The sequence below is a fragment of the Oryctolagus cuniculus genome, chromosome 5 (assembly GCF_051225735.1).
Source record: "Oryctolagus cuniculus isolate XC-2025 breed Fujian yellow rabbit chromosome 5, ASM5122573v1, whole genome shotgun sequence".
Taxonomy (NCBI): Eukaryota; Metazoa; Chordata; class Mammalia; order Lagomorpha; family Leporidae; genus Oryctolagus; species Oryctolagus cuniculus.
The window spans coordinates 54,685,963-54,926,742 of NC_142871.1; the positions used below are offsets into that span (position 1 = coordinate 54,685,963).

Sequence of the window (240,780 nt, forward strand, 5' to 3'; positions counted from 1 at the left end):
CTGTCAACAGAGATGCTCCTTGGAATCAATCTTGTGTGAACTTGAACATAGTTAAGTTTCTTTTTCTAGGAGCATCTAAACCAATTAAGGTGAGTTACATCCGAACTCTCACTACTCTGCTAAAAGTACTTGAGATTTTGCAAGTTTTAAACTAGTTTTTTGGAAACCAAACCTTATGGTATTTGTGTTCAGGTATTTAGGAGGAGATAAAAGTTGCCCTGGTGGTATTCTGTAATTATAATCCTATCCCCTAGCTGCGTATTCGCATCACTTAGGGATACCTAAAACACACTAATGTCCAAGCTTACCCTCAGAAGTTCTGACTGAATTCCTTTTGAAATCATGTCCAGGCATCTCATATGATTTTCAAGGTACTAGCTTGTTCGAATTTGTAGCCAGAGTTAGAACCAAGGCTACGTAGTATGGTCTCCAAACTGCTGCATGTTAGAATCATTTTGAGAGCTTTTGGAACTACTGATGCCCAGGCTGTGGCCTGTACCAATCAAATCATAATGTCAGGGGTTGTTTGAAGCCCTGTGATTCCAGTTTACAGAAAGTTTGGAAACCACTGTTCCAAAACAAGCGCCAATGTTACTAAACGGGCACTTGAACTAAAGGAAGCAATAAATGTGGATAAAATATTTATTTGCCACATTTGCTCTGGTTTAATAATTATACAGAAAATTGTGAAGATTGGTTTTCATTTAGCAAGTTCATAAACATGTTTATAATTACTTTTGTTGGATAAACAATTTGGGAAAAACAATACTTGATTTCAATGTTATTGGTTGAACCAGTGGAACTAATTTCATATTATAGTCAATGTTTCACTCTGCAGGGTCAGTGTTGTGGCACAGCAGGTTAAGCTGCCACCTGCAATACCAGCATCCCATAAGGGCACTGGTTTGTGTCCTGGTTGGTCCACTTTCTATCTAGCTCCCTACTAATGTAGTTTCCCTCTCTCTACCTTTCAATTAAATAAATCTTAAAAGAAAAAAAAAAGATTATACAGAGGTTAATATTTTAAAAAAGTTTCACTCTGTGTTTCTGCTGCCCGAGTATTATACATAATGAATTCCAGCAAAACACTTAACAACCAGGCCTCTCAGACTTTTCTTCTTCTGCTGATATTTTTTAAAAAGATTTATTTATTTATTTATTTGAGAGGCAGCCGCAGAGATAAATAGAGAGAGACAGAGAGAGATCTTCCATCCGCTGGTTCACTTCCCAGATGACCACAATGGCCAAGGCTGGGCCAATTGGAAGCCAGGAGTCAGGAGCTTCTTCAGGGTCTGCACGTGTGTGCAGGGGCCTAAGTACTTGAACCATCTCCCACTGCTTTCCCAGACATATTAGTAGGGCCCTGATGAGATTAACTGTGTCAACCAAAGAGAAACTTGCTGGTTTGCATTTTTTTTTTTTTTAGTTTTTTTAGTTGTTGTTTTGCTTAATTTTTTTTTAAGATTTATTTGTTTTGGCCGGCGCTGCGGCTCAACAGGCTAATCCTCCACCTAGCGGCGCCGGCACACCAGATTCTAGTCCCGGTCGGGGTGCCAGATTCTGTCCTGGTTGCCCCTCTTCCAGGCCAGCTCTCTGCTGTGGCCAGGGAGTGCAGTGGAGGATGGCCCAAGTCCTTGGGCCCTGCACCCCATGGGAGACCAGGAGAAGCACCTGGCTCCTGGCTTCAGATCAGCGCAGTGCGCTGGCCACGGCGGCCATTGGAGGGTGAACCAACGGCAAAAGGAAGACCTTTCTCTCTGTCTCTCTCTCTCACTGTCCACTCTGCCTGTCCAAAAAAAAAATTTATTTGTTTTACTTGAAAGTCAGAGTTACACGGAGAAAGAGAAGGAGAGGCAGAGGGAGAGAGAGAGAGAGAGAGAGATTTTCCATCTACTGGTTCACTCCCCAATTGGCCGCAACAGCCGGACCTGCACTGATCTGAAGCCAGGAGCCAAGAGCTTCTTCCAGGTCTCTCACATGGGTGCAGGGGCCCAAAGGCTTGGACCATCTTCCACTGCTTTCCCAGGACATAGCAGAGAGCTGGATCAGAAGTGGAGCAGCCAGGACTTGAACTGTCACCCATATGGGATGCTAGCGCTACAGGCAGCAGCTTTACCCACTACACCACAGGGCTGGCCTAATCATGCTCTATTGAAAAGGACCTTTGTTTACAGATTCTTCAAAAACTAGCCTTCAGCGCCGGCACACCGGGTTCTAGTCCCGGTTGGGGCGCCGGATTCTGTCCCAGTTGCCCCTCTTCCAGGCCAGCTCTCTGCTGTGGCCAGGGAGTACAGTGGAGGATGGCCCAGGTGCTTGGGCCCTGCACCCCATGGGAGACCAGGAAAAGCACCTGGCTCCTGGCTCCTGCCATCGGATCAGCGCGGTGCGCCGGCCGCAGCGTGCCGGCCGCGGCGGCCATTGGAGGGTGAACCAACGGCAAAGGAAGACCTTTCTCTCTGTCTCTCTCTCTCACTGTCCACTCTGCCTGTCAAAAAAAAAAAAAAAAAAAAAAAAAAAAAAAAAACTAGCCTTCAAATATTTCCCTCATGCATCAATAAGGAAATATTATCAGGGAAGTTATAATTTAAATATTACAATACATTTCAAATTGTGTGTTTCTTTGTATATGCAGATAAAGGTCAAGATTCCTTCTCTTTAAGGAATTTTATGAGTTGGTAGGGAATCACTCAAAAACAGGATTGTCATTGAAGTGGGCTTTTAGTCGATGCACCTGAGACTGACTATGGCCTAGCAATTTAACCTAAGACAAGTCAACATATAACATTTTATGAGCAAATAAGCTACAGCAAATTTAGAACCACAGATACACACTGAGATTAGAGAGCTTGAAAAGGAAGTATTACTAAATCCCGATTTGTAACAATATTGCAAAACTCCCATCTGTTTAGATTTAACCACATCCTCTGTACTCTACACCACATTGAAGTGAAAGATCTGCATTACAGTTTCTATTCTAAGTGTAGAATAGTACTAACTTATATGTCCATGATCTGTCCACCACCATTCTCTGAAATTTAAGCCTAGTCAAGATGCTTCTGAACTTCACTAGAATTGTTTGCTATATATGGGAAACAACAATATATAATTATACTAGCTGAGCTAAATTTGTTAAGTAGGGAGGAGGGTATATTTAAATTATATTATTATGGTTGGTAATAATTATTAAAATCCATGACAGTATTGTTCCCTTTCTAATGCCCCTAGAACATAATTGTTTTTAAGATTCATTCATTTATTTTAAAGTTAGAATTACAGAGAGAGAGCAAAAGACAGAGAGGTCTTATAGCCACTGGTACACTCCCCAAATGGCTGCAATGACCAGGGCCAGACCAGGCCAAAGCCGGGGGCAAGCGCTTCCTGCTTCCCATATGGGTAGCTGGAGCCCAGGCACTTGAGCCATCTTCTGCTGCTTTTCCCAGGCCATTAGCAGGGAGTTGGATCTGAAGTGAAGCAGCTGGGACACACACCAGTGTCCATATGGGATGCCAGTGCTACAGGCGGCAGCTTTACCTGTTATGCCACAGCACAGCCTAACCATAGTTTAAAAAGAAAAAAAATATGAGAGTTGTGGGAGAAGAACACTGTGAAAGGAAGGCATCATCATTTATTCTTGAATGGTAAGTGTTCTCTCTTTAGTCTACTGTGAAATCATAAAAATTGTTACATAGTCTAACAATCTATTCCTGACAGTTCCCTTAAAGCACATCTTCTTCAAACTTTTTTAAAATTAAAAATTAATGGATTGATAAAGGCTAGGTGATTGAAAGATAGCTAGATGTTAAAACTATAGAAATATCTACAACAGTTTAATAAATCAATGCTTATATTTTTTATTTTATTCTATCATTTGAAAAGAAAGACCAATTTTAATGGAATAACTAGATTTCAAGACCCACTGACAGATTTCAATGAAGTCTAAAAACTGTGCATAATGGTTATTGTGTATGTGAAGAGAGAGAGTGTTCTTGTTTACTTTCCACACTTAAGGATGCAGATTTCTAGGAAATATGAAACTAAATAGTATCTTTGGAACTCTTCTTCTTCTTTTTTTTTTTTATTTGATAGATAGAGTTAGACAGTGAGAGAGAGAGACAGAGAGAAAGGTCTTCCTTCCGTTGGTTCACCCCCAAGTGGCTGCTATGGCCGGAGCTACGCCAATCCAAAGCCAGGAGCCAGGTGCTTCCTCCTGGTCTCCCATGCGGGTGCAGGAGCCCAAGCACTTGGGCCATCCTCCACTGCCTTCCCTGGCCACAGCAGAGAGCTGGACTGGAAGAGGAGCAACCAGGACTAGAACCTCGTGCCCATATGGGATGCCGGCGCCACAGGGGGAGGATTAACCAAGCGAGCCATGGCACCGGCCCAGGGAACTCTTCTTAATTTAGATATATCTGATAGGTAAAAACATATGAAGATGCTTTGATGATTTAGCCAAACTAGAGATGAAAGTAGAGACAATTTTGCTTAAAATCACCTCTTTGTGTTTTGAGGCATACACATACTGGCAGAAGCAATAGCAAATAGATGTGCTTTAAACCAATACAGTACCTTTAAGATTTTCCCAAGAGTCCCATAGGTCTTCTAACAGAAAGATCATATGCTTACGAGTTACACCAAGAAAATTTGAAATTGTTAGAGCTGTAATTCAGTGGGGATTCCCCCCAGCCTAGAAGTCATCAGCTCATCAAGGAATCATCAGTTACTGCCACCAGGAAGGACTGCAAGTTCCAAAAGCTGCACTTCCAAAACCATGCGTGCCGTCTTCCAACACCACCTCATTGCAGATTTTCAATAATGGAAGAATAGCCTTTCCTTTCAACAAAGCTCCATTTATATATCATTTACTGGTAGTACACATGCCAGCACAGGCTGTGGTTGACCATTGTATGTACATGGTGTTGATAACGGTGATCTCCTGCCTTCTTGTTTTTATTTTTGCTTTATTTCTTTTCAAAGAGTGACTATTGCTGCCTTGGATCCCTGTGGTCAGAAGCAATCAACTGCAGTAAAGATGTCTATAAATGATATGCAAAAGGACAATGATCAGAACTTCTTGTTGCAATGAATACGGGGCTTTGAAGTCTGGAAAGAGGATTTGCCAGCCTTCTGCCACCAGCAAGGATTCAACTGTACAGTAAATGACTGAAACTGGAAAGTATGTTTGTGAATTTGTCCTAAGAAGTCGTGAAACCAGATTCTTTTCACATATTCTTATTTGCCTGGTGGCATTTTAATTTATCAGTGACTTGGATTAATTACTCTCTCTAAATTCTACCCTTGACAGCTCAGCTTAAACCTGAGGAATCCAAAAGAAAAACTATCAAACACAGCAAAGACATTGCTCAGGCATTTATCTGTATCTTCACTGACATACACCTACACAAATGGATTTACTAGATTTTTGGACATGTATATACACAGGTCTCAACAGGCTTGGAACCATCGAGGAACGTAGGTCCTTAAAATGCATCATCAAAGCAGCAAATATTCCTATGGACAGGGGTGGGGAAAAGTATTCTCCAAGTATTTTGGATATTACCAGTAATGCTATTTCCTTAAAATTATCAAAAATTGTTAAAATATGAAAAAGAAAAACTTTTTTTTGGCTTTAGAAAAGTCTTATATAAGCAAGGCTCTGCTGATGCCATGTAAAAATAACTTGTTTTCATGGCTAAAGAGCAGGAGCCAGGGAGTGGCTCACCACCCATCAGCACTTGATCCTTATGAAGAGTAAGCTGGTACTGGCACAGGGAGAAGGAATATTGTTCTCTGGATGCCAGAGGAAGCCAGGATGCTAGTAAACATAGGAAGAAACACACTAAGAGTGAATTTCATAAGTTCACACTGCTCAATTAGGTAGATTTGGAGAAGCGAGGAATCATACTTTGGAAAGATACCAAGGCCTCACTAAAACCACAGCTCTATATGGAATCAAACTGTTAATTCATGTGAGATGGTGAAAAAGGGCGGCATCCACTTAAGGGCCCAAAAAAGGCTCTTCAGTGATGGATCTGGAAGCACTGGGTCTGCAGGCAGAATCTGGTGAGCAGAGACTGCAGCTGGGGCTTTGGAGGATGAGCCTCTCTATGTCCTAGAATTGTAGGAACCCCAAAACATTTGGTATTGCTATGTAGCCAAACACAGACAGCATGGGTGGGGGAAGGTAGCACTGGATAGGAATCCAGATCTGTGCAAAATCAGGGACATCCTGGCTCTAAGACCAACTGGGGTGACCTGAATAAGTCACTTCTGCTTATTCAGTTGGGGTGCGTGTTTTCTCATTTATGAAATAAAATAGTTGCATCATCTACAAGATTCCTTTCACTTTAGAGCTTTATTGCTCAAAATGCCTGAGCAGTGGAACAGATGCCTTCTGGATCGAGATGTCCACTGGCAAGCCACATATGTAAATTTTTGATGTCATATTAAAACATGCTAAAAAGAAAAGGGTGAAACTAGACTTTTATAATCTAATATTTTAATTTAACTCAATATATCCAAAAGATTTCTTTAAAATTTTCCTTTTTTATTTGAAAGGCAAAGAGAGACAATTAGAGAGAGATTTCCCAACTGCTGGTTTGCTTCCCAAATGCAATAGACAGGGCCAGGCCACACCCATACCAGGAGCTGGGTACTCAGTCTGGGTCTCCAGGTGGGTGGCAGGGACCCAGCTACTTGACCTAGCACTTGCTGCCTTCCAGGGTGTACCTTAGCAGAAAATTGGAATTGAGAGTGTAGCTAGGACTTCAGACTCGAAGCCAGGCATCACAATTTGAGATGTGTGTGTCCTGTGTGGTGCTTTAAGCAATTTCTTAACCACTATACCAAACACCTGTCCCCAAAATATTACCATTTCAACATGAATCTTTAAAATTTTAACCAGATACACATACTTCAAATGCTCAATAGCCATATGTGGCAAGTGGCTGCTGTCTACTGTGTTTGAATATCCCTGGACAGTTGTGTGAAGCTCACAGGATGGAAGCAAGAGCTATATTTCTCTTTGGTCCTCCAAGCCATGGCTCTATAACCTATTTACCAAAACTCCCAGAGGAACTTGAAAAAATATTTTGGATCCCACCTGTGGGGAGCAACTCGGACTAGACTGTTACTGGAATTAAGACTTATTCTATGCATCTGCTCTCCCACAATATGGCGCTGAGAAGGGAGTAACAACTTCTACGCAGCTGCCTCTCGCCAACTTGAGTGATGACCTGCAGGAGCTGATCCTGCTGATTGGAGGAGAGCAGCGTACTCGGCGTGTGGGTAGCAGAGTTGGGATTGGTGGAAGAGGACTATAAAGGAGGAGAGAGACAACATGCACCAGGAACATCTGAAGGAACACCTGAGCAGCCCCCGAGAGAGCCGGCCGGCGGTGTGCCGCTCCCCCGCGGAAGTGGGGAAAGTGGCAGGGGGAACCGCCCTTCCACGGAGGTGGAAGGGTCGGTAGCCAACCCGGGAAGAACCAGCAGCAAACCCGGGGAGGGCCGAGCAGACAAAAGAACAGCGCGGGGTTTAGTGTCGTTCCTCCACGAAGAGGGGGAGCGACATAATGGTGCCGTGACTCGGATATGAAGCCTAGGCAGGGTTTAGTGTCGTTCCTCCACGAAGAGGGGGAGCGACACCCACCCAATAAATTGGGCATGGATCACATCTTAGGAAATCTCTCTGGATAAATCTTATATGCGGCCTGTCCACAGAAATCAGCAAATGTCTTTACTGAACTAAGTGAAGCTTCATGCTAGTCAGAAGTAGGATAAGGGAAGAATGAGGTTGGTATCCTCTTTAAGGATTTGCAACATGATTATTAGGAGAACTAGCCTCTGTGAACATGGACTGCAAGGTTCCAACATTAATGTTATCACACAGAGTGCTTTCAGCTAAAGAACAAAGCTAAGCAAAGAACAAAGAATTGATGTTGTAAAGCAAAGGTCAGATTCCATTTTGTCAAGGTGTGTCCACTTGGTGGTGACTCATTGGAACTGCAGCTACAGATACAGAGCCAGCTAAATGTCTGCGTGCAGAAGTGGACATTTAATTAAGATGTCTGCATCCCATAACGGAGTTCCTGGGTTCAATACTGGCTCTGTCTCCTGACTCCAGCTTCCTGCTAATGTAGACCCTAAGATAAAACAGTGATAGTTGGAGGCATTGGTTTTCTCACACCCACTTAGGAGAAAGGGGTTGCATTCCTGGCCCTCAGCTTCAGGCCCCTGGCTGTTGTGGGCATTTCAGAAGTGAACTGTCAAATAGTAACTGTCTGACTCTGTCTCTGCCTTTCAAATAAAATTTTCTTTAAAATTTTAAATTGAGTATTTATGTGTAGATTACCCTTCATCTTCTTAGGACTGATTCTTACCTTTGCATGTCTTCAACTGAGTGGTAAAGGAATGTTGAAAGAATTTATCAAAATGAAGAGTCTTAACAATTTTATTTTACTGACATGAAAGAAATGAGTATATGTATTAGAAGTCTCCCTTCTAGACTTCCAAAATTATTTCAGCATAAATGAAGGAGGGACTTTGGGACAGAAGTGAATTCTGTCTGGCAGCTACAGGACAATAGATCATACCATGAGGCAGGAGATAAAGAATTTTACGGACAAAGGTGGCCCATAGCTAATCTGAATGCACCTGGACTTTTTCAAGAAATATTAACATTCCAGGTGTCAGATAAGAGACATTCCAGGCATCAGATTAAAGCAGCAAGTTATCTTAAGGACTTTGTTTACCCTATCATAGGGTTTGAGATGACCTCCAGGATCACCTGGAGGGCAAGATAGCCTTAGGGCCAAGAGGGCTGTGGTCACTTAAGCTGAATTCCTACTGAGGCTAACAGGGAATTTTGAGAAAACATATAAATTGACCATAGATTGAATGAGCCCTAGGCAACATCATTCTAAAGGTAAAGGGAATGTGCCTTGATTGTAGCTGAGAGGGGAGTCTACTGCCTAACTGGAGCAGACAGCTTAAAAAATCACAGCTCAGTAACCTGAAGCTCTATACCCTGGTCAGGCCTTGAGTGCTCAAATTATAAATGTGGAATTTGATGAGTGGAGCTATGATTCGGTACATTCCTTTGAGACAGCATTTGGAGGACAAATATGCAACATCCTTAAAAAGTATGTAAAACTGCATCTAGCAATTCCCCTCTTTGGAATGTGTGTGACTATATGTGAAAACAAATGTATCCAGAGATATTCAACTTGGTATTGTTTAAATTAGTATAATATTGGAAATAATCCAAATGTCCAATAACAAAAGAGTGGCAAAATGAACTTTGGTTATACTCATTTTTGTGTTTGTAAATATACATATGGATATAAATGTATTATGCATATATGAATCAATGCAATAAATTGCCATTAATGATGTCAAATTTGGAATATTTTCATGGAAAGTATGTTACATTAAAAAACCCAATGACATGAGACCAGCTTTGTGGCATAGTAGGTAAAGCCACCATCTGCGATGCCAGCATCCCATATGGGTGCTGGTTCATGTCCCAGCTGCTCCACTTCTGGTCCAGCTCCCTGCTAATGTCCTGGAAAAAGCCGTGGAAGATGGCCTAAGTGTTTGGGTTCCTCCCGCCCACGTGGGAGACTCAGATGAAGCCCCCTGGCTCCTGGCTTCAGTTTAGCACAGTGCTTGCCGTTGCGACCATCTGGGGAGTGAGCCAGCAGATAGATCTCTCTGTGTATCTCTCCTCTCTCTCTGTAACTCTCCCTTTCAAATAAATCAATAAACCTTTTTTAAAAGGCCAGTGACATAGTATTACCTAAAATACATCATTTTATTGAAAAAACAGTTCCACAAAAAATTTGACTAAAATTGTGGAAAAATAAACACAAAATTACATTTTATATGGAGGCTGGTGTTGTGGCATAGCAGGTAAAGCTGCCACCTGTGATGGCAGCATCCATTATGGGTGCCAGTTAGAGATCTGGCTGCTCTACTTCCAATCCAGCACCCTGCTGATGCACTTGGGAAAGCAGAAGAAGATGGATCAAGTGCTTGGGGCCCTGCAACCATGAGGGTGACCTGGAGGAAGCTCCAGGCTACTGGTTTCAGCCTGCCCCAGCTTGGGCCATTGTGGCCATTGGGGAGCAAAACAGCAGATGGAAGATCTCTCTATCTCTCTTCCTCTCTTTGTAACTCTGCCTTTCAAATAAATAGAAAAAAAAAATTTTAAAAACTTTTATATGGGTGCTGGGAGAATACAAGTAATTTTGATTTCATTTATATAATTATGAAAACTATATTCCCTGTTTCTCCCCAGTGACATCTAGTTCCAAATTGGACCCATTTGGAAACTGACTCTTCTCACCAAAAGCCAGAAAAGTACTATCCTTCTGTGAGAAGAGGGAATTTCTCGAGCTGCTTTCCCATTCCTACAGAGTTCTTTAAAAAAAAAAAAAAGATTTTATTTATTTATTTGAGAGGTAGAGTTACAGACAATGAGAGGGAGAGATGGAGAAAGGTCTTCTGTCCGCTGGTTCACTCCCCAAATGGCAGCAACAGCTGGAGCTGTGCTGATCCGAAGCCAGAAGCCAGGTGCTTCTTCTCGGTCTCCCGTGCGGGTACAGGGGCCCAAGGACTTGGGCCATCTTCTACTGCTTTCCCAGGTCACAGCAGAGCTGGATTGGAAGACGAGCAGCCAGGACTAAAACCTACACCCATAAGGGATGCCAGCACCTCAGGCAGAGGATTAACCTACTGTGCCAGGGCGCTGGCCCCTCTTAGAGGTCTAATCGCAGTTATTGTATGGCAATTTCATGAGCTTCTTGATTGCTTTATTGCACAAACTTTCCACCTATTCTCCTTAAACAACGCCCCCCCCCTCCTTTTGAGATAGCTTGAGGCTTTGGCTCTATTCTTTGCAAACAAAAAAGGCTGACTCAAGAAGAAAAAGCCACCTCTAACTCACCTCTAGAGCAGTTGTAAGATCTATACAGAGTTATGTCTACACTCCCAGCAGCATATAAGCACTCAACAGTCTTTTTAATACATTTGCTTATTGTTTTCCAGGTTCCTTAAAGACAAAAAGGTAAAACATTTTGATCATCAAATTTATATAGTCCAAGGCAATATTCACCTTTTTTAATTTTTATTTTTAAAAAGATTTTAGCAGGGGTAGGCATTTGGCACAGCAGTTAAGATGCCATTGCTTTAAACACCTATGTCCCATATCAGAGTACCAGGGTTTCAATTCAGCCTCCTCTGCTTCCGATCTAGCTTCCTGCCAATTCACACTCTGGAAGGCAGCAGATGATGGCTCAAGAACTTGAGTGCCACCCACATGGGAGACACAGATGGAGTCCTGGACTCCTGGTTTCAATCTGGTCCACTCCTGGTTGTTGCAGGCACCTGGGGAGTGAATCATTATATGGAAGAAAGCTCCATATCTCTGTCTTTCTCTTTATCTCTCTCATGCTTGTTCTGTCTCTCTGCCTTTCAAATAAAATTAAATTTAAAAAATTTTGACACATACAAATTGTACATATCTACAGGATACTATATGATGTTTCAATACATGTGATGTTCCATCAGGATAAATATATCTATCATTTCAACCAATAGATTTCTTTATGGCAAAAATATTTAAAATCTAAACCATTTTTTAAAAAGAGAAATATGAAGTAGATTAACATTAACTATAGCTACCATACCATGCAACAGAATCCTACAATTTCTTATCCCTATTTATCTATAACAGTAATTGTTCTCAGTGCTGTGGTGCAGCCGGTTAATGCCTGGCCTGAAGCACCAGCAACCCATACGGGTGCCGGTTCAGCCCTGGCTGTTCCACTTCCCATCCAGCTCTCTGCTATGGCCTGGGAAAGCAGTAGAAGATGGCCCAAGTCCTTGGGCCGTTGCACCTGAATGCAATGAGAGACCGGGAAGAAGCTCCTGGCTCCTAGGAGGCTTCAGATTGGCGCAGCTCTGACTGTTGTGGCCAATTGAGGAGTGAACCATCAGATGGAAGACCTCTCTCTCCTCTCTCTCTCTCTCTCTCTCTCTGCCTCTCCTCTCTCTGTGTAATTCTGACTTTCAAATCAATAAATAAATCTTTAAAAAAAAAAAACCACAGTAATTGTTAATCAACCTTCCCCCATTCCTCGCTTCCCACTTGTCTCCTCATCCTCTGGTAACCATCATTACACTTTTAGCTTCTTTGAGACCACCTCTTATTATGACTCCGCATATGACTGAAAGCATATGGTTTTGTTCCTCTGCTTGGCTTAGTTCACTTAACATAACCTTCAGTTCCATCCAGATTGTTGCAAATGATAATATCTCATCTTTTTAAAATTCATTCATTAGTGGATGTTGTTTCCAATTCTTGCTATTGTGAACAGTGCTACAATAAACATGGTGGTGTAGATGTGTCTTCAACAGACTGATTTCATATCCCTTAGATATATACCCAATAGTGGGATTTCTAGATCATATGGCAGTTCTATTTTTAGCTTTCTAGAGGAATTTCTATGCTGTTTTCCCCCAATGGCTGTACCTAATGTGCATACCCATCAACAGTTGTGTGAGGTTCCCCTTTACTCCGTATCCTCACAAGTACTTATCATCTTTTGTCTTTTTTTTAATAGTCATTCTAACCGGTGAGATGATGTCTCTTTGTGGTTTTGATTTGCATTTCCCCAGTGACTAGTGGTATTGAGCATTCTTTTTATGTATCTGTTTGCCATTTGTATGTCTTCATTTGAGAACTGTCTGTTTAAATCTACTATCCATTTTTAAGTTAGATTATTTGGTTTTTAACCATTGAGTGGTTTGAGTTCCTTACATATTTTAGATATTAACCTTTTGTCAGATGTATAACTTGGAAAAGTTTTCGCCCATTCTGTAGATTGTTTCTTCATTCTGTTGGTTGTTTCCTTTACTGTGCAGAAACTTTAGTTTGATGAGATACCACTTGTCTATTTTTGCTTTTGTTTTCTGTGCTTTTGAGATCTGATCCAAAAAATGTTGCCCCATTACAATGTCTTGAAGCATCTCCCACATGGTTTCTTATAGTAGTTTCAACATTTGGGGGTCTTACATTTAGGTCTTTAATTTGTTTTGTGTTGATTTCTGGGCATGATGAGAGAAAGATCAAGTTTTATTCTTCTGCATGTAGCTACATTTTCTTAACAAATCCTTAATCTATGTTTCATTCCTTAAGGACAAGGGTGAGGAATGTTTGTTCCTGGGTAGTTGTGATCTAAAGACCTTTTTGTTTGTTTGTTTTAGAGAAAGGCTATATTTCAGGAAATGTTACAAATAAATATTGTACAGACATAGGTGTATATTTGGAAGCTATCTGATGTCTAGTTTCTTAAAAGTGATTCTACCTCACTCCTTAAAACCAGATAGTCATTATAATTCAGTATCTGAGGCCTGCTTATATCCTAAAATCTTCCTTAAGAATTTCAGTATATGTTACATGAGTATGTTTGGATTGATTCTAAGATTATTTAAAATAATAGTTACCAGTGACTTTACATAAACCATTAATGATCTCAAAATCAAACATTTTTATAGACAAGCCCTGATCAAAAGAGAACAATTATGAAATAAGCCATGTATCTTCATACCTTCATTTCACAATGGCAAGTGTCTAGTGGTTGGAGCTAGTTAGGTCTATGTTTAAGCAACAGTTATATACAATTTATTTCTCCATAACTCAGGGAAACTTCACTGCATCCCCACATTTTAATTTTCTGGGGTTGGGAGAATGGCTCCGTGACGCAGTAGGTTAATCCTCCACCTGCGGCGCTGGCATCCATGTGGGCACTGGCTCTAATTCCGGCTGTTCCTCTTCCAATCCAGCTCTCTGCTATGGCCTGGGAAAGCAGTAGAAGGCCCAAGTGCTTGAGCCCCTGCACCTGCATGGGAGACTGGGAAGAAGAACCTGGCTCCTGGCTTCGGATTGGCAACAGCAGCTCTGGCTGTTGCGGCCATCTGGGGAGTGAACCAACCAAAGGAAGACCTTTCTCTGCCTCTCCCTCTCACTACCTGTAACTCTACCTCTCAAATAAATAAATAAATAAAATCTTAAAAAAAATTTTCTGGGGATACTCACCTTTTGAGGTTATGAGGATGAGATTAAGAATGTCAAGTACTGGACACAAGTTCAGGCAGAGTTAATGCTCAGTTGTAGTATTAGTGGTATTTAAACAAAGTGTGTTTAAAGACTTTATTGAGAAACATTTGCAGCATTTTCTGAAAATTAAGAAAACACTCATGAAAAAAGATATTTATTTCAAGTAACTATCCATGACATAAACAGATGTATTTGGAATACTACAAAGGAAAATAATCTTAAATTTTCCACCCAATATTACCTAACACTCACACATGCACAATTCCACTACTACCATCACCCTTAGCAGTTTTTTCATTTCTCCAGAGGAAAAGTAGAACACAAAGTTCCTTCTGAACCACAAGTTAGAGGTCATGATCAGTTCATTTGGAAAAATATCCATTAGTGTTTATACACACACAGACCCACACAAATATATACACTGCCGTGTGCATATACAGACACACACATTTACTCATATGTATATTTGAACTGTAAATTAATAAAGACCTAGGTTTTAGTACTTAACTAAAATAAATGAGTGAGGTGATGGGGAAGTCCAACCACTTATGACGATCACAAGACTCATTCTTTTTCTTACCCTAATAGTTATTTGACAAACACATTCCACACTTGCACAAATCATTCTGAAAAAGAGAGAGAAGGGAAGAGACAAGGAAAGGAGTGAGGGAAGGGGTCAGGGAGGGAAGGAAGGAAGGAGGGGAGGGAGAGAGGGAGGAGGGAGGAAGGAGACGAGAAAGGAAATAACATCCCATGTGAGGGGCATGTGTGTGGATTGGGGTGGCAAGCTGAGACAGTTTAGAGAAGCTTTTTTTTTTTTTTTTTTGGCCCACTCAGAGCTTGCTCAGACTTGCCCTAAGACTGTGTTACAAAATGGATAATGATTTCTCTGCCAGGCATATTATTGAAATGAGTGAGTCCCAGACCTGACGAATGTCTTCTTCTTGGCTCTCTTTCTTTTTTAGTGCAAACATCTAAGGTTGTGTTGGTTTTGAGTGTGTTCAGTGTGTTTCTCAAAACATCCCAAATTCCTGATTTTTATTTCTCAATTCCTTAATATTCACTAGCCATTTTACTGACCCCTGCCCCACCCAGAGCTAACTCTGGGTTTTACATCCTATGCCCTTCTGAACTGCCATTCCAAGCACAGCTACCTCCTTGCAGAGGATTAGAATTAGTAACTCACACAAATTCAGCATCATGTTGGCAGATTCTTCTGGGACAGCCCTGTGTTTGGAGAACCTTCATGACTAAGACAAAATATGCAGGAGCGGACATTGTAGCGTAGTGAGTAAAGCCGCTCCCTGTATGGGCACTGATTCAAGTTCTGGCTGCTCCACTTCTGAACCAGCTCCCTGTCTATGCACCTGGGAAAGCGGCAGAAGATGGTTCAAGTCCTTGGGCCCCCGTATCCATGTGGGAGACCTGGGTTAATTTCCTGGCTCCTAGCTTCAGACTGGCCCAGCCCTGGCCGTTGTGTCTCTCCCCTTACCTCTCTATAAAACTTTGTATTTCAAATAAATGAATCTTTAAAAAAGACAAAACAAAACAAAACAAAACAAAACAAAAAACAAGGGAGGAAGAAAAGAAAAAACATAAAAACAAACAAAGGACAAAATATGGGTTCTTCCAATTTAAATAACAGAGATTCTCCAAAGAATAATTATATTTATTTGGGAAGCAAGGCGTTGCAAATGAGAAAATGTGTGCCACAGTAATCTATGGGTTTATTCAATTATACACTGAATTATAAATTCAATTCAAAGATAAATTATAAATTATTGATGTATTCAAGGAGATTGAAGCAATGAGAAGTTTATAAAGGAAAAAAAAGGGAGAAATTTACATAAGCTACTTGGATACAAATGTCATCTATCTTAGAGAACTGAGGCAGGAGTTGGTGTCAACTCATTCATTGGTGGTATTCTTTCCAGAGCAACTGGTCTAAATTGTTGCAGTCTTAGCATTGTTAGAGGTAAACTTTGTTTCAGAAATTTGTGCATACCAGAGAGGCCAGTAGAATGAGAAAGAATCTCTCATGGGACTTAAGAAAGTCCTTGAAGCAGTATTTATCTCCGACTGACAGGCATAAAGCCTCACTTCCTGTCTCAAATTGTATCTAGACTTGACAAGAAGTACTTCATCTTGGTGTCATCCTCAGATGTGGTAACAGGATATGCTAAGGAGATAATAGTTGATTACTTGCAAGAAACGTTCAGCAGTGCACCACTCTGTTTTGATAGTGATTCCAAGAATGCAGAAACATCTAAAGTCAAAAAACACTATAGCCAGATAGTTTGAGCTTTTCATTTTCCATATTTACAGACAGAGTTGAAATTAGGAGATTTTAAGTAACTTTTTCAAGGAGACCGACAGATACTGGAATGAGATTTGTTTACAGGTCAGTGGAAACCCAGTGAAATAATTAAGGTTACACAGATTAACAAGATTTAATGATAGCACTTAAAGTTCTCACATACCAAAGAGTATGACGCTGGGAGAGAACTGCACTTAGCAGAAAGGTATATCATCAAATGTAATAGGCAAATGTCCAGGTTCTGCCAGTTAGGATGAACGTTCTTCAATAATTTTTTCACCATTCATAGCTCACCAGGGGGCTTTCTAATTACTGACTCAGGTTCCCAACTTTCCAAGATTAGAAATGGCATACTCTGGTGACAGAAGCTTATGCTAATCAGCAAAGATTGGTCACTTGAATTAAACTGATACAATGGAGTTTTCAAAATTATACAGTCAAGGTCTCTGGATTCATGAAACATAATCCAAGATGGTCAATAGTCCTTATTCTCTTCTCCTGTTTACAGAATATTATTAAAAATTTTAGTGGGCATGTGGCCATTGTTTGATGAGGTAAAAATAATGAAGTTAGTAATAAACTACAAATACCACTAATAAGCCATTGAATGTAGTTGTAATAGATTTAGCCAATAAAATTATAATCAGCTGTAAAATGGCTCCTAAAATGTTAATGTTAATGTTACCAATGTATCAGGACATTTCTTAAACAACCAAAAAATGAATGTTTTGAGATGTGAAGATGTAGTATTGGGTTCCTTCTCTGTCTCTCTTTTTTTAATCTTCTACCATACTCAAAATAGACCCTTTGTTTCCTTTCACAGGTACCAGCAAGGGTTACTCTCTGTCACTGCCAAGAGATCTGGGCATGGGATAGCCAAGTGGAGTCAGATGACTGTTCTGCCAAAACAGGAGTTCTGAGCCTGGGGATTCATGAGACTGGGTCTCAGCAGGAGGAAAACATTCACATCTCTGTTATAGAAAAGTTATTAATGGTGTTGACTATTTGGAAGAAAAGAACAAATTCTTGCTCAATCACAAGTGTTCAGTTAAACACTAGGTAAAAACAAACTATAGCATCAGTAATATTAGTCTATTTGGGTAGTTTTTAACAAATTAACAGACATTGTTTCCTGAGACTGAAAGTTCAATGTAAATAATACAATGCAGAAAAGAGTCTGGAATGTTTCATGAAACAGAGAGACTGTCAAAACTTTTTTCTTTTTAAAGGAATATTTGCCAGGAAAATTTTTATAACAATTAAATAGTCTTTGTTCTTCATGTCTATGGCTGTGGAAAACACCCCAAAACTTTGCTTTTTCTTACGTGGAGACAGATTATAGAGTAATGTACAGGTTCAGTGAAAATACATGTGTGGAGCCTAACTTAGCTTTCAGTATGTCATCATATTAATGAGGACATGACTGAGATTAAGACAGTCAAGTATTTTGCACTTCAAGGCGGTCTTAAATAGCATGACTGGATTCTTTGCTTTTTCAAAGAGTAGACAATTATATTAGTAAGGTTTTTTTTTTTATTGATGGGCTAATCGTGGTCCTGTTTAATACTTTTCCCTGAAACAAAAAGGGGGGGGGGGGTGTACAATTTCATGATCCTGCAAATTCTAAATTGATAGATTGATTTACCCACAATTTGCTAGAATAAGATTTTGTGATCTAAAAAGGAGAGATATGAGCTCTTTAGTCTGAATACTGAATTCTGATGTAGCCACTCATTTTTAAAAAGAGTTTATTGCCATAGAAGTTAAGGAATAGAATATTTTCACTTTGTGAACAAGTAAGTAAATCCTAGAATAATACAAATCCATACTACATTGATTTTTATACAATGCCTCACCCTATCCTCTTGTACAGTTTTACTAAAATATAAGGAATGGCCTGATTTCTTTTGAATTTTCTTACTATCCCATTCTTTTATGATATAAATCAGTTTGAAATAGAGAAAAAGTATAAAACTTGAAAGTGAAACTTAGATTTGTGCTAATTTGTTTCTTAAAATTACAGGATTAGAGATTTCTACATACTATAAAAGGGAAAAATAGGTTTGGACACTTTTTAAAAATATTATGCATATGGGAGGTCGGTGCTGTGGCGCAGCAGCTTAAAGCACTGGCATCCCATATGGGGTCCAGCTCTCTGCTATGGCCTGGGAAAGCAATAGAAGATGGCCCAAGTCCTTGGGCTCCTGCACCAGTGTGGGAGACCGGGAAGAAGCTCCTGGATCCTGGCTTCAGATTGGCGCAGCTCTGGCCATTGCGGCCATCTGGGGAGTGAACCATCGGATGGAAGACTCTCTCTCTCTCTCTCTCTCTCTCTCTCTCTCTCTCTGCCTCTCCTTTCTCTGTGTAGCTCCAACTTTCAAATAAATAAATAAATCTTTAAAAAATATTATGCATAAAAACATGAAACAAAATTAATGTGCAATATATCAGTTTAAGATAATAGATAGGTCTCTGGCTACGTGAAGAGATGGACAAATTCTTTCTCTAAAAACAACTATAAATCCGGATAAAATAACAAAAACACTCTTAAAATCAACCAAATCTGAGAATTATAAAGGCTTCAAAAACTGCTAAAATTTTGGTAAGAATAATGAGAATCTGTGACCTTCTGTCCTGAAGCTACTCACACACTGCATCCTCTTCCCCCATTCCCTCCCCAGGAAGGAGTGTTTTCCGAGGCTGGTTGCAAGGCCTGGCAGCTCTCTGTCATGGTCAATGGGATTCACTTAATTTGGAGTGGTGGAAGACAACTCCCAAAGTCATTTTTGATGGAAGGTATGATCTCTGAGGTGGATGCACAGGCAAGGCCAACAACTCTACTAGTCTGTGGTAGTAGTCATGGTTGGGGAATATTTCTGGCTAAGTATATGTGTGGATCCTGGAGAACGGCAAAGCTCATCATTCACTCCTGGCCAACCCTGGAACTGTGTACATGTACAGGAGAGATACAAAAATGCCCAGTGGAAAGCAAAAGCTGGAATTAGAGCAGACTTGAAAAAAGCCTGAACTTTGAGTGAACTCCCCTACTCACACAGAGATTCATTGGCAGAAGACAGAAGTCTTACTGGCTCAACGTGTTTGTCCAATTACTAAGTCAAGTACACATCGGGAAATAAGAAGCTAGGCTGTTGATTTTGTGTGTGTGTGTATGTGCAGATTTAATACAGATATACAGATATATACACATTATACCTTGGTATTTATGTTCATGCTTATATATGCTTATATTCTCATTATATATTATTTGTTAGCTAAGCAGAAACATCAGCATGTGAAAATGGCAGAGGATAAAAAAATTCACAATTTTTCTCTAGGAAGTTACTGAACAAACAAAAAATGGCAACAATAATAACCCTTGAAATATAAGAAATAAAATTAGAATCCAGCTCAGTGCATTATCTAATATGTCTAACTTTTAATGAGTTTTGCAAAGAAATAGGAAAAAACATTCAATAGAAACAATCTCTGGTTGCCCCCAAATTTTGGATTTTGCAGACAAAAGCTACAAAGCAACAATTTTTAAAAGAAGCTCTTTAAAGAACTAAAATAAACCATATTTAAAGAATTAGGGGCAGATGTTTGACCTACTGGTAAAGGCCTTGATTGAGATGCCTGTGTTGCATATCTGAGTGCCTGGTTTGAGTCCTGGCTCCATTCCTGGTTTTGTCTTCCTGTTGTTGCACACTCTGGGAGTCAGAAGGTACTTGCTGAAGTATGACAACAATGAGTCAAAAAGCCAAAAAGCAATCTTATATGACAAAAACAAAGCCAGAGGCATCTCAAATACCAGATTTCAAGACATACTGCAGGGCAGTTATAATCCAAACATCCTGGTACTGGCAAAATAGATAGATAGGTAGGTAGGTAGGTAGATAGATAGATAGATAGATAGATAATGTAGACCAATGAAGAAGAATAGAATCCCCAGAAATAAATCCAGTCATCTGCAACCAACTAATCTTTGACAAATAAGCTAAAATCAACCCCTGGAGCAAGGACAGTTTCTTCAACAAATGGTGCTGGGTGAACTGTACCTCTGTATGCAGAAGAAAGAAGACCCCTGCCTTACACCTTACACAAAAATACCATATGGGCACCGTTTGGTGTCCCGGCTGCCCCACTTCCAATCCAGCTCCCTGCGGATATGGCTGGGAAAGCAGTGGAAGATGGCCCAAGTGCTTAGGCCTCTGCACCTGGAGACCTGGAGGAAGCTTCTGGCTCTGCCCCAGCCATCTGGGGAGTGAACTGGCTAATGGAAGATCTCTCTCTGTGTCTCCCTCTCTATAACTCTTTCAATAAATAAATAAATAAAATTACTGAAAACTTACCAAATTTGATGAAAACCATTAATCTGCATGCACGTTCAAGAAATTCAAAGAACCTGAAGTAGATAACCTTTTTGCCTGAAACTCTCCTCCTTGGCTTTCTTTGTGTACTCTTGATAAATCCCCTCACACTCCTTTATTGTTCATCACTTACATACTTTCTTTCTTCAATCTTTTTTTCTTCAGTGAGTACATTTTAAAATCCTATGCAGAGGCTGGCATTGTGGCATAGGGGTTTGGGTAGCCACCCGAAGGGCCAGCAACTCTCATGAATGCTGGTGTGAGAACCAGTTGCTCCACTTATGACCCACCTCCCTACTAATGGACCCCTGCCATGGATGGAGCTCTTGGCTTCTGGCTTTAGCCTGGCCCAGCCCTGGCCAATGTGATGTGGCCATTTGGGGGAGTGAACCAGCAGATGGAGGATCTCTTTCTCTCTGTAACTCTGCCTTTCAAATAAATAAAATACATTTTCTTAAAAATAAAATATATTTTCTTTCAAAAATCCTCTGCACCTCATTTTTTTATATACCCCATCATCTCACATAGAAATCCCATTCATTTTTATAGACCATCAGTAAAGAGACTTTCAAAACTTATAACATGGCTTCTGTGTTTCCATTGCCTGGCTAAATACCTCATCATGGATATTTCATTAGCATTCTAAACACAGAATGGAGAGTCTTCTTCTATTTCATATTTTTATAATAGTATTAAAATTAGAAGTTTACAAGAAGCAACCAAAAACCTGCTACCTTTGGCATTTTCTTCTTTCTCACCAATATTCAGTTGCCAAGTCCAACTAATTATATTGATGATAGTTTCCTTCCTATTCACTCCCATTACTACTTCAGGATTTTATTTCTTGCTCGCCCAACCTACCCTACAGCAGTAGTAGGCTTTCTTGATCATGTTCTCTCCTGCCTGTAATCTATCCAAAACATGACTCAGATTAATATTCCTAAAACATAACTTTGATCATTTCACAGTTAAAACAACAAAGATTCAATGATTTCCCATGGTTTGTAAAATGAAATCTGAATTTCCTACCAGAATATTCAAACTTTACCACTTCCCTTAATCAATCCCAAATTTTAATTGTGAAACAAGTTGGAGACTTTATTCAAGTGAAATAAACCATGAGCTTACAAGAAAGAGAGAAAGAGAGAAAGAGAGAAAGAGAGAAAGAGAGAAAAGAAAAGAAAGAAAGAAAGGAAGAAAGAAAGAAAGAAAAAGAAAGAAAGAAAGAAAGAAATGGAAAAGGGGAGGAAGGAAAGAAGAGAGAAAGGGAGGGAAGAAGTAGGGGAGGGAGGAAGAAGATTATTATTAGTGGGAGGGTACATGTTCCAGAAAAATTGTAAGTGTTCTAAGGTTTAACATTATGTAAGTTTTTGGAAGAGTTAAATGGCCACATCGACCATGGGAGATGAAAAGCTCAGAACACGTGGTGGCCATGGAATATGGTGAACACATGGACAGGATTAGGGTAGAGAAGTTCCCACCCTGGGCTTTTTCAGCCAGGGACAGACAAGAAGACAAATTGATTTATCTGTTGAACAGGAGCCTTTTACTAGTAAATTGATACATATGAACAGAACTTCTAGTGTAGAGCACATGAGACAAATAAAATGAATAGTACAGAAAATAGTTCTGTAAAACTCAGTTTTGGTACTTAGAACCACAGAGGAAATTGTAGTTAGTTCCACATGGACCTGGGCAAGTCTTTGGAGTTTCAAAGATCCTTGACAAAGGGAAGCTGAAGAATCTTGGTTAACTGGCATGAAGCTGCTTTGTTTATAAACATGTTACTGCCGGTACAGTGCTTTGTCAGAGGGAAAAAGCTTTCTACCACTTCACAGCTTTGTAAATGGAGAAAGCACATGGATTTTTGAAATTAGGTAACAAAAACTCCGCAGATGTTGGTAGGGTATGGGTCAAATTGTTTAGCTAAGTCTGTTACTCTCTCTGTACTTACGCCAAACGTAACCTTTGGCTCAGACTATGAATCATAATGAATTTAGGATTCATAGAATCTAAATTTCAAACATTTCAATATGAAAGGATGCATGTTAATTAAAGTTGCACTGTGGCGAGTAAGAAAGGTTAATCAGAACACCAGAGATGAAAGAATAGCAATGTTCCTGTGCATTTGGTACAGTGGTTGAGAAGCTGTTTGGGATGCCCACAGCCCATACTGGAGTGCCTGGTTTCAAGGCCTGACTCTGCTTCCAATTCCAACTTCCTACTAATGCTCATTCAGGGAGGCACCAGGTGGTGGCTCATGTTGTTGGGTTCCTATCACCCATGTGGGTGACCCTGATTGAGTTCCTGCCTCCTGCCATTAACCTAGCTGAGCCCCTGCTATCTGGGGAGTAAAACAGCAGATGGGAGATCTCTATTTCTGTCTCGCTCGTTCCCTCTCTGCATTCAAATAAAAATAAACAAGTAATTTAAAAAATACTTTGAAATTTTATCCTCTGTGGTTGTCATCCTTTCTCTTATCTGACAGAATTAAGGTTATTGTAAATTTGTGCTACAGTTGTTGAAGGTATAATCCTCATAATTATACCAAATTTCATAATGATCACCTCAAAAGTTGCCAAAGGTACTATTAATTATAGTAGTATAAATAAATGTTAAATAAACTAGAACAGATTGAATTTAAATATTTTCAAGTCATTTCTGAAAACCAAATCACATGAGATATTTTTGCTTTACTATTAGTCATGAGTATAAGACTATTTTCTCTTGTGATGTATATGAAATCTGTCTTCACAATGTAAATTTTCTAAATCTTCAGGTTTTATAGATCTCAAGACTCTGTAATGTTTAATAATACTAATGCTTTTCAGTTTATCCAGACTAACTTTGCAACTAGAGCACTTCTAATTTTATGAATGGTACTATAGTAAAATGTAACTGAAGCAAATCCTCATCAAGCAACTTTATATGTGCTTTCCTCATGAGTATGAGATGCTGTCCCATGGTGGTGAGGAGCTAAGGTTCTAGAATCAGATTACTCATGTGCCAGTTCTACCACTCACCAGCTGTGTGTTGGCTTTCCCACGTAGTAGATGTATGGATTTAGCAAAGATCTTTGACTTTTTCTGTGCCCCATTTTTATTTGTAAACTATATAGTGGTGTGTACCATGAAGAGTAATTGAGACAAACATAGGTCAGTGCCTGTGCCTGCAATATATGAATTCATATTAATATGTGTTAATTTCATTTTCCTCTTATTGACACTTTATCCTGGAAAAAACGTTAATAACCTAGGGGGAGAGGGGAGACAGGACATTTGGTCTGGCAGTTAGGACACTGGCTGGGAAGACTGCATCCTGTTTTGGGAGTCGTCTCTGGGTACAGTCCCTGATTCTAGCACCTGAGTCCAGTTACCTGCTAATATAGATCCTGAAAGGCAGCAATAGAGCTCAAGTGATTGGGTTCCCCTCACTCAGGAGACCTGTACTAAATTCTTGGCTCTCAGCTTCAGCCCCAGTCATGGGCTGTTTCAGGCATTTGAGGAAGCACACAGTGGATATGACCTCTCTATGTCTCTCAAATAAATAATAATTTTTTTTAACTTTTATTTAATGAATATAAATTTCCAAAGTATGGCTTATGGATTACAATGGCTTCCCCCCCATAACGTCCCTCCCACCCGCAACCCTCCCCTTTCCCATTCCCTCTCCCCTTCCATTCACATGAGGATTCATTTTCAATTCTCTTTATATACAGAAGATCAGTTTAGCATACATTAAGTAAAGATTTCAACAGTTTGCTCCCACACAGAAACATAAAGTGAAAAATATAGATGATTTTTTAAATGATGATGAAATCAGATCAGACCTATTGTCATGTTTAATCCCAGTGAGAGTCAAGTTGGGAATTGCTAATTTCTTCTTCTTCTTTTTTTTTTTAACAGAAGATCAGTTTAGTATACATTAAGTAAAGATTTCGACAGTTTGCACCCCCATAGAAACACTTAAAAGGTATTCCTTTGCCGTTGGTTCACCCTCCAATGGCCACTGCTGCCAGCGCGCTGATCTGATGGCACGAGCCAGGTGCTTCTCCTGGTCTCCCATGGGGTGCAGGGCCCAAGCACCTGGGCCATCCTCCACTGCACTCCCTGGCCACAGCAGAGAGCTGGCCTGGAAGAGGGGCAGCCGGGACAGAATCCGAAGCCCCGACCGGGACTAGAACCCGGTGTGCCGGCGCCGCAGGCGGAGGATTAGCCTAGTCAGCCGCGGCGCCGGCTATCAAATAAATAATAATTTTTTAAAAATGAAATGAGAGATTCTAAATGCAGAAGATTGTTTTTGAAAAAAAAAAAAGTGTGCACCAATTTTCTCTCACTAAACAGGGAATGAGAATCCTTGTCCCTCTACATACTCATCCAGATTTATCAATAAACATAGCTGCAATGGCCAGGACTGGGCCAGGCCAAAGCCAGAAACCAGGAGCTTCTTCCAGGTCTTCCAGAAGGGTGGCATGAGCTCAAGCACTTATGTCATCTTCCACTGCTTTTCCCAGGCCATTAGCAGGGAGCTGGATTGGAAGTGGAGCAGGCAGGACACAAACTAGTGCCCATATGGGATGCTGGTGTCACAGGTGGCGGTTTAACCTGCTGCACCACAACACTGGCCCCAGTTGTAGTTTTAATTTGCATTTCTCTTGTTACTAAATAAATTATTTTTCTTAAATTTTTTGGCCATTGAGGTACACTTTTTAAACAAAATACCTGTTCAAATCTCTTGTCCATTTTTATTGAGTTGATTTACTATGGATTTGTAGATGTAATTTATATATATATTTACATGTATTTTGGTAATTAGAAGTGTTTTGATAAATGAAAATTCCTAATTTTAACACACTACCAATACTTTTATTTATTCTTATCACTTTTTGTGTCCTGTTGAATAAATTTATTTCAATAGTGCATCTCTTTCTGATTTTTGATTTGTTCCACTGATAGTTTTTCTACTTTTACCCCAATGCTACACTATATTAATTATTATGAACATATAGTAAATGCAAATATCCAATAAAGCAAGTTCTTCTACCATTTTCTTCTATCCGAGTTACTTGCCTATAGCTAGTCCTCTGAAAATTCATATTTTTTATTTCAAATAAAGAGACAGATAGAGATCTTTCATCTGCTAGTTCATCCCCAAATACCCATTACAATAGGGGTTAGATTAGGTCCAAGCCAGTAGCTGGGAGTCCATTTGGTTTTTCATGTGGGTGGGCTGAGACTTTTGAACCCAGGCACTGCTACATGGGATGGGGGATGTCCCAAGAAAAGTCTCAACATCAAGCCAAATGTCTGCCTCCATGTTTATGTTTTCCAATCTTTTCAAGTTACTCTTTCTTTGTTACACATACACACACACACACACACACACACACACTTACATAAAAACAACCATAAACCAACTGAGATTTTTTAAATAGAAAGCTTTTATTTAATAAACATAAATTTCATAAGTACAACTTTTGGATTTTAGCGGTTCTTCCCTCCATACCCGCCCTCCCACCCCTAAACATCATGCCTCCTACCTCCTCTCCCATCCCATTCTTCATTAAGATTCATTTTTAATTATCTTTATATTCAGAAGATCAGCTCTATACTAAGTAAAGATTTCAAGTTTGCACCCCCCCACACACAATGATAAAGTACCGTTTGAAGATTAGTTGTATTGTTAATTCTTATAGTACAAAACATTAAGAACAGAGGTCCTACATGGGGAGCAAGTGCACAGTGACTCCTGTTGTTGATTTAAAAACTGACACTCTTATTTATGACATCAGTGATCACCCAAGTCTCCTGCCATGAGCTGCCAAGGCCATGGAAACCTCCTGAGTCCACAAACTCTGACATTTCTTAGACAAGCCCATAATCAAAGTGGAGGTTCTCTCCTCCCTTCAGATAAAAGTACCTCCTTCTTTGATGGTCCTTTCTTTACACCAGGATCTCATTCACAGAGATCTTTCCTGTAGGTCATTTTTTGCCACAGTGCCTTGGCTTTCCATGCCTGAAATGCTCTCATGGGTTTTTTAGCCAGATCTGAATGCTTTAAGGGCTGATTCTGAAGCCAGAGTGCTGTTAAGGGCATTTGTCATTCTATGAGTCTGCTGTGTGTCCTGCTTCCCAAGAACCAACTGGGATTTTTATTTGAATTTTATTGAATCTAATGCTCAGTTTCAGGAAAATTAAAATGTCAAGTCTCCCAATGTATGAATGTGGTATAGGTGTTATTCATTAATTTGTATTTTTTAATGTCTCTCAGCAATGTTATTTTTTTCACAACTTTTAAATATATATTCCTGAGTTTTATGTATTTTTATCTATTGTAATTTTTTTATTTTTATTGTCACTTATAAAAATGCAATTAAAAATTCACTGATAATTAGAATTAACAGAGTTTAACAAGGTTTCTGAATATTTCCCTCTCTAAAATGACAGTTTTATTCGTACTTTTTTTTTATTTGACAGGTAGAGTTATAGACAGTGAGAGACAGAGAGAAAGGTCTTCCTTCCATTGGTTCACTCCCCTAATGGCCTCTATGGCCGGCGCTATGCTGATCTGAAGCTAGGAGCCAGGTACTTCCTCCTGGTCTCCAATGCGGGTGCAGAGACCCAAGCACTTGGGCCATCCTCCACTGCCCTCCTGAGCCACGGCAGAGAGCTAGACTGGAAGAGGAGCAACAGGGACTAGTACCCAGTGCCCCAATCAGGACTAGAACCCAGGGTCCCAGTGCCGCAGGTGGAGGATTAGCCCAGAGAGCCACGGCGCCGGCTTATTTGTACTTTTAAAATTCCATTTCTTTCTTTACTACACTGATTAGGACCTCCAGTGCAAGGATGCCTAGTAGTGATAACTATTATGTTTATTTAATTCCTGATTTCAGAAAGAAAGCTTTCAATATTTCTTTTTTTTTTTTTTTTTTACTTTTTTTTTTTTTTTTTTTAATTTTTTCTTGACAGGCAGAGTGGACAGTGAGAGAGAGAGACAGAGAGAAAGGTCTTCCTTTGCCGTTGGTTCACCCTCCAATGGCCGCCGCGGCCGGCGCGCTGCGGCCGGCGCACCACGCTGATCCGATGGCAGGAGCCAGGAGCCAGGTGCTTTTCCTGGTCTCCCATGGGGTGCAGGGCCCAAGCACCTGGGCCATCCTCCACTGCACTCCCTGGCCACAGCAGAGGGCTGGCTTGGAAGAGGGGCAACCGGGACAGAATCCGGTGCCCCGACCGGGACTAGAACCCGGTGTGCCGGCGCCGCTAGGCGGAGGATTAGCCTAGTGAGCCGCGGCGCCGGCCTGCTTTCAATATTTCTATGATGTCTGCTATTGGTGTTTTATAGATATCTTTTATTAAATTTTAAAAGTTTCCTTCTATTTTTAGTTTGCCAAAAGAGATATATTAATTATAAACAGCTCAGATGCTGACTTTAAGCAACTGTTTTTTGGCATCTTTTAAGATGATCGTATAATTCTTCTTTTATTATGTTAATGTAATTAATTCTATTGACCAGTCTAAAATTAACATTACATAATTATAACAAACAACTTATTTGTGTACATTATCACTTGTACAAATTTTTGGTTCTGTAATATATATATTTTTAAAATATTTTATTTATTTATTTGAGAGGTAGAGTCACAGGCAGTGAGAGGAAGAGACAGAGAGAAAAGTCTTCCTTCCATTGGTCCAATCCCCAAAGGGCTGCAAAGGCCGGAGCTGCGCCGATCCAAAGCCAAGAGCCAGGAGCTTCTTCCTGGTCTCCCACGAGGGTGCAGGAGCCCAAGGACTTGGGCTATCTTCCACTGCTTTCCCAGGCCATAGCAGAGAGCTGGACTGGAAGAGGAGCAGCTGGGACTAGAACCTGCACCCATATGGGATGCCAGCACTGCAGGTGGAGGATTAACCAACTGTGCTACAGTGCCGTCCATGGTTCTGTAATATTAAGAATATTAACCAATGTGTTCAAGATTGAGGTTACCCTGCAATTTTTTAAAAAGATTTATTTATTCAAAAGGCAGAATTACAGAGAAGCAGAGGGAGAGAGGGAGAGGGGCGGGGGGGGGAGAGAACCTTCCATCTGCTGGTTTACTTCCCAGATAGCAGCAATGGCCAGAGCTGAGATGATCTGAAGCCAGGAGCCAGGAGCTTCTTCCAGGTCTCCCAGGCGGGTGCAGGGGCCCAAGGACTTGGGCCATCTTCTGCTTTCCCAGGACATAGCAGAGAGTTGGATCAAAAGTGTAGCAGCTGGTACTCAAACCAGTGCCTATATGGGATGCTGGCACTGAAAGTGGCAGCTTTACCCACTAAGCCACAGTGCTGGCCCTACCCTGCAATTTTTCTTAGAATTTCCTGTTCGTGTTTTGATATTAAAGTTACACTGGCTTCATAAATTAAATTATGGAACATTCTGTTTTTTTTCGTTTCCCAAAAGAACATAAGGTTGGAGTATTTGCTAGAGTGGAATTTAACTAGAAATTCAATTTTGTTTTTAGTTATTGTTATATATTCATAATTTCTATTTCTTCATTTTCACATTTCAGCAGGTGGGCTGGCACTGTGGCCCAGATGGTTAAACCACTGCCTGCAGGACCAGCGTCTCATATGAGCACTGGTTCAAGTCTTCGCTGCTTCACTTCCTGGCCAGCTCCCTGATAATGTGCCTGGGACAGCAGTAGAAGACGGCACAAGTGCTTTGGTCCCTTTTTATCAGGACCAGAATTATCAGGTCCCATGTGACCCACATGGGAGTCCTGGAAGAAGCTCCTAGCTCCTGGCTTCATCCTGGCCTACCCCTAGCTAATGAGGCCATTTAGGGGATGAACCAATGGATGGAAGACCTCTTCCTGTCTCTTCCTCTCTCTATATAATTCTGCCTTTAAAATAAATCATTTTTTAAAAAAAAGACACTTCAAAAGTTAGTATTTTAAATTTTTTCTCATGTTTTTAAAAAAGATCTATATATTTTGAAAGTTAGGCTTACAGAGTGAGAAACAGACTGAGAGAGAGAGAGAGAGAGAGAGAGAGAGGGAGAAAGAGAGAGCTTCCATCTGCTAGTTTGCTTCTCAGCACTTCCATCTGCTAGTCACAACTGGTCAGCACTGGGCTAAGCCAAAGTTAGAAGCCAGGAGCTTTATTAGGGTCTCCCACATGGGTGGTAGGGACCCAAGCAATTTGGCCATCTTCTACTGCTTTTCCCAGGAGGGGGCTGGATCAGAAGTGGAGCAGCTGGGATGTAAACTAGGCCTATATGGGACACTGGTGTTGCAGGTGATGATTTACCCACCATGCCACAATGCTGGTCCCAACAAATTTTTCTCATCTTACTAAACTTATAATAATAAAATAGTTAAGACATAAAGCATATTTATTAGCAATATAATTATTACCAAAATCTGTGGTTAATGAGAGATCTTTCCATTCCTTAGCTATTAAGAGTTTGCCTTGGCTGGTGCCGCGGCTCAATAGGCTAATCCTCCGCCTGTGGCGCCCGCACACTGGGTTCTAGTCCCGGTCGGGGCACCGGATTCTGTCCCAGTTGCTCCTCTTCCAGTCCAGCTCTCTGCTGGAGCCCAGGAGTGCAGTGGAGGATGGCCCAGGTCCTTGGACCCTGCGCCTGCATGGGAGACCAGGAGAAGCACCTGGCTCCTGGCTTCGGATCAGTGCGGTACACCGACCTCAGTGCGCCGGCCACAGCGGCCATTAGGGGGTGAACCAGCGAAAAGGAAGACCTTTCTCTCTGTCTCTCTCTCTCACTGTCCACTCTGTCTGTCAAAAAAAAAAAAAGTTTGCCTTATGAAAATAAACTACTGTTTAGTGTAATTTTCAAAAACAGATATTGTACCAAAGAAATTGAGTTAAAATGAATAGTTTTTGAGTTAAAATGAGTAGATGGACGTACTGTGAAATCTAGTGTATTTTGTACCCAAAAAGTTATTTTTTAACACCATTCTTCCATATGACACAAGTACTGTTGGTTATAATTTTTAAAGAAAAATAAATAATAATTTTATTACTGTGTCCAGAAAAGATAATGAGCTTTTCATTTATATAATTTTACATATGCAATCATGTTAGCAGCAAATAAGTAAAATACATATTTTAGTTGAAAATTCAAATAAAGTTTAAGGTTTAGTACTTTTAAAATATGTTAATGTATTTAAATCACTTTATGGTTTCTGGCTTTGAACATTGTTTGCAAATTTGTCAATGGCTTAATCAAACTGATTTGTGAACACTGGATAGCTAGATTTAATGATCTCTGTTCACTCTTAGATGATTTAAGAACATTTTTTTCTTTAATTTCAGAAGTTTCTCTCAATTGAAGAAGCATATATACAAACAGTTATGAAAACTTGAATTTGGAATAAATTTATCAGAGATACAAAAAAAATCATATTGCGATAAGTTCTAGTATTTACAATACTACCCAAGTCTTTGTTTCTTTGAGATCAGTTCTATTTTTACAGCTGAAAATTTTCCACTAAAATACTTTACCAGAAAACTCATATAAATTCCTATCATATTTGGTAAAATTCTCCAAATCTTGTAATGTTTGTGTCGATTTTTTGATCTCACTTCAGGTTCAGTTTATTTTCTCCAATCCTTGTGGTACTATATAATCCTGTGCTTAAACATAAAGTCAAACAGTTATAGCTTCTGAGAGTGAGAATTACTTCCATGTAGAATACATTTTTTATTATAAATATTTATTTATTTCAAAGTAAGAGTTACAGAGAGAGAGGGAGAGACAGAGATCTTCCATCTGCTGGTTCACTCCCCAATGGCTGCACTAGCCAGCACTGGGCCAGAAGAAAGCCAGGATCTAGGAACTTCATCTTGATTTCCCACGTGGATGGCAGGGGCCCAAGTAATTGGACCATCTTCTTCTGTTATCCCCAGACCATTAGCAAGGAGCTGGATCAACCCATTATGGGATGCTGGCAGTGCAGGTGGCTGCTTTACCCACTACACCACAACGCCAGCCCCTGTAGAATACATTTTCTACTAAAGAATCAAGGATAATAAAAACAAAGTATTATTCAGCTTATGTAAATATATGTAGCTAAGTTTCAGAATATTCAACAGTTGTTTAGAACTTGAACAAACGGAAGGTTCTCCTCCCCCCATTCCCCTTAAAATACATGTAGCACCATTGATGTTGCTTGGAATTGTCAGGGCCTACTGATAATAAAAAGTAGACTGGTTTTAAGATTTTATTTTATTCCTTTTCAATTTTTATGCACAGAATGCTTCCTTATTACCTGTACTCTCATCATCCCATCCATGGCATACCACTGACAGGATGAAAAAAATAATGAAGTAAGCTGAAAAGGAAGATTCATTTCCTTTGAAACAGCATGCCAGATAGTCTTCTGGAACCAAGAAATTCCATGTAATTATAATAATAATGAAGCAGCTCATTGATTTATTTCTGGAAATATAAAATATAGAAATCATAGTCCCATTTGCTTCGACGCTAGACCTGCTTTGCTTCTTTATAATGTGCCTCATTTTTAGCTACTTTCTATCACGAATAGTAGAGTACTGGAACTTGCCCTGATGTTGGTGTACTGGATAAATAAGCATATACCAAGATTTAAATTTTTGATTAGACTTATACACTCAGCAGTGACATTTGAGGTATTTCCTGGCTGTCTCTTGAAACTTTTCTCACTCTATCACAAACTCAGGAGAGTAATTTTGTTTAATAAATGTCCATTCTCCTTGATCTGGCAAGGAAATATCTGAGAAATTTAATTAAAGTCTAAGTGACTCATGTGAAACTCAACAGACTGCAGCAAATGTAAAGCTTCTGGTTTACAGTTTAAAAGGTAAAAATAAGACATAGTTATTTGGAAATTCCAACATCCTACAAACTTATTGTACAAAATGTAGTGAGTAAGTCACTGGAAAAACAACTTTAGACCAAAATGACTGCACTTTGTATATTTTCTATGCTTCATTTGACAAATTTGGTTGAGAAACTACATCCTTCTTAATAATCACAAAATAAATGGAAGAAATGCCCATTTGGTGCTTCCTGTTTGGTTCTGTTGATGGACTTAAGTTCCCTCCTGAGTAGCAATTGAGGATGTTTGTATTCTTGACCTCTCTGTAGGAAAGCAGGAAAGAATCTGAACTCTGATGACTTGCTGTGCTTTGATGTACTGTTCTGGCCTCTGTGACAAAAGTTCCATGTCCAGAGTAACAAACCTGAACTAATACTGCAACCAGTGAAAATGCCAACACACTAATGTGTAGCAGTTGTGTCTCCAAGTTTACTTGAGTAAGAACATAATTTCTCTAGTAACACACTCTGAGGGCTTCAATTGCCCTCAAAATCAGGCAGCTAAGCTATGTAACAAGGCATTTTCTTAAAAAAAGAAAAAGTAAAATGGCAATGAGTTAGGAAGCATGCACCAATAATGCTCAGGCCCATGGATAACACACAGAGATATTTACTAGGACTATTTTGAAGTCAAGAATCATGAGAATACTTTCAAGTACTCCGAACAACCTGGTTCTTCCAGAATATCATTTGCCTAGGATCATAGCATGAAAATCTATCCTCTTCCAAATCTACCTTGTCTGGAACCCCAGTATCTAGGAGGTGGAAAGACAGTTCAGTCTTAAAGTTACATGTGTCAGGTCACACTTGGAAGCTTGGAAGTTCATTCTAACCCATTTCTTAACCCTCCTCTGCTTTCTTGACTTATAAACCTTGTTATGAAAAACAAGGATAAATCTATGAAACATTATTTAATTTTCTGCCAGGAAATTGCCCTGTAAAATCTATGACTAACTTTTTTTGTGTGTGCCTCAAGGGCCAACAGCTTACTTTTTGTGATGTACTATGTAACTAACAGAAAAACAGAGTCTGTTCTAGAGTAGGATGGCGCTATTGCCAAATGGAAATTCCTATCCCTAGCTTTCCTATTTCTTCCTTCTTCACTCTATGTTCTGTAAACACCTTTAGACCTCACTATTTTCCATTTAGAGGAAACACAAATGCATTTTTCCTAGTATGAAAAGGCCTCATACTTGTATTGGAAGATCAGATCACACAAATGACCTACCACCATCATCAGTCTAAAGGTTAAAAGTTAATAAATGTAAAACATGGTGAAAAACTAGCTGCCTGACCAATCATTCTGAAGAGTTTACTTAGGATTCTATTTTAATTTGGGCCTTTGTCTATAGATGTCCTTCTGGAATCAAGTAAGGAAAATACATGTTAATTTCTCTCCTCCCTAGAAATTTTTCATATTGCTCTTACACATTATTTCCCCCATTTAGATTTTGATACATTTTTACTTTTATTTCCATTAAATTTTCACCCAAATTCATGTTCTATAGCTCAGTAGTTAAGTTTCAGGCAGTGCCTAATATCCTTATATTTGACAAATGATGAGAGAACCTAAGTGTTTTCTTAGCCAAGGAAAAGAGACACGGAGTGTGCAGGTAGTGAGTCAGGGTCTGGCAGCCTCACATGTACTCAGAAAACACCCATGGGGTGACAGCACTGGATGAAACCACAAGTAATGTTGGCATCACTTAAATCTTATCAACAAGATACTCTAAAGAGGTGAACTGGCACAAAGATCACGGTAATTGCCAAAAAGATTTCATCACTCTTGGCACAAGCAGCCCCCAAATTTCAAACATATTTTTTTTTCTTCCTTGCAGAGAAACATCTGAAGGGAACCCTTACCTCAGATTTTCCTTTCTTCTCTAGAGGCTCTGACTCCTCAGGATTCCAGTCTTCCTCCCCTCTGAGTTCCCAGAAGGATGAGGGCTGCCTCCCTGTTACTATAGTAATGGGGCCAGGAAAATATCTGAATGTTTGCCATAAGTCAGACAGCACATTAAAAGTGGGTTATATATTTCAGAAGGCAGAATTGTGAAAAATTGAGTATTTGTTCTTGCCTAAAGGCAGAAGATAATTCCACATCATGCATCAGAGTGTGACAAACACAAATTGTATACTGTAGTTGTGCAGGGAGCGCACCTCTTGCTCTGAGTATAATACAGGATATTGTTTTATATAAAATTATAAGAAGCTACAAAATTTGGGGATAAGGGAATATAGGCAATAGAAACAATTATTTTACATAATTCCTCCAATCAAAAGGGGAGCGTCTACATGTTTACAATGAAGCCAACCCTCAAGACACAGAGCTAATGGGACCTTAGAGATCACTTCTTGTGACAGTACTTACCCCAGGGATCGGAAAGCCAGGCCTTGAGCTTGGAAAGTTCAGGCAACCAGCAGCCTTACTCTTCTGAATTTCCCTTTTGTAAAAAATCCATGTCTTTCCAGTGATTTGTGGCTAGAAAGCCATAGGATCAGAAAGACTCCTTTGATGCCACCAAACCTGATCTTTGGCTAGCCAACTGGTTCCAGTCTTTCAAGTGACCAGACACCCATAGGAGGGTTGTTTCCTACCCTGGGTGGGCCAGTTAAATTCTGCTGCTCCCAAAAGCACACAGCACCAGAATGAGTGGTGTATGTGTCTACTCGATATCCAATTATCATGTAAAGGGGGTAGGAGCACGTACTGATATCTCATGATATAAATACACAATGAGATAAATTGAGAGAAAATCTAAAGCTGAGTAGGAGTGTGCACATAATTGCCTAAGCCTTCACTACTCGCAATTTAAGCCAGGCATGCAAAGGTTGCATGCACCTCAGAAGAGTGAGACTGTGCCCCAGTAGGGAAGGAAGAAGGGCAATGGATACTGATGCAATGGAAAGAAGTAATTGAAGTGTCAGCCTGTTGTTTCTGTGATCTAACTTAGGCTGGATGAGCTACCACTGAGAGGGGATAATGGGCCTCCAGGGCCCCATGGGTTGGTCCAACATTGATGTTCAACAAAACCAGGTTAGCTTCTGTTTGTTATATAGCCTTGCATACAATACTCAGAATTTCATGTAGATTCCAAAGCCACATAACCTTCAACCAGCTCGTTCTTTAAGACAGTTATATTTTCCCTGACCTTTGTGCTGATGAAGATATGAAACTCACAGTCAATTTTAACAGTCATCAGGAGGTGTAGTTGGGATTTGATCTGGGATTATTTGACTCAAAACTTATATTCTTGTTACTAACAAGCTGAATCCTAGCAGGTCACCTTCCTCAGTTATTAAAGTAAACTGGGAGGGGCCGGCACTGTGGATGTAGTAGGTTAAACCTCCATGTGTGGTGCTGGTATCCCATATGGGTGCTGGTTTGAGTCCTGGATACTCCACTTCCCATCCAGCTCCTTGCTAATGGTCTAGGAAAACAGTGGAAGATGGCCCAAGTGCTTGGGCCCCTGCACCCATGTGAGAGACCAGGAAGAAACTACTAGCTCCTGGCTTTGGACTAGCCCACCTCTGGCCATAGCAGCCATTTGGGGAGTGAACCAGCGATAGAAGACCTCTCTCTCTATCTTTCCCTCTGTCTGCAACTTTGCCTTTCAAATAAATAAATAAATCTTTTTTAAAAAAAAAATAAAGAAAACTGGGGAATATAGGTAAAATATCTTTGCTTCTCTGGATCATGCTTGCTGTTGCTTATACCTTGGAGTCAGGCCAAAAACTAAGGAAAATCTGCCCACCTGCCAATGGCAAGGTGATGAAACAAGATATAAATAAATTTGCATCAAAATAATGATGGAATTAGCAGTAAGGGGTAACAACAATCTTTTTTTTAAAAGATTTATTTATTTATTTGAAAGCCAGAGTTACACAGAGAGAGGAGAGGCAGAGAGAGAGAGAGGTCTTCCATCCGATGGTTCACTCCACAGTTGGCCACAATGGCCAGAGATGTGCCGATCTGAAGCCAGGAGCCGGAACCCACCTCTTGGATACAGATTCCTGCACCTTACTATAATTCCTGCTGAGGCCACATATAAGAAGAAAACATTGCTAAACAAAACTTTTATTTGGCATCTACTAGGGCATAGATAAGATAAAGGGTTCAAGGAAATCACCTTGCCTGTAATTCCAGCTAACTCTTTAAGCATCTTTATATAATAATGGTCATTTGGAAGGGCTATCTACTGCTTCCCATTTATATCAAGAATAGGTAAGCAATGCCTATGGAAATTTATAAATTAAGGAAACAAAATTATTTTTACCCAATTTAATAAAATAATAATTATGAAAACTTCCTTCAAATAAAATAATATGCTGTAAACGAAACAAATCTGATAACTTCCCTAAATGGATGTGGGCCCCAGCATTATTTTAAAGTTTTTTAGAGTCACATGGAACTTAGAAAACTTACAGGAGAGCAAAAGTCAGGAAAGTAGTAATTGAAGACATTTTCATAAGAAAACATATTACTGGAATAATTTATCTGAGCCAAAGTCCTATGAGATGTTCAAACAATTCTTCTAACACTTTATCAGAATGACTGATATTTGTTTGGGTTATAAGATAACTAAGAAGGTTAAAACTCATATTCTGTGACTGAGCTCAAACTTGTTCCCATGACTCTCAACTCTAAAAAATGAAAGAAAAAAAAGAAAAATTGAATTAAAAAATAAATTTGGGTAAGGAAAAGAGGAACAATTAACTTAGAGGTTTTGCAGACTATGCTAGAAACTACTTGAAAAAAAATTTACTCTACTTACAGTCCTGCACTGTGATAAAACAGCAAAATTCGCTTTTGTCTTTATTGTGAAAGTAAATGGACCAGAAAAGAAAAAGACAAAACAGTACATCTTGGTTTAGTGTAAGAGATTATACTGAAAAGAAAGAAAAGTGGAGAGAAAGAAATCTTCAAGGCAGTGATTCAGAGCCTTGAAAACAAAGATAAGTAAAGTTAAACTTGATGTAAACAGCAGAGAAAATAGCAATGTGCCTAGGAATGTTTATATATAATTCATTTCTCTATGAATTTTGTCTCTAATTCAGGATACAAATTAGTAAGACTATTGGGATAGTGAATCCTAAATCTTTTGATAAGATAGTAAACATAATAAATGACTATAATATATGCATATTCATAAACTTAGAGCTAAGAGTCAAAAATTGTTCTTTAAAGAAAATGGTGACTGGGACTAGTATTGTGGCAGTTGGTTATAGTGCCGCCCGCAATGCAAGCATCCTGTTCCACTTCAGATCCATCCTGCTCCCTCCTAATGTGCCTGGGAAAGCGGCAGAAGATGACCCAAGTGTTTGGATCCATCCATGTGGCGACTCAGATGGAGTTCTTGGCTCCTGGCTTCAGCCTGGCCCAGCCCTGGCATTTGTAACCATTTGGGTAGTGAACCAGTGAATGGGAGCCCTCTCTCTCTCTCTCTCTCTCTCTCTCTCTCTTTCTGTAACTCTGCCTTTCAAATAAGTAAATAAATATTTTAAAAGGCAAAAAAAGTGGTGATTAAAATCATTTGATTGAATTTGCAGAAGAATTAATGCTATGATGAAAAGCAAAAGAAAGCCAATTGAAGATTCAGCTTTTAGACTGGAAAATGAAAAAAAGACCTATGTCTGATTCTGCTGGTGATAAATTTAGTTTGTGGCTTGAGTTACTCCAACTCTGATTGCAAGTAATTTATAAAGGACTTATGTCCAAAGCATTTAAAGATGTTTCATTTATGAGTGTTATGTAACCAATCATTATGACTGATCAACAGAAGCATATATTTCTAATCAAATTTACCAAATGCTCCATAAACCCAGTTATAAAGGAATATGATGGTTTACTTCTGTTTGCCTTAATTTTAAAATTATATTTTAAAAGTATAGTGTGTATTAGATTCCTAGGGCCACTGTAATAAAGTACCACCAATTAGGTGGCTTAAATAACAGGAAGTTACCATCTCACATTCTGGATTCTAAAAAGTCAGATGGGCCTTTGCTTCTTTCAGTATCTGGCAGACACACTCTAACATCGATCTTCTTCACACAGCATGTTCCTGCTCTATCTCTGCCTTCTTAGAAGGATGGCAGTCATATGGGAGTAGAAGTCAATTAACTAATCTTAACTAATTACATCTGCAATAACCTGTCCTCCAGTTCAGACCACATCCTGAGGTACTGGAAGTTAGAACTGGAATCTTTCTCTTTTTTAATATAATTTAATCCTAACAGTATGTAGCTGCTGTTTGACTTACATTATCTGTCTACAGGAAAAAAAAAGGTTAGTATATTTTTTAAAAAAGATTTATTTATTTATTTGAAAGGCAGAATTATAGAGAGAGACAGGGATAGATAGAGATATCTTCCATCCGCTGGTTCACTCCCCAGAAGGCTGCAATAACCAGGGCCGGGCCAGGCCGAAGCCAGGAGTCAGGAGATTCTTCTGGGTCTCCCATGGTGTAGGGGCCCAAGCACTTGGGCCATCTTCTGCTGCCTTCCCCAGGCCATTAGCAGGGAGCTGGACAGGAAGAGGAGCAGCCTCGACACAAACTAGCACACATGAGGTGCATATGCACCTCTTCTGATCCAGCTCCTGTTAATGGCCTGGGAAATCCTACCTCTTTTTAGTTTTCATTCCTAATTTATATATTACTCCAATAGTTGTTGTGGGCTTTGGGAATGAAACAGTGAATAAGACTGTCAAGGTACCTACCATAAAGATGTCTACATTCTCACAGGAGAGACAGATAGCTTAAAAATACATAAAAAAAGGGTAAAGATGTTATTTTGGATCAAAGTAAACACAGTGAAGAAAAATAAAGCAACACAAAAGATTAGCAAACAAAGGGGGTACAGAAGATACTGTAAATAGTGTGTTGGGGGAATGTTCTCTGGGAGATGTTATCTGAGAGAGACCTTAAAGGCTTGGAAGAGAGCATTCCAGATAGAAGCAGCAGCATGAATAAAGGCCCAGAGGCAGGAAGGCAGATGGCTAGAACACACCATTCTGTAACATGGCTTTTTTTCACTTTATTTTGCAAAGGTGGAGAAATTACGAACTGTGGGCCCTATGAGGCCCAAAAAATCACTTGGTCTAGCCCTGCCAAGGCAGTCACAGGCAGGATTCAAAATTCGGTAAATCTATAGCAGGCTAATTTTGAAGCTGATAACTATGTGTAGATAGTGGATAATGTAAGAAATATCCAAATGGCCCTTGGAAGAAAAGGTTCCCCACCCTAGATAGTACACTGTGACCTTCATTGTTTTTTTGAGGTGAATTTTATTCTATTATCTGCATGTTCCATGATATATTTAGTTGTTCCCTATAGACATATAGGCTGTTGCTATAAACAAAAAGTTGCAAGCAATCAAGAGTCAGCACAGCCTAATGGAATCAAACAGAATCAAAATTGGAAACACAATTCATATTCTTTATTTTCTTATCTCATCCTTTATTTCTACTATAATTTACTTACCCTTAGGGGCACCAGTAATATATCAGTGAATGAGAAGGTTCAAGTCTCTATCCTCAGGACACTTATATTCTAATGGGATAGACAATATGAAAATAAACAAATTCATGCAAAAGATAAAGTTTCGGTTTGTGACAAAAGCTGTAAAAAGATAGAGCAGGTTATGGGAGTAGTTTGAAGGGCAGGGCTGTGGGTGTTATTTTAGATATGTTGGTTAAGGACAGCCTTTGATGAGTTGCTATTCAAGCAGATACAGATGACATGAGGAGCAAATCATATGAAAGTATAGGGAAGAGCATTTCAGGCAGAAGGAGCAGCATGTGTGAAGACCTGAGTCAGAAAAGAATTGGCACATTCAAGGAACAGTAAGAGGGTGAATGTTCAGGGCATGCCCAACCAGATGGAAGGAAACTAGCCTCAGCTGGTTTCACAAGAAATCTGGATTTACTATTATGGATGTGCCTTATTGTGGGGAGAAACTCAGACTAGACTAAGTTACTGGAATTAAGACTTATTCTATGCATCTGCTCTCCCACAATATGGCGCTGGGAGAGGAGGAAATAGCTTCTACACAGCTGCCTCCAGTTCAACCAATAAACAGCAGGACCTGCTCCTGATAGGAGGAGAGCAGCGTACTCGGCGTGTGGGTAGCAGAGTTGGGACTGGTGGAAAAGGACTATAAAGGAGGAGAGAGACAACATGCACCAGGAACATCTAAGAGGAACACCTGTGCAGCCCCCAAGAGAGCCAGCCGGTGGTGTGCCACTCCCCTGCGGAAGTGGGGAAAGTGGCAGGGGGCCCGCCCCTCCACAGAGGTGGAGGGACGGTAGCCAACCCGGGAAGAACCAGCAGCAAACCCGGGGAGGGCCGAGCAGACAAAAGAACAGCGCAGGGTCCTGTGTCGTTCCTCCACGAAGAGGGGGAGCGACATAATGGTGCCGTGACTCGGATATGAAGCCTAGGCAGGGTTTAGTGTCGTTCCTCCACGAAGAGGGGGAGCGACACCTTATGTTATCTTCTTAGAATTATATCTATGAAATGCATGAAATCTGTTGTGTTTATATTAATAAAAATTTAAAACCCTTAAAAAAAGAAAAGCAGAACTACATGTTCTGATTTTGTATTCTGAAAAGCTTATCCTGACTATATACAAACAGGAAATCACAAAAGTGATGCGTGGAAGGAAGGACATGAGTCTTGCCATAGTTTAGGCAATATGTCATAGTAGCATGCACTAGCGTGGACATGATAAATATAGTGAAACATGTGCACATTTGTGGATACATTTTGAAGAGAGTCAAAAAGAGTTGCTGGTATACTGAATGGAAAAGAAAAAGGAAAATGAAGGTTGGCTCCTAGGTTTTTGTCCCATACACCTAGATGACTATGGAGCATGAACTGAGAGGATAAAAACAGGTTAAGGGCACAGTTGGTATAAGTGGAACTATCAAGAAGTATAGAGTAAGATCTGGAAATCATCCAGGATGGAGATTAGAGGTAATGGTTGGGTAAGTGGACCTCATCAGGAATGGGAAAAATGGATTCCTCAGCCTACAGATGACTTATGGGTAGATGAAACAACCTAGAGAAAGAACATACGCAGAAAAGAGGAGGGTGAAGGCCAAGTATAGAACATTTCCACATTTAGAATCTTAGAAGAAAAGAAGGACTAAAGGTTGGCGCCGTAGCTTAATAGGCTAATCCTCCACCTCGCGGCGCCGGCACACCAGGTTCTAATCCCGGTCGGGGCACTGGATTCTGTCCCGGTTGCCCCTCTTCCAGGCAAGCTCTCTGCTGTGGCCAGGGAGTGCAGTGGAGGATGGCCCAAGTGCTTAAGCCCTGCACCCCATGGGAGACCAGGATAAGTACCTGGCTCCTGCCATCGGATCAGTGCAGTGCGCCGGCCGCGGCGCGGCGGCCATTGGAGGGTGAACCAACGGCAAAAGGAAGATCTTTCTCTCTGTCTCTCTCTCTCACTGTCCACTCTGCCTGTCAAAAAAAAAAAAAAAAAAAGACTAAAAATAAATGAGATGAGAAATAGCTGGCTATAAAATAGGGGGAACAACAGGAGAATGTATGGTCCTGAAGCTAACCTACATGTTTGAGGACCCAATCTCTGAGCCTTGCTTCTTATCTATAAAGTAGTATTTATCTGTAAGAATTTGTAGGAACAAATAAGTTTACATACACACACAGACACACACACACACACACACCATGGCCATAATTCATACTCAGTAAATTCTGATAGTTGGAAAATGTTTACAACGTTTCTTATATGTATGACAAGTATGAATTGGATATTTTTGTCCCCTCAAAAATTTATGTTGGAACTTAATCCCAATGCAACAATATTAGGAGACTTGGTATTTGGGAGGTGATTAAGTCACAAAAGCTCTGCCCTCATGAATGGTATTAGGTGATCTTATAAAAGGGATCACATAAATAAGACCAAGTGTCTGGTAATAACAATAGATAGAATTAAAAAAGAGAGAATGATCCAACATGGGAAGCAGGCCACACAGCAGACTCATAGAATGACAAATGCCCTAAACAGCACTCTGACCTCAGAATCAGCCCTTAAGGCAATTGAATCTGGCTGAAAAGCCCAAGAAAGCATTTCAGGCATGGAAAGCCAAGGCACAGTGGCAAAAAATGATCTCTGTGATATCCCAGTGGAAAGAAGGGGCCATCAAAGAAGGAGGTACTTTTCTCCGAAGGGAGGAGAGAATTTCCACTTTGCTTATGGCCTTGTCTAAATACTAATGGAGTTTGTGGACTCAAAAGGCTTTCATAGCCTTGGCAGCTCATGACAAGAGCCTCAGGTGATTACTGGCATCATAAATAAGAATGCCAATTGTTTTTTTTTTAAACTTTTTTTTAATGAATATAAATTTCCAAAGTACAGCTTATGGATTACAATGGCTTCCCCTCCATAACTTCCCTCCCATCCGCAACCCTTCCCTTTCCGGATCCCTCCCCCCTTCCATTCACATAAAGATTCATTTTCAATTATCTTTATATACAGAAGATCAGTTTAGCATATATTAAGTAAAGATTTCAACAGTTTGCACCCACATAGAAACACAAAGTGAAAAATACTGTTTGAGTACTAGTTATAGTATTAAATCACAATGTACAGCACATTAAGGACAGAGATCCTACATGAGGAGTAAGTGCACAGTGACTCCTGTTGTTGACTTAACAAATTGACACTCTTGTTTATGGCCTCAGTAATCACCCTAGGCTCTTGTCATGAGCTGCCAAGGCTATGGAAACCCCCTGAGTTCACCGACTCTGATCATATTTAGACAAGGTCGTAGTCAAAGTGGAAGTTCTCTTCTCCCTTCAGAGAAAGGTACCTCCTTCTTTGATGACCTGTTCTTTTCACTGGGATCTCACTTGCAGAGATCTTTCATTTAGTTTTTTTTTTTTTTTTTTTTTTTTTTTTGGCCAGAGTGTTTTGGCTTTCCATGCCTGTAATACTCTCATGGGCTTTTCAGCCAGATCCACGTGCTTTAAGGGCTGATTCTGAGGCCAGAATGCTGTTTAGGACATCTGCCAAAGAATGTCAATTGTTAAATCAACAACGGGAGTAACTGTGCACTTGTGAGACCTCTGTCCTCAATGAGTTGTACTGAGAATTAATTGTAAAACTTGTTTTCAAACAGTAAAAAAAAAAGGGTTTGATGGAGTTCATTCCACTTTTGCCTTTCTATCTTCTACCATGTGGGGACACAGCATTATTCCCCTTTGGAGAAAGCAGTGTTTAAGGTGCCATCTCAGAAACACAGACCACACCCTCAGTTACACCCAACTTTCTGTGACCTTGATTTGGGACATTCCAACCTCCAGCACTGTGAGAAATAAATGTTTGCTCTTTATAAATTGTTGTTTTTGGATATTTTGCTATAGTAGCACAAATGGACTAACACAATGACTATTGAGCTATTTTCATATTAAAGCTAAGAAAAGATAAATGCATTCTTCCATAAAAATTATGTGACGTTATATAAAATAGTGATAATAGGTTCACATTGGACAAAAGAAAAATGATGTCATTTGACCTTCCTCATTTTAGAGTGGTGTGTGTGTACTCCAAATGACATATAATGATATATATGTACATATATGTGTACTCTAAATGATATATGACTAAGTATTAAAAAAGTATTTTCCAGATTATCTTTGATGAAAGATTCCTAAAAAAAGACAGCTGTGTGTGTAGAGGTTAGGGAAGAGAGAACAATGTAAGAACTTGTTGAATGCCTGCTATGTGTCATATAATACTGTAGATTCTAATTTTACTTAATAAAACATTATAAGATCACTTTACTAATGAGAGTTCTAAGCAAAATTGAAAATTTTAGTAAAAGCAATAATCAACTTGAGATTTTAATGACCTATAATTTCGTTCTCTTGATTTAAAAAGTATTAATCTTAAGAGTTACTGCTTATTGAGTATGATGTTCAAGGCATGGTAATTCATAATTTATACACTTTTTACATTTTCAAAAAGATGCTACATAAAGATAAATACTATTATCACATATCTTTATAGAAGAGGTACTCGAGACTCAATGAGTTTATGTAAACTGGTTTTAAAATATAGTTAGTCACAAAATAAGAATGTGGACTCTGCTCTTTCTGATTAAAAACCTGTAATTCCATCCACTGTACCAGGCCATCATCATAATATTTTGAAATTGTCTTCATGATCAACTTTGCTAATAGTTCCATTTCTATATGTAAGTATGTATTTTCTGTATAAACAATTCATTTCAAAATATATAAGAACAAGGAAGGTCACATCAAGTTCTTTGTTACTTTACATATTTTCAAGATGTACAAAGCCCTTACATGATTTAAGCAAAGCTTAAAACAAAACAAAACAAAACAAAACAAAACAAAACAAAAATCTCCCAGAATTTCTGAGTCTAATGCTCACTAGGGAACAATTTGCCTCCATCTCTTAAAAGTTACAGTATAGGAACAGGCAATGTCAGCCAAATAAATAATAAGTGAAAGCAGCCAAGTTGTCTAAGAGCCAACAAAGGAAATGAATCCACTCTATAACATAGTAACACGGAACTATATGACATCAGGACATTCAAAATTTGGCTGGCTGGTCCTCCAAAGAACACAAAGTATCAATGGTAGATTTTGCAGTTTCCATAGACTCTCCCTGATTGTTCAAGGTCTTCTATAGAATAAAATAAAAACAAATAAAACAAGCCAGAGTAATCTCTGAGTTGATGTAAGTTGCTCCAAAAGGACAGAAATGAGGAACATATTCATTTTTCAACTTTTCTAATACTTCATCCTCAATACACTTGAACTTGACTAACCAGCTCATATTTATACAACCTTTCTCCAATTGTGAACTGGGAATATATATTTCCCTTTGGACTGGTTTTATGCACACTTCCTCCATTGTGTAGCTGTTTGATTTGGTTTCCAGTAAAAGACTTAAAATGTCTGTGAGTGAGAAGGGGATATATGGGAAAAATATTTTTAATAAAAAATGAAATAAAGTAAAGGCAAAAAATGGAGACCAGGATTCTTACTGTTGTTTAACTTTGTACTACCTGTATAAAAGAGTTATTCATAATTCATTAATAATAGTACTTCATTTTTTTAAAAAAACTTTCTCTATTAGTGTAAGCATGAATTACTATCTAGTTTATGACCATATAAATATATCTAGGAAAATACGTTTATTTTAAAAATAAAAGTTTTCACTTAAATTCACTCAATATTCTTTTTAAGATTTATTTATTTACTTGAGTGGCAGAATTACAGCAAGGTAGATGCAGAGAGAGACAGAGAGAAAGAAAGAGAGAGAGAGAGAGAGAGAGAGAGAGAGAGGTCTTCCATCTGCTGGTTCACTCCCCAGATGGCTGGAGCTGAGCGGATCTGAAGCCACAAGCCAGGAGCTTCCTCTGGGTTTCCTATGCAGGTGCAGGGGTGAAAGACTTGGGCCATCTTCTACTGCTTTCCTAGGCCATAGCAGAGAGCTGGATCAGAAGTAGAGCATCCGAGACTCAAACCGGTGCCCATATGGGATGTGCTGGCCCCCATTCAACATTCTTTTTAAGAGATTCTCTTAACATCACTGAAATCCATCACTGAATGTATAGAACAAGCCAATGGGACTATTGTAATGCCTCTGCTTGAACAGAGACTAGCTCTGTCTGTTAAATGCTAAAGTCAATTTGTTATGAATTCAAGCAAAGTAATAATCAGTCCATATTCAAACAGTATGGTAAATGAATAACTGAAGTTGTCAAGTTCAGATTCTTCCTCCTTGATTCAGTAAGCCTGTACTCATTTTCTCCATGGGTCAGGCAATATGTTTGAGACAGAAAGATAAAGCACACAGCCATCAGCTCAAGATTCACATTCCAGCAGGAAAGCGATTCATCAACAACTCAATATAAACAGAGTCTTATTCATATTTTACCTAAGTACAAAGTGCCACAATACAGAGAGGAGGGATGTTAATCTGCTAATATTGTCATTACCATAAACCATAGACTGGGTGATTTAAAAACCAGAACAGGGGGTGGGCATTTGCCTAGTGTTAAGATGCCAGTTAACGGACATCATAAAAAAAGTGTTAATTGTTAAAGAAACAACAGTAGTCACTGTGCACTTGCTCCCCAGGTAGGACCTCTGTCCCTGTTGAATTGCAATATGAGAATCGACTGCAAATTCTCTCCCCAAACTGTACTCTATATGTTGTGTGTGGGTGTGGGGGCAAATTGTTGAAATCTATGATTAGCATAGAGTTGGTCCTCTATATATAAAATCATACTAAAAATGTTCCATAATGAAGGAGATGGGAGAGGGAATGGGAGGCAGATGGGAGTGGGGTGGGGGGCATGGGGGAAAGAACCACTGTATTCCTAAAGTTTTATCTATGTAAAAATGCATTCATTAAATAAAAAAAAGATGCCAGTTAACACACCTATGTTCCGTATGGGAATACCTGGATTTGAGTCCCAGCTCTGTTCCCGTGTCTAACATCTTACTAATGAGGATCCTGGAAGGCCGAAGGTGATGGCTCTAGTATTTGGGTCCCTGCAACCCATGTGGCATCGAGTTCCTGTCTCCCAGCATTGATCTAGCTCAGCCCTGTCTGTTGCTGGCCTTTGGAGAGTAAATCAGTGGATGGGGTCTCTGTCTGTATATCTCTTTTTATTTCTCAAAAACAAACGAACAGTAAGCAGAAGTGCATTTTTCCTCACAGTTCTGGAGGTGAAAAGTCCAAGATCAAAGTGCCAACTAATTCAGTTCCTTAAGAGGTCTCTTTCTCTGCCTTATAAATGGCCACTTTCTTGCTGTGTCTTAAAGGGCAGAGAAAGAGCTAGATTAGGGAACTAATCCCATTACGAGTGTCCTGACCTTGACTTCATCTAATCCTAATTCCTCCCAAAGGCCCCCATTTCCAAATTTCATTGCATTAAGGGTTAGGATTTCAACAATTGCATTTTCAGGGAATACAATATTAAGTCATAACAAGAGAAAAGGGTTGATTGCCTAGGATTGTAGAGGGGGTATCAAGAAGAAGTGGTATGGCTGGCTCCGAGGCTCACTAGGCTAATCCTCTGCCTGCGGCACCGGCACACTGGGTTCTAGTCCCGGTCGGGGCGCCGGATTCTGTCCCGGTTGTTCCTCTTCCAGGCCAGCTCTCTGCTGGGGCCCAGGAAGGCAGTGGAGGATGGACCAAGTGCTTGGGCCCTGCACCTGCATGGGAGACCAGAAGAAACACCTGGCTCCTGGCTTCGGATCAGCGAGGTGTGCCAGCTGTAGCAGCCATTGAGGGGTGAACCAATGGTAAAAAGAAGACCTTTCTCTCTGCCTCTCTCTCTCCCACTGTCCACTCTGCCTGTCAAAAAAAAAAAAAAAAAAGTGGTACTTCAGTTGGTCTCAAAGGAAGCATAGGAAGTCATCAGTGGAGAAGAAAGGAAGGCTTTTCATGTAGAGAGAACAGAGGGAACAAAAACACAAGAGGAGAAACAGAGTGAATCATTTCAGCAAGGGTAGAAGGAACAACTACAGAAACAGAAAGAGTAAGACAGAAATACTTGATAGGATAAGACTATAGAAAGTCCCACCGCATGATACTGAGGAGCTTAAAATTTATCTATACGGGCTATGGATAGCTGATTAAATTTGTGTGCACATACATGGGTGTGCATGAGTGTATGCTATAACAAAGTTTGTTTTTTTGGAAAACAGTAATATAAGTTAAATATTTAAAATTCAATTTTAGAAAGTTTTTGTGTTGAAATAAATTCAAATTTATACAAAGGTTGAAAGAACAGTAGAAAGAACTCCTGTGTGCTTTTTACCCTGATTTACCATTACTCTGTGCTCTATTTGCTTCATTATTCTGTGTACATGTATATTTATATGGACACAATAGGCATGTACACGTGTGTATGCACACATATGTACATACATGCCTACATGTACATACACAGATAATTTTTATGAACTAGTTGAGAGTAAGTTCATACATTAATCCATTCATTAGTTAACAATTTAATGTATATTTTTAAAAAATAAAACAATACAGTTATCAAACTCATGAAATTTATTACTAATACCTTTAGCCAAATTTTGTCAATTGTCCTAATAATGATCTGTATGTTGTGACAATGTTTTTTCTTATATGGGATCCAATCCAGGATCATATATTACATTTCATTTTCTTGTCTTCTTTAATCTGGAGCAGTTCCTTAAGACATTCTTTATTTTTCATGATATTGACATTTAAAAATAGAATTTAAAAGTGAATGATGGGGCCAGCACTGTGGTGCAGTGGGCTAAGCCTTTGCCTGTGGTGCCAGTATCCCATATGGGTGCCAGTTTGAAACTGGCTGCTCCACTTTTTTTTTTTTTTTTTTTTTTTGACAGGCAGAATGGACAGTGAGAGAGAGAGACAGAGAGAAAGGTCTTCCTTTTTGCCGTTGGTTCACCCTCCAATGTACGGCCGGCGCATTGCACTGATCGGAAGCCAGGAGCCAGGTGCTTCTCCTGGTCTCCCATGCGGGTGCAGGGCCCAAGCACTTGGGCCATCCTCCACTGCCTTCCCGGGCCATAGCAGAGAGCTGGCCTGGAAGAGGGGCAACCGGGACAGAATCCAGCGTCCCGACCGGGACTAGAACCCGGTGTGCCGGTGCCGCAGGCAGAGGATTAGCCTAGTGAGCCGCAGCGCCGGCTGCTCCACTTTCAATTCAGCTCTCTGCTATGGCCTGGGAAAGCAGTGGAAAATGGCCCAAGTGCTTGGGCCCCTACACCTGCATAGGAGACCCAGAAGTTCCTGGTTACTGTCTTTGGCAGGGCCATCCTCTGCTACTTTCTCAGGCACATTAGCAGGAAGATGGATCAGAAGTGGAGCACCTGGAACTTGAACTGGCACCCATATGGGATGTGGGCTCTGCAGTTGGCAGCTTAACCCACTACATCACAACACCAGCCCCAAGTCAATGACTTTTGTTTTTTTAAAAAAATATATAATTACTGAAAAATAACTAAGGTAATTGAGAAAGATGTATGGATATAAGAGAGTATAAAACAAGAACAGAAAGGAGACTTTAGAGACTAAACTAGTTGCGGTGATAAAGATCTGCTGGGATGGGAGAGAAGGGTACCTTTGTGGGAGACTCAATAGGATTTAGTGCAGATTATATGTGAAAAAAAATTAAAGTTTGATTCTAATGTGAGCCATATTGTAGATGGTGATAAGAGTTGTAAAGATGAGCAGTGGATTTTGCTTTTGTTTGATTTTAGACTGAAGGAAGATTTTAAATGCTGGGTGAGTCTGTGTACTACACAGCTGGGAATAAGACAAGGAATTCAGGTGGAAGGTCTAGGATAGAGAAGGCTCACCCAAAGATGGAGAGACATGAACATTCCACCTTTTTCTTACCCACTTCCCAACTGAGCTTGGAACACAGCAAGTACTTAATAAAGGCTGTAGACTGATAGCCATCTTATAAGCAGCCTCAGGAAAAGGCATAGGGTGGCCAAGTTCCCTTCCAGGAATGGGAGGACTCTGGGGCTGTCCCTGCAGAACTGAAGAACCCATGAAGTCTGCAAATCAGAGCAGCTGCTTCCCTGCTGCTGGGAATCTGTCAAAAGGGAATTAACAGGGCAAAAGAAGCATACAATGCTTCACACCAGGGCCACAATCCCCCACCCAAAATTTACCAAAAAAACCTTTGAAAGCAGAAAGCATTTTTGTATCTCATTTGGCAGTAAAATCTGACCTAAAATAATGTGAGGTTATTGATAGACCATGCACTGAACACTCATGCTTTACTGCATGGCTATTAACATGCTTGATAGCAAGTGCTGCCTCAGAACCTACTGAGAATGTTACTTAACAGTAAATGCACCCTATCTCCTTTCTAAAATCCAAACAACTCTGAATTTCAAACTCATGTGATTGTAAAGATTTCAGATAAAGAAATATGGGAATGTATGAGGGTATTTAAAAATTTTATGGAAAATGGAATCAAGTTTATTTTATGTAAAAAATTTTGAAATACTTGCATAGGTTTTTAATAATGCACACTTCCCATGAACTTTGGAAAGTATGCAACCTAAACTGGTAACTTTTCCTGCTACAACACAGCACCAGCCCCCTAGACTGGTAACTTTAAATGAATATTTTGCCAATGAAAATCTGAGTTGGGGCTAGTGCGGTGGTATAGTAGGTAAAGCCATAATCTGCAGAGCTGGCACCCCTTATGGGCACTGGTTCAAGACCCAGTTGCTTCACTTCTGATCCAGCTTTCTGCTATGGCCTGGGAAAGCAGTAGAATATGGCCCATGTGCTTGGGCCTCTGCACCCTCATGGGAGAGCTCCTGGCTCCTGGCTTTAGATAGGCCCAGCTCCACCCATTGTGGCCATTTGGGGAGTGAATCAGTGGATGGAAGATCTCTCTCTCTGCCTCTGCCTCTCTGTAACTCTGCCTTTCAAAAAATAAATATATTTTTAAAAAAGGTAAAAAATGTGAGTCAAACTCAAAGAAATGTCCCCAAGTTTTGTCACCTCATTTCTAGAACTACTGAGAGGTTCTTTGTTTCATCTGTTCTGATCCACTGTTGTGTACTTCAACATCTTTGGCTCTTTGATTCTGTTCCTCAGCAACCCTTATAGAACTAGCTCAATTTTCTGATCCACAGTCCTCATTCTTCAGCAGGATATGGTTTCTGCTCTTTTATCTTTGGCCCTTTTGAACTGTAACTGCCTGTAAGAAAAGGGCTCACTAATCTTCCCCACTGTGCCCGCATAAGACTCCCCTACCTCACCATACCCCATGGGATCGGTCCTTGTCTTCCATAGTGGAAAAAGGAATCAGACTAGCCAGCCATTGAATCATCCAGTTGGTCATTTCTTTTTTCATTATTTAGTCATTCATTCAACAAATATCTACTGATCATCAACATGCCAGATACCAGGCTAGGTACATAAAATACAGTAATTAATGGACATATTTGGTGTCATTTTATTTTTTTATTATGTTTACAATCTGGAAGGGAAACAGGTATTAAACAAATAATTAAATACAGTTGTGATAAGTGCTATCAATGGTGATGCAGAGTGTGTAAGAGGGCAGAAGAGGCCTAACTTGGTGTAAAGGCTTAAGGAAGGCTTCCTTTGAGTAGAGAAGAAAAGGAAGAGTAGGGGTTACAGGAAAACAGGCAGAAGTAGAGGAAGGGGTAGCAGTTATGGCAAAGCAAAAAGGACCCAAAGCAGAAAGGAGATTGGTCTACATATGGAAGTGAAAGCTGTAACCATGGCTAGAGGAGAAAAAGAGAGATGGCAAGGGGAGAGATAAAAGAACTTGGGTCTTTATCTTTTTTTTTTTTTAAGATTTATTTTATTTATTTGAAAGACAGAGTTACAGAGAGAGATAGAGACAGAGAGAGAGGTCTTCCATCCACTGGTTCACTCCCCAGATGGCCACAATGGAAGGAGCTGCGCCGATCTGAAGCCAGGAGCCAGGAGCTTCCTCCAGGTCTCCCACGCTGGTGCAAGGGCCCAAGGACTTGGGCCATCTTCTACTGCTATCCCAGGCCATAGCAGAGAGCTGGATCAGAAGAGGAGCAGCTGGAACTAGAACTAGCGCCCATATGGGATGCCAGTGCTTCAGGCCAGGGTTATCTTAAGAGCACAAATCAGCCATAGAGGAGGTTTTTGTTTGTTTGTTTGTTTGTTTTGACAGGCAGAGTAGACAGTGAGAGAGAGAGACACAAAGAAAGGTCTTTCCTTTTTCAGTTAGTTCACCCCCCAATGGCCACCATGGCCAGCGCACTGTGGCCGACGCACCGCAGCACCGATCCAAAGCCAAGAGCCAGGTGCCTCTCCTGGTCTCCCATGCGGGTGCAGGGCCTAAACACTTGGGCTATCTTCCACTGCACTCCCAGGCCACAGCAGAGAGCTGGACTGGAAGAGGGGCAACTGGGACAGAATCCGACGCCCTAACCGGGATTAGAACCCGGTGTGTGGGCACCGCAGGGGGAGGATTAGCCTAGTGAGCCGTGGCGATGGCCATAGAGGAGCTTTTTAAGAAAGAATATGACATAATCACACACAAATTATCAGATTATCAGAGTGAATATGTGACAACAGAGATAAAGAATGGACTAAAGATAAAGTAGCTCTTCCCTCTTAGGGAACATATACCTCACTCAGAAGACAGCACAGAAGGCACAGAAGGAGCAGTACCCAAAGGGAGCAGAACAAGACTCTCCAGACAGGTCTTCAGAACTGCCTTTACCTCTGTAGTGGAAACCTGTTAGAGATGAGTGTTTTTGTTCTCTCTCTCTCCCACTCTCTGTCCCCCCCCCCCACCTCCCTAACCCCTACCCTCCACATTCACCCACTTTAAAACCTCTCTTCCTGACTAGTTCAGGAGTCCAATCAGCATTTTACAGCCAAATAATCTCTCTCAGAATCTTTTCCAAATTTTGTATCTGAATAAAGTCCACAGTCAATTCGACTACTTTTAAATTTATTGCTTATAAATGGTGATCATATAAACTCTTAGTAAAAGATGGTCATGAAGTTCAAGTTGAGAATTATAATCATATGTTATCATATATAAATACATGACTTCACACAAATTTAGCAGAATTTATTCTGGCTTACTTCCATACTCCAAGACTTTTATGCTGCCTGCTGGCATCAGGAACACTGCTGGAATTCATTCTTGAACAGAACTTCTCCTGAACTGAAACTCTACACTAAAAAGCAGTGAAGAAAATTTTTACCATTCATTTATTTTGGACTTATATTCAAAGAGTAGGAGGATGGAGGTGGGGAGGAGGTAAGGACAATAGTTCTTTGACACTAGCACTAACAAGTTAGTAGAAGGCTAAAAATTTCTCCATTAGACTTGAAGACCTGAGGCAGAATAGTCAGGGAAATTAGTATGCAAAGTAGATCTTTACCAAGAGAGGAAAGACAAGATAAACGTGTGTTGTGATGCTTATCAAGCCACTGCCAAATATTATACATGATCTTCCTAAATCCTAAAAATTCCCAGCTCTTCACTGCTGTGGAATTTTATAAACATGTATGATAAAATTATGTATTCAGAAGTTAAAAGTAACTTGCACAGTTTAAGTAGGGATTTTCTTCTTTCATTTCTGCACTTTTGTGAAAATAATATTGTAATAGGAAAGGAATAAGTAATGAATTTTTAAGGACCATTTTGTATTCCAAAAATACTAACAGCCACTTAACATGTAGGACTTGAAACTTATTATCAAACATGGTCTATTACTTCCTATTGTTCCTGTAATTGTGACTTGGATCCCAAAGTACTATAGCAACCTCTGAAAGCACAGGTTTAGTAGGTTAGGGCTAACTAATACTAGAAAAAAGTCTCTTTCCAGAAGGTGAGAAAATCTGTCCTTCTCTTTACTCTCTCTTACTACAGTTGCCTAAGAAAAATTTAAACTTTTTGCTGCACTGGATGTATGAATAACTCCAAAAATTGTTTGATTAAAATCCCAAAACTATATTTCCATCAAATGTTATACATTATCCTTATAGTCAAACATAGCCAACACACCAGCAGTCTCAGAAAACTCAATGTGTTACGTAACATTCTTTTATTGATTCTACTTTCTCAGCTTAAAGTCACAGCATACTTTGGAATTATCCATTCTAACATTAATAATTGTTAAAGATGTGAACCATAAGATTCTCTTAGACCTCTTAGGTAACAAAAAAAATTGTGAATAGTTCTATTTAGGTTTGGGGATTCTATCTGGTACAAGATAAGTACAGAAGAACTTCTCTCATCCACCTCTATCTCTTTGTGTACATCTTTACCTCTGCCCTACCTCCACTGCTCCCTTTGCTTTACCTCTGACTATTCTAATCTATATAGACCTATAAATATTTGAATTTGGATTATGTCCTTTCAGATAATATGATCTTTTGATTCATTTAAGAAAAAAGAAGCAACCCACCCACATTCTAAAGTAACTTAAACACACAATGCTGTGGCTGCTATGTTGGACAAAAGATTTCTTAACAATGGAGAAAAGCCCCAAATAAAAAACACAACAAACCCAGAAAATTAAAACCAGTGTAGGGTTTTGTTTGCCTGTTCTGCCTAAAAATTCTTGATGATCCAACCAGTTATATATCAATATTACATCCGGATCTTGAGCTAATATGGTGGTACTTCAAAATGCTATGGAAATTGAATTCAAAGGTATTTTGAAATCCATGCATTGTTTTTCATAACAAATTTTTTTCCATGAACTTTCTGAAGACCCTGCACATATGTTTGTATGTGTCTAACTATATCCAAGACTCCATGTTTACTTCCATTCACATCTTTGCCCTGCCCACAAATATGGCACACACTTCGTTTGCCTTTTTTTTTTCCTCAGTGTTTCATCATTAAAGTCAGGAATTCAAAAAAGAAGAAGTTCTGAAGGGTATACCTTATAAAACTGACGTACTTTTCTTATATACTTAAAAATTTTGTCCCAATTTAGTCAAATACATTTTAGTTGTAGTCTTAAGACTTATGAGTTCAGGCCGGCGCCACGGCTCAATAGGCTAATCCTCCACCTAGCGGCGCCGACACACCGGGTTCTAATCCCGGTCGGGGCGCCGGATCCTTTCCCGGTTGCCCCTCTTCCAGGCCAGCTCTCTGCTGTGGCCTAGGAAGGCAGTGGAGGATGGCCCAAGTGCTTGGGCCCTGCACCCCATGGGAGACCAGAAGAAGCACCTGGCTCCTACCTTCGGATCAGCGCGGTGCGCCAGCTGCAGCATGCCAGCCGTGGTGGCCATTGGAGGGTGAACCAACGGCAAAAGGAAGACCTTTCTCTCTGTCTCTCTCTCTATCTACTCTGCCTGTCAAAAGGAAAAAAAAAGACTTATGAGTTCAAATACTATGAAACTCAAAGTCAAGGAATATATATATTTTTCTTCCATCCTTCCTTTCTTCCTCTCTCCCGCCTTTCCAATTTCAAGTGGCCTTTCAGGATGAGAATTTACCCACATTTCTAGATTATCATGCCTTTGGGGGGACTTTCTTTCCTCATAGCTTTCTAACTCCACAATTTTATATAACTTTTAATTTATTCAAAGTAATCTTAAAACCAACAGAGGGAGAAATTGCTAACTGTTTCTGAATATTTAGTTCCCCTTTCTTCTCATGAATTTTAGGTAATCATGAACTCACATTAACTACAGCCTGATTTCTATCTCCCTTGTATTGGTATGAGAGTGGAAATGACTGTGCAATTTCCAGATCATATTAGAAAACTGCTTGCCTTCACATCAGCTTTTCCCATACCAATTATTAATAATACTAAACATATATTGCCTACTTTATGCAAATTGGTACCACCCTGTGAACATAGAATTTAGTAGATTGTCCTGTTCAACTTGCTTCTATACTGAGGGAGGTAAGTAAAATCCAAATCCTTGTTACAATAGTTTAGCAAGAATAATTAAGGGCCTGACTGATCACAACTAAATTATGGAAAGTTTGGCTGTTGTGGTAACTGATACATTATGAGGAAAAGCAATGCTAGAAAAATGTCACTTCTTCCTCCAAATTTAGTTTCCTCTGGTTTAACAAAAAGTGAATTTGCTGAAAATGGTCAAGATTTATTTATCCTAAGAAGATTCATAAGCAGAATATTGAGGGTAGATGGAAGAATGAACTTGACATGGAAAAGCAGTTTGTCACCTTGAAGTATGTGTGACAGATGGAATAATCTTAAAACATTTACCTTTAGGGACCAGTGTTGTAGCATAACAGATTAAGTTCTGCCTGCAATGCCGGTATCCTATATGGGCACTGATTTGAATTCTAGTTGCTCCACTTCTGATCCCACTCCCTGCTAATGCACCTAGGAAAGCAGTGGGAGATGGCTCAAGTTCTTGGGGCCCTATACACAAGTGGGAGACCTGGATGAAGCTCCTGGCTCCCGGTTTCAGCCTGGCCCAGCCCCGGCTGTTGTGGCCATTTGATGAGTAAACCAGCAGATGGAAGATTTCTCTCTCACCCTCTCTCTGTAACTCTGGCTTTCAAGTAAATATCTTTTTTAAAAAAATTACCTTTAAAATTCTCAATGTAGTCAATTCATTAGTCAGAATTCACTGAAACTAGTATCTCAACTATATTCCTCCAAAAGCTGACTTTGGGTTAGGGATTGGAGTACAAGTAGTTTAGGATGTGGTTCCAGGAGGTACTATTGTGAGGCTGAAGGAGAAAGGGTATAATAATGGACAGGTGCAATACAGGGTACAATGATGGGCCGATTATGGCTGAAGATAGATGGGAATCAATCCCATTAGACCTTTTGAGAGATGGTGAGAATATATCGAAATGGTTCTCTACCTGAAAGGTGAGGAAGCTGGAATGTTTATCCTTTAACTCCCATCCAACTTTGGCTAAGGACTGCAGGCACCAACTCCCTCCTATGGTGCTGACCTGGCAATAGGAAGCCTTCAGCAAGTGTTCCAAGAGTGAGGGTCAGAGATATGGACAGAGTTTGAACATTTCTGCTATAATGTGTCTATCCAAATTATATTCTGAGTCTTATTACTTTTCAATTTCTACAGCCTCAACACTATCCAAGTCACTATCCATTCTCCCCTAGGACACTGCAGCTGCTCACTCACCATTGCCCTGCCTCTATTCTCCCTCCCCACTCAATTCCCACAAAACAGCTCAAGTGATTTTTCCAAAGCATGAATCTGATGTCACTCTAACCTTACCAAAAACTAAAATTCTTGTAAATCCAGCTTCCTCATAACTTTGTAAGCCTTACATGATCTGGCCACTCCTATCTCTGATCTCATCTCCTAAATAAAACTGCTTACTCTTCAATCATGCACTCTTTTTTGCCGATTAGTCTTGCTCAGGGTCTTTGCTCTTTTTGTTCCTTCTGGTTATGATGCCCTTCCCAAGGTAACTTTGTGTCTGATGTATCCTCACCATTTAGGTCTAACTCAAACAGCACCACCTCTTCACACACATGCAAGGACCTCATCTACTACGTTAGTCCAAGTCATGCTTCTTTCTTCAGAGAATATATTGGTCCCTCAAAGTATCTTTCTATGTATTTTCACATTTATTATCTATCTCTCCATGCAAAAATGTAAATTCCCAATAATGAATTGACCACATTGAGAATTTTTAAAGGTAATTTTAAAAAAGGATTTATTTTATTTATTTGAAAGTCAGAGTTAAAGGGAGCAAGGGAGACACAGAGAAATCTTCCATCTGCTGGTACCTTGAAGGGTGCCAAGCACATACTAAAGATTTCAGAAATATTTACTCAAAAACTATTAACAATATTAATGATAGTCAAGGAAAACTTTTTACCTTTCATATTATAAGCATGATTCCAAAATACCTTATCATTGATTTACAATAATCTTGAAAGATAATTTGCTAAGCAAAGGCAAAACTGATGAGGTCACAGAAAATTTTTCATTGGTAGAATCCCAGTTAGTGAAGTTCCAATTCCAAAGAAGCTGCTATGACAATGTTCTATTTTTAGAAAAAAAATGGCAACTTGCAATTGTCTTTTTCCTGGAAGTAACATATTAAACATTACTTATACATTAATATTGTAGTCTTCCAGTGTTCAAACATCGAAAAATAACTGAAACACTATCAGAAACATTATCAGTTTCTAAAAGGTAAATTATTGTTTTCTGTCTATCTAGAGAGCTCTAGTTTGTTTAAATATTTAAATTTAGGCTGTTTGACGTTCCATATCATAGTTCCTGCCTTCTTATTCTACATGTTGGCTAATTTAGTTGTTGGATCATATCCTATCTTATATAAACACCTTGAAATAAAAAGCAGGAGGGAGTAGCACATTTTTAAAAGGAAAAAATGCATATTGTCAGGATTCAACAGGATGCTGATGGCAAATCACAGTAGTCTATATTGAGCCTCAAAATTCTTTCAAATGTGAACCAAGCCACATTCCAGGCTTCTTTCCTGTTACTCTCTCCACTTTTGCCTACACTCCCTGAGCCTGTTGTCCAACTCTCCTCTCTGACCTCGGACTTTTCTTCTGCCTCGGACTTTTCTTCTGCCATGAAATCCCAGTTCTATGTGTCCTGTACTTTATGAAGCTCTCTCTAACCCCGCAGGCACTCACAGGTCTTCTTTCTGTGCTTAGTGTTCAGCATATACTTGGTAAAATATACCTGATATTCCCTTTTTCATGGTGCAGTGTAATGATTTCCTTCCAAATCATCTTTCACTCCATGATCTTTGGAAGGTTGGAAGAGTGTCTTTTATCTTGGAACCCTTAACACTTACTGTAGGAAGCGCTCAGTAAGGAACTTGTGAATATTCCATTGGTTTCAACACACCTCCTGCTTCTGAGAGGGTATATGTAATTCTGTTCTCCATTGGTAATAAAGATGGGATGGCAGGAGAATGGGGAAGGCAACAGTAATTACAGGCTGCTTAAGTTTTTCCTTCTGGCCTCTGGATGGAGCCAGAAAATAGGCAGTGAAGACTCTGGACCAGGTACTGGCTTGCAGAGCTTTTCTGACATCTACTCTCCATTCCAAGGGTTCTCGGTCCCTTTAAGTTCTTCAAGATCTCTGTTTAAGGCCTGATAGTTTTATTAATGCTCCTAGATCCCAAAGTTTATGAAGGCTGTTGATATTATTTGAATCACCTAAACCAGTGTACATACAAACTCTTCTACTTGAAAAGTAATCTGAGGGCTGGTGCTGTGGTGTAGCGGGTGAAGCCTCTGCCTGCAGTGCCAGCGTCCCATATGGGTGCTGGTTTGAGTCCTGGCTGCCCTACTTCCGATCCAGTTCTCTGCTATGGCCTGAGAAAGCAATAGAAGATGGCCCAAATCCGTGGGCCCCTGCACTCATGTGGGAGACCTGTAAGAAGCTCCTGGCTCCTAGCTTTGGATCAGCACAGCTCCAGCCATTGTGGCCATTTGAGGAGTGAACCAGCAGATGGAAGACCTCTCTCTCTCTGCCTCTAACTCTGTCTTCAAATAAAACAATAAATCTTAAAGAGAAAGAGAAAGAGAAAAAGAGAGAAAGAGAGAGGATACTGCTTGATGAGTCCTGTAAGTTGGGAAAAACATAAAAGTAATGTTACCTCAAATAAAATTGTAATTAACTATTTTTAACTTGGAACTACCTGTGATGTCAATAATTCCAGCACAGTATTTCAAGTATTCCACATAAAATAACTCATTATAAAAGATATTTTATTAACCTTTGGGAAATCACTAACTTGATATCTAAAAATATATATTAGATTAAAAAAATTACCAAACAGATAACCAGGGTGATCAACAATACAGAGGTCCACACCAATAAAGTAAGTTGCTTACTGAATTTCAGCTGTTTAAATCCCTCTTCAAATGAATAATGACCTCTTCTTCTAGATTAAAAAAAAAATCTTTACTCACCTTGAATTCAATATCATTTTTTTTTTTTGACAGGCAGAGTGGACAGTGAGAGAGAGAGAGAGAAAGGTCTTCCTTTTCCGTTGGTTCACCCCCCAAGTGGCCGCTACAGCTAGTGTGCTGCGGCCGGCGCACCACACTGATCCGAAGCCAGGAGCCAGGTGCTTCTCCTGGTCTCCCATGCGGGTGCAGGGCCCAAGCACCTGGGCCATCCTCCACTGCACTCCTGGGCCACAGCAGAGAGCTGGACTGGAAGAGGAGCAACCGGGACAGAATCTGGAGCCCTGACCGGGACTAGAACCCGGGGTGCCGGCGCCACAGGTGGAGGATTAGCCTAGTGAGCCACGGCGCTGGCCTAATATATTTTAAGCAAGTATTTTTGTTTCAGCCTTTCAATACCAGTTCAAAAGTTAGTAAACATGTTAATGTTGTAGTCTTATTCTGAACTCTATATTGAATACATAAGTATTTCAATTCTGTATGAGAGTTTTTTTCCTTATATTGACTTATTTAAAAAAGAGTTACACACACACACACACACACACACACAGAGAGAGAGAGAGAGAGAGAGAGAGAGAGAGAGAGAGAGAGAGAGAGATCTTGCATTCACTGGTTCATTTCCCAAATAGCTGAAACAACGGGGGCTGGGACAGACCAAAGTTGGGAGCCTGGAACCTCATCTGGGTATCCCATGTGGGTGGCAGCGTCCTAAGCACTTGGACTACCTTCTGCTGTCTTCCTAGGTGCATTAGCAAGGAACTGGGTCAAAATTGGAGCAGCTGGGACTCAAACTGGAGCCCTTATGGGATACAGGCAGCACAGGTGGTGACTCGACCCACTGTACCACAATGCCAGCTCTGAGAGGGTCTTCCTTAATGTCTGAAATATATTTAAATTATTTATTTATTTGAAAGGCAGAGAGACAGAGACAGAGACAGATTTTCCTTCCACTGGTTCATTCCCCAATTGTTTGCCAGGAGCCTGGAATTCAATTCAGCTCTCTTATGTGAGCAGCAGCAGACTCAAGGACTTGAGTCATCATCTGCTGCCTCCCTGGGCGCACATTAACCAGGAGCTGAGACTCAAACTGAGGCCCTTTAGTATGTCATATGGGCATCCCAAGCAGCACCTTAACCACTGTGCCAAGTGTCTGCAGTGCCCCTCCCCAATCCCCTTTTAAAAAAGAGATTGGTTGTATTGTTTTAGATTTATTTATTTGAATAATTTATCTTAAAAGCAGATACAGACAGAAATATTCCATCTGTTGGTCCACTGTTTAAGTGCTCACAACAGCCAGGGCAGGATGAGGCTGAAGTCAAGGGCCAGGAATTCCATCTGGATTTCCCACATGAGTAGTAGAGACCTAAGCACCTAAATCATCATCTGCTGCTTTCCCTGGGTGGCTCAAATAGTTATATAACTTTAGGCTCATTCGATCTCTCTGAGATTCCTTAGTCTTTATACATTCTTTATTTTTTATTAGTTTTTAACAGATTCAGTGTGATTTGTAGATACAATTCTAAGAACATGATGATATTACCTTCCTCCCTCCCTCCCCTTCCACCGTCCTTCCTTGTCCCCCCGTTTTTGTTTTTACAACATATTTTAAATTTATATTACAGTAAAAAGGCTTAATACCTCATTGAATAAAAAGTTTAACAAATAAAAAGCAAAAAAGACTCTAGTTTGGTGGGAATATAGACAATTACTATAAACAACTGAATGGAAAAATGACCATTTCACCCATGTACAGTAAATTTTAAAGTAATCAGATCATAAAAACTATAGTAGTTTAACATTCTTAATCATTGTTAAACAAAGGTATAAAACAAAGTTTTACAAAACTATATTTGCAGCAATACTGATATACACAGACATCTCTTTTTCTTTCTTTTTTTTTTTTTAATTTTAGCTCCCATATATAACGGAGGACATGCGATATTTGTCTTTCTGGGTCTGGCTTATTTCATTCGACATGGCATCATTGAATTGTGTACATTTTGTTGCAAATGGTAGAATTTCATTCTTTTTATATCTGAATAATATCCCATTGTGTGTATATATACCACATGTGATGATGGACACCTTGATTGATTTCAATTTTTGGCTATTGTGTACAGAGCTGCTATAAACAAGGTGGTGGAGGTATCTCTGATACATTGTGCTCAACTCTTTTGTGGAATAGTGGGATTGCTGGATCCTATGGCAAGTCTACTTTTAGTTTTTAAAGAAATCTCCATGTTGTTTCCCACAGTGGCTGAACTAATTAACATTTTCACAAATGCTTAATCTTTATAAGGTGCACAGTATCTATGTCTTGGAGTATAGCATAATTAAATAGTACACATTTAATACTATACCAATTATGTGGTACATTTTAATATTAACCTTTCCATTAACGATTGGAATGAATGTATGATGGTCTCTTTCCAAATCAATCCTTCACATTTTTAAAAAAAGATTTATTTATTTGAAAGGCAGAGTTACAAAGAAAGAAAGAGACAAAGAGAAATCATCCATCTGCGAGTTCACTCCTTAATTGGCTGCAACACTCAGGACTGGGCCAGGCGGAAGCAAGGATCCAGGAGTTTCTTCCAGGTCTCCCACATGGTTGGAGGGTTGAAGGACTTAGGCCATACTCCACCGCTTTCCCAGATGCACTAGCAGAGGGCTGGATCAGAAGTGGAGCAGCTAGGACTTGAACATGTGCCCATATAGGATGCTGGTACTACAGGCAGCAGCTTAATATGCTGCACAACAGCACCAGCCCCAATCTTTCACATTTTTAAAACAGATGAACAGAGAATTACTTCCTTATAAATCAAAGAAAGCTGGAAGACAAGTCAAAAAAATCACAAAGCAGAGTTCTCAACTAATGGATTAAGTGTTATGATGACCAAAGTATTCAGTTAGATATAATATGAACTTCTCATTTTGAGTCAACTTTTACGTGAAAAGCAGTAAATAGCCTTGGTGGATTTTCCTTTTAAGCAAGAGGGCTACGGGCTGGTGCTGTGTGTAGCAGGTTAAGCCTTGCTTGTGGTGCTGGCATCCCATATGGGCACTGGTTTGAGTCCCAGATGCTCCACTTCTGTTTTAGCTCCCTGCTAACGTGCCTGGGAAAGCAGCAGAAGATGGCCCAAGTCCTTAGGCCCCTGCATTAATGTTGGAAACCCATAAGAAGCTCCAGGCTCCTGGCCTTGGATAGGCCCAGCTCCAGCTGTTGCGGCCATTTGGAGTGAAGCAGCAGATGGAAGATTGTCTCTCTCTATATATAACTCTGCCTCTCAAATAAATAAATCTGAAAAAAAAAAAGGATGTCTTTTTTTTTTTTCAGATTTATTTATTTACTTGAAAGTCAGAATTCCAGAGAGAGAGAGAGAGAGAGAGAGAGAGAGAGAGCCTCCATCTGCTGGTTCACTCCCCAGATGGCTGCAATAGCAGGGGCGTGGTCAGACTGAAGCCAGGAGCCAGGAGTTTCCTCCAGTTCTCCCACATGGGTGCAGGGGCCCAAGTACTTGGGACATCTTCCACTGCTTTCCCATGTGCATTAAGAGGGAGTTGGATCATAAGTGGAGCAGCCAGGACTTGAACATGCACCCATTTGGGATGCCCGCATCGCAGGCAGTGCCTTTACCTGCTAGGTCACAATCTGGGCTCTGAAGGTTGCATTTTATCATTAAAGTATGGTTTGTTCTGAAAAGGTTCTCTGATCATGGGGCTTGACTCATATTAAAAAAAATTTTTTTTCCTGACATTTTTGGATGATTATACATGAGCTTTGGAGTTTTAATGAATAGTAACTAGCACAAACTCATGGGAACAATGTTTAAAGGGTTTTATCTATTAATCTAAACCTCATACTACCTAGAAAATATACAGAAATATTCTCTGTTATACGAAATTACTTTATTCCCTAATTTCTCCTGCATAGCTTAGTATCCATTAATCATCCTTTTCCTGTTTGAAATTTTTTAAAAAAATAAGATTTATTTATTTATTTGAAAGTCAGAGCTACAAGGGGGGGGGGAGGGAGGGAGGGAGAGAGGTCTTCCATCTGCTGATTCACTCCCCAGTTGGTCATATTGGCAAGAGCTGTGCCAATCTGAAGCCAGGAGCCAAGAGCTTCTTCCGGGTCTCCCACGTGGGTGCAGGGGCCAAAGGACTTGGGCCATCTTCCACTGCTCTCCTAGGCCATAGCAGAGAGCTGGATCGGAAGTGGAGCAGCTGGGACTCAAACCAGTGCCCTTATGGGATGCTGGAACTGCAGGCGGTAGCTTTACCTGCTACACCACAGCGCCAGCCCCTGAAATTTCTTAAACTTAGGATTGTGAGATGGTTTCAAATACAAAGGCTGTTTTTATCAAATGTTCTCTCAATTTCTGGTATTGTGCCAAACTCATCTTTATGATTCAAAATGACTTTTAAAAATCAGTGTAGAAGCCAGTGTTGTGGTACAATAGGTTAAGCCACCTGAAATCTGCATCTCATATGAGCACCTGTTCTACTTCCAATCCAGCTCCCTGCTAATGTGCCTAGGAAAGCTGTGGAGGATTCCCCAAGATCTTGGGACCCCTGCACCTACTTGGGAAACCTGGATGAAGCTCCTAGCTCCACACTTTGGCCTGGCCCAGCCTTGGTCATCACAACCATTTGGGGAGTGAACCAGTGGATGGAAGAACTCTCTCTATCTCTCTCTCTGTCTCTCCTCTCTCAGTCTCGTGTAATGTGACTTTTAAAATACATCTTTTAAAAAATTAATGTAGTAACTTCTTATTGTTTCACATAATTATTTCATTTAAATATGAGCCACCTTATTATTTTATGTTACTAAAAGTACAGTAGGGGTTGGTCCAACCAAGCACCCATTTTATTGATTAAATAATGAAGCTACATAAAATTTTCAACCAATACTTCCTGAATTTGATCCACTTAGCTTCATTCCTCTCTCTGAAAGGTAATGGCTCACACATTTTTGTAATTTATTTTAAATTTAAATTATGTAGTGAAGTGACATGATATTTAGATTATCTTTTTGCTGTTATATGAACCAGTGGATAAGTACTCTTAACCTAAAGCAGGAATTTCAAAAAGTATTTTTCTTTTCCTTAAGACCTTTGTTAAGTATATGCCTGCTATCTCTGTGGAATGGCATTTTAGTTCCAGAAAATTCACTTTTTCCTGCTGCTAGGAGATACTATGCATCCAGAACAATATTGTGTGACAGAACTTTCTATGATAAAATACTGCATGTTCTCTAATACAGAGGTCACTAGTCAGATGTTGCAACTGATTACTTCAAATATAGTTCTAGTGATTGATGAACTGAATTTTTCATTTTATTTAATTTTGATTAATTTAAACACAAATAGCCACATGTGGCTGGTGGCTACACTACTGGACAGTGTAAGTCAATAATGCATGTTGAAATAGCTAGACCTATGGACAAGGATGATTACTATATTTTTTGGCCTTACCTGTTTCTCAAGCTATTTAACTCTGACCCATAGTGGGATACAAGTCAAGTCTCATTTCCTTCAGTAAACTTTCACTGACCAGTGAAAGTTTCTTCTCTGAACTCCTATACATTTCACTGTTTACAGGAAATCAGAACTTTAGTGCCCAATTATACCTTATCAATAGTTTGATTTTAAAGTAAGTTTTATCATAAGATCAAACAATGTTACCTTCTTCTATTCAATGAAAGATGATAGTGCTAAACACTTTACACATCTCTAATTTTATCTTAACAGGCCTGTAAAATATGTATTTTTTTAGATTTATTTATTTATTTTGAAAGTCAGAGAAAGAGGGAGAGACAGAGATCCTCCATCCGCTGGTTCACTCCCCAGATGGCCACAAAAAGCCAGGAACCAGGAGCAATTTCCAGGTCTCCCATGTAGGTGGCAGGGAACCAAGCACTTGGGCCATCTTCTGGTCCTTTTCTCAGACCACTTGCAGGGAGCTGGACAGGAAGTGGAGCAGCTGGGAAACGAACCAGCACACATATGGGATGCTGGTGTTGCAGGCAGCAGCTTTATGGGCTATGCCACATTCCAGCCCCAAAATATGTATTATAACTTCCATTTACCTATGAGGAAACTGTGGCTCAGAGAGATGAAGTGATCTACCCAGGGCAAACAGTTAGTGAGTGGCAAAGCCAGAACCACTTGGTAGGGACCTTATCAGAGAAAGCAAGCTCCTAGGAGATACTCTGGCTAATTTGATTACTGAAGGTCATCATAACAGATTTAAGCCTGTCTGAGAAAACTTCTTTGTGACAATTATAGCTTAGTGGGAATAAAAGTATATGAATACATTTAAATTATAAGAAATTTTATTTATAGTGAAGGATCATTCCATAGCTCTTCCATTAGAGGGTAGACACATAGCTTTTGTAAAGACCGGTTGCTCCCTCTAGTGACAATAAATGGGAACACAAAAATATCTCACAAGTATTGAAAAAGAAATGCTTAGGGAGCTGTACCTTCTTTAAGAGTCTCTCAGAATTTTTTAGCTGTGTATTTTGGCAATGATAAGGAAAGAAAGTTGTTACTTTCAATAGGTAGAGTCGGGGATATTAGATGTTATGTTATTCAAGGGAAATCTTCCTCAACATAGTTGGTCCACTCTGACGGAAAATCTACTTCTATTTATCTGAAACTAGAATTTAACATAATTTTGTACATAAAGACGAAGCTTGCTTGTACTGTTTTAATGCACAGTGAATTTTACAGAAAAGTAAACATTGCATATCAACTAAGACATCCTCAAATAGAAAATAGTATTAAATATCACAGAAAAACGTAGAAAAACACTGAAAATTAAACTATAATTCAATGCAATCATCATTTTCACTTTAAATTTATTTAAAAGGCTCTTTTAGACTTATTTGGACAGAAATAAAATATACTTGAAATATATAAAGGAAAAAAGGGCAAACTTAAGATATTCCTAAAACTTCTTCATATTCAGAAAATTTTCTGAAGTTTTTGACTCAGAGTTGTCAATATCCATATTTTCCAAGCAAACATTATATTGCCTGCTATTAAGTGTCTTGGTGATGCTGTATTTTGAAAGATTTATTTATTTATTCAAAAGTCAGAGTTACATAGAGAGAGGAAAGGCAGAGAAAGAAAGAGAGAGAGAGACAGAGAAAGAGAGAGAGATCTTCCATCCGATGGTTCACTCCCCAATTGGGTGCAATGGCCGGAGCTGTTCCGAGCCAAAGCCAGGAACCAGGAGCTTCTTCCAGGTCTCCCACGCGGGTACAGGGGCCCAAGGACTTGGGCCATCTTCCACTGCTTTCCCGGGCCACAGCAGAGAGCTGGATTGGAAGTGGAGCGCCAGGTCTCGAAGTGGTGCCCATATGGGATGCTGGTGCTTTAGGCCAGGGCGTTAACCTGCTGCGCCACAGCACTGGCCCCAGAGATGCTGTATTTTCTAAAACAGTGCTCAACTCCTATGTCCAAGGTTTTTTCCAAGCCACAGACACTGGTTATGGCATTTTGATGTGCGTAGTTTTTTGAGCCTTCCAAAGATATTGATGGAAAGATTACACACAACTCATGGTCATATCACCCCCCCCTTTTTTTTTTGTCAGGCAGAGTGGACAGTGAGAGAGAGAGAGAGAGAGAGAGAGAGAGAGAAAGGTCTTCCTTTTGCCGTTGGTTCACCCTCCAATGGTCACCGTGGCCGGCGCACTGCGCTGATCCGATGGCAGGAGCCAGGTGCTTCTCCTGGTCTCCCATGGGGTGCAGGTCCCAAGCACTTGGGCCATCCTCCACTGTACTCCCTGGCCACAGCAGAGAGCTGGCCTGGAAGAGGGGCAACTGGGACAGAATCCGGTACCCCGACCAGGACTAGAACCCGGTGTGCCGGCGCCGCAAGGTGGAGGATTAGCCTAGTGAGCCACGGCGCCAGCCTCATATCCCTTTTAAAACTGTCTTCAGTTTGTCTGGCAGTGCAATCAGTAATAGCAACAACTAGGTTTATAAATGTTCAGGCAGTGACAAAGGGAATGATGTAATGACTGACAGACATCTAGCTGACAGTGCTGGAAAGACACATCTTGATATCAGAAACATAAAGATCTATTTCTTACAATGCAAAAATTCAGTATCCTGACAATTGGGGTGGGGGTGGCTTTCATTTTCTTTGTCCAGAACTTAAGTAATATTTTGTCACCATTTCAGAAAGTCTTATCACCAAGGTATCAGAACCACAAGTAAAATAAACTCGTATAAGTTTCCATCCATGGTGATTATATAACAAGTTTAACTTTCTATAGCTACTTGGCCATTTCTTTCAGAGTAGACATGTTCATATGTGACTATAAATTACTTTTATTCCTATTGTATAAGCTTATAATATGTTGATGCTTTTCTAGTTATGTGTGTAGGTGGGTTATATTGCCTGTACATTTCTTCAGGAAAGTAAACACTGTTTTAGATATGTTATAGGGACTGGTACTGTGGTGTAGTAGGTAAAGTTGCCACCTGCAGTGTCAGCATCCCATATGGGCAAAGGTTCAAGTCCCAGCTGCTCCACTTCCCATCTAGCTCTCTGCTGTGGCCTGGGAAAGCAGTAGAAGATGGCCCAAGTCCTTGGGCCCCTGAACCTGCATGGGAGACCCGGAGGAAGCTCCTGGCTCTTGGCTATGGATCAGCACAGCTCTGACTGTTGCAGCCACTTGGGGAGTGAACAAATGGATGGAAGACCTCTCCTTGCCTCTCCTTCTCTCTCTGTGTAACTCTGACTTTCAAATAAATAAATAAATCTTTTTTTAATATGTTATTAAAAAATGGCATTCGGTCTCCTGAGGTTGAGAAAATATTGAATACTGGATAGTAAGTAAATGCTTTTTCTCTAAATAGCAAACATTTGGGTACTTTCCTAAAAATTACTAATTTCCCTGTAGACTGGGAGGAGAAAAGGGAAGGAGAAAATTGTCCATCAATTAATGCTAAGAAAGTATGGTTCTTATTTTAAGAACGTGAGTTCACATTCTGTTCACAGGGCAGAAGCTCGAGTCAAATTCCCTGGGTTCAAATCAATGATCCATCACTTTCCATATCATTTTGAGTAGGTGACCAGGCTCTCCTTGCCTCTGTTCCCTAATGAGTAAAATGAAGGTCATAATAGCATTACATCACAGGACTCTTAGGAAAACTAGAAGGTATGATACATGGAATGGTGTTAATACCAGTGGCTACTACACCAGAAGAAGTAACGAAGTAACTAAGTGAAAGCTATCATTAACTGTAATTAGAAATTAATGCAAAACAAAAATGTCTGAATTTCTGCTATACTTCCTGCCAATGAGAAATCATTCCTGAAGAATGTGATTCCTTGATAGGTAGAGAATACTTCATGCTTTCCTAAGGATAAAACCGTATTACAAAATATTCAACCATCTTTTGGGTAGTAGGGTTTATTGTCACACAAATGCTCTGTCAAGTATCAATATATCTTATATTTTGAAGTACAGAAATGTCACACAAAAAGCATAGCCAAATACATTCCTCTTTCAAATAATATAATGCCATTATAGACAGGCGGTTAGTTTTTCTAAGATAATTTAGGGTTTTATTGTAGTCAAACAGAATACTTTCTTAGGAATGTACCAAAATCCAAGTTTTATGTTATACTGAGTAAATGTGAAAGTAGCAGCAACTGTGCTAAAATCCCATGGGAAGATACTGGAATGCTAGGATGAGGAGACTGCAATATAAGAGACAACCAGAGTCACTAAGAGGAAGAATATAAGTGCTAAATTGCCAGCATGGCTACATAGCTCATAAAACAGTTATAGAAATTCAGAAGAGTAAGATTAACAAGTTCATTGAGTAGTTAAGGAAAGCTATATCCAGGAGATGGAAGAAGAAATTTAGCAGTCATTATAAGCATGACCTTGGTTAACTTAGTTAACTGCTAGTGTCAACTGGTTGACATTTAATTCATTGTACATTCTAACATAAGATCGATTTGTGGTTGGTCTTAGAGAACGGGCAATATCTGCCTAGAAAGAGAAAGTCTCAGCAAAATAACCTGTGTGATAGAAAAGAGACACATATCCTTTTAAGGATTTTTTGGTATAAAAAGATTGAGAAAAAATTTTATAAGAAACAGTCCTAGTATAGTAAATGGAATTTTCTATAGGAAATAGTAACCATATTTTTTTTTCTCCTGTGTGGCAAAACAGAACCACATTAGAAAAGATTCAACTAGGGGCTGACGCTATAGCATAGCAGGTAAAGTGGCGACTCCAGCATCCCATCTGGGTGCTATTTTGAGTCCCAGCTGCTCCATTTCTGATATAGCTCCCTGCTAATGACCTGGGCAAAGCAGTGGAAGTACATGAGCCCCTGCCTCCCATGGGGGACACCTAGAAGAAGCTCTTGGCTCATGGCTTCGGCCTGGCTCAGCTCTGGCCATTGCGACCATCTGGAGATTGAAACAGCAGATGGAAGATCTTCCTTTGTCTCCCCCTTTCTCTCTCAAATAAATAAATGAATAAATTTTTTTTTGACAGGCGGAGAGGACAGTGAGAGAGAGAGACAGAGAGAAAGGTCTTCCTTTTTCCGTTGGTTCACCCCCCTAAGTGGCTGCTACGGCTGGTGTGTTGCGGCCGGCGCACTGCGCTGATCCGAAAAAGAAAAGGTTCAACTAACTTTTGTGTAATGAGGCATATGTTGATGCAACCAAAACTCACCCAGGTTGGATTAATTTTATACTGCTTCTGTAACTCCCTCTGCATTGAGATTTGGTACAAGTTGAATTCCTAAAACACTTCTTTCCAAGCAAAGACTCTGTCTTTAAAAACATAGCATGTACTACATGCTTTATCTTCTAAAATTCTTGTCCTTCAATGGACCTTGTCCTGACTACTTAATAAAAAGTAATCATAACTTAAGCTTTCCAAAAGAAGAGTTACAATCATTTGGATCTCCAATAGTATATTCATCTAATTTAAATCAGAAGAAATTAACTTTTCTCACTTTCCATTTACAAATATTCCATATCACAGCTTTTCAAATATGCCTAAAAGAAGAAATGGAAGAGTTCCTCCTAAGCCTCTTGACACTAGTAGGGGAAATTACATTTAGCAGAGTCCTGACTACATTTAAGTGCAACATCTACAATTGAGATCATTCCTAATATTACAGAAGCACGAATTACATTTGTTTTTGTTTGTTTGTTTGTTTGACAGGCAGAGTGGACAGTGAGAGAGAGAGAGAGACAGAGAGAAAGGTCTTCCTTTTCTGTTGGTTCACCCCTCAATGGCTGCTGCGGCCGGCGCACCGCGCTGATCCAAAGCCAGGAGCCAGGTGCTTCCTCTTGGTCTCCCATGTGGGTGCAGGGCCCAAGCACTTGGGCCATACTCCATTGCACTCCAGGGCCACAGCAGAGAGCTGGACTGGAAGAGGAACAACCGGGACAGAATCCAGCACCCTGACCAGGACTAGAACCTGGGGTGCTGGCGCCGCAGGTGGAGGATTAGCCTATTGAGCCGCAGCGCTGGCCACCAATTACATTTGTAAATATCATAATAACAACTATGACAAAGACATTTCTTATAGAACTGGCCAAAATCTGGTACTTTTTTCTGCTCAAAAGTAGAAAGGCAGGGGCTGGCACTGTTGGCATAGTGGGTTAAGTTGCCACCTGCCATACCGGCATCCCATATGGGTGTCGGTTCGAGTACCAACTGCTCCACTTCCCATCCTGCTCTGTTATGGCCTGGGAAAACAGTACAAGACGGCCCAAATCCTTGGGCCCCTGTGCCCATATGGGAGATCTGGAAGTAGCTCCTGGCTCCTGTTTTTGGATCGGTGCAGCTCTGGCTTTTGTGGCCATCTGGGGAGTGAACCAGTGGATGGAAGACTCTCTCTCTCTGCCTTTCCTTCTCTCTTTGTGTAACTCTGAATTTCAAATATCTTTGAAAGAATAAAAACAGAAAGGCAAAGTGTAATAAAAGTCTCCATTTTAGCTAACTTAAATTATTCAAGTTCCAAGGTAGAAGATGGTTTTACGGCAATTAAAAAAAAAAAAAGAGGACTTGTAGAAAATTCAATTATTCATTCTTATCTATTCAAAAAGCAATTCCAGCCATGCAGCACAGAATCCATGTACATCTATTACAGAGAGAAATGAAGTAAGGACTAAGATCATTACTTTGGCTTATCTAGAAAGGAAAGAACTGGAAATACAGTACTGGTAGTTTGAGGCTTTGCTATGTAAACTCACCTAAATCTGTTGGTCTTCCCAGTTTATCATACAGTGTGATCACACAAATGTAAACTATTTATAAAATAAAAGTTTTCTTTGTGGTTTTTCTATGCTTTTAGAGGCTCTGACACACATGCAGAAATTAATTCTCCAAACCAGGACTGTGCCCAGTACAGTGGCCCTCCAGTATCCAGAGGTGGATAAGGACGAAAGCAGGGTGACAATCCAAAAGTCCCTTACTTCTCTTTTACAAGTACCAATTTGCAATCAGGAGAAACTGTATTCATTTTCTCCTTAATTTAACACAATCTATGGAATATTGTGCAAGACAGTGTGTTAGTTATTAGGTAAACAGAGGTAAATAAACCACAATCTTGTCCTCCTGCAGTTCAGTCTTCTCAAATATCTTTTGTGGTATGTTTGGGCTTCAACTTTGTCTGTGTATTGCCTAAGTACATTTTTGGTTTCAATATCCAAAGGATTTCAAGCAGTGATAAAGCATACTTAGTAGGCAAGACGTTAGGGGAAGCAATGGAGAAAGCTGAAGAGGCTGCTGTTAGAAACAACTTGAGGCATGAGTACATGCAACGAAATCTAACGCAAGGTGGATTTATTTCAGATTACTTCTGAAACAAACAACCATACACTTCATAGCTTAAAGTGACAATTTATTATCCGACTTCTTAAAATCAAGGTGTTGGGAGGACTGCACTCGTTTGGAGGCTCAAGGGTAGAATCTGTTTTCTTACCGTCCTACCTCCTAGAGGCTACCTCATTCCTAGGATCCTTGCTCCTTCCTCTATCTTCAAAACCAGCAGCATAATATTTTTCTCACTTTCCTCTGCTTTGGTCATCACATTTTCTCTGACACGCTGCCTCCTTTTTTATCTGGGCCATTGTAATTCCACAGGGCCCACCTGGACAATCTAGGATAATCTTCACTTGTGTAGATCATTAATTTAACCATACTTGGAAAGCTCCTTTTGCCACCTAGTAAGTTCTGAGGATCAGCACATGATCCTCTTTGGGGACCATCAGCCTATCATACAAGGCAAATCAGTACATAAAACTGCTTTTCACCTTAAGTCAATCAGCTGCATGTTGCATTCCACAAATTTGTTTTCTACATCAAAACCACCTGGATTATCCTCTTAACAACGGTGGTGAGTAGAGGCCCCAAGATAACACCACTTTCACTCACAAGTCAGCAAACTAAACCAAAGACATGACATCTGTTTCAAATGAACTCTCTTGGGTTGATTGCCATGAATAGGTATTTCATTGGATCCAAACTTGCCTATCTTACAGAACTAAACATGTTAATAAATCAAAGTTATGGCATTGTAAATAGCTATCATTCCCTCTAACAGTGAAGGGGCACGGAACAAGATTTAGCAAATAAAATTCTGATGTAATGCAGATTATAAATTGAAGACCAGCAGTAAATAATATGCATCACTTTGGTGTTAAAAAAAAAAAAAACTGCTGAGGAGAGGGTAAAGGTCACGTCACTTCCACCTCAGGAAGGAGAAACATTTCACTATTCATCTGGTTAAAAATATTTTTGATCCCAACCAGACGGAGTAGTGGAATAGACTTACCTTTCTGCCTCAAAAAAACCCTGAAAACCACAAAAACATGTTTTCAGACACTGGACGGCACGCAGTGTGAGGACCGAAGTCCCTTGAATCATTCTGCCTATATGCTGGACGCGGTTTCCTGATGCATTGAAAGAAAAGTCGTCACTGCCGTCGGTCTTCGAGGACGACCTACATTTATTTACGTAAATATAATTGCCTTTCCAACCGGATAAACTCAGTAGCGAAACTAGGAAAATACGCTTGGCGGCAGGGAGCGGATGAGCCAATCCTCGGGCGCAGCGAGTTCTCGCGAGGCGGTGAGATCTACCGCCCTGACGTCACCGCCCCGGAGACGCCTGCGTGGGGAGGTTGGTGGGCGACAGCGCTGGTTGGGCGTGAGGGGGAGTGCATCTCTGAGCGCAGCGCTTGTGAGGAAAACAGACTCTGCCCTGCCGCTGGCTAACCGTTGCTGACATGAGCGGCCTGCATGGGGTCGAGAGCACCTCTCTCCCCCAGTCCCTCGGCCTTACTGTTCCCGAACATCCTCCTGGAGATCCGGACCAGAGCCTGAGGCTCAGCGAGGAAACCGAGGCGACGCAGGTGATGGCGGAGACGGGTGAGGGAAGTTTGGGGTCCGTTGCGCTCCCGCCGCCCCAGATTTTAGAGGAGGGGGACGCACCCCGGGATCCCGCGAGCTGTGGGCATGCTCCCCCGATCCGAGTCGTTGGGGGTCGCGGTCCCGTAGCGATCACGGCCGGGCGGGAAGAGGCTCCGCCTCCCTCAGAGAGACTGGGAGCAGCTTCTATGGTGGTGGCAACTCGCAGCAGGCTTGATGATGTCTTCCAGGGTGAGGAGAAGGCTCTCGAAAGCTGTGGCGCAGAGAGGTCGGAGTGTGAGGCGATGGTGGGGGCGAAGGCGGAGGAAGTGAAGATTGAAAAGTGTGCCTCCTTCTCAGAAGCCGCGGATGAGGAGAGGGCTGAGGTGGTGGAGACGGAAGGCGTGAAGGAGAAGCAGGTAGTGGCGGAGGAGATGGAGGTGGAGAAGCCAGCAGGTGAAGAAATAGAAGTGGTGGAGGAAAACGGAGTGGTAGAGGAGGTGAAGGAGGAGGCAGGGCCCTGGCATCTCAATGTGGTTCTGCGCATGAACCCCCTGGAGGCCATCCAACAGGAGCTGGACACTGTGAATGCTCAGGCTGACAGGGCCTTCCAACAGCTGGAGCAGAAGTTTGGGCGAATGCGTCGACACTACCTGGAGCGGAGAAACTACATCATTCAGAACATCCCGGGTTTCTGGATGACTGCCTTTCGGAACCATCCCCAGCTGTCCGGCATGATTAGGGGCCAAGATGCAGACATGTTAAGGTACATATCCAATTTGGAGGTGAAGGAACTCAGACACCCCCGGACTGGCTGCAAGTTCAAGTTCTTCTTTCGAAGAAATCCCTACTTCAGAAATAAGCTGATTGTCAAGGAATACGAGGTCCGATCCTCTGGGAGAGTAGTGTCTCTTTCTACGCCAATCATATGGCGCAGGGGACATGAACCCCAGTCCTTCATCCGTAGAAACCAAGACCTCATCTGCAGTTTCTTCACCTGGTTTTCAGACCACAGCCTTCCAGAATCTGACAGAATTGCTGAGATTATCAAAGAGGACTTGTGGCCAAATCCACTGCAGTACTACTTGTTGCGTGAAGGTGTTCGCAGAGCTAGACGTCGCCCAATTAGGGAGCCAGTGGAGATCCCCAGGCCCTTTGGATTCCAGTCAGGTTAACCCTTACCCTTGGGAATGCTGCACAAGGTCTCTTACTATCTGCTGGGGCAACAGTGATGGGTCTGTCTTGTTGACCTTTCTTCACCCTGTCTTCTGCTGGATATTCCCTCCTCTAAACCTCAAGCTTGAGACCATCATGGGCATGCTGCTTCACTTCCACATGACCTTCATGCTGTTCTGCATTAATAACACGTGCTGCATGGCTATGGTTCACACCACTGCAAAGCCAAGCAAATGATGGCTGTAGATTGCACTGTCTTTATCTACACTGCTTACACTCTGTTCCCAGGGCCTTTGTTCTGGTTACTACCACCTGCATTTCTAGGTTGGTTTGGAAGCCCATTCTACATATCCTCTGCATCCAGCATTACAGGCTCATGGTCTGTGGACAATTACTGGGGCTTAATGATATCATGGGAGAGCAGTAGGGGTCCACTCATTCCATATGATTTATGTTTCGCAATCACTCTTTCTGTAGCACTGATTATCTCGTAACACTACCTGTTACTATGCCTGTCCCCCTGGCCGCTGCCAAGATCCCTCTATCCCTCTTTCCCCCCTTCATTCCATTTCTTACAAACAAAACAAAACACTGATAGAAGCATCTGCAAAAAAAAGGCTTTTTAGTTTACTTCGGCTTTGTTGTTGCTCAAGAGAATTTACTCTGTAAAGTTGTTAGTTAGGGCTTTTTTTGCCCTCTCAGCTGTCCTCTCAGCTCCCCAACCCTTTTAGCAAATCCTGGAGGGCTCAAAGGAAGACAAATCTAAAAGGAATGAAAGGTGAGATCTGGTTTATAATGGATGGAAGAACTAAAGAAATTATGATGGGTGCATATTTAGGGAAAACTACATAAAAGGGCAGAGGCATCAATGAACCAGGTAAAATTGGGCCAAGAATGAGGACTTGGCTGATAGAGCCTTTTAGGAAAGGGTATTCAATCTGTTAGTGGTGATGGGAAGAATAATATGTTTCTTAGGATGGAAATAGAATTGAAGGGGGTGGTTCTATAAAAATGCTGCCTAAACAATGATTATTTAAAGAACTGCAGTGCAACTTTACATGCTTTCTCTTTTGTTTTTATGTGACCTGATGTACGTGGAAGAATAGTACTGTACCTTTGTTTCACTCGTATTTAGTCTTGTTATTTTCTGTTTCTGCTTGGGAAATTGAGCTGTACTGACTTTCTTTTGCCTTCTATTGGGAACATTTGGAAGAATTAACAATTTTGCTTTCCTGTGCAATATTAAGATTTATGTGAATACTTATAATAGTTTTCAACTTGTTCTTGTTTCTGTTGAATTCTGTTGAGTTCCCTTGTATTTTTAGAAACAATTTGAATAAGTTGGTCATTTTCAGAGTTGTCAAAATATTGTTTCATGGAAAAATAATCTGCCAAAGACTGTGTGGCTTTTTTGGATAATTTGCTCTGGTAATAACTTAGTAATTGATGTGTCTCTTTTCCTAAAATTGCATAATACTTGTGCGATTGCTGTTTCAAACTGGAAATGTACCACTGGCATATTTGTCTTATATGCATGACAGTAAAATAAAAGCATGTCATTCTGCTAGATCTCTTTATTTTTTGTTTTAATTTTTTTTTAATTTGAAAGAGCTACAGAGAGAGGGAGAGACTTTTTTTTTAAAGAATTATTTAGAGACAGAGTTACAGAGAAAGATAGAGACAGAGAGAGAGAAGTCTTCCATCTGCTGATTCACTCCCTGTGTCCAGAGCTGAGCCGATCCGAAGCCAGGAGCCAGGAGCTTCTTCCGGGTCTCCCACGTGGGTGCAGGGGCCCAAGGACTTGGGCCATCTTCTACTGCTTTCCCAGGCCATAGCAGAGAGCTGGATCAGAAGTGGAGCAGCTGGGTCTTGAACAGGCACCCATATGGGATGCTGGCACTTCAAGCCAGGGCATTAACCCACTGTGCCACAGCGTCGGCCTCTCTTTTGGAATTTATACTTACAGTATTTTACTTGAGAACAAGCAAGAGGAAATGGATCCATTAAAAATTAAGTGGAGGTGGATGGCATTTGGCCCACAGTCAAGACACTGTTTAGGATGCCCGTGTCTCATATTGGAGTGCTTGTGTTCAACTCCTGGCTCCAGCTCCTGACTCCAGCATCTTAACAATGCAGACCCTGGGAGGCAGTGGTGATAGCTCAAGTAATTGGACTCTTGCTACCCATGTGGGAGACCTGTGTTGAATTCCAGGTCCCTGGCTTTGGTCTCTGCTGTGACCAGCAGTTGGAGAGTGAACCAGTTGATGGGAGAGCGCTCTCTCCTCAAATAAATGCATAAAAATAAAAAGTAAAACCAAAATGAATGGGCCATTTAAGCTACTTATTTTTAATAAATACCGAGGTATCTTAGAAATGGCCTGATGAACAGGAAAGACACATTAACTTTAAACTGGGATTAAGTCCCAGTTTGAGGGCACGTGTTTGCCTGCATCCCGTGTCTCAGTACTTGGATTCAAGTCCTGGATCTGCTCTGGATTCCAGTTTCCTACTAATGTGTACCCTGGGAGGCACAGCTGATGGCTCAGGTACTTGGGTCCCTTCAACACAGATAGGAGACCAGGATTGAGTTCTAGTTGGGTTCCTAGCTTTGGCTTGACCTAGCCTTGGCTGTTGTGGGCGGGCATTTAGGGAGTGAACCAGCAGATGGAAGATCTCTCTCTGGATGTCTCTCTGCTTGCTCTCTCTCTGTCTTAAGTAAATTAAAAAAGTTTTACAATTACCATGTAATGCATTCACCAAAAAGATGACTTCTGAGTCTCTGTTTCCTTATTCATAATGTAAGGATGATAATACCTGCATTATAAGTTAATGTCCTACATTTGGAGAATGCATTATAAGGTTGCAAAGGATAATAGCAGCAAAGAGTTGAGAGCTTACTACGTGCAAAAAGATTCTAAGCATTAACACACTGTAATAAAATACCAAACTCCTGTAAAGAGCACTGACATACTCAAGTTGATTTCCCTGGGTCACTCTAATTTCTCTGAGCTTCCCTTTGCTTTTCTGAACATTAACATGCTGAGAAGATGCTTCTCTCTGAACGTCAACTCCTATATGTACCTCTCCATTAGCCTACAGCAGTGGATCACAAAGGATGATCTCTAGATGAGCAGCATTAGCTTCATCTGGATTTTATTATAAATGAAGAATCTTGGACCACTTCTGACCTACTGAAACAGAAAGTCTGAAGATAGGATCTGGTGATGGAGTTTTAACCAGTGCTCCAGGTGGTTCTTATACAGGCTTATTTTGGGAAACCACTGTATAAAACTGCTGCTGCTGCTTTGTCTCACTTGATTCTTTTCCCCAAACTTTATTAAAAAAAAGACATTTATCTACATTATTGATCACAAATGAATTACCTACCCCACAGAGTCATGATTTGAACTTTGGATATCTAACTTTACATCAAATACCTGTCTTTGTCTTCATAATTTTCTCAATTTATTGGATCTGTCACATTTTGTATAGTTTTGGTATCACTATCCCAATTTGATAGGAAAGTAAGAGGCTCAGCAAATAGAAGTGTATTATCCAAAGTGTAATCTAGGCTGCATTCAATTAGGGTTTCTCATTTCAAACTAGAATACTCTGTACCATATTGTAGCAGACAGCAACTAGTTTTGCCATAAAAAAATCTAAAATCCCTGTTAGTATGAATAACTTGGTCTTAGTTAAAAGTTATTGCTGGGGGAGGCTTTTGTCGTATTGCTTATGTTGCTGCTTGAGACAGCGGCATCCCATATTAGTGTGCCTTGATTGAGTCCCAGGTCTTCCTTTTCTGTTCCAGTTTCCTGCTAATGTGCATCCCAGGAGCCAGCAGATGATGGCTCTAGTCCTTGAGTCCCTGCCACCCACATGGGAAACCTGTATGGAGTTCCAGGCTCCTGGCCTTGAATGGGGAGTAAATCAGCAGGTGGAAGCCTACTTTCCCTCTTTATCTGTCTAGTTGTGGCACAGAGGGTTAAGCTGCCACTTGAGGAAGCTCATATCAGGGTGCCAGTTCCTGCTAATATGTATCTTGGGAAGCAGCAGAAGATGGTTCAAGGAGTTGGGTCTCTGCCAACCACTTAGGAGAACCAGATAGAGTTCCTGGACTCTGGCTTCAGCCTGGTTTAGCCTTGGCTGTTGTTGGCATTTTGGGAGTGAACCAGCAGGTAGAGGATCTCTGTTGCTCTGCCTTTCAAGTAAATGTTTGTTTATTTATTTATTTATTTAATTTTGACAGGCAGAGTTAGACAGTGAGAGAGAGAGACAGAGAGAAAGGTCTTCCTTTCCGTTGGTTTATCCCTGAAATGGCCGCTACGGCTGGTGTGTTGCGCTGATCCGAAGCCAGGAGCCAGGTGCTTCCTCCTGGTCTCCCATGCGGGTGCGGGGCCCAAGCACTTGGGCCATCTTCCACTGCCTTCCCAGGCCACAGCAGAGAGCTGGACTGGAAGAGGAGCAACCGGGACAGAACTGGCACCCCAATCGGGACTAGAACCCGGTGTGCCAGCGCCACAGGTGGAGGATTAGCCAAGTGAGCCACGAAATATTTTTTAAAAAGTTATTACCATTTGAATGACTTTTAAAGGGATATGTTTATGTTTATACTAAACAACAGAGGATTTTCAAATTCTCTCAGATTATAATTGTTTTCTGTCTTTAAAAATAGAGGTCTTTTTGTTGTTTACTGCATGAATTGAATTACTTGGTTGTACTCTCCCTCAGAATAGAATGGACTAAGACAGTTCAGATGTTTTAATATTCTTCTGAAATGTAGCTGCTGATATGAAAAGAACTATTAATATCGCTGTGGTTTAGTCAATAGAGTGATTACTTTTAACAACTTCATTACTTTTTTTTTTTTTTTTTGACACTTACACACCTAGTACCTAATTCTCATTCTGTTCAACAAACTCAACTTCATGCTGGACGGTGTAATTAAGAGTTGTGTTTGGGGCCAGCACTGTGATGGAGCAGGTAAGGTCACTGCCTCAAGTGCCAACATCCCCATATGGGTGCTGGTTCAAGTCCCGGTTGCTCCACTTCCAATCCAGCTCTCTGCTGTGGCCTGGGAAAGCAGTAAAAGTCCTTGGGACCCCACATGCACATGGGAAGACGGGAGGAAGCTCCAGGCTCCTGGTTTCAGATAGGCACAGCTCAGGCCATTGCGGCCAATTTGGGAGTGAATCAGCAGATGGAAGACTTCTCTCTCTCTCTCTTTGCCTCTCCTTCTCTCTCTGTGTAACACTTTAAAATAAATAAATTTTTTTAAAGTTGTGTTTAGATATTTCTAAAAACAGGTTCATAGTACTTTAGGTGCTGTCGTCATCCATTTTCTGTAATGGTTAAACTTTTCTGAGTGTATTTTTGGGTGTTTTGGTGACTCCTTTTGTCAGCAGAGGGAAGTGTACTAATTTCAAAATAAACATTGGACCCTTTATATATTAGGCAAGAGTAGGCCTGTTTATTTTGGCTCTATGACTCTAATACCAGGTATAAGGAGTCATTGTCTTGCATTTTTTAAAAGAGATTTATTTGAAATGCAGAGTTACAAAAGCAGAGGCAGAGAGAGAGAGAGGTCTTCCATCTGCTGGTTCACTCCCCAAATGGCTGAAATAGCCAGAGCTGGGCCCATCCATAGCCAGGAGTCTGGAGCTTCTTCCAAGTCTCCCACGTAGGTGCAGAGTCCCAAGGACCTGGGCCATCTTCTACTGCTTTTCCAGGCCATAGCACAGAGCTGGATCAGAATTGAAGCAGCTAGAACACGAACTGGTGCCCATATGGGATGTCAGCCCTGCAGACAATGGCTTTACCTGCTACACCATAGCGTTGGCCATGTCTTGTATTTTAGTACCCTGTTTTTTTTTTTTTTAAATCATTTTATTTTCCTAGGAGATTTTTACTTTCTGTGAGTGTTTTTTTTTTTAAACTAAAGTAAGCTCTTTAGAAAAAAGATTTTTAAAAATCTATTTCTCATATTTCTTAGCATGGTAGATGTTTAATTAGAATGCAATTGCAGATGGTAGTTGTGTTCCAGCCTTAATCTAATGTTAGTGAACTGAATGTGTTAGTCCACTATAAGCAAAGACTTCTGGGTCAGACAAAATTGGTTTGAAATCTAGACTCTCTGTCCCTTACTTAAAAATTTAACTTTGAATAAGCAAGTCTGCTTAAAATTAGCTATTAGAAGCATAGATTTCTCAAAGCTAATTTTTTTCTTAAGGATTTTATAAGCTCTTTAAAATGATATTTCATGGAAGAATATGGTAATACATGTTTGTTTCCTATAATAAACATTTTCCTGCACCAACCAGAAATAGCATATGTTTAGAACCATTTAGAATTAACTGTAGCATGCAGCGCAAGTATTATTACTATAATCCAATGTTTTGTGCCTTCCTCAGATTATTCAAATTTTATCCTACTTTTAATTCAACTCTTAAGATCTTCCAAAGTGTCACTTATTGCTTCATCCTACATGGATGTCTTTTATTTCTGAACTTCTATATACCTAGTTTCATAAAATAATTTTATATAGATGTTATATTGCCTCCAGTATAGTCTATTTAATGTAGGTAAATCTTAGTGAAAAATAATAAAAATGACCAAATCAGGGACCAGTGTCATGGCACAGTGGGTTAAACTGCTGCTTGCAAAGTGCTGGTTGTAATCCTAGCTGCTCCACTTCTGGTCCAGCTCCCTGCTAATGTGTTTGAGAAGGCAGCAGATGATGGCCACCCATATGGGAGACCTGGATGTAGTTCCTAGTTCCTGACTTCGGTCTGGCCCAGCCCTAGCCATTGTGGCCATTTGAGGAGTGAACCAGTGTATAGAAGATCAGTCTCTCTCTTCTTGCTCTCTTCTTGTCTCTCTCTGTCACTGCCTTTCAAATAAATAAACAAATAAATCTTAAAAATGATCAAATCAACTTCTGTTGATCACAGCTCATTATCCCAAACGCTTCACAGACATTTCATCTTCATAGTACAGTAAATACGTTTTATTATGTTCATTTTATATATGAGGAAATTGTGGCTCAGAGAGGTGAAATGGTTTACCCAAATCAAACAGCTAGTTAGTAGTAGAATTGGGACTTGTAGCCAGATCTATCTGATTCTGAAGTTTTTTTTTTTTTTTTTTTAAGATTTCTTTGTTTATTTAAAAGGCAGAGTGACAGAGAGGAAGAAGAGTTTCCATCTGCTGATTCACTCCCCAGATGGCCACAACAGCCAGAGCTCAGTCAGGCCAGGCCAAAGCCAGAAACCAGGAACTCCGTCTGGTCTCCAGGGGCTCAAACACTTGGGGCATCACCGTTCTGCCTTCCTAGCTGCATTAGCGGGAATGCTGGATTGGAAGAAGAGCAATTGGGACTTGAAATGACACATGAATATGGGATGCTGGCAGTGCAAGCAGCAGTTTACCCCTAACTGTGTCACAATGCCATCCTGAAAGTGTGTCTTTAGCAGCCTACAAAGCTGTGAGGTCATTCAGAATCAAAGACCTTGTCTCTGGTTTCTCTTGAGATTAGGGAAAGCAGGGTCATATAAGTTCTTTTTTGTTCAACTATTATCATAATTAAGTCTATCTAAGAACATTTTAATTTGGTAAGTGAAAGCCTCAATATAATGAATATGGTTTAATTTTAATGACACATGGTATCAAATTTGTGAGTTTTTTAAATGATTGTGTGGTCTATAATTGCAATAAATATTTTCTTTAGATTAGCTTAAATTTTAACATCAAAGGCAAACTAGAATTCCATTTTCATCTTAAAGGCCGCTCTGCCCTCTAGTGATCATTAATGAAAATATTATGTCTGCAAGCATGTATAAAACACATTTCAATTGTGGGTATACTTCCTCCTAAGGGGAGTTGGGATATTAACAAGAGTAGTTTTGATTCCTACAATCAATAGGAGTGCTACTGGCATTCATTTTGGACACTAGGGATACCTAGCATCCTGCAAAGAGAAGGGCAGTACCCTGTATAAAATAATTATCCAGTGCTAAATACTGATGTAGATGAAAAACCTATGAGTTATTATTTAATCATAGAACACAGTGTTATTTCACATATGAAAACAAAAAATATATTTTCACTGTTTTAATATACAAGAGTGCTTTAAAAAGTTTGTGGAGGTGCCGGCATTGTGGAGGGGCCAGCTTTGTGGCATAGCAGGTAAAGAAGCCACTGCCTGCAACATCAGCATCCCATATGGGCTCCAATTCAAGTCCCAGCTGTTCCACTTCCAGTCCAGCTCCCTGCTAATGTGCCTGGGAAGGGCAGCAGAGGATGGCCCAAGTGCTTGGGCCCCTGCCGCCCACGTGGGAGACCTGGAGGAAGCTCCTGGCTCCTGGCTTTGGCCTGGCCTACTCCCTGCCATTGTGGCCTTTTGGAGAGTAAATCAGCCCATAGAAGATCTCTTTCTCTGTCTTCCCCCCACACCCTGCCCCGCCTCTGTAAGTTTGCCTTTTAAATAAATAAAAATAAATATTTAAAAATTTTTAAAAAGTTTATGGAAAATAAAAGTATAAATTAGTACAAAAGTTTGAATCCATGCATATATGTCCTCAAAAAGTTTGTGGAAAAACATAAAAAGCTATGTATAGATTTTTGAACCTTTGAAATATCCTTGTGTGCTGCATCATATGGTATTTTCTTATATACTTTATAACTACTGATGATAATCCATATCTTTATTTAAAAATGAAAAAATGTCAAACTTTGATACAAAACCTTCTAATTCTATTGGATACTTATTGAAAGACTTCTGGACTTTAAAATATTTGTATCATTTATCACTTATGGGTAAGAGGGAAATTGAATGAAATAAATGTCTCATTAGTCTGATTGTTTGCTCTTTTAGGGTAATTTGACTCAAAATTCTTGGTGTCCTTCTCTTACACAGTATTGTCCTGTGGGCCTTGAGCAATTTTGATGATGACAACATTTCTTAATGGAATGTCCTATCTCTTATAAGAATGCTCCTTTGGGACTTTTTTTGTTTAAGGCACTTAGTACCTATTGTGCAAGTTTTGATGCTGGTACTTTCCTGATCTTACGAGAAAATATCAAGGTTTCCAGAGAACAAATCAAACAAACAAAGTCATTGCTTAAAAAAAAAAAAAAAAAAAAAAAAAAAAACTAGTAAGCCAGAGGATTTTTTAAAAAAAGATTTATTTATTTATTTGAAAGGCAGAGTTACAGAGAGGCAGAGGCAGAGAAAGGGAGAGAGAGAGGGAAGGAGGGAGGGATGTCTTCCATCTGCTGGTTCACTCCCCAGTTGGCCTCAACGGTCGGAGCTGGGTGATCTGAAGCCAGGAGACAGGAGCTTCTTCTGGTTCTCCTGTGTGGATGCAGGGGCCCAAGGACTTGGGCCATCTTCTACTGCTTTCCCAGGCCATAGCAGAGAGCTGGATTGGAAGTGGAGCACCCATATAGGAGCTCGAACTGCAGGTGGTGACCTTACCCAATATACCATGGTGCCAGCCTCAGCCAGAGGATCTTGATTCTTGTTTCTGTCTTTAGGAACTAGGCACTTCAACAGTTTGTGAATGAAGGCACAAGGGAATGAATATTTTGGTTCTCCACCAAATTACCATGTTGAAACTTAATCCCCAGTTTGAGTGTATTTGGAAGTGAGGCCTTTGGTGGGTGATCAGTACTAATGAAAAAGAGGACTGAAAGAGATGCCTCTCCTCTTGTTCCATCTTGGGATGCAGCAAAAAGACTGCATCTATGAACCAGGAAGCAGTTCATCACCAGACACCAAATCCTCGACTTTTCAGCATCCACAACTGTGAGAAATAAATTTCTGTTGTTTAGAAACCACCCAGGGAGCCTGGCACTGTGGCGTAGTGGGTAAAGTCACTGCCTGCAGTGCTGGTATCCCCTATGGATGCCAGTTCGAGTCCCGGCTGCTCCACTTCTGATCCAGCTTTCTGCTATGGCCTTTGAAAGCAGTAGAGTATGGCCCAAGTCCTTGGGCACCTGCACCCTATGTGGGAGACCTGGAGGGAGTTCCTGGCTCCTGGCTTCAGACTGGCACAGCTCCAGCCATTGCAGCCATTTAGGGAAAGAACCAGCAGATAGAAAACTTCCCTCTCTCTGCCTTTACCTCTGCCCCTCTGTAACTCTTCCTTTCAAATAAACAAATCTGAAAAAAGAAAAACCACCTAGCCTATAGTGCCCTTTTTTTTTTTTTTTTTTGACAGGCAGAGTGGACAGTGAGAGAGACAGAGAGAAAGGTCTTCCTTTTGCCGTTGGTTCACCCTCCAATGGCCGCTGCGGGCAGCGTGCTGCGGCAGGCGCACCGCGCTGATCCGAAGGCAGGAGCCAGGTACTTCTCCTGGTCTCCCATGCGGGTGCAGGGCCCAAGGACTTGGGCCATCCTCCACTGTACTCCCTGGCCACAGCAGAGAGTTGGCCTGGAAGGGGGGCAACCGGGACAGAATTCGGCGCTCCAACTGGGACTAGAACCCGGAGTGCCGGTGCTGCTAGGCAGAGGATTAGCCTATTGAGCCACGGCACCAGCCCTATAGTGCTTTGTTATGGCAGCCTGAAACAACTAAGATGGAGACAGGAATATAAAGGAGATTTAGCTTTACATTGGTGATGTAAAAGTGGAGCAGCTGGGACTTGAACTGGTGTCCATATGGGATGCTGGCATGCAGGTGGAGGATTAACCTACTGTACCACAGCGCGGGCCCCATGAATTTTTCTTAAAACTTCCTGATAGATGCTAAAGAAGATCTGCTATACATCATCATTTTCTATGGAGACTGACTTACATGAAGCAACCAAGAAAGTTAAAAAGTAAAGGATACATAAGTTCTAAAGTAAATGGAAGAGGTCACAAGTACTACAGAAATTCAGAGGACTATCAAAATGGTAAGGTGACTAAGGAAGTACAGGAGATGAAAGCAATTTGTCAGTTGTCATATTTATATGTATGACCATCACCAATTTAACTTCTTAGTGCTCCCTGAGTCCTTGTTTATAAAATTTAATGCCTTTAAAATGCCTACTACAAGCTACATGATCTGAGTTTTAAAAAAATAGGCAGGGGGTCGGCACTGTGGCACAGTGGGTTAAAGCGCTGGCCTGAAGCACCGGCATCCCATATGGGTGCCAGTTCTAGTCCTGGCTGCTCCTCTTCCAATCCAGCTCTCTGCTATGGCCTGGGAAAGCAGTAGAAGATGGCCCAAGTCTTTGGGCCCCTGTGCCTGCCTAGGAGACCTGGAAGAAGAGCCTGGCTCCTGGTTTCAGATTGGCGCAGCTCCGGCCATTGCGGCAATCTGGGGAGTGAACCAGTGGGTGGAAGACCTTTCTCTCTGTCTCTCCCTCTCTGTAACTCTTTCAAATAAATAAAATAAATCTTAAAAAAAAAAAAAAGAATAGGCAGGTTGTTAGGAGTATAAAATGATTCAGGTAACAGGAATAATCAAAGCTACAGACAAGGATGTTTTGAGTGGTAAAGGTATAAACCTTTAAAAATTTTTGGTATACATAAAAAAATTTCATGTGTAATTTTATAATTTTCTAAAAAAAGTCTGTAAAAGTAACCTCTTCCCCTCTGCAAAGTAACCTTTTTTTAAAAAAAATATTTATTTATTTGAAAGATGAGTTACAGAGAGGTAGAGGCAAAGAGAGAGAAAGAGGTCTTCCATCCATTGGTTCACTCCCCAGATGGCTGCAACAGCTGAAGCTGCACCAATCTGAAGCCAGGAGCCAGGAGCTTTCTCTGGGTCTCCCATGTGGGTGCAGGAGCCCAAGGAGTTGGGCCATCTTCCACTGCTTTCCCAGGCCATTGCAGAGAGCTAGATCAGAAGTGAAGCAGCCATGACTCAAATGGGTGCCCATATAGGATGCTGGCACTGCAGGTGGCACCTTTATCTGCACAGTACCAGCCCCACAAAGTAACTGAATCAGCATTTCTGTCTTCTCTGTATTTTATCTCAGGTTAAAACCCAGAACAGTGACTTTTTTCTTAAATTTTATTTGTTATACAAGTTTCATGTATTTCATATATATATATATATAGATTTAGGAACATAGTGATACTTCCCTCCATACAAGAGTGATTCTTTAAACAGTACAAAAATTCTTTAGAAAAGGGAACAAAGCAGAGCAGTCAAAGAATAAATCAATTATAGAACAGTTTACTTGTTTACAAAAAAAGACAAATCAATAGACTGATTTCACCCCACAAGGTTGAAAATAGGAATCATTAAAAGAAAGGTGAGGGCCGGTGCTGTGGCTCACTAGGCTAATCCTCAGCCTTGCGGCGCCGGCACATCGGGTTCTAGTCCCAGTCGGGGCGCCGGATTCTGTCCTGGTTGCCCCTCTTCCAGGCCAGCTCTCTGCTGTGGCCCAGGAGTGCAGTGGAGGATGGCCCAAGTCCTTGGGCCCTGCACCTGCATGGGAAACCAGGAGAAGTACCTGGCTCCTGCCATTGGATCAGCGCGGTGCGCCGGCCGCAGTGTGCTGGCCGCGGCGGCCATTGGAGGGTGAACCAACGGCAAAGGAAGACCTTTCTCTCTGTCTCTCTCTCACTGTCCACTCTGCCTGTCAAAAAATAAATAAATAAATAAATAAATGAAAAGTGAAAAAGAGGACAGAAAAATAATTGCTATCTGTTAAGTGAATGTTGTTTGCACGTTTTATCTGGGATAACTGATTTACTGGCAGGCAATTAACAGGTCAGTCTGAAATAGGTGCTTGAGTAGGCTGACCAGGGGTACAAAATAAAGCTGTAAGCAGTGTTCTTCCAAGAGCATTCCCTTACTCAGTATACATGCTGCTTTAAAAAAAAATTTCCTTTAAATCCATACTTCTGAGCTCTTACTTGAAAGTGAACATAATCTGGTGTGCTTTAGAGTTTATTCTAACTCAAATTTACGATGTTAGATATGCAAAATTTGTTTCCCATTTTTCTAAGGGTAAACACCAGTAATTCTCACATTCAACAAACTAAGAGTAATGATATCATTATCAAATGAATTCCATGAGCTGATGAATAATTAGTCTTTCAGACTTTTTAAGTAAATATTTTAAGAGACAATAGTTTAGATACCAGCAAGTGGCTGAATGTTGCTGCTGTCCTGTCGTGAAATAGGCCAGGAGTAAATTTTAGCAAATATTTGCTGGTTTCATGTCCAGAGGGATTATGAAGCAGAAACTAGATTAAGATTATAACCCGAAGAAAAGCAATATGTAATACACATCATTTTAAAAATTAAAATCCCTTGTGGTTATATTTCTTTCAAGAAATGCTTAAAGGCTAAAAGTAGGTTTTTTTTTTTTTTTTTTTGACAGGCATAGTTAGACAGTGAGAGAGAGAGACAGAGAGAAAGGTCTTCCTTTCTGTTGGTTCACCCTCCAAATGGCCACTACAGTCAGTACGCTGCGCTGATCCGAAGCCAGGAGCCAGGTGCTTCCTCCTGGTCTCCCATGCGGGTGCAGGGGCCCAAGCACTTGGGCCATCCTCCACTGCCTTCCCGGACCACAAAAGAGAACTGGACTGGAAGAGGAGCAACTGGGACAGAATCCGGCGTAAAGGCTAACGTTTTGCACACATGTCGTTGCCTCCATACTCATCCATTAAAAAGTGAAGAGGATGGGGCTGGTTTTTGGCTTATCAAGTTAAGCAGCTACCTGCAGTACTGGCATCCCACAGGGACACCGGTTCAAGTCCAGTTGCTCCACTTCCCATGAGCCTGGGAGAGCAGCAGAGGATGAACCAAGTGCTTCGGCCCATACACTCAGGTCAGAGACCTGGAAGAAGCTCCTGGCTCCTGGTTTCCAGATGACCCAGCCTGGCCATTGTAGCCATTTGGAGAATGAACCAATGGATGGAAGATTCCCCCAGTCCCCAGTCCCGTCTCTCTCTGTAACTCTGCCTTTCAAATGAATAAAAATAAATCTTTTATTTAAAAAAAAAAATAAAGAGGAAATAATAGTCAATTGCTATGTGAGCACTAGCCAAAATATATAAGCTTTAAAATCTGTAAAGAAATTCACATAATCCATTATTGCCCTGTTAGGTTGATAAAAGTTTCCTTTTCACCTGCTCCTAGTGTTAAAGTTATAACATTTAATACAGCAACATTTCACTTTAGAAATCAAACTCTGCTCATCTCAATGCACTGGTAACAGCCATCATTCTGTACCTTGAAGAAGGCAGGCCTGTCAGTTGGTGAATCCGCTTTCCTAGTCATGAGCAGCACTACGAACTGATTTGAATAGACAATAGCTAACCTTATTTTTTTATTTTATTAAATATTTTGAGACAATAGCTTTGGTGCCTTAGAAATTCATTCAGAGGCGTAAAAAAACCCACCTTAACACAGTTCTCAGCTGCTTGTGGGCTACATGCATTTATGTAAGCCAAACTTATTTTCTAGACGAATGAATTCCGAACATTTTGTAACAAAAAGGACAAAGGGATACGCTTGATGGACAAGCATAATCACAGGCGCAGCGAGTTGGAGCTCTCGCGCGAAGGTAACACGCCCCCGCCCTGACGTTCCCGGTTGCCATGGCAGCACGCGCCGAGAAGACGAAAAGGGGTGGGGCTAGGTGTAGACTCCGGCGAGCGCTGCGGCTGCAGAGGACCAGGAGCGCGCATCCGCCGCAGGTCTGCCTTCTCCCAAGATGAGCAACCTCCAGGGGGACAATAAGCTCCCTCTTTCTGAAGCCCCGGCCCTCGCTGCTCCCGACCATACTCCAGGAGGTGCGGACCTAAACCAGTGCGAGGGATTCTGTGCGGGAACAGAAGAGACACAGGCAATGGCGGACACAGGTGGGGTCGGTGTGGAAAGCGCTGCGGAGGGAGGTGCACCCCGGGATCCCGTGGACTGCGGTCCCGCGCTCTGCCTGCGCGTTGCTGCGAATAGCGGCGGTGCGGTGAGCAAAGCAGGACAGGAAGATGCTGTGTCTCCCACGAAGGGCTTGGAAGCCGGCTCTGCCTCCGTGGCAGCAGACAACAGCCAGAAAAATGGCTGTCAGCGTGAAGAGCCGCGCAGCTCTGCTGGGCAGAAGGCTCTAGAAGCCGGTGGCGCAGGGGGGTTGGGGTCTCAGATGCTGCCCGGGGCGAAGGCCAAGGAAATGACTAAAAAGTGCGCCATCGCTGTGGCAGAGGGAAAGGAGGGAGAAGCTGAGGTGGGGATGGAGGAAAAGAAGGCGGCACCGAAGGAAAAGAAGGTGGTAGGAGGGGCGAAAGAGGAGGCTCGTCCCAGGGCGCCAAAGATCAATAATTGCATGGACTCGCTGGAGGCCATCGATCAGGAGCTGTCTAACGTAAATGCCCAGGCAGACAGGGCCTTTCTTCAGTTGGAGCGTAAGTTTGGCCGGATGCGAAGGCTTCATATGCAGCGCAGGAGCTTCATTATCCAAAATATCCCAGGTTTCTGGGTCACTGCCTTTCGGAACCACCCCCAGCTGTCACCTATGATCAGCGGCCAAGATGAAGACATGATGAGGTACATGATTAATTTGGAAGTGGAGGAGCTTAAACATCCCAGAGCAGGCTGCAAATTCAAGTTCATCTTTCAGAGCAACCCCTACTTCCGAAACGAGGGGCTTGTCAAGGAATATGAGCGCAGATCCTCTGGCCGGGTGGTGTCTCTCTCCACTCCAATCCGCTGGCACCGAGGCCAAGACCCCCAGGCTCAAATTCACAGGAACCGGGAAGGGAACACTATCCCCAGTTTCTTTAACTGGTTCTCGGATCACAGCCTCCTAGAGTTCGACAGGATTGCTGAGATTATCAAAGGGGAACTGTGGTCCAATCCCCTACAGTACTACCTGATGGGTGATGGGTCCCGCCGAGGAATTCGCGGCCCACCAAGGCAGCCAGTGGAAAGCCCCCGGTCCTTCAGGTTCCAGTCTGGCTAATCTCTACTCTCCTGAGAAGCTCCTGCCACTCCCTCTTGGACCTACGCTTCACCAATAGCATGCAGTCTTCTGTCTGCTTTCTCTTCATACTGGATCACCTTGTCCTTTGGATCTTCTGAATCTTCAGCAGATTGTTGCTTATCTGCCTGTGTTCTCCCTCTAGGCCTTCACGCTGTTCTGCATCCTGTTGCTGTTCCAAGTGCATGGCCTTCTAATGCTTCTATGCCAAGCTCCTGATGCTGTAGATACAGACTTTCTTTGCATGGCTTGGGCCCTGTCTGGGACCATGGTCATCTTCTGGTTTTGTAAGTGGTTTTCTCCCACAAGGAAGCTTGACACATCTTTACAAATAACTAGCTGGACTTCATACTTAATGCTGCTGTGCTCCTGATACTCATGTACTTTAGGCATGTCCTGATTTTCACCACTGCAAGATGAAACTTGATATCCCAATGCAGCCATCAGCCCAAACTGGACATTCCAGGCTACCACTGACTGAATTCCAGCTGCCTTCCAGGCCCTATGCCATCTACGCTGCTAGTTACTTGGTAGAACAAGCAGGTGGCTGGTGGGTGACTGCTAGGAATGAATGAAGTAACAGATGAGAGGTGTTCTGTGTTATCACATGGTGCCCTTTCTTTCCCTTTGGTTACTCTGCTTTGTGACCAGCTGCTGGTGAGTATGAAGGCCTGTGCTGTAGCTCACCCCTACTTGCTCTCACCTGGTTGAGTTTAGCACAGGTCACCATTGTCTGCCTCCTCAAGAACCATCTGTAGACTTGGTTCCCAGGCAGCATGCAGGAAACCCACACCTGTACCCTAATTGGCTGTTAGGCAGTTTGGCCTGGCTTAAGTGACAGTGCCCAAACCAATGCCGAGACAAATGTCTTCCAACAGTTAGCTTTACCAAGCCCTAACCAACAAACCATCCTTAATCTGGGCAACTTTGTTAGGCACCACCCCTCATCACCCTCCCACACTCATTCTGAACATAACAAAGTTGCCAGAGTGGGGGAACTGAATAGGTGGTTGTTTCTGGAATGTGGAGTTTCTCAAACCTAACACTCCTCCTTCCCTTTCTCTTTCTGAAGCGATTACAGCTCAGAAACAGAAAATAAAACTGGCAGAGCAGTCTTTTTGTTTAATTTGCTCTCTTGGTTTTGTCCAAATACTGTAAAACAGACTTCAGATCTCTTATTGCTCTCATCCGCCCACTCTAATTGCATTAGGAAGATCTACAAGTTTCAAAGGGAGATCTCTAATTATTTAAGGGCATTGTTCTTTTAGGCTAGCCTTGTCATCCCTCCCACCCCTCAATTCAACCAAAACTTGTGTGTTTCTTGAACTTTAGTTTGAGAAGCTAGGAGGTGGGGTTCAGGACAGGTCTCAAACAAGATATGAGCTAAAGCAACCAAAACTTAGCTTTACTGGCAATTCTTTCTTGGGCCTTGGACTTCGTAGAAATGATCACGCAGTTGGATTTTGTGGGTCACCCTGTCCTTTATCCTATTTTATTAGTGCTCTGTTTTCCCATGGGCCTCCAGCCTACTGCCTGGCCACCTTGTCCCTCAGGTTTCAGTTCTGCATTTCCTCCCCTTCTTCTCTTCTAACAAACGAGGGAGCAGACTGCAGTCGGCCTCGTGGGGCTAAGGGGATATGTGGAGTCCATCAGAATTTCCAGGGTAAGTTCCAATAGGTGGGGCAGTGGCAGTGTTAGGGCTGTCTTAGGTGTGAGGGTATCTGGTGGTGCTGATGACCACACACCTTTGCCCTTTTCCCTTCCATTTTGAAGGCTTTGCCCTGAGTCTTTGAGGATTTATGAGGTCTGGACACAAGCAGCAGAAAGGACGCATTAGGTTGGGGAAACTAAGTAAAACTCAGAAGTAGAAATGATCCCATTGTGGAGTGGGCTTGGAAAGACCAACAGAAAAGCAAACCCTGCAGGATCTGAGGTGGAAGGGGAGACTCCTGAGGCACTTTCCAGGGTACAGGCGAGGAATCAAAGGGGCTGGAGTTTAAATGGGATGTTCATAGATTTTTCTCAAGTTTTTCCTTACTCAGATTTGCCATACTTGTAAACATAAATCCAAGTCTGATGTCTTCTGTTATTCTAGGAGTGACCTTTATTTATGTGGAAGAGTAATGGTGAATGCTCCTTATTTCACTTTAAGTAAAATCCTATTCCTCTCTCCATTTCAGCTTAATGGCAAATTTGATGTTTACAAGCCTACTTTTTGCTTGTAATTGAGAACATGTACAAAAATACGTTTGTGTCCTGTGAAGTCTGAAGACTTCCGTGAATATTCAGTAATTAGCTTGTTCTGGTCTCTGTTCATATATAGCTTTATTCTTAGAAATATAACCTGAATAATGTGATCTTTGAAGAGTCTTAAGATTTTACAAATTGTTGCCAAGTCTTGTGAAACTAGTCTTAAAATGAAAAATATAACTGTTGTCTTACTTGATATTTCTTGCCCTAGTAATAATGTACTTGACTTATATGTTCCTAACCAGTTTAAGTACTAGTAGTACAATTACTCTGTCAAACTAAACAAGGCACACTAGTACTTTTGTCTTCTATGTGCTTGAAGGAAAAATGAAGCATATCACTACTATATTTCTTGTTTTCACCAAAAAATAAAAATAAATGGAAAGTTCTGTGTTGTCTAGTTTAATTGTAAGGTTGTAAAATCATTGAAGTTATCAAATGGTTATAGTTTAATATAAAAGGTTGTAAGATCATTAAAGTTATCAATTGGTTATAGTACCTATTGTCCTGACAGTTTGACAAGGAAAAAAAAAAAGCAAACAGCTACCAAACCCAACAATTTTTTGCTTAAAAAATGGTAAATGGGAAAAACTCATCTACAAGTGCATACCCATGAACATAAATTTCTTATACAACTGTTGTAGGTTTTGGTGGCAACTGATTTTCTACCTTAAAGTAGTTTTCAGCAGAAAACTTCTTATGTACCATCCTTAGCATCTTTGCTATAATCTTAATTAACTTAAGATAGACTTTTGGAAGAATTAATTATTATGTATTCTGTGAGTGCAGTTATTCCTTTTCCTACAACTATGTGCTTTAAAAAGAATTGCCAGGTTTCCCACATGGGCAGCAGAGACTCAGCCATTTGAACCATGACCTTCTGGCTCCTAGGGTGTGCATTAGTGAAGTTGGAGCTGGGAGCAGAGCCAGCACCCATATGAAATCCAGGCACTCTGAAATGGGATAGAGGCACTGTCAATTGCTAGTCCACACACCTGCTAAATCTTTTTGGCTCTTAATTTTAAATATTTTATATGCAGACTTCCAAACCTGTTAAAAGGTTCTCTCATCCTCTAGTTACCAAAGAAATATTGTGTTGGGGCTGGCGCTGTGGTGCAGTGGGTTAACACCCTGGCCTGAAGCACTGGCATCCCATATGGGCGCCAGTTCAAGGCCCAGCTGCTCCGCTTCCAATCCGGCTCTCTGCTGTGGCCTGGGAAAGCAGTGGAGAATGGCCCGAGTCCTTGGGCCCCGGCACCCACGTGGGAGAACAGAGTTGGAGGGAGGGGAGCTCCTGGCTCCTGGCTTCACATCAGCGTAGCTCCGGCTATTGTGGCCAGTTGGGGAGTGAACCATCAGATGGAAGACCTCTCTCTCTCTGCCTCTCCTCTCTCTGTGTAACTCTGACTTGCAAATAAAGAAATCTTTACAAAAAAAAAAAAAAAGAAATATATTGTTTTGGTTTGCTCAGGCCATATTACCCTGTGAGTAACAATGACACACTAATTTCCCTTTTTCCTACATAATAGTAGCTTTGGACTTCCTTTTCCACTTCTGGGTGTTTAGCTTTGTCTTAAGAACTTTGGAGAATTAGACATTTCTATCAAATTTGAAGAGTAAAGTATAAAGAATAAATAAAATTTATCAATAAAGCAATTAGGAAATTGCTTTTAATATATATTAGTAACTTAGTCCTTTATTACATTCCAACAAAGTTTATTAAATTTTGACTTTTACCAAGAATGCATCAAGGACTAAGTAATTAAAGTAAAAAAAAAAAATTCTTTGAAAAAGATCTAACAGGTGAACAGCACAAGACTGTCAAACAGTCTGTGCTGCTGCACTTAGCATTCTAAGGTAGGACCCAGCTTCTCTACTGTCCAGGTAGCCCATTTCTCACTAAATGTACTCAAAGACCAGTTTTCGTTACTTTTGCATTTTGGTTACTTTAACACCAGCAAGGGGAATTTGGTAAGTACTCAAGGTGACCACTTGACCCTGAACACAAAGAGTAGGCCTGATTATTGCTGACCTTTACATTATGGCTTCCAAGACAGACTCTGTGTTTTAGGACTCCTGTGGTTCTTGGATCTTTATTTCACTCTTCTAGGTAAGTATTACATTACAGATAGTTATTTTAATATTACGTGTTTTAATAGCTGGCCAAATTATAAGTTACTTTAGCACAGAGCCATGTTTTTATTTCTAATCCCTCTTATGTCCTAGCATGGTACGACTGTTCAAGTGTGGTTTTAGATTTAGATTTTGTCCCAATGTAGATCCAATATGGAAGACTGTATATGTCAGTCAACTGATGCCCTTGGGAACACAGTGGATGATGGTTCAAGTACTTGGGCTTCTGCCATCTATGTGGGAAATGTGACCAGAACTCTGTGTTCCTGGTTTCAGCCTGGCCAAGCCATGGCCATTGTGGCCAATGGGGAGTGAACTGGTGGATGGAATGTCTCTCTTTCAAATAAGTAAATCTTATAAAAAAAAAAAAAAAGCACAATTCAAAGTTGGGCTTACACAGACTGTCCGTTAGTAACAGTGCAACTGTGAGCAAGTATAGTGTTTAAACTCTGAATTTTAATTTCCTCATCTAAAATTTTAATAATTATACACACCTTGTAAGATTGCTGTAGGGAAGAAATGAGATAATGTATATGTAGTAGCTATGGTGAAGTCAGTCATTTCTGAGGATGGTTCTAAAAACCAAGAGTTTTTTTTTTTTTTTAAGATTTACTTATTTGAGAGGTAGAGTTACAGAGAGAAAGGTCTCCCATCTGCTGGTTCACTCCCCAAATGGCCGCAATGGCTCGAGCTACATGAATCCGAAGCTAGCAGCCAGAAGCTTCCCTGGGGTCTCCCATGTGGGTCCAGGGGCCCAAGCACTTGGGCCATCTTCCACTGCTCTCTTAGGCCATAGCAGACAGCTGGGTTGGAAGCAGAGCAGCCAGGACTCGAACCAGCGCCCATATGGGATGCTGGCACTGCAGACAGCTTTAACTGCTACGCTACAGTGCCATCCTCTATCCATGTGATTCTAATAGGCAAAGTTATTATATCAAGAGATATAATTTGATATTTTAGGTTGGGTTGTTATATAAAATAAGTACATAGATCTTCTTGGGTGTGTTTATATATAATTTATATAAATTGTTGGATGTAAATGATAGCAAATAATACATGATTTCAATTTACTGTTTAACAAAACTCAGAAGCTGATTTTAAATTACAATACATTGAACAGTGAAAGTTTCTGCTATCTCAATATTCCAAATAGCAAATCCTGACAAAACAATTGACCACTGTGCCATTCAGATCTTCCCTGTGCTGAGATGAATAGTGGCCAGCAAAGAAAATCTCAGCTCCCATTTATTTTTGAGTCTCTTAGATGATGAATATTTGCCTGTGTGCTAATTCTAAAATTAAGTCTTCTGCTCAGTTACATAATTTTTCTTCATATAACTTTATTAGAATTATTCTTTTAAATATTGTGCCACTTTCAGATGATTATTTTTACTCTTCATATACAATTAGAAACAAGGTCACATTTCAGAATAAGGAATGAAATAAAAATGTAAAAACCCAATTATAGTCTAAAAAAACAACATTCATTAGAAGAAGCAGGGAGAGGCTGGCGCTGTGGCATAGTGGGCTAACCCTTGCCTGTGGCATCTGCATCTCAGATGGGCACCAGTTTGTGTCCTGGCTGCTCCTCTTCCAATCCAGCTCTCTGCTATGGCTTGGGAAAGCAGTGGAAGATGGCCCAAGTCCATGGGCCCCTGCACCCATGTGGGAGACCCAGAAGAAGCTCCTGGCTCCTGGTTTCAGATCAGCCCATTGTGGCCATTTGGGGAGTGAACCAGCAGATGGAAGACTTTTCTCTCTGTCTCTCCTTCTCTCTTTCTGTAATTCTACTTCTCAAATAAATAATCTTAAAAAAAAAAAAAAAGGAAGAAGCAGGGATATGCTAGAAAAGTGGAAGGAAACTTAAACTCTAACCAATTTTGACAAGATGGAAAAATCTGGTCAAATTAGGTGGTACCCTTTTCAGGTCTTCAGGTAGGTACTGACAAAAATAGAATTTCTGACTAGAGTAAAAAGTTTCCACTCCTCAATGGCCAGGAAAATGCAGTTAACTGCTTATTTGGGGATTCTCATGTTTCACATTTACAGCAGTTTATAAACATTTTAAGATACATTCTTTGCCATTTATGAAATAAACATACATAAGGAAAATATCTTTTATTTTGAAACAAAATCAAGAATCTATTTAAAGCATACATGAGAATAACATTGTTCACTTAGCTCAATGCTTGATGTATGTCAATATTACAATGACATTCAGTGTATCAATTCCAAATATATCACCTATAGATAGATACAAAACAAAGCCACTTTGAGGAAAAAACTTCAATTTTTTACCTCCCCTGAGAAACTCATCCCCACTGTATGTTTGGGACTTAAATGAACATTTACAGATTTTAACAAAATATCCTTTCACTGCATGTTTCAATATGCTAATTCCCTGGCACAATCCAAGTAAACTGGTAGTCAGTTTCCTGATACTGTACATGATGCACAGAGTGAAATGACAGCATAAAAAATAATCAGGAACTTACAAACATTATCTGGCTCCAAGCAGCTACTATTGACTATACAGAGCAGACAGAACACAACAATCCTAGATTATGATATACCTGTAAAATCCTTACAGCATTGTATTATCACCCTCAGGAGAAAAATTTAATTGGTAACTTTATACATTATAGTTCCCCCCAAATGATAGAAATTAACAATAAATAATAAGACTTTGTTGGGCGGGGTTGAGCTTCAGAAGGCCACAATGCAATGTATTACTTAGGATTGTTTTCACACCAACAACCAATTTTTGTTCTCATTGAGAATACATGCCTTCAAGTTCTTAAAAATGAATTAAGTAGCCTTGAACATTATGGGGGACACTAACCTAATGGATATCAATGGAGGCTGAGATAATGGCTTCAGTACCATGTCTGTTCCATACTGACTCTATCATCTCAAAAGAAATCATGTCTCTTTTATTTCCTAGTTTGGAAAACACAGGAATAGCATAAAATCTAATAGCTAGTCTCAAAAGTTCTTGGATAGAAGTTGAAGAAACCAGTATAGATCAGTTGTTCTCAACTCTGGCTGCTCTTTCCTGGGACATTCAAAAGTTACATTTCAATGTTCAGCTATTATCTATCAAGACCAATGAAACAACTCTCTGAAAGATATGCTGTAACCAGTGGTTCCCAAACTGTAGACTAAAACATAATCACCTGGAGGGCTTCTTAAAACACAGATTGCTGGGCCCTGATCCCAGAGTTTCTAATTCAGTAGGATTGGGATGGGGCCCACAAATGTTCATCATCAAGTTCTCAGGTCTCCTATGCTATTCCATGCTGTTTTGCTGTTGGTCATTGGATCACACTCCCAAAAAACCACTGGAATAGATTTGTATGTAAATGTGTGTATCTCCCCAGGGGAAGTCTGATTCCAAAACTATTGGGATAAAAAATATCACCAAAGTCCTCTTTAGTTATAAGCTGCTGAGGCTTTAACACAGTGCCAGTTGTTAAACATCAAAATGATTTCTGTAAAAAAGACCAATAAACAAATATCAATTTTTTGGTCAGTTCTCATAAAAGTTTGTTATAAAGCATTTACAATGTTTTTTGAAAATTAACATTTTTTTAGAGTGCACTTGCTGCCTATATGGGTCTTTATTTTTCAGTAACAATAACCTATTTGGCTATCAGTGTCTCATCATTTGATAAGACTATTGGGCCACTGCCAATGGTCTAATGAACCAATGGATAGTAGCCGGCTGTTTTAGAATTGCTTGAAGAAAATCTTGTAAATTTGTAGTCCAGGGGTAATTCTGTAGAAAAAACAAAACAATCTGATTATCCTGCAGGTCTCCAAATACCCTTCATAAATGTAAATAAATAAAACCTTGATATTCACTGCTAAGAAAACTTTTTAAAAATAATTTTGTAAGTTTAATACAATTTTTTTTTTTGACAGAGTGGACAGAGAGAGAGAGAGACAGAGAGAAAGGTCTTCCTTTTCCGTTGGTTCACCCAATGGCAGATGCGGCCGGCACGCTGCGCTGATCCGAAGCCAGGAGCCAGGTACTTATCCCGGTTTCCCATGTGGGTGCAGGGCCCAAGGACTTGGGCCATTCTCCACTGCACTCCTGGGCCACAGCAGAGAGCTGGCCTGGAAGAGGAGCAACCGGGACAGAATCCAGTGCCCTGACCAGGACTAGAACCCGGGGTGCCAGCGCCGCAGGCGGAAGATTAGCCGCGGCACCTGCAGTTTAATACAAATTTTAATACAAATACAAGCTGGATGGTTGGCAACTACAGTGCAGAGTGCAACTGTCCTTCACTATAAAGTTTACAATAATATGTAAGTCAAGTCACATGTAAAGACATCACAAACCATTTCCAGAATGCCAACTAGGGAGTTTGTTTGTTTATTTTTTAATTTTAAGGGCCAAGAGGCCAGGCACTCTCTTATCCTCTAGTTTATTCCTTAAATGCCCATAACAGCTGGAGCTAAGCAAAGTCAAAGCTAAAAGTCCAGAATTCAATCCAGGTCTCTCATATGGTTGGCAGTGACCTAACCATCTGCACCATCACCTCTTTCCCAAGGTGTGCATATCAGCTGGAATCTGGAGCAGCACCAAGATTGTTCTTTAATAAGGGATGTGGGCATCCCAAGTGTGTCTTAACAGCTAGGTCAAAGCCCACCTTGGGAGTTTAGTTTTAAATTCTACACATGAAAGTTAACACATAAAATAGGAATACTCATATCTGGATTTCTTTCTTTTTTTTTTTTTTAATTAAAAAACCTGTAGGCTGCACTCAGGGAATCATGTAACTGGTGAATGAGAATAAACTTCCATATAGTCCCATAGGATTACTAAGTATAATCTTCCCCTGTTCAGCAAAGTAAGAACTCTAATATGCACAACATGGCAACTTTTTCTATATGGTATGTACCTTCTACTCCCTGAAAATACACACAAGGCCTCAAGGGGACTTGAGAGAACCTACAATGCATACCTTATTGATGGTAGCACATTGTGATATCCTCATATAGGCCTCTCAAAAACTACCCTTTAGGTAATTTCCCCATATATCTCTAAGGAAATATTTACCAGAAATACATAAGGAAACATTACAATATATATCATGTTACAATATTCATTCCACATGCAAGTATGGGGCAGTGATCCTTTCTTCACGAATTTCACAAGGAAAACATCATTTGGCAGCCTTTAATGATACTTGCATGAGTCACATTTTATATTAGATGCCACTGAGAATCATCAAAGCCCATGCTGTTAATCTTTTTAAAAAATTAATGCTAAAGAATGGGAAGGAACAGTGGCTTTCTGATGCCAGAGAAAGTTATGATTGCTGTAAACAGCAGGATTCTGCATTAGTGAATGTCATATGTCCTCACTCCTCAGTCAGCTGGAGATTTTAAGCCCCACATTTAGAAATGTTCTGGAAAGTAAACTGTTTGTAAAAACTGAGTTTAAAATTATACATCTGAGGCACTGAATTTCTGCTATACCACCAACATGATACAGACCAAAAGTTGAGCTAAGGACCTCTTTCTCCCTTCTTTCCTATATATTTTTTAAAGTAAATATTAAGGCCTCTGTGTAGCTATTAGTATTCTACCAACCACCATTGGTAATGTATACAGCTCTTAAGTACAAACTTTTATAATAGCTATTAAATGACTAATGACTTCTGGTCATCATTTAAAAGAGATAACCAAGACTAAGCACAGGTATATATAAAGACATATTACATTAAGAGTCATAATATATAATATACATGAATCATATAATACATATTATATATATATATATATTTTTTTTGACAGGCAGAGTGGACAGTGAGAGAGAGACAGACAGAGAGAAAGGTCTTCCTTTGTCGTTGGTTCACCCTCCAATGGCCGCCACGGCCGGCGCGTTGCGGCCGGCGCATCACGCTGATCTGATGGCAGGAGCCAGGTGCTTCTCTTGGTTTCCCATGGGGTGCAGGGCCCAAGGACTTGGGCCATCCTCCACTGCACTCCCGGGCCACAGCAGACAGCTGACCTGGAAGAGGGGCAACCGGGACAGAATCCGGCGCTCCGACTGGGACTAGAACCCGGTGTGCCGGCGCCGCAAGGCGGAGGATTAGCTTATTGAGCCATGGCGCCAGCCTAGTCATATAATACATATTATATTAAGAGTCAAAAAGGAGTCAATAGGTTTGTTTTTTACCTCCCATCTCAACCAAATAATTTTATTTTCTCCAAGTAACAAAAAAGGTAAATCTGAGAATGGAATAGACAGACTGAGGCCAGATGACTTCTGTTAAAACAAGGATCCCCAGGAGGGGGATTCATGAGACCTGGGATTTGGCAAGAGGAAAATATTTGTAATTCTGTTTCAGGAGTCACTGTTGAGTGATAGTTTGAAGGAAAGAGAGACAAACCCAAATGCCTGCTAACCAAAAAAGTGTTCTATTTAACTTTGTGCAATATTAACCCTATTATCCAACTTTTGGAAACAATTAAATGAACCAAAGTGAATATTCTTACACAGTAAGTTCAATGTAAACTAATATAATACAGACAGAAACAAAACAACTCTTGGCACTTTAAAATTGACATAAAGATTATATAAAGATTCTATCTTCAAGTCTAATACATTCATTACACCTGTTTTCTTCTAGCCATTTTTCTTACTTAGAGGTAAATTACATAGTAGTATCCAACTGTGCTGAATCTGTTACTGGAATAATCAATCTCAAGTCTGTGTGAGATACAACTTCTTTATGAGAATGAGATCACAGCAATGATGCCAACTTAGAGATCAAAATTTTGCTTTTTTGAGGAAATATTGATTGTCAAAATCAACAAACGGATATGATGTAAAAACTCTTCACCCTTTTCCCACCAGAAATCAGGCATTAGTTTAGCAGTGTTTGGATACTGGCAAGTTGTACTTAATATTTTCTCCTGAGAAAAACCACATTGAAGGTAAAAGTCTTGCCAAATTTTCTTCCAGGGTCTCGTGAAAACAGCTTTTGGAACATAAAATAGGAGGTGCACTGAGTTTATGCTTGTTTAAGAAGAGATGGTTATTTTCTAATTGTTTGGAGAAATATTTAAATCCTAGAATGAGAGATTCACTTTTCTAACTACTTCACAATCACATAATCTTGAGCCTTTTCATTGAAGCACTTCAGAATAATTTAGTGGCTTCCACTTTCACACTCTCTCACTAATAATTTGATAATTTTGGAAATAAAGTGAACTAAACAAATTGAAAATAATAATTTAATTCTGGGCTGCCCTCTCCCATAAAGTTCCAAATTCCATTTTTTTTTTTTAAAAAAAAAGCAGAACAACTACTTGTAACAGGAAGAACTGTATCTAAGCTGTTTTTCTTTAATCTTATGTATGTAAGTGTGGAACAAAATGGAAAAAAATACATTCTTTTGAAACCAATTAAAAGGAGATAGTTTTTTTTTAAAAGTATACATATTGATTTGCATACTGGCATAGAGGATGGATCTTTTAGAAGGGCTTATGTATCTCAGGGTCATCATATCATCACCATCCTACCAATAATTCAGATAAATACTCATAGCTTGCTTTGCTTTCTCTCACAGCCATTCTAGGCGGGAGGAAATGCAGCCTGTTATAATCATCTCTAACTTAAAGAAAAAGAATCTGGGGGCCAGCGCTGTGGCTCACTTGGCTAATCCTCCTCCTGAGGCGCCAGCATCCCATATGGGCACCGGGTTCTAGTCCCGGCTGCTCCTCTTCCAATCCAGCTCTCTGCTGTGGCCCGGGAAGGCAGTGGAGGATGGCCCAAGTCCTTGGGCACCTGTACCCGCGTGGGAGACCAGGAGGAAGCACCTGGCTCCTGGCTTCGGACTGGCATAGCTCCGGCCGTTGCGGCCATTTGGGGGGTGAACCAACAGAAGGAAGACCTTTCTCTCTGTCTCTCTCTCTCTCACTGTCTAACTCTGTCAAATAAAAAAAAAAAAAAAAAAAAGAAAGAAAGAAAAAGAAAAAGAATCTGAAGTCCAAAAAATGTAACTAGACTTCCACTTCTACCTGGGAGCTAAAATAATTAGAAAGGCTGGGTAAAATATAAAACATCAGACTAATAAAATACAATCAGCCGAGGAGGCAACCATGACTTGTGGTGGACACAGTTTCTGGGAAGCATGGCCAGCAGAAAGGTGAGCCTGCAGCCTGCCACAGCCTTTCCCCTCAGGCACTTGAATTGTGCCTGGTGGCAGGAGACGCTACTGGCAGTAGAAACACTAGTAGGGCTTTCTTGGCAGACTTGCAGATCTGCAGAGACAAAAACTGAGTAGCTAGGAGCAAGGGGCAGAGATGTGTGCTCTGCTGGTTTTCTCTTCCAAGGACTTTGCCAAGCTCTGAAGGGAACTTGGAAACTATGAATCCGGGCAGAAAGCATACAATCCTTTAAAGCAGAATGGATGTTTTAAGAGTTGTGAAAACAAGAAGAGAGGGACTCTGCTCAATATTTTGGATTTCTGGTTAATATTTCTGAGAACTGATAATTCATCAATATAATGAGATGCTCATGTTAATAAAGAATTGTTTCCCTTAATATTTACTTGGCTTCATATTAATATAGTCACTCTTTTTGGTCACTGTTAGTATGGTATTATCGCTTTCCCTCTGAATTTAAGACGAGTTCTTATGTTTAACACATGTCTTATAAATAACCTGTGGTTAGGTATTATTTTATTCAGATTTTTATTTGAAGTATTTAGTCACCTATATTCAATATAGGTTTAAATTTATCATCTTACTAAATACTACTCATTTGTCCTGTTTATTCCTAATATTCTCTTTTTCTTCCCCTTTTTGCTTTCTTTTGTATTCTTAGCATTATTTTTATATATTAGTTTGGTATGCATATCATTATAATTCTTTTGACAGTTATCTTAGTGATTACAACATGCGTTTCTTTTTTTTTTTTTTAAGAATTATTTATTTGTTTGAAAGTCAGAGTTACAGAGAGAGACAAACAGAGAGAAATTTCCATCGCTGGCTCACTCCCCAAGTGGCTACAGCAGCCAGGGCTGGGGCCTGTGAAAGCCAGGAGCCAGGAGCTTCTTCCAGGTTACCCATGTGGGTAGCAGGGGCCCAAGTACCTGGGCCATCTTATGCTCTTCCCAGGTTGTTAGCAGGGTGCTGGATTGGAAGTGGAGCAGCCAGGATTTGAACTGGCACCCATATGTAATACCGGCCCAAATAACATGCATTTCTGACTTATTAATACTTAACATACTCTTATCCTTTACTGCATATATTCAAGGATGTTAGAACATCTTCATTCCAACTGCTCCTTTTGGGCATTTACATGCCATTGTTGTCATGTACTTTTTTTTTTTTTTTTTTTTTTTTTTTTTTTTGACAGGCAGAGTGGACAGTGAGAGAGAGAGACAGAGAGAGAAAGGTCTTCCTTTGCCGCTGGTTCACCCTCCAATGGCCGCCGCTGCAGCCGGCGCACCGCGCTGATCCTGGCAGGAGCCAGGATCCAGGTGCTTTTCCTGGTCTCCCATGGGGTGCAGGGCCCAAGCACCTGGGCCATCCTCCACTGCACTCCCTGGCCATAGCAGAGAGCTGGCCTGGAAGAGGGGCAACCGGGACAGAATCCGGCGCCCCGACCGGGACTAGAACCCGGTGTGCCGGCGCCGCAAGGTGGAGGATTAGCCTATTGAGCCACGGCGCCGGCTGTCATGTACTTTTAATTCTCTATTTTAACTCCATAGGACTTTATTTTTTTTTTTTTTATTATTTCAACCAGGAAGTATTCATTTTAATTTATTTATCATTTTGTTACTATATAGTCACTCTAGAATCTTCAATTTTCCAATAAGGAACAATTGAACTTTTACCTAGAGAACAATACCCTTTATTATTTCCTGTTGTGAAAGACTTCTGGAGATACTCTCAAATTTTTTTACATTTTTTGGTATATCTAAAAATATTTTACTTTTATTCTATAATGATATTTTTTTTTTTTTGACAGGCAGAGTGGATAGTGAGAGAGAGAGACAGAGAGAAAGGTCTTCCTTCGCTGTTGGTTCATCCTCCAATGGCCACTGCGGCTGGCGCGCTGCAGCCGGCGCACTGCATTGATCCGATGGCAGGAGCCAGGTACTTATCCTGGTCTCCCATGGGGTGCAGGGCCCAAGGACTCGGGCCACCCTCCACTGCACTCCCTGGCCACAGCAGAGAGCTGGACTGGAAGAGGGGCATCCGGGACAGAATCTGGCGCCCCGACCGGGACTAGAACCCGGTGTGCTGGCGCCGCAAGGCGGAGGATTAGCCTAGTGAGCCGCGGTGCCGGCCTATAATGATATATTTTTAAAAAGGATTTATTTTATTTACTACTTGAAAGGCAGGGTTAGGGAAAGAGAAAGAGAAAGAAAGAGAGAAATCTTCCATCTACTCATTTACTCCCAGCGGAGCTGGGCCAAGCCAAACCAGGAGCCAGGAGCTTGTTTGGAGTCTCCCACGTGAATGCAGGGGTCCAGAGATTAGGGCCATCTTCTACTGCTTTCCCAGGCACATTAGCAGGGAGCTGGATCACAAGTGGAGCAGCTGGGACTCGAACCAGGGCCCATATGGGATGCCAGCATTGCAGGCAGTGACTTTACCTACTATGTTACTACAACATTGGCCCTTTTAATGACATCTTTAATGCAGAGGTGGGGAACATCTGGCCCATAAGCTATATAATGCCTGCATAATCATTTGGACTGGACCTGCCAAGGCAACCACAGGTAGAACTTGAAATTCAGTAAATCTATAGCAGGCTAATTTTTTAAGTTGATAGTTTTGTATGACTTGCAAATGATGTTACAAATATCAAAATGGTCGTTGGTAGAAAAAAGTTTACCCAACTCTGCTTTAGTGGGTAGAAATCCATCCAGATTGGCTGTCATTCCTTCATGCAATTTGAAGATTACTGTCTACATCACTTTTCACTTTCACTAATGCTGAGAAGTCAGATGTCAGTCTGTTATTCCTTTGAAGTCAACCTATCTTTTTGCTCTTGTAGGGGCACTAGCAATTTGGAATCCCCTGAATCCAGTTATAGAGTTTCAGTTGATTGAGGCTTAGCTTCATTCCCTGTGAAATTGGAGACCTCTTCCCAAATTTTCCTTATTCTAAGGGAAAAGCTTGCAGGGTCTCAACATAGACTGAGAGGATTCCCCAGGTCCACCCTCCTCAGGCAGGCCTTTGCCTGCAGTCCCCACCTTGTAGATTCATGTTGTTACTAGAAGGCCCACCTACCCTCGTTGGTGCCCTCTGGAATCAGTAAATACAAGGAGGAAAAGTAGCACCACAACCAAGGTTCACATTATTGGGCTTTCTTAGCATCATTTATGTTACGCCTCCAAGCTGACTTAAAAAAATTGTCCAGCTTCCATAGTTGCCTCTGTTGGAAGTAACGGTCCTACCTATTTAAGCTGTCATTTCTAGAAGGTGTTTCCCAAGAAGAAGAAATCACATCATAGGGAGATTTCCATATTTTCAAGGCAAGAAGTCTAGTACTTACGCTTCATAGGCATTTCTCCCTTACCTGCAATTGCTTCAATACTAGGAATTGCAATAGTGCTGTAGGTGTTGATTCTCTTAGAAGACCATGTATAAACCAAGGAGTCTCCTGTATTTTCCAATCCCGAAATGGAATCAATAAAAAAAGAGCCCCATTTTTTGGATAAAGTATTTAGAGGTTTTGCCTTTGGTTCCTGAAGCAAAAGAAAAGAATAATGAAAACTGTGATTAATTATTGTCCAATCTAAGGTTTTTAAAATTATTCATTAAATAAATTGATACAAAAGCCCTCTAGGAACCTTTAAACAGGCTTTGGGTATATATTACCTTTTTGGAAAAAGAAAATGATTTCCTTATTAGAGAGCATCCTTTATGTTAAATTGGAACTGGCTTTTTAAAAAATATTTATTTATTTATTTGAAAGGCAGAGTTACAGAGAGGCAGAGGCAGAGAGAGAGAAAGAGCAGTCTTCCATTCGCTGGTTTACTCCCCAGATGGTCGCAATGGCTGGAGCTGCACCGATCAGAAGCCAGAAGCCAGAAGGCTTCTCCAGGTCTTCCACATAAGTACAGGAACCCAAAGACTTGGACCATCTTCTGCTTTCCCAGGCCATTCCAGAGAGCTGGAGTGGAAGTGGAACAGCTGAGACTTGAACTCATGTCCATATGGGATGCTGGCATTGCAGCGGTGGCCTCACCCACTATGCCACAATGCCAGCCCCCTGGCTTTTTAAAAAATTTTATCTTTATTTATGTGAGAGGTAGTATTACAGAGAGAGGTAGAGACAGAGAGAAAGAGAGGTCTTCCATTCTCTGTTCACTCCCTAGATGGCTGCAATGACTAGGGCTGAGTGAGGCCGAAACCAGGGGCCTGGAACTCCATCTGGTTCTCTTGTGTGGGTACAGGGGCCCAAGTGCTTGAACCATCTTCCACTGCTTTTCCAGGTGCATTAGCAGGGAGCTGGATAGGAAGTGGAGCAGCTGGGATTCAAACTGGTGCTCATATGGGATGTTGGTGTTGCAGGCTGTGGCTTAACCTGCTGTTCCACAATGCTAGGCTCCCATAACAAATTATTCTAAAAAGTTGCAAAAGCCTTTTTGTTTTTAGTTCTAATGAAGAAACAGGTGAAAATACCAATGAAAGGGTCTGAAGAAGAGATCTCTTTCATTTGATGTAAGTCTAGTTGGATAGAATCGAGACTGTTCAAGTAATTGTAAGTATAATGAACAGATTTTTAGTTCTACAGACAAAAATAAACTAAGAGAAACTGTTCCTTGGTCTCCTTAACTAGGCTTACTTTAATTATTAAAATGTACCATATTTTGCTTATCTGTCATGCTCCAATATAGTGCAGTGGATAATCAACTGATGTACCAAGATTTTAACTAAAGTTTTGTGTTTAAACCTTTAAAGTTCCATTTGCGATGTCCTCTCTGTCTTTATCTTAAGCTTCCTGTTACAAATGAGGGAAGTGAAAATGATCTTCTAACTCCAGATGCTTTTATCTAGAATGGAAATTATTAAAAAATATCTAAGGAAATTAATTCAGACCTAAGTGAAACAAAACATTAATTTCCACTGCATGTAGTAGATGTAAATATTTTGTTTCACAGCACCAATCTTGAACTGATCAGGTTATTTTGGTTTTTGATTATAGTTCTGAAAGGTCATTTAGGCTGAATAAAATAACTGGAAACACAGAATTAAATTGTTTTATATTCAGGCTTTGCACCAACTAAAAGACCATGCCTATATATAATGTGCTTGATATAGGAATGGAAAAACTCAATTAGGTTTTTCTTAACAATCACAAGACAAACAGAATAACCCTCACAGGGTGATTTCTTTGTTGCTCTTTATTGACTGCTTTCCCTCACTGGACCAGCTCCACAAGGAAGCAGAAAAGAGTCTATATTCCTAGGAGGTACTGCACAGACTGCCTGATTTTGATGTGCTTTGTCCTTTGTGATGAACGTGTAACCGTAGAGGAACAGACCTGAACTTATATATTAAAATAATCTGACTTTTCTAAGTTGTGGTCAAAAGGTAATTTTTGAAAAAAAGAAATCTGATTGTTTCATTTGCCCTTAAATATATGCAGGAAGATGCAAGATTTTATATAAAACAGAAAAATCAACAAAGTTGGCCTAAAACATTTGCTAAGGATGAGCCCATCCATATAAATACCGCCTCAAAAACAAACTACAGAGATGTGAGGATATATTGTCAGACCAAGATAATTTTGAAGGTCATTTTTTTTTAAAGGAAAGGGCTGCTGGGAAGCCTTACCTCGAATTTCCCCTTCTTCTCTAGAGGCTCTGACTCCTCCGGATTCCCACCTTCTTGTCCTCTGAGCTCCTCCAGGATGAGGACTGTCTCCCAATTACTATAGTGACGGGCTGGGAAAACATCTGAATGCATGCTGTCACCAAAGTAAACCACCTAGAAGTCAGACAGCAAATTCTGTTTGAGGCACAAGAATTGTGAAAGGCAGTGGTGGTCATTCCAGGGAAGACAAAAGGAAACACCTCACAAGACATCGGAATATGCAAATATAAACTGCATACACATCTTAAACTTCTCTAACTCCACAGTTGACCATCAACTTGTTCCATTTCGTGTTAAGAAGTTATGCAACCCATTTTCAGGTAGAAGAAAGGCAGAAGACTGTCATCCCAAAGAGGTGAACCTGTCTGTTTACAAATACTATGTTTACAACTAAAACTGTTGTGACAGTGGATTACACATGATCAAAAGTGTGTACCACAACCACTCTTCAAAGCAGTTTCTGGGCCCCATCCCAGATCTACTGAAAAAGAACATCTGAGGGTGGGACTGCACATGCAGAATCTGGAAAGCTCTGATCTAGTCCACACCCCTCAATTTACAGATGGGAAAATGCAGTGAAGAGATATAAACTAGAGCTTCCATGTCAGGATGCTCCATCTACTAAACCTCTCAGGGGTCCAAGTGACTGTGGCATTGTGGGAGCCAATGGAGTAGGGCTCAGTTACCTAATAATTTCTCCTGTTCATGGGGCTCCTGGTAAATATTTTTGGAAGACAGGGTTCAACTGTTAAAAAAGCACCATTGTCCAACATTAACAATGTGATCAGGATATCTTTAGACAAATATGTAGTGTAATTTCAGTTATTATTTTACACACAAAAAGTTTTTTGGTGGACAATTACCAGGACATCACTCCTTACGCATACCACACACTAATCTTGTGTACTTCCTATATCTGTGCCCACATGCTTAGAATCCTTGTTCTTCTCTGTCATGGATAGGGACTCAGGATACAACAGCAAAGTAAACACTTATTTAGCCTGTTTAATCAGAAGAGGGAAGAGGACAGACTTAGCTGGATGACAGAGGTAGATGATCCCTCCATGGGTGACTAAACTGAATGCACTTAAAATTATGGTTTCAGTTTACAACTGTTTACTTCTTCAAGTGGCATCAAGGACTGTCTCAATGAGAAAATACCTTGGGTTCAGGTTTGCCAGTCATTTTCTTCAGAAGTTCATAAAGCTGGACAGCATTCCCTTGGGAGTACCACCCAGGCTTATCCAGAGATGGCAGTACCTCCTGCTCCTCATCATTCTCTGAAAATAGAGTTTGACAAGCATATACTTTTAATCAAGTGAGAGTACTTTGGCTGGCAGACCACACTCAGCACATGGCTACAGGCCATGTACATAAGAGGAACCATGTGGGGGAATGGAGCTAGCATTCAGTGAACAGCTCTTATAAGCACTTCATGAGTCATATATTTTTAAATCCTCTCTATGACCTTCTTAATTGGGGAAAAGGCGGCTTAGGGAATTTATTTTGCCCAATATCTCAAAGCTCATGATTTATTCAGTGATTAGACAGCTGTCTCCTTGATGCTATGATCCTACTTTTGCAAAATGGTTTAATAAACAACATCATTCGGTCTCATGTTTTGGAACTGGGGGTAGGGTACATAGATTTTTATCACTCGTATATTAAATCCAGGCTTAAATTTTGTACCTGAGGGGCCTCAATTGCTTTTTCCCAGTTGCATCCTGGGATTATGTGATGCCAAATCATAAATTTGCAGAATCTTTCAAGCTGTCTTCTCCAAGCACCTTTCTTGCCCTATGGGCTAATGCAGGGCTGGTATGCATCTTGCCAGCTCTCATATGCTTTGAACACAGGCCAAAAGCTGAAGGCAATCTGCCCACCAGCAAGACAATAAAGGAAGATTGAATAAAGTTTGATAAAAATAGTGTTATACCACAGAGACTTCGTTGCTTCCTGGTAGAACTATGGATGCTGTTTAGAAAAAAAAAAGATTCTCTAAATCTCTTTTACTGTCCCACATTAATTACTAATGGCATGATTCCATATTTCAGAAAAGTACAGTTTCTTTTTACACTTTTTTTTTCTCTGTGCTGCTTCTGAGAAGGATCCTAATGATATCAATCATATGTTATATACAGAAGTGGTGCTGCAGGGCCAGAAGCTTATATAATTAGAAGGGTCCTCTCTAAGACAATAAATACAAAATTGTCAGGATTCCTGCCATGGCTTGAAAGGGGCACATTGGGGGAGGGGTAGTCCTAAAGCTTAACTTTCATTAGCTTTGCTGTGAATCAGCTGCAGGAAAGAATGGAGAGGAAACAAAGGGTCTAGACAAAGCTAGGGTCACTGATAAAAAATGCATCTCTAGCACTGTTAGTACCTTCAACTAAAGTCTAGTTTTCCCTAAAGTAACTGTGTGTAAGAGTAACAGACAACCACCCTACATCTCTGCATAGCTCATAACACAAACTGCCTTGAACGTGGTGCCAAAGGGTTTAAGATTTACAAACTAACTCTTGGTTACCATAACTGAAATGGAATGTAACTTATTAATCTTACAACAAAAATGAGCTAAATATATCACAATATAAGATGAGGTGAATTTCTATATAACCTAGATATATTGAACAAGGAATTCTTGAAACCTAGTTATAGATATTTAAAACTACATCATGGTAACTGGCTTTGGTCAAGACATATTTAAACCTATCTTGCTGCCATTTCAGAAGCCATTTTTTAAAAAGATTATTTATTTGAAAGAGTTACAGCGAGAGAGAGGAGAGACAGACAGAGATCCTCCATCTGCTGGCTTACTCCCCAAATGGGGGCAACAGCTGGGGCCAGAGCCAGGCTGGGGCCAGGAGCTAGGAGTTTCTTCCGAGTCTCGTACGTGGGTGCAGGGCCCAAGGACTTAGGTCATCCTCTGCTGCCTTCCCAGGCCATTAGCAGACAGCTGTATCAGAAGCCATTTAAAAAAAACCTTCTCTGTACATCAAACGAAAATCACAGTATCTCTAAATAACAGATCATAAACCAAACATATTAGTCTAACTTTAGAATAGTCTAAGAAGATCTCGCACATTACTGAAGAAACAGTGAAAAGTTATTATTTTGTCTCTTTGTCCATAAGTAGTACAGAATGTTTTGCTATGTAAATAAATGTGTTTGATGGCAACTAGAAAATGAATAATTTACAGAAATATTCTCAAAAGCATATTTATATTTGATATGCAGATGCAAACTTTGTAAGGATAATGGGAAGGGGGACTTTCTACTGCCTATTTAAAAAACCAAGAATATCTATAGAATTATCATTTCTGAAATGTTACAGTTACCTTAAGTAAAAAGCTCACATTAAACCAGAAGAAAGAGTGCACTTCATAGAAACATCCCCACCCTTCCATGTTTCCAGTCCTTACACTGGAAGCTCCCGTGAAGAGGAATAAACCCATGTGGGGCAGCTTCAATGGTCTGGCAGAAATTCCAAAGCCAGGAACCTGTGGGATTCAGAAAGCAATGAATCCCAGCAGCAGAGAGCAACAAAGACCAGGAAAGCAACAGAGCTCAGGTGGAAGCTGTACAGTTCAGTGGAAACAAGTCAGGAAGTCTCAACCATAATGTTTATGTAAGTCCAAATCCATTTGCCCTATTTAGATAAGGTACCATTCTTCTTTTCATGGTCTGCAGAAAACAGCTACGTGAATTTCTATTTTCACAATAATATTAACAATGTGCCCTGCAAGAAATGCAATGAGGACATTGATTTTTAAAAGTTTGGTGGGGCCGGTGCTGTGGCATAGTAGGCATAGGCGGGTAAAGCCACCGCCCGCAGTGCCAGGCCAGCATCCCATATGGGCACCAGTTTGTGTCCCGGCTGCTGCTCTTCCAGTCCAGCTCTCTGGTATGGCCTGGGAAAGCAGCAGAAGATGGCCCAAGTCCTTGGGCCCCTGCACCCACGTGGGAGACCCAGAAGAAGCTCCTGGCTCCTGGTTTCTGACCGGCCATTGTGGCCAACTGGGGACTGAACCAGCAGACGGAAGACCTCTCTCTCTCTTTCTCTGCTTTTGCCTCTCTGTAACTATGCCTTCCAAATAAATAACTAAATCTTTAAAAAAAAACCTGTTTGGTTAAGAACACTGAATATATTTTTTTTTTGACAGGCAGAGTGGACAGTGAGAGAGAGAGAGACAGAGAGAAAGGTCTTCCTTTTGCCATTGGTTCACCCTCCAATGGCTGCCGCGGCCGGCGCGCTGCGGCCGGCGCACCGCGCTGATCCGATGGCAGGAGCCAGGAGCCGGGTGCTTTTCCTGGTCTCCCATGGGGTGCAGGGCCCAAGCACCTGGGCCATCCTCCACTGCACTCCCTGGCCACAGCAGAGAACTGGCCTGGAAGAGGGGCAACCGGGACAGAATCTGGCGCCCCAACCGGGACTAGAACCCGGTGTGCCGGCGCCACTAGGCGGAGGATTAGCCTAGTGAGCCATAGACAGGAGTGTCAATTGGTAAAGTCAACAACAGGAGTCACTGTGCACTTACTCCTCATGTAGGATCTCTGTCCTTAATGTGCTGTGCATTGAGATTTAATGCTATAACGAGTACTCAAACAATATATTTCACTTTGTGTTTCTATGGGGGTGCAAACTGTTGAAATCTTTACTTAATGCATACTAAACTGATCTTCTGTAAAAAAAAAAAAAAGAAATTATCAATTCCCAACTTGACTCTCACTGGGATTAAACATGACAATAGGTCTGATCTGATTTCATCATCATTTAAAAGAAATCATGTATTATTTTTCACTTTATGTTTCTGTGTGGGAGCAAACTGTTGAAATCCTTACTTAATGTATGCTAAACTGATCTTCTGTATATAAAGAGAAATGAAAATGAATCTTGATGTGAATGGAAGGGGAGAGGGAGTGGGAAAGGGGAGGGATGCGGGTGGGAGAGACGATATGGGGGGGAAGCCATTGTAATCCGCAAGTCGTACTTTGGAAATTTATATTCATTAAATAAAAGTTAAAAAAAAAAGAACATTGACTATTTGGTTAAAAATATTTTAGAAGACAGTAAATACAATATACAATAAAAATAAAGTAGCACAAAGAGGATAAAGGGTGACTGACTTGTTTCCTGTTTTAAAATGGGGATAATGACAATCCTTACCTCATAGAGTGGTTGTATGAGTTCATTAATAGAGATGAGCACTTGGAAAGTGTCTGCCACACTGTGTGTAAAAGAAGTCTTAGCAGCTATCCTTTCAAGAAGTTATAGGTCAAGTAACCAACAGAAGAATAGTTAAGGAATCTGCCTATAGTGGCCTGATTGTTTCAGTCACACCCAGGCCCAGAATAGCTTTTATTTCCTTAATTTTCAGAGGGCCTCAGAGACACAATATGAGGATAGCCCCCAGAAATCACCTCTGAATTTGCATTCCTGGACTTGAATGTGGTTCATGGTACCACTAAAAACAAAAAACAATTTGGCACAAAAGAAATTTTTATGTGGCATTCCTGAGCATACCCACCAGCTAACAAAGCTTACCCTCTACGGAGTTCCAGTCAACCCCCTATGCATTTTGATATACGCCCAGATTCAGTGCAACTTATGGCCATCTATCTGTCTCAGAAACGAGTCACTGATGGATAATGAAAAGAAGGGAGGCTTTAGAATGCACTTTGGACTCTTATAAGAGATCCAAAACATTCTTTAAACCTTTTAAGCTAATGACTAACAGATGTTTGGGTTCGAAGCTAATTACAAAAAAGAAAAATTCATAGTAGATGAATGTAGATGTTCCTATGGCCTGTAATTTATCAAAAAACTGAGAAGCAACTTAAGGGTTAAAGAACTAAAGGCATAATCAATAGGCAAATAGTAAATCAAACTAAAACTTACATGGAAAATGCAATTTGCTTTTGGATATAGTTATGTTTTACTACAATAAAATAAAATCTTTTTTATTTCCTTATTTAAAAAGAAGAAAACCATGGATGGGGTCTGCGCTGTGGCGCAGTGGGTTAACACCCTGGCCTGAAGTGCCGGCATCCCATATAGGTGCCAGTTCGAGACCTGACTGCTCCACTTCCAATCCAGCTCTCTGCTATGGCCTGGGAAAGCAGCAGAGGATGGCCCGAGTCCTTGGGCTCCTGTACCTGTGTGGGAGACCAGAGAGAGGTACCTGGCTCCTGCCTTCGGATCAGCGCAGCTCTGGCCGTTGCGGCCATCTGGGGAATGAACCATCGGATGGATGACCTCTCTCTCTCTCTCTCTCTCTGCCTCTCCTCTCTCTGCGTAACTCTGACTTTTGAATGAATAATAAATCTTTTTTTTAATTTTTTTTAACGAATATAAATTTCCAAAGTACAGCTTATGGATTACAATGGCTTCCCCCCCATAACGTCCCTCCCACCCGCAACCCTCCCCTTTCCCACTCCCTCTCCCCTTCCATTCACATCAAGATTCATTTTCATTTCTCTTTATATACAGAAGATCAGTTTAGCATACATTAAGTAAGGATTTCAACAGTTTGCTCCCACACAGAAACATAAAGTGAAAAATACTGTTTGAGTACTAGTTATGGCATTAAATCTCAATGTACAGCACACGAAGGACAAAGATCCTACATGAGGAGTAAGTGCACAGTGACTCCTGTTGTTGACTTAACAAATTGACACTCTTGTTTATGGCCTCAGTAATCACCCTAGGCTCTTGTCATGAGCTGCCAAGGCTATGGAAGCCCCCTGAGTTCACCGACTCTGATCATATTTAGACAAGGCCATGGTCAAAGTGGAAGTTCTCTCCTCCCTTCAGAGAAAGGTACCTCCTTCTTTGATGACCCATTCTTTCCACTGGGATCTCACTCGCGGAGATCTTTCATTTAGGTTTTTTTTTTTTTTTTTTTTTTTCCCCAGAGTGTCTTGGCTTTCCATGCCTGAAATAGTCTCATGGGCTTTTCAGCTGGATCCACATGCCTTAAGGGCTGATTCTGAGGCCAGAGTGCTGTTTAGGACATCTGCCATTCTATGGGTCTGCTGTGTATCTCACTTCCCATGTTGGCTCATTCTCTCCCTTTTTTATTCTATCAGCTAGTATTTGCAGACACTATTCTTGTTTATGTGATCCCTTTGGATCACATAAACATATTGCCACAAAATAAATATGGAGAAATTATAGTCAAGGCTACAGCTAATATCCTAGAATACACAGAAGTGAGCAGAACGTACAGGAAAAGTCTGTGCTGGACACCGACCTCAGCCTAGAAGCCTTCTGCCTTCCTCAAGTGCCCAAAGCTCTTGGTGTTATTATCTTATTAGCATTTTAAAAATTAGGTATTTCTGTGGTCTAAAAAAATCAGTAATACATTTACATATGTTTAAAGTCTCAATTTTGAGGTGGGCATTTGACAGTGGTTACATTATCACTTATCACATATTGCCAGCATCCCTTATCAGAGTGCCTGGATTGAGTTCCTGCTCCTTTGCTTCCAATCTAGCTTCTTGCTATGGCACATCCTGGGAAGCAGCAAACAATAGCTCAATTGCTTGAGTCTCTGCAACCCACATGGGAAGCCCAGATGATTTCTGGTGTTCTCATTTTGACCTGGCCCAGCCCTGGTTGCTGGGGAGTGAATAGTAGATGGAAGAGCTCTTTTTTGAATCCAAAAAAAAAAAAAGAAAAAACTACTTTAAAGGAAATTCTCAGTTTTGAATTCTTGCTATGTGCTCATTTCTTTTGCAAAAGACAACATTATTTTATACATTTAAAAACAAATATGAGGGGCCGGCATTGTGTGTAGCAGACAAAGCTGCTGTCTGTGACACCAGCATTCCATACGGGCACCGGTTTGCGTCCTGGCTGTTCCACTTCCAATCCAGCTCCCTACTAATAGCCTGAGAAAAGCAGTGGACGATGGTCCAAGTGTTTGGGCCTCTGCTGCCCTTGTGGGAGACCTGGAAAAAGCTCCTGGCTCCTGGCTTCGGCCTGGCCCAGCCTTGGCTGTTATGGCCAAAGAAAGGGGCAGTGAACCAGTGGACAGATTTCTTTCTCCTCTCTCTCTCTGTAACCCTGACTTTCAAATAAATAAATAAATCTTTAAAAAATGAATATCTATTCTTTTCCTCTACTTTTTAACATTTTTGAGGAAAAAACAACATACAATAAACTGCACAAATTTAAAGCATATAATTGGATGAATTTGAACATCTCTCTGAACCTGGTATGGGCTGAACTGCCTTCCTCCAAAATTCATATGTTGAAGTCCCACTCCCCAGTACCTCAGAATTCCTCAATATCACTGTATTTGGAGACAGGGTCTTTAGAGAAGTGATTAAGTTAAAATGGGGCTATTAGGATGGGCCCCAATCCGATATACTGTTTTCAAAGAAGAGGAGATTAAGGCGCAGATAAACACCGAATGAACAAAGACTATCTGAAAACGCAGGGAGAAAAGTACCATCCACAAACCAAGGGGAAAAGAGGGAAACACTTCAGGTCTGCAGAACCGTGAAAAGATAAATTTCTGTTGTTTAAACCACCTAGTCTATGCTTTTTTGTTCTAGCAGCCCTAGCAAACCAGACTTCCTGCCTCTTAAATACAAATATTGGTATAATCTGTATGTTTCTGAAATTTCCTATTTTATTTTATTTTTTTTTTTGACAGGCAGAGTGGATAGTGAGAGAGACAGAGAGAAAAGTCTTCCTTTTGCCATTGGTTCACCCTCCAATGGCCATCCTCCACTGCACTCCCTGGCCACAGCAGAGAGCTGGCCTGGAAGAGGGGCAACCGGGACAGAAGCCGGTGCCCCGACCGGGACTAGAACCCGGTGTGCCGGCGCCGCAAGGTGGAGGATTAGCCTAGTGAGCTGCAGTGCCGGCCTGAAATTTCCTATTTTTAAAACTATTTTATAGGCCAGCGCCACGGCTTACTAGGCTAATCCTCCGCCTTGCGGCGCCGGCACACCGGGTTCTAGTCCCGGTTGCCCCTCTTCCAGGCCAGCTCTCTGCTGTGGCCAAGGAGTGCAGTGGAGGATGGCCCAAGTCCTTGGGCCCTGCACCCCATGGGAGACCAGGATAAGTACCTGGTTCCTGCCATCGGATTAGCACGGTGCGCCGGTCGCAGCGCGCTGGCCACAGCGGCCATTGGAGGGTGAACCAATGGCAAAGGAAGACCTTTCTCTCTATCTCTCTCTCTCACTGTCCACTCTGCCTGTCAAAACAAAAAAAAAAAACCCACTATTTTATAGTTATGACTTTGTGATCTGCCTCTTCTTGAAAAAGAAACACATTTTGGGAGCAGGCATTTAATCTAGCAGTTAAGACAACTGTGTCCGATGTCCAACTACTTGGGTTCAATGGTTGGCTCTGGCTCCTGACTCCAGCTTTTGCTTGTGCAGACTCTGGGAGGCAGCAGTGATGGCTCAAGTAATTGGGTTCTTGCTACTCATGTGGGAGACCTGGACTGTGTTTTCAGATCCTGGCTTCAGTCCTGGCTGTTGTGGGCATCTGAGGAGTGAACCAGCAGACGAGAGTGCTCTCTCTCTCTCAAATAAATATTTAAAAAGATGCATCTTATTCTATCCTAGGCATGTTCCATGACTTATTTAATAGTCCTCTATTTATAGGCATCTCCCATTGTTGTAAAAAAGGGACAGGGGCCAGTGCTGTGGCGCAGTGGTTAAAGCCCTGGCCTGAAGCTCCAGCATCCCATATGGGTGCTGGTTCGAGTCCTGGCTGCTCCTCTTCTGATCCAGCTCTCTGCTAAGGCCTGGGATAGCAGTGGAAGATGGCCCAAGCTCTTGGACCCTGGCACTCACATGGGAGACCCGGAAGAAGCTCCTGGCTCCTAGCTTTGGATTGGCTCAGCTCTGGCCATTGTGGACTTCCAGCAACGGCTGGAACTGTGCTGATCCCAGTGAAATTTATAATGCAACACAGAGAGCCCCTTCCTGCTCCAACTGATAACCCGAAGCACTGGAAAGGATCTGGGTCACGCAGACATGTGGTAACGAACAGTTTGCCTAAGGGGCTCTGGGCCCCCAAACTATCCTTCAGCCTTTGGAGGGTTCAGACTGGCAGCAGGGGTTCAGCATCCCCAGCCCTGGCATCCCTGTCCTCCCTTTGCTACCATGACAACTGCTGACGTCAAGTCTGTGCCACTCGTGGGGGACACACTGTGCTCCCTGATTGGCTCGTCATGCCTGGCAGCCCAGCAAGCTCACCAGCCTCTATTTCACTCCTGTGATTTTAATCAGTTGACTTAATTTCCATATCGCTGGAGGTTGTAATGGCGGACTCACAGTTCTCGCGTTGTACCATAACAGTAACTGCAGTGGGGCACGGCTTGAGGTGACAGGGCTCATGGAGCCGAGGAGATCGACTAGGACCAAGGGTCTGGCGTGCCAGTTCGTACCAGGGATGGTGAGGGCTGTGGTAGGAACACAGTGGTGACAAACCTGGGAAAACTGAAATCCAGGTTAGATGTGAAGGGAGAGCGTGATGGACAATGACTGGTTTTTCTAGCTTGGTTAAGCCCACTCGGAAAGCTTACTAATGTTATTACAGGCTAGGGGAACAGCGGTGTGCTAAGATGGTGGCGCGCGGGGCGGAGTGCTTTACAAACTGTTACATGCGCATCAAATTTCGTGTGACTTGTGCTCTGGGGTGCAGAGAATTCAGAAGACAGAAATAGGCTTCTGTAGATAAAAGTGAAGCCAAACTGCAAGGAAGTGGGAGTCAGTGATGGATGGGTTAAAATCATCTGTGCGGTAGAGGTGGAAGGACAACTGGAGAAGCGAGGAGAGCCAGATACAGAGCTTCACCACGTATAGAGGATGGTGAATGGAAACCAGTGGTGCAAATGAAGATAAAGCAGTGAGAAGTGGCTGGGAATCAGAACCAGCAGCAAGACAAACACTAAAAACATAATGAACCAGGCATTTTCAAATAGCAGTATGATCCTTAATTGTTAATAGTTCTGGTGATCATTTCGTAATCTAATGGAATCAACTCTTTGTGTAACTCTAAAAACTCGATTATTCATTGTTATAATCCACTGGAATATTTTGTCAGAGCCCCAGAAAATAAGGGCTAAAAAGAAACTTATAGGATTTTTCCAGTCCACTCTCTCTTGGATATGAAAAAACTGAGGCAAGCTTTTCTAATATGGGTACAAAAATCATGAAATCTCCTATGTTCTGAGGTCCCTGGGCATTTTACAGTGGTCACTTAGAATGGGGGTAGGACTATGGGTCTTACTTCACTGTTCAAGATTTTTTTATCTCCACAACTACAGAAAAGACTGAAAAGCAGAAGACTGCTTTTTAAAACTAATTTTTATAAGATTTTTCTGGAGAGGAGCCTAAAAGTACAAATAACAAAAGCAAGAACAGACAAAGAGATTACATCACACTAGAAAGCTGCACAGCAAAGAAAACAAGAGTGAAGAGAAAACCTATAGAATGGAAAATATCTTTGCATAAATATCCCAAATATATCAGAAACGCAATAGTAAGAAAACAACTTGATTAAACAATATGCAAAGGACTTAAATAGACATTTCTCAAAAGAAGTTATAGAAAGGGCCAAGAGTTATATGAAAAAATTTATTTTAAATTAAAGTCATAATCCCTCACACTGATTAAAACAGCTATTAGCAAAAAGAAGAAAGACAGCAAGTGCTAGAGAAGATATAGAGAAAAAGGAACCCATGTATGCTGTTAATGGCAATGTAAATCGCAACAGCCATTATGGAAATAGTATGGAGATTTGTTTTAATATTAAAAACTGAAGTATCATATAACCTACCAATCCTACTAATGTGTTTTATATATTTTATTTTTATATCATATAACTTACCAACGCCAATACTGTGTATTATATATATATGCAAAGGAAATGAAATCAGCATGTTGAAGAGACATCGGTACTCCCATATTCATTACAGAATTAATCATAATAGCCAAGATATGGCCGGCGCCACGGCTCACTAGGCTAATCCTCCGCCTTGCGGCACCGGCACACTGGGTTCTAGTCCCGGTCGGGGCGCCGGATTCTGTCCCAGTTGCCCCTCTTCCAGGCCAGCTCTCTGCTGTGGCCAGGGAGTGCAGTGGAGGATGGCCCAAGTGCTTGGGCCCTGCACCCCATGGGAGACCAGGAGAAGCACCTGGCTCCTGCCATCAGATCAGCGCGGTACGCCGGCCGCAGCGCGCCGGCCATGGCGGCCATTGGAGGGTGAATCAACGGCAAGGAAGACCTTTCTCTCTCTCTCTCTCTCTCTCTCTCTCTCTCTCTGTCTACTCTGCCTGTCAAATAAATAGATAAATAAATAAAAATTAAAAAAAATAGCCAAGATATGGATTCAACCTAAGTCTCTATCAGAGGATTAACAGATGGAGAAAATGTGTTATATAAACACAGTGGAATATGACTCAGGCTTAAAAAAATAAATCGTTATTTTCAGTAACATGGATAAATCTGGTGGGCATGATTTTAAGTGACACATGCAGGCACAGAGAGACAAATACATGATCTCATATGTGTAATGTAAAATAGTCAAACTCAGAAATAAAGAGTAAACTGATGGTTACCAGAGGCTGTGGGCTAGGAGGACTGGGATGATATTGGTTATAGGACACAAAATTTCAGTTTGACAGGAGAAGTATGTTCAAGAGATCTAGTACACACCAGAGATAACAGTTATTCACAACATATTATCTCCTTGGCAGTTGCTATGAGATTTTAAGTTCTCATGAGAAAAAATAAGTATGTGAGGTAACATGTGTTAAATAGCATATATGAATTATCATATATTTTATAAATGCATCAAATTTGTATTTGTTGGGGCCAGCATTGTGGCATAGTGAGTTAAGGTGCAGCTTGTAATGCCTGCATCCCATATAAGCTCTGGCTCGAATCTTGGATGCTCTACTTCTGATCCACCTCCCTTCTAATGTGCCTGAGAAAGCAGCAGAAAATGGCCTTGGGCCCCTGCACCTACATGGGAGACCTGAATGAAGCTCCTGGCTCCTGGCTTTGGCTTGGCTCAACCCTGGCTATTACAGCCATTTGAGGAATGACCCAGCAAATGGAAGACTGATCTCTCTCTCTCTGTATATCTTTCAAATAAATAAATAAATCTTTTTAAAATGGTATATATTTAATGTATACTGCTTTCTCTTATTGATGTGTTTTTTTTTGAAGATTTCTTTATTTATTTTGAAAGTCAGAGTTACACAGATAAAGGAGAGGCAGAGAAAGAGAGAGATCTTCCATCCATTGGTTCACTCCCCAATTGGCCTCGCCTCAACAGTTGGAGCTGTGCCGATCCGAAGCCAGGAGCCAGGAGTTTCCTTTGGGTCGCCCACTTGGATGCGGGGGCCCAAGGACTTGGGTCATCTGGGTAGTAGCAGGGGCCCAAGTACTTCATCCATCGTCTGATGCCTACTAGGAAGCTGGATTGGGAGTGGATCAGCTGGTATTTGAATCAGGCATTCAGATAAGGGATGCTCGCATCCTAGGCAGTGGCCTAACTTCTGTACCACAACCCCGACCCTGTACTTCATTTTTAAAGTCAGGGGGAGACTGATATGCAAACAAATAATGATATTAAGTGGTAGAGCAAAATTTAACATAAACATAGGTCTTTTATCTTTTTTTTTCCCACCACTAGAGGAAAGAAGACACCATGTTGCACCTGGGGTATAGGACAAAAAAAGAAAATATCACTCACTGAGTGTCCAGAAAGGCCTCTGACTTGGTAAATGGGAGAAGAAACCAGGCTTCAATGCATTTGTAATCACAATGTCAAAAAGATCTGCAAAATCATTCCTGAAAAGCAATGTTTTTCATAACTTTAACTTTAAGGAATTACAAAAGGACCATAACAAACAGAACTTCATCTTTGTCTATTTTACCACAGCACCATTTCTTATCTTCCTGTCAACTTTTACCTGCTTTATATCTTATACATTTTAATGTGAGTGAAACCCTGGAGACAGAAGGTGGTTGAGCACTAGTCTTCCTGAGAACTGTTTAAATTATAAACATAACAAAAACCAAAACCAAATGGTACCACATTGACCAGTTGCCCAGCTTGTTTTCTCATGATTCTAAGAGAGCAGTGAACCCATAGTTCCTAACAGCTAGAAATATTTGGGAACCATGTCTACAAGTTTAGGATTCATTAGTTTATGGAAAGTAGGACAAATGCCATCTTTCGATAAGTGCTCAAAATGAGAAGGTCCTCTATTTTGAAAATTAGTGAAGTCTTACAATGTTAATTTTTAGATGGCAACACTTGATGATTATTAGCTTGTGTTTAGCATTACACTGAGGATTATTTGGAATGGCAAAGCAAAGGTGTTCCTTCTCCAAAAGGACAGACCGTATTTTTGTGGAGACAATATTTACCCAGCATTCCAGAATATTTTTACAAACCAACTCTGCATTAAATTTAAGTTAAGATGAGAAGAAAGAGTTTGGTTATCTATGCTGATAAAAAAGGAATTTAAACCACGGTGTGTTTTCTCTGAAGCAAGGTCCTCACTATCAGAGCAACCGGGCAAGGTATCCAGGGCTTCAGCCGTGGTTCACTTCAAGGGTCCCCTGCCTAAGCATTATTCAGAAAGCAGAAAGTGAACTCACAGATTCTATCACAGAACAAATTAAACCCACACAGGGAAATGGTGAGGCTAAAAAAATTGGCAGAGGTCAGTTTTGAGGTTAAAACTTGCTCCATGTTCATGGCAGTTCTGTGCCTTCTGAAACTGGAGGAAATGTTGGAACTCTCATAGCGCAGGGTAGAATCTTGCACTGACAATAGATGTTCATCGGTCCTGTCCACAAAAGTGACATAAGGATTAACACTTATGAAACTTACCTACTGCTCTGTCTAATATGTCACCAGTGCTATGTTATTTTAAGATCCCCCTCATCCAGTTTTTAAGATGACAAAATTGAGGCTTAAAGAGTTTACAAGTCCTGCCCTAGGGCATATACTAAGTTGCAGAGCAGGGCTGGAATTCATGTTTGTCTAAAGTATACTGCATTTACGCTGCTTTGCTTCTCATGGATGCCAACTCCTTCCCTGGCTGTGTTAAAAGGTTCCTCACTAGGCTAATCCTCCACCTGTGGCGCCGGCACCCCAGGTTCTAGTCCCGGTTGGAGTGCCAGATTCTGTCCTGGTTGCTCCTCTTCCAGTCCAGCTCTCTGCTGTGGCCTGGGAAGGCAGTGGAGGATGGCCCAAGTGCTTGGGCCCTGAACCCGCATGGGAGACCAGGAGGAAGCACCTGGCTCCTGGCTTCAGATCAGTGCAGTGCCAGCTGTAGTGGCCATTTGGGGGGTGAACCAACAGAAAGGAAGACCTTTCTCTCTCTCTCTCTGTCAAAAAATAAATAAATAAAAAATAAAAATAAATAAATAAAAAAAGGTTCCATCTTGATGGCTGGAGTGGCTTTTATACTCCAGCTAGCTGTAGAAGAGAGTAAACTACAACTCGATGACCCTCAATTACCATCCAAAGCTGAGAAACCCAATTTGTGGAAAACGGAAGGCCATGTACTCCTTCTGAAAACCCAAAGCTTAGACCATCATGAGTTACAAGCATACAGGCCACCAATAACACTACTTTGCTAAAATGTGCCCAAGCACATCTGGGTGCTGCCAGAAGACGCTGAGGTATGGTATAAGAAAGAAACCACTCATCACTCAGCATTGCTTAAAATCATGATACGGTTATGGCTGAATCCTTCTGCAAAAGCTCTGGTCTAATCTGTTATCAGTATTTATAAAATAGTGAAAACGAAGTAGGTTATGACTTACCCAAGGATATATTCGCAGAGAAGTCTACAATAATCACTGTGAGAACTGGTAATTAACAAAAGAATTTTCCCAGCATTCTTCAGCTGTCGAAGCCACTTTCTTACAGATTCGGGACAACTATGTAAATATCTACCTGGATCTCTTTTTATTTCTGGAAAATAGAGTCCACAGTTTTCTGAAAAATAAAAACACCAAGAGATTTCTCTTTAAAATATTTTTTTCTCACTGTACTTTCAAACAAGTTAATGCCATTCAAAGCTACAGATAAAAGCATCAACACAACTTCAAACAATCTAGCAATGACAGCAATACTAAATGCTTTTTGAGCACTTTGCCTTTTACTTAAAAAATTATGATGGTTGATAATCTTTTTTAAATTTTTATTTAATAAATATAAATTTCAAAAGTTCAACTTTAGGATTATAGTGGCTTTTCCCCCCATAGCCTCCCTCCCATCCACAACCATCCCAGCTCCCGCTCCCTCTCCCATCCCATTCTTCAACAAGATTCATTTTCAATTATCTTTATATACAGAAGATCAATTTAGTATATACTAAGTAAAGATTTCAACAGTTTGCACCCACACAGATAGACAAAGTATACAATACTATTCGAATAGTAGTTTTACAGTCAATTCACATGGTATTACACATTAAGGACAGAGATCCTACATGGGGACCAAGTGTACAGTGACTCCCGTTGTTGATTTAATACTGACACTTATTTATGACGTCAGTAATCACCTGAGGCTCTTGTCATGAGTTTCCAAGGCTATGCAAGCCTCTTGAGTTCACAAACTCCGACCTTATTTAGACAGGCCATAATCAAAGTGGAAGTTCTCTCCTCCATTCAGAGAAAGGTACCTCCTTCTTTGATGACCTGTTCTTTCCACTAGGATCTCACAGAGATCTTTCATTTAGGTGGTGTTTTTGTTTGTGTGTGTGTGTGTGTGTGTGTGTGTGTGTGTTTTTCCACAATGTCTTGGCTTTCCATGCCTGAAATACTCTCATGGGCTTTTTAGCCAGATCCGAATGCCTTAAGGGCTGATTCTGAGGCCAGAGTGCTGTTTAGGGCATCTGCCATTCTATGAGTCTGCTGTGTATCCCACTTCCCATGTTGGATTGTTCTCTCCTTTTTAATTCTATCAGTTAGTATTAGCAGACACCAGTCCTGTTTATGTGATCCCTTTGACAGTTAATCCTATCATTATGATCAATTATGAACTAAAACTGATCACTTTGACTAGTAAGATGGCATTGGTACATGCCACCTTGATAGAATTGATTTGGAATCCCCTGGTACGTTTCTAGCTCTACCATTAGGGCTAAGTCCGTGTGAGCATGTGCCAAACTGTACATCTCCTCCCTCTCTTATTCCCACTCTTATATTTAACAGGGATCACTTTTCATTTAAATTTAAACACCTAAGAATAATTGTGTGTTAAAGAGTTTGAGATGGTTGATAATCTTCATAATATTAATTGGTTATCCAATAAGAACTGTTCAACTATCAAAGCAGAAAACACAATAAACAGTATCAACAGTAAGAATACTTTTATTTATTTACTTGAGAGAGAGAGAGAGAGAGAGAGAGAGAGTCTTATCCACAGGTTCACCTAGCCAAAGCTATGAGCCAAGTACTTGAGCCATCATCACCTGTAGCCTCTCAGGATGTGCTTCAGGAGGTTAGAATTGGGGGTGGATTTGGGACTCGAAGCTAGGTACTCCAATACCAGATGTGGGCTTCCCAAGTGGCATCTTAACTCTCAGCCAAATGCTCATCCTAATATCATCAGTATTTTTAAGTAAGAGAAAACCTTACTACCTTTAAAATATCAATTGATTGATAAATATTCTTTCCCTCTTAACACACAGTTGCTGAACGCAGAGAAGAAGCAATATTCAGATGGAGCACCAGGAACACATCTTTGGCATGAAGCAGCTGAAAGGGAGCTGGCTCTATTGGCAGTGCTGTATCAGATGGAGCACACCCCAGGAGAGCTGTTGCATGGCCTCTCAGAGCTGCTGGGGTGTCAAATGGAAAAACAAGCCAGAAAGCATCACAGTTCACAGCGAATGCTGAAGGACTTCAATCATGGAACTGGGACTGCTGGCTCTGCCTCTGTGGGTCTTCAGTGAGTCTACAGGTATAGCCCGAGCTGAGAGGCAGCTGATAGCGATGTTTTCAGACATTCTGGGCAGTGTCATCAATAACACTTGACTCAGTGCCTTGAAAATTGTGGTACACAGGAAACAATGGCAGATTTGGTTGAAATGCTACTAGATTCATAAAGCATTTTAGAAACACTGTCCTCTGAGCCTGACAGCACTAATAGGCAGATACAGAGTATATAAATTCTTACTTCTTTTATTTGCTAGGAAGAGGACATACACATAGAAATAAATTAAACAGCTTGTACTGAATGACAGGCTCTGCAATAACTGGATACAGATTACACCTGCTTACCCTGTCTAGTGTCACACACTTGAAGTAATAGCAAAAAAAAATTATATTTCAAGAATAGCAGGATAGAAGAGTCTGTAGATGAATCAAACAAACAATACAGAATGACAGCAAATATTACTGTCCGAATGCCCAAGGCTATTCCCCAACTTCCTTTTCAAGGGCTGTGTGCTCAGGGAGGACCTGGCTCTCTACCAGTCTGAAACTGTCAGATTAACTCCCTCCCACTATCAGGGACTTTTGATTGGGAGAGTGCTGGGGACCCAGGCACAGCCAATGAGCCCCAAGGAGAACTCCTGCCAGGGGACTCTAGAGTAATATATTATGCCCCGCCCCCAATAAATTAAAATCTACATAGGGGGACATGCCCCTTGCCCCCCTCTTCTACTGCTGGGCTTTCTCACATTTTTAAGTTCCATCTGGCACTGCAACACAAAGCTCTCTTCAACACAAAGCACAAGTTTCACACCAAGGATAGTAGAGTGGAAATATGAAAGGAACCTGGGTCCCCGATGACATCACTAGATCTCTGATTAAGCCACTGAGCCCCTGGAAATACCACCCAACCTCTGGATGACTTCTGTGAAATAACTCAACTCAATAATAAAACTTAAACCACTGAGTATACCTATTATTTGCAGCCTCAAGTATCTCAATTCAGAAAATAGTACACTGTAAGAATATCACAACCAGACCAAATGATGACATAAAAGAAAGAAAATGCTACAACATGAGAATAATATTTCAGACATTAGGTGATAAAGAACAAAAACAAGGCTTGTGTTCTTCTTATATTTTGCTTTGTGAATAATTCTCTTGAGTAGCTTAATATCCCAGAAGCTATATAATGGACCTTAAAAAATAACATATATTTTCTGTTTTTCAGGGAATAGAAGGCAATTTAAGAGACAAATAAGACTAGCTAACAATGGAATAGTTTGATGAGTGGGAGACTATCAACTCAATTTTAGAAGCTGTGACTCAGAACTTATAGCTAAGGGAGTCATCTAGGTTATTTCACCTGAAAAAAAAGCAAAAGTAATTTTAAAAGTTGGACAGCAAAAAATTCACAATGTTTAAGGCCATGAACATATTTAGACTTACAACTTCTATATTCAGAAAACTGCCCTTAAGGCAATCTGGTCTGGCTGAAAAGCCCATGAGAGCATTTCAGGCATGGAAAGCTAAGACCCTATGGCAAAAAAATGTCCTACATGAAGGATCTCTTGAGTGAGACCCTAGTGGAAATAAATGGCCATCAAAGAAGGGTGTACTTTTTTCTGAAGGGAGGAGAGGACTTCCATTCTACTTATGGCCCTGTCTAAATATTGACAGAGACTGTGTATTCAAAAGGCTTCCAGAGCCATGGCAGCTCATGTCAAGAACCTTGGGTGATCACTGAGGTCATACACAGAGTGTTTTTATTTTATTTTTTTAAGATTTATTTATTTATTTGAAAGAAAGTTACAGAGAGGGAGAGGCAAAGGCAGAGAGAGAGGCCTTCCGTCCACTGGTTCACTCCGTAAATGGCCACAACAACTGGAGCTGAGCTGATCTGAAGCCAGGAGCCAGGAGCTTCCTCCAGGTCTCCCACCAGGGTGCAGGGGCCCAAGGAGTTGGGCTATCTTCTACTGCTTTCCCAGGCCACAGCAGAGAGCTGGATCGGAAGCGGAGCAACTGAGACTTGAACTGCTTCAGGCGGCGGCTTTATGCATTATGCCACAGCATGGGCCCCAAGACTGTTAATTGTTTAATTAACAACAAGAGTTCACTTTGCACTTACTTCCCATGCAGGATCTCTAGTCTCAATGAGTTGTATTATGAGAATTAACTGTAAAATTTGTCTTCAAACATTTTTTTTGCATGTGTGTGCAAATTGTTCAAATCTTTACTTTAAGTATAGAATTTACCTTCTGTGTATAAAGTGAATTGAAAATGAATATAAATGGAGAATGGGACAGGGAATGGGAGAGAGAGGAGGAGGTGAGGTGGGAGGGTGGCCATGGCAGAAAGAATCACTATATTCCTAAAGTTGTACTTAGGAAATCTGTACTCATTAAATAAAAGGTTTCTTTGTGGAGGGGAAGACAAGTAGAATTAGAATAAACTCAAATCAATTTTAATGCCAGTTAAATAAATGACTTCTATGTATGCTCTTTATTTAGATGCGTATTTTAGTTAAAATATGGCGATTTCTCATCTTGTACATCTGTATGTAATCCTGTTATAGATAAAGTTTTTTTCAAGCTTTGTTAATCTTAAAAAAAAAAGTTAATTTTTACTTAGCTAAGCATACATACAAGTTCTTGTATTTTGGTGCCATCTAGTGGTGAAAGTATGTTACTATTAAAAAGTTACTGTTACCATATCCAAAGGAAAAAAGGGTACTTATTTGAATACTGTATTTTAAATTTTCATCTAGATTACTTGTTAGTATCCATTAATAAGCCTAATTCAGAAGAGTGCAAACATAATAGTTTAATGATAGAAGGCTACATTCTAAACTGATAATAAGATTGTCCTTGCTTTGATCACAAATTTGAAAATGAACAAAAAATAGATAAGCCTTGTATAAATAGAGACTCAATGGTTGGCCTACTATGAAAGGTCAGTGGCTCCCTGGTTAAGTATTTTTTTTTATTTGACAGGTAGAGTCATAGAGAGAGAGAGACAGAGAGAAAGGTCTTCCTTTCGTTGGTTCACCCCCCAAATGGCCACCACGGCCGGTGCTGTGCTGATCCAAGCCAGGAGCCAGGTGCTTCCTCCTGGTCTCCCATGCAGGTGCAGGGACCCAACCACTTGGGCCATCCTCCACTGCCCTCCTGGGCCACAGGAGAGCTGGACTGGAAGAGGAGCAACCGGGACTAGAATCCAGCGCCCATAAGGAATGACAGCGCCCCAGATTAACCAAGTGAGCCACGGTGCCGGCCCCCCTGGTTAAGTATTATTGTTGCCTTCTTCTAACCTCAAACCATTAAAGGAACAGGAAATAATTACACAAATATGTACTTATCTTGTTACTGAAATAGATCAAGCTACTAAACCAAAGCAAGAGGTATGTTGAACACACTACAGTGAATTTTACTTGCCCATTAAGTTATCTCCCAAAGAGATTTCAAATCTTACAGGCAAGAAATAGATCTTTATGCTTGGCAAGGGGCAGACAAGGTAGCAATACCTAAATTAGTGAAGGGGCAGGCTCAGGGATATTTGTGGTTATTCACATTCAAAGTGACAATATGATTTAAACATAACCAAAGCCAGAGTGACAAAAACCTGATTCATGTTTCATCCCAGTTTTCCCACTCAAAATATCCTTCTATATTTTTTATCTGTATCCCACAAAGAAATCATGTTTAATTATGATACCAAGAGATTAAGAATGCTAGGACAAGACCGAGAATTCAGACCTGAGGTGAAACAGACTGGTCTTGTTCTTAACTCACAAAGCAGTCTGTTTTTTCACTTAACCTCTAAAGGAACTGTATTTCACTGCCACACCACACAACTCACTTTCTAGCCTTTTAATCGCTCTTATATTCTTAGATGCTAGTGTTTTTCTGTGTTCGGCTGGGACAAAAAGTACATTTTCAGCACTTGGTAGAACAGAAGTCTAGCCCGCCTGCATTAAGATTTTGGTTAATATGGAGTCACAGAAATAACAGCCACATGTTGTGGCTGTGATACGCACATAAAATGGCTTGCATGTACCAATCAGGATTTAGGGACCTCTTGTGGTAAAAGGAAATTAGTACAACTGGAATATTAAAATACCATTTTAGTTTAACAGTTATGCCTCATCACTATTTCTAACATCACTGAGTAAGTCAGCACTTTTCTTGGTATCGGTCCCACCACTGTGTGGGTCACAGAGGATGCTAACTCCTCGCTGTCTGTCTCCAACTACAGCCTAATGTTGTTTCCTCTGCAGAACATGGTTTAGGAGGGACTTAAATATTTACAACCTTGACAAGCTACATGACAGCATGGTAGTGAACACCTAACATGTTTAGCCAATAAATATGTAATGTATTTGCTGTGGAGATAACATAATTTTCTGAAAAAATAAAAAAAAGGTCACCCCTTGGCGAAGAAATACTGTAATTGTTTTTGGAGAATGAAAGAGATGATTTTCTTTTGTTTATTTATAGGGGCCTAAGGATGAAATGAAAATTTAATATTAAAAATAATTTTCAGTTTATGGTCATTATGTGGTTTATATGTATGTGATTTATACCTTTATTTGGCAAATAACAAAATCCAGATTTAGTAAAATGAAAATATATATGCTGAATATAATGCTTGGAGAAGGAATTCCAGTAAGAATTGGAAAATGGAGTACACAATGAACTGAAAAACATAACTTATAAAATGTACTTTTTGACAATATTTGATTTCTGTTTCTGTAACTTAATTCACATGCTAGTGCTCTAGATTCTGATTTAACTGGTCTGAGATGGGGCCATAACAGTGTTTTTTTTTTTTTTTTAAGCTCCCCAAGTAGTTCTAATGTAATGCTTGAATTAAGAATTAGTTCTCCAAAATATAACAACTAAGACCTTTTGCATGGAAAAAAAAAACAAAACTGTTCCTCAACAGTCAAGACAAGGGCTGTTCAAGTCATTGCTTCTCCAAGTGTCAATTTCACTTGTACAGACTGCCTTTTAGGTGCTCTATTAGTTCTCACAGGTCAGGGAGAACACATAGTATTTGTCCCTTTGGGACTGGCTTATGTCACTAAGTATGATGTTTTCCAGATTCATCCATTTTGTTACAAACGATCGGATTTCATTTTTTTTTAACCACTGTGTAGTATTTCCTGGTGTACATATCCCATAATTTCTTAGCCAGCACTGCTACTCCTCAATATGCATTTTAATTACAGTCATATCATCTAGAACTTGCAGGTGCCTTAGAAATCGTCTCCTTCAACCTGCGGATGGCATCTCTCTTCTTTGTCTCTGTCTCTTCCTCTCTCTCTATAACCCTGTCTTCCAAATAAATAAGTTTTTTTTTTTTAAGGAAAAAAATAATCTCCTTCAACCCTTCATGTTAAAGATGATTAAGATTTTTCTCAAAATTACATTAAGTAACAAATCTGGCAATGGAACAGAGTGGGCATGAATCCTAGTCCGCTAAACCTTGCCATTTACATGTCCAAATCTAGGTGTTTTCATTTCTAACTTCCCAGTGACCACAGCCTTTTACAATCTGTGTTCAGAAGAAGTAGGCAAATGCTTTTGGTATATTGGTTTAGCTCTGTAATTATGGAACAATAATTATAAAATTAACTTCTGTGTTTCTGCAGAATCTATATAAGTTCTTTGAAGTCAGTGAGCAGAAGTTATCTAAGCCACCATCTGAAAACAGATCTTTCACTGAGTAGGAACCTCTGTCCCACCCATAAATGTCCTACATTAAGGAATGACTATTATCCCCCTCATGGGAGATGCACTGCTTTTCCTCTTCTGCTTACTGAACTTCCGAGGCCTCTCGTAAGGTTATGTTCTGTGTGCAGCACCTTACCCAGTCATGCCACTTCTAGACATCGATGACAGCCCTCACAATATACTATAATCTACACATACATAAAATACCTTTATGTATTCTTTTTCTTCCTAAGGCTGTAAGACCTTTTAGAAAAGGATTTTTTTTTTACATTCATGTTTACATTTCTGATGTCAGGCAAACATTAGGATTAATAATTATAATAGTAAGCATGTGTTCACAAAGAGCTACTAGGCAAGACTCAACAAATGACTATAAAGACCAGAGGTTAGTAGGGCCGGCGCCGCGGCTCACTAGGCTAATCCTCCGCCTAGCGGCGCCGGCACACCGGGTTCTAGTCCCGGTTGGGGTGCCGGATTCTGTCCCAGTTGCCCCTCTTCCAGGCCAGCTCTCTGCTGTGGCCAGGGAGTGCAGTGGAGGATGGCCCAGGTGCTTGGGCCCTGCACCCCATGGGAGACCAGGAAAAGCACCTGGCTCCTGGCTCCTGCCATCGGATCGGCGCGGTGCGCCGGCCGCAGTGCGCCAGCCGCGGCGGCCATTTGAGGGTGAACCAACGGCAAAGGAAGACCTTTCTTTCTGTCTCTCTCTCACACTGTCCACTCTGCCTGTCAAAAAATTAAAAAAAAAAAAAAAAAACCAAAAAAAAAAAAAAAAAAAACAGAGGTTAGTAAACTACAGGTCATGGACTAAGAAAGAGTTTTATATCTTAAAATGTCTATATGGAAATACTTTAAAAAGTTGGGGAAAAATGGCATGAAAAGTGTTTATTTTTGTGCAAAAATTTTTTGAAATCCATGCACAGGAAGGGTCTTCTAAAAGTTCATAGAAAATGCATATTTTGAAAAAAAAATGCATAAGTTTCAAAATGTTTTACACCAAAATATACTTTACAATCCAGAAGAAGGATGTGACATTCACTCAGCCATCTCCTTAGAAATCTACATATTTTTATGGCAAATCTAAATCTGCTTTTATGACTGCCTTTATGACTCTGGTATGCTTTATTTTTAGTCTCTGAATAAAATGTTTCCCGGTTTACTTGGACTGCTTGTTAATTTACCAACAGCAGGGGCCTCAGCAAGACACTGCAAGTCCAGAGCTAAGAGCTAACAGCTGGTGATATTTTTCCTTGTGAAAACCAGAGGAAGTAGGAAGATCCAAAAAATGCATATGATGACATGATGATATCATCAAAAAGAGCTAAAGAGCTTTTACTTGATATGAATAAAGACACCATTGACTAAATAAAGTCTTACAAATCAGCTACACAAGAAACAGGGATGTTTTCCTTTTGCCACAAATTAATAATGCCTTCAATAAAACCTGGGGCAAATTTGAGGAGCTAGATTCAAAGAGATCCACTTTATTTTTATTTTATTTTATTTTATTTTTTTTTTGCCAGGCAGAGTTAGACAGTGAGAGAGAAAGAGACAGAGAGAGAGTTATAGACAGTGAGAAAGAAAGGTCTTCCTTCCGTTAGTTCACTCCCCAAATGGCTGCCATGGCCGGGGCCATGCCGATCCGCAGCCAGGAGCCAGGTGCTTCTTCTTGGTCTTCCATGCGGGTGCAGGGGCCCAAACACTTGGGCCATCCTCCATTGCACTCCCGGGCCACAGCAGAGAGCTGAACTGCAAGAGGAGCAACCGGGACAGAATCTGGCACCCCAACCGGGACTAGAACCCGGTGTGCCGGCGCTGCAAGGCGGAGGATTAGCCAAGTGAGCCAAGGTGCTGGCCAGAGATACACTTTAGATTTTGTTGTAAATGCTCCAAAAATTATAATTTCATTAAAAATATTTTACTATTTTTAATTATTATGTGCCAAGTAGTTTTAAAATATATTAGGGTACCTCAGAAAGTTCGCAGAAAGTGGAATTAAAAGGTGAGTTTATTTTGGTTCAAACATTTTTGAAATAATTTTCAAAAATAGTTTTTCACAATTCACGTTTTCCATGAACTCTTTGAAGTCCATACCTATTTGCCAGGCACAGAACCATCTTGAAGGGTTTTCTTTTCACCAGAAGTTGGCCCACTGATTTGTTACCCTGAAATGAAATCTTCCACCTCCTCCAGAGAAGAAAACTGGAAAAACACAGAGCTCTAATGGGATACCTCCAGGCAGAACAGACTCAGAGATGTGCCAATGCTGTTTCTTAAAAAATAAAAAGTTACCATTGACTTCTCTAGCTTTGTGGTACAAGAGACCAGAAACAACAGCAGGAACAAAAGAACCACAAGCTACAAGTTAGGGTTCATTTACTAGAAATGTCTAAGAGAAACCTGTCCCTCACAGAGGACTTAAGTGCTCAATTATTTAACAAACAAAAGACATGGAATACAACTTTCACTGTTTCCCATAACCTGATTTTTCTTCCACAGTATGTACCCTAACAGAATGCTGATAGCATTTTATTGCATGCACATGTGTGCTGAATTCAGCTCCTAAATTAACATAAATAACTAAAATCGATCAGTTATGGAAGCTTAGTTCTCATTCTACTGTAATTACTTATGGGGCACGGAGCAGAGAAAGTGCAGGGGCACAGTGGTCTCCAATGCCTAACATATCTTGGAGACTCTGACACATGTTTCTACCTGACACTATGTCAGGTAGAAAACACAGTGGGAACCTGGCAGACAATACTTGCAGAAGGCTGGCTTCCAGAGAATATTCTTTTTTCTTCTCTGGCTTTACTTCTTTTACTTCTTTCATGCTGCATCTTTCCAATCTAACAATACAACGAGTATTGGCGCTGCGCTGATCCGAAGCAGGAGCCAGGTGCTTCCTCCTGGTCTCCCGTGCGGGTGCAGGGCCTAAGCACTTGGGCCATCCTCCACTGTACTCCCAGGCCACAGCAGAAAGCTGGCCTGGAAGAGGAGCAACGGGGACAGAATTTGGTGCCCCAACTGGGACTAGAACTGGGGTGCCAGTGCCGCAGGCGGAGGATTAGCCAACTGAGCTGTGGTGCTGGCCCCCTAAATTTTTGAAATGTATTTTTATGCTTTCTCTCTTTAGATTTGTCTACAATGAAAAAAAAAAAAAAACATTTACTGCTATAGATGTAGACTCTATTGATGTTAATAGGAAAGGTAAATAGAGAAAATCTTTCTCTTAAAACACATGATTCAGGGCCGGCGCTGCGGCTCACTAGGATAATCCTCTGCCTGCAGCGCTGGCACCCAGGGTTCCAGTCCTGGTGGGGCACCTGATTCTTTCCGGGTTGCTCCTCTTCCAGTCCAGCTCTCTGCTGTGGCCCGGGTATGCAAGGGAGGATGGCCCAAGTGCTTGGGCCCTGCACCCCATGGGAGACCAGGAGAAGCACCTGGCTCCTGCCTTCAGATCAGCGCGGTACGCCGGCTGCAGCATGCCAGCCGCGGTGGCCACTGGGGGGTGAACCAACGGCAAAGGAAGACCTTTCTCTCTGTCTCTCTCTCTCACTGTCCACTCTGCCTGTCCCCCCAACCACCCCCCCAAAAAAAAGAAAAAAAAAGTTAAAAAAAAACACGCATGATTCAGGGGCCAGTGCTGTGGTTTAGTAGGTTAAGCCTCCACCTGTGGTGCCAGCATCCCATATGGGCACTGATTCATGTCCTGGCTGCTCCACTTCCGATCCAGCTCTCTGCTTATGGTCTAGGAAAGCAGCAAAAGATGACACAAATGCTTGGGCCCCTGCACCCATGTGAAAGACCCAGAAGAAGCTCCTGGCTCCTGGCTTTGGATTGGCTCTGTCTCTCCCCCTGTCTGTAACTCTGTCTCTCAAATAAATAAATAAAATCTTTAATAACAAAACACACACATGATTCACTGACTGTCTAGTTGGGGCCAGTTTCTATTACAGCACAGAGGATAGGATTATGACATATTGTTCCTACCTGTGAGACGGTCTCAACCTTAAGGGGATAAGTTCATAGAGAAAATGGAATTAAAAATAATTTTACTTTGGTACAAAATGTTTTTTAGATCCACGCAAGTTTTTCCATAAAATGAAATGTTCCACACATTTTCTGAAGATCACTTGTACACCTGAATTTCAGATATTCTGTGCAATAAAATAAGCTTATCTTTTAATTCCATTGTCAATGAACTTCTGGAGTACCATCAAACAGTCTGAAGCATGAGGGGTTGGCCCTGTGACTGACAGGCCATGACAGCACGGAAGAAATGACCACTTCTTCAGCAAGTAAGGCGAAGATTCAAGAGAAGGTGAGATTCTGATTAGCCTGTGGTCGGTCAGGGAGTTCAGCAGGCTGTGAGCGGGAGAAAAGGAAACTCAGCAGTAGGCAGAGAGTGAACTTTCAGAGAAGTCTGGGAGGAGGGTCCCTGCTGGGAGCATGGGAAGTGAAAGTTGTTCTTACTGCCTGGACAAGTGAATGTATTGACTTCTACTGCAGTGCTTTTGCTCAGGAAGTTTGCTGTTCACTATCAACTTGATGCCGTTATCTCAAAACTAATTTCGCTTTTCTGAATTTCAGTCTGCTTTGAATGGTTAGCTTAATTCCCACTTTTTATAGTTTTCTCTCTTCAGTGAAAATGCAAAGTATGTATATTCTACCTCACACATTCCAACTCCTGTGCATATATTTGTCTCAATTGTTCATTATTGCGAATTAGGTTTTTTAATCTTCCATTGAAGATCCACAGAAGCCATTTTCCTTGTGTCATTATAGTGACTGCATTCTGGACACACAGGACACCTTCAATAAAGGTAACAATCAAAATTTGTTCTCTTAAGGGGGCTAAACATACTCTCTTGAAATCACAGTGATACTGTTGTGTGGCTTAATAAACCATTTCCTCTTTTCTATTCAATGGTAAACTTCATTTCTACTCATTTAAGTGAGGCCCACTTATTCATACATTTTAGGTGGAATCTCTAGGCTAATGTTCTTGGGAACAGTAGTGCAAATCTGAGTACTGATGTGTATTTAGTGCATACCTCCAATATTTCAGGATAAAGCATGACAGATTTGCTGTAGGCAGATAGCACTTACAGTTATTAAGGCAGATCCTACCAGTTCCCGGAGGATCCAAATGAAACAACACTGCAGTAACCTATCTACTTATTAAAAACTACACTGACCTTCTTTTGACCTAGGAATAAAGTTTGTTATGAAAGCATATGATGTAAGTAATCAGATTACTTCTTTTTGCAAGGAAAAGAGCTGTTAACATAAATCTAGAAAATCTGAAACCCCAGAATTGTTCAATATCCAAGAGAAAACATTAAAAATTCAGTTTCATTGAAGCAAATATTTTACTCACAATTGTTTAGCAGATGTTAGCCATAAACACTAATGGGCTATGTGTATTCAGTGAAAAAAATGAAACAGAAACTGCAGACCTCATAGATGATCAATAACAGTTCATCTGAAAGTTATGACAAAGAAAATGTTTTCCTTCTAGATAACAAATCTATTTAAAAGCTTTAAATAGAGTGTAATCTAAAAGCCTCATGCCAGCAAATTAAATCACTATGGAGTGGTAGGAGGGACGGGAAAAAGAATTCATAATATGCAGATGACTTCAATAGAAAAAGGCTGATGCTACTGATTTAACAGAGAGGTTATCCATTCCTACTGAAAGAGCTGCACAGGACAGAACAGTTCTGTACCAGAGTAGACTTACGGAGGCAAGTACATTGTAGGATGTGGTTGCGAGTGTTTCTGGGTGGCATGGATTCAAATCAGACTGTCCAGATCCAAGTCTAGACTTTGCTGGCTTATCTGTAAAATGACAACAACAGGACCTACCCCATCAGGTACCTGTGTAGATTAAACACAATGCTGCAGGTGAAAGATCTAGCACAGTCCTGGGCACACAGTAAGTACTGTTACAGCTATTTTAGTTTCTTTAAGCTCCCTCTCGCTTAAGTATGTGCAGTTAATTATCCATGAAATGCTATGGGCCACACTGCATCATGCACTTGCCCTGCTGGGGCTCAAAATGCAAGACTTTGTTTATGAAATTGTCACACACCTTTAAAACATATTCTGAAAATAAATTTTTGCTATGAAAAAAACCTTAAAAATCCAACTGAGGGAGAGGTGGGGAAGTTCCTCTTTTTGTCACTTCCAAAGCAAAACACTGGATTGTGCCAGTGGGCAGCAGAACACTGCTCCATTTTATCATCACGTCTCACAGAGGACCCTGTGGTGGCCACTGGGCCCTTGGGGATCATAAAACCCAGGCTCCTCACAGTGTGTACAGGAAAGTGAGGTTGACTTGCTTATTGCTACACACTGAGGAAGAAAAGCATGACAGAATTAAAATCCTACTCTCATTCTGTGTCCCTTATAGTCTGTCTATTAACTTTATTGTTATCTCCTTTATTAACATGTCTCACAGCATTTTTGTAAAGATGTGTAAATGCACTCAGAGAACATGAAAAATTTTTGTTTCCTGCTAATACAAAAATGAGAACAAAAATGGACACTACACAAACAGCTATTCCTAAAGAATATACAAAATCTTAGACAGCTCTTTTTTTTCCTTTCAATTTATTCCATGTATTTAAAGATTTCTCTTTGGAAAGCCTAGCTCTAGCAAGACTGTGTGGAGACTGTGGGTCTCCCAAGGAAGGAGTTCCTGACTCACTAAAAAGTTTTAATTAGTAGATAACAAGGAAATCATCTTGCTATTATAAAATGTAATTTTAGGATTATCTTATAATTATGGAAGTAATAAACGAAAGCATTAGCTTTTTCCAAATTTTATATATTTAAAAAATCTGAAGATTTTTCAAAATATTATTACCAAACTTTGGTTCTTTTCATGTTTACCCTAAAGGGCATCATTATTGTCATTTTTGTGTAACTTTCCAGATAAGTTTCTGTAGAGTTACATACACACATATGTAGCTCACACAAAAATGCACACATGTAATTCACACTTTTGTTTTTATGGAGTTATATGCATATATATTTTACAGTACACATTTTCTGCAATTTGCTTTGTTCACTCAACAATAGCCTAACTTGGAAATCTACCTATGTACTTACAGATGTGGTCAACAAATAATCACCTATATATGATGTACTGTTCAAGTTACTGAAGACACAAAATGAATAAAAATTTCCTTCCTACACAAAGCTTACATTCAGAAAAACTTCATTTTTTAAATCATCGCACAGTAATCCAGTATATGACTATATCACTGTTTCAATGACAGTGTTTTTCATTATGACAAATTCTGGAATAATTACCATTATGATCATTATGTACAATTCCTTGTGCCTATGTATTTCTTTAGGGCTTATACCTACAAGTAAGACTATTGGGTTAATACATATTCACATTTCTAATCTTAATAGTCAAACTGGGTTTCCTTTCATGATGGTTGTAGCAAATCATTCTATCTTTAAGTTTTGCCAAAGTGCTCAGTGAAAAATTTTACTTTATCTTGTATTTTCCAGATCACTAATATAGTAAGGTACCTCACTGAGTCCTTATTGGTCACTATTTTCCATTCCTTTTATATTTCCAAACACAAAATTGAAAATGAAGCAAGTATCTCTCCACGTACCCCCCGAGATACGGAATTCGATTGGGGAAATTTATGTCAAAATAACTTATTATAAAAATTCACCAAATATCCTGGGAGCACTTGGAAAATTCCAGTACCATGAACACTTAAAGAGTTTTTTTCCTGTGAACAGTCTTCAGGCTCAACTGTTTCACTGCCATACTCAACTGTAAATTATATTGCCTGAAGTCAACTAGGTCAAAGGCCACTGTGTTCAACGTTTTTTTTTTAATGGGCCTATGGAAAGTTGGGAGTAGGTACATTTGATATCATTGTGTTTATGTAGAGGTGTCTGAAATCATAGAGCAGCTAGATACTGGTTTTCTCCAAAAGTTAATTATCATCTTTACAGACATACAGTGGCAAAATATTCAAATACTGAGAAGATCAAGTATTGATGAGGATACTGTGAATATAAGATGCTTAGAAGTCTCCTACACTTCAGAATACGTTGAGAAACTGGCAATATCTATTCAAACTGAAAACACACACACGATTATTCTAAAATGTAGCAATTTCACTTTCAGGTACAGATCTAAGAGTCACATGAAAATAAGTGTATAAATTAACAGATGAAAATGATATTAATGAAGCATATTTTAATAACTGTCCCCAATTAAATTATCCCAAATATCTACCAGTAACTGTAGAATAGGTCAGCAAATTGTAGTTACACAATGGTAAGCTACATAGCCATGAAAATGAATGACTGTTACATTCAATAACAGAGATAAAATTACAGGATAATAATGTCAAGGAAAAGAAAGCCAGACCCAAGAAAACACATACTGAATAGTTCTACTTGCATAAAGTTAAAAATCAGACAAAATTAATCCGTGGTATTAAATGTCTCTCGAGGTAAGGGAATTTTGGCTGAAAGGGCGCTTGAAAAAGCTTCTGGAGGACAAGCAAAGTTCCTTTAGCTAAAAATACGAACATATTTAACAATAATATAACAGTAATAATAAAAACTGAAATAATAACTTATTTTATTTTAAAAATTTATCTGAAAGGCAGGGCTACAGAGAAAGAGTGATCTGTTGGTTCACTCCCTAAATGGTCCCAATGGCTGGGGCTGAAGCCAAGAGCCCAGTTTCTTCTTGCACTGCCATGTGGATATAGGAGTCCAAGCACTTGGGTCATCTTCTGCCAATTTCCAAGGTGCATTAGCAGGGAGCTCGATCAGAAGTGGGGCAGCTGGGATTTGAACTAGCACCTTTAGGGGATTTCAGTGGTGCAGGTGGAGGCTTAACATGCTATGCCACAACATTGGCCTCTGTTTTTATTTTTTAAAGGTTTATTTACTTACTTAAAAGGCAGAGTTACAGAAACAGAGATCTTTCATGTTCTTTTTTTTTTTTTTTTTTAAGATTTATTTTATTTACTTGAAAGGCAAGTTACAGAGACAGCAGGGAAGACGGGGAGATCTTCTGTATGCTAGTTCATTTCCCAAATGGCCATGACGGCCGGGGCTGGGCCAGGACTAAACCAGGAGCCCGGAACTTCATCCAGGTCTCCCACATTGGTACAGAGGCCCAAGGCCATCTTCTGCTGTTTTCTCAGGTGCATTAGCAGGGACCTAGAGTGGAAATAGAGCAGCCAGGACTTGAACCAGCACCAATACTGGATGCTGGCATTGCAGGCAGTAGCTTAACTTACTGTAGCACAATGCAGGCCCCAGTTGTTAGACTAGGAAAGTAAAGAAAGGCAAGTATTTGGAAATTTAGTATGTTCAAATTTGAATAAAATATTTTAGATTAATCTTACTATTCCCTACTATTCAGTATAAGAAGCGTTTTCCTAATTTCATAATCCATGAAAAAAGTTGTCTATTAAACAAATGAAAAAACACTGGCATTAAGAAGTCAACATATTAGGAGAAGAAAAAGCTTCTTAGGAGAAAGCCTTTCTCTTCCCCTGCTCCCCTTTTTCAGCACTTCTTTATTTCTCCTAGTAATGATACCTGTTACCCCTGAACTTTCCTTATTCCCTGTTAGAGAAATGTTAGGTAATTAGGAATTTTCACTTTTCCTGGTTTCTTCCATCTATCTTCTAATGTACTTGTTCAATTTAACAACAGTAATGAAAACAGCAGCTTTCATTGCTTTAATATGTTAAGGTTTATCTGTAATGCATTTATGAATTCCCAAACCACAGTTTCCCTTTTCCCAGACTATAATCTCAGAATTTCATTTTAGCCTCATGGAAACATCATGTGACTGGATTTTTGTCTAGCTCTGTAACTATCTCTTCCTTTGGATTTAAAGTGTCACTGAACTTAGTAGGCATCAAATAACAGATTTGTATCTGTAAAAGAAAATAGCTCTTTGTTTTTAGAATTAAAGAAAGAAACCTCTTGCCAATAATAATTTTCTAAAGGTTCAGACTCTTAAAGGTAGAATTGAGGACATATTGGATCACTCTCCTCATTTTCCCCTAAAAAGAGTATGTGAACTAGACTCAGTGACTTTCAATTTATAGTGCTGAGTTTAAGGCGTTTCAGTTTTAGATGTAAGTGGGGAAAAATTTAAAACAAGCTTTGTCCTGCCAGTGAGCTATGTATTCCCAATATCCTAAGCATATTCTCAAAAATATTTTTCTCATAAAGAATGGCCAAGCATGCACAAGCAATGCCAAGACCTCACGTATAAGAAGAACCTGTGTCATGACAGGAGTCTTACAATGTCTACACTTGTTGTACTCCAGCAGGTCACTAGTCACATGTGGCTACTTCAAGTTAAATTAAGAAAAATTAAATGAAATTTAAAAGTCTATTCCTGCCGCACCCCAGCCATATTCCAAGTGCCTAGAGCCACACGTGGCTGGTGGTTACCACAATGAACAGGACAGATGGAGACTATTTCATCACTGCAGGAAGTTCTATTGGCCAGCTCTCCTCTAGGTGTAAGTTAACTTAAGTCCATGGTTCTAAAATTATCAGCTGTGGCCGGGTAAAAACTACAGTGTGGCATTTGGATCAAAATAACAAGCAAATATGATTTGGTCCGGAAATAGAGCAGTTTAAAAATAAGTGATAATTATAATTATGAAAGCATGCGAAGGCTGCAGTGTACACTAGGAGTGAAACACCCCTCTTAGGCTTTCTACCTGTTTCAGTTTTAGTTCTGTGCCCTCACCTGTCTGAAGTGGCTATATGTCACCTTCTCCATGTTCTGGGTCGAGTGGGATGTCAAATAAGTGTAAGTGATAAGAACACTTTGGAGAATGGTGAGCACATGTTGTTTATATTATTATTCTTATGTTAAATGACACTCCTGATACCATCAGCTAACTTGACTCTGGAAAATGCTCACTTTACTGAGGTGCTCAGAACTGAAAGGCATTACTGAGGCAATGCCATAAAAGTCACCGGTCACATCAGGGAAACTTGATTGGTGAATCCTCTGTCACCAAGACGTTACAGAATCCTATTATGTACACAATGGAGTGGTCCTAAAATCAATTCCTAAAATAAATAATGCTCAAACACATACAGGACTGTATGGGTAGAATGTATAAACAATGCCATTCACTGAAATAAAGATGATGAGAATAAGTTCTAATGGCACAGGTATCATGACTCAGCCAGGAAGCCAAAACATCACATATGTAACTCGTTCTACTTATCTACATCAAACTCGTTTTTCATGTTCTTCTACATATATTATCTCTCTAAGATTTTATGTGCAGTGAGCAAACCACTGTGAAGGATCTCCTTATTCTACATTCCTATCCTGCACACATCCAACTGCATTACCGGCTGATCAGGTTTGTGCTGCATTCCACAGGTATAAAGGGTAATATCATGGTACCTACTAGCTTCTTCTATTCCCCCTCAAGACAAAGAATCCAAATAAAGAGGCTTCCAGACTTCGGTTAGAAGAAAGCACCTGTAATCTGAAAGAGTGGTTGCCCTGAGGGGGTGGCAGTAGAGAGGGGAGTGCATGTGGATTTCCTCAGGAGAAAGTGAAAACGGCCTGCCAGGGGATTTATTTCAAGAAAGTGAAGAACTATTGTGTGTTACTCTTCAGCCTCTTTAGTTAGAAACCTAAGGCTGCTCCAAGTAAGTTGGGGGAAGAGATGAAGTATGACTGATAAAGACATCAAACATCACCACAAGAATGAAGCTGGGGAAAGACCCCACGAACAAACTTCTAAAACTAAAGAAATTATATGCTAGAATTTAGTGATGTCCTTCTGGATAAAATAGCTACTACCTATGATGATACTGCCTTAGCATTATTAACCTACCTTTTTCTATGAACTTTTGGAATAATTTTATATAAAAAGTTATATAAAGATAGTACACAGTTTCTAAAAATCTCACATTTAATATCCATAGCAACACGTTTCAATATTATGGTACATTTATCATAATTAATCAAATAATATTGATACATTATTATCAACTGTTGTCCACATTAAAAATTTACTTACTTTTAAGATTTTCTTTATTTATTTTAGAGGTATTGTTACAGAGAGAGAGAGAGAGGGAGAGGCAGGGAGAAAAGTCTTCCATGCACTGGTTCACTCCCCAAATGGTGACAATGGCTGGAGCTAAGCTGATCTGAAGCCAGAAGCCAGGAGCTTCTTCTGGCTCTCCCACATGGGTGCAGGTGCCCAAGCACTTTGGTCATCTTCTGCTTTCTCAGGCCATACCAGAGAGTTGGATTGGAAGAGGAGCTGCCAAGACATGAACTGGTGCCCATATGGGATGTAGGTGATGCAGGCAGAGGCTAAGCCTACTACACCATAGTGCTGGCCCAGGAATTTCTTAATTTTAAAAGTTTTAATTTTCCATGTCATGAATGGCATTATCTCATCCCATACTATTTAAAGCACTAAGGGTGTTCTTTAAAGATTTACAAAATAATTTATTCTTTGCTTTTGGAACATCATGAAATAAACAAGACCAAATATTGAGTTTAGTCAGCTAATAGTCATTCTATGTACCCACTAGAAGTGAGTTAATAATGTCACACTTTGGACTTGGAGACACTCTCTAAATTTCCTGGATCCAGATTTCTCTTACAAATTAAAAAAGGCAGCATCAGTCCTCTTTTTTGCCTATTCCAAAGGTGATATTCAAAACATTTAATGACTAATATGGTGTTTGCAGGCACTGTTAGAATATATATCAACAAAATCAGGGGCTATGTCTAAGTTTCAGGTGTGGTACCTATCATTTCAACACTCAGCAATGAGCTACATCATCACTTAGAACTATTAAATCTTTTATCCCAAATAAAACAGTAAACATTTGAAGGCATCTTAGAAAGTAATCATTAAATAGCTCTCCTTTTTTTTCTCCCCAGAAACCCTTTATTTAAGATATATAAACTTCATGTATTCCTTATATATACAAATTTAGGAACATAGTGATTCTTTCCACCCTGCCCTCCTTCCCACTCACACTCCCATCCTTCTTCCTCGTTCTCCTATGGCATTCTTATTTTTCAGTAAGATCTATTTTCAATTAATCTATACTCATAAGATTAAGCCTATACTAAGTACAGAGTTCAACAAATAGTATGATAAAAACACTGTTCCTCGGCCGGCGTCGTGGCTCAATAGGCTAATCCTCTACCTAGCAGCACAGGCACACCGGGTTCTAGTCCCGGTCGGGGCGCTGGATTCTTTCCCGGCTGCCCCTCTTCTAGGCCAGCTCTCTGCTGTGGCCAGGGAGTGCAGTGGACGATGGCCCAAGTGCTTGGGCCCTGCACCCCATGGGAGACCAGGAGAAGCACCTGGCCCCTGCCTTCGGATCAGCGGGGTGTGCCGGCCGCAGTGCGCCAGCCATGGCGGCCATTGGAGGGTGAACCAACGGCAAAAGGAAGACCTTTCTCTCTGTCTCTCTCTCTCACTATCCACTCTGCCTGTCAAACAAAACAAAACAAAACAAAACACTGTTCCTCAACAGAAAAGACAAGGGCTGTTCAAAAGCATTGCTTCTCAAAGTGTCAATTTGACTTTTACAGATTAGCTTTTAGGTACTCTATTATGATCAGGGAGAACATATGATATTTGTCCTTTTGGGACTGGCTTATTTCACTATAATGTTTTCTAGTTGCATCTACTTTGTTGCAAATGACAGAATTTCGTTTTTTTTTAACTACTGTGTAGTATTCCATGGTGTATATATCCGATAATTTCTTTATCCAGGCTTCAGTTGACAGGCATCTGGGTTGATTTCATATCTTATTTATTCTCAATTGAGCTGCCATAAACATGAGATATAAGATAACTCTTTTATATACTCATTTCATTTCCTTCAGGTAAATTTCCAGGAGTGGATGGCTGGGTCATATGGTAGCTCTATATTTAGATTTCTGAGGTATCTCTATACTGTGTACCACAGTGGCTGCACCAGTTTACATTCCCACTAACAGTGGACTATGGTACCTTATTCCCTACATCCTCACCAGCATTTGTTTCTTGTTGATTTCTGTATGCAAGCTATTCTAATGGGGGTGAGGTGAAACCTCATTTTGGTTTTGATTTGCATTTCTCTGATGTCTGGTGATCCTGAGCATTTTTTCATGTGTCTGTTGTCCATTTGGATTTCCTCTTTTGAAAAATGCCTGTTCAAGTCCTTTGCCCATTTCTTAACTGGATTGTTCGTTTTGTTGTTGTTGAGCTTCTTGAGCACTTTAATATATTCTGGATATTAATCCTTTATCAGTTGCATAGTTTGCAAATAATTTCTCCCATTCTGTTGGTTGCCACTTCACTTTGCTGAGTACTTCTTTTGTGGTACAGAAGTTTCTCGGCTTGATGTAATTTCATTTGTCAATTTTGATTTTGATTGCCTGTGCTTCTGGGGTCTTTTCCAAGAACTCTTTGCCTATGCCAATGTCTTACAGGGTCCCCAATGTTCTCTAATAATTTGATAGTATGAGGTCATAGATTTAGGTCTTTGATCCACTTCGAGTGGATTTTGGGGTAAGGTATAAGGTTGGGGTCTTGCTTCATACTTCTGCATGCAGAGAAATTTTTGTTTTAAATTTATTTGAGAGACCAAGACACAGATTTTATTCCCTAGTTCACTCTCCGAATGCCCAAAACAGTTAGGCCTGGGTCAGGCCAAAGACAGAAGACAGGTCTCCCATGCAGGTGGCATGGATCAAAGTACTTGAGGAGTACTGGTAGAATGTCCTTCAATTGGGATCTGTCTCATGTTCTCATGATTATGTTGGGGTTATGGGTTTTTGTGAGGAAGACCATAAAGGTGAAGTGCTGTTCTCATCACAGCATAACAAGGGTGCACACAATCACCATCACTATTGATGTTGACCTTGAACATCTGGCTGGGGCAGTATCTTCCAGGTTTCTCCACTGTAAATTTACTTTCTTTTTTTTTAGATTTATTTATTTTATTTGAATGGCAGAGTTGGGGGGGAGGGAGAAAGAGAGAGAGAGAGAGAAACAGAGATCTTCCATCTGCTGGCTTACTCCCCAAATGGCTGCAATGGTTGGGACTGCGCCAGGCCACAGACAGGAGTCAGGAATTTCTTTTAGGTCTCCCATGCGGATGCAAGGACCCAAGGACTCGGCCCATCTTCTGGTGCTTTCCCAGGTGCATTAGGGAGCTGGATCAGAAGTGGAGAAGCTAGGACATGGATGGCACCCATATAGGACGCAGCACTGCAGGTAGCCGTTTAAAACACTGTGCCACAGTGCCATTCCCTATTCCTTCTTTTTACATTGTATGGATCCCGTACTTAAGTGGGGAGTTTGTTCCACTCCCTTGAAGGTGAAATGTCTGCATAAATTATCTGGAATTTTTTGGCACAGGAAATTAGTCACTTCTCTCTCTCTGCACAATCATTTGTTGATATCAGATTCACTGTATTCATTTTTTTACAGATTTATTTATTTATCTAAAAGTCACAGAGTTACACAGAGAGAGAAGAGGCAGAGAGAGACAGACAGACAGACAGACAGAGAAAGAAAGGTCTTCCATCCGATGGTTCACTCCCCAGTTGGCTGCAACGTCTGGAGCTGTGCCAATCTGAAGCCAGGAGCCAGGAGCCAGGAGCCAGGAGCTTTCTCCAGGTCTCCCACGTGGGTGCAGGGGCCCAAGGATTTGGGCCATCTTCTACTGCTTTCCTAGGCCAATAGCAGAGAGCTGGATTGGAAGTGGAGTAGCTAGGACTCAAACCAGCACCCATATGGGATGCCGGCACTGCAGGTGGCAGCTTTACCCGCTACACCACAGCGCCGGCCCCATCACTGATATTCATTTTATACTTTGGGTTACAATCCAATACTCCTTACTGTTCTCAATTTGTTCCAGCTTTGGCCATCGAGAGGCCTATCATACTTCTATTGCTATGCTCTTTTTTTTTTTTAAGTTCTTTTTATTTTCCAGCATTACAAGATGTTCCAGATCATGTTGTACACCTCCCATCCCCCAGCCTAGAGTCAGACATTTCTCCAAGGAGGCCTGGTTCCAGTTACTGTAAGACGGCATTAGAAACCAAGACTTGCTAGGTGCTTTGATTGTTTTTTTTTGGGGGGGGGGAGGGAGAGAGAGAGAAAAAGGGAAGGAGCGAGTGAGAGGGAGAGAGAGAAAACACTTCCATCTGCTAATTCACTCTCTAAATACCTGTAACATCCAAGGGGCTGAAGCTGGAAGCACAGAGCTGGGAATGCAATCCAGGTCTCCCATGTGGGTGGCAGGAACTGAAGTGCCTGAGCCACCACTGCTGTCTCCCAGAGTTTTCATTAGCAGGAAGCTGGAATCAGGAGCCAGAGGCACATTCAGAGCAAAGGATCGAATCTAAACACTCTGATGTGGGATAGTGGTGTCTTAACCGGCATCATAATAACTAAACCACATGCTTGCCCCCTTCCGACTTTGTTTTTTAAATGTGTTTACAGACACACACACACATCTTTATTTTCCACAACCATGTTGACAGATGGGTAAAATAAGGTTCTGAGTAGTTATGGGATTTGCTTTATATCATGGAAAATAATGGCACCTTGGGGATAAACGTTGGACTTCTGATGTCATCAGACGTCAGGAATGCTGCCAAAATCATCTCATGTACACAACAGCTCCCATAGCAAAGAACTTTCTAGTTCAAAATAACAACAGGGCTAAGTTAGCCAAAGGAGTGACTGCTAGAAGAATTTCATAGTTTCTACTTTTTTGCTAATTATTTTTCTGTTGGTGGCTGTGAGGGACAACCAGGAAGATTCTGTCTGATTCTGCGAACTCTTGGGTTTGGAATGTGGATCTTAATCAGATAAGAGACTCCCCTAGTTCTTAAGAATGGAAAATAGAAGACAGCACAGTATTTTAAAAAAGTTTTAGTCAAGCAAGACAAAAGCACGGCAATCATCTGTCCCAAGTATAAGCACAGTTACAGGTAATGGCCCAGGAAAGGGAAGGCATCCCCATCTAAGGTGTCGTCTGCTGACTACGGTCTCTGACATCTCCTGGTTTAGGAGCAGTGGCTTGTATAGGAGCAGTGAGGTGGCTTGAACGTCTGGCATCGAATGGGTCAGTCTCACTAACTAGATGGCTGCTACCCAGGAACTGTTGTTCACTACTCAGTGACCTCAATTTGGACAGGAAGTGAGTGACTGAATCCCTGTTTGTTGATGCAGTCAGTGACCACACAGTAATTTGACAGGAGAAAGAACCCCTTTATTTACCAGGCTCTCTCTTGAAAATTTTAGAAAAGGCTCGCACATTCATGATACTAACAAATCACTGAAAAATATTTTCTGTGCAAAGTTAGGGGCCCTGGGGTCACAAAATGCTATTTCCCCCTCAAGAAATTTTCAGAGGGCCTATGGCAGCGGTATTATATGAGATGAACATATTGTGGAGCTCCTGATGTAGTGAATGTGTACACTGAAAGCACACAGCATACCACAATCCAGTGCATAAGAACTTCTGGTCAATAATAGCAACAATCAAGAACAAATGTTGGGGCGCCAGAATCCATCCATCCATCCTTCCTTCCTTCCTTCCTTCCTTCCTTCCTTCCTTCCTTCCTTTCTTTTTTTTTTTTTTTGACAGGCAGAGTGGACAGTGAGAGAGAGACAGAGAGAAAGGTCTTCCTTTTTTTGCTGTTGTTTCAATGGCCGCCGTGGCCAGCGGGCTGCGGCTGGCGCGCTGTGGCCGGCGCACCACGCTGATCCGATGGCAGGAGCCAGGTACTTCTCCTGGTCTCCCATGGGGTGCAGGGCCCAAGCACTTGGGCCATCCTCCACTGCACTCCCAGGCCACAGCAGAGAGCTGGCCTGGAAAAGGGACAACCGGGACTAGAACCCGGTGTGCCGGCGCTGCAAGGCGGAGGATTAGCCTATTGAGCCACGGCACCAGCCTGTGCCAGAATCCCATGTGGTCACCAGTTCTAGTCCCAGTTGCTCCTCTTCCAGTCCAGCTCTCTGCTGTGGCCCGGGAAGGCAGTGGAGGATGGCCCAAGTACTTGGGCTCCTGCACCCGCATGGGAGACCAGGAGGAAGCACCTGGCTCCTGGCTGCGGATCGGCGCAGCGCCGGCCGTTGCGGCCATTTGGAGAGTGAACCAACAGAAGGAAGACCTTTCTCTCTGTCTCTCTCTCTCTCACTGTCTGTAACTCTACCTGTCAAATAAATAAATAAAAATCTTTCAAAAAAAAAAACAAGAACAAATATTTACTTACTGTTTACTCTGTCATCAGGCTCTATGCTATATGCTCTAAACATTACCTCACTGGCTTCTTATATCTAGCCTAAGGTAAATAGCATTATGAGGTTTATTTCCCTATATAAAATTTAAAAGTAATTATGTCAAATGGCCAGTGCTATACAATCAGAAAGCAGGAGAGGGGCTGACATTGTGGTACAGCAGGTCAAGCTGCCTGTGACACTGGCATTCCATACGGGCCTGGGTTTGAGTCTTGACTACTCCACTTCTGATACAACTTCCTGCTGATGTACCTAGGAAAGTGGTGGAAGATGGCCAAGTGCTCAGTCCCCTGCCACCCACACGGGAGACCTGGATGGAGTTCCAGGCTCCTGGCTTCAGCCTGCTCCAAGCCTAGCCATGTGGGGAGTTAATCAGCAGATGGATGCTCTCTGTCTAACTCTTCTTTGCAAACAAATAAATAAACCTTAAAAAAAGAAGAAAACAAAAAAGCAGCAGAGCTGGTATCTCAATCTCCAGCAGTCTAACTTCAAAAGTCAAATACCTTTATTTCTGTATTACACTGTCCTCTAACCCCACCATAGCTATTGTCATCCATTCCTAAAGTGGTTCTTTTCTTACAGGATATATTATTCATTTGGAAGGCAGAGTGACGAGAGAGAGAGAAAGAGAGAGAGGGAGAGAGAGAGAATGAGAGAATTTTCTATTTGCTTGTTTACTCCCCAAATGGCCACAATGGCTGGGGTTGGGCCAGGCTGAAAGAGCCGGAAACTCCATCCCAGGTCTCCCCTGTGGGTGGCAGGGGTTCAAGCACTTGGGCTACCCTCTGTTTTCTCAGGCCCTTGACAGGGAGTTGGATTGGAAGCGGAGCAGCCAGTACATGACATGGCAATCAGGTAGCTTAATCTGCTATGCCACAATGCTGACCCCAAGTTGTTTTTCTTTTTTTTAATTTATTTATCCATTTGAAATGCAGAGTTACAGAGAGACAGAGAGAGAGAGGAAGAGACACAGAAAGATATTCCATCGGCTAGCTCACTCCCCAAATGGGTGCAAGGGTTGCAGCTGGGCCATTCTTAAGTCAGCAGCCAGGAGCTTCTTCTAGTCTCCCATGTTGGGCCATCCTCCGCTGCTTTCCCAGGCACACTAGCAGAACCTGGATTGGCCAGAACTTGAACTGGCCTCCATATAGGATGCTGGCACTGCAGGTAGGAGCTTTACCAGCAATGCCACAGCACCAGCCCCAAGCTGTTCATTCTTAAAAACTGGGTGGTCAGAGGCAGGAAGTGATGAAAGTCAATATTGTGAAGAGTTATTCTACTCAGTATTTTCCAGTGACTCAATTCTGCTCAGCTCTTTGAATCAGACAAGATGGCATCCAGAGACCTAGGGAACCAAGGCCTTTTTGTGGATTCTGTAAAAACTTCAGTTATAAGTCTCACATGCCACCCCTCCCCACCAAGAGGACGGTGGCCACAAACTGTGGGTGCTGTGTTGTTCAGAATGTAGCTGATGTCATACCATTAACAGGGTAAGCAGTCACTGGGTAGATGCTCACAACAGCTCAGGCCTGTCCAGAAGACAGTGGAGGTGAGGAGGGTAACTGCACCAAAAATGAAGAAAGGAGGCAGACAGGAGACCAGGGAGTGCCCCGTTCCATGAAGAAGAAGAGATCCTGCTTCCACTCCCCTCTGACTGCGGGCTGCGGCTGTGACAAGCACACACTGCTGTAGGAGAATGAGGAACCACCAGAGACCAGGTCTGCCAGACACCAAAGGGGAGGGAGCTGGCCAGGTGTTACGGGGCAGGACTGGAGAAAAGGTGCTCTTCCATTTGAGGATCCCTTCAGCCCTGGGCAGAAGAAGGGTGGCAAAGAAAGCATCTCCTCTCCCTGTCCCAGAAGCGTGGTGCCTGGCTCAGAGTTAAGGGCTACGTAAGCTACAAACAGCAGCAAGGCTGCACGAGTGCACAAGGCAAAGGCAAAAACTCTGAGCCAGGACTCCTGACAGCGTGGAATTAAGAGGTAGAGCAGTGTTAACTTCCAAGTCAAACTTTTAAAAATCTTATTTTGTTTTGAGACGTCTAAGCAAGGACAACTGTTTGTTCGTGTATCTTTTAGCCTAGAGATGTATACTGTGTATATGTACTCTGTTTACATTTGCTATTTCCAGTTTATTACACACTACTTTCACATATTATTTTATGCTCTTAATCCCAAAAGAAGTTAGTATTTTCCCCATTTCACAGATGAAGCAATTTAAGATTAGAGTTACTGATTAGCTGCTATTATGCAGTAAATAATATGCAAATTTCAGATATGATATCAAATTTTTGTTTTCAAAGGCCTGTGTTCTTTGCCTCTTCCACAGTTGCCAAGAGCTCTTTCTGCCTTTTGTTTCAAAGTAAAACACTATTATTCTTTGATTTATAGGTTTTGTTATCACTTATAGCACACCCCTGGATAGCAACACAGTAATTTTCTTATTTATTATTAGGTGTTATGGAGTGAAGTTTTTGTAAATAAAAAATTGAAAAGTCGTTGGAACTGGGAGAAAAGCATGAACTAAAAAGCCAATACACCAATAGCTGCTATAATAATAAACTAAATAGTCAAAAAAGGGAAAAGATTCATAAATACTTCCTATAAAACCCAAGAACTATTATGCACAGCTTCAATAATGTAGCAATTCTACAAAAGAGGCAAGTGATTACATGACACCTGACAAAGTGTCAGCTTCTTAGGGAACAACTCCAGTTGACAGAAGAGGTCGGGACAACCAGAGACCACTGAGGAGGAGAACCAGGGTCTGCTGAAGATGCATGTGAAGAACCAAGGGAAGCTGAGCTTAGAGAAGACACACTTTCCAATGGTGTGAGTGCAAACAAGGTTTCAGTTTATCATTAGGAGGAATTGCTAACAGAGGAAACGTGCCCTCAGAAAAAGAGACAAACTATTAGTATTTGGACCAGGTAAATTCTGGTTAGTTGAAGTTTTATACTCTCAATATATGTATAAGGCAAAACCTGAAAATTCAATTTCAGAATTTTGAATTTCATATTTACCTTTTATGATACACAGAATAAATATTTTTGGTATACTTTAAAATGGAATTTTGACTTTACATCGAAAGGAAAGAATTCAGAAAAAAAAATCTGTTTTTTCAAACGACAACCTACTTCAAAAGATTAACAGAAACATGAAGTCCAATTTGAGAAAGAGGATTCATTTCTAGTCCTTCATTTGTATATAGTTAACCCTGGTACCAGTTGCCTCTTTGTAAAATGATGGGGAACTTAAAATGATGTGTGTAACTCTAAAGTATCACCAGTTTTTCATAAGAGTATGTGACTACACACAAAAACGTAATCATGTCTTTTCAGCAAATCAGCTGATCTTTACTGAGAAGTCACTATGTGTTAGGCACTCTGCTTCACAAATGTATTATCCAACTCCAAATAATACAATTTATTGCAATTTTAACTTTGAGAAAACAGATTCACAGTGGTTAGCTAGTCAAAGTTACATAAGTATCAACTCATTTTATCTCTTGAACATCATACATATACTACTCTCCAACTACCTATAAAGAAGTTAATGTCCATGTAACAAATTCTAGGCAACTTTCATCTGAGTAATGGGCTGAAAGGATGTTAGTTAGATGAGTTTCATAACCCTAAATACTATTAGGCATCTGAGGTGTGGGCCAGCAGATGGCAGACCTGTTTTCCTTCCTCCCTCCCTCTTTCCCCTTCCATTTCCATCTCTCTCTCTCTCTGCCTTTCAAATAAATAAAATAAAAATTAGAAAAGAAAATTTTCAAAATTTAGATGTTGCTTGTAGAAACTTATATGACCTAAATTATACAAAACTTTAAGGCAGTGTTCTTGATTTTTTTTAGCAATAGAAAGATTTTTTTTTCTTATACTTATTATTATTATTATTTTTTTTTTTTGACAGGCAGAGTGGAGTGGACAGTGAGAGAGAGAGACAGAGAGAAAGGTCTTCCTTTGCCGTTGGTTCACCCTCCAATGGCCGCTGCGGCTGGTGCTCTGCGGCCGGCGTAGCGCGCTGATCTGATGGCAGGAGCCAGGTACTTATCCTGGTCTCCCATGGGGTGCAGGGCCCAAGCACTTGGGCCATCCTCCACTGCACTCCCTGGCCACAGCAGAGAGCTGGCCTGGAAGAGGGGCAACCGGGACAGAATCCAGCGCCCCGACCGGGACTAGAACCTGGTGTGCTGGCGCCGCAAGGCGGAGGATTAGCCTATTGAGCCTTGGCGCTGGCCCTTCTTATACTTAATTTACACTCTTTTTTCCTACTACTGTGCTTCATTCCATATAATTGGTGGTATCATGCACATTGAAGAGGCAAGATGAGGTTATTTAAAAAAAAAAAAAAGACTTCTATTTCTTGAAAGGCAGAGCAATACAGAGAGAGAATGAGACAGAGAGTGAGAGATCTTCCATCTATTGGTTCACTCCCCAAACAGCCAGGACCTAGGACCCAGGAACTCCATCCTGATCTTCATCATGGGCCATCTTCGGCTGCCTTCCCAGGAAACTGGATTGGAAGCAGCTGGGACTCAACCATCCCCCACCCCCCTGCCCCACCGCTATATGAGATGCCAGTGTCACAAGTAGGGGCTCGGGGCTGGCGCTGTAGCGCAGAGGGTTAACGCCCAGGCCTGAAGCGCCAGATCCCATATGGGCTCCAGTTCGAGACAGAGCTGCTCCACTTCCAATCCAGCTCCCTGCTATGGCCTAGGAAGCAGAAGATGGCCCAAATCCTTGGGCCCCTGCACCCACGTGGGAGACCTGGAGAAAGCTCCTGGCTCCTGGCTTCAGATTGGCACAGCTCCAACCATTGCAACCAATTGGGGAGTGAACCAGCAGATAGAAGACCTCTCTCTCTCTCTGTAACTCTGACTTTCAAATAAATAAATAAATCTAAAAAAAAAAACAAGTGGGGGCTCAACCTGCTGTTTCACAATGTTGGCCCCATAATATTTATTCTTATGTATAATTAATAAAATATATAAAATCTTTCTGAGTTACGGATTACTAAAAGCTATTTCATCCTGCCAAGAAAATCTATCAGCACCTTCTTTGACTTTGCTTTGACTCTTCTCTCACCTTCCCCTTGTAGAGAGAAATGGAAGCTGCCACACAGTAAGTACAGCAGGGTTTTTTGTTTACATATGGTTAACATTTTTTAAAGACCTCAAATGCTCTTGGTTTGTATCTTAAGCAACTTGTCCTGGAGTCTGGGTCAGAGGTATAAATTCTTGTTAAAATATAGAAGGAAAGGTATGAGCTGGTCTTTATTTCTCTTTCTTTATTTGGGATATTGACTTTCAAGAGCTGAATAATGTTAAGTGGGTAGAGACTCAGGTCTTGGCCCTTGTTCTAACGGGAAGTCCCTGTGCGCCTTTGGGGAAGTCACTGTAGGCTTCTGGGCTCCGTCTGCTAATTTAAAGCACAGCTGGAATTAGATAATTGCTCAAGTCCCCCCCAGATCTGGAATCCTAGGAGTTTCCTGGATTTATAATGAGGGACAACTGGTCCTGACGATCATGCAGAAGCACCACACAGAACCTATCTCCATGAAACTGAGAGCTTGTCCCTGGCACCCTCTTGGATCACTGGAATCCAGCAGACCTGTCACTGCTCCTCAGCAAAATGATTCTTTCCAGCTGTTGTACATACCACACGATTCTGGCAGTTCAGCTGTCAAGAATCCAGAGACCACTACATTTTTGGCAGCTTCACAGGTCTAAAGTCTTTCCTGTTTGATTTTTATGCAAGACCCAATAAAGGAAAGAGCCGTGTCAAAGTGGAGGCTTCCTGCATAGGGTGTTTACTCCTACAACTACTGTCATTTTTATTCCTCTTAACTGCAGCTGTGAAAAGTGCAAATAAATTTGATGGAGGTGTGTTTGTTTTGTCTGCTCAAGATACCAATGCCACTCACTCCTTTGGCCTACCTAATGTCACACACACCTATCAGGCCTTTACAAGTAACTTCACACATCCCACCTTTGTTTCTAAATCCACTAAAATTGATCTTTCAGGATAAGAACTATCAGACATTACTTCCTTTTATCACATGGTAATAATCTAATTTTTCAAGGAAAAAGACAGTATTTCGTATAATAATAAGAGAAAATATAGGGAAGTAGCTTTAAAGAAAACATTGTTTGGTTTCCAGAAACATATTTCTTTTCCATTGTTTAAAAATGTGGGGATGGGAAGGAAAGATAATGAATATATATTGACCAGATACTAGCTAATATAACACATCTCATCTAATATCCACTACCATCTCAGTGATAGACACTGCCATAGCAACGTCACAGCTGAAAAGAGCCCTAAGGCTAATTGAAAGGGAGGAAATAATTCACTCATATTAAAACAAAACCAGAGCAGTTTCCATTATATCATCACTCTGCACTACCTGAAAGCTATTAAAACAACATGTATCTGCTTAGAAATCTTTCTAAAAGGCAAATGCATTCATACAGGATAGAGCACAGTAAAAGAATTATGTACTTCCTTTGAAAGAATGGAATAAGTACTTAGCACTTAACTAACTACTGTCTATCATTACTTAATTTTCCCCACCTTCTGAGTATGAATGGACTTTTGTATCCATCTCCTATTAAGGATACAGTTCTATTAAAGTCATTTTCTTCACCCTCAGAACACTTTGCCATAGCCAACTTATAAATATTTACTCTTATTTGACAAGCAACAGTCTTTTTTAAAGGAGAGGAAAACAGCCTGCATAACTGGTTTAAACTTCTGAACTTTATTTCATCCACAAAAAGGATAGAGAACCAGGAGTTTCAAAAACATAACTCAATATCATCCAACTTTCATATGTTTGTATGTTCACCGGTTTTCTCTTCAAAGCAAAAGGATCTGCATTACTCGTACAACATGATCAGAAATAAGATAGAGATATATAAAGAAAAAAAAATCACAAACAGAAAATCAGAGTAAAGTGTCAAGACTAGGAAGATAAAAAGTAAAGATACAAACATACGGAAGAGTCAAAAATGAAGCTCTGAGCTTATTAGCACTCAAAACTGGAGAAAATATATACATACACAATCACACAATTTTAATGGTCTATAAAAGAAAAAAGTTCTTACTAAACAGAGGTAAAAAATTTACCAGAATGCATATGTAAAAGAAATTTCTCAAGTGTGATAAGCCAAAAAAAGAAGAGCCAAACGAAAGTAGGAAAGGTATTCCCGAGTATTCCATTTTCATTTGATCAATAAATCCTTTGAAAAAATCAACTATTACAATGAGTAAAACAACAAGTAAAGACTCTGCTATAATCTAGAATTATCTAGGTTATAAATTGGTCTATTTTAAATCCAGTAAAGGTCTCATGTGATGGTCAGTGTCAATGGTTTATCCATTCCAATTATAAACTTAGACTTCATATTTTAAAATGATGGAGGATCTTATATCCTTAAACCAGAAATTATACATGGTGGGGGATGGCATTGTGGTATAGTAGGTATAGTAGGTAAAACTGCCTGCAATTTCAGTATCCCACATGGGTGCTGGTTTGAGTCCCCGCTCCTCTGCTTCCGATCCAGCTCCCTGCTAATGTGTTTGACAAAGCAGTGGAAGATGGCTCAAGTACTTGGACCCCTGCCACTCATGTGGGAGACCTGAGTGAAGTTCCTGGCTTCTGGCTTCAGCCCAGCACAGCCCTGGCTGTTGTGGCCATTTGGGGAGTGAACCAGTGGATGGAAGAACTCTCTCACTCTCTCTCTCTCTCTTCCTCTCTCTCTCTTTCCCTCTGTGTGTGTGTGTATAACTTAGTCTTTCAAATAAATAAAAAAAAAACTTTAGAAAATTATATATGGGGGCAGGTGTTTGGTTCAGTGGTTAAATGCTGCTTGGGATGGTCATACAGAGTGTCAGAGTGCACACATCAGAGTCCCAACTCCATTTCTGATTTCCAACTTCCTGTACTCAAATGCCTTCTGTCCCTGCCACTCAAGTGGGAGAACTATATTCCAGACTCATGGTTTCAGCCCATTCCAGATCTGTCTGTTAAAATGGTATACATAATTGTTTTAAAACACTATTATAAGGCCGGTGCCGCGGCTCAATAGGCTAATCCTCCAGCTAGCGGCGCCGGCACACCAGGTTCTAGTCCCGGTCGGGGCGCCGAATTCTTTCCCGGTTGCCCCTCTTCTAGGCCAGCTCTCTGCTGTGGCCCGGGAAGGCAGTGGAGGATGGCCCAAGTCCTTGGGCCCTGCACCCCATGGGAGACCAGGAGAAGCACCTGGCTCCTGCCTTCGGATCAGCGCGGTGCGCCGGCCGCAGCGCGCCAGCCGTGGTGGCCATTGGAGGGTGAACCAACAGCAAAAGGAAGACCTTTCTCTCTATTTCTCTCTCTCTCACTATCCACTCTGCCTGTCAAAAAAACAAAAAAAAAAAAACAAAACAAAAAAAAAAAACAAAAAAAAACACCTATTATAAAAATACCAAAAACAGAAAAGTACAAAAACCACAAATATATATTATTGTGAAATATTATAAAGTATCCACCTGTGTGATCACTGACCAAGACAAGAAACAACTTTTCCTGGTTTCTAGATGTTCTCCGACATCACACACAAAGAGAACTACTATCCTCATATTTAAGGCATTCACATCCTTGCTTTTTGGTTTCATTACCTAATTAGATTCTAGTTCATATGATTGTAAAATCCACCATATAAATGGAATCACAGCATATATATTTCTTGTATCTGGCTTTTCCTTTCTCAATATGGTTTTAAGATTCATTTGTTTTGTTAGTATAGTTGTAATTTGGCCGTTAGATGATGTGCAGCTTATCCGTGAACTGCACCTTTAACTTACATTTAGGTTGTCTGTAACTTGGTGCTCTTTTGTAACATTATTAAGATGATTCTGTGTGACTTCAGAGGATAATACTCAACAATTTTCAATATGGATCCAATGAACTTATATTCCCACCAGCAGAATGAGGGCTCCCTTTGCTCCACATCCTCACTAATCATTCTGTTACTGCTTCTTTAATTCCAATCACTGATGGCTATCTAGTGGTATCTCACTGACATTTTAATTAGCATTTCCTGAGTATTCATAAACACCAGGCACATTTTCAAGGTTTACTGACCATTTATATTTCACTGTTTGTGAACTACCTGTCAAGTCTTTTGCTAAAGGGTTGCTGTCTTCATGTTACTGCTGTACAGAACTTCATTGCTTTGAATCTAAATCATTTTATGATTAAATGTGTTCCAAATATCTTCTCCTTTCCTTACCTTGCCTCTTCACAATCTTACTGATTCCTTGATGAGTTGAGATATGTACTATTTGTCAGAGTTGTCCATTTTTCTCTTATATTAGTATTTTTGTATCCCATTTAATAATCTTTCATTACCATTAGAAAGGAAGATGTTTTCTCAAATATTCTTCTGAAAGCTCTATTGGTTTGCCTTTTGCACTTATGTCTGTAATCCATGCAGAACTGGTTTCTGTGTATGATGTAGAATGAGGATTATGTTTTACGGTTTGCATTTAGACATGTGACTCTCCAGGTACCATGTATGACAGTCCTTTTCCCACTAGTGTCCCTGTATCTACCCCTGCATGAGTCTTTTCTGACATCTCTAGTCCACTGATATACCTGTCTTTGTACCAAAATTATCCACTTTAATTACTATAACTTTAAAATAAGTCTTGATATCTTATAGAAGAGTCCTTTTTGCATTGTTCTTCAAAAGTGTCCTGGCTTTCCATGGCTGTTTGTATTTTCAGATAAATTTTAGCATTAGTTTTAATTCTATAAGGAAGCCTGTAAAAATTTTGAATGGAATTGCACTGAACTTGTAAACTTAATTTGAAGATACGAGTTCTTTAAAATACTGAGTCTTCAAATCAATGAATATGGTATAATTTATCCACTGATGTTATCAGCTCATTTTTTCTCATAGAATTCTTCATTCTGAATGCTGCTTCTTGCATTTCTACAATGCCAACCAACTTGGTACTCCAATTATTACAGTGGTTATCAACTTGTAATAGGAGAGTTTGATATTCTGTCAAGAAAGTTTCATGACTATTTCTGTATTTCTGAGTGCATCATATCATGCAGCATGTAACACCTGGTTTTGTGTATGTGTGTGTGATCTCAAGATTGGGTAGTTGGTTCAGGTGTTACCAGCCTTCTCCACGCATGATTAAATTCTGCATCAGCATTTCATGTAAGTTTTAGCAACCACAGATGTCACTGCCTAGATCCATTATTTCATTAGTTTCTAAAAATGTGACATATTAAATGTATCATTCTATTTTCATTTTTTTAAATGCTGAAATTGTGTAAAAAGAAACTTTGCTTCATCAACTGGTTACCTGGCTTTAGAATTTGTAAAAAAGAAATAACATAATTGCCTGAATTCTTTCCTTTTATTTACTATTTGTAGAGTTAGGTCCCTTGTATCATCAAACTGTGACCAGTAAAACATTCTAGTCTGTTTAAAAGAATATTTGAAGTATTTAGGTATTAAAAATATTTAAATATATATTTTACTTATATATACTATTTCTACAATTAAAATAATATATGCCTTAAAGATAATTTAAAATAAAGCAATATAAACATTTATTTTTGGGGGTAATTCTACTTAGATTATTGTAAACATAACACAGTCATACAGAGCATGATATTTTTCAATGAAAAAGACCAAGACTTCACTATAATGGGATGCTTGCTGTTTTAACTAGGTCTTGAATTACCTACACTATCTTTACCTAGAATTCAATAAATGTGAGCATGACCAGAAGAACTCCTGAATAACAATTTTTTTAGGCTAAGAGTGATTTTCATCACCTCAAGAATCTTGCTAAAATTTGTGTATATTCTTGTACATTTCCAGAAGTGAGAAAAAAAAAATCACATTAAGTAACCTTGAGTGTGCTTGAAACAAAACAGAGCTTCAAAGATGGGTGTATTTCAAACCAGAAACTTGACATTTACTGCATTCACCACTGAACCTGTTTTAGATTCCTATCATCAAACTTCCAAATGGTTACATAAGATCTGTTACCTTTCATAACCCTAGGAAAGATGAAAACATTTTAATATCAGTACATCAATTTTTTAAAAAAAATCTTTGTGAGTGCTGATATTCAAGGCAAGAACAAAAAAGCTAAAACCACAGTTCTTTAAAGAAAGTATTAATGTCTGATCAAAATAAGAAAATAAATCCTTCTGCTATGATGTAGTTTTCAGAATTCTTTACTTTAACCTAATATTAATAAGATGAGGGGTTTTCTGACACAGTGGAACACACACACTAGGAGAATATCTATAAGTTACACTGAAATACATGGTTATCCCTATCTTCTTAGCAACACTATCACAAGTTATTTCTCCACATATGCTACGTAAATTTTAAAAAAGATTAACATCCAATTTCACAATTTTTCAATTTGCCTTGTCTATTTTAGGGCCAAGAAGCATGATTAAATAAGCATAAAATAGTAAGACTCACACACAAAACAAACCACCCTTTCCACCTCCAGCAACTCACTCATAAGAGACAAAGTAATCTCCAGAAGCAGACTTAGAGCTAATCCTCATGTTGGAACTACTGGACAGGGACTTAAAGAACAAGTAGGATTAAAGTGTTATAGGATTTAGTGAAAAAGATGAACATGGATGAATAGATAGAAACTGAACCTATGGAAATACTAAAATTTAAGACAGGATCAGAGATGAATAAGATTCCTTTAAAGGATTCATCAGTTTCTAATGTAACTAAGGAAATATTAGTGAACTTGAAGAAAAGTCTATAGCGTTTACCTAAGCTGAAACAAAAAGAGAAAAAAAATACTGTTTGGGTGGAGAGAAGAGGGTACAGGGCATTCTAAAGCTGTAGGACATTATCAGTTCTAGCATACATATAACTGGAGTCTCAGAAAAAAGGAAAGAAGACAGTGGGGCAGAAAAACATTTAAAGATAGTACATGAATCAGAAAAGATATCAAATATAGATCTGAGAAGTTTAAGAACTCCCAAGTGAAATATTCACTCCACCTCAATGTCTAATACATCATACTCATTGCAAAAGATACCAAATACAGATTTGAGAAGTTTACAGAACTCCCAAGTGAGATAAATGTTCAATCCACCTCAATTTCTAACACATCATAGTAATTACTAGATGGATGAAGCTCCTGGCTTCAGCCTGGCTGAGCTCTGGCCATTGTAGCTACCTGGGGAGTTAACCAGTAAATGGGAATCAACCAATCAATCTCTCTTCCACTACCCCCTCTCTGTGTGTGACTTTCAAGTAAACAAATATATATATATATATAAAAAGAGAAAATTATGAAGGAAGTCACAGAAAAATATGCCATATAAAATAAGTGCTTCTGTAAAACTAACTACAGAGTCAAAATAGTGGCAGAAATCAGAGTATACATTTCCTTGTTTGAAGGGAGAGGTGGGGAGAAATGGACTCCAAGGGAAAAATGAGAAAAATTTCTAGAAAAGTTGTATATCCTAAAAAGGATGGTAATTATATTAGTAGATGAATGTATTAGAACTCATCAAACTTTACACATTTTACTGTTTACAGACTATACAAAAATAAAGTAAACCTTCTTAAGTCTATACACTAAATTGATTCTTTAATTTTCAAACAAATAGATAATTCTGCTTGTGGAAATATTATATATCCTTTACAAACTATTATCACAGTCATTTAATAACATAGTTATTAGGAAAAAGAGACCAAATTAGTTTAGCAAAAAACCAAACTTTTAAATACAATTCTTTTTTTTTTAATTAATTAATTTATTTTTTTGACAGGCATAGTTGGCAGTGAGTGTGAGAGAGAGAGAGAAAGGTCTTCCTTTGCCGTTGGTTAACCCTCCAGTGGCCACTGCAGCCAGCGCGCTGCGGCCGGAGCACCGCGCTGATCTGAAGCCAGGAGCCAGGTGCTTCTCCTGGTCTCCCATGAAGGTGCAGGGCCCAAGGACTTGGGCCATCCTCCACTGCACTCCCTGGCCACAGCAGAGAGCTGGCCTGGAAGAGGGGCAACCAGGACAGAATCCGGCGCCCAGACCGGGACTAGAACCTGGTGTGCCAGTGCCACAGGCGGAGGATTAGCCTAGTGAGCCACGGCACCGGCCCCAAACTTTTAGATATATCTTTAAAACTATAAGAAACCCTGTCCTCATATGGCCTATGTAATGGTGGAATACAAAATTATTGGTAATCTAATTAGATGGAACTAGCTATGCTTTATGCTATCAAACAAGCTGAAAAGCAAGTGGTAGGTTTCGAGACTAAACCCTTCAAAACAGAGTACAGGGGCCAGCACTGTGGTGTAGTGGGTAAAGCTGCCATCTGCAGCACAAGCATCCCATGTGGGCGCTGGTCTGAGTCCCCGCTGCTCCACTTCTAATCCAGCTCTCTGCTAATGTGTCTGGGAAAGCAGCAGGGGATAGTCCAAGTCTTTGGGCCCCTTCATCCATGTCGGACATCCGGAAGAAGCTCCCGATTCCTGGCTGGCTTAGCCCTGGCTATTGTGGCCATTTGGGGAGTGAAACAGCAGATGGAAAACCTCTTTCTCTCTCTCTCTCTAACTCTGCCTTTCAAATAAATAAATAAATCTTTAAAAAAAAATTCAAGGTGACTTAAAGAAATCTATTGAACACACTAAAGTACAGATGCCTAAATTCTAGTTTGACTAATCTTCATATGTTTTTCATTACTTTGAGCATAAAAAAGGCAGAATAAAGAATATTTTATTCACTTATCATTAACACTGAATTTTATAATCAATGGTGAAAAATACATTCAGTCGTATCACAGCATCATTTAAACAGGTTATTTCATTGAACATGCACATCATGTTTTGCCTCAGAACAAAGGGAAAGGATTAACACTGGTGAAGGTCCTACTAATAGAGTTAAAACAGTAGGTCTACAAAGTTTCTCACAGAATTCCAAGTAAGCATATTTCCTTCATTCCAGGCAGGGGAGTTTAATTCGTTTCCTTCAACCCTAAGTATGGGCTAGACTTAGTAACCTGCTTCCAAAGAAGAGTATGGAGGGGCCAGCACTGTGGCATAGTGGGTAAAGCCACGGCCTGGAGTGCCGGCATCCCATAAGGTGGCTGGTTCAAGTCCCTAGCTGCTCCACTTCCGATCCAGCTCTCTGCTATGGCCTGGGAAAGCAGTAGAAGATGGCCCACGTACTTCGGTCCCTGCACCCACGTGGGAAGACCTCTCTCTCTCTCTCTCTCTCTCTCTCTGCCTCTCTGTAACTCTTTCAAATAAATAAAAAAAAAAAATTAAAAAAAAAAGAGTATGGAAGGGGAAAAATAGCAACCTTATAGCAAAGAAATCTGGTAAGTTCCACGTTGCTTAGGTAATCAAAGTTAACATTACCAGTGATGTCATGTTGACAGCATGAATCCTTGCAATGTGATGAAAACAGCTTTTTCACCTTTATCTTCCTCAAACACACACTCCTAGCCAAGTCATGGGAAAAATAACAGACAACTACAAACAGAGGGATATTTGACAAAGCATTTGCCTAGTTCTCCGAAACTGTCAAGGCCATTGGAGGTTTAAAAAAAGCAATGGGAAAATGTCACAGACCAGAAGAGACTAATAAGATGTGATGACCAAATGTAATGTGGTATCCTGGATGGGGTCCTGTAACAGAAAAAAGACTGGTGGAAAAACTGGTGAAATCCAAATGAAGTCTGGAGGTTAACAGTAACGTTGATTACTAGTTTTGACCAATGTACTATGATACTGCCAGATGTTACATTAGAGGAAACTGAGTGATGAATCTTTCCATTTACCTTTACCACTTTTCTATAAATCCAGGAACTATTTTTAAAAAGGTGATAAAACAATAATAAATAAATACATATAAAAATATGTGTAGGAAAAGAGAAGACCAAGGGGGTTTTCTGAGCTGCCTGGTTTTTCCATAGCCCCAGCTCCTCACACCCTGGGAAGCACACCCACTCTCACACAGCTTTTCTGCTGCAGCTGCTCAGCAGGAACAGGCCATGTGAAGAGAGCTCACTGCTATGAAGGTGACTGACACATCTTCTACCCCAGCACACCACGTCACTGGGACAGTCTGTTCCATTGTCCAGCAATCACACAGCTGCAAGCAACCTTCAGTGTTTTTCCATTCCAGATGGGTGAAGGTATTTCAGTTGCAGATTGTCAATGGCTAATGTTCTAATTCCTTCTTAATTTTTAATCTTACTTTTCTAATTTCAAAGTTTGTTGCCAGTTAAAATAAAATTTTAAGAGTACTTATGTGTAATTCAAGTGAATATTAATGGGCACCTGCCAACACACTCATGTGGTCAGTTTAGACTCAGAACATTGCTAAGGGTTGAGACATGCTTATGTAGTGCTTTCTTGCTATACTCTTAGCATACTGTATTTAATTTATTCCCATAATGGGTAACTGGTGAAACATAAGGACCATAAATATTGAACTTTAAAAAATCATAGAGGAAAATAAAAGTGATTAATTCTATAACTTTACCCCCAAATAATTATATCTGTGAATTAAACTCTTCTGATCAACTTCTTATATAAAAATAAAGTTAAAAAGTTATCTCCAGATATAAAAATGAGTTTATTTATTTATTTATTTATTTATTTTTGACAGGCAGAGTGGACAGTGAGAGAGACAGAGAGAAAGGTCTTCCTTTGCCGTTGATTCACCCTCCAATGGCCGCCGCAGCCGGCGCGCTGCAGCCGGCGCACCGTGCTGATCCGATGGCAGGAGCCAGGAGCCAGGTGCTTTTCCTGGTCTCCCATGGGGTGCAGGGTCCAAGCACCTGGGCCATCCTCCACTGTACTCCCTGGCCACAGCAGAGGGCTGGCCTGGAAAAGGGGCAACCGGGACAGAATCCGGCGCCCCGACCGGGACTAGAACCCGGTGTGCCGGCGCCGCTAGGCGGAGGATTAGCCTAGTGAGCCGCGGCGCCGGCCAAAAATGAGTTTATTATAACTGGTTATCCACATCCACAATGTGACATTGTGGGAAAGTGACTGCAAATAGAATCCTGAAACATTGTATCCAATCTCTTCAGTCAGAAACCAAACAGGAACAAGGGAAAAGATTTTCCTAAAGGTAAAAGCTTAAGAATTCTAAGCATCTAATCATGAAAATAGTTTTCAACTATTTTTAATGCCTTAACACATAAAGAAAAGGAACAATGCATTTAAGCTTCTTAACAATTATATAATTAAAAACGTATGGAAACATTTTCTTTATAAAATATAAATGATACTATGGATTAACTAAATAACTTTTACAATATAATCCTTAATAAATATTGATCTAATATAATTTTATTTTTAAATATATTTTCATCTTATCTGAAAGGGAGAGAGGCAGAGAAAGAAATCTTTCATGCTCTGATTCACTCCCCAGATGTCTGCTCCATTCAGGGATGGGTAGGCATAAGTCAGGAGCCCAGAACTCAACCCAGCTCTCCCATGTGGGTGGCAGGGACCCAGGTCCTTCAGCCATCATGTGCTGCCTCCTGGGATGTGCATCAGCAGAAACCTGGATTGGAAGCAGAGCCAGGACTTCGAACAGGTACTCTGATATCAAATGCAGACATCCCAAGCAGCAAGTGCCTGCAGGTGTATGTGTGTGTGTAGAATGTTACAATCTGATAATAATATGGTATAATACATATTTTTAACTTAAAACTACTTTTATACTAATTAAAAATAATTTTCAAAATTTCCATGAGGAAATCATGGAATCATATTACTTAGAAAAGGGTTTACAGATTTACACAGGGTAAATACTCAACTACCTCAGTCAATTTTATTTTCAGACACAAAAAACAGTTTGTAGATAAAAGGCATGCTGTCAAGGGAAGAGAGCCTGGCTCTCTTTCCTCCTCATGATTTCTCTACAACACAAACTGTAACATGTAGCTTTCTTCTACACCTACCACAAAGTAGGTCAGACAACTCTCCCACCCTTGGAATGGAGCTTCCCTGTATGTAGGAACTGCAACTCTTCAAAGTACCTCTTCACCAACAAAACACCAGACTTAGAAATTGCACATTTGTACAAATGGCAGCCCCAGAGGGTCGGTCTCTGCACCTTAACTTCACAACACAGCCTCACTGTTAATACCATGGGAGAAACCTTAAAAATTTAGAGTTCTGGAGTAATCTTTAAACTCAGAAGTAGAATACAGACAGAAGCAAAGAAAAATAGAAGGGTACGGGGAAACCAAAGTGAGAATTCAGCAATGTCAAATGTGTAGTAAACCATCTTCTTGTTTTTTTCCTTCCTGAACCACATCATTGCCCTCAGCCAGGTCCGCTCCCAAAAGCTGACACTCAAGTTGCATGTCAGTACGGCTTACATGTTTTATAAAAACAGGTATGAAATCTGATTCGTATTTGGACAACACTAACACTTGCACATCTTGACTTGTTTTAGAAAGTATATTCCAAATTTCTCCTAACTAGATTATAAATGACCTTTTGGAACAGTGTCCTTTTGTAATCTTGATTTAAAAATTCTTATACAAAATAATGTTACGCTAAGCCAGAGCAAAAATTCTGTGTTTATTTGATTTTATGATTTATATTCTTGTAAAACAATACTCTTGCAAGTAAATAATAAGTGGCAAACATTAAAATATACAAAATCATTCAGTGGTAACAATTATATTCATACATCATTCATATTTAAATTTTCTTATCATTTATTGAACATGTACTATGGGTCAAATACTATACTATGGATAAAAGAAAAAGATGAATCCATCTTTAAGTCCTGAAGACTATTAAAGCAACAGACACATGAATCAACAAGTCCAATGAGGTGGTTAACAGGCTAAAATGAGGAGGCAGTGGTAAGAGAATGGTTAATTACAGAATTACTTGGAGCAGGCTAGGTATCAGGAAAAGACTTTTGGGAGTGGTGACTTTGAAGTAGAGTCTGAAAGATAAATTGGACCTGAAAGACAAAAGGGACAGGATACATAGCAGATAGAAGTGAGAAATGCATGATCGTCTACACTAATCAATTGAGATGATAGAAAGGTTGCAAATCTCTTATCTGAAATTTCTTGGACATGATGAGTTTTATTTTATTTTTTAAAAAGATTTATTGGCCGGCGCCGTGGCTCAATAGGCTAATCCTCTGCCTAGCAGCACCGGCACACCGGGTTCTAGTCCCCGTCAGGGCGCCGGATTCTGTCCTGGTTGTCCTTCTTCCAGGCCAGCTCTCTGCTGTGGCCAGGGAGTGCAGTGGAGGATGGCCCAAGTCCTTGGGCCCTGCACCCGCATGGGAGACCAGGAGAAGCACCTGGCTCCTGGCTTTGGATCAGCGCGGTGCGCTGGCCGTAGTGCACCGGCCGCGGTGGCCATTGGAGGGTGAACCAATGGCAAAAGGAAGACCTTTCTCTCTCTCTCACTGTCCACTCTGCCTGTCAAAAAAAAAAAAAAAAGATTTATTTATTTCTTTGAAAGGCAGAGTTACAGAGAGGCAGAGGAAGAGACAGAGAGAGGTCTTCCAATCGGTGGTTCACTCCACAAATGGTTGCAATGATTGGAGCTGAGCCTTTCCGAAGCCAGGAGCCTACATCTCCCACTTGGGTGCACATCTCCCACTTGGGTGCAGGGGCCCAAGGATCTGGGCCCTCTTCTACTGCTTTCCCAGGCCATTAAGAGAGAGTTGGATCAGAAGAGGAGCAGCTGGGACTTGAACTGGTGCCCATAGAGGATGACCGTACCACAGGCAACAGCTTTACCCACAATGCAACAGCGCCGGCCCCTTTACATTTTTTTTTAAATTTTGTAATTTTAGCCCATGCATAATGAGGTATCTTGGGAAGGGGGCTCAAGTCTGAGCACAGATACAAAATTAATGTTATACCTTATATACATAGCCTGAAGCTAATATATATTATATTTTAAATAAATTTACATATTAAAGTTTAACAGTGAGGAATTTTTTTAAATTTTTTTTTAACTTTTATTTAATGAATATAAATTTCCAAAGTACAGAATATTGATTACACTGGCTTCCCCCCCATAACGTCCCTCCAACCCGCAACCCTCCCCTTATCCACTCCCTCTCCCCTTCCATTCACATGAGGATTCATTTTCGATTCTCTTTATATACAGAAGATCAGTTTAGCATACATTAAGTAAAGATTTCAACAGTTTGCTCCCACACAGAAACATAAAGTGAAAAATGCTGTTTGAGTACTTTTTTAACGTTTGGCTTCATGTCAGTGCCCAGAAAAGTGTCAGATCAGGGATGTTCAACGTGTACTGTGAGTTACATAATGCAGCACACAATGCCAAGGCTACAGTTTGTGGTGTGAAGTTCAGCCACAGGCAGGACTATGTATGCCTTGCTAAGAAATACGATTTTATCCACAAACACTTCTTAACATAGATGCTTTTCAGAATTAAAAGGTGACTTAAAATAGTTGAAGAGTATTGATCATTTATTAGGCGTCAGGTACCTTATAAATATTTCTCATTTAATATTCTCCTAAGTCCTAGAAATAGGATTGTTTCTGAGCATACTCTTCTCAGAATTCAAAGGAAACAAAGCCAGTAACTGCACTGAACTGATTACTTAACTCGAGTCCAGTAATTTACATACATTTCTAATTTAATTCTATATTCACAACCACCCTAGACTAGGAATTATTTGTTATCAATAAATAGTCATTAGATAATCTGCCCACGATCAGACCAATTAAGTATCGTGATGGCCTTCAAATTCTATTTAATGTAAGCTGCATTGCACAGACCCTTTTTGTGAATTAAAAAAAAAAAAAGTCATACACACGCTGCATCACTTTCTTGTCAGATAACATGCTCCCAGTCGCTGGTGGGGGCATGAGACAATTTCCTAGCTACCACTCCCTTCCTCTTTTCACATCACAGCAAAAACAATAGAGTGTTCCTGTAAGACATTGCTTATACCTACTGTCTCACTTCCCATTCTCTTTCCAAACTAGTCTTTTTATGGAAGAAAATAGGAATCTGCTATTGACAATGTCACATATGGCATAGATGGCTCTGTATTGCTAATCCAATGGTCAATTACCTGTCCTCCTATTAGCCAATATTTCAACAAGTGTTGTTTTTCTTTCTTCCTTATCAGATCTTCTTCTCAGCTTATCTTTTGCCTTATGTAGCTCTAATTGTCAGATTGTCCTTGTTAAACCTGTGGTTTTCTTTTCTGTGAAGAGTTAAATATTATCTATCTGCATAATTAACAAAGTTTTATTTCTATTTTTTTTTTTTTTTTTTTTTTGACAGGCAGAGTGGACAGTGAGAGAGAGAGAGAGAAAGGTCTTCCTTTTGCCATGGGTTCACCCTCCAATGGCCGACGCGGCTGGCGCGCTGCGACCGGCGCACCACACTGATCTGAAGCCAGGAGCCAGGTGCTTCTCCTGGTCTCCCATGCGGGTGCAGGGCCCAAGGACTTGGGCCATCCTCCACTGCACTCCCTGGCCACAGCAGAGAGCTGGCCTGGAAGAGGGGCAACCGGGACAGAATCCGGCGCCCCAACCGGGACTAGAACCCGTTGTGCCGGCACCGCAAGGCGGAGGATTAGCCTAGTGAGCCGCGTTAGGATTATTTCTAATCCTAACTTCCAGCCATTTGTCCAACCGTCCACTTACCATCTCATCTAGTATATCACATTGGTATCTCAAAATACAATTTGTCATACCTCATGTTTGATCCATTTTTAAAAGTTCACCAAAGAAAAAAAAAACCTTAATAAACAGCAGGTGTTAACACACTTCCTCAAAGTTAAGCAGGTCATGCACTACTGCATGTTATCTGATTAGTACGTAATATGAATACCTACAAACCTCAGAAATCTTATTTAGATACATATTTTCTGGTGCCAGTGGGTTAAGCCACTTTTTGCATGGCCAGAATCCCGTATGGGTGCCAGTTTGAGTTCCAGTTGCTCCGCTTCCAATCCAGCTGCTCCTTGGATTGGGTAGCAAGTGATTGGGCCCTTGCTACCCATGTGGGAGACATGGATAAAGGTCCTAGCTCCTGGATTCTACCTGGCCCAGCCCCAGATATTGAGGCCTTTTGGGGAGTGAACCAGTGAGTGGAACATCTCTCTCTCCAACTCTGCCTTTCAAATAAATAAATAAATCTTTTTAAAAAAGATACATTTTCTTACCACACAGCCTTTTACATAGGACTTATGATGCCTATCATAAGATATTTTGGATAATCACTTTGCTTATTATAAATTTAATAAGCAATAGCCATAATAAAATATGATAATCTTAAACTAGAAATTGTAACATTTTCATTTTTACAGTGTTGAATAAATTGATCTGCTGCTTCTGAAAACAAAGGAAGATGCAATTTGAACCAACTATCACACTGAGGATAACCAAAGAGATGCCAAAGTTTAAAAAATACTGACTTAAGATACTGGAGATTTAAGGGAACAAGGTGAGGAAGTCAGAAAGACAAAAAGGCGAAATCTAGGACATTTTCCTGGAATTAAGCGTAATGCTAATTCCATAAAAAACAGTAAGAGTCCAAGAAGGCTCCAGAAGCTTGAAGGACAAAAAATGGCCAGTGCCTGCCAAGTTAGGTACAGGTTAACAAATTCTCAGTGACATGCAGAGCAACCTAAAGAGCCTAGCTGTAGGAGTAAGTATGAACTAGAAATCATACAGTTCTGAATGTCCTGAGGCGTAACTTCAAATCACTTCAAAGGTGATTCGGGATTGTGAGTGTCTCCCAGAGCAGACAAAAATCATCTCTATAGAAAATTAACATCATCCTAGGCCTCAAAATTTTTCTATAAATTAAAAAGAATACAATAGTAGATATCAAATACCCAAATAGACACACAACATGAAAATGAAACAAACAAAAAACTAAGAGGGGGAAAACATGATAGAACCAAGTCCAAAGCTGGTGCTGTGGCATAGTGGATGGAGCTGCTGTCTACAGGGCCAGCATCCCATGTGGGCACAAACTCAAGGCCCACTTGCTCTGCTTCTAATCTAGATCTCTGCTGTGGCCTTGGAGGGCAGTGGAAGATGGCCCATGTGCTTGGACCCCTGCACCAGCGTGGAAGACCTGGGGAAAGTTCCTGGCTCCTGCCTTTGGACTGGCCCAGTTCCGGCCCTTGCAGCCATCTGGGGGTGAGCCAGAGGATGGAGGATTTCTCTCTGCCTCTGCCTCTCCGTCACTCTGCCTTTCACATACATAAATAAATCTTTAAAAAAAAAAAAAGATTAAAAAAAAAGAAGCAGCAGCAGATCCTTGGATGCTCCCATGATATAAAGACATAGACTTTAAAAAAACTATTCATAGGGATTGGCGCTGTGGCATAGTAAGCTAAGCTTGGTGCCAGCATCCTGGCTGCTTCACTTCAGATCTAGCTCTCTGCTGTGGCCTGGGAAAGCAGTGGAAGATGGCCCAAGTGCTTTGACCCCTGCACCCATGTGGGAGACTGGGAGGAAGCTCTTGGCTCATGATCGGCCCAGCTCCAGCCATTAATGTCATTTGGGGAGTGAATGAGTGAATGGAAGACCTTTCTCTCTGTCTCTCCCTCTCTCTGTCTGTAACTCTACCTTTCAAATAAATAAAATCTTAACTTAACCTTCAATCATGGTGCTATGTGCACAATTGAGAAGTCCTGCAAGCTTCAAGGATAAAGAAAACAAAACCAAAACCACCAAGTACATGATATTACAAAGGCTAAAAAGCAAGGACAAAGAAAAATCAGAGTAGTCTAGGCAAAAACAGATTACCCTTTAAAGAACAACTGCACTAACAACTGACTTTTCAAGATGAACGACAGAAACTAGAAGACAGCCCAGAAATTAATCACAACTTATACTTCTATCCCTACACAAGATAATCTTCATGATCGAAGGTTAAGTTAAAATTTGTTTTTAGAAAGCAAATGCAAACACACAGGGTAATTTTTTTTTTCTTTTTTATATTTCCAGTTGAAATAATCAATCAGATCTATTCTTCACAGCCTGGGGACTAGGCAAATTATTCAACAGCTACATATATTGCCTTTTTTAAGAAAGCTCTGTTTTTCAAGCCATTTAGCAAAAAAATCATTTATAAATAATTCAAATTAACTTCAAAATTTATGTGAAATAGAAGAGCTAAATGCCGGCGCCGCGGCTCACTAGGCTAATCCTCCGCCTTGCGGCGCCGGCACACCGGGTTCTAGTCCCAGTTGGGGTGCCGGATTCTGTCCCGGTTGCCCCTCTTCCAGGCCAGCTCTCTGCTGTGGCCAGGGAGTGCAGTGGAGGATGGCCCAAGTACTTGGGCCCTGCACCCCATGGGAGACCAGGAGAAGCACCTGGCTCCTGCCATCGGATCAGCGCAGTGCTCCGGCCGCAGTGTGCCAGCCGCGTCGGCCATTGGAGGGTGAACCAATGGCAAAAGGAAGACCTTTCTCTCTCTCTCTCTCACTGTCCACTCTGCCTGTCAAATAAATAAATAAATAGAAATAGAAATAGAAGAGCTAAGAAAAGAACAAATACCTATAAATTAATAAAATATCTGAATTTCATTGAAGGGAATCAGTACAATTGGTGTCAAAACTGCAATTTTTCATTGCCTCAGAAAGTTCTACTTGAACTAATTTTACAAATGAGTTGAAACTACAAAGTATACCAATTTTATATCTGACTTATTTTGTTGCACATAAATAAATATTTTAGGATAAAAGGTGACAAAGAAGATTCTGAGGCAATTGAATGCTCTCACTGAAGGCAAGAAATTTTTCAAACATCTTTATAAGTCCTATAGTATGTCTACTATACAATTTGCAGAATAGGTTGGCAAAAACAATTTAACAAACAAAGTTCAGATAAATGAGAAAGGCAAGATACTTTCCCAATTCAATTCAAAGTAAGGAAAAAAAAAGCCACCTATTTTCATTTTAATACCAGGACCAGCACATTTAAGAATTTCCATCCTTTTATCTTTAAATAGAAACCACTCTGAAGAAATTGACTTCAGGGAATCATTTTCATCCTTTATGTGATTCAAGAAACTACTAGATGGAAGATGAAATGAGGTTCCTAGCAAAAGTTTTCCATGGATTCAGATGATACCTGAACTGTTTTCCAAATCAATGAGTACTACTAATATACTGGGTTTTAAGAGTGTTTTCCATTGATCGGTATACAGAGAAGGTCAATGTGAGGTGTGCTCCAAGGACCATAAAGAAAATATAAGCTAAATTTATAGCATAACGATTCAGTGAGCTGGTAAATTAACAATTTATATGTCAAGAAAATCCGATGGTCATGATATATGAAGAAAAGTCTCCCATATAAGTATTATACATTTTGACCTGGGGGCAATAAAGAACAAAAGAATGGGCAGAAAATGAATCATCAAGTATGTACAAACTGCCAAAAAATTAGGAAAAAGCATGCAAGGAAAAAAAAATAAATAGGATTCATGATTTTGTAAGAAGTGTTTTTTCCTCTCTGTATAGAAAAGGAAAGTTAAATTTCTCTAGTTTTTTGATATGATTAAACACACATCTATCAATTTTAGAGAAAAGTAATGCAGAATAAAAAAAAAATTAAAGCTACAAAAAAGGTCATATATGATTGGATATATTAAAATTACTGCTGATCACAGGGTAATGGGATAAGAAGCCAGTCTTCTGGGGAAACTAACACTGCTGACTGCAGGTAAACAGGAAGTCATTTTCTTTTCTAAAATAAACATTTTACTTAGATTTGTAATTAAAACTACTGAGAAATCTGTTTTTGAGCTATCCCAATTCAACTGGTCATGCCAAAGTGTCATTCTATTCTTGCATTAACACGTGGGCTCAAAAAAATGAAATTCCCCAATCCCCATCCACGTCTCAAAAAAGTCACTGACTGCTGGAAAACAACAGAAATTTATTCTCTCCTGGAAATGAATCAGAAGGCAGACCATCATTCAGTAGTCAGCATGTGATTCAGCAGAGCTTTGTATAAAAAATATAAAGTTCAAAAACGACACAAAAGGGTTCTGGAAGTAGTTGACTGTTTTCACCCTTGCTGGAATCATAATCGGCAACACCTATGAACTTCTGACTATCAGAGGAACACCAGGATGACAAAGTTGTGACCTAAAGCGCAGCCAACATCAAGCACTTAGGGGCTGTCATCAAATACAGGTAGGAGAAATTCAAATGTGTAATAACAGATTTATATGACCAATGTGATTAGATGAAAAACAGGGCATGAACACTGGCTATGATTATTCAAACAATTTCTCAGAAGGGACAAAATGTATTTTTAAAGAAAGGGGTTTTTTTTTCTGTGTCTCATAAGATTTCTATGTTTGTATTTTCTTGTCTTCACTAAGCAATGGTTAAATGAAAAGCAAATCACTTGCAAATAATACTTTTTTTTCTGGATTGGAAGACAAACTTGAGTAGGCAATTTATACAGGAGGAAGAAATGCATCATGAAGACGCACAGAAGTAACATGAGTGCTATTCTTTGAAAAGTCATCTTCAAAGGGTATCACTCCAAAATACTCCTAGATCTGCACTCATTTTGTCTCACTAAACCTCCCAACAAGGAGACACAATCACTGTCATCAATACAGATATTATGTTATAAAACTGCAATGTAATTTGAACTCACTATAGCAATGGAAACCAGAAAGTTCTTGCAAGTCTAGAGGAATTTCTTTGTTTGGAGAGCACACGTTGCCAACTTGAGATACTTTTTCTTTTTAAATAGGGGAAATACCAAACAGAAAGTGTAAAAAGATTTGAAAGAGAAGTATAAAACTAATTCATTGAAAAATATACTTTTGATTTTTCTACATTTTCTTACAACATATATAAGGCATTGAGTTCTTGTATTCTAAAAAATATTATGAGTTGTTTAAAAGATGTACAATTCAAAGACCAAAAAGACTTTCAGAAGGAGCCTCAACAGGTAGGTCAGGTCAGCTACTGATCTTACTGTTAGCTTCGGATTTCCTCCTTAATGTCTCTTGGAACTAATATGCTTTTTATCTTCCCACCCATTTTTACCATCTCAATGTTCTAACTTAATTCAACTCTTTTATTTTGTATTGATAAAATAAACTGTGCCCAAATTTAAGAAGGACCAAGAGATACTCTCTCTTGTGGTTTCAGGTTCTTTTTTTTCTTTTTTCTAAGTGGTCTCCCCCAAAAAGAGTAACTTAAAAAAATGCAGTTTCACATACAGTTGATCCCCATTGGACTCAAATCTCTTCAACAATTCATGTTAATATTTTTTGAATTTAACAAACGATTTAGTTCTAAGACTTCAACACTGGTTTTTGGCAGACAGCTTTTTCAATATAGTTTCAACTCTTTGAACCTGGCCCCATAGTTCTTTTCCCACTGCTTAGGCTTCCAAGATAGCAGCAGCCAAAAGATCAAAATGAGCGTGAGAGCCCACAAAAGTTATTTGTTTAGGGTTTCACTAACCAAATTACACTAACAACTGTCTGGTTCCACACAACTTGACATTTTTAAGGAAAGTTAGAATCCTGCAAGGAATTAAAGAGATGGGAGAAATTCTCATTCTTTGAGTAAATAATCTAAAAACATGGGATGGAGGGAAAAAGGGCAACTATCTGGGATACAAGTAAGCAAAGGTTAGTTTTGTTCTGTTTTCCATGTTGTCACCCTCAAGTAATCTGGATAATTGCAGTGCAAGACTGAGTCTCCTGCCCTCCCTGTCTATTTGGTAGAAGGGAGGCAGTTTTATGAGGCGAGTACAGTCAGGCAAAGAGGAAAAAATACCAGAATAACAAACTGCAATGGGGAAAGACACAGGTCTTCTTGCCAGGGAGTGCGTGCTTTGTCAATGCACCAGGACTACTCACACAAACTGGGGTCCAGAGAACAGAAACTGTGGCAAGAGCTGTGTTGTGGTGCAGTCAAGCTGGAAGAGAACCTGAAGCACAAAGTTCTTGTCATCTTTTCTCTACCTTCTTTGTATCTATACATGTCTTTGCTAACACTCTCAAATATAATTCTCATTCAAGATATCCTGAAATTTAAAAATTGTTTTACAAATGTGGTAAGAATATCTTCAGAGTCATCCCCTCTGGCTCCTTTCCCGTATCTCTACATGACTAAATTCATCTTTTGAGACAATTCTAAATTACCATTGCCTCCACAAAGGCGACTCCATCTCCAATTACTTATAATTTCTTCCAATTATTTATAATTTCCAAGTACTTATAATCCCTTCCTCTATTACTTTACCCATGCCTTCTTTTTTTATTATTTTTTAAAGTTTTACTTATTTATTCGTAAGGCAGAGTTACAGAGAGAGAGAGAGAGAAACAGAGAGAGAGATAGAGTGAGATCTTCCAACCACTGGTTCACTTCCCAAATGGCCACCAACGACAGGAGCTGGGCAGATCCAAATCCAGGAGCTAGGAGCTTCCTTGGGTCTCCCATGTGGATGCAGGGCCCAAGCACTTGGGCCATCCTCTATTGCTTTCCCAGGTACATCAGCCCCTGTATATGCCATCTTTAAGACACACTCCTTTCCACTGTGTACTACATAGAGCGTGGTAATCCCTTAATAGACAGGCTATAATAAGCTAACAGGAAACATAGGTCATGTAATATTCATAATACTCATGTATCTTTTCTATTCCAAAGCACCTATGTAGTACACAACCAGTAGCTTGGATGAGATCTGCAACTTAAGTAGAAAAAAGGAAAAAAAAAACTAAAAACAAAGCTTGTTACTTTTGTCAAAAAATGAGAACATGGTTGGGGGATGGCATGGGATAGAGAATGTAAAGAACAAATACAAAATCAAGAACACAAGAGGAAGACAGAAAATATTTTACTTATTCTTTTCCAAAAGAAAAGATGCCCAAGAACAGGAAGCCTGTGATTTTTTTTCAAGGTAAATGTTACTTATCTAAACCTAACTTCAAGATTTTTAATCAATGGCATAACCAGGGAAGTATACTGTCCACTATTATGAAATTTCATTACAGGACAAAAAAGATACTTTGAACTTTATTCAGGTCAATGTAATTTTTTCTAGCCAATTTTCAATCCCAAATGCCTTTATGTAATGGCATAAATGGTACTGTATGTTCTTCTAGGATTTCTTTTCTTTCCCATGATCTATTAATTTGTTTTTAATTATCTTAATTTCATGTATATTTTTCCAGGATTTCTTATCCTTCCCATGATCTGTTAATTTGTTTTTAATTATCTTAAGTATTATGATCACATAATTAAAAAATTTATGCTGATGGTGTATCTACTTTACTTCTTCTACTGAGTTGGCAAAGCGCTATTACCAATCATAAATATACAACAATGCCCCAATATTATCTGTTTCCTAATAGCTGTTTGTAGATAATCTTTAATTATAACTTACTCTATGATAGTATTCAAAAGTGAAATTTAACTTTATCTTGCCTGCTCTTGTTCAAAGCATCTGACACTCTAGATAATCTATAAAATATGATATATGTTAACACTAAAGTGCCTTTCAAAAAAAAGGGGGCAGCATTTTAGATATAGGATTAATTCTGATGAGACTGGCTAAGTAAGACCTAAAGTACAAAGTAAAGCAGACATTGCTATCTGTCTTCAGCCCCTGCCTTTAACATGCTAATGAACACAAAGTGGAACACAGTTGAGTCTGACTCACTGAGACAGTGAAGAGATTTCCCCAGTGTTTAAACAGTTGGCACCAGGGCCCAGGCAGAGGTTGGGGCCCCAGGTGTCTGTAGACCCCAGGTGGCAGTGCTGCTCATCAAGCCCTCCAGCCTGGATTCTGCGCTGGCTTTGCTCTGTAAGGAGATGGCTGACCTCTGTCATCTGTGCAGGAACATAGCGGAGTGTGCCAGGCAGTGACAGCCTGGCCTGCACTTAGGCTCTGGAGCACAGCTTCTTCATTGGTAAAGAGGAGTATTCCAGGAGCGGAAGCCCCTCCATAGCGAGAGGTACTGACACCCTCAATGGGGCTTGTCACTGCCCATCTCTCCCCTCTCCAGCAGTGACTGGGTTCTGGAGTTCATCCAGAGAGCATTGGGGGGCTTCCCTTCCTACTGGACTCTCTGTCAGCATTTACTTCTCTTGCAAGAAAGCTCTGCGCCTCCACAGCAGAAGGTCCTCAGGCATCTGGGAGTCTTATTGCCAGTTTAATTTGTAAGCAGGCGATTCTCCATCGACATATGGTAACGGTCCACTTGGATGACTGCAGTTCTGCCTGGGTGACCTAGAGGTGCTTAGGTGATATCTTTGTTCTTGTTGATGTCTGTTTGAGAGAACCCAAGGGCCTGGCCTGTCTCCTGTCTAAACACATCACAGAGATTTAGCCCAGGTTTGTGCTTGCCCCACTTTGTGCAGTGTGGCACCGCACTACTGAACAAAAAACGTTGGTTTCTCAACATTGATCATTTTTAAAAAGATGATTTATTTAAAGGGCAGACTGACATAGAGAAGAAGAGGAAGAGAGGAAGAGAGGAAGAGAGGGAGAAAGGGAGAGGGAGAGGGAGGGAGTGAGGAGAGGGAGGGAGGGGGGAGAGGGAGAGGGAGAGGGAGGGAGGGAAGAGAGGGAGGGAGGGAAAGCAAGCAAGTGAGAGAGATCTCTTCCATCTGCTGGTTTACACTCCAAATGGTCACCACAGCCAAGTCTGAACCAGGTTGAAGCTAGCAGCCCAACACTTCATCTGGGTCCCAAATATGGGTAGCAGGGGCCCAAGCACTTGGGCCATCTTCCAATGCTTTCCCAGGCACATTAGTAGGGAGCTTGATTGGAACTGGAGCAGCCAGGACTCAAACAGCACGCCAATACAGGATTCCAGCATCACAGCTGGTGGCTTTAACCCACTGCTCCACAACCTGAGCCCCATCATCACCCATTTTAAGAAGTATTTATTTATTTGAAAGGGAGCAACAGCAAGTAAGGGAGGGAGAGCAGGAGGAAGACAGGGAGGAGAAAGGAGTAGGGGTTGGAGGAGAGGGAGAGGGAGAGGGAGAGGGAGAGGGAGAGGGAGAGGGAGAGGGAGAGGGAGAGGGAGAGGGAGAGGGAGAGGGAGAGGGAGAGGGAGAGGGAGAGGGAGAGAGAGAGAGAATATCTTCCATCCACTGGTTCACTCTCCATATGCCTACAGAAGGAGCCAGGAACGCTATCAGGTTTCCCATGTGCATGGCAGGGTTCCATGTACTTGGTCCATCATCTGTTGCCTTCCAGGGTGCATATTAGTAGCAAGCTGGATCTCAAGCCAAGTAGGTAGCAGAATAGCTAGGATTCAAACCAGGCACTCTGACAGGGTAACCCCAGTAAGTGGCTTAACCCATTGTGCCACAATGTCCACTCAAGCATCACCCTACTGAGGTTTCCACATTCCACGCTCACAGCTCCAGCATTGCTCTTTTGTTACTCGTGCTATCACGGTTTGTTTTTGATAACCAGACTTCTTTCTTCCAGGATTTCTTCTTATATACTTACCCATCTTCAACCCTGTTTATTTAAAAGACAGCATAAAATGTATACAGCTCTGTATCCTACTTTAAAAAACAAATATCCTGGAAATCTTTCCATTTTAGTACAAATAGAGTTTCCTTTTTTTTTTTTTTTTTAAAGTACAAGATATTATTTCTTTGTGTGTGGTTCATTCAGCCAGTGCCTTCTAGATGGAAACATGCCTTGTCTCTAAGCTGTTGCTTTCATAACCTATGCTGTAATGGATAATTTCACTCATGTCATTTCACTGAGGTGTAGAATGCCAATGGGTAACTATATTTGTGATTTTAAATGGATGCAGTCTTTTTAAACTCAAAAGGACATAATCAAACTGGATTTAATATGTATTTTATTACTTACTCTAAAATATGGTTTCAGGCAAATGTTGTTTCTCATATAGGGGACAATATGAGAGTTTCTCAAATAGTTGTTTCTCTATAGGGGACTAGAAAGAGGCTACTAAATTCCAGAAGAGGCACTTGAGTTGGTGAGTGACAAGAACTAAAAAATAAAGGCCACTTCTATAATGATTTATTAAATAAAAATGATTTATTATTATCTTTCTCAGATTATCCCAGATATGCAGGCCAGTTTTGAGAAATTAGAAAACTATGTAACATAAATATCGTCACTGTATCTTTTCTGTCAATGCCTACAGCCACTAAAGGCATGTACATTATTAAAATTTTTATCCAAATGGAGAAATATTTCAGTGCAATATCATCCTCAGTTTTGTATTCACAGGTAAAGCCTGTATATGTCCAGTCAAAATGAAGTTTGTATGTCAAGTCATTCCAAATCAGCACAGGGAGTAAAGTCTAGCAAAAAGGAAAACATCATTATAAAGGGTTATTTTTTTTGTTTTGTTTTGTGATTTTTAAAATAAATCCTGAATGATGGTTTTTTTGACTTATGAAGAAAATGGTATTTTACTCTCAAAACAACTCATTGTTTTTCCTCATCTAAAGGAGCTTACAACCAGGTTGGGGGATATAACAAGATGCCTCTGTTAAGAGTGGTTGCTGATTATTAATCCTGAGGCATAAACAAGTCAAGCATTGCTTTGTTTTTAATTTGATGGTTGAAGTAGAACAAAGAATGAATTATTTAATTCTATCATTTAGAAAAATCCAAAGATTTCCCAGGGAGAACCTCTCCCTTTCATAATTAAATTAACCTCTATGTTTACCAAATAAACAACACAAACAGTGTACTTTCAACTGTTTTAACACTAACTCACTGTTACAGAATTTAAAAAAAAAAATCAAAACAGAAACAAATACAAAGCTTTGTTGAAGACTTAAGGCCAACATAAAAATTCCAAAACATGATCTTGATCACTTGTGGCAAGGAGTACATGTTTGGGAGAATCTGTTGTCAGAGTTCAGGAAAGAAAACAAGTTGTAACTGTGTCTCCTCCCCAGAGGAAAATGAATTGCCAGGGATGGGGTGAGGAGGATGCAGGAATGGAGAGTGATGAAGGGCTCAATGACAGCTTATTTTAATTTAGTAAAAAAATCACCTAACATATTTTTGCTATTTTGTTAAAATATTAAACAGATCTACCACCTATTTTAAATGTCATACAACTTAATTCTTAGCATCATTCGTAAGTAACAAAAATAAAAATCAATATTACATTACTTCTATTCTGAGGGAAGAAAAGTCAATATTGACTTAAGATCCATGTTTTAACATTTCTTTAGTCACTCACTTCAACTGACACATCACCAAACAAGTCTAAAAACACTGCCTTTAGACATATATCATACATTCTGTTTTCAAAGATGTATCCTGCATTTCCCAAATGCATGCATAAAAATCTACACGGCAATGATAATATGAAAATCTTTTTGGCATACAACAAGACCTGTTTTTCCTCTACAAGGTTATTTTGTCAAATTGCATTTCTATACATGTATCTTCCATCAAAATCCAATGAGGAATGTAAGGAAACAATATTTTCTTTTTTTTTTTTAAATATTCAGTATTTTATTTGAGAAAGTGAGAAAGAAAACCCAGGTACCACATTTCTTTCAGATTTGAATACTTTTAGTCTTGTTTGCTTGCTGCAGCTGAGGAATCTGAAAGACCATTTTAGTTCAGACTTCATGTTTGGAAATGAAATGAATGTGACAGTGAGGGCAGCATAGGTTTCATACATTTTGTAACTTTTTGCTACTTTCACTTCTTTTGAGCAGAAATTTGATAATACAAAAGACTATATTTTACCCAGCAGCTCCCAAAATGTTACTAATTCACTAAGGAGATAGAGTAAATCAATAGCACACCATGTTTTCAAAATAAGTTTAAAGATAACAGTTAACCAATGTTTATTTACTTTTTGTCTTATTTCTAAAATAAAAATTATCTTTAGGGTAGAAGAAATATGTCACCAGTTTGACCATATATTACAACAGGTAATTCACTGTAGCTTTTTTTTTTTTAACTTGCTCAATATTTTCAAAGACAAATCTTCAGTTTACCAAGACTTAGCCTTACAGGAACTATTCCAGTCATAAAACATGGAAATGGATACTTCTACATATGCATAAAACATAGAAATGAAATTATTAAAACAATAAAGTTTTTAGGCTGAACCACATGAAATCCTCAATATTTTGACTCTGTGACAAATTAAAATGGTAATCTCATATGGTGTAACTATATATTCCTGAAGTCTGAACAAAAATAGAGGCATCATGAGTAAGGCTTGTTTAAGGGAGTGAAAAAACTGAAACAAAATGTTTATAGCAAAATATAATGACTAAATAGTATTTTTTGTCTCTTTTGATCATATTGTACTTCAGTTGTACATTAACTATAAAATACCATGCTTAAAGATAAAGAGAATGTATTAATCTGACAACATTAGGCCCACAACAATTAAATTCACCCTCAAGGCGTATGCAAAACTGTTAGAATTGACAGATACTCTTCAAAAACATGATTTTTAAATATATTGATTTTTTACTGTATCTTATATATCCCATAGACAGAGCTAAAACCATCCAAGTTTATAATTCTATGAATTTTAATAAATTATTAATTCTAATTAACCTGACTGCTCATGAATTAAATTATTTATACGTGTGTATATTTGTATATGTGTGCATATGTGTGTATGTATATTTGTGTGTATGTGTAATTTATAATATATATTTTATGAATAAAATACATTGTTAAATATTATATATTAGAATATCTCAAGTGATTAAGATTGTACTTCTTTTCCAAAAGTATTGTCATTCAGCCATCTAGTGACAAACTGTGAAGCAATAATATCTCTATACTTTATTATGTTATAAAAACAAGACTAATATCATGGAGAAGAATTATAAGTTATTTGAATATACTGTTTCTGTCCTCTTTAAGCTTGACTTGAATCAAAAACTCAGAAGCAGTTTTCACGATACCTATAAAAAGTCTTGTTTAAATATTAATATGGCCAAGCTCCGATTTTTTTAAAAAGATTTTTAAAATTTATCTGAAAGGTGAAGAGAAAGACAGATGGAGAGACAGACAGAAAAAGAGAGAGAGAGAGACTTTCCATATACTGGTTCATGTCCCAAATAACTACAACAGCCAAACAGAGCCAGGCAGAAGCCAGGAGCCTGGAATTCCATTGGTCTCCCACATGAATGGCAGAGGCCCAATTACTTGCGCCATCATTTGCCACCTTCTCAGGTGTATTAGTAGGGAGACGCGTAGGCATCAGAGAAGCTTGGACTTGAAATGGCACTCTGATACAGGATGTCGATGTCATTCCAAGAGTTGGCTTAACCTGCTGTGCCACAAGCACTGATTTTTATTTTTTTATTATATATTAATAGACCACATACTTACATTTTAAAAATGCCACCAAAAATTTAATTACCTTTACAGATAAGTAGATTTGGCCCTAACTTTGACAACACAAGTCTTAAAGACTATAGGGCACAGTGTCTAAATGGTAATGGGAACAGGCATAGAAAAGTCATAGAAAAATATATTAGGTGCTATCCTAAGGTGCTGTGGAAACAGACTGAAGGATGCTTAAATCTGACTACAGCTTTTAGAGATGTTTTTAAACTAAATTTTGGAGGACAAAAAAGGTAATTCACCATATGGGCAGTGGGGAAATTTACATTTTGTGATCAAATATATATAAAAACAATGGATAAAGAGCACAGCACATTAGAAGACCTTTAATTAATCTGCCATGGTTGCAACTAACTTTATATATGGGAATATGGAATACCAATCAGAGAAAGGGTGGAAAATGTACATCATCTTTGACAAATTGATATCAGCTCTTCCCTTTGTATGTTCTGTGTCACATCCCTGTTTTCATGTCTGTCAATAGAGGGGCTCGATCCAAATCCATTATAAGTATATATTCCCTCTCTTCGGAACTCTATACCCATAAAAGTCAAACAAACAACTGGGGTCTAACAGATACTTCCAACTCCACATGTTCAAAAATATAATCATCATCTTGGGAAGTTCTGCTCATTTTCTGGTACTCTGGAATGTTATCTCAAGTTTTCCAAAAACCAAGCCTAAAACTTCAAGGTCATTCTCTCACTTCTACTCCTCTACCCAAGTAGAATATGAGATCTTCTCAAAATCAGCCCTTAATTTGGATCCGGCTAAAAGGCCCATGAGAGTTTCGCAGGCTTGAAAGCCAAGACACTGTGACAAAAAAAAAAAAAAAAAAAAAGCCAAAAAACAAAAAAAAACAAAACCTAAATGAAAGATCTCTGAATGAGATCCTAGTAGGAAGAATGGGCCATCAAAGAAGGAGGTAACTTTCTCTGAAGGGAGCAGAGAACTTCCACTTTGACTATGGCCTTGTCTAAATAAGATCAGAGTTTGTGAACTCAAGAGGCTTCCATAGCCTTGGCAACTCATGACAAGAGCCTCGGGTGATTACTGACTTCATAAATAAGAGTGTCAATTGTTAAATCAACAGGAGTCATGTCTGTCCTTAATGTGTTGTACTATGCGAATTAACAGTATAACTAGTACTCAAACAGTACTTTATCCTTTGTGTGTCTGTGTGGGTGCAAACTGTTGAAATCTTTACTTAGGATATATTAAGTTGATCTTCTGTTTATAAAGATAACTGAAAATGAATACTGATGAAGAATGGGATGGTAGAGGGAGTGGGAGATGGGATGGTTGCGGGCGGTAGGGAGGTTATGGGGGGAAAAGCCACTATAATCCAAAAGTTGTACTTTAGAAGTTTATATTTATTAAATAAAAGTTGAAAAAAAAGAGAAAGGCTTGAACAGGAAAAAAAAAGTATATCTCAAAAAAAGAAGTATATCTCAACATGGTAAGAGAGTGTATGGAAGTACAGAAATGGATTATAAATTAGTATACATAATATTATGGTTTATTAGGCATATACATTTTTTGATATCAGTGTAAATAAGAAATTTTAGGGAAGGGAATTAGACCTAAAATTATTGGTAATAATTTTCCAGCATAGGGAAGTTACAAGGGCTCTCTGTTTAATGATCTCCTGTAATCATTAAAATCAGTAACTACTATTATAATTAGAAAAAATCTGGCCGGTGCCGCAGCTCAATAGGCTAATCCTCCACCTGTGGTGCTGGCACACCATGTTCTAGTCCCAGTCGGGGCACCGGATTCTGTCCTGGTTGCTCCTCTTCCAGTCTAGCTCTCTGCTATGGCCCGGGAGTGCAGTGGAGGATGGCCCAAGTGCTTGGGCCCTGAACCCGCATGGGAGACCAGGAGGAAGCACCTGGCTCCTGGCTTTGGATCAGCGCGGTGTGCCGGCCGGCCACACAGCGCGCCAGCCACAGTGGCCACTGGGGGTGGGGAGGTGAACCAACAGAAAAGGAAGACCTTTTTCTCTGTCTCTTTCTCTCACTGTCCACTCTGCCTGTCAAAAAAAATAAATAAAAAAGAAAGAAAGAAAAAATATGAAATATCTAGTATTAAAGGCTGTATTAAGATTTGTTAATTAAAGTGGTATAACTCAGAAAAAAAAGGAATATGAGATCTTGTACATTCTATCAACATAATCTATTTCGTAGTTTCTCTTCCCCTCTGGAACTCCCAAACTTTTATCAGGATAACTGCCATTGTTTCTTGTGTCTAGTGAGTTTCCAGTAGGATGATGGAAAATAAGGGTCTGAAATGCCCTAAAAAGCACTCTGGCCTCAGAATCAGCCCTTAAGGCATTCGGATCTGGCTAAAAGCCCATGAGAGTATCTCAGGCATGGAAAGCCAAGACATTATGGCAAAAAATGACCTAAATGAAAGATCCCTGTGAGTGAGAACTTGGTGGAAAAAGGGGCCATCAAAGAAGGAGGTAACTTTCTCTGAAGGGAGCAGAGAATTTCCACTTTGATTATGGCCTTGTCTAAATAAGGTTGCAGTTTGTGAACTCAAGAGGCTTCTATAGCCTTGGCAGCTCATGACAAGAGCCTCGGGTGATTACTGACATCATAAACAAGAGTGTCAATTGTTAATTCAACAGGAGTCACTGTGTACTTGCTCCCCATGTAGGACATCTGTCTTTGATGTATTGTACTATGAGAATTAATGGTAAAACTAATCTTCAAACAGTTCTTTATACTTTGTGTGTCTGTGTGGGTACAAACTGTTGAAATCTTTACTTAGGATATATTATGTTGATCTTCTGTTTATAAAGATAATTAAAAATGAATCTTAATCAAGAATGGGATGGGAGAGGGAATAGGAGATGGGATGGTTTGTGGGTGGGAGGGTGGTTAGGGAGGCGGGGGAGAACCACTATAATCCAAAAGTTGTACTTTTGAAATTTATACTTATTTAATAAAAGTTTTCTATTAAAAAAGAAAATATGGGTCTGGAGAAATGGCAAGTACTCTCAGGTAGAGACCAGATTAGGGAGAAATAAGCATGTAAACTGGCAGATGAAGTTAAGACAATGAGTCTGAGTATGTCTAGATGGCCCTTAAAAACAAAGAAGAAGGAGGATCAAATATAAGACCTTCAGGAATCCTAATACTTATAAGGCTAGTAAATAAGAAATCAGGAATTAAGAAAAAGAATGAAGCCAAGAGTTAATGGGCACAGAGGAGACAGAAGCAGTAAGAACATCACTCGAGACAGGGCTTGAGAAATGATGATTTGTAGTTAGAAATTTAGAAGAATGGCAAATTGACTTCTGAAAATAGATCACTGGACCTAATTTTAAGTGTGGTGGAGCTTATCATAAAAAAGGAAACACTAATGGCTGGCGCCGTGGCTCACTAGGCTAATCCTCCGCCTTGTGGCGCCAGCACACCAGATTCTAGTCCCGGTCGGGGCGCCGGATTCTGTCCCGGTTGCCCCTCTTCCAGGCCAGCTCTCTGCTGTGGCCAGGGATTGCAGTGGAGGATGGCCCAAGTACTTGGGCCCTGAACCCCATGGGAGACCAGGAGAAGCACCTGGCTCCTGCCTTCGGATCAGCACGGTGCTGAGTCAAAAAGGAAGACCTTTCTCTCTCTCTCTCTCTCTCTCTCACTGTCCACTCTGCCTGTCAAAAAAAAAAAAAAAAAAAAGGAAACAGTGCCAACAACTGTATCGGAGCTGTAAAAAGGAAACAGAAAAGTATGGAATGATCTAATGAAGAAGTGTGGCTATGAATGGAGGAAGGAAAAGAGAAGAGAAGAGAAGAGAAGAGAGGAGAGGAGAGGAGAGGAGAGGAGAGGAGAGGAGAGGAGAGGAGAAGAGAGGAGAAGAGAGGAGAAGAGAGGAGAAGAGAGGAGAAGAGAGGAGAAGAGAGGAGAAACTACATGCAGCATTGGAGGGAGGGTTCCCTTTTTGTTTTATACACTCAACACTGTGAACATACTAAGCTACATAAATAAAGACAGGATACAGAAACCAAGTCCCAGGGCTGCACTGCGGGGCAGTGGCTTAAGCTGCCACTTGTGATGCTGGCATCCCATATGGGCGCCAGTTCTAGTCCCGGCTGCTCCACTTCCAATCCAGCTCCCTGTTAACGGTCTGGGAAAGACTGCAGAAGATGGCCCAAGTCTTAGGCCTCTGCCACCCACATGGGAGACTGGCTTCCACATGGCCCAGCCCTGGCCACTGTGACCATCTGGGGAGTGAATCAGTGGATGGAAGATCTCTCTCTGCCTTTGCCTCTTCCTTTCTGTCTGTAACTCATGGAATCCAAATTCCATGAGATAGAGGGGCATGGATCCAGGACACAGTGGTCAGACTGCCCTGAAGAAAGAGCTGGGCCCCTCACTCTGACAATGTGGTAGGATAATCACCATAATACACGAGTTTAAAGGTGAAGGAGAGAGGAACTGAAAAAAACTGTTAATGTTTTTTTTCTTATTTTTGAAACAAGAGGCAGAGGGCAGATATCTTTTGATAAGAAAGCAAAGGCCAGAAAGGAAGGGATGGAAGTTAAGTAGTGAAAGAAAATGAACAGTCAACTATTGTGTCTACTTTTAAGATGTTAAATCCCAACCATTACTAGATATAGAAAAAAACTCTTATAATTAGCTCCTGTATTTGCCAATCACATCTTCCCATTTCAAAGTCTGAATCTTCAAACTAGTTTAACACTTGCATATCAGAAGTCAACTGTAATGAAAATATAAATAAAAATGAAGAAAGACACTGTTCTAAAGCATACTGTGAGATATAAACCACTCCCTACCTCCTCCAAAATTTCCATGTACCCTCTCCTTTGGAAGGAAGGGTATACCAGAATCAACCAGGTTACTGTAATCCTGCATCTTAGTCAAGAGAAGTAGTTTAGTAAAATAAAATAAGTGTTTTCAATAAAATTGGCATCAACTACTCTTCAAATAACATGCCCTTATGAAGCTTTAGAAGCCAAGATAAACGCCTTGGTGTTCCAGAAAGAAACAAATACTTGATGAGACAAAACTATCATTTTATAAATATCTTAACAATCAGGAAAAGAAATGTTATTACTCATTGGTTATAGTGAACTATTTTGTTGTTGCTGCATTTTTTAGGCTTATTTTCTGTGGAAGACTAAAACGTATTTATCATAGAGAAACTAAAATTATTCACATTATAAATGATAAGAATACAAAACAATGCTTTCTAAACACTACAGGCATCTATAAACATAACCCTAAATTTAAAAATACAATATCTCATTTTTCAATATTTATATATACTGCCTTTTCTTGTTAACACTGTGAATTTTAACAGCATACCAACAGAGCATATATGCAGTCCTCAAGTTTAATAACCTTATATTAACAAATCTAAATAAGGAACAGCATATAAGTGCCAATAATTTCAAATGGATAAACAATGAGTGGAATGAAACTTTGCTTTACAAATGACATTTAATCATATAATCATTTCAAGGTTATAAATTAAAAACAGTTTACCTTGAAGGTTATAGGACTTTTCTTCCTATGTAATTCATTTTGAGAAAAAATTAGCCCAGAAAAATAAGTACAGTGGAAATGTATTTACATGTATGAATTTGATTCAAGATGGTTGATATACTCATCAAAAGGTGACACAGAAATTCTTTAAAAAATTTGAAGGGGCAGGGTGCTTGGCTTACAAGTGATAGTGCAGTGGGGCTGGTGCTGTGGTGAAGCGGGTAGGGCCGCCGCCTGCAGTGCCAGCATCCCATGTGGGTACCGGTTTGAGACCCAGCTGCTCCACTTCTGATCCAGCTCTCTGCTATGGCCTGGGAAAGCAATAAAAGATGACCCAAGTCCTTGTGCCCCTGCACCCATGTGGGAGACCTGGAAGAAGTTCCTGGCTCCTGGCTTTGGATCGGCACGGCTCTGGCGGTTGTGGCCATCTGGGGAGTGAACCATCGGATGGGAGACCTCTCTTTCTCTCTGCCTCTCCTTCTCTCTCTGTATAACTTTGACTTTCAAATAAATAAATAAATCTTTAAACAAACAAACAAACAAACAAAAAAACAAGTGATAGTGCAGGTACTGCAGGTGGCAGGAAGGTGGGTTGGGGAACTATCCAGAGGAAAAAGGCTGAGTAAGTAATAAAAATACAACTAGGAGCTATAAATTCTAGTTCCTGCACAAATTCACAAATATAATATAAATACAAAAATGTTAAGATTTCAATCTACAAGATAACATTTTAGAAGGTCACAAAGAGTTTTCAAATGCCATCTTATTCACTTATTCAACAAACATTACAAAATTGTGCCTGCATTCCAAATCCAAGTACCTGGGATCAAGTTCCAACTGTGTTTCTGATCCAACTTCCTGCTAAAATGCCAGGGAGACAGCAGTGATAACTTAAGTACTTGGGTTTCTGACACCCACATAAAAGAACTAGATGGAATTCCTGGCTTCAGAAGTGCACCAGTGAATGGAATTTAGGGAGTCAACCAGCAGATGGAATATCTCACCATTTTCTTATCTGACCTCTTAGTGACTAAGGACTTACCAGCATGTTTTCCATATTGCAGCCAGAGTAATCCTGAAAACAAATTATCTAACCAAATCACTCTTCTGTAAACATCTTTCCAGCCTTGACCTCTCACTGTCCTTTTAATAGACCAAACTTTAACAGGCTCTACAAAACAACATTATCTAACTCATACTCTCTGACCTTCAATGCCCTATGACTTGCAAGCCTTCTCTGAGCTCCTTGACAATAGTTTGGGGGCAATTATCAAAGGGAGATGGCAGGGCATAAAACTATAACAATGTACTGGGACCAGAGCCATGGGGTAGTGTTACCGGTAAAGTCACCACCTGCAGTGCCGGCATCCTGTATAGGCATCAATTCATGACCTAGCTGCTCTACTTCCTATCCAGCTCTCTGCTATGGCCTGGGAAAGCAAAAGAAGGCTCAAGTCCATGGGCCTCTATACCCGCATGGGAGATCCGGAAGAAGCTCCTGGCTTCTGGCTTCGGATGGGGTCAGCGCTGGCCGTAGTGGCCACTTGGGGAGTAAACCAGTGCATGGAAGAACTAACTCTCTCTCTCTCTCTCTCTCTCTCTCTCTCTGCCTCTCCTTTTCTCTCTGTGTAATTCTGCTTTTCAAATAATCCGCCTTTGAAATAAATGAATAGAGCTGGCGCCACGGCTCACTAGGCTAATCATCCGCCTTGCGGCGCCGGCACACCGGGTTCTAGTCCCAGTCGGGGTGCCGGATTCTGTCCCGGTTGCCCCTCTTCCAGGCCAGCTCTCTGCTGTGGCCAGGGAGTGCAGTGGAGGATGGCCCAAGTGCTTGGGCCCTGCACCCCATGGGAGACCAGGAGAAGTACCTGGCTCCTGCCATCGGATCAGCGTGGTGCGCCGGCCGCGGCGGCCACTGGAGGGTGAACCAACGGCAAAGGAAGACCTTTCTCTCTGTCTCTCTCTCTCACTGTCCACTCTGTCAAAAAAAAAAAAAAAAAAAAAAAGAAATAAATGAATAGATAAATCTTAAAAAAAGTACTAACATTCAATGTTCCTACCTGTGACAGAGCAATGCTGACTTGTAGATTAAAAGCTGTTGTGAGTCCTAATCCTGGTTCTTCATGTAAAACAAATTCCTTATCTCAATTTCCTCATCTCTAGAGACAGGAGAAGAGGGATCCAACACATCTCACTCTTCAAGCTCTCTGATCCCATTAACTCTTTCACCACTTACTTTACAGGGAGACTCCAGATTCAAAGACTGCAGCTAAATCTCTACATTAATTTGGCGCATTAAATTCAACTACTACTGTTTTTTAGTTCAGTGTCAGCACTAGGCATTTGGGCTCTTTTGAAAAGAAAAAATCCGCAATTTAAAATCTACATAACGTTTCAGACAGTTATCCTTTGGTTCACCTTTTCTGAAAGCAATAGTTGTTGTGTATCACTATTCAAATACCACTATTTTGCACTTCAACTTATTTATCCTGCTAAAGCAGCCTTGGAACACTTCAGTTTTCTGTTAATACTGGCATGAAAATAATTTAGAAGACTATAATACTAGAAGTGCAGAGTCAGCCCAGTAAAGATACACTGTCTATTTGACTTCCTGTCACATACAGTGGGAAGACGCGTATGTTTAGTATATAGAAATGGCTCATAATGTTCTGAAATTTTGCAGTGAGGAAAACTGAAGCCATTAATTATGAAAAGTTCTTAATTTTAAATTTTGGAAGTTACTGACTAAATTGTGTTGAATTTGCTAAAAATATCATCTTCAAATTCTGAACCAAATGTATAATTACTCTAAAACCCCCTGCCAGGCAAAATATTTTGAGAATTTTGTTGACTTACTGTCCACCTGTGTTTATACATGAAATATGTACCTGTCTTATAATAAAGAAAAAAAAGTAGCAGAAACATGAAACAAGCTAAAAATCCAAATGTCCAGGTAAATCTGAAAAGAATAGTCAATCCCCATCACTTAAATATTTATTGTTCTAGTGACAAAAATAAAAGATTATTTCCTTAGAATAATGTATAACTTAATTAATATAGCATAATATGTGTCTATTGAAAATATTTTGTTATGCTTTCATCTTGATTTACTTATAGAAATGACTACCTGTAAAGTAAACCACTCAAAATGTTGTTAAAAGAAATCACACTTAAGTATACCTAAATATTAAATAGTGTTTTGTTCAATTATTTTCTTGCTATTGAGAAAAACAAAAACTTTCTCAAAAAATCATTTGTTATTAATGATTTTGTTATATAAACCATACAGTTTTTAAGTATTTTTTCCTATCCAAAAATTGATGTACTAAAAAATACAAATAATAAGCTGTTATATTAATAATTTTAATAAGTAATATTGCACATTTTGAGAGTACAATGAAAATCAATATTCACAATGGTGCTCCTAAAACAATGCAAAGTTGATTAGTACTAGCAAAAAGTTTTTGGAATTACAGCTGTTTTAACACTATTCACATGCTCTAAAAAGTAGACAGTCTTTGGAAGGTATGTGTGTATGGTAAATTGCAATGGAAACAAATGCTACATTCTTTTCTTCTTTGGTTTTTAGCTATTTACTAGGATTTTGAAATATACGTTTTTGAAATAGATTATACAAAGGTAAATACTGCCATACAAAAAGTATCTCTCCATTTTTGTACCCAACTCATCCTATTCTACTCACAAAAGGGCAACCATTCTCACTAGTTTCCTGTCTATCCTTAAACAAAGTATATGAGATAGTCTGATACATGTACATTAATAAGATATGCATATTTTATATAAGTGCTATATGCTACAAATTCTATTTTATATAACTTTTTTGGCGCATTAAATGTGTCCTGGAAATCCTTCCATAGTCCGTAACAAGGTGCCTCCCTCCATCTTTTCAACGACTGTTTGTTTCATTGCACAGATGTACACAAATGCAGCTAGTCCTTATTAATGAATAATTGAGGACTTTTCTCTGCTATTACAAACAATGGTGTACTGAATAATCTTACTGTGCATATTTATATATGTGTATATATGTAATATATGTTATACATTTTGTGCAGGTGTGATTATACCTTAAGATGAATTCCTACAGAGGGAATTCTTGGGTAGGAGGTATATGCATTTAAATTTTTGCAAGTTCATATTAGCTTGAACTTTCTACAGCAGTTTGTATTTATAATCTTTTATACATGAAACAGTACATCCTTTCATCCTTATACTTCTGTGCTGCTCTCCAGATATAAGAAAAGGAAGACTTGTTTGGTGCTGTGATCTGTGAAAAAGCTAGACTGCAGGGCAAATTAAAATAATTACCAAAGACAAAACTCAAATTAGGTATTCATTACTCTTAAATATCATCACATAGAATGTTAAAACAAGTTGAGAAGGCACCAAAAATCCCATCTGATTAGTTTACAAATATAATTCCCAGCTCATCACACTATTCTGTTAAAAATGAAACTGCATTCTAACTAAAGGAATGAACTGCTAAAAATTATCTACAATTCAAGAAATCACAAATAATTTTCATACTTTACTGGGTGGAAGATAGAAATTTGATTTTTAGGTCACTGGAAATACAGTAAAGAAAGCTCTGAAATATTAAAAAGACAAGCAAATATTAGGTAAGAGTGAAAGAAAAAATAGTCTCAAGAATAGTAACTTGACAATAAGATTTCTGATAAAAAGTTGCATAGGATCCATTTTAATTTCTTAAATGAATGTGTTGTCCATGGATTTGTCTTGAAGCAATGATGTAACCAGTCTCCTTAATGAAAGATATTAAAGAACAAGAAAATTTGCATTTTGAAATAGTATTTCTTTTTCATCATAAATTTATTGTTAGTAATTTTTTCAGAATTTCAATGTGAAGAGTTATTGAACTCAGATCTGATGATGTTATAGTAAGTCAAATATTTTGCTGCCTGTTCAGTTAATCTTATTCATCTTTCTAAGCAAATTCTCTTGGAAACACTGAAACAGTAATCAACTACTGCCTGTAACACAACACCCTGCTGAGTGAGATGAAGACTTTAAAGAATCTTTCAAACTATATAATGCTTGGAGCTAGCACTGTGGCATAGTCTATAGGTTAAGCCTGTACTTGTGTCGCTAGCATCCCATATGGGTGCCAGTTCATGTCCTGGGTGTTCCAATTCTGATCTAGCTCCCTGTTAATGTGCCTGGGAAAACAGTAGAAGATGATGCAAGTGCTTGGGCCCCTGCTTCCACATGGGAGACCTTGATGAAGCTCTAGGCTCCTGGCTTCAGCCTGGCCCAGCTCCAGCTTTTGCAACCATTTGGGGAGAGAACTAGTGGATGGATGATCTCTTTCTCTTTCTCTCTCTCTCTCTCGTGGATGGATGATCCCTTTCTCTCTCTCTTTCTCCATCTTTCCTCCTCTCTTTTAATTTTGCCTTTCAAATAAATAACAAATAAATCTTTTAATAAAACTACGTAATGCTTCAAGACAGAACCCAAGGAGTGCTTTTATATCCTGTCACTTTGCTCATGTATTAGATTTAAAAGGCATTCCATCTCTTGCACATCAATCTGATATGAGAATCAAACACACAGTTAGTGTGTTCATCCTTCCTGAAAATATTGCAACATCACACATTGGCTGAATCCTTTTCCCTCAGAATTCTTCTCCTCTGCTGGCAAACAGCATACTTTAAAACAAATCTAATAACTGTCAAAAGCAGTTGTACCAAGGAGAATCAATGTCATCAGTCTAAGATGGCTTGTTTGAAAAAGTCCCATTAAAACAGAGGTCTCATTCTACTATCATGCATATTTGTGGCTGGGATATGGTGAACTAGCTCAGAGTCACCAGGGACAAACAGCATGGGCTCAACCCTCCTGGTTTACTTCCTGCTATCACACCCAGTCACCTTACTGGCATGAATCTAAGAAGCAGTCATCCCAAAGTCTGGTGTGGATCACAAATAAACTCTAAGAGTCCATTTACTAGGTTATTGGAAATCAAGGTTAATCTAAATACACCCAATATTTGAGCTCTAAACTTAGAGTCATATATTTAAAGTAATATATAAAACCTGGAAAACAAATTCAATAAGCATATTTAGTAGCTCATTGTGTGTGAACAGAAGTTGGTATTCTCTTTATGTTTCCATTCAATACTGTAACAATATATACATTTTCATAACTTTTTTAAAGGCTGTTTATTTGAAAGGCAGTGTGGTACAGGGAGAGGGGGAGAAGAGAAAGAGAGAGACAGAGAGACAGAGAGTCCATCCACTGGTTCACTCCCCAAATGGCCACAACAGCCAGGGTTGGGCCAGGCCAAAGCCAGGAGCCAGGAACTCCATCTGGCTCTTGCATGTGGGTGGAAGGACCCCAAGCACTTGCTCCACCATCTGCTACCCTCTCAGGAGCATTGCAGGAAGCTGAATCAGAAAGGCACAGCAGGAGTGAAACCTGCACTCTGATACAGGATGCTGGCATTGCAAGCTGCAGCTTAACACTGGGCCACAACTGCAGCCTCTTCATAGCCTTTTGTTATTAAAAGGATCCAAATTATACTGAAGCTCAGGAAATCCAAATATCTAGATGCAGAATGACCAATATCACTAGTAAATGAGCTCCAGAGATCCTTACTATGAAATTACAAATGACTATATTTATTAGGTAACAAGTGTGAAAAATCATAATAAAAAGCTCCTCATCCCTGTAAGCTTTCTCTCAAATCATAAAAAGACTTAAGACATTCCACATACATCTGCACTTTTACAAAGGGTTACAAATATCTTGTTAATTTCTGTAGGTTAAAATCTAATAATGAAAACACACTGAATCCAATGCTACAAATTCAGCTACATTGCAATTAATGACATTTAGTAATAACATTTTTTGAGTGGATTATTACAATAGTTAATTTTGTTGAAGGAATGATTTGTTTCCTAGGCTGACTTATAAAATGTTCAGTGTCCTAAAAGTATATCTGAAATAACCAAATATATAGCAAATTAATGAAATAAAAGCAATAAAAATTAATATAAATATGGTCCCTGACTTAGGATTTTTTTTTTTTGACTTTACAATGGTACAAAAGTAACACGCACTGGATAAAAACTGTATTTTGAATTTTGATTTCTTCCTGGGCTAGTGAAATGCTATATAAAACCCTCTTGCAATGCTAGCAACAGCAGCAGCTGCAGCTCCCATCCAGCCACACAATCAGAATGGTAAACAAGGGCCGGCGCCGTGGCTCACTAGGCTAATCCTCCACCTTGCGGCGCCGGCACACCAGGTTCTAGTCCCGGTCGGGGCACCGGATTCTGTCCCGGTTGACCCTCTTCCAGGCCAGCTCTCTGCTGTGGCCCGCGAGTGCAGTGGAGGATGGCCCAAGTCCTTGGGCCCTGCACCCCATGGGAGACCAGGAGAAGTACCTGGCTCCTGCCTTCGGATAGGCGCAGTGCGCCGGCCACAGCACACCGGCTGTGGCGGCCACTGGAGAGTGAACCAACGGCAAAGGAAGACCTTTCTCTCTGTCTCTCTCTCACTGTCCACTCTGCCTGTCAAAAAAAAAAAAAAAAAAAGAATGGTAAACAAAAGATGCTCTACACTGTACTGTATTGCTAAGCTACAAGGGTAGCTTATGTGGATTGAATGAATCTTTGACCTTAAAATACTTTTAATTTATGATGGATTTATCAGAATTTGACACCATTTTAAGATGAACTGTCGCTCCCCGTTTTCGTGGAGGAACGACACAGGACCCTGCGCTGTTCTCTCGTCTGCTCGGCCCTCCCCGGGTTTGCTGCTGGTTCTTCCCGGGTTGGCTACTATCCCTTCCACCTCCGTGGAAGGGCAGCTCCCCCTGGCCACATTCCCCACTTCCGCAGGGGAGTGGCACACCGCCGGCCGGCTTTCTCGGGGGCTGCACAGGTGTTCCTTCAGCTACATGTTCCCCTTAGATGTTCCTCGTGCATGCCGTCTCTCTCCTCCTTTATAGTCCTCCTCCGCCAATCCCAACTCGGCTGCCCACACGCCGAGTACGCTGCTCTCCAATCAGGAGCAAGTCCTACAGTTAATTGGTTGAACTGGAGGCAGCTGTGCGGAAGCTGTTTACTTCTCTCCCAGCGCCATATTGTGGGAGAGCAGATGCATAGAATAAGTCTTAATTCCAGTAACTCAGTCTAGTCCGGGTTGCTCCCCACAATGAACAGCATCTGTATATGCAAGGAATTATTATTCAGGCTTTAAAAAGGAGGATATTCTATCAGTTGCCATAATATGCTAAGTGAAATAAGTCACACACAGAATGTGCGTGATCTCACTTATACAATCATGTGCCATGGAACAACATTTAGGTCAATGATGGACCAATGGACCTCATATACAACAGTAAGCCCTAAGATTATAATGTAGTTAAAAAATGCACGTCATTTAGTGACACTGTAGCCACTGAAATGTCATATAGCAATGCATTATTCTCATTTGTGATGATGCTGGTGTAAATAAACCTACTGTGCTGGAAGTCATATAAAAGTAGAGCAAGTACAATTATTATAGCTTATAACTGATGATAATAGTAAAGCTTTATATTACTGGTTTGTGTATCCACTATAACTTTTATCATGATTTTGCAGTGTACTAATTCTATTTATGAAAGAAAAGGTTGACTGTAGAACAGGAAGCCCTGCTGGTGCTGCAGCATCCTTATACATCCCATGTTTGGTATGTTTCTTGATTGTATCAAGAGGCCACATCAGGTGACTGAGCTACACTACCTAGGTTTGAGTAAGTACACCCTATGCTGTCCGTACCATGACAAACTTGCTTAACAACACAATTCTCAGGACATCCTCCTCCCACTGCAAAGCCAGGCATCACTATATGTATTATCTAAAGAAGCTGAACTCACAGAAGCAGAGAACAGAATGCTACTACCTGAGACTGGAAAGTGAAGAAAAGACAGATGTTCCACAGAGAACACAAAGTTTCAGTTATGCAGAATGAGTAAGTTCAAGAGATCTAGTATCTAATGTACAGCATGGTGACTACTGTTATTAACACTGCAGGTACTGTATACTTAAAATTTGCTAATTAGGTATTCTTACCATTCATACACACACAAATGGAGGATCCTAGCGGAAGGTGGTTAGGTCATTAGTTGGTGCTGCCTCAAAAAAGATGAATGGGGTCTGATGCCTCAAAAAAGATGAATGGGGTCTGATGCTGTGGGGTAGCAGGTAAAGCCACCAAGCTGCAGTGACAGCATCCAGTGTTGGCATCCCATATGGGTGCCGGTTCATGTCCCAGCTGCTCCAATTCTGACCCAGCTCTCTGCTGATGGCCTGAGAAAGGAGAGGAAGATACCCCAAGTGCTTAAGCCTCTGCACCCAAGTGGGAGGACAGGAAGAAGTTCCTGGTTCTTGGCTTCAGCCTGGCCCAGCCCTGGCCCAGCAGCCATTTGGGGGGAGTAAACCAACAGATGGAAGTGCTCTCTCTCTCTCTTTCTCTCTCTCTCTGTAACTCTTTCACATAGATATAGAAATCATTTTTTTTAAGAGATGGATATAGTTCTCTGAGAGAACTAGTTAGTGCACATTAAAGTGAATTATAAAGATTAATCCTGGGCCCTCAGTCTCTGTGGCTTTCTGTCTCACCGCATGAGTCCTTATGAACATGATTCTGCCACAGGGTTGTTATCCATCATGAGGCCCTCCTCAGAGTCTGAACTGATGGGGCTATCTGATCCTGGATTTCCAGCCTCCAAAACTGTGAGTTTAAATAAGCTGCTTTTCTTTATTAAGTACTCAGCTTTAGCTACTTTATTATAATAGCAGAAAGCAGACTAATACATTTTCTTTGGAAAAATCTAACTCTGAAATTCTAATTTGTTATCCAATAGAACAATTTAAGGCACAAAGTCATGAACAGCAGCCAGGTATTTATTTTGTGAAAACTGCTTTAGGGAACAGTTGTTGAGACAGGGACCTCTATAATAATTCAGTGTTATTTTAAGGTACAACACACTGAAAAGACTTAGATTCAAACCAGTATTGTGCAAAATACCCCACCCCTAGGTACCCACAAGTGTAAGGCAAACCACCCACACTCCATAAATATTGAAATCTAGTTTCCTAAAGCTCTGAGTTCTTTTCTTCAGCAATATTTATGCTACACTTTGCACCAGGCATTACCTATAGGGAAAGGATTTTCAATGATAAACACTGACAGAATCTAGGTTATGTTCAGGACAGTAAGTAAAATGTGATCAGAAGCCACCATTTCATCATTTGAAATGCAGATTCACGTAGACACTAAATCAGCCAGAGCGAAGGCTGTAAGAGGTTGTGTTTGGAGTCTGCCTTCTCCCTGACACTATGATCATCAATAGTGGGAGGCAGATGATTTCCGTGTTTTCAGCATTCCACCTAGTGAATGGCACACAGCAGAAGGTCAAAAAAAGTGTGGTAAACACTTGTCATTCAAGTTTGGTGGGGCCGGTGCTGTGGGGAAGTAAGCTAAGCATCCGCCTGAATGATGGCATTCCTATGGGCGCCAGTTCATGTCCTGGCTGCTCTTCTTCCATTCAAGTTTGGGACCATAAGGCATTCAAGTACAATGTCAAAAATATTTAGTGCTTAACATCAGCATGATCTTTGTCATCATTTGTATCAATTAAGCATTCCCAGGCACTGTTCTACCAGTTTATCTAGATCTTATTTTACCAAAAAAAAGGTAAGTAAAAAAGAAAAAAAGAGAAAGCGAAAAGCCTTATTGGTATTAGAAGTGGCAAAAGTTACTCTTTCTCATAAATAAATAAAGATAATAGCTAGAATGACTAAGGTGACTTGGGGAACAGGCATTAAGTCCAGCAGTTAAGATGTCCGACTCCCACAAAGGAGTACCTGGGTTCAAGTTCCAACTGATTCCATCCTTCTCCCAGAAGTTGGGAGAGGGTAGAGATGGCTCAATTAATTGGGTTTCAGCCACCCATGTGTGAGATTTGGGTTGTACTCTAGCTTCTGGTTTCCACCCAGACCCAGATCCAAATGTGAGCATTTAAGGAGTGAGTCAGTAGACACCAGGAGTTGGAGAGCTCACTCACTCTTTCTCCCAAATAAATGAATTAAGTTTAAAAAAAGGTTATTGGGGGATAAAAGCAAACCACTATTCAAAACCATTATGTCTCTATTTTATTTTTTATTTCTCTCTAAATAGTAATTGTCTTTAAAACGTGGAAGAAAGTTAGGCCTGGGAAAAACAGCAGAAGATGGCCCAAGTCCTTGGGCCCCTGCTACCCTCGCAGGAGACCTGGAAGAAGCTCCTGGCTCTTGGCTTTGGCCTGGCCCAGCCCTGGCCACAGTGGCCACCTGGGGAGAAAACTAGCAGCTGGAAGATCAATCTCTCTCTCTCTGCCTTTAAAATAAATAAAATAAATCTTTAAAAAAAAAAAGCAGCACATATTTGGGCACTAAATATTGTAGGTCTACGAATATCTTAAAAAATAAAATCTACAGGATGTATTTTAACTGTTAATATGGTTAGTAAGTTAAATAGCTAGCTGCCTAAGCATCAGTCTCAAGAGTAGATTTCTGGGTAGCCTCTGCTGCCATTCAATTCTTGTATTCAGGTGCTCTGCAAGTACTCATGCAACCTACAGCTACCTTATACCTTATAGTAGTGATTATAGAGTTGTTCTGAAGCATGATAAACAAAGCAGCATAAAGATTCAAATAAAAAAGGTTACCTTGTGATTTCTGTAATTAATATGGTAACTCTATCTAATTTCTTCTTCCAGTTTAGATACTACATCTGGAAGATAAACTTGTACACAGAGTAAGCATATACTTGAATAGCCCAGAATCTACTGGTTGGTCAACATCTCTAAGGATCTTAGGTCAAGGGACCAAGAGTCTATATTTTTAACTAGGCCAGGTTACTATGGAAAGAAGGTGATGTCATTAAGTTCCAGGCACACAACTACGAGCTCTTTAAGTAATGTAGCAATTTATGGTTAAAGAAAATAGAATATAAAACCCTTGTTCAAACTTTTTAAATGACTCTCAGTTTTCCTTGACCTGACCTGAAGTTTCAGGGATTTTCATAAACACCTGTTTTTATGCTTGAATTTCTATTTCCAAGCCCTCAGCAGGTATCTAACCACTAAACCACATTAGACTATTATACAAACAGACCATTTTTAGTTTCTGGGCTCTGTAACTGCACCTACAAATGTTCTTTTAAATGTTTTTTTAAGAGGAATGAGGTACAGCAAGGTGGCGGTAGAAGCTGTGGGTCTCAAGGTGCCCTACTTGAACTTGTGGGCACTCTTCCCATTTCCACTGTAAAAGGTGAAAAGAATGAGAGAAACAAGAAAATCAGGATGCTGCTGAGTAACCGGATGGACATATTAACTTAGTCCTTGGTATTTTCTTTCAGTGGGCTGTCTTGCCAAGGCCTCCTCACCCCAAAATTTAACTTAATTAAACATTAGGGAAGACAACATGCATAATGGAGAAACTACTTTGCTCATCTGATAAATAAAATTATTGATCCAGATGATTTTTATAGTCCCTTACAGCTCTGAGTTTTTAAAAGAACAGTAATATTCTGAATAGAAAACTTATGTACCTGGAAAGAAAATTCTGCATGTTAAAGAAAAGTCACAAGCAAACTAAAAAGACAAATGACAAACTGGGAGAAATGTGCAACCTATATCACAGAACAAAGATTTATCTTACTAACCTATGGAACACTTGTAGGAAAAGTGGGCTAGTGATACAGAATTAACTCAATTAACCCTTGGAAAAATGCTCAACCAAATCTTTAGTAGAAATGAAAATTACAACTGGACTAGGATTGCAATGTTTACCTCTAATATGGACAAAAACATCAAAACAATATTTTCCATCTATAAGGCTGTAGGGAAGCAAACTGCCTGAATTAATGCAAAATGACACACCTAAGGAGGGGAATTTACTATCTTAAAAAACAGCATGCCTAAGACCTTCGGATCCCAATCCCAACGCCAAGAATTTCTCCCAAAGATATTCGTGCAAAAATATATACACACACAGTTTTCTGCATTAGCAAAAGACAGGAAATAAAAACAGATGACCATCAACTGGACAATGGTTGAAAAAACTATGGTGCATCCATATAATGAAGTAATATGAAGCTGTTGAAAGGAATGCAGACCATCTTTATAAAGTTATGAAATGATATCCAAGATAAAGTGTTACATAAAAAAGAGGCAAAATAAAGTACATGTATTATCATGCCTTATATCTAAGAAATTGGGAGGGGAAATGAATGAAAACATATGTCTGTGTGCACACGCATGTGTGTGACTCTGTCTATATATAGAGAACACAGGGATAAAGTAAAACATTTTTTTAAACATTTATATACAGAAGGAAGTAAAACAGGGTAGATAGTTTGTAATAGAAGCTAGATTTCTCAGACTAGTGCTTATTTTGTAACTGTGAGCTGGAAAATATGCAATGTATGCTGGACTGGCTTGTATTGGCTCTTGGAAAATACTGAGGTGTTCTGTGAGCCAGCTGCTTTATGTTTAAACCCTGAATTGATCACTGTGGTAATACTTGTATCTTGTAATAAATCAGCACATACATCTCCCCTAACCCTAAGTTGAGTGTTAAGCATTTATCATACTATCACAGGAAATGTAAATATTTTTATAAAGTATAAAACAAAATTAAATTTTGAAACAGCATTCCTAAACACAAAAGAAAAGAAAAAATAACAGTGAATTGAATGAGTAGCAATTATGACACTGAAATGGGCCATTTTAAATGGCTTTAAAAGCATGGTGATCTGATTGCACAGTTCTTATAGAAAAAAATGTGCAAAAATATCAATTTAATAGTTTCATTGTTTTCAATATTCTGGTGTGAATGTTGGTACTTTCATCCTTAGAAAGTGTATTATGGGGCCGGCGCCGCAGCTCACTTGGCTAATTCTCCGCCTGTGGCGCCGGCACTCCAGGTTCTAGTCCCGGTTGTAGTGCTGGATTCTGTACCAGTTGCTCCTCTTCCAGTCTAGCTCTCTGCTGTGGCCTGGGAAGGCAGTGGAAGATGGCCCAAGTGCTTGGGCCCTGCACCTGCACAGGAGACCAGGAGGAAGCATCTGGCTCCTGGGTTTGGATCGGCGCAGCGCACTGGCCATAGCGGCCATTTGGGGGGTGAACCAATGGAAAAAAGAAGACCTTTCTCTTTCTCTCTCTCTCTCTCTCTCTCTCTCTCACTGCCTAATTCTGCCTGTCAAAAAAAAAAGTGTATTATGGAATAAAGCAAATGAGTAATTATATTACATTACTGTCACAATTATTGGGATTTTCAGCACTAAAATAAGGAGTTATAGATACAAGTCTGAAGTCCTTAAGTAAATACTCTACTGTCCTAAGTGTAAACTGCATGTATCAGTAAGAAGTATGGTATCTTTTATTTTTAATTAATATCAAACATATAAACTTCTTAGCTCTGTCCATTGGAAAAGCCTAGAAACAATAACCAAGCCAGGAGCAAGGCACATCTCTGGAACCCAGACATCCATAAACCTAGATTGTTGTATCTCACATCTACCAGTATTTCTCACAGTCAAAAACAAAAAATAACCAAGACCAAAGAGATGACATATTACAGATAGTGGGCCAGGAAAAATACAAAATACTGGAAGGAAAGAAAACATAAGATTCCTGGGATCATGTCAGAAGGACTCAGGAGTTAACCAGAAAAGGCTCTCATTGGCCAAGGATGGAGAAAAAAAATTGAGCTACAGTAAGAATAAAATACAAGTGAATCCATGGGTTTATAATGCTCTCTCTTTCTCTCTCTCTCTCTCTCTCTCTCTCTCACATACACACACTCACCCTCACTGGGCCATCTCTGAAGGATGTTTCTAGGAAGGAAGTTTATTATTTTAAACACGTGGAAAGATGTTTATCCTTTTTTCTATATAAACTGTATCTCAGAATAACGAAACAGTTGACAAATGAGTGTTTTTTATAAAGAAATAACTAACATAGGAGAAATGATAAAATCTGAATATCACTATTTTATAATCTATTAAGTAGTTAACCTCTAGTAACATCAGAAAGACAACAAGCATTGAAGGAACTCTTGATAGAAATATATAACACCAACCTCTATAAAGTATTCCCACCAAAAACCCATTCTCTATGTATGTGTGTGTATGCATGAGCATATTTTTCTTTCAAATTTGAGTGAAATCAGAACTTAGATCTAACTGCCATTCAGCACAGGAGCAAGATAGTGACAATAAAATCCAGATTGTACGAAATCACACAGGACAGACAGCTTAGTCTTTTAACAGTTATAAACTGCATGAGGTAAAAAGAGAGATGGATAAGAAACACAGATGAACAGGGATGTATCAATCAATAGCACTCCCTGAATCCAATTTGAACAAATAAACTAATCAATAAAGTATACAATTATGTATGTATTTAAGTAACATATACAGGTGTGTCTATATGTCTATATATGGATATATCACATACAAAATAGATCATGGGAAATGTGAACATCTGATAATATTAACAATGGTTAATAATTTTAGATAAGCTGAATATATCACTTTGAAGAAAAAAGACTCCTTATCTTCAGGAGAAATATATAGAAATACTTACAGGTAAATCTATATAATATATGGGATTTGCTTCAAAACTTGGTAAGGGAAGAAATAGAAGGAGGAGTGTGTGAAAATGGCTTGAGATTAGTTTAAGCAGATGACAGGAATAGAGTGGATGATAGGTATAAATAATAGTTCACCCTACTTCTACATAGATTCCAAAATAAAGTTTAAAAAAACCCTGTGAGCAGCAACAAGAAAACCCCCACGAATGCAGCAGAAAATTATGTAACTAATATTTACAAGCTGCTAATAGAACACTGCCATCAGGTTAAACATTCCAACTTTGGGAGTTCATCACAATCACCTTGAAGTTTCTCAAAATACAGTCTCTCAACCATCACCATCTTAACAAACCTGGATGACTGAATCACATCCCTCTGATTGTGAGAGAGGGGAAATGTGATTGAGAACTAGTTTCTAAGTACTTTAATGGCAAGAAATGTACATTATTCACCTAGCATTTACCTTAATGCCTGACACGTAAGAGGTACTCTGGAACTATTTGATGAATTAATGGATGGCACAGGGATGTGCAAATGAATAAGCCAGCTAAACAGCACCTAACTGCTAGATGTGCAAGGAATATCATTCATACTTGTTACTTTTAGAAAAATCACTCAGGTTACTCAGTTCGAAGCACAGAGCTAAGTGGAATGGGTTTCCTTCCTAAAGCCACAGACAGTCACTTCAAACAGCTACAAATAAACACACAGAATAAAAATAGTTTTAAATACACAATGGGGTGGGGTGTGGCTAGCAAATATTCTGATTCTACAATCTGTTTTGCACAAGACAGTATTTCTTATGTGACTAACAAAGCAAACAGTAGTCAGATTCCTTGTGATGAAGTAAATACCCTATTTACAAAACAGGTTGAATGTCCAAGCCTTATCCACATTTTCCAAAGCTAAAGGCAAATACAGAATGACAAACACCCATATATATTGACATATCCCAAAAAGAAGGCACCCAACTACCTGGTATGGACTTTTTCATGTGTGTTCTCTATTAAGTGCTGCAGGGAGCAACTCCACTGCTCTGATGAAGGAGAATAGCAGAGTACCTCAGACACAAGCACAATCTAATTTTAAAGCTGGGGAGAGCTTGGAAGCCACCTTGTTCAAACTTTTCATTGTCTCAATTATACATGTGTGTATGTATGTAACCATATATACACAAAAAATACTAAAGTGTGTATTTCTAATAATTCCTTTCAAGACAAATTCTTGAGCCTAGCAATTATAAGCATTTACAATGCTCACCACACCTACTCTTTTAAAATCTTTGTCTAAATGAACTGTAAGCAAATGAAAGACAACTGTTTTTATCTCATTTATCTTTTGTTGTCTCTGGGGCATAGCGGGTTCAGGTGCCAGCTACAATGCTGGCATCCTATAGGGTCATCAGTTCATTCTGGTTGCTTCACTTCCGATCCAGCTCTCTGCTAATGTGCCTAAGAAAGCACTGGAAGATGGCCCAACCCATGTTGGACATCTGGATGAAGCTCCTGGCTCCTGGCTTTGGCCTGGCTCAGACCTAGATGTTGTGGCCATTTGGGAAGCGAACCAGTGGACGGAAGACCTCTCTCTGTCTTTCCTTCTCTCTCTATAACTCTGCCTTTCAAATAAATAAAATAAATCTACCTTTTGCTGTCTCATATAGAGTACATATTATAATTACAAAAGCCATATTCATGTATAATTTCGAAATTATGAAATTCCACAATATAAATTTTATACTTGTTACTCTGAACTAATATAAAAGCCATAGATATGATTATTATATTGAGACATATAAGACAATGTTGATTTTTTTAAATACGGTAATCAACAAAAGGTTTAAAAGTGAGAGTTGACAGGGGGTTCAAGTCCGGGGTACTCTGCTTCCTATCCAGTTTCCTGCTAGTGTACCTGGGAAGGCAGTGAAGAATAACCCAAGAACTTGGGTCCCTGCCACCCATGTGAGAGACCAGGATGGAGTACCTGGTTTTGGGTTTGGGTTGGCCCAGACCTGGCTCCTAGGGCCACATCGGGAGTAAACCAGGGGATGGAAGATATCTTTCTCTGCCTCTTCTTCTTTCTTGTTGCTTGGTTTTTCAAGTAAATATGTAAATATTTTTTAAATTGGGACTGGCACTGTGGCACACAAGGTAAAGCTGCCTGCAGTGCCAGCATCCCATACGGTCACCAGTTCAAGTCCCAGCTTTTCCACTTTTGATCCAGCTCTCTGCTATGGCCTGGGAAAGCAGTAGAAGATGGCCCACGTCCTTGGGCCCTTGCACCCAGGTGGAAGACCCAGAAGAAGCTCCCGGCTCCTGGCTTTGAACTGGCGCAGCTCCGGCCGTTGCGGCCAACTGGGGAGTGAACTCGCAGATGGAAGACCTCGCTCTCTCTCTCTCTCTCTCTGCCTCTCCTCTCTGCGTGTAACTCTTTCAAATAAATAGATAAATAAATCTTTAAAAATATTTTTAAAATAAAGAAATAATAAAAGTGAGGGGAGAAAGAGAGCACTGAGGTAGTCATCCATTTCTACAATATTTTGTTTAAAATAACCTACACAGAAAATTGCCTGAGGGGAGCGGTAATGAAAAAAGACAGACTTGTATTTCACCTACTGGTTAAACCTTATTCCCATATCGGTCAGTCCTGAATACACATTTATTCTCAAATAGATACCAAAAAATTGACGTATTTATACCCTTAAATGGAATTCTCATCTAGGTCACCTGTATAGACAATCTGATTTAAATCCAAAATAATCAAATTAAATAAGATACAAAATTTGGGCCAACAATTCCCTGTCTTCATTAGATTTTTAGGATCCTGAAAACTCATTTAAAGAGTCTCCTAATATTGTTAAAAGGTGTACTCACTACTGAAATTGACAATGATAACATTTACTTCCTTCCACCTTTTGGGAAACTGTTTCTAATTGGGATGCATCAAAACCCCTGAAGGAATTTGTAAGATAAGTCAAACCTTTAAAAAATTAAAAGCAAAGACTGAAGAACTTTCTATCTTCTGAATAAAGCAACTTTATATATGAATAGACATGAGATTACCAAGGTATGGGTTTTTGCAAACTCTGCTGATACTCTAAAGTAAAATCTGAATTTAGGCAAGAAAATCTAATGTCATTTATGAACACAGTATAGTATTGTGAATAAGTTTCTAAATATGTCAGGGTAATCATACTGTTAACTCTGCCATCAAATTCACAGATGCTTTGTCTCTGTTTGGAAATTAAGAAATATTTAATATGCAAAAATTTTGTGTATGTGTGTGTATACTATCACTTTAAATTTGTTTTATTAACTTTGAGGACTTATACTAAAATCCTGAAATGCAACACAGCATACCTACATTTTTTTACCACTAACTTTCTCTTAAGCCAAAAAATAAGTAAAAAATAGAATAACCTTTTTTCATAAAAATTTAAGAACAGGAATGGACACACTGATGGCTTTATGTAATAATTCTGAAGAACTGAGATGACAGTTTAAATTCACACCTCTCTTCCAAAGAATTCTTCTTCTATTTTTACATACTGCCAATTATTTTCAACCAAATAACCCAAGAATGTGCTTTTCAAAAATAAAAAGTAGGTATTATCATCCCATTATGAACCAACACTGGAATAATAACTTCTAAAATAAAATCACAAAAAGATGGTACATGGCTAAAACTATTAATATATATTCAAGACAAAGAGTTTATTTTTCAATAAGAAAACAAGGAAAATGACAGCCCAACCTGATCTTGTATGCTTGCCCAATAGAACTTTCCACCATAATTAGTGCTTACCACCTCTGAGAGGAGGAGCTTAAACTCAGTAACCTCATGTAGTAAGGGCAAAACAGTATAAATACCACAGGGCAATTCTGGAGAGGGCACCTTCTGCACTGCTCACCTGGGCAGAGGAAAATCAGAAAGCTCCGAAGATAACTTCTCCAGGAACTCCCAGAACCCAGGTAAGTCCATGAACTGATGCTTACTAGTGGACTTCCATGTTAGCTTGCTTGGAAACAAGCTTCAATGAGTTAACTATTTAGTGTTTTTTCTTATGATTTCAAAAAAAATTTTTGTACTAAAATGCACTCATAAAGTTTTATTTCTATTAACCTATACTAGAGAATCCTAACACAACCATGTAATACAAGCCTGCTCTACTTGAAATTTCAGTGTATTTTGAACCTACTAGACATGTCAGGCTATGTTAAAGATTCTCAATTATTTCATCTAGGCATCTAAAAATTGTTCCTTGTTTTTTTTAAAAAAAAATCACTTTTTACTTGGTTATTTCTAAACAGATTCCTGAAACAACTAAGATATATATTTGCATAACTAAAAATTATTTCATTAGTTTATGAATATATATTTAAATAAGGCTATTATGGACAGGTCCCAAAGTATGTAATTATATAAAGCATTCATCTGTGCATCATTAGCAAAATAAATGTTAATAACAAATCTTTATGAAATTATTGTTTTCTATTTTTCAGAATCCATCTGAGAAAATGTTGCCACAAGCAGCCCTTCTGCTGCTAGTGTCTTTCAATTTGGTTCATGGAGTGTTCTACGCTGAGCGGTACCAAACCCCAACAGGCATAAAAGGCCCACAACCCAACACCAAGACACAGTTCTTCATTCCCTATGCCATAAAGAGTAAAGGTAAAATGAACTGTATATTTTTCACTGGTAATTAGTTGTAACTCTGTTTAGTGTTAAATTGCTTTCAAATTTCTGACTTAGCTTAAATTATTACAACAGAATGATTTGTGGAAAAGTAGGTCTATTCAAGAACATTAATATTCTTTGTACAGTAAGTGCAGCAGAAAGAATAGACCTGAAGAATACAGAGGACATATGGAGGGGTTTTTAACCTCAAATAATGTTTTTGTGGAAATAACTACCCAAAATCTAGAAATACTAACCCAATAGAAATTAATTGTTAAACATTTTTAAATTAAAAATAAGTTTCAATTGTACAAAGAGAGTAATGATTTATCTATCTAAATACTTAAGCATTTACTTTTAAAATTCATTCAACTAGTCCACAGATAAACACATAACTGGGTCTTATTAAATAAAATCTGATGTTCCTCTCCCCATCAAATAAATTTAGCAGGCAAATTAAGTAGCAATTTCCACAATTTCTTATACATTCTTATAAAGTGTAGTAGTTAAATGCACAGACTTAACCATTGGTTGTGACCATGGTTAAGTTATTTATCCTCTATGTGCTTCAGTTTTCTCATTTGTAAAGCAAGTAGCAACTATCTCAAAGAGCTGTTATGAAAGTTACATGAATTCATTACCTAAAAGTGCTTTAAGTGATGCTACTAATCTATTGTTTTCAGTGCTACTTCTACTACTGCCACTCTATTTGTATAGTCTTAGACAGCTTTAACTTTTTTCTTGATCTATTCCTCACCTGTCCAGCTTTCTGGGTTGCTGGGAAGAGTATTGAGATAACACATGTAAAGTATGAAGAGATTCTCAGACAAGGGCAACCGCTAGGTCTCATACTCATTAATTCCACTCACTGGCATCTTAAACAAACTGCCTCTAAAACTCCAACTCAAAAACTGCAGGTTTCAAATCTCTGTTCCATAATATTTTTCACTTTGGTTACATATTTTATCCTATAAATAAAACTAAAGCTACTTGTAATAAACTTTAAATAATATATTTTTGAGAGTAACCATTTCAAGGAAATGAAATTTATTAGACTGTCTTTTCTTATTAGACTATCTTAAGAATATGAAATTTAAAATATTTCATGAAAAGCAGGTTAATATTTAAAAATAAAAGTACAGGTGCACAATGAATATTCCTGAATGACTCAAAATATAAATGAGGAAAGATAAAAGCTAAGAAAGAAATAATAAAAGAAACCTGCTTAAAGCAACAAATGTAATGAGAAACAACAGTGGATTCACTACTCTCTAGGATCATAAATTCAGACTTATTCCTTACCAAGACTGTAATAAACAGTTTTGAATGAAAAATAAAACACACAGTACTTTAAAAGTTAAAAATGTTTCTATCTTTCCACCTTAATGTATTGCATCATCCTGGATATTTTTGCAGGAAGACTAAAGAAAATACCTTGTTAACCAATGAAACATTCAGAAGTACAATTTAACTGCTAAATCCATCTTAGTCTCACTTTGATAACACAAGGTAGAAACTCATATACATTATCATCCACTGGAGGCATTCATGCACTATAATGAACACAAAAGTTCACAGTTTATAGAAGTAAAAATTAAGTTGGTAACAGAAATTCAGAGTTCTAATTATATTCCTAGGCATATCTGTTCAACACAGGGCAAAACATGCCAACTTATGCTGCAAGGGATTCCTCAGATGATGGGAAGACCCAGGTGCCACATTCTGAAATAAACAGCCACTATTTCAGTTTGTGAGCAATTCAAAAGCTTAATAGCAGGCAGGCATTTTTACTTGAGAACAGTGCAGCCCTAACCTTAACAGAATGAATTTTTTTCAGATGGCAAGCTACAAACAGGAACTGTCCCCTCCACCCACCCACCCCCTCATTCAACAGAGGTCAAATTCTTTCTTACCCTGAGAGACTGAGGATACATTAGGATAACATTCCAAGTGACAAAGACCACTCTGTGTCCCTAGAGTTCTAGCCTCAAATGGTGCCCAATGCAATCATTTTCAATAAGATTTGTTTTTCCTCGTCATTTTAATGGTAAAACAGTTTTCTTATCAGGATAACACAATTGTTTTTACTATGGATACAATTTTTATAATCAGATTCTGAAGCAAATTTCAATCTAACATAGACTGTATTTTAAAGCCATGTTACTTGATTCTAAACCATTAAGAACTCCCCATTTTTCTTCATCTATTCTACTTGCAATGTATCTATGGTCATTTATACACACAAAGTATGCACACTGAAGTCAACCAATGAGGTATTAGTTTTCTGTAAGTCTTTTTCCTGATGTCATTTTCTGAAAAATCCAGGGGAAAAACTCTATAGGAGGGAAGGAACTTCAACAAACTTATGGAAAAGTAGAATTAAAAGGTAAATTTACTTAGGCACAGAGAATTTTTTGAAATCTATGCACAATTTTTCCATAATATGCATTTTCTATGAACTTTTTGAAGATTCTTCCTATGCTTAGATGTTTACAAATTGAATATAACTCTCTTTGTACAAAAAGGGACACTTAAATCTAAAATAATTACTTACTTAGTTCAGAATACCAATGTTACCAATTTGCTCTTTATTTTACATACCCAGTAACTCTCAGGAGCATCTATAGCTAAAAAAATACTAGCACTACTGTTGTTGACTACTTCTTACTTGCCAGTCTATTAACAGAAGAGATTTTTTATTTTAATTCACCTGGGTATCAAGAATGAATAATTCAAGGGGACTATACCCTAAAAATGTACTCAAAAGCAACTTACAACTCATTAATATGCATTTAATACTGATTTATTTTTAGTCTTAATTTGGATTTTTTTAAACCATTAGACTTAGATTTTAAGTGTACTTATTAATTCATCTTTTTAATCTTAAAAATTGAGTTCAAAAGTCAGAGATAAAAGTCATTTTCAGAGTTTTGAACAAACTGTTAATTATCGTGACAACTATTAAATCTGTTCTACTATGAACCATTTCCAACAGTAAAAACTCTAAATAGTACAAGCAGGTATTCTAGGTTTCAGAAAATTGTGATTTTTGTTAGAAATTCTGCAAGTAGATATTAAAAATTATGTGATTTTATCATCTCTGTTAACTATTTGAGAATTTCTCTGAGAAATAAAGAATATCATATGTAGAGGTTTATGATGATTATTGCCAAAAGACTGATAGGGTAATACTTTCATAATGGTGTATCCTGATGCCTTCAATGCTTGTTACTTCCTGCCTTTCAGAATGACTGAAACAGTCCCTGAACTGTCAGCACCCTCTTAGCATGTGCTCACTTGCAGATCCTACAAGGACACAGCCTGTGCTTTGCCACAACTGTGGTCCAACAACACTCTTCGTATCATAGTTGCTGGATGTTTTCTGAGTTTTAGCTTAGTATTTCAGGAGAAGTACTTAAGTTAAATAAAGCAAAGTATTTATTTGCACTTACATGAGTACTATAATATTATTTTATGTACCTCACATATTACATTCAATTCTCTAATTCTTTGAGTCCACTTTAAGTCAATAGGGAAAGGTTAGAAATAAAATCAACTTTAAACTGTGTGCACAGGTCCATGGAAAACAAAGAATTAATTCCACTTCTCATTTACATTTTTTAGAATAGCTTTTGTAGGGAAAACTGTTAAGAGTTCCTAAAAGACTACCTCAGTTATTCTCACCTGTCTTTTTCTTTCTTTTCTGTCAAATGCCCTTTTTCCCCTTACCTTTCTAGGTAGATCATCTTCCCCCCAAAATGTGAAACATTTACCTCACCGCACTCTTATTCTGAAGGCATTCTTTCATCTAAGCTTCTTTTCATGGATCATTAGGACATGATGAGAGTATTACGGCAGCCATGGTTTTGTGAAACCACCTTTTCTAGCAGTGTTTTTAGAACAATATAAACTACTCATCTAAAATGATCTAAGACTGATGTGCTTACAATGAGAGGCAACAATCTTCCAATAATCTGTAATGTTACTAACTTTTGCTCTCTCTGGGTGGCGTATTGACTATCTTTTAGGTATACCAGTGAGAGGAGAACAAGGTATTCCTGGACCGCCAGGCCCTGCTGGACCCCGAGGGCACCCAGGTCCTTCTGGACCACCAGGAAAACCAGGCTATGGAACCCCGGGACTGCAAGGAGAGCCAGGGTTGCCAGGACCTCCAGGACTATCAGCCACTGGGAAGCCAGGTTTGCCAGGACTCCCAGGAAAACAAGGGGAGAGAGGACCAAGTGGACCGAAAGGAGACATTGGGCCAGCTGGTCTACCAGGACCCAGGGGCCCACCAGGGCCACCTGGAATCCCAGGACCAGCTGGCATTTCTGTGCCAGGAAAACCTGGACAACAGGGACTTACAGGAGCCCCAGGCCCCCGCGGCTTTCCTGGAGAAAAGGGTGCACCAGGAGCCCCTGGTGTGAGTGGACAGAAAGGGGAAACAGGATATGGTGCTCCTGGCCGCCCAGGTGAGAGGGGCCTTCCAGGCCCTCAGGGTCCCATGGGACCACCTGGCCCTCCTGGAGTGGGGAAAAGAGGTGAGAATGGGTTTCCAGGGCAGCCGGGCATCAAAGGTGATCGTGGTTCTCCAGGAGAGAGGGGACCAAGTGGCCCACCAGGTCCTCAAGGGCCTCCTGGGGAACAAGGACCAGAAGGTATTGGGAAGCCAGGAGCTGTTGGAGCTCCAGGTGAACCAGGGATTCCAGGAACCAAAGGCCATCCTGGGGCTCCAGGAATTGCTGGAGCCCCTGGGGCTCCTGGCTTTGGGAAACCAGGCTTGCCAGGCCTGAAGGGACAAATGGGACCTACTGGTCTTCCTGGAGCTCCAGGTGCCAAAGGGGAACAGGGGCCAGCAGGCCATCCCGGGGAGCCAGGTCTGACTGGACCCCCTGGAAACATGGGACCCCAGGGGCCCAAAGGTATCCCAGGCAACCATGGTCTCCCAGGCCCTAAAGGTGAGATCGGGCCAGTTGGGCCTGCAGGAAACCCTGGGGCTAGAGGAGCAAGGGGTCCGCCTGGGTTAGATGGAAAACCAGGGTACCCAGGAGAACCTGGTCTCAATGGTCCTAAGGGAAACCCAGGGTTACCAGGTCCAAAAGGTGACGCTGGAGTTAGAGGATCTCCTGGTCTCCCAGGCCCTGTGGGCCCAGTAGGAGCCAAGGGAGTACCTGGACACGATGGTGAGGCTGGTCCCAGAGGTGCCCCTGGAATACCAGGTACCAGAGGCCCCGTTGGGCCACCGGGCATTCCAGGAATCCCTGGAGCTAAAGGGGATCCGGGAAATCCAGGTCCTCCTGGCCCAGCTGGAATAGCAACTAAAGGCCTCAATGGACCCACTGGGCCACCAGGGCCTCCTGGTCCAAAAGGCCACACAGGGGAGCCAGGTCTCCCAGGGCCTCCTGGGCCCCCAGGCCCACCAGGACAAGCAGTCATGCCCGATGACTTTACAAAGGCAGGCCAAAGGCCCAGTCTTTCCGGGATGCCTCTTGTTAGTGCCAACCAGGGAGTAACAGGAATGCCTGTGTCTGCTTTTACTGTTATTCTCTCCAAAGCTTACCCAGCGGTAGGTACTCCCATTCCATTTGATAAGATTTTGTATAACAAGCAACAGCATTATGATCCAAGAACTGGAATCTTCACCTGTAGGATACCAGGAACATACTATTTCTCTTACCATGTGCATGTGAAAGGGACTCATGTTTGGGTAGGCCTGTATAAGAATGGCACGCCTGTAATGTACACCTATGATGAATATGCTAAGGGCTACCTGGATCAGGCTTCAGGGAGCGCCATCCTGGATCTCACAGAAAATGACCAGGTGTGGCTGCAGCTGCCTAACGCTGAGTCCAATGGGCTGTACTCCTCTGAGTACGTCCATTCCTCCTTCTCAGGATTCCTAGTGGCTCCCATGTGAGCCTCCCTAGGGATTTCCACCGAGCTAACCTAAATCTTCTTGAAGAGGCATTCCCCAACTCCATTCCACCTCCCAGAATATGTATGGAGGTAGGCTGAAAATAAATGTGACTAATTTTGATTTTCCAAGATACAGGTTTGAGGTTTCAGACCAACACATTTCACCCTGAAAAAGTGAGCAGCAAGGGTAAAGAACATGTAGAGGCCCTCTTCAATTTCTAGTCAGGGACCCAAAGTCTTCTATGATTATCTGTGAGCTCAATATGTGAGATTTCATCCAAAACATCCTGCTAAGTTCAAAAATGAAACTATCGTACATACATACATACACACACAAAAAAAAAAAAAATCAGAAGAGGACACTAAAATATGTTAAAGTTAATTTTAGAAAGTCAGCATTTCCTTTTAAAATAAGCCTGTTTCTGATAATATAAGCAATTATGGGAAACATTCAGAAGGTATCATGTACCTTTACAGAACATAAATACTTGAATATTCAAATTTAAGACACTGTCTACCCTATGATATTTCTGATGGTGCATTACTCCAAGGCTTCTACGGCCTCTTTCATCAAGATCTAGTCAAATACATAGGTGCATACATATGTTTTGAATCTCTCATAAGAAGCCAAAATGTTGTGCTAAAATTAATCTGAAATGCAAGGTGCTTTTGTCATGTCTGTGACTGCAGAGAAGCCTTCTGTATTCCCGGCATGACCTGGAAACAGGTGTCTGCTCTAGTCTTATTTACTTAACACAAGTGTGATTAATTTGATTCTTTTAATTCCTAATTGAATCCTATATAATATGATTTGTGGGTTTACCCAATGTTAGTGTATGTACTTTGTGCCTCCTATTCCAGTGAAATTATAATTAACAGCAAGGGTTTCAAAACCTGACTAGAAATCTGAAAGGACATTATTTATTTATGCGCTGTACTGTATTTTTATATTGCTGCTTAAAACTTTTAAGCTGTGCCTCACTTATTAAAGCATGAAATGTTTAACCTGTTCCTTATTTACGATGCAATAAAATAACATCAACAGATTTTTATGCTGTATTCATTTGAAAAAAGCATACTGCTATTCTCAACCATGGTATGTAGGGCTTTGCATTTTACAAAGTAAAACAAGAAAGTGGTGGGTGGTTTTTACAGTTGCAGTGGATATGACCCAGTGTTGGGGCCGGGCATTCCCATGTACCCAGGCACACAGTGGAGACTGTGAAAAAGTACCCACAAAGCCACATGTTGCTTTTGACGGTAAAGAGCTGATAAGCGGGCACAGAGAAATGAGAAGATCACCCCAAAGCAGTGATTTTCTCTGAGGAGGGAAAAGAAGCAGGTGACAGAAAAGTATGCAATTTAAACAGAGATTCTGCAATTACTATTTAGTGCCTTGGTATGTTTGTAGTCATAATATTTAAAGTTATTTTGAAGGGCTGATTCACTCTAAAAAGGAAGTCAAGTAATTTTTAGTGTCAATCAAAAGGCAACATGTTTCTAAGCTGAAATATACTGCTTTTGAGCATCCATCCATCCACTATTTGAATTAAACCAATCTGGCTCAAGGCTCTGGGATAATGCACTACAAAAGCATCTATTTATTATTCCTTAGAACTAACTTTGTATAACCCAAGCGAAGCTGTGAATGGAGACATAAAAGCTGAGGCTGGAGGCTGGCAGTATCTGTGCCCCCATTCTGGATCACTGTTTCTGCTCCTTCACCAGAAAGAATGGAATTTCCCCTAGCAGGCCCTATTCCCATCTGACTCGTCACTACACCAACGCTTACAGGTGTCACCAACCCTCATCCCCAAGTCAGCAACAGCAAGGCTGCAACTTCAGTTCTAGGGCACCCACAGAAAAAACCCTCTTGGTAGAAATATAAAAGACAGTTTAATAGCAAAGCTGGGAACACTGGAATTACATCCACAAAGCAGACACGTATTAAAATGACCTCAAAAAAGGTAAGCAGAATCAACTTCACAGCAATATGTAACATCAAACTAAGCACAGCAAAGTAACTTCTAATTCATGAGACACACACTGTTTAAAAAAACATCCATTAGGAAGCTTCTCTTCATGTTACTCACCCTTAAAGGCTGACATTTTAAAATTGTGTTGTATACCAGCAACTATATCCTTCCAGAAATCAAATGTTTTTTGACCACTGTTGTGCTAAAATAAACAAAAAAATCCCAATGTGACAAATGCAACAATTCTATGCTCAAGCAGTTACTGGGAAATGCTGGCAAACAATTAAATAGTACTGTATTCCAAGATAGGAATTTATGATATAGGAAACAGCAGATTAATAAAGTTTTCATTCAACAAAATGTGATTTTAGAAAGAGATATCTTCCATGAAAATCACTGCTACATACACATACACAATGCTAAGCATTAATATAGCTCAAAAGAAATACAAAGTCCTACTCGTTAAAAAGTCTAAAAATTATAGAATATGATAAACATGAGCAAATTTATAATGTTACACAGTTTCTGAGCCACCAGAATGTGTGACTTAATGATGTGTGACATATGGCTTACGATAATGACTTATGATGTATGCCATCAGTGAGGCCAACAAGCCTGAAACACTAGAGCCCAAAAGCTGGTGACTTCAGAATTCAGGGCACCTTCAATTCAATTTCAATATAGAAGAGCAGTAGGTCTCCACAGAAGACATGAATGTAGTTTCAAATCCAAAATGTAAAGCATTTTTATTGTTTTTTTTAAACCAGTATTTTTTTTTTAAAGCAAACAGGCATCTCATTAAAACACACAATCTTACAACCTTTTATTTGCTTGGGAATATTAACCAGTGTCCTTCTATCTAAACACAGACAGACTTCTAGATATTTTTATCTAAATACACAAACTTCAGAATATTTAGAGATAGACACATTTTGCTTGTGGCAACTATGAAATAGAAAATTAACTTGATCTCATCTGTTAATACATTCTCAAACCTAGGAAAATAACAGGTAAACAGAAACTTTTATAAACATCTGACTGTAATTCTGATTCAAAAATAAGCTACTGATTCACCTGTGACTTTAAAAGACAACAGGCAAAAAGGAAAGTGATTCTGACATGTAAGCCCACTGACATGGGTAGGTCTTAAGTTCCAAGTATAAGCTGACTTTAGCAGAGATCTTGTTCATCTCCATTCACAGTACAAAGCAAAAGTCTACATGCATTCAAACATGCTCAAAATGACAAATTAAACATTTCACCATTTTTCTAGTTTTATATTAATTTCCTTTAGTTTTTAAAGTCTGTTAATAAAATCAAGAACAAGTTCTATATTTTTTCCAGACTTTTGCATCCCCTGCTGGAAAATAAATTTATTTTCCCTGGAGGGGAGAGGGCTGTAACCATTATTTAATGTTCCAAAAATATTTTGACCAAATTTGCCATGTTTTTCTTCCTCACTCACTACTGAAACCACAAAGAGGAAACTATGTAAGATCTCAACTCACTGAAGTCCTTTGATGTGTCTAAATGCATATCATAGTTTTTTAAAAAATTAATCCCCACTCACCTTTGTTAAAGAGTCCACCACTCTGGCACAAAGAAGGGCTCCTGGCAGGTCAAAATAGTTATCATAAAAATAATACTTTCCTAAAAAAGAATAAAATTTTTAAATTGGGGACAAATCCATTCTTCATGCATGCAGAAGACACAAAAACCTGGCTGAAGAGATTTCAATTTTAATTATTTAAAGGAGTTGTGTTTCAATTCAAAAGGAAGGTTTTACCTCTATGAACACGACAGGAGGGTTAAAATATAGTCTCTGTAAGTCAAACATTTTACTCAAAAACATTTGTGTTGTCTTTTAAAAAAATAAAAACTAAGAACAGATTGTTGTGGTTTGCATAATATTTTGGGTATCTGCCAAAGGACCATGTTTTGTGGGTTTGGTCCCAAAGTCTATGTTAAAGGTTAATGGATTAATGTTAACGGATTAAAGGATAAGAAGTGATCTAATTATGACAACTAGTAGGAGGTGGGCCCACTGTTTGGGTCATTGGGGGCATGGCTTCAGAAGGTAGTTCAGAGAGGATTGGGTATAAAGCTGGGTTGGCCTAGGTTTTCTTTCAGCTCCTGGTTTGCCATGTGATTCTCTGCACTGGTTCCACCATTCTGTAGCACCATCAGATGCTAGTTTAATGGGGCTGCCCAAACTTGAACCATGAACCTTTAAAACTAATCCTTCTTCCTACCGAAGTAGATCCTTTTGGCTATTTGTATATAGTAATGAAAAGCTCACTAATGCACCGAACATACCTCAAATATAAAATGAAATATGAAGAAGCCAGAGTCTGGTGTTATCAACAACACTGAATTTTAAGACAAATAACGTAACACTGGAGCACCATGAAATGCTCCACACAAGACGGACTTTTCATTTCTGTTCTGGTTGGTGCACCTGGAGTACCACGTCAATTGTTATGTTGAGATGACAAGTGTTATCAGCACAATATGAGAACAATCAGGGTGATCAAGGAGATAAAAACCATGCAATGTGATGACATGCCTCTCCCAGAAAGACTTAGGCGTGCATTCCAGGATCTCATGAAGAGGAGGATTTGATTTATTCCACATGGTCTACCCGGGCACTGTGAGAATAGCAGTCATTTCAGCACTGCCAAGTATGTACCCATGCGTTTTCCCTTCCCCTTGTCCCACCTTTTTTGGAAATCAACAGATGAAAGTCAGTCCAAGAGTTGAGACGCTGATTATGAATCTTGGTTGGGATCTAATCAAATAAGTCAGAGATTTAATGAGAAGGACTCACGGGCTCCTGAGAATAAGGCAAGAGGTGGATGTCACTTGACTGCTAACTATGGGCCAAATGTCCACTGTGTGGACACAAGGAGGCTTGTTCAGCCTGGAGCTGTTAACTGGGCCAGGCTGCTGTCAGTTCCTCCCACAACACCCAAACTGAGACTGTAGCACAAGAAATCATCAATCTTCACCTCCTTGCAGAGCAGACAACTCAGTCTGAAGAAGCGGCTGCTGAACTCCATTCAATAAATCAAGTCTCTGAATCAAGACCACATCCTATAATCACCATGCTTTATACACACACACACACACACACACACTCACACACACACATTGTTCCCAGAGGACTCACTGCCAATAATTTCTCCTTTGTTTTAGTTGACCACAGAACAAAGGCACATGAACAATGGGGGATGGGGGCAGAAGAGAATAATTTATGTTAGCAGAAGTTCTCATTTCTTCCTCAGCTGAGTGATATTACCACCACTTAAAGCTGAGGACATGGATGCTAATAGTGGCTTAGTATGGTTATCCCTCAGTACCTGAGGGAAACAGGTTTCACTACCCACTGCAGACACCACAATCTAAGGACATTCAAATCCCTGATATAAAGAGGCATAGTTTTTGCATATAATCTATGCACATCCTCTATATGTTTAATCATCTCTAGGTTACTTATAATAACTAGCACAGGAGCAGCACTGTAGCATAGTAGGCTAAGCCTCCACCTGCGGTGCCAGCATCCCACATAGGTGCTGGTTGGTATCCTGGCTGCTCCTCTTCCTATCCAGCTCACTGCTTATGGCCTGGGAAAGCAGCAGAGGATGGCCCAAGTGCTTGGGCTCCTGTACCCACATGGGAAACCTGGAAGAAGCTCCTGACTCCTGGCTTTGGATCAGCCCAGCTCTAGCCATAGCAGCCATTTGGAAAGTGAGTCAGCAGATGGAAGACCTTTCTCTGTCTCTCCCTTTCTCTGTAACTCTACCTCTAAAATAAATAAATAAAATCTTTAAATAAATACCGAACACAATGTAAATACTCTTGAAACAGTTGTTACGTTATCTTGTTTAGGGAACAGTCACAAGAAAAAAAACCTGTACATGTCACTACAGCTGCAACCATCATGGGCATAATTACAGAGTTCACATCAGCAACAACACAACATTTTCCATCCCTGGTTGGTAGAATCCACAGATGCAGTGCACGAAATATAATTGACCAGAGTCACTCTTTAGCAAGTAGCAGAGTTGATATAATCCAGGACCATGTAGCTCCAAGCTCTTTGTGATTTCTACCCCAACCTGTTTCTGCATGATCTACCTATTCTGGATGGAAAGTCTGAAAGGCCCTAGTGGAGATGATATGCTAAGGGAAACAACCTAAGTGGAAATTATCAAACTGTCAATAAAATTTCTATATTCATCATTTAAATGCTTTACATTCCCTAAATATTCTGGAAGGCAATGCACTTTACAGCTCTGTACTTAACTCTGAGGATTAACACACTTAATGGAGAAGGAAGTTACATAGATAGAAGCAACTAGAGTTCCTGAAAATAAAGACCTTATTTGCCCATCATTTTATTTACCAAAAATTTAAATATGCATATCTTTAGAGCAATTGTACTATCAAGAATTTATCCTGCATATATTTATAAAAGTGCAAAATAGACATTTCTGGAAACATTACCACAAGCTGGTCTGTAATGGTGAAACACCAATACAACTTAAACGTCCACTGGATGGTTGCACACACCAGCAGTAAAATGAAGCACACCCTTGAGTGTGTGCTGGTGCCACAGGATCTCCAAGATGCAATTTGAAAAGAGCTATAGCAGAGGAAAAAAATGTTCCCTTTGTATACCTTAAGAAAATAACCCTTGGGGAAAGGAGGTTCTGGGGAACAGGACTTGGGGACAATTGTGCTTCCTTTATTTTTTCCTGTAACATTGGAATCATCTAACCATATGCTCAGAATATTTCTTTTAATGTAAACAACATCTAACTGTGCTGTGAAACTGCAGGCTATTACTTTTCCTTCTTCCATACATTTCTGCGTTTTTAAAAATTATTTATCAAGGCTCTAACTTTCTTATTATTTTGAAGAAATAACAGGCTTGATTATGTGTCAGAGTCTGACCACTGTACACCTCGATTGGACACATTTCCCCAACCAACCCAACAAAGAACAGATAAATTGCAAGACCATTCCTGCACAGGCTGTGTTAAGCCCTGGAGGAGAGCTCTTGACTCAAAGAGACAGCGCTCTCTAGTGGACGAAATGGTGAGTAAACAAACAGGTGTATCCTAAGGGGCGAATCCTTTTTGTAGCTGGGAAATACTTTAAAACACTCTTGATTCTGAACAAATTCAAGGGAAGCAACAAGCTATCTGCCAAACGTTTCTGGGAGAAGAGAGAATGTGCTAACATCTGGAGAGACAACAGCAGTTCTCTATCATCATTTGGGTAAGAGGCTATCTTCTCATTTAATTTCATATGTGTGAAAGCATTCTATGTGCAACCCCAGTATGAAGTCTGTTTTTCCTATCAACTTGTTTTAACAAGAACATTCATATTTTCTGACACTTCCAGCTCAGTACAAAAAACATACAAAACAAAACTCTCAAAAGATAGCAAATACAATAAAGCCAACATAATAGTAACAAGGAATAACCGAACTATTTTCAGGTTACTGCATTTTCTGAAGGAGGAAAGGTACATTTCCATACTGGAGCATGGGAGACAACAGCAAATTGGCAATCAGAGGCAAAAAAAATTTAGAACAAAGAAAACTAGCAGTCAGAAATTTTAATAAGGTCTATCTGTTTCTAAAACATCTTAAACATTTCCTATTAACTTTTACACATCTCAGCCTGTAAATAATTTCGAAATATTTTATGTTAACCAATGCTGAAACAATTTCAAACGGGGAAAATAAAAATGTGTAAAATTATTTAAAATACAAGGAAATCAGGCATTTAGGCTAGGTGTTAGAGGCCACTTAAGAAGTCTGCCTCAGACACTGGAGTGTCTGGGTCCAGTGCCCAGCTCAGCTCCTGACTCCAGCTTCTTACTAATGCAGACTCTGGGAGGCACTGAGTTCCTGCCACCCATGTGGGAGACCCAGATTGCTTTCCTCATTGTAGGCATTTGGGGAAGGAACCAGTAGAAGAATATACTGTCTGGGGGCCAGCGCTGTGGCGCAGTGGGACACCCTGGCCTGAGGTGCCAGCCTCCCATATGGGCGTCGGTTCTAGTCCCGGCTGTTCCTCTTCTCTGTTATGGCCTGGGAAGGCAGTAGAAGATGGCCCAAGTCCTTGGGCCACTGCACCTGCGAGGGAGACCTGGAAGAGGCTCCTGGCTTCGGATCGGCGCAGCTCCGGCCGGAGAGGTCATCTGGGGAGTGAACCATCGGACGAAGACCTCTCTCTGCCTCTCCTCTCTCTGTGTAACTCTAACTTTCAAATAAATAAGTAAATCTTTTTTTTTTTTTAAAGAATATACTGTCTGCCTCTCAAATAAATTTCATTAATAAATAAAATACAAAAGCAGAATATACTAGTACTGGCAGTAAGGAAGAGAATTCTAGGAAACAAGGGTGGTGTGACATGTAAACGTAGACAGAACTGGGAGATGGATAAGGGAAAGCAAAGACTGAATACATAGCAAATCTATAAAGAATAAAGGACAGCTAACGAATGTGCTAGTGTTCTTTTTTTTTTAATGATTTATTTGTGGATTTGAAAGGCAGGGTTATAGAGAGGGAGAGACAGAGAGATCAATCTTCCAATCACTAGTTTATTCTCCAAATGGCCACAAAGGCTGGGGCCAGGCCAGGTCAAGCCCAGGATCCCTGGGACTAGTGAGATGGCATTGGTACATGCCACCTTGATGCAATTGAATTGGAATCCCCTGGTATGTTTCTAACTCTACCGTTTGGGGCAAGTCAGCTTGAGCATGTCACGAATTGCATATCTCTTCCCTCTCTTATTCCCACTCTTATATTTAACAGCGATCACTTTTCAGTTAAGTTTCAACACTTAAGAATAACTGTGCATTGATTACAGTATTCAACCAAAAGTATTAAGTAGAACAAACAAAAAAAAATACTAAGAGGGATAATATATTAAGTTGTTCATCAACAGTCAGGGCAAGGGCTGATCAAGTCACCATTTCTCATAGTGTTCATTTCACTTTAACAGGTTTCCTTTTTGGTACTCAGTTAGTTGTCATTGATCAGGGAGAACATATGATATTTGTCCCTTTGGGACTGGCTTATTTCACTCAGCATAATGTTTTCCAAATTCCTAACAGGGATCACTTTTCAGTTAAAATTTAAACACCTAAGAATAATTGTGTGTTAATTACAGAGTTCAACCAATAGTACTAGAACAAAAAAAATACTAAAATGGATAAAGTATTACATTGAACATCAACAGTCAGGACAAGAGCTGATCAAGTCACTGTTTCTCACAGTGTCCATTTCACTTCAACAGGTTTCCCCTTTGGTGCTCAGTTAGTTGTCACCGATCAGGAAGAACATATAATATTTGTCCCTTTGGGACTGGCTTAATTCACTCAGCATGATGTTTTCCAGATTCCTCCATCTTGTTGCAAATGACCGGGTTTCATTGTTTTTGACTGCTGTATAGTATTCTATAAAGTACATGTCCCATAATTTCTTTATCCAGTCTACTGTTGATGGGCATTTGGGTTGGTTCCAGGTCTTAGCTATTGTGAATTGAGCTGCAATAAACATTAAGGTGAAGACAGCTTTTTGATTGCCAATTTAATTTCCTTTGGGTAAATTCCAAGGAGTGGGATGGCTGGGTTGTATGGCAGGGTTATATTCAGTGATATATTCAGTTCCAGTGATCAATTTCTGTTCACAATTGATCACAATGATAGGACTAAGAGCCAAAGGGATCACATAAACAAGATTAGTGTCTGCAAATACTAACTGATAGAATAAAAAAGGGAAAGAACGATCCAACATGGGAAGAAAGATACACAGCAGACTCATAGAATGGCAGATGTCCTAAATAGCACTCTGGCCTCAGAATCAGCCCTTAAGGCATGTGGATCCGGCTTAAAAGCCCATGAGAGTATTTCAGGCATGGAAAGCCAAGACAATCTGGGGGAAAAAAAAAACCTAAATGAAAGATCTCTGCGAGTGAGATCCCAGTGGAAAGAATGGGTCATCAAAGAAGGAGGTACCTTTCTCTGAAGGGAGGAGAGAACTTCCACTTTGACTACAACCTTGTCTACATATGAACAGAGTTGGTGAACTCAAAAGGCTTCCATAGTCTTGGCAACTCATGACAAGAGCCTAGGGTGATTACTGAGGCCATAAACAAGAGTGTCAATTTGTTAAGTCAACAACAGGAGTCACTGTGCACTTACTCCTCATGTAGGATCTTTGTCCTTAGTGTGCTGTACATTGAGATTTAATGCTATAACTAGTACGCAAACAGTATTTTTCACTTTGTGTTTCTATGTAGGTGCAAACTGTTGAAATCTTTACTTAATATATGCTAAACTGATCTTCTGTATATAAAGAGAATTGAAAATGAATCTTGATGTGAATGGAAGGGGAGAGGGAGTGGGAAAGGGAAAGGGGAGGTTTGCGGGTGGGAGGGAAGTTATGGGGAGGGGGGAAGCCATTGTAATCCATAAGCTCTACTTTGGAAATTCATATTTATTAAATAAAAGTTAAAAAAAAAAAAAGCCCAGGATCCACGAACTCCATCTCGGTCTCCCATGTGGGTGTCTGAGGCCCAAGCCTCATTTTACTCTGCTTTCCCAGGTGCATTAACAAGGTGTTGGATGGGAAGTGGCACTCTAATGGGATGGGACTTAATATGCCGTGTTATAATGCTGGCTCCAATGTGCTAGTCATCTTTATTCCTGAACAAGTAGGAGTAAAAGGAGTATCCACAAAACTATAAATAAAACAGGGTGGTAATGTTGCTAGCACCATTTTGAACCAGCTGCCAAACTAAAAGCATCTGGAAAAAAATATGTCATATTTCTATCAAACCAAAGCTGTTCCCTTGTGCACCCTTCCCAGCAAGGGGCTAGAAGGGGTTCTGCTTTGTGTGTAAAGGACCCAAAATAAAACAGGGAGTGGATGGTAGAACGGTTCCCGGTTAGTCGCACCTGAGCGGCAAGGCATGCCGGTGTCTGACACGAAGTGTTTCCACTCCTTCTTGCCATATGCTTCTGCCAGTGCCTCTGGAGTCATCATCTTGGTGCCGTGGCTTGCCCTGGTTTGGGGAGATGATGAACACCACTCATTAACAGGTCCCTTCCTCTTGTATTGGAACTACTACTGCCACCAAATGCTGCTTTCCACTGGGTAACTTTCCTGTTTAGGGTTCTATAAAGCATTTCTGTTAGCTCTAGCTCATCCTCCGTTACCTAACTAGCAAATAGTTAGAGATGCTCACTCTGAGGTCAGCACTTTCTAAGAAATCATCTTTCCCTAGAGAATTTGTGTAACTGGAACCATCAGAAATCAACTCTGCGGACTGGATGGCAAAGTGGTCTGGCAGCCGTAGAGGAGCAGCAGGCACCAGTGATAAAGCGTGTGATACATCACACCCAGCTGGCACCCAAAGGCAGATGGCTGTGAGTGCAAGGCACTGCGGAGACACGATGGGGAACAACCTGCACACTCAGGGATACAGCATGGCAACACTGCTAAAAGTGCACAGGGAAGCTCCAATCGGAGTACTGCAGAACAAGACCAGAAAGTAGCTACTGTCTGTGCTTAACATGTGCAACTGGTTAATAAGTATTACCCCTTAGAGAAAGAAATAGTTGACAATGTAATGCATTATGAGAAATTTAATGGTAGGTAGGACCACTATTTTTTTAAAAAAAAGGATTTATTTATTTATTTATTTGAAAGGCTGATTGACACACACACACACACACACACACACAGAGACAGAGACAGAGAGACAGAAATCTTCTATCTGCTGGTTTACCCTCCAAATAGCCACAACAGCCAAGGCTGATCCAGGCCGAAACCAGGAGCCAGGAACTCCATCCTGGTCTCCCATATAGGTGGCAGGAACCCAAGTACGTGGGCAATCTGCTGCTGCCTTCCCAGGTACATTAGCAGGAAGCTGGATTGGAAGCAGAATAGCTGAGATTTGAATTGGCACTCCCATATCAGATGCCAGTGATGCAAGCTATGCCTTAACCCATTTACCACAATGCCAGCCTCACTATTATTTTCATGGTTTAATATTGTGGCAACAAAATGGTATGAAGAAAAAAGAAAGAAAGAAGAGAAAATGGAAGAAAATCACAAGTGGGCTCATTTTTATAAAAGTGTTAACATTTAAAAAAACTCTATGTAACAATGAAACAATCTGGAATGGGAAATATCAGACAAGGAATCTGCTTTACTGGATAAAAGAAGTCATCAAAGAGATAAGCTAACAAATTCAGGAGAAACTGCATATTAGTCAGAACTTGAATGGGGAAAGACAGACATTCAGAGTAGAGTTTTGCAAGGGACCAGAAAGACATAACAAGATGAGAAAGCAACATTGTGGAATGCTTTTCATTATTTTAAACACAAATGAAGACAGCTGAGAACACTGTAAGAACCTGACAGATGGGAGCTGGCACTGTGGCACAGTGGGTTAAGCCACCGTCTGCTGTGTATGTATGGGTGCTAGTTCAAGTCCCAGCTGTTCCACTTCTGATCCAGCTCCCTGCTATACACCTGGGAAAGCAGAGGAAGACAGGCCAAGTCCTTGGGCCCCTGCACCCTTGTGGGAGACCTGGAAGAAGCTCCTGGCTCCTGGGTTTGGCCTAGCCCAGCCCTAGGCCGTTGCAACCATTTGGGGAATATACCAGCAGATGGAAGATCTCTTTCTCTCTGTTTCCTCTCTCTGTAACTCTGCCTTTCAAATAAATAAATAAATCTTTAAAGAAAAAAAAAGAACCTGATGGAGTTAAGCTTATGATGACAGCTGTACTGTATAAGTATATATATATATACACACACACACACATACACATACATACATACTCTAGAAAAACATGCGAATACATTAAAAAATAATAAATCATTAAAAATACATTAAAAATAATCTACTTAGGCATGCTCTGTTGAGAGCATGAAAAAAATTCTTATGTAAAAAGAATGACTTATCAAACAGAGTAACCTGTTCTACAATCTTCTCTTCCAACTCTGATTATGTTGGCATGCGTAATAAAAGGCACAACTTCATGGTCTGTTGACTTGCCTGTACCATTAGTACTAGTGGGGGGCTGTGGAATAGGTGCTCCAAGGTGCCCAATGAAAGAGTCAGAACAGCAATAGCAGCAGCTTCTGAACTGCGTGCCACACCCTTAACAATACTGGAGAGGGTTGCACCCACAGAGAAAAGGGAAATAAAGGAAGCCAGCACTAGGTGTGGAGTGTGGAAAGGGTTGAAACAATTGGAATGGTTCAGAAAAACTTCCAGAAGGAACTGAGACAACACGATGCCTCCATAATGGGAGCAAATCTGAGTAAATGAAGGCAGAAAAAGAGGAATGCATAGAGCAGCAACCCCTACCCAACAGCCTTTCTTTTCTTCTTTCCCCACATTTATTCAAGACACCTGCACACTCAGCTAAACCATGCATAACAAACTCCCAGACTCTTTTGCAGTAAGCAGTGGTCAATGAGATGAAGCAATGAGTTAAACTTAAAGGAACTAGATCTTTAAATCTAATGCTGCCATATGTGTATTTAAATGGCTCACATAAGTCACATACAAAGACATGCAGCTGGAGAGATAATCTATCATCTGATTGAACTGAAACAATAATTTTATTTAACTGATAACTTAAAAGTCATAAGCTACACATAATAAAGTGTCCCAAGAAAGTAAAGCTTTGATTTCACAACTAAATGTCATTACCTGAGCACAGTACCATCATCTGCAAGTTTAATGAAGGTTCCATCTTCCAGATCCAATGCCAAGCCCTTGCAACTGCAAAAGAAAAGTTTAACTATCAATCATTTCATATATTTGTCTAACCTAACAAATAATAATCATTTTTTTTTTAAAAGTCACTGTGTGAAAAGAATTCCTAGGCTAGTGCTCGGCACAGTTAAGATGGGACTTTGAATGCTTGCATCCCACACTGAAATGCCTGTGTTCAATCCCTGGCTCCCCTCCTGATTCCTCAGAATTCACCTCAGTGTAGGGCAGGTTTTAAGAAGTTTCCCTCTGAGCAAAGAATATTATTGAAACCATTAAAAGAAAGTCGAACACTAAGTTTTAGATTCTTGTCTGCAAAAAAAGACCGCAGGATTTGGGGAGGAAGAAACTGCAGATTCATTATCATGAATAATAAAAGCAAGGAAGTGTAATAGACACTAAATGCCAAAAGAACTCACTAAAAATGACAGGGACCTGAGAGGCATTATTTATTTATCTAAAGTAAAATTTCCAGAGTTAGTAGTTTCATAGAATAAAATATTTCTCTTTTACTCTAAAAATACATTTTTAAAAATACAGTAAATGATATTTGATAAATACTATACATGTATTTTTCATGTGCTTCAGGATTATTTTTAATTTTAGATTGAAAAATTTGAAGTGATTTAAGATTTTCATTTGTTTTTATTGTTTAACAAAGAAGAAAGACAAAGGTAGTTTTGGGATGTTGAGAATTCTAAACCAGGAAGGAGATGAGCAGTATGAAACTTAGGACTGCTGTCCAAAATACAAAATGTCCTAACTCAGATACTTACTCAAAACACAAGGTTTCTCCTCTTCTCTTACATTTCTTAATTAGAAGAGTAAAAAAGGTCAAACTTTTCTTTTTCATAAAAGAATGGAAATTTCTGACAGTTCTGATTAAAACTGAAACTCTTAATTATGACAAACTTAAACCTACAAAATATTCAAATGCCTCATATAAGCTCTTAGTTTACTTTCATGTTTTATTAAGCGTGTTTAAACTTGCTTAAAGCAGAAAAGACCTTAATCCATTAGACACAAACTTCTAGTACAAAATGTATTTTGTCCTTTGACTCAAATTCGCATTTCACTTTCTACCTTCACAGAAGGGGAAATATGAAAATTTTTATCAGCAACAATTATGAACTACAGGGAATACACAGATCTTAAAAAAGAACTCACCAGAAATCCCAGTCCTCAGGGGTCACGGTGAGCAATTCCTTATGATAGCCTCTCTCCTTGACTAGGAACTGAGCAAAGCAGTTATAGATGAGCTGTAAAAAAGGGGAAGGAAGAGAAGAGTCATTAAATATAAAACTCACTCCTCATTCTCAATTTCACAGACCTGAAAACCCAAGCAGTCCGTGGTGAGTGCTGGTGGAGAGAGTATGTCTAAGTGTGAGCTCTGCATTCAGTGCTTCCACAAGCAAGTTACGAACTGCAGGCTCCACACAGCTGTCCCATTCAAAGTTATACCATCAATACTCAATTTCACAACCGAAGAGAACTATGAATCGTTGAGATCATAAGCAAGACCCATCAAAGCTCTCTAAACTTACTTACTACATCACCAAGATGGTTAGCATGGTGACCACTCTATTCTATTTACATCCATTCTTGGTCCCTCCTTGCTAGAAGAGCCCCCCATCTAAGGGGACCCTCAAGGTGAAATACAAATGGGGACCAGGAAGGTGATTTACAGGAAGGACCATCCAGGCTCTAACAGCCATAAGAGATCTCTCTTATTTTTCCAGCAGAAGAAAAACAACAAATTGAGGAAAGAGGACAAAGGGAGCCTTTGGAAGGGAGCACAATGATGAATGTTCTGCTGATCAGTAACAGATCTTCTGATTTCTCAACAACAAAAAATGCTAGGTTTTTGCGCAAAACCTAATTTTTTTAAAAGAGGTGGCTCAATTTACCCCAACAGATGGACATCAGCCCTCAGTACCCAAAGAGAGTATTAGATACACTTGAACCTGAGGCAGGAGGGCAATCTGGGATTGGAATCAACAGCATCAAAAAGAACACACTGAACAATTGGACTTTTCTTGTGTAAATGTTAACCCTTGGCAGGTTTTCTTTTTTCTTTGTTTTTTTTTTTTTTTTCAAGATTTATTTTTTATTTATTTGACAGGCAGAGTTTTAGAGAGAGGTAGAGACAGAGAGAGAGGTCTTCCATCTGCTGGTTCACTCCCCAGATGGCTGCAATGGCCAGAGCTGCGCCGATCTGAAGCCAGGAGCCAGGAGCTTCTTCCAGGTCTCCCATGTGGGTACAGGGGCCCAAGCACTTGGGCCATCTTCTACTGCTTTCCCAGGCCACAGCAGAGAGCTGGATCGAAAGAGGAGCAGTCGGAACTAGAACCGGCACCCATATGGGATGCTGGTGCCTTAAGCCAGGGCGTCAACCCACTGAGACACAGTCCTTGGCAGGTTTTCATAGCATGCCATGCCACAGGGGGAAGGGATGTAAGGCATCAGAGGACTTGGGAGGTCTCATTGGGGCAGCATTGATACCTGGAAGATGCAGCAGTTAGTGGAGTGAATACAGAGGGGTTGGAGGTAGGCAACTCAGATCCAGAAACTGAGGGGCCTGTAATCACTATGAATATACTCCCATCCAGAGCACCATGATCCTAAGCCAGGTCAACTGTTAACAGACCCACATAATGGTAAGTCTATTTATCTAGAGTTCTCGACCCTGCAGGTGAGTGAGAACCACTGGTTGGGGCCAGCTTTGTGGCACAGTGGATCAAGCCACTGCCTGTGACACAGGCATCTAATATAGCCACCGATTCAAGTCCTGGCTGCTCCATTTCCAATTCAGCTCCCTGCTTAAGTGCCTGGGAAAGCAGTGAGAGATGGTCCAAGTGCTTGGGGTCCTGTCATCTACATGGGAGACCCAGATGGGGTTCCAGGACCCAGGCTTTGACCCGGCCCAGCCTTGGCTGTGGTGAACATTTGGTGAGTGAACCAATGGGTGAGAGATCTCTCTCTCTCTCTCTTTCTCTGTAACTCTGCCTTTCAAACAAATAAAGAAATCTTTTAAACAAAAGCAAAAAGCCATCCCAATATTCCAAGTCTACAAGGTAGTAAGGGGCCCAGATAGAGCACCCACAGAATTCTGAAACTGAAATCCACTGAGCTACATGTTTTATTGGCTTCCATTGAGACATTAAAAATAAAAAATGTATTCATTTACTCTTAGACACAAAATACTATAGACAATAAAAAGTACACATCATGATGTTGCATACAAGGAACCAGTTCCAAAGGGTTAATGGATATAAAGCGCTTAGAGCAGTCCCTGGCATACAAGTAAATCCAATTTAAGTATTTGCTATTATTATCAATCATGTGCTGATTAAAAAACAAAAATACAGCCCTCACATGTAGCATTTGCCCATTTCCATGGTATAAATACTCCCATCATGGCCCATTTCAAGCTAACAACAGTCCATCTGCTTGCACACATTTCTAAATATTTAACAATCAGCTCACAGGCCTCTAAGAGCCAGCTATTTTGCATCATTAAACTTGCCTCTGGTCAAGATAATTTATTCAGCTTGGATAACTGGAGCTTCTCACTCTTTGGCCACAATAATTAGTCTAAGATACAGGCCTACGATTCAAACAAGGTCCCATTCCCTCCTGCAAGAAAGGAGCTCCTTCCATCAAGGCTGTATTCCAGCAGGGGCCTTCCAGTTGCATTCCTTTCTGCATAGAGGAAACAATTGTGTATTTTAAGTGCACTTGAAAAAGTTTGTGGACCATGGAATGAAAACAGAAGTTGTTTCCTGACAAAAGTTTTGAAATCCATGCAGTTTTTTCATACAATGCATTTTCCGTGAATGTATGAGAATGGGGCCAACGTGCAATGATAAGCAGAGAAAAGTGGTGCTGAAGACTGCTTTGCAGCACCTACTCCAATTCCCAAGCCTTGGCTCTTGCAGCTGGTCTTCAGATTGTGTGAGCCTCCCCAGAAGCCTTCAGGGCACAGGGCCCTCAAGACCTTGCTCGCCCAGCCTTAGCTGCCACTTACTCCCCCACAGTCTCCCATGACTAATAATAATGCACTCTCCACAGTGGTAACAAATTGTAGCCATGTGGGCCAAATGCAGTCCACAAATTATGTTTGGCTCCCACTGAAGGCTGCCAAATTAAAATAAAGATTACCAGGTAAATTTGATTTTCAGACATGCAGCAAATAACTTTCCAGTATGAGCATATCCCAGGCAATATGGGAACAAATGTATACTGAAAGGTTTTTGTGATTTGAAATTCAATTTTATCTGGGTGTTCTGAATTTCTCTTGGATAAACTTGCCAACCCTATAATCCTGCTACATGGTAGAAGTAGGTAGTAATTAAAAATTTAGAGACTTCTCATTCAATTTCAAATCTCTAGCTTGCCAAAAATGAATTAGAGGGGCTGGCACTGTGGCACAGCGAGAAAACCAACCACCTGCAGTGCTGGCATTCCATATGGGTGCCAGTTCAAGTCCTGGCTGCTCTACTTCTAATCCAATTCCCTGCTAATGGCCTGGGAAAAGCAGAGATGGCCCAGGTTCTCTCATGTTGGAGAACCTGAAGAAGCTCCTGGCTTCTGGCTTTGGCCTGGCCCAGCCCTGGCCATTGTGGCAATTTGAGGAGGAAACCAGTAGATGGCAGATCTCTCTGTTTCCTCTCCTCTCTCTCTGTAACTCTGCCTTTCAAGTAAATAAATAAGTCTTAAAAAAATTGAATTAAATCTGGCAACATTGAGCTCTGATTTCTTGGTGGTGAATACCGGCAGGAAGGGGAAACCTCTCTCCTACTCACTTATAGAAGAACTGCCTGGTACCAAGAGAACACAGGTGTCATCCACTTTGAGGATGCCTTCCCTGAGGTCCCAGGTGAGGTGACACACCCACTTCTGTGTTTGCAGAAACTCCACATGTTAAATACCCAGGAGACTGGGACATACAGCTCTCCACGATGGTGCACCCCTACTTGACTTCTCCAGCATCTTCTCCTGTAACTCCCCATCCTGTGAACAGCCCCACAGTTCACAGGGCTATTGTCATCCTGATCTTGTTTATGTCCTCAGCCTCAGGGGCCCCTCCCCATATCTCCGCCTGCCACCTCCAGCTCTAAGTCTCTCCTCCGTGCCTTATGAAACATAGGACAGGCAGTAGCATAGGACACACCTGCACAGACAGCATGGTGGCCAAGGGGAAAAGCTCATAGCCAATCTATCCTGCTGAGTGACCTTGGACTAACTAAACATTTCTGTGCCTTGTTCTCATCTCTAAATAGACACTGTGATACCTCACAGGATGTCATAAGGAATAAATCAGTTCACAGAGCAGAATCATTATTAAAATAGTGGCTTTGTCATTTTAGCTCTTAAAATACCTATGTAATAATTCCACAATTAGTTACTGAGCCCAGTATGAGCCCAGAACTAAGCCTGGCACATAGGACACACAATAAGCTGCCACAGACACTGCCAAGGAACCATTGTTCTAGCCTCAGTGTATGATTCTCACAAACAGGAAATGTTAAAGCCATATGGTTAAGTGCTAACAGAAATCAAGGATTTCAAGGGTAACTGGAGGTAGGACTGGGGTGGAAGGAATTTTGGGGGGAATGGGAAAGGTTCCCAAAGGGAATGGCCTTAAACATGAGACTTAATAGAATGAAGTTACTGTGAGGAAAGAGGCCCACCCATCACAGCAGCAGTGAGCAGCAAGACACAGATATTCATCTGTTGCTCACCACCAAGGCTGCTGCAACAGCGCTGTGTTATCTCTGTATGCCACTTCGGTTATGGTGTTCAGCATGCTGCCAGCATTTAATAAAAGATCTCTAAACCAAACATCATCCCAAACCCATTAGGCTCCTGTTTTCAACTTTTAAACATCCACATACATTCAAGGCATGTAGTAAAGAATCCTTGTCTTTGAGGATATTATATTCTGAAATTTTATGCTCACACATGCACAAAATTGGCTCTAACATGACAGTGGTTTAACAATATTCCCTCCAAATGAAGGTAACTGGGGAGCAGGCACACAAAAATATAACCAGGAGAACTTTTCACATCGAAGCAAAATATGAATTAAAGACCTAAGGGAAGTTGTGAGCAAAGAATCAAGAAGAAAGACTTCTTAACTCCAGGTATAACTAAGGAAATCAGACCTGCACAGTAGAAAAGCAGGAAAGTAGGCTTTTTCTTTTCCTTCAGTGGCTGTACACAAAAAACACACATGAGTAATTTAGGCAGCCATTCATTTTTAGCCTTTGACAAGCACCTGAAATGACTGAGTGCACCCACATCTCCACAAACAGGGATAGCCCTGGCTTTTGGCTGCGCCAGTGACCTAGAGCTCTACCCAGCAGTGGTGAGGTTTCCAAATGGTTTCGATGGTAACTCTAAAAGCAAACACTTGTTCTTGCTGCTCTAAGCATCATACATCTATTATCCACTTAATCCTTGCAACAATCTTTTGAGAGAAATCCAATTATTAGCCCCATTTTACAGACCAGGAAACAGAAATGATACAGATTTAGTTTAGTTGCTACAGGGTTAGCACAAGGGGAAGTGGTCTACTAAGATAGGCACTGTGGCCAAGCCCTCACCACTGTGCTCATAACCAGCTCTTTTTCTGTTTGGATGCTCAAATCTTTGACTTATAAAAGTTCAGTTAGGGGGAAGCACAAATAATTTTAAGGTGTGGGTACGGAACTATGCATACTGCAGCATACACATTCCCCATGCCTACAGAGGGCAGTGAGAACCCAAACTTGACTGGCTGTTACCAGGATTAGAATTTACTCAAAGTGCACATAGCCCATATTGAGTGCGCAATAAATATTTATGTTCTTCTCTTATTAAAAGGCAAAACCAGGGCTAAAAGGTTAATGATTTCTTCAGCTACAATCTCCGCTAGCCTGCAGAGCTTTAACACTGACAGGCTAGGCTGGAAAAGTGCAGCCAAGGAAAGCCAGTCTCAAATCAGGTGGCTGCACCCACGCTAGGAGGATGCCCGCAATGATTTGCAGGTAAGTTCCAAAGCCCGGAGGGTCTGCAAGCACACTTCCAGTCCCCTGGTCCTGCCCCTCCTCTGCACTAAAAATCTTTTCCCCAACCCGATCTTGCACAATTTGTCCCTCGTCGCCGATTTTCTTCCCTACCCCTTCCAACCTTGACTAATGGTCGGACTACATAAGCCAGTCCCTCTGCTCGGGCGGGGGCGGGGATGCACACTTCCGCGCCCGCCTCGCCGTGGGCGGAGCTCTGCGCAAAAGCGAGGCGCTGCAGGCCTCCGGTGCTGCGGCCGCCGCCTAAGCACAGAGGAAATCCGAGCCGCAGCCGCCATGGAGGCTGCGCGCCGTGCGCTCCGGGCAGCCCGCGCCACTCACCGGGGCGCTCTCGGGCAGGTTGTAGCGACAGAGAGTGTGGTCCAGGTCGAAGCCGACCACGTCGCAAGCGGCCAGGGAGAAGTGCTGAGCCATAGCTGCGAGCGGAGCACTGGCGGGCGCCTCAGCGGGGAGGGTGCGAGGAGCGCACGGGCGAGAGGTTGCCGGACTGGGCCTGGCGGGCGGCAGCAGGACTGGCCGGGACGGGGCGGGGCGAGGCGGGGCTGCGGCCGCCCCAGGCGCGTCCCGCGCCCTCAGCACCGCCCCTGGGCACGCTTCCCCCGCCCCTCGCGCGGCCGGCGTCCCGCGCCCCGCCCTGTCAGGTCGTCTGCCGGGTCGGCGGCAGTGAGTGCCCGACACCTGCGCGCACCCCGCCGGTGTTCTGTGCATCCAGCCCCGGCGTCACCAGGGCAGGAGGCGACCAGGAACGGTGCTACTACTGCAGAATTGGGGGTGGGGGTGGGGGAGGGGACAGGAGGTGCAGCCAAGACCCGACCCTGTGGGCAAATGGCGCTTATTAAGGGTTACCACAAAATTAACCGGGGCTCCCCTTCGTTTTCCAGGCACCGCGGAAACCAGGAGTGTAAAGTTAAGGCTGACAGTATTCTGTGTGAAATGCTGTAAGATTATGGAGAAAAATTTATCTGCTAAGATCCCTTTGCCCACTTGGTGAATGTGTTAGTTTGTAAGGGGATCCTTGAAGTGCCTGTTCCCAGAATAAAACAACATATACTCCAAGGGAATTTGGCCTTCAACTGTAGTGTTCCTGTACTTGGACTTTCCGAAGTAGTAAAATGGAAGGGACACCTTTTACCATTTCATCAAACAAATTTATTAAATACGGTGAACAGCCATTTTGCAAAGTGACTGGTTCAGGAAGCCAATATTAGTATTGGTTGTTAGGCAATGATCCTATGTTTTTATTGTGATATTTTTTCTATGAAGGAACATCAGAAACTCCGCTATAGAGCATGCCACAGAAGTAGAGAGCTTTTGCAAACAAAGTGTTAAGGTTTATGAGCAAAAAATGAGTTGAGTGACAGTTTGCTCAGTTCTCTCAAAGACTGTATAGCTAACATCATTTTAGATGCAGGGGAGAAAACTTAATTCATTACATACAGTAGATGCCTGAGGGCATTACATTCCCTCCCAGAGCACCTGAATATGAGGAACTAATGTGTTGAAATCTTTAATATAATTTCTCATTTCAAAAGGAAAATACAAATATATTTATGCTGCTTTTGTTTTAAATTTATAAGGACCATGTTGTTCCATGAAAAAAATCAATAGTCATGACATAATGAAAATATAATTGATTGAGAACAGTTTAACCCTTACAAATATAAGCCTTATGAGGGTTATAGACCAACCAGGGGATTAATTTAGTGTAATAGTTTGGTTGTGCAGGACACTTATTATACCTAATGGATCCACTAGAATAAATTGGTGAGTTGTCATTGTAAACCATAAAAGCCCTGAACAAATCTCCCTGGAATGGGGACAGGATGGAATCCTCAAGAAGGCTGAGCAGTTCCCCAATAACAGCCCAATAACCCCATCTTTAATGTTTGGGAAGTGAATGAGAAAAAGCTGGATTGGTTTCC

At 40.3% G+C, this 240,780-nt stretch overlaps 4 protein-coding genes across 8 annotated transcripts; 3 read left to right on the forward strand and 1 right to left on the reverse strand.

The window, feature by feature from the left end:
* The first annotated feature begins 73,857 nt into the window (after nt 1–73,857).
* Nucleotides 73,858–77,244, forward strand: TSPYL1 (TSPY like 1). 2 transcript variants are annotated; one of them, XM_008263395.5, is made up of 2 exons: nt 74,210–74,506; nt 74,753–77,244. In XM_008263395.5, the coding sequence occupies exons 1-2, from the start codon at nt 74,381–74,383 to the stop codon at nt 75,674–75,676; spliced, it is 1,050 nt and encodes a 349-aa protein (XP_008261617.1). In that variant the 5' UTR covers nt 74,210–74,380; the 3' UTR covers nt 75,677–77,244. The 2 variants fall into 2 exon arrangements, with proteins under 2 accessions (XP_002714774.1, XP_008261617.1); XM_002714728.6 differs by having other exon boundaries at nt 73,858–77,244.
* An 11,738-nt stretch (nt 77,245–88,982) lies between these two features.
* TSPYL4 (TSPY like 4) lies at nt 88,983–94,237 on the forward strand. The gene has a single exon (XM_008263393.5). The coding sequence runs from the start codon at nt 90,339–90,341 to the stop codon at nt 91,578–91,580; it is 1,242 nt and encodes a 413-aa protein (XP_008261615.3). The 5' UTR covers nt 88,983–90,338; the 3' UTR covers nt 91,581–94,237.
* Nucleotides 94,238–98,084: 3,847 nt separating this feature from the next.
* Nucleotides 98,085–239,530, reverse strand: NT5DC1 (5'-nucleotidase domain containing 1). Of its 3 annotated transcripts, XM_008263394.5 has the most exons (12): nt 239,180–239,473; nt 232,956–233,047; nt 231,726–231,797; nt 228,955–229,061; nt 221,549–221,628; nt 220,096–220,180; nt 125,659–125,833; nt 123,569–123,666; nt 111,000–111,118; nt 109,800–109,952; nt 107,536–107,704; nt 98,085–99,759 (listed from the first exon to the last, which is right to left on the reverse strand). In XM_008263394.5, exons 1-12 carry the CDS (start codon nt 239,270–239,272, stop codon nt 99,680–99,682), a joined length of 1,323 nt encoding a protein of 440 aa, XP_008261616.3. In that variant the 5' UTR covers nt 239,273–239,473; the 3' UTR covers nt 98,085–99,679. The 3 variants fall into 3 exon arrangements, with proteins under 3 accessions (XP_008261616.3, XP_089189889.1, XP_089189890.1); XM_089333763.1 differs by lacking the exons at nt 98,085–99,759; nt 107,536–107,704; nt 109,800–109,952 and adding an exon at nt 120,138–120,302 and having other exon boundaries at nt 239,180–239,514; XM_089333764.1 differs by lacking the exons at nt 98,085–99,759; nt 107,536–107,704; nt 109,800–109,952; ... (1 more) ...; nt 123,569–123,666; nt 125,659–125,833 and adding an exon at nt 169,429–170,313 and having other exon boundaries at nt 239,180–239,530.
* Nucleotides 176,790–219,048, forward strand: COL10A1 (collagen type X alpha 1 chain). Of its 2 annotated transcripts, none has more exons than XM_051854386.3 (3): nt 176,790–177,047; nt 211,912–212,080; nt 216,115–219,048. In XM_051854386.3, exons 2-3 carry the CDS (start codon nt 211,927–211,929, stop codon nt 218,001–218,003), a joined length of 2,043 nt encoding a protein of 680 aa, XP_051710346.1. In that variant the 5' UTR covers nt 176,790–177,047; nt 211,912–211,926; the 3' UTR covers nt 218,004–219,048. The 2 variants fall into 2 exon arrangements, with proteins under 2 accessions (XP_051710346.1, XP_069929786.1); XM_070073685.2 differs by lacking the exon at nt 176,790–177,047 and adding an exon at nt 211,302–211,380.
* Nucleotides 239,531–240,780: the final 1,250 nt, after the last annotated feature.

What these genes read in the sequence shown, in the direction of transcription:
- NT5DC1 (XM_008263394.5), bottom strand. Translation starts at nt 239,272, where the DNA reads ATGGCTCAGCACTTCTCCCTGGCCGCTTGCGACGTGGTCGGCTTCGAC. An exon ending in CCTGAGGACTGGGATTTCTG is followed by an intron (nt 231,798 to 232,955) that starts GTGAGTTCTTTT and finishes TTTCTTTTGCAG; the next exon opens with TTGCAAGGGCTTGGCATTGG. An exon ending in TAAAATGTCAGCCTTTAAGG is followed by an intron (nt 125,834 to 220,095) that starts GTGAGTAACATG and finishes TTTATTTTTCAG; the next exon opens with AAAACTGTGGACTCTATTTT.
- TSPYL1 (XM_002714728.6), top strand. Translation starts at nt 74,381, where the DNA reads ATGAGCGGCCTGCATGGGGTCGAGAGCACCTCTCTCCCCCAGTCCCTC.
- TSPYL4 (XM_008263393.5), top strand. Translation starts at nt 90,339, where the DNA reads ATGAGCAACCTCCAGGGGGACAATAAGCTCCCTCTTTCTGAAGCCCCG.
- COL10A1 (XM_051854386.3), top strand. Translation starts at nt 211,927, where the DNA reads ATGTTGCCACAAGCAGCCCTTCTGCTGCTAGTGTCTTTCAATTTGGTT. An exon ending in CTATGCCATAAAGAGTAAAG is followed by an intron (nt 212,081 to 216,114) that starts GTAAAATGAACT and finishes ACTATCTTTTAG; the next exon opens with GTATACCAGTGAGAGGAGAA.